This window comes from Elgaria multicarinata, chromosome 4 (assembly GCF_023053635.1).
Source record: "Elgaria multicarinata webbii isolate HBS135686 ecotype San Diego chromosome 4, rElgMul1.1.pri, whole genome shotgun sequence".
Lineage (NCBI taxonomy): Eukaryota > Metazoa > Chordata > Lepidosauria > Squamata > Anguidae > Elgaria > Elgaria multicarinata.
Window position 1 is genome coordinate 82284716 of NC_086174.1, and position 267662 is coordinate 82552377.

Consider the following 267662-nt stretch of genomic DNA (forward strand, 5'->3'; position numbering starts at 1 on the left):
AGTTGTTTGATGTTTCTTTTTTTATTATTATTACTATTGTAATGTTGTATGTTTATATAGTGTAGAAAACAAATAAAAATTATAAAAAACAAAAACAAAAAAACTTGCCCCCTAAGCTCTGCATCCACCAGTGACTTGAAGGGACGTGCTGTCACACAATGTCTCCTGGACATGTCCCATCTTATCCCAGGCCACTGCAAATTTGCCCCTGCCCAGATTCATTTGGGTCAGGCAGAAGGAGTACATGGAACACCACTTTATCACATGGAACACTGCTTTTGAAACAAATTACATGGGTGGTACACCACATGTTTTGCATGCAAAGGTCCCAGGTTCAATCCATGGCATCACCAGTTTGAGCAGGGAAATACATTTCTGAAATTCTGGCCTGCTGCCAGTTAGCTTAGACCAGGGATGGGCAGAAGGTAGATCTCCAGATGTTTTGGACTTCAACTCTCAGAAGCCCCTGTCAGTATAGCCAATGGTCAGGAATGCCAGGAGATGAAACCCAAAATATCTGGAGAACTACTTTCTGTCCACCCCTGTCCACAATACTGAACAAAATGGATGAAGTTTCTGACAGTATAAGGAAACTTTGTAAATAAGCCTACAGACTTTGCTAGCGTACGATTTAGTACTAGCCTGCTAAAAGGCTCAAATCCCATGTTTTCTATGCTGGACACAGAAGGAGCAGCAGGGTACATCTAAGAGAGAAGGTTTCACACCTAAATTTCTGTTCATATCTCTTATTTATACGCTGGCATTTTCTGGATTTTTGGTTTTTTTTAAAAAAATAAAAATGTTAACCAACATGACAGCTTCGTCATAAGGAACTAGGTTAAAAACATTAAAAATATATGTGAAAGAACAAGTTTGGTAATGACAAAAGTAACTATAAAAAGCCAGGTGAGTATAATGCAGGAAACAGTTAAATCAAGATAAAAGATGGAAAGTACAATGCTGCCACGCAAGCCAAGATTTTAAAGGTCAAAGGCAATGTAAACTAGCATTTCATTCTCAAGCAGAAATGATAAACAACCATGATTAACAATGCTTATTTAAGCATAACTATAAATAAGATTAGGCTCATCTATTAGTTTTGTCCATTACTGAAAGCCAGAAAAGTGTTAACTCTGATTCTTCTATTATATAAATCTACATTCGTTTAAAAACCTGAACCTAAACATTTCTTTGAGGCTGAAATCCTATGCACACTTACCTAGGCATAATCCCCATAGAACAGAGTGAGGATTTTTTTTCTGAATAAGCATGGACATAATCCACGGTCAGTCTGTCTGTGGCACTGAAAAAGCGGCACTGAAAAGTGTAGAACTACAGTTCGTGCTGTTGAGCAAGTTGATATACCACCTCATTTCAGTTACATATCCACTTACAGAACAAATGCTAGAACTATTTCAGATACTCTATTTGTCAAATCAATTGTACAAATAACTCCTCGTGAATGATCTAGTCATGTAAGAAATGCAGCAACAGATAAGCATACTCATGGAAATACTAGCAGCAGCCTCCACATTTAATTTCATTAGAGCTGCTGGTGTGACATATCCAGTGTTATATAGCCTCTTTGTACTGGGCTATAAGCCATTGATTTCCATCAAGAAAGTGTTGATTAACCCTTGTATGAGAATAACTTGATAGCCTACCACTCATCTGATGAAGCAAACACTGAGCCAGCCTTTCCCAACCTGGGGCCCTCCAGATCTGTTGGACTACAACTCTCATAGCTGGCTGGATTATGGAAATTGTAAGCAAATTTGTGACCCACAGAACCAACTGCAGTCCATCAACCACATATGGCAGCCACCAACAGCTTGATAAAGCTGTTTTGCATTGTGCCTTAGACTGTGAAAACAGGAGTTGTTGGATATACAACAGGCTGCAATACACAGCTGGTAAACTGCATTTGGACTGTGTGTCACAAGTCACGTGCAGTCCTACAGTACTAGAGTATCTCATAAGGTTATCTGGAATAATTATGGCTAAATTGTTTTAACTGGGAATTGGACAGATTTATGGTGGAGAAGGCTGTCAATGGCAACTAGACCTGATGGCTAGATGCTACCTCCGGTATCAGAGACGGTATGCCTATGTATACCAGTTACATCCGTGGGAGGGTGCTGTTGCACTTACATCCTGCTTATGCATTTCCCATGGCCAGCAGGTTGACCACTGTGTGAACAGAATGCTGGACTAGATGGACCCTTGGTTTGATCCAACATGGCTCTTCTTATGTTGTTAACTGTGAGCACAGATGTTTCCTCTGTGACTTTAAAAACACACATCTTAAATGGAAAAAACACCCATGCAATAATGCAAAAGTATACTTTAATTAGGAAACATATAAACACCACAATATAATACAGTTATACAGCTGACAACTATTTCAAGTTTTAAAATCTTGTTATTTTAGTACTAATAACTTTGCTTTCCAGATGCAACTATGAAAATGGCATGGGTTAGGGAAAACCAGAGGGAAAACACAGGACTCCAGATTTAACAGCATGCTTAGATCTCATGACCAGGAAGCACTCCCTTCCCAAAGGAAAAGCATTTGGCACATTATCAGGGGCACTTTGCCCATAGTTCAATAATTATAAAAAGATTTCTCTCATGTGCGTGCAGCAAAAAAAGAATTTTAAAAAATCTGCACGTATTCTGAGTCAATGCCACTTATCAGCTCTGACTGAAATTAATTCTGATTATCAGTTGTTCATCACAATCTTAACTACATTTTCTCAGAAGCAAGTCCTATTGAAGTCTGTAGAACGTATGCCCTAGTTACATGAGCTGTAAACCAAAACTCACTAGAATGTGTATTGTGGACTACAGCCCATGTTAATTATGGGCAGAGGAAGATTATCCAACTCTTAGTTACTATCACTGAGGAAACCAATGGCCAAAGGATAATAGTGTGATTACTCTGGCCCTGAACTCTTGGGTGCAGCTGCTAAGAGGGTACAAGTAAAAAAATAAAACAGAAACCTTAGGTGGTTTTTTTTGCTGAACTTAGTGCAATCTACTTCTGAGTAGATTGCTCAACCCAACACACATTTAGGTAGGGTGCGAGTTCTATTGAACAAAGTTGGACTTACTTCCAAGTAACCATGGTAATTCTACAAGTTTATAAATAAAAAAGTTATATATCTATATCACCACACTGGAAGTTAGCATGGTGTAGTAGTTAGAATGCTGGGTTGGGACACGGGACTTCTGGGTTCTAGTCCCCACAGATTTTGGATCAGTCACAGACTCTCAGCCTAACCTACCTCAGGGTCGTTGTGAGAATGAAACGGAGAGGAGGGCCATGTAAGCTGCCTTGGGTACCTTGCAAGAGGGGGGAAAGGCTGAATATAAACTTAACAAATAAATCAATAAAAATATATAAATAAAAATAAATCTGGGAGTACTGATTTCCTAGTCAGACTGCCTAATATATCGGGGCATAACAGGTAGTATATAATGTTAATCCTACGTGGAGTAGACCCAAGGATATGAATGAGACTTACGTTAGCCACAACTAACTTAACATCCCATTCATTTCACTGGGTCTAACTCTACAAAGGGTTATCATAGGATACCCCCCCCATTTACTTCCGAGCAAGTTCCACTGAGCTCTGTGGGATTTACTTCCGAGCAAACACGTCTGGCTTCAACCGTGGGCACCTTTACCCGTCCGAGGAATTAAGTTCCACTCAGCAGGCTTCGCTGTCCGGGTAAACGCGTCTAACACGAACTGAACTAAGCGGAGCCCATTTTAAGCCGCGGCTCTCTTACAGGCACTTGGCAATAGCAGCCTGGGACCCGGATGCGAATGCAGCTCCTTCCGGGTCATTTTCTGGGGCCTCTCTTGTGGTCTCCATCTTTCACGCGTTCGGGAGGGAGGCGGGACCCCCGCCGCCCCGCACCATCATGGCTATCCCGATGGAGACTCAGCTGCAGAGCATCTTCGAGGAGGTGGTGGTGAGTCTCTCCGCTGCCCCGCAACCGCCAGGACATGGCCGCCGGCGTCGTGGGAGGGCTGGGATGGACGAGTGAGGGGTGTGTGTGTGCATGAGAGAGAAATGCGTGGAGGGCGGGCGGGCGGAGGAATGACAACGCCGGGGGGGGGGCGTGCTTGAGGGAGGGAGAAACGCAGCAGCGAGTCCTTATTCTGTCAGTAAGGACACGAGTAGCTGTGATGTCAAGAAAACCTCTGGAAAGAAAAAGCTGGCGCTGTGAGGAGGAAAACGGAGTTTTGAGGAGGGTCTCCTTTAAGTGCATCAGAAGAGCCTCGCTGGATCAGACCAAAGGCCTGTCCAGGCCAGCATCCTGTTCCCCACAAGAAGAGCATGAGAGCAAGAGCCCTCTCCCTTTGATCCCAGCAAATGGTATTCCGAGGCATGCAGCCCCTGGTACAGGAAGTGCCATATGACCATCATGACTATAGCCATAGATAGCCTTGTCCTCTGCGAATCTGGCCAGAGTCATCTAAGTGCGCAATCCTGTGCATGTTTCAACAGAAAAAATAAGTCCTGCAACTGCCAGCATTCTCCAGTAAGCATGACTAGCTGGGGTGTGTTGCAAGTTGTAGGACTTTTTTCTGTCTAAATATGTATAGGATTGCACAGTTAGTCATCTTTTTAAGGGAGTGGGGTGGAAAAGGACAGTTCGGTTGCCTGGCTCCGAGGTTGGAAACAGAGCTCTGACCTTGTAGGCAGAAAACTGCACTCCCAACCTATCTCTACGTGCTCAGAAAATGTAAAGTGGGGGAAAGGGGGTGTTCCCAAGGGTGAGGAGTAGACCTGGGCGGCTGTGATATGATGTATTCTGTGGTCACTCCAGCCTTCTTCCTTGCCCCTACAAGGTACTGCTACTACATGGGCAAAATCGCCCTTCTAGCCAAAATGCAGGGTGGCTGGAGTGCAGAGAAGAAGATCACTTCCGCTATTCTCCTGTCCTGCATTGGATACCCGGCGGCCTCCCAATAATCCACATAGGATTGTGCCCTTAATCATCTAAATTGGTGGCCATCACTATGTCCCAAATTCCATAGTTTGACTATGGACTTTGGGAAGAAGTATTTCCTTTTGTCTGTCTTGAATCACCCACCACTGAGATTCATTGGATGACTCCTGGTTCTAATATTAGAGAGAAAAATGTCTCCCTGTCCACTTTCTCCACACCATGCATAATTTTACACACCTCTATCATTTCCCCTTTACTTGCCTTTGTTTCTAAGCTAAAAAACAAATGCCCCAAACTGGCTGGATTATGGAAATTGGAACCTTTCCTCATAGGGATGTTGCTCCAGTCCATTGATCATCTTGGTTGCCCTGTACCTTTTCTAGCTCTACAATATTCTTTTGTCAAAACCTGTGTAGGTGTGGCAAATAATAAGTATTTTAGCTGTCAAAAGGGCACAAATAATCCATTTATGCTGACCACATGTTATTTTTTGTGAAGCAGGTAAATAATTTAAAAGAGCATATATATCACTGAATATTAGACTGTTGCAGTTCAAAATTTATCCAAATAATAACCTCCCCCTAAGAAGAAGCAACTACTGGACATTGCCAAACAATTTGTTTAAAAGAAACATTAGCTGTATTAAACCTCCGGCAATTAGCTGGATTAAAGAATCCCTTATTAAGGAGATGTTCCAATAGACATGAAGCAAAGATTTTGCTGACTAAGACACAGCCTAAGATCCATAGACACAACAGGTAGGCACTAAAAGCAGCATTCCACTGATTTCTCACATTCCCAAATGTGCCCATGGGTCCAAAAAGATTGGGTAGATGTAGTACAAAAACCAAGCTGTTCTTATCAGCAAGAATTGGATCATGTTTGTTTTTTCCGTTTATAGAAAACCGAGGTCATTGAAGAGGCCTTTCCTGGGTAAGTATAGTGCATATGTTTGCTTGTATGATTGTAAGCATTATGTTGTATTTACGGGGATGCTTTTCAAATAGTGGCTTTATTTGTAACAGCATGTTTATGGACACTCCTGAAGATGAGCGAACCAAATTAATCAGTTGTTTGGGAGCTTTCCGACAGTTCTGGAGCAATCTTTCACAGGTGAGTATTTCATCCATTACTGAGGTATCTTTTTACACCATGCAGGTATAGCTCTCCAAAGCTAAAACTTGACATATCAGTTTACCATAGTATATAGACTATTTTCTGTCGCTATCCTTGGTGTGAGTGTTTCTGTCTACCATAGGAATCTCATAAAAGCTCCTGCTTGTATGTAGGGCTTCAATTCTGTGTAAGCAAGAGCACATTTCAGCTTGAGATTTTAACAAAATATGTAATCGGGAGACAAATCCAGAACACAGAAGGGAGAATGATACAACTCCATTTTATGAAATGGTGCATCCATCACAAATTCCAATCACAACTAATACCTTTGAATAGTTACTGATTCTCCATTTCTGCTCTTCCAGTCACCTGTGTTGCTTAGCTAGATTCATAGTATAGACTGTACTGAATGTTGTTCTTTCCTGATAGTTGCCTTAAAAATCTCTGCCCAGCCTCTTTACTTGGGTAGTTTCTTGTATTCTGAAAGCTAGGAAATAGTCAAGGTAAGTTTGTTTGGCAGTTTTAGCAGTGTAAATGTTTACCTGTTTTCAGTTTATTTTTAACAGGTTGTAAAATTAATTCACACCAATCTTTTTTTTTATAGGAATCCCATGAACAATGTGTTCAGTGGATTGTAAGGTTCATACATAGCCAGCATAGTCCTAAAAGAATTTCTTTTCTGTATGACTGTTTGGCAATGGCAGTGGAGACTGGACTGCTGCCACCCAGGTATGTTCCTTTTAGACAAATTGAGTAGTGGAGTGGAAAATTGATTACGGTAGATCAGTTGCTTCAGGCTTATCTAGTGTTAATACATGGGATCTGTCAAATATTACTTAGCAAATGAATTTTGTTTTCAATTACTCTAGGATGGTTTGTGAATCTCTGCTGAATTCTGACAACCTCGAATGGGAAAGGACACAGCTTTGGTCTCTAACATTTAAACTTGTCCAAAAAATAATTGGTGGTGTAGACTATAAGGTAATCATCTTAAAATCTTAGTGGTCTTAAAAATTGTAATATTTTGTTGTGGTGTTTATACTGCCTGCTAGCATTTTCTCAGGCTACGAACAACTTCTTTATATTTTTATTGGACTGCTTGTTTAAATTTAAATGCCTATCTAAACTTGAGTCTTGGGATAGAAGACATTTCTATATTTTTCACTTATTCGGCAACTGCATGATAAAGGTTATTATTAATCCTATTTGTCTTGCTATATCTGGCCTGGGGCAAATCCATCCAGCAAAGTCGGGAGGCAGGCAGTCTGAAGCACAGCCAAAATTGAGTACAAGCAAGCAGTCCAAATCAAGCACAAACTAAGGGAACATGGTCTTATCAGGAGTCAGCAGCATGAGAGATAATATCACAGAAGAAGCCAGTTCAGGAAACCTACGAGGCACCCTCATTTAGATGGAGAGATAGGCTGAATGGCTGCATATGGTTTTCATGGTTTAAAAAAAGAATGACAAATCAAACAGTACATTCTTTAAGGGGTGAAAAAGGTACCTGTCTATGTGTATATATTTCTTCACTTATATAAAGTTCAAACAAGTACAAGATTTTGTTTTGAAATGTTATCTGTATAATTTTATCTGTATTTTTATAGGGTGTGCGAGATCTTTTGAAGGTTATCCTAGAGAAAATCCTAACTATTCCTAACACAGTGAGCTCTGCTGTTGTGCAGCAACTTTTAGCAGCAAGAGAGGTAAACTGCAATATGTCAATTTAGACTCCAGTCATCAGTATTTTCTCAATCTAGCTTTTAAATCCCCACTCACCCAAAAAGACAAACATTTCACTACCATTGTGCTAGTAACATGTATTGATTTGGTTTACACATAATGTTAACCCATGGTTTATTTAACTCATAGTTAACCCAGGGTTTGTTGTACTACTCAGAGTTGTCTGGCAGATGATTGAACAAACTGTGGTTTGTTCTCTCAATCCGGTGTTCATGTTTTTCTTACTTCACCTGCTCCCTCCCTATTTTCCAAATGCCTCTGCAGTGCTGTAGTCCTGGGATTTAGAACAGCTGGTTGTTGTTGTTATTTTACTGTCTCTAGCCAGGCTGAATAACCTATGATTCTGTGTTCACATGTAACCACAACCCATGGTTTAAATAACCCAGAGTTCACAACCCAGCAACCAACCATGGGTTCTCTTTGGGTTGTTCATAGTTAACAAACCATGATTTGTTAACGAGGCTGGGCTCACACATCAAGACAATCCAGAATTCAACAACCTTTCAGTTAAATAAGCAATGGGTTAGAGTTATGTGCTTAAGCAGGTCATTCTTTGTTTATAACATACAGAGTGAAATAGTCTTGAAGGTTCATAGCACCTCTTTGATAAGGCCCTTAAAACACTCAGACTTGCATCTGCTAAAAATAAAATATGTATTTGCTTTTGTTCCAATTGCTATTTGCATTTGTTCCAATTGCTGCCATGGTGTAGTAGCACATTGTGTCCTGAAATGCACACACAGAACTCTCTTTTATTGTCCTGTCACCCTGAAAGAAGCATAGTGCTATCAAATATAAAATCGGGACACTGAGAATCAATGGGAGGTATCATGCTCAGGAAAACACAACGTTTTCAGAAGTATAAAAAGACTTTAGAAAAAAGAAAAGAACTCTAAAGGAGGTGAAAAAAACAAAACAAAAAAATGAACAGGTGAATGGGTTCTGAGTATCCACTCTGGCCATGGGATACTGAGTGTCTGCTGAGAGAGAAACAATCAAGTTGGAGAGAAGAATGGAGTAGGAGTTTTCTGGAAGAGAGTTTTGCAGGCAGGCTGGGAAATGAACAGAATCTTTCCACGCTCACAACATTTCATCGTGTTTGTTTTATAATTTGTAAACAAGTTCTGGGTTTTTGTTTTGTTTTTGCTTAGGTTGTTGCCTATATTTTGGAAAGGAATGCATGTTTATTACCTGCCTACTTGGCAGTTACTGAGATCCGAAAGTTGTACCCTGAAGGAAAACTTCCACACTGGGTAAGACTTCCAAGTATACCATAATAAAGGGAAAATGTTAACCTCAACGAGCAAAACAGACATCTCAGGAGTAGCAGGCTATTGGAAATTAGGAGCCTTGTTGGCGGCACAGAACAGCTTTCCAGTGTGTATAATGTCATGCTGTAATGTCAACATGTATCTTGTGAACAAGCTTTCACCCACTGAACTATAGGCCATTTTTGTTACTTTATAATGTGATGACAGCTGCAAGAAACTGTTCTGTGCACTTCGTGCTGGTCAAACTAGCTGCCTAATTTAAGTACTTTGGTAGAATCCAACTAAGGTCCTGCTTAAAGTAGACCCATTGGCGGTAATCCCATTCAATTCAGTAGGTCTACTCTAAGTAGGACTTTAGTTGGATTCTACAACTTGTCTTTGCACATTACCCAGCCATGCTGATTACCCAGAAAAAATGTTTTGTGCCTGAACATATTTTTATTAGTTGAAGAATCTTTGTTAACTTGTGAAATGAATGGCTACCACCTTTCTATGAAGGAATCTGACACAGCAAGACCATTGGCCACATGTATTTGTTGTGTGAACTTGTCCATCAAAGTCAGTTTCCATAATTATTTGTACTGCTGATTACGTGTAGCCAGCTGGATTCTGTTGCAGCTGCTAGAATTTTCATTCTAGCTGCCAGAGGAAAAGTCAAAAGGTCTTTGTATATATTACTTTCTCCAGACACTTTCAGAAATGGTCAGCAAGGCTAATTTTGCATCAGGTGCCACACAGAATTGCAAGATCTTACTAATTTCTCCAAAGACGACAACACAATGTTTTCTCACCAAACCACACCTTTGTGGCCAACTAGGACTTAGTTATTAATCCAAGGATCTCTCCAACCCAGCAGTATGTACCACTCAACTACTTTCTCCAGACAAGCCAAGTCTTAGGCCAATGTCTCATTAATCCCTTTCTCCCCAGTTTGGAACAGCAACAGAGCCTCTCTGCAGAACAGCTTTGGACATTGTAAAGCAAATAATGTAAATGCTTTGCACTTCCTATTTCTGTACATTTCCGTCTTGTGAAAAATAGATCTTAGGCATCACTCTCAGTGGGGAATTGTGAAAGATTTATTTATTTATTTATTTATTTATTTACATTACATTTTTATACTTCCCAATAGCCAAAACTCTCTGGGTGGTTCACAAAAATTAAAACCATAAAGAGCATAAAAACAACCAACAATCTAAAAACACAAATACAAAATACAATATAAAAAGCACAACCAGGAAAACTTGTGTGTCTTCTACTTCCTGTGTCATTTCATTGCAATGTCTGAAGCCGCACTCTGGCTTCTCTCAGTTTGTGCATTATCTTTTCATCACTCTTGCTTGTCTGTGTCTTATTTGCACACAGGAGAGAGCAGTTGTGTTTCATATTGTGAAGAGAATTCGTGTATTTTGTTGTTGACATTGTTCTGTGTTTGGGGTCATATGGTAGTGAGTTACTGGGTGGAGCCAAATTTGCTTGTTGAGTTCTTAATTCAAAATGTGAATAATTGCAGAGCCAAGATTTAAAGTACTTGGATTAATCTCATAATACTGATTAACATTTAAGGGTAATTTGTTTGATGAGTGCCTTTTATTTAACTGGGTATTTGATTTCCATTTTTTTAAAGTTGTTAGGCAACCTAGTATCGGATTTTGTGGATTCCTTCAGACCTACAGCAAGAATAAATTCCATCTGTGGTAAGAATTTGTATATAGTAATGTAATGTAAACTTAGGGCATGTCTACACCATGCTTTTTCCTGGGGTTGTCACTGGATCATCCCTGTGCGTCCAAATGACATGCAGGGAATCCTGGGGCCAGGCTGGGACAACCCCTCATATTATTATTATTATTATTATTATTATTATTATTATTATTATTATTATTATATTTATTTGTATCCCGCCTTTTGCCCAATGCTGGGCCTCAAGTCGGCCTTACAAAGTTTAAAATATACATGGAGGGGGGAAACAAAACCACAAACATTTAAAATACACAACAAAATTATAAGACATTAACATAGATGGAGGGCCAGATTATTCTCCAAAGGCCTGCTGGGACAAAAAAGTTTTAGCCATTCTGATTTTCCCCACTGTCCTGGGACCATCCCAAGGATTGTGGGCGATGTGCTGCGCACTCCCAGGTCCTGAAACAGGCTTGGAGCCACAAGGGGCTGTGCCCAGAATGGCGGTGGGCTTGGGGCGCATTTTTTAAAACAACAACAACAAAACCACTTCTTGGCATCTAACAGTCAAACCCATCAGTAATTCATGTGAAATGCAAGCAGCTTATTAGTATTTGTATGGAGATATGTTTAAAGATGACTAGCAATATCTTAGATATGGGTGATGATATATATTATTAATATTTTTTTCTTTCTTGTCCAATGCATTTAGGGCGATGTAGTCTTCTTCCTGTAGTAAATAACTCCGGTGCTATTTGCAATTCATGGAAGCTGGATCCTACAACTCTTCGTTTCCCACTGAAAGGCCTTTTGCCATATGATAAGGTACATGTGCATGGGATAGTTGTGAAAGCCTTGTTTCTAAATTAGAAACATGAAGAACAAAATTGATGGGATATTATCACATAGACTACTTCAAATACTGGTGATTATGCTATTTTGAGAAGGCAATGAAGTTTTTTTCCCTTTATTGCATGATTTCTAAGGAAATATTAGTTGCTGATTGCTCTCAAGGTCTACAAAAAAAAAAAGGGGTGGTGGATATTCCAGACATTGAACTAACTTTGCAAATGATTAGAGAGAGCAATGAGAAGAAACCTCTCTGACTTTTATCCTGAGCCTTGGAGATGCTTGGAAAGTTGCAAGATGTCCTGTTGCTTGCCAATCCTTTCTGAAATCAGCACGTGGTCAGGGAAGTTCTGCATCGCTCCTACAAATTCTGCCATGATAGTCAGAAATTCTGCATCCTCCTGGCAAAGGGTAGAGCATCATGCTGACCTTGTACTGATCTTTGGAAAGACTTGGAAAGCAATAATCCTTGTCATTTACAGCAATGCATTGTGTTGAAATGGTTTTTGCCTTGCATCTAAGTATAATATAGTTGCTCCTGCCCTCTATTTTGTTTGAACTTGTCATGAATCTGTATGGGAAATGCTTTGTGATGTTCAGGAAAAAAGTAACGGAGCAACCATGGTAGCCAGGGCCAGCCCACCCATGAGGCAAGGGAATCCCCTGCTCATGCAGCACATCTAGAGGGGCAGCAAATGCCCCCCTCCACCGCTAGAAGGGTCCTGGTGGGCACTGCCACCATCACTGCTGTACTGGATCTGCTCATCCTCTGCAGCAAATGGCCCAGCGGGAGAGAAGCAAGCAGGGCACTTTGAAGGAGGAGCTGCCTCCCTTCCCCCCAACTCTTGCCGCTGAGCCAGGGAGAGTCAGGTAGGCGGGTTCTCCAGGGTGGAGACCCACCTGATCTCTCAGAGCAAGAGATAAGGTAGGTGCCAGGGTCACAATGAAAAGCTCCGCAGGGAAATTCTCCCACAGTAGCTTCTCATTACATGTGAACCAGGTCACAACGTTACCAAATGTTGCGTACCGTTGTATTTATAAGTAATAATTTGGGGGGCGGAGTTGTGGAGTATAATGAGGATGATAGTCAGAAGTGAAATCCTGCCATCTGAAGTAGTAAACCCTGAAGTAAAAAATCATGCAGTACAGAATGTGATTTCAGTTTTTAAATGCATTTTGTGTCAATAGGTTGGTATTTGTTCCCTTTTTTTTTTGTTTTCAAGGATCTGTTTGAGCCCCAGACTGCTTTGTTGCGGTATGTGCTGGAGCAACCCTATTCCAGAGATATGGTGTGCAATATGCTAGGTCTAAACAAGCAGGTACTGTATTGTGCTGTAATGCTTTTTCCGTTGCATAGAACCTGCACTTTTCTTTTCTCTTTTTCTTTGCTATAGCTAACTAAGCAAAACAGTTGAGGATCAGATCATGATTTCCCCCCTTCAGTATTATTGCTTTAGGTAAATTGGGCACTTTTATTCTTATCATTTACATATTGCTTTAAAGGTTTCTAAATTGAAAGGTAGAGATTCTTTTTAAATGAGATTTTTTTGGCATTGCTTTTTTTCCCTATAAGGCCAGCCTCAAATATACCCTGGACAGATTTTAACCTACAACAGACAAACTTCTTTCTTTCTTTGGGTGGTGGTGATATATATGTACTTCTCAGATCACTGGTCTAAAGAACTTGTCTGTTGAATGCCTCGGCATGTTTTCATTACCTTCAGTGGTAATGAATGATTTTTCTTTTCTTTTTTTAATGTGATTTTTCTTTTTTGCCTTACCATGTGGGAGGGCCTGGTCTGACTTGGGGTAACTTGAGGCTGGCCTCATAGTCACTGTTTTGTCTTTTCTTTTTTTCTTCCTTTATTTTTGTTCTGTCCTGTCTTGTCCTGCCCATCCTCCAATGCTCTAGACCTTGAACATTGCTCAGGTATGTTCACAACCTTACTGTTGTATTGTGACTAACGATACGCTGGCTGCTTTGTAGCCACTGATTCCAGTTCGAGAATACACGTCTGGCCAGGGCTTGAAATTGGTGGGACTGTCACAGGCTAAGATAAGGTCAACTTTCTATTAAAATCTGAGGTTATGAGAATGCTCTGTAGTTTAAAAAGGACATTAACAGCCAGTTCAAACATTGGCTTGAGTTACCCATTACTTGCCAAAACTGCCACAGTTATTTTTGTTCACACTAAAATGTCCTTGCCTAAAATCGTTTTTTAAAGCACATTTATATAAAAAGCCAAAAGAAAATACCTTCTGTTTAATCTCAGTAAGTTAAAGATGTACAAGTCAAAAATCAACTTGACTAGGAAAGGTAATTCTCAGCCTCCATAATAAGTATCTCCAAACGGGCTGAAATAAGCATAGGTACAGAGGTGGGGGGACGGGACTTATTTTGAACCATTATTGACACAAATTTACAACTCACTTATTACCCACATTTGCCTGCTTATATATTTAAATATTGGCTTCTACGGGCTTTTTTTTTTTAATGTAACTATAGGAAGTGATATTTAAGCAAAGTACAATAGCGTTGGTGTTTGCAATACTATAGTGAAGGTTGTGTCAGTGTTTTCATTTTATAAAAACTCTTATTTCAGGGATTGTACTTGACCATGACATTTGCTTGATGCTAAAACTTTGGTTGTTACGTTTACAAAAAACACAAATAAATCCCTATTTCCACAGTGTTTTAGAGCCTTACATTTGTTCCCTTTGCAGAGAGATAATAAAGTAGTCTTCCACTTTATGGTATATAAACTTTAAATTTCTTGGCCAAAATGCAGAGCCTCAAGTGTGCAATGGGGTTCTTGTTGCTGCCTGAAGCAAGCAGAGCTGTTTGAACACAAGGGGCTCTTTTCTAGCAAGCCCTGATCGATGGAGGTTTTGCTGCAGTCCCCTGGGCACATCAAGGTTACTTCCTGATCAGCATTGTCCTGTCCACTCCAATGGAAGAGGGCAGTTACATACATTCTACTCCTTGCACGCTTAGAGCTCAAACTCCATTGTAGCAAAGGCAGACGGCAACTAGGGCTGTAGTTCCGTGTGCCAATTAGAGCGCACAAAACATTTTATGCTGTGGCAAATGTGTACTTTGAGATATAAATGGATTATACGCCAATGGCTGGGGAACACAGGTGGGAGAGTGCTGTTGCGCCATGTCCTACTTATGGGTCCCTTGATGACAGCTGGTTGGCCACTGTATGAACAGAGTGCTGGACTAGATGGACCTTTAGTCTGATCCAACATGGCTCCTCTTATGTTCTTAAATGATAAAATTATTATTATTATTATTATTATTATTATTATTATTTATTTATTTATATAGCACCATCAATGTACATGGTGCTGTACAGAGTAAAACAGTAAATAGCATGACCCTGCCGCATAGGCTTACATTCTAATAAAATCATAATAAAACAATAAGAAGGGGAAGAGAATGCAAACAGACACAGGGTAGGGTAAACAGGCACTGGGTAGGGTAAAACTAACAGTATAAAGTCAGAACAAAATCAAGTTTTAAAAGCTTTAGGAAAAAGAAAAGTTTTTAGCTGAGCTTTAAAAAGCAATTAGAATTGAATGACTAGAGTGTTGGACTACGGGTTGATGCACACACTTCACTGCTATATGTATCTTGGTGTTGGTGTTGCTTAAGTACCATAAATTGTGGTGAACAGCCATCTTGGTACAATTGGGAGTTCTCCATTCTTATGAGACAAGGAGCTCTGGACCAAAATATTCCCTGTGTATGTTTCAGTATTTGCAAATGTAACAGTTTCCCTTTACAGTTTTTAGCACTGCACAAAATGGTGTATGCGGAGTAAACAACCTAGTTGCATGAATTGGAACTTAAGCTTACTTTGGCTTTAGTTAAGCTAGTGTCTTGTAGCTTCGCTACCCTGTCTGTTAAAAAGCTTCCTCCTTTACAAGTTAACTTTTCTGAACTGACAGAAATGTTAAAAATTGCAAAACTCATTAAACATAAAGGTCTTGATCTTACTGAACAAGTGGTGAGTTCTTCATGGGGTTATTACAGGGGTGGGCAACTTGTGGCCCTCCAGATGTTTTGGCCGGCAGCTCCCATCATCCCTCACCTTTGGCTACGCTGGCTTGGGGCGATCGGAGTCACCCCTGGGTTAACAGAACCCTGTTTTTCTCTCCTTCTGAGTACACGCGCACAGGGAGCACACACTAGGCCCTTGCTGGGAATGAGTATTCTGCGTGCACTTCCAGTGCCCCTTTAAAGACTTCTCTGCTGTCCATTTGATTGAGGAAGTTGAACTCTGCATGGAAAAGGATTGACCCCTCAGCACAAGATGTTAGATTTAACTCCTTTCTGCTATTTCCATATAAAAATAATCTGCGGACACCACTTGCTGCCTCCTTCACTTTTATTTTAAACCTCCCAACATATTAAAGTTTAGAAAATAAGAATATTTTTTTTGTGGGTAAAGTTCTTTAAAAAAAAATTGTGACATTCATTTTAGAAATGTTGTTTTTAATACTGTTCTATCCATTTACTTAAAACTTATTTACATACTTTGCAAAAATCAAGATTTCTGAAACATTTTGACTTCCAGCACAGCTTTACCTGTGGTTAATACTTCAACCCAGAGCAAACGTTTATGGCCAAGTAACAAAACTCTGGAATGCCTGGTTTTTAATGGAAATGCTGACAAACTATGAATTGTAGGTGTGCTGCCATAATAACAGTCTGTGAAATTTTTGTTCATTTTGTCAGTGAAAAAGCATGAAAGGATTGTGTGTTACATTGCTTGGTAGGAATTTAAGGCTGATGCTGCATATGATACCAAATGATCAATACTCAAATTGTGCAAGTTGGTTTGATCCTACGTTAATTTGCGAAGAAATATTTGTGTACGGATACTTTCAGGACTTTGGACCTGAGCTTTGTACTGCAACGTCAGCTAGTTACAGCCGTATTTTTTATAAAAAAATCATTGGACACCACACGTGATTCACACATGATTAATTAAACTAAGCTTTTTTTAAAAAAAATTAAAGCTCTGTCTGCCCACCTGATGTGTGTGTTTGACTTGACCCCTATTTGCGTTGGGGCCTGTATGCGTAGAGCCAAATGTGCATAGGCATTACCCAAGTCTACCTTGATTTTATTGAGAAACCATGGATAAGGGTTACTAGAGGTGAGCGTTACTAGAAAAGAAGGATTGCTTTTTCCTTGGAGGGTGCTGAAGTGTGCTGTCAGGAGAAACGCTTTTCCGCTTCATTATCTCCTGTGCCCTCCCACATCTCCCAGTGTATCTCCTGCTGTTCTCTTTGATCTCCTTTAGTATCTCAGGAAAATCCCTTTATAATTCCTCTTTAGGAATTTGCTCTTAGGATAGCATTCCTATACTAGTACTTGTAAGCAGCTCACAGTGATGGCCCTCACTCAGTCCATGTGTGGGGTTTTTTTTTTTTTTGTAATTGAAAATAAATTTGGAAGCACATCTTCCATTTAGACTGTAGGTTGATCTAAAATGCATTCAGAACATAGAGATAAAACAAGTTCATGTAGACACCTTGAAATTTCACAGAAACAAAGAGGGCACATCTTTTCCAAGCATTCAAAATCTACGTTGGCCATTCACAGGAGAAATATTCAAGATAGTTCTTCCTTAACCAAACTGCCTTTCTGTCTCACCAGCGGTACAAACAAAATCAGTTTCATTAACAAAAGCAACACTTCATCCCGTCTTTTCCTCCTTTCCACCTGTTTTTGAAAGCTGGTTTAGCAACTATCAGTTTTTGCCAGATGTTTTATTTAAACAAATAAATTTAAAGTGACAAGGATCTTTTGACTGATGTGTCACATGTTTGGCTTGCACAAAATCTGAAACAACCATTCTTTTTCACACCTCTGTCCCACCCCGCTGCAGCCGAATATCTAAACTTCAGTCAGAGGAAGGATGATTGACTAGGGATTCAGCAAACCAAAGAGAATCATATCCCTGAGCTTCATTTTACATAAGGAGCATGAACTTGACATTATCTCAAGGGTTAAAACAATTGTGAGGAGAGGATTTTGGTCAAAACAACCTGCCGTGGAAAAGGAAGTTGGTGCTTGAAACTAGGGGTTGGTCACTGGAAACTGGACATTGCATGGAAAAGCCCAAATTATCCTTCTGGCCCCAAATAGGAAGGGATTTTTTTCCTCTTGTAGTTAGACAGAAGTGGACTTCATGGCTGGATTGAGGAGTGTTTTGAGGTGCTCTGTTCAGTATCGACACCGGTTTTGGCTCATGCAGTGTTTCTGCAAATCTGTAAATTCAAATTTCAACCAGTTTGTACCCTCACGGTGGTATTGGCACAGAGAGGCTAAGTGTGTGGGTATTACCATACGGATCAACTCAAACTGTCTGCACAGATTAACTGTTCAGCATTTACTGCAGCTGAAATTTGCTGAGTGAAATAATATAAACGGCACCATACTACTCACTATTCCACGAGGTGCGGAGACACATCTATAACTTGTTTAGAGGTTCAAGTAGAAATTCTTACAACATTAACATGTCCCTCCAAATTTAACAATAGATACTAAAATTATTCCTATGCCAAAACTGATCGGGAAGTGTGAGCCAAAGCAAACATTTGGAGACCTTCTCCCTCTTTACACTGGTAGTGCCATAAACTGGGGGATCTGCTCCTAAGCCACCCAGATTCTGTGCCAAGAAGTGCTGGATTACGTACACAAAGAGACATGATTTCATTAATTTTGCATAATTTATCATGCAACCCATTTTTTGGGTTGCAGAATTTTGAGTTTAGTCCTGTGGCAAGTGAGGAGAGAGGGTGGACAGGGACACAAAAACCTCTGGCTATTAGGATTCTAGTAAACATTGTCCACATACTTTAAAGCTCCACAGCCCAAATGTGGCATCCCTCAATTGACGCTGGACCACCCAGTAAGAGGGCTGGGATGGGTGAATGTGCCCCCCCACACACACCAGTGCATTGGTGTGTCTAATGCAGTCCTTTACTCTCCCCCCCCTCCCAAAACTGGAGTGAATTATACTTGCCTGTTCTTTTAAATACAAATAGCTGCTGGGAATGCGAATAATTATTGGGAATTGCACCAAGTTGGGGAGTTGATCTCCAGCTGCAGTCTTGACTAAAATTGCTTATTTGAAAGTGCATTGGGAGCAAATCCCTCATGGTGACTTCCTTTGATTGCAAATAGTAATATCAAAGGAACAGTCTTGCTGTTTAAACTTTATTTTCCTATGCAAAACCTAGCAGGAGCAATTGAGAATTGAAAGCGCCCCTATCTGTATCTCCGAAGAGTTCCATTTCCTGGTCAAGTTAGAGTGCTATGGAAGTCAAGAGCTGGCATTTATACTTCCTTCTAAAATATTAAAAATAATAATGTTTGTGATTTTTTTTTCATTAGAAGTCCTGGCTTTTTGATACTTCCATAAATACGACAGTTGTTATCCTCTTAAATATCTTCATTCAAAACTGATGTAGGCTTGCATTGTTGGGCCCTTGGAGATTTGCCTTCTCCCTATCAAATTATAGTGAATTTCAAGCCCTGTACACAGTAGTATTGCATGCTGAATCATGAAATAGTCTGTAGTATTGTCTGTTGCATTCTGCTCTGCTTCATAATTAGTTGCATTTGGGAAAAAAGTATTCTCAACTGGTGGTGTTAATATTGCTCTTTGTAAACCTGTAATGTGGTTGATCTGTGATAATGGCATTGTATTTTTTGAAAGAGAAGGTGAAAAGCAATTAATGCTTTCCTTTTGATTAGAAGTCTTCGTTTTAAGCATGCTTCAAGAAAGCACAGCTAGATTTGTAGCTTTTGGCAGTTTTGAGCTGGCAAAGAGCATGTGAAAGAGAGAGTGCTATTCTCAGAGTTTGTCAAAGTTTTGCCATTCTTGCATTGTATTGTTAATTTGAAAGCATAATCCCTTTTTCATGGCAAAAAGCTACCTACATTGGTTAAGGTTAGAATAAGTATCTCTTTTCAACAACCTTATTTTTCTTTTTCTGTTTTTAACTCAAAAGGTTTTTTAGGCTGCCTGTTAATCAAAGAAGTTATTTGTTAAGAGGAGCACTAAAATGTATAGAGTAAATCATATTTGGGTATCGTGGCAAATTTCTCTTGAAAAGAAAAACAAATACCAAATCCCCTTTTTTGCCTCTAGAAAGGGACACAGCATTTTCATGATTAGAATCTGAGCAGCTCCGTACCTTTTCTGTATTGTCTTTAAAATAATACCTTTTCTTTTTATTAAGGCTGTGTTATGTTACAGGTACACCGTGTAAAACTCTGAAACTCTTCACATAAAAAGTATGTACAGAAATGACTCAGGAACATCCATCTCAATACCTGGAGTGACTGTTTGCTCCTAAAACTTTAGCTTCATGCTGTACAGCCATATAGAATGTTCCAAACTCCCGATTCAGAAGAATTATGTGCATTATGCAGTCTTTATAGGTGATGATCAAAATTAAGGGGAACCAGCACTTTTCCAAATAGGCATATAAATAGAGGAAAATGTACAACTTTGCATGTCACACTAAACCATTATTTTATGAGCAGGAATGAACTGTGAGGAGGAATCCAGAAGCATTCACTTCTGTTTGATTAACCACAGCTTGCTGTATCAACCAGACCCTGAATTGTGGTTAATCTTAACTATGGTTAGTTTAAACAAGCCAGCTTCAGAAACCACAGTTTCAAGTTGGCTTGTTTGAAACTAGCTATAGTTAATGTTAACCACAGTTTGTTGGTTTGAACGACATGACAAACCATGTAAAAGCAGAATCTTCCAAACACCTTTGCCCAGCCTTGTGGGAAGAGATGGGAAAGGGAGATGTGAGAATCCCAAGCTTGCTGCAGCTCATCCCTACTCATCATTGCTCTTATCTGTGATTTAGCATGACATGCAAACATGGCCAATCTGTTCATGTGTAACTCCAAATCATGGCTTAGCAATACATGATTGATTTTCAGGTTCATGTGCTTTCCCGTTTATTCCGTTCACACACTCTATTTAATTCCTGGTTTGCAGCAAACCATAGTTTATCATTACATGAGAACCAGCAAACTATGGTTTGTGCATGATATCCCAACCAGGAATGTAAATCAATTCCATCCCATGGTTAATTAGCTTTCATTAAGTGGAACTCATGAAAGAGGAAAGGAGAGAAAACACAAGTTCAATCCTGCATGCCAAACCATAGTTTGGTGTTATGTGTGAACTGACTCAGTATCTTACTATATCTAAGCTGTTAAAGCATCAAGAATAGGCAAACTGAAGACCATTATTTGCAGAATTGTGCCAAAGGGTCAAAGTTCATAGATTTGTTAGTTTTAACCCAGTACCATGCAGGGCCACAAATGTATTATAAGAGCATAATATTATAAATAATAGGCTTTTCAGATATCTGTTAGCTCCATGAAGAGCTGTAAATGGGCACATAACAATTAGTTTTTTAAAAAAACGTAACCTGTAACATTAGACAGTTTTAATGCCTTGGCTTACTTTGTAAACTTTTATGTTCAGATCCATTTCATGCTTCCCAAACTTAAATGAAAGTATCTCTACTTAAATAAACAGTTTTAAAATGATAGATGCTAGTCTTTGGAATATTGTATCTGATTTCTGCTTTGCAGCACAAACAGCGATGCCCTGTGCTGGAGGACCAGTTGGTGGATCTTGTGGTGTACGCCATGGAGCGTTCAGAGACGGAGGAGAAACTTGATGATGGAACCAGCCAGTTGTTGTGGCAGCACCTTTCCAGTCAGCTTATCTTCTTTGTACTTTTCCAGTTTGCAAGCTTCCCTCACATGGTCCTGTCTCTCCATCAAAAGGTAGATTACCTGCCATGAACAAAAATCAAGTATCAGAGGTCAGCTTCCCCTCCCCCCCCCCCATTCCTCTACTTTCATGCTCCCCAAACCTAGACTGACCATCTGTTTGGCAGGTGAGTCTGTGGAGATCGTCACCATTCTGCTGATACATATAATTTGTAGATCAAGCCAAAGAAATATGAAAGGTTATTTTAGCAGGAATAATAATGAAGCTTAGCAGTGATCTGATTCACACAATCACTGGGGTTTAATACATAATGGGTTGGTTTGCATTAACACCATGGGGTAAACAAACCAGGCACCATTTGCCTAATCACCCGACTTGGGGCATGTTGTGGCATCTGAACCCAGGTGGCATGGCTTGTTAGAGGGGAAAACAACCCTCAGATAACCCAACAACAGCCCATGGGTTATTTGAGGGTTGTTTGCCCTTAGTAAGCCATGTTGCCTAGGTTCGGATAACATGACAAGCTGAGTCCATACAGATGATTAGGCAATTACTTTGAATTGTTTTAGTTTTTGTGAACCGCCCAGGGAGCTTCGGCTATTGGGCAGTATAAAAATGCAATAAATAATAATAATAATAATAATAATAATAATAATAATAATAATAATAATTGACGCCCAACTTGTTGAACTCGGCCCACTATGTATTTGCAGCTAGGAGAGAAATAACAGGTCTAAAATATGCTGGGGAATGTTTAATGTACTGCCGTACTTACAGAGGTCATCGAGGTTGTTTATGTTGGTTAAACTGACAAGCAAGTATTATGGTTTTACTTTTGTATTGTGACACTACTTATGCTTCTCTCTTTTAGAGAGTTGTCCCACTTTAACTGACAGCCACAATTTGATAATGGCCTCAGTTTTAATTTCTATTTGACATTTTGAAAATATTAGTTTTATTTTTTAAAGGAAACATCTTCTAAATATCTGGTGCATTAGTAACTATTACTAGTTGAATCCAAAACATTAGTCACAAATCTTTCAAACTCTGAGACTTGTATATTAGGACATTAAAAAAATGTTCAATTATTATTTTTCCTCCTTGGAGTGTGGACTTGCTACTTAATGTATCTTTTTTTTATAGTTGGCAGGACGAGGCCTAATCAAAGGCAGAGACCATCTGATGTGGGTATTATTGCAGTTCATTTCTGGAAGCATTCAGAAAAATGCATTAGCTGACTTCCTCCCTGTTATGAAGCTTTTTGACCTCCTCTACCCTGAGAAGGAAGTGAGTTTTCTATATGAAATATGTTTACTATTATTTCCTACTTCTGTTTCACCTAAAGGATACCCAAAGGCTAAAATAAATGGGTTCTTTCTTAAAGCAGCTTACAATCTTCAAGTAACACTAGTTGTACTATTATAAAACACTGCTAAAGATTTTGAAGTGAAGTCATCCTAGTGGACAATTCGATAGGAGTATGTCTCCATTGGTTCAGCAGGACGTCTCAGTGGCTTTAAATAACATCAGCCTTCTGAACTTGGGGCATGATGTTATGGTGGTTCTAGTAATTCTGCAGGGTATAGTTCTAGAAGTTGGTGCTGGTTGGGGGACTTCTGTTTGACTTCTTGGACAGTGGTCCATGGTGTGTCTCAAGGTTGTATCTTGAACCCCCGGCTGTTTAACATCTACATTAAACCTCTGTGTGAGGTCATCTGGGGATTTGGAGTGCAGTGTCACCAATATGCCGAGCTCTGTCTATCCTTTCAATCTCAGCAGTCCAGGGAACCTCTAGAAGTCCTGAATCAGTGCTGGGACATAATAATGGACTGGGTATGAGTAACAAATAGAAGCTTGATCCAGACAAGATCGGATTAGTAGAGTTACTGATCGGGACTGTGTTGATTTGGGGTAACAGTCCTGTTGAAAACACAGCTTCATAGTCTGGGGATGCTTCTGGACCTGAACTTAACCCTGATGCTCAGGTACTCCAGTGTGCCTTTGCCCAGTTTAGGCTGGTGTGCTAGCTACACCCATTCGTGGAAATTAAAAAATCTGCCAGTGATACCATATTCCCTAGTTATATCACATTTGGACTACTGCAACACACTCTTACATAATGACATGCATTTTCTGGAAAATTTTGAATTGAGAAATTTCCCTCTGCAAATGGGGGTAATGAAGGTGTGTTGACCCTCAGGCCAAGGGCCAAATCCAGCACTCCTGGGGGTGACATCTGGCCCTCCAGAGTTCCCCAGATGGCCACACACCCTCCCCATGTCAACAGGTGGTTCCTTCCCCCCTTATAATTTGGTGTCCCCAGCTTTTGCTGTTTTCCCCCCCATTCTGAAAGGTGGATGTGCTTCTCCTGTGGCTCAGTTACTGGAAGTAGTAAGAGCTTTAAGCTCAAATATGGACCACAAGAGCTTCTCCAAAATTGAGTTCAGCCCTCTGGCTGAAAGAGATCTGGCAGAGCAATCCACAAAATGGTACAGAAACAGATATATTAATAAAGAAAAAAACCCAATGTGTGTTGAGCCACAAAGGTCTTTGATCAATGCAGCTGCCTCTATACTGAGGAGACAGTCTTAACGAGAATCCAAAAGGGCTCACTCCATTTTTGGTTTATTCTTGTGTTGCATTCATTTTGAGGGTTTAAGATTTTGAAGTTAAGAAAGGAGGCAAGACATAGTTCCTGGAACAAAATGGTAGAAGATGCTAATCCTACCGAGAACGTACATTCTTCTTCTCCTGACATTGTTAAGGAGTTTGGCTGTAACTGTGTTGAATTATGCCATTCATTAAACAGCATTATACCCTGTACTGGTATGAATCCATGAATCATAGTATTGTGACTTTTCAGAATAACCTGTTGTGAATACAGCTTTTGCTTCAGTATGATTACATTAAAACATTTGCTAGAGCTGTAATATTTCTGTGTTTAAATATGACTACCACACAATTGCAGGCTATAAGAAAGAGTGCTGTTATGTTGTTGTTGCCCGCAACGAAGGGAGCTAAGGAATGGGAAGGTTTCCAGTTCTTCCAAGTGGTAGAGTTAGAACACCGTGCAAACCAAGACTCAGACTTTTATTTCTGTTGTTGCATGTGAATTGTCATAATTGCTTTAACAGCTAGCTTTAATGTGAGACGTGCCAGTCCTAGTATGCTGTTTTATGCAAATCTGCATGTGACATTTAATTTCTTTAACTGCAGTGTATTAGAGAAAATGGTTTCCATTTGGGGGTATGTATCTACTGGATTCCAGGGACAGTTGCCTCTGTAGATGTGCAAGCTCCTAATGGCAAAGTGGCTTCATTGCTAAATTGGGATTTAATACCGTAGTTGCAAGATAACAAAGTAGAACTTAACTTTATGTTTCTTCTTTCCTTAGTGTATTCCAGTGCCTGATATCAACAAACCTCAGTCAACACATGCTTTTGCAATGACCTGTATCTGGATACATCTGAATAGGAAGGCACACAGTGACAATTCTAAGCTACAAATTCCAATTCCTCACTCTCTCAAGCTTCACCATGAGTAACTGCTATTTGTAATACCTCTTTTCAATGGTGGTAATTCTGGAATATGTGACTGAAACTGCAAGAGACCTTGGTCTCTTCTCTACAGTGTATTTTGCAAGCTATCTGTGAAAACAGGGTGGAAAATTATCTCCCACAATTTTTTTTTAAAAAAAGTTAATTTCAGTTTCTAAATTGTGCCTTCTGTCTACCTGGCGCCCAAGGCAATGTACAATAAAAATATAGTCAGACCTTCTCAGAAAATCAAGAAACATAAGGAATGTTGGTGCAAAAATATATATATCTACAGTATACAACAAAATTTGAGGGCAGCATTACAATTAAAATTGAAGAGCAACAAAGTCATTATACAGAGTTAAAAGCCTAGTGAAACAGAACAGTTTTTATTCAGCTTTACTGCCTATCTAAAGCAAAATAATGTAACAGCCAATCTCATCTCCCTTGGGACATAGTTCTACAGTTGGGGTGCTGCTACCAAAAAGGCCCTGTTTCAAGTAGCCACTAACCCAGCCTCTCTAAGTGGTGGGACATATAACAGGGCCTCTGGTGATTATCATAAATTACGGGCAGGTTCGTATGGAAGTCAGTGAATATATTTCAGTTGACAGCAATTATCCGGTCTATATTGCCCTTAACATCTTTTCTCTGGCTGTTACACTGCCCAAGACCCAGGATCTGCCTCTTCCTGTTAACCTTTTTGCAATTCCTCTAGGTGGGTGGATTTAAAATGTAATAAGTAAATAAACCTGCATTCTTCCACACCAAAAGTCATTTTCCTGTTCCTGCTTCATGTTCGCTTGATTGCTTACTTCCTTATATTGTTTCCTTTTAAAGCAAAAACTTTACAGAGTGACATAAGATCCCTGCCCAAAGGAGCTTAACATTTTAAATTTGACAGGACAGGTAAGGAACAGACAAGCGGAACAGAGAGAGGCAAGGGTGATAAATAAAGCAGCTCACACTTTTTAAATTTATATATAAAATATCCACATTACTTTCCCATAAAACTGTGCCTGAAGCACTATGGTAAAATAATTAAAAATCAGCACAGAAGACAGGTTAAGATATGATGTAGAAAAACACTACAATAAAAGGTAGCAACTAAACACAAACATCAATACAAAAATGATAAAATCCGGCAAGTAAAGTAGTGAGACAAAAGGCTATAGGTTCTCCATTCACCCAAGACCAGGTGGATATCACTTGAGTGCACAGCAGAGGCACAAATCTCTGTAAATGCCACAAGTAGTTTTTTTAGTTAACACCCCCGTCCCGTCTTGAGGTTCTCATAATTCTAACATAATTTTACCATCACGTATAAACTTTTCGGTACCCAAAGCCATCCAGCATTTCTATGTAATCACTTCCTCTCTTTCCTTGGCTATGCAGATTCTTGCAACAGAGTCTAAGGAATAAAAGTTTACAGATGAATGACTACAAGATTGCGTTATTGTGCAATGCTTATTCCACCAATTCAGAGTGCTTCACATTGCCCATGGGTGTTCTAGTAGAAACTATTTATGGGAATGGCAACATGAGGATACCTCTCCCAGGAACCAATTGCATGGCTTCAGGATCCATCACACCATTGCCAATGAACCTCTTGGATTCACTTACAGTTCATGCCAAAATGAGGTAAATTATGGTCAATAACAATGCTACAGAACAGCCATACGTGTGTGTTCTCAGAGAACTAACTTCAAGTATATGATTTTGAAAATAACTGTTGTTTTTCCTGTTTTTCTAGCCTCATTCACAGCATAGCTACCAGAGTGATCAAACTCGCCCATGCAAAATCTAGCTTGGCCTTAGCTCCAGCCCTTGTGGAAACATACAGTCGCTTGCTTGTTTATATGGAAATAGAATCTTTGGGCATCAAAGGTTTCATCAGTAAGCAACCGTATTTATTAGATCAACAGATATGCTAACTGTCAATTGGTAGTCATCACTGAAATGATGAATATATACAGACAGCCCTACTTAAGGCACTTCCTGTGCATACTACGAAAAACACTTCTTGTGTTTACATTTTGCGGCAACGCATATATATTTTTATTTCAACAATTCAACCCACTGTTTCAACTTGGTTTGAATATGTATAGTTTATTTACGGATATTCCTTATCTAAACCTGGCATGGTAATTTAAATTATGTTTTAGCATGCGATACCATCGCAGAGAAAACTAGTTCTTAAATATAAAATCAATAATAAACAATACACATATTATTATAATACTTGGTATAGATATAGCACATTCCTAAATGCTCAAAGCACCTCACATACATCTTCTCAGCCATTCCCATAAGACGAGTGCAGGTAGACAAATAGTATTAGCCCTGTATGTTTGATATCACCCAGGCTGATAAGACCATGGCTTGCCTTGCGCCATTCACTTTGTTAGTAAGCTGTGAATTGAACTGAGAACTAACCAGGTCAGTACTATGCACATTGGAAAAAGCATATGTATAATGATGATGATGATAGTGTGGTATAGTGGTTAGAGTGTTGGACTAGGACAGGAGGGCCTGGGCTCTAGTCCCCACACTGCCATGAAGCTCACTGGGTGATTTTGGGTCATTCACAGTCCTAACTTTTGTAAACCGCCCAGAGAGCTTTGCCTATGAGGCAGTATATAAATGCAATAAATAAATAAATAAATAACCTAACTCACATAGAAGTTGTGAGAATAAAATGGGGAGGGGGAGGATCATGTAAACTGCCTCGGGTCCCTTGGAGGAAAAGACTGAATTTAAATGTAATAAATAAATAATGCTACTAGTAATCATCATCATAAATGTTTTTGTCACACCCTTCCTCCAAGGAACTTAACATACGAGATTTAGCCTCAAAATAACTCTGCTTAGGGCCGCGTTTGGACAACACAATAGTCAATCCTGTGTTAATAGTCCACTCCACAGATGACTATTAGCATCACATTAGCATGTTGCAGTGTTGCCTTGCAATTCTGTTGGCTTGTGAAATCATCCACGGAGCCTGACACACGACACAATAATCAATGGTTATGCAGATAGTCAACTCTGCACACTGTTGATTATTTGCATTTGTTATTTCAAGGAAATAACCAACTGTTGTGTGGAAAAGGGTCAACAGATGACGTGATAGTCAGCGGTTGGCTATTTAAGCAACGGAGGAGTTTTTAATCAACGATTGACTATTGTGTCATCCGAACCCAGTCTAGCTGAATGGCCCAGGGTCATTTAGTGAGTTTCATAGCTGACTATGGATTTAAATTCAAGCTTCTCTGGTCAAGGTCCAGTACTCTCATTATTACACCACACTGGATCCTTGTGCGAACTGATCTGTTCTTTAAGCGTGTTCTTTTGATTTAAAATCCTTTGTAAGCTAGCTGTGGTATTAATTAATAATGCAGTATTCTACTTAATTGGATAGTAATGTTTTCGTTGGATGGTGGTGCTACGTTTCTAGCCCTGTGTTGTTTTACCAGATGCTATATATTGTCAATACTGAAATGCTAACAAAGAGAAAAATATGCCTAATCTTGCCTGATTCCATAAAGTGTAGGTACCTGTGTAGATTTGTGTTTGCAAGAAAAAGAACTTTCTCTGAATGTTCCACTGGAAAAGAGTTAACATTACTGCATTTCTTCTCAGGTCAACTGCTCCCCACAGTTTTTAAGTCTCATGCTTGGGGGATCTTACATACTCTGTTGGAAATGTTCAGCTATCGCATGCACCACATCCAGCCTCATTACAGAGTCCAACTGTTAAGTAATCTTCATTCCCTTGCTGCTGTTCCACAGACAAATCAGAACCAGCTTCATCTATGGTAAGTAAATCACAAATCTTGCTTTGGAGGCATTATACACATCAGGGAAACTGGATCAAAATTGCATGTAGGTCAAAAGTTACAGCATTTCTTAGAAAGGCTGATTCATACATTACAACCCCCGGATTGGCGGCGACTGAAAAACACTTCTGTTCAACAGCAATTTACGTAGCAGCCACAAAATCCAAAAGCTGTTTTTTTGCTTGGGCTGGTGCATGTAATAAGTAGTTTTATTTATTGCATGTATCCTTCACTTCCTGCAAGGAGTGCAAAGCTGTATTTTAGTTTTCACAATCCTGGGAGCTAACGTAAGAGATTGGTCTGATTTGAATGCTTAGCAGCCAGGAATGAGCAGCTGAACGGAGTGCTTCCACCTTGTCCTCTCCTTGCCTCCTCCTTTCTTTGGTGTTTACATACTGGTTTAATTAAATCAGGATGTTAGTGCTGAGGAAGGGAGGAGATGAGAGAGTTATTATCAGCATCAGCATCCTTATTTCTTTCAGAGAATTTCTGTATCGCTTTTCATTTAAAAACAAACCCAGAATGGTCTACAGGATAAAATCACAATAAAATTCATTAAAACCAATCAATAAACAGTGATTTTAAAAATCTCATTAAAAATACTAGGGACAGGTGATAATGCAGTTGGTTAGGGAAACACCTGGGCAAGTAGATGTGTTCTGAGTCATAGGCAGGAGGACTCCACGTTAGGGGCCTACCTGATATCAATGGGGAGATCATTCTGCATGGTGGGTGCCACAACTGAGAAGGCTACAACTGAAGGCCACTTATCCCATCGCTTATTCCCAGCTGCTAACCCATGAATTAGCAAGTCAGAAAGTCAGCTTCTGAGCCGCATCATTTCTAGAAGAAAAACCCAGTAAGTTTCATAACTTGGATTTAAATGTGGATTTCCTTTATTTAAACCCTCATACTCTACCCACCAGTTTGGCCATGATGATGAACCATGATTGATCATGATGGGAATGAGTCACAGTAGAGCTGTTCACATGACACAACAGCCCACCTTTGGTTATTTGAAGGGTGCATGCGGCCACCATTTTGAATATGCAACTCTCATTCGGGAGTTGTGTCGTGTGAACTAAACAAACGTGGGTTATGTGAGGGTTAGACTACCCTCACATAACCCATGGTCTGTTTCGGGGTTATATGAAGGTTGTTTAACCCTCACATAACTCATACTCACCTGTTTTGCACAACACAACAATCCCTGAGTGAGGGTTGTATATGCGATTTAGTGCCCATGGATGCCATGGCTCATCATGGGTTAAACGTCTCATCCAAACCCTGTCATTGAGTTCCTCTTCACTCTCCTTCTCCAGTGCAGGTGCAAGCAGGAAATCAAAAGCGTTCAGTTCCATTTTTTATTACCTGCAGCTTGTTGGTTCAACTGAACTTGTCAAACTCTGGTTAAATATTCATTGTGGCTTGTTTGAAACAAGCCAACTTCATAACCTATGATTTGAAGTTGACTTGTTTCAAACATAAAAATGGAAGTGAGAACTTCTGGTATCTTTCTTGAGTCCATAACAAAAGAGGAAGGGAGGACAGGTGCCTGAGGCTCACTAAACCATGGTTTATTGCAACATTAAAACCACTGTTATTGTGTCCGCCAAGTGTTTTTCATCACGTTCCTTGTGAGGAGGAAGAGAGTTATATTTTTCTTAATCTCCATAGAAACAAATTACATTTCTTAGTTTGGTGGACTATCCTTCCTTAACTTCAGATTTATTTACAACCTTTTGGTAATCGCTTGTATTTTCTGAGAGAAATGAACAATTGTGTACAACAGGAAAGTGGAAAAGGACTATACTTTCCAATGGTTCTATTAGTACTTGTCTGTATACAACTCCAAAAATGTAAAAATATTTAAGTGTACACTTTAAAACATGTGAGGGTAACACTAAATACCTATAAAGTGTAATTATAACAAACACATGATTGCAAACTCTGTTTTTTTCTTTCCTGGTTTTAACTATGTGTAATGTGTGAAATGGCTCTACCTTCTTCTCTCAGAATAGCACTGATTATGACTTATATAGTTCAGCTAGTGGGAAACCTATAATATGAATAAGTGGAAATGTGTCTGGTCATTTGAGAGTGAACGCACATGAACCACAAACTGAAATCCTGTGTAAACTTAGAATAAAATTTATGTTTTCTTCTTGCAACATTTTCAGGAATAATGCTTTAAAGCAAGGTGTTTCCTACTTCAATTTCTTGCAATTATTGCAACATACTCTTGATTTCTTTTAAAGCAAGATTAATGTATTCTCTTTATAGTGTTGAAAGCACAGCTCTCCGACTGATTACTGCCTTGGGTAGCTCTGAGGTCCAGCCCCAGTTCACACGTTTCCTTAATGAGCCCAAAACCGTCCTGTCAGCAGAATCAGAGGAACTCAACAGAGCGCTTATTTTGACTTTGGCAAGAGCAACGCACGTCACAGGTAACAGTCACTCACAATTTCACAGATGATAAGTGGAGATGATTTTGAATATAAGATCTGAGCATCAATGCAGTATGGTGTGCTATATTTTTAAAAGTTCTTGAACTCTGGAAAATGGTTGCACCAGCAAACTCTATTGCTGTTGTGCTAGAGGTCGCTTACGCAAGTGCAGCATAATTAATGGTAGCAGTGGTGCCAAATTGGATACTGCTTATTGTATTTGTTTTAACTATTAAGATGAGTACTCAGTTACATTTACATGTCTTTTAGATTTTTTCACAGGATCAGATTCCATTCAGGGGACTTGGTGCAAGGATATCCTGCAGACTATTATGAACGCAACTCCCCATAACTGGGCATCACACACCTTGAGCTGTTTTCCAGCTCCACTACAGGTAAGTTTCAAAAATGTAGTTCAGATGTATCTAGAAATATGAGCACGAAATGTTACGAAATGTGTCTTGCTGAATTAAAACTACTTTACGGTATCATTTCTGGTCCATATCAGTTTCACATGTCATTCAGAAGTCTGTTCCTTTCCATTTCCACATTAATCTGTATTTTTTAATGTACACATTTTAAATGTATTTTCTTGCAAAATACGCAAAAATCTGAAGGATTCTTTCTAATCCACACATTAATCCAGGATGTGCAGATAAAATTTGGAATGTGGAATGAATTAAACTTTCGAGCCTCCGTACTTTGAAGTAACTACATGAGGGATGCTATGTAGTAGTCTATTTTGTGTATCCTGGAGGATAACTATCCAGGTTGTAACAGTTTTAGCAACCAATATATTAAGGTTCTTTGCAGAAATACCCTTTGAACATACAAAATCTTTAGCAGGGCAATTCTATTTTTAATATTTATTTATTTATTACATTTTTATACCGCCCAATAGCTGAAGCTCTCTGGGCGGTTCACAACATTTATTTGTTTGTTTGTTTGTTTGTTACATTTATATACCACCCCATAGCCGAAGCTCTCTGGGCAGTTTGAAAAAGTTAAAAATAGTAAACATTAAAAGTATACAAAATTTAAAAACATAAAAACAACAGTATAAAAACAACAGTATCCATTTAAAAACAACAGTTCTGGGGGTCCGTTAAAAAAACCAACCAACTTAGCGTTGTGAAATGATGTTAAATGCCTGGGAGAAGAGAAAAGTCTAGACCTGGCGCCTAAAAGATAACAGTGTTGGTGCCAGGCTGGCCTCATCCTAGTCTGTTGAACCACCCTATGGTAAAAGTGCATTGTACAAGAACCATCATAATATTCACCTCCTTAAGTGGCATATGAAAAAGCCTATTTTTCTAAGAATGCATTATGAATCAAGGAAAAAATGACCAAGGCCACACCTTCCTTAGGACCAACTAAAATGTCACAAAATAGTGAGCAAACTTCCAGGTTCTCCAAAAGTCTTTTTTCAGAATGGATGTTAAGCAAAAGGGAAAGCTCCCAAAAGCAGCCCATAAGCCTGCAGCCTGTCAGAGCCTTAAGATGGAATGTAGAAACTCTTTGGCAGAATTAATTGGGCAGGCTCCTGCTAGATGCAAAATGATTTTAGGATGTGGGGGTTTCTGTGACAGTGGCTGTTCCCCCATATTTTGAAAATATAAAATATAGCAGTTACTCGAATTGGATTGGAGCAAAGCTGAATTTTAGATGGTGCACTATGTAAAAGGAGTCAATAGAATCCAATTTGGGTACTATTACCTGGTAGTTGGAGAATGGGTAACCTGTGAAAATTCCATTCCATCTTCAGACGGTAGATGATAATCTTCCTCCAGTTTAAAGATCCTACTTCTGAACGGTTGAATTATGAAATCACAGTGGCCTACAACAGTTTACTTAATTTCAGATGAAAACAAGATTGCTTTTCTAAGTGATCGCAAAGTTAATTTATTTCAGGCATTCTTCAAACAAAATAATGTACCTCAAGAGAGTCGCTTTAACCTGAAGAAGAATGTGGAAGAGGAGTACCGAAAGTGGAAGTCCATGACCAATGAGAATGACATCATCACCCACTTTTCTATGCAGGGCTCCCCTCCCCTCTTCCTTTGTCTCCTCTGGAAGATGCTTCTAGAGACTGATCACATTAACCAAATCGGTTATAGGCAAGTCTTTTAAAGATTCAGTTACATTCAGTGGCATATTAATAAGTAAATTCAGTTGGATTATTTCTGGTAGGGCGTTTTGCACATAACATTCCACATTTAGGTGCTATTTGCTTTTGTTAAGATTTGCCAGATATTAGTATTTTACGTGCAGATACAGACCTAGTTCGCATGACACAACAATCCTCAGTGGTTTGTTATCCTTACTAGTTTGAGGATGGATTTTGAACCCAGCACGGTTTCTTCAGTGTGGTTTGTTAACCATACAAAAGCCATTCTGAGAACCCGTAGCTTGTTGTTGGGTTGTTCAAGGTGGCTTGTCTTCAGAGTGGCTTGTCATGACATGTGAATCTGGCAGGATGGCTTGTGCCTATTTGTGAGAAAGGGATACAGAGCTGCCTGGCAAGAAACCTGGTCTCTCTTCACAATTTGGCTATTGCTGCTTCTAACCTCCCTCGCCAACCACTGTTCCTCTGACACATTGCTAAGAAATGACACTTGTCCATTTACTCTCTACTTCGTTGCCTCCCTAGTCAGCGATCCCGTTTCTTTTTTCACCATCAGAAGAGATTTGCACGAATTTAACAGTACCGTTTCACTTTTGGAGAGATTTGCACAACTTTAACTTCACGTTTGGGGAGAGTTGTGCAAAATTAATGTTAGTTTTAAAGAAAAAACATTCGAGGAGATTTGCACCTACTGTTCTTCAGTGAATTTACAGAAATCTCCCCAAAGGTGAAAGAAAATAATGTTAAATATGCAGTAACCTCCCCGGAGGTAAGAAAAACTTCAAAAATATAACCCCTCTTCTCTACCAATGGGCACATTTGCATTCATTAGTGCAGTAGGCGGCTAAGGTTGCGCCACAAAAGACCCGTGGGATATGTGCCAGGAATGGGCAGGAGGGCAAAGGGGGAAACAAGCCACAGCAAGCCGCAGAGAGCCTGATCGTCTGTCAGGAGTGATATGAGTTCGCAATTGAATAACCAATTCACCATGCTTTCTTTTCAGCATGGCTTATGACAGGCGACCTGGCCCACAATATTTAGTGGTTGCCCCCACCCCCACCCCCCCTGCATGTATTAAGTAGGTTACTGGCCTTATGCTGAAAGGTAAACTACCTTAGCATGCTCTCACAGAAAATCAGCACTAAGTACACTGCTGAAGTCCTGTCTAATAATTCAAGAGGAAATCAATTTAAAAATCAATGAGTCTAGAATTGCAGCTGCAGTTTATTGTGGGGTGTTTTTTTTAAAATCAATTCTGTCTTGCTTCCTGCATTGTGAGTGTGAATATTCTATAAATAGTATTTTCAGTACTTTATTGCTTGGTCTAAGGATCATTGCAAGATAAAAACAATATCAATTATTTAAACAGTAAAAGGCTTACATGTTTTAAATAAAGATCACAATTTAAAATCAATGCATAAAAACATCAACACATAAAATATTATTATGTTTAATATTCTATAAATAATGGAACCGTTGAGGTTGCTTGCTTGATAATGGCAGCCTTTATAGTCAAGCAAGCATTGACTATACATATTCCAGCCTTGTGGAATATGTATAGTCAATGCTCCATATTATTAAATTAAGTTGGTACCTGCCTGCATTAGATTTCTTTCTCTGTTTTCTTAGAGTGCTGGAAAGAATTGGAGCCAGAGCTCTGGTTGCTCATGTTAGAACATTTGCAGATTTCTTGGTTTATGAATTTTCCACCTCAGCCGGGGGCCAGCAGCTCAACAAGTGTATTGAGATTCTCAATGACATGGTGTGGAAATACAACATTGTGACACTGGATCGGCTGATACTGTGTTTGGTAAGGAATGCTCCAAAGAGGATGCCTCCTTGTATGAAGAGTCGAAAAGTAGCAATCCTGTTCTGATTGATGTATTCTATATGGAAACTTCTGCAAGATTCCTGAACTGAAAAACCTGCTGAGACATATTTCTTTTTGTTTTAGCATAGCTATAAATAACAGGTTCTTAATACTTTCTAGATTTTTTATTGATCATTGAATGGTAGGTGTACTGATGAGAACCAGGTAGGTCCAAAGGATATAGTGCTATACTATGAACAGGAGGATTCGAGTGGATTCTCAGAGTTGCTTAACTTCAGTCCCCTGCCTATAAACAGAGAATATTAGTGAACTGTGTCATATGTGGTTATGGGGGTGAATTCAGGAAGGAGTGTAAAGAATGTTTATATAGGATTTCTGAGTATTGATAGTAATTATCAGGTTTCTACAGAGCAGGTCATCTGATCTTTTGACTCTGTAACTGCTGCCCATCTGTTAAAGAGAACTGAAATATGTACTGGACAGTGTAAGAAGAAAATGGTTATTAGTGACGCTGCCAAATTTTGTAATTAGGTAGCTTATTGGTCAAAATCTAGCTTTGTAGTAAGCCTGAATCGGCATATTATGAATTCATTATCAATTTCTGAATTGATTGCAAGCTCTTCAACACATGTGTAGTCTACATCTAAACTTTTTGTGAACCGCCCTGGAAGCTTCAGCTATTGGGCGGTATAAAAATGCAATAAATAAATAATCTATGCCATTTCCATGCATGCACTGAGTTGGTTGGTTTAAAGAAAATATTTTTTTCTCATGAACCAAATGTTTAATTATACTAATGTAACTCGTGACGTTGTCCTGTAGTATTTTGCAATAGTTTTTTTTATAGCTTTTTCTTTTCAGGCAATGCGCAGTCATGAAGGAAATGAAGCTCAAGTGTGCTACTTCATCATCCAGTTGCTCTTACTGAAACCGAATGATTTCCGAAACAGAGTGGGTGATTTTGTGAAGGAGAACTCCCCAGAGCATTGGCTACAGAACGACTGGCACACTAAGCATATGACTTATCACAAGGTACTTTGGGTTAATGCTCTTTAATCTAGCCAGTCATATACTTTTATTATTAAATACTTAAAATGAGAATGTGGTGGTAAACCTTATTCCTCTAGTTACTTATTTCTTGGTAGCACAGTTTGTTTAATAACAGCATCAGCATTTGATCAGGAGAGCCTGTGCTATACTGAAGGAATGCAATCAGTCAATGAGAGCCGGTGTGGTGTAGTGTAGCCAGAGTGTTGGACCAGGGACTCGGGAGATCCGGTCATGAAGCTCACTGGAGGCATTGGGCCAGTCACTGACTCTCAGCCTAACCCACTTCACAAGGCTGTTGTGAGGATAAAATGGAAAAGGGAAGGCCCATCCATGTATGCGTCCTTGGCGGAAAAAGTGGGATCTAAATGTAACAAATAAATGTATCTTAATGTAAAGTGATTGAGAAAGGATGGCAGTATTTCAGCATTAAAAATTGAATTGGGGGTGTTGAATTAAGGCTGTTCTTTACACCTAGCCTTATGTGCACAGAGAAGCACACATAATCTCTGTGTTGAGGAATATGAGGAGGCCAGTTTAGGGAAGTTGAGGAAGCCAGGGCAGGCAGCCCTTAGCACCTGGAACAGATGAGGACTGGGAGGCTGTGTACAGGTCCAGAGCCCCATTGAAACTGGCTAAGGTGAACCCCTGAGGTCATGCCAGATGCACATAATCACTCCTGTACATATCTTGCACTGCTTTAAAAAAACACCACATTGCTATGGTCAGTGGCAAAAGTGCACTGACCCATCTGCTAAGGCCTGTGGCATTAGAAAACTTTCCATTTTAAATATCTAATTTTTTGTACAATATGGGGTTCTGACTACGGAGCTGTAGATAAAGCTCAGATTTTCAGGTGATATATGAACATAGATCATGCTCATGTTTAAAGTACACTACGGGGTTTTGGGGTTGGGGGAATCTGCATAGGGAGCATTTGGGTAAAGAATAAAGCATTAGTGCTAAAACCTTAGTAAAATAAAACAGATAAATTTATATGTTTAAAACTTTCTCCTTCCAGAAGTATCCTGAAAAGTTATATTTTGAAGGATTAGCAGAGCAAGTCAATCCTCCTGTTCAAATCCAGCCCCAGTACTTGCCAATATACTTTGGGAATGTATGCCTCCGTTTCCTGCCAGTGTTTGACATTGTGATCCACAGATTTCTGGAGCTCCTTCCAGTATCCAAGTCACTGGAGACTCTGCTGGATCATCTTGGAGGCTTATACAAATTCCATGGTAGGTGCCTAACATAACTTCTCTCATCTACTGTAAAATCACTGGATTCTTTTACAGAGTGAGTTGATGATAGCCAGTCAATCTAAACATTCAGTAAGGATGTGTCTGAGCCTTGCTGATTTTGCTTTCCTGACCAATCTAGTACAGAAGTAGTTGAATAGTAGCCTTTCCCATTGGCTGGGCTTGCCTGGAACAATGGGGGAGTTGCACTCCAACAGATCTGGAGGGCACCAGGTTGGAGAAGGCTGGCATAGAGCTCTGTCAAACTTAATACTGGGAAGACTATTACTTGTGTGACTAGAACCTGCACAGCTCTTTGAAAGGAATTCCTTTGTCTGGATACGTCTCTGAAATGGCAGGTGTAGTAGCATCTAAGTTCAAGACCTGATCCCAAACTCTGCAGGCACGTCAGTGTATATGTGGACCTCCTTCCTGTTCACATTTAATTTCAGAGATCCCTTGCATGTGCAGTGCAGTTGGACGCACACCAAGCTGGCCCCACCATTGAGGTAAATGCATGCATCAAAGCTCATGACGTTGCAGGAAAGAGCTGGTCAGAGTGTTGTCTTTTCGTAACAACTGTGAGGAGAGAAACTGAAGGGAGGCCACAAAGATTGGAGGCTCAGCAATGAAGATGAACCTGAATCGTGACAGTCAGCATGCTGGGCAGAACACTAATAGCCTGCTGTTGCCCCTCCCTCCCTTTTGAAAACAAGGATTAAAAAAGAAATCTTAATCCCCTGTGGTTTTAAAATAAATCCAAACTATGTGATCAGACAGCTTGATTTTGAGCTCCGTGCCGTGTTGGCTGTATGCATAATCTAATTGCAAAATGAATTCTTTGCCGTCTTGATTTTTGAGCTATCTATCAACTAACAAACTAAAGATCTATGGAAACAAACAAAGTTGATTAGGTTCTTCTTTGCAGTCTCTGTGCATCACACATTTGGAAACTTTCGATAACTAAGCAATTTTGGCCAGTACCCCTCCCTCCCTCCCTCCAGTGCGCATGCCCAGAGAGCATGATCCTGCCATTCCCACGCTGTTCTGTTTTGACCGCTGACAGAGAACTTTCTCCATCTCTCCCTGAGATTGTGCTGATCTAGCTTCCCAGTGGCTGGGGGATGAATACCCCTGCCCCTCCTGTAAGTAGCAAACTAAACTAAATGATATAAAATAGCAAAGGTTGTAGCCAAGATTCTTCAAAGTATAGGAAATAGTCAATTTGCATAATGTTTATGGGGCACAAATTGAGGATCTTGTCACAGAATTTGGATTGTGTGAATGAAGATTAATTCTTGTAGCATGGGCTACACGTGAACTTGGCTCTGAATATGTGAACTCCCCTGTTCTCTTCTTGGCAGATCGTCCAGTAACCTATCTGTATAACACTCTCCACTACTATGAGGGACATCTCCGAGACCGCACAAACCTCAAGCGGAAGCTTGTGCATGCCATCATCGGCTCCCTTAAAGATAACCGACCGCTGGGGTGGTGTCTGAGTGACATTTACCTCAAATGCGCTATGAATGCACGAGAAGATAGCCCATGGGTCCCTGATGATATTTACTATTGCAAACTGATTGCAAGACTGGTTGATAATATCCTTTAAAGTGTATGTATGAAAAATATCAGAATGCATCAGGATAGCGATTCTCATTATAATTACTAATTGGCTGTGCTGCTGTATCATTTCTCTAGCGCTCCATCTATTTATAGTTATTTATTCTAAACAGCAGCAAGTTACCCCTGCAAAACAAGTAGAACATTTTTATTTATTTATTACATTTCTATCCTGCCCCAATAGCCAAAGCTCTGCATGATTTCACCTTCTATATGTTAAAGATGTGTGGCTTACAGTCTAATCCTGGGTATGTTTACTTGGAAGGAAATCCTACTGAGCTGAGTGAGACTCCCCCCCCCCCCCAGTAATTGGGTTTAAGATTGCACTGTAAGTAAAAACAAGCTAACTAAAAGAACAGAGGATCAATCCTTTTTGTTCCTTGAGTTGGAGAAGCATACTCAGAATTTGTAATGTATTGTATTATTTGGTGGGAAATACATCATGTATACAATTTTGCTTGGATGCAGGGTCAAGCCTTCCATGAGCTCCATGGCTGATTGGGCCACATTGCTGCCACTTTGCAGAGTCACCTGCCACCACCAGTTCACAGCCCACTTCTCCTCCTTGCTGCCACCAGCCTGTCTGCCATTTTTGCAATTGGTCCCCTGGCTGCCCCTGGGCCCTGTCCCAAAGTACACCAGGTCTGACTGTGGCTGCCAGGCAGGCTGTGGAGCACCAATAGCAGCAGCTGCCAAGGAGTGTCACTACCAATTTTAACAGGCTGCAAAAAGGGTAACTTTTTAAAAACTTTAAATAGTATTTGCTGCTGAATCTGCGGTGCACCATTTCAGGCTCTCTGTAGGGTCCTTCCACAGAGAGAGCCACGGTGGAGCAAGGTGGCCTTGGAGAATACCTGTGCCACTTGCAGTGACAGCAAAAACAGTCACTGCTAATTTTTTTATATTACACAGTATTTGCTGTTGCAGCAAAGCAGCTAAATGGCTTATTCTAAGGAAGGATGGTGCCATTCTTCCTCAGAGTGAGGCAATGAAGCTGGGAGTGAAAGAGCTGCATATCAGGGTTAGGGGAGGAAAGCCAAGGGGAAGGCAGCCAGACTGGTCTGCCTTGGGAAGATGCTGTTGCTGGGATGCTCGTATCTTTTTTCAGAGTTGCTCTCTATGACAGCGTACTTACCTTAATTGTGGTCACCGATGGCTGGTAAATCACCTAGTCCGTTCCCAAACTGTGACTGGAGGTTCAATGAGTTTCCGAACCCAGCCGCCCATGCACTTCATGTTACTTGCGTTGAACTCATGGCATTGGCTGTTCCTGGAAAGGAAGTGGGCAACGCCCTTCTGAATGTGGTGCTGAAGAGGTATGTGGAACTCTGCTATGGAGTTAGAAATGGTTAATATGCTGCAACATTTTTGTCTTTAAACAATGATCAAAATAGGGGGGTGGGGGAAATGCCAGGGATTATTAACCGTATTTGGAGGATTTGTTTCTAAAATGTTTTCATATATTTTAAAGTGCCTATGCCAAAATATTAAGTACAAGAATTGTGTGTCTTTTTCCCCTCACCTCCTTTCCAATAGTCAACCTCTAGTGCCCAGAGACAATATCACAGCATGGATGAATGCAATTGGACTGATTATCACCGCCTTACCTGTAAGTCATCCATCTTATATTCTGAATTCTAAATGAAAAGAGACTAAAAATAGGGGCTGAAATTCTGACTCCTTTACAAGAATTATAATATGGAAATTAGAACAGGGTGGTTGTCTTTTAATTATCTGGTTCAGTTTCTTACTTTTCCCTGAAGTTTTGTTCAACAATATTAATTTGAAAGCATAAGAGATAGAAAATTGCTAGTTTGGAGGGAAACTGAGGACACACTTGAATATTAACATCTCCCTGTGCCAATGTTATCTGTGAGAGACATATGTGCTCTTTTTACATGTACAAGTGTACATGCTTCAAAAATCAGGTATTAGCTTTGATTCTTTGTTGCACGTACATAAAGTGTTTGTGGGGACAAAGAAAGGCACATGCCTCACATGTTACAGCCAGGTGGAGACACACTAATTTTGTTCCTATTTGAACATTGTCGAGGGTGCGTTTCACAGACGTATTATGGAGCACCTGTGGCCATTCAGAATGTTTGACTACTTTAAGCGTGTAGTAATAACTTAGGGGTCTTATTCTAAGAATGTATGTTGTTTGATAACATAGAATGACACTTCACAGGTTGTGTTGTATCCTACATCTGCAGCCGTGTTGCCATGGGATGCTAACATGATTCTTCCCACATGGTCCCACCTCTTCCTCATGGTTTCTATATGTTTGCATTCCTAGAGCAGTGTGGCATGGAACCATAGGAAATGGCAACTATAAGAATTGGGCCTCCATGTCGTGATATCTTGACTCTATTCTTGTGCTTGATGCTTCTCTTTATGTAGTTAAAGTGCTCTGAGCTTTCGGATGGGTATGCCTTTATTTTTCAAGGAGCCCTATTGGATCGTCCTCCACGAACGGATTGTGAGTGTTATCAACAGTCCCAGCTTGACTTCAGAGACTGAATGGGTTGGTTACCCGTTCCAGTTGTTTGACTTCACAGCTTGCCAGCATTCTTACTCCGAAATGTGCTGTAGCTACACGTTGGCATTGGCCCATGCTGTCTGGCACCATTCAAGCATTGGCCAGCTTTCCCTCATTCCAAAGTAGGTGTAGTAAGCCGTACTCCATAATCTGTGAATATTATTATGTTCTATTTGTGTATAAAGTTCAGATACTATTGCCCCAGACCACAACAACACCCTCTGTTAAATACGTTAATATTTAATGACATAGCCCTATTGTTAGTAGAAACACTGGACTCTTGCCAGAATTTGGTACTTTCACAGTGTAAAATAATGCATGTTTTATTAGCTTTAGTTTATATTAGGCTCACTTACTATAGTTTCTGAAATACTACAGGTTTCTCACTGAAGTATTGATACCAATAGTGAAGACTGACTTCCAGCTACTATATGTGTATCACCTTGTTGGTCCATTCCTACAACGGTTCCAACAAGAGAGGACAAGATGCATGCTAGAGGTAAGTCTTTAGAGTTCCTGCGGTGTTCGCATTTAGCAAAAGGGTAGGACAGCAAGCCTTTCAATTGTGCAGCATACTTCTCTCTGAAGGAAAGCTCTGAGCAAACTTCACGCTTGCTCTCCTTCCTTGCCAAGAGAATTGGTCCAATGAAGAGTTATTTGTAGCACTTTCCATTGTGCTTATTCTTCAGTGCTGTTTTTACTTTGGAGGACTTCAAATGTAACATATTTGTAGTGAAGTGAGTTAGCACTGCAAGTTTTTTGTGCATATTCCTACTGTGCACATAGGGCACAGGAGTCCATGTATAGCGAAGTAACCTCATGATATCGTATGCAACTCTTTGGGGTATTTTCTTTGCTATTGTGTATGTTGCTTTTAATGTTTGAAGGTATTATTGCAGGGGGAGAGAACAGCTTAGTTCTCCAAGGCCTCCACTTGGCACAGCCCCATCTAAATGAACACAGTTCATGGCAAAAAGCAGAGGAAAAATAGTTTTATTATTCACCACCTAATCTCTTCAAGCACAACAAAGACATTTAAAAATAAACTCTCCAGGACACTTTGGTTGTCATAAAATTAATTATGCTTATGCCGTAAGTAGCTAAACATAGCTGACTTCAAGCTCTGTTTTTGAAGGCAGGAGGGAACGTCAGTGTGTTTTTAGCTCAGCTTTCTATAGCTACCCGGACAGGTAGAGGCATATGATAAATATTTAATTAGCTTTTTCTCTGAGATTTTACCTATCCTTTTTAAAGGACAAACATTATTTAGTACCTAAAAGTTCTTCTAGACAATAGGGCTTCTGCCACCCAATTCCATTTTTAAAATCTGTAATTCCTTATATTGGCTATGGATTTATGAGTGAATCTTGTACATAACATACTATTTTGGATATAGATGTGTTTAAAAGAAGCTTCACGCGGCAGGGTCTTGCTATTTACTGTGTAACCTGTACAGCACCATGTACATTGATGGTGCTATATAAATAAATAAATAAATAAATATAATAATAATAATAATAATAATAATAATAATAATAATAGCATTAATAAAAACTTGAGCCTAGTGATTATTAGTCTCCCTGGTGGATGAGAAATGTCCTTGTAGATCTTTTGGCAGAGAATAAGCACCAGTACATCTGGTGAATTCTTATACAAAAAAATGGCATTTTGCAATAATGCAGGACACTTTACATAAGACAATCCATACATATATGTATATTCTTCTGTAAAACCAATTTTGTAAGCCATCTTTGGCATGTTATAGATGACATTTTTGCAAAGGAGCAGATATCCAGATGTTTCACAATAAATATATTTGTAGTTCTTGCCTCTTCGTTTTTGTCCTTTGTGGTTTTAACCTTCTTTGAGACAGAAATGTTGGCTATAAAAAGAAATAATTTGTGTGTGTTTGTGTGTGTGCCAATAGATTGGAGTAGCTTTTTATGAAATGCTTCTGGAGGTTGACCAGTGCAACACACATCTCAACTATGTGGATCCCATTTGTGATTTTCTGTATCATGTGAAGTACATGTTTACTGGTGACAGTGTGAAAGATCAAGTAAGTGAATAATAAATCTCACTTAAATTAAGTGGTATGTAGCATAATTTGAGCTATATTTGGTTTTCCCTTTTAAATTCTGAAGCGAGTCAATGAAAATGGCACTAAGAAGTATGAGGCTAACTGAAAAATCTGAAATTCTTATTTTTCTTTTATGTTTTAGACAGAAGAGCTCAAGCTTAGTCTGGTTCTTTGACAAAGCATATTACACCACTTAATTCAATGATTTGGACCATTAGGTTTTCAATTTGATGTGGAGCTTTTAGCTTTGTACTTCTTCTTTTTTAAAAAAGAGTAATTATATGGAATTGCTTTGCAGTTTTATGGCAAGGAAGTCTAGGAATCACGAATTTAAATAAGGATTAGTGCTAACGACAAGACAACCTGGGCCATTGCTGCCAACTTCTGTACTCAGCGGTTTCAGGGTTAAAATAGAGAACTGGGGAAATCAGGTGGGATTTTGCCGAACATTTGAATGCTGACAAAATGTTCAAAGAAACAGGCTAGGAAATAGCTGCAAGCTCCTGTGGCAGTGTTTATGAAGGTGGGTAAGAATTTTGCATTGTATCATTCCTATAAAACACTAGCAGTAGAATTATAGTGTTAGGTTTTTATTTATATGGGTTGTATGCAAATGTTAGCCCTACTTAAAGTAGACGCCTTAAAACAAATGGGACTTAACCTAAGCTAACATTGGGTGCAACCCTATGTATTTTAGCCGTTCCTAAGCCTTCAAGGATGGTCAGAATAAAAATTGAGCTAATAATAATCTTTTTGTTCTGTCTTGATTTTTTATTAAAGGTTGAGAAAATTATCTGCAACTTGAGGCCTGCTTTGAAACTTCGTCTGCGTTTCATATATATCAGCAAAATGGAGTCGGCCTCTGTTTCTCAGCAACCTATAAGCAATGTATCTCCAGCACCTCAGCCTAGTCAGGTCCCAGTGAATGTTGCTTTGCCAGTGTCACAATAGAATGAGGTGCTAAAATGTGTTTCTGCCAGGGACATCTTAAATTGAGCGAGATGAAACTCTACTCAGTGTACATTTGTTTGGGGCGGGGCGGGGGGGAAGCTGTGTACAGGATAATTTCTATTACAATCTTCCTGAGAATATATCTACAAACCTACATATTCTATATATGTATGTATGTGCTGCCTTTTCACTGATCAGAGGAACTCCAAGTACAATGGAGAAGAAGGATGTATAAATAGTCAATTGTTTTAAATGACAACACTGCCCATTCTTGTTCTTTTTTTCCTTATCCATGTCTCATTTTTCTAGTCCACAGTAACTGTTCTGTTTTTTTTTATAGCACCGATGTCTTTATGCTGGAAATATTTAACACTTTGCGCTTTTTCAATCTTTGACTTTGGAAAATGACATCAGAGTCAAACAGACCCTGTGATCCTCAATTTCTTTTAAGTCAGAATACATTATACTTAAGCAGCTTGCAGGTTGAATTAAAGCCAAGTAGCCCCATTAGTTGGATATTCTGTGAAATCTTGTTGAAGATTCCTTAATTATCATGGAGCCAGAAATTGCTGATGCTGGCTAGTATTCGGCTTCATCAGCTGTCTTGCAAAGATACAACGGGGTAATAAAAATACAGTCACTCCAAATCGTGGATAATAAATAAGCCAGCAGAATAGTCCTCTTTCATTTGGCATCCAACTTCTGAAATGTATTTATGTTTAAAAACTGTATATTTATATGAATGGTGTAGGATTTGGTTTGGTTTGGTTTTGGTTTTTGAATGTTTGTAATCACCACTTTATTTTGGCCTTGTATTATATTTCTATTATTTTTGTGTGTTGCTATTATGTTTTTTGTGGGGAGAGGTATGTTTTGTCCGCTAATTAAATTGTAAGATTTGTAAAATATTGCTAATTTGGTAGCATTGAAAAAAGGATGTAATAAACATAGCTTTTATAACTAGATAACTATTTCCATTAAAATAATGTTATGTTGTTGCTACTCATTTTATGCCCTAGCTTTACCAGTGCTGTAAAACTAAATGCTCCCAGGCCATTAACTGTGATAAAAGAATTCAGAAATGCATGTCACACAGTTCTCTCCTTGAACACATTTCTTCTGCCTCCTACCATCTCCAGCCTGAGACAACGGCCTCATCCTGCCTAATGGTAGGGCCAGCTTGAGTGCAAATTATAAGTGAACTTCTTAATTTGTTCTGGGCAAGAAAAGCTTTTGAGCAGCTAGAACTTACAATGATAATAAAATAAGGTGAGATCAGGACACTATTTTTCTTTTCCCAGGGTGGCAGGCAACTTGTCCATTTACTTCTTCTCCAAACTACGTAAGGGATTTTTGTATTTCAAAAAAAGAAAGCTTAGAATCCAGGTCTAGGTATACCTTGATTACAGGTATCAAGGCAAGCTCATTGCTGTCTTTAGTCATCTACCACCAAACAGGACAAAACAGATTCTTGTTTTCATAACTGTTCAAATAACAGGATGTACAAATTTTTACAACTAGCACGGGTATTTTTCCTCCATCAACCTACTTAAAGCTAAGGAGGACGCCAGACTAAGGAGGACGACTGGAGGAGGGCTAACGTCCCTATCTTCAAAAAGGGCAAAAAGGAGGAACCTGGGAACTACAGACCAGTCAGTCTGACATCCATCCCTGGGAAAATTCTGGAGCAGATTATAAAGAAGTCAATCTGTAAACACCTTGAAATCAATGCAGTGATTACTAGAAGCCAACATGGAGTTGTCAGGAACAAATCCTGTCAGACTAATTGGATCTCATTTTTTGATCGGGTAACCTCCCTTGTGGACTGGGGGAATGCTGTGGATGTCATATATCTTGACTTCAGCAAAGCTTTTGACAAAGTGCCCCATGATATTCTGATTAACAAACTAGCTAAAAGTGGGCTAGATGGAACAACTATTAGGTGGATTCACAGTTGGCTACAGAATCGGACTCAAAGAGTACTTATCGATGGAACCGTCTCAAACTGGGGAGAGGCAACGAGTGGGGTACTGCAGGGCTCAGTCCTGGGCCCAGTGTTCTTCAACATTTTTATTAATGATTTGGACGAGGAAGTGCAGGGAACGCTGCTCAAATTTGCAGATGACACAAAATTGGGTGGGATAGCTAATACCCTGGAAGACAGAAACAAACTTCAAAGTGATCTTGATAGGCTGGAGTGCTGGGCTGAAAACAATGAAATTTAATAGGGATAAATGCCAAGTTCTACATTTATGAAATAGAAACCAAAGGCACAGTTACAAGATGGGGGATACTTGGCTCAGCAATATTACAAACAAGAAGGATCTTGGAATTGTTGTAGATCACAAGCTGAATATAAGCCAACAGTGCGATATGGCTGCAAGAAAGGCCAATGCTATTTTGGGCTGCATTAATAGAAGTATAGCTTCCAAATCATGGGAGGTACTGGTTCCTCTCTATTCGGCCCTGGTTAGGCCTCATCTAGAGTATTGCGTCCAGTTCTGGGCTCCACAATTCAAGAAGGATGCAGACAAGCTGGAGCGTGTTCAGAGGAGGGAAATCAGGATGATCAGGGGTCTGGAAACAAAGCCCTATGAAGAGAGATTGAAAGAACTGGACATGTTTAGTAGGGATGTGCAAGGACCCCCCGATCCTCTTCGGCCTAGGGGCCGCTCCACTCCGCTGCGGAGCTCCAGCTCCGAATAGGAGCTCTGCAGTGGCGGGGAGTGGTGCCAGGTAAGGCCCCCCTCCCTCCTACCCCTTACCTGTGTCCGTCCCAGCCCATCCCAGCTTCACTAGAGCCCGTGGCTCAACCAAGAACTGTAGGCTGGGACGGACACAGGTAAGATCCCCCTACCCTTACCTGGCTCTGCCACTGTCGCCGCATGGGCGGCGGCGGCGGCTGCAGGGCCAGGTAAACCCCCTCCTCTCCCTTACCTGCATCCTTCTACGGACCCGTGGCTGCTTCAACGGAACCCGAGGACTCAAACAGGAAAACTAGGCCGCAACTGCGGCCTGGCCTTCCTGGTTGAGTCCTCGGGCTCCGTTGAAGCAGCCATGGGACTGCGGACGGATGCAGGTAAGATCCTCCTCCCCCTTACCCCCTTACCTGGCTCTGCCGCTGTCGCCGCACGGGTGGCAGCAGGGCCAGGTAAAAAAAACCTCCCTCCTCTCCCTTACCTGCATCCGTCTGCTGACCTGCAGCTGCTTCAACGGAGCCTGAGGACTCAAACAGGAAAACTAGGCCGCAACTGCGGCCTGGCCTTCCTGGTTGAGTCCTCGGGCTCCGTTGAAGCAGCCATGGGACTGCGGACGGATGCAGGTAAGATCCTCCTCCCCCTTGCCCCCTTACGTGGCTCTGCCGCCGTCGCCGCATGAGCAGCAGCGACAGCGGCTGGGCCAAGTAAACTCCCCTTACCTTTTTTGCGGAGCTCCGGATCGAGGCGAAGGATCCGCCTTCACCTTCATCAGCTCCACAATGCTCCACGGCTCCCCCGATCCTCTTCGCCTCCACCTTAAGTGGAGGCGAAGCCCCCCGATCCGCTCCTGCTTCTCCGGTCCGAGGAGAAGCGGAGCACATCCTTAATGTTTAGCCTGGAGAAGAGAAGATTGAGGGGAGACATGATAGCACTCTTCAAATACTTAAAAGGTTGTCACACTTTTAAGAGGAGGGCCAGGATATCTTCTCAATCCCCCCAGAGTGCAGGAATACGGAATAACGGGATCAAGTTAAAGGAAGCCAAATTCCAGCTGGACATCAGGAAAAACTTCCTGATTGTTAGAGCAGTACGACAATGGAATCAGTTACCTTGGGAGGTTGTGGGCAGTAGAGTAGAGAGTAGAGGTTGTGGGAGTAGAGGCATTCAAGAGGCAGCTGGACAAGTATCTGTCAGGGATGCTTTAGGGTGGATTCCTGCATTGAGCAGGGGGTTGGACTCAATGGCCTTGTAGGCCCCTTCCAACTCTGCTATTCTATGATTCTATGACTATATTTCTTCGAATCTGATTTAATAAGTTAATTATCAATTTCCAAAACATCCCTAAGTGTCAACTTAGGCATTTATGCATATATCTTTGTGTCCAATATGACCCAATGCAAGGAATTCTATAGAAAGGAAATTATAGATTATCTCCCCCCCCCCTTTTTTTTTTTTTAGGTGAAAAATAACCTTCCAATGAAGTTGATCAAAGAGGGTTTTTTTCTCCCAACCTCCTTGGGTCTTGTTAATAAAGCTCTTCTTCAATCTAGAAATCCCTCCCCGTTAAGGCTTCTAGTGCTTTTTATTTTAATGTTGTGCATATCACATTTTTAAAAGTGGGTTATTCTACCAGTTTTATAAAGTTCTTCTGTGACATAGATGCCCTCTCTAAAAGTCATTCCTCCAGGGACTGGGGTGTGTGGAACTGATGCCAGAGAAGGAGCCAAATCATCAATTTCAAAATGTAAATAAATCAGTCTTTTCTTACTAAGAGAAAAGAATACCTTTTAAAATTTAAGTTCTGCTCTTTTAAACCTGTTGAAACAGCAAAACTTTATTAACAGGTTTACTTTCCTTTTGTCTTACTCTCCCCCACACACACTTCTGTCCCCATTTTTCTATTTTCAATTCCCTTAGACTTCTATGTCTCTTTCCCTTTCTTCCATAATCAAAGAAAGCAAGGAAAAAAAGAACAGAGCCAAAAGAGTGTCTCCTGCAGTGTTATCCTTAGGCCAGGCAGTGATGCTGTTGCCAGGAAGAAGGCAGCGGAGCTTAATCTCCAAAGGGAGCTAAGAAGTCAGGATAAAGGAAAGAAGGTCATCACACCCTGGGAAAAGCTGCAAACTGCTATGAAAAAGATAGTTGCAAAACAAAACCATACCCTATTTAATAAAGCAGCAGGGAAATAGATACACATGTATAACAAAAACCCACAGGAAAAGTATGTGCAAGTATTCATTGTTTACATAACAAGGTATTGTGATGAAATGACCCCTAGTACAAGGACATATTGTATGAATTATAAAATCACATTTGGGTCTTCATACCTAAAAAAAAAAAAAAAAAGGACTCACACAAAGGAAATCACTTCATTCTTCTAGATTTTCTATTACTATGGACAAATTCACACCTTTAAGCTCCCTGTATGTTAAACTGGAATAACTAAGGTCCAGGATTTGTACTCTATTTCCCAACTCAGCACACTGAACTTAAAAACAAAAAAAACATGGCTCTGTCTGCATAATACCAATGCTCAAGTTCAGTGATGAATGGGGATAATGTTTCCCTGGTACTCCATAACTACTAATTCCTGTCCACTGCCATGCCTGGTCAGAAATCTCTGTTCCCCATCGCCCCTCATTAAGGGTGCAATCCTATGCATGCTTAGACAAAAAAAGTGCTAAACTCCCAGCATCCCCTCACAAGCAGGACTGACTAGAGAATGCTGGGAGTTGTAGGACTTTTTTCTGTCTAAACATACATAAAGACTAGGGGTGTGCACAGACCCCCCGCTCCGCTTCACTTGCAGATCCGCCATTTTCCGGATCGGGCCGCTCCGCCCCGCCCCCGCTCCGCCCACTTCCGCTCCGCTCCGCCCGGAGCTCCGGATCCGGATCCGGAGCTCCGTTTCCCCCCCCCATAGGCTTGCATTGAAAGCTAAAAAATTATACAAATTTTTTTCTGTTCAAGTTAGAAACCTCATGTTTGGCACCATGACACCTCATGGGGATATACACACACATGCCAAGTTTCAAAGCAATCCCATCATCCCCTGATTTTTGGCGAATTTTTGAAAATCGGGCACCCCACACACAACATCCCTGCGAGGTGGGCAGGGGAGGAGGGAGGGAAGGCAGGCAGGCATGCAGCTGGCATTTCTGGGGCCATAAGGAAGTGAGCCAAGGATAAGCCAGTAATGCATATAAAATGGAATAAATCAATCAATAAACAAAGGAGGGGTGGAATTAAAAGCAGCAGTGTTGCTCAATAAACAACAAGAAGAACTTTTTTTAAAAGGCTATATCTGTCTTTTACCAGCAATAGGGGGACGTGCCCGGGGGAGGGGGAAGTAGCTGCCAGTTCAAGACACTGATAGCCACAGCTCTGAGAAGAAGTAAAACGCTCACTTCGACTCAGAACAGGCATTGCTCCACCACTGAAAAGTGACCATTCACTTCAACTCATGATAGGCATTGCTCCACCGTTTTACTCTCTTTGGAAGGCTCTAATGGCCTTCCAGTGCAGGAGAGAGTGGGGGCACGTCCACGATGAGATGCCCTAGGGGAGCTCATCCCCTTGCACCACATCGATTCAGTTGTTCACCAAGGTTAGGGTGGGGAGCAGTGCTGTGTTTCTATCTCTTATTCTTGGCTTAGTATATGATTTCAGGTTGTGTTTGTGCATTTGGTGGGGCTACTGTTTTAAAAAACACGGGGAAAAGCCCGTTCAGATGAAGAAAGAGAAGTTTCCCAGAATCCCAAGTTACCTGTTTTGCCTATGCCCTCCTCCAACTTTGGGATCATCATGACCGGGAGCTGACTCTGCCCCTCAGCCCTTTGAAAAAGGTATTTTTCCTGCCGATTTTTTAAAAACGTCTAGCCCGCGACCCGTACGATGCAGAAAGTTGAGAGTGGTCTCAAAATGACCCCCATCCACGACTCTCTGTGCACAAGAATTTTCAGAACGATAGCTTAAACCCCCCCCAGTTATCCCCGATTCTTTCCCTCAATGCAATCCTATGGGCGAAAAGCCGAAAACGCAGTTTGAGCCGCGCGGTTGACCCGATTTTCACAAAAATATAGCCCTCGACCCATACGATGCAGAAAGTTGAGAGTGGTCTCAAAATGACCCCCATCCACGACTCTCTGTGCACAAGAATTTCCAGAACGATAGCTTAAACCCCCCCCCAGTTATCCCCGATTCTTTCCCTCAATGCAATCCTATGGGCGAAAAGCCGAAAACGCAGTTTGAGCCGCGCGGTTGACCTGATTTTCACAAAAATATAGCCCGCGACCCAGACAACGCAGAGAGGTGAGAGTGGTCTCAAAATGACCCCCATCCACGACTCTCTGTGCACAAGAATTTCCAGAACGATAGCTTCAAAAACAACGTAGTTATGCGCGATTATTTGCCGCAATGCAATCCTATGGCGAAATGTTTTCAAGATGGCGACCGGAGCGCTCCGCCTGAACTCGGAGCTCCGAAAAATGGGCGCTTCTCTTCGCCTTGCTTCTAGGGGGTCCGCGGTCCGCTCCTACTCCGCCTCTGGGTAAGGCGGAGCAGGCCAATCCGCTACTGCTTCTACGCTCCTAATCGGAGCGGAGCACATCCCTAATAAAGACTGTGCCCTTAAAAAAAAAAACTAATGCACTTTCTTGGGCAATAAATATGCAAGTGTTTCTTCCATCACTTTTCCAATCCCAAGTTTATCTATTTCAGACACAGAATAGCATTTCGTTCGAAGAGATTTCACAAGGAAGCTAAAAAGAGTAGAGAAATGCTACATCAGTGACTTAGTCATGAAATTGCCTCTCCTTCACAAGGGACCTGTGTTTTCTCCTTCGTGCTGGAGACAGTTCCAAATAACATCTGGGGTTTATATTTTTAACAAAAATTAGGAAACAAGACAGCGTTGTTTGTTCTTCCCAGTCCTTGCTACAACCTGAAATCTGCCCCTAGCATGATCTATTACATAATGCTTCCTGCATCCATCTGAAGACTGTTAGAATAGCAATTCACCCGGTAGGCAACAGGGACAAGGAATTCCATGCTAGGGGATGAATTTCGCCATCCCTCCCCGCCAGTCTGCTTGGTTCCTGTGCTGGCCATGGAGGACAGGGCTCCCACCCCTGAGCTTCATCACTTCTCTGCCAGCCCAAATGGTGAAAGGCAATTTACTGGACTGCTAAGAGGTTACTATGCTGCACTTTTAGGCTGGCCATGCGTAGAACTGCAAGGTACTTCCTCTTATAATTAGCAGGCTAGTTATAAAAAAAATACAGGCTAGTAATTTTTGTGGCCTTATTTACAAGGCTGCAATACGAAGGGCAGCCTTGGGGCATTTCCCATCATGCCCAGCCTTTCCCCTCTTGCTGCCCTTGATCCACTTGTTGACTTTCTTAACATCCAGTTTGGGGAGGACTTCTGGAGAACCCATATGCTTGCTCACTACTTACTAGAACTGGTCCTAATAAATACATGACTATACGGAGGCTTTGGGCATTTTTCAGATGGACCAACACACAGCTTTCTATAGTTTCTGAACATTTTGCAAGTGTCCTATCCTTTATAGCACTGGCTTGCAAACAGTGCAAGCAGACAAGTTTGCCTGCTTGTCACTGGGCCCATTCACATGACACAGTTAACCCTGTTGGTTAAGGGTTTTTGGTAGGGTGACCATATTTTGGAAACCAAAAAGGAGGACAACATGGCCGCCCCATGGGGGTGTGCCCACCAACATGTCCAGCCCCAAGGGGGCATGCTCACCAGCATGCCCAGCCCCCAAGGGGGCATGCCCACCCAAACATGGCCTTGGTCACAGGTCTGATTTCACAGCACACAATTAAGACAAACCTGTTCTACATAACATCTTAATGTTAAAACCACTGGAATAAAGTATAAGTGAGACATTCAACGTATCTGAAATTAACTTCACTCACTTCACTTCACTGTGTGCTCAGCTACACCAAGCAGGGTATTCCACTATGAAAGCGGTATATAAAAGGCAGGAGCCACACTATTACTTTATAGAGGTATTCAACTGCACTGCAGGAGCTACACTACTGCTTTATAGTGGTACTGAAGTGCACTGACAACTGTTGGGGCCCATGACACATCTACACCAAGCAGGATATAACACTATGAAAGTGTTATGAAAGTGGTATATGGTATGTGTCATGGGCCCCAACAGTTGTCAGTACACTTCAATACTGCTATAAAGCAGTAGCGTGGCTCCTGGCTTTTCTATACCGCTTTCAAAGTGGAATATCCTGCTTGGTGTAGATGAGCCCTATGTGTGATACAGTCTTCCCTTCCCTCAAATATCTTTTCTGACTGCAAATCCTTCACTGGATGACCATAGTCTAACCTTTCCTAACATTTAACACTGTTTCCCCATCACCTTACTGCATACTGCTACCACTGAACAAATGAAGCAGTTGACAAGTATACAACAACCAAACAACCAAGCATTCAGAAAGAGTATAAACTACTATTAGCCTACAAACGTTAGCCATGGAACAAAATGGATTAAAGCTTGTCTTAGCTTGTTTCAACTTCAACCAGACATAACAGTCAAAAACAACTGAGAAAAACACACCTACATTGAAATTGCAATACCTAATGACAAAAATGTTGCAGAAAAGAAAAATATACACCACTGGATATGGAAGTTAAAGAACTATGGCAACAGGAAAAACTTACAATTATCTGTTAGTCACATAGTCACCAGCATGACATCGTGGTTGTTTTTACAGAAAACCTTCAAAAATTAGGCCTACCAAAATACATGCACGCCAACATCCAGAAAGCAGTCATACTTAAAACATGTTCAATAGTCAGGACATTTCTGAATCAGTAAAAGACAACATGACTTGGCAAAGCCCATCATGTTCATCTAGAAAAACCACCACAAGCAAGAAAAGAGAGATAGATGATGATGATGATGATGATGATGATAATGATGAAAATAACAACCCTGTTAATTTTTTTAAAGTTTCTTTAAGAAGGATGAACAATTGTCAGCCACTGTTACAAAATATACGTCATGCCAATTATAGTAAACAAATTGGAAAGGAAGGTCTATGGGTCTAAAATGCATTATTTAACAGGAACATCACCTCCAAATCATCCCCCCAACTCACAGAAAACTACAGCCACCCCCACTACAAACATGCACATGCATTCATTCAGTCAAACAACCAGGCATCCCATTCAGATATCAATACACTCATACTGCCAGCACACGTGTGCGTGCGTGCGTACACACACACACACTCAGCATCACTCACTCCAAAAACACGCATGCACACATGCATTCACTCAAAAACCCCATGCACCCACACATTCTCTCTCACGCACAAAACTCAGTCTTACCTCCTACTCTATCTTCTCCTCCTTCTGCTGCTTTCTTTTTTTTGCTTCTTCTTCTTCTGCTTCTTGCTGCTGCCTTTGCTGCTGCTGCTGCTGCTTCTTGCTGCTGCTGCTGCTGCTTCTTCTTCTGCGCTGGAGGGTGGTGTGCTGGAGGCTGCGTTGCTGGAAATTCCTGCATGCAGCCCCCAACCACTCACCTTGCTCTCACTGCCCACCCCTCACGGCGGCCATCTTGAATCTCGCCCGAACTCACAAGAGATCTCGGCTGTTGGCTGGGTCTCACAGAGTTCCCAGCCAGCTGCCGAGATCTCGCGTGAGTTCGGGCGAGATTCAAGATGGCCGCCGCCGCCACTCATCGGAGAAATTTAGGCCCGGTAAGTTGGGGTTGGCGTTGCTGTGGGCCCAGTAACCACAACCCCGGTATTTTGGGCCCTAAGTCCGGTTGCTCCAGACCCCCAGCTCTTCCCAGAGGTATCTGGAATTTTCCGGAGGGTATGGGCAGCCTAGTTTTTGGTTAAGCGGCAGGGCTTACGGTGCCATGTGCAATGCGTTTTCTTTAACCAGGTGGCCTCTGCTAACCACATTATGGTCAGCTTCACTAACCCTGTTATGCAGCAGGGTTAGCAGCACTAATTTGGCTTAAGTGTGGTATGTGTGATGCACCTGTGGTTAATGAGCCAAAATCATAGAGCTAGCAGACTGCAGTATAGAGCAGCCCTAATCGTCTGGATCACTCTAGCCTACAGGCTCACTCACAGCTCCTGATTGCTGCAGTGCTAATACCTCAAAATGGTCGATAGCATATATCACAGTGTCCAACCCTTCCATGTAAATAAATTTGCTGGCCTAACTCCTGGCCATTGAAAGGGTGGGGGAATCAATAATCCTGAATGGCAAATGGTGTTTGAGCCGCAGAACACTGGAATCACTAGCTTCAAGAGAATCCAGGAGCATCAGGCATCTAAAGACAATTTTTGTATTAAAAAAAATATATTAAATTTTTCATATAGCATAATCAAACCTCACCTGTAAACCTGGATTCTAGTTGGGCTTTTATTTAGAAAGAAACCAATAATGTATGAAGTTTTATTCCCAGTTTACAGAGGAAACTGTATTAAAAGACCTCGATTACTCTCACTTCTCTGTTCCTTCAGCCTCATTCATTTTCTCTCCACTTTTCATCTTTCTCTGAATCATTTCCCTCTAAAATTGATTTTATTTCATTTTCTTCTTAACACACTTTCACAGGTTTGTTTCACATAACCTTTTAAAACTCCGCCGGGGGGTGGGGAGCCATTCAGAATCCAGAAATTGGTAAAACTAGTTTTTTGCCTCAGGACTTCCACTACCACCAGTTTTCAGAGTCCATAAAATATTTGTGAGCCAGAGAATAATGTGATCCAAACTTAATCACTCTGTTGAAATGTCTACTAAGCTCCTGACTTTGCCCTGATTCACATCATACCACAGTGATATGAAAAAGCTGCATCTGATTGATCAGGGCTCCACAGTCATAACGTATGCAGCCATGTCAGTTGTTTGGGCAGGATCTACACTACTGCTTAATAACAGTATTGAAGTGCACTCACAACCGTCGGGGACCATGTCACAGTCCATATACCGTTGTCATAGTATTATATCCCGCTTGGCATAGATCTGGCCATGTTAACTGTAACTTGAAGGCAATACATGTGGTTGCCACTTGCAACTGTTATAGCAGCAATGCGAAACTTGGAAGCTTTCTGTTCAGTGGAAACCACATCGACATAGAGCTCTACCAGACGAGTGTTCCATTGCATGCTCCTTACTGGGCACTCACAGATTTTCAAGGGTCCCTCTCATGACATCATCTGCGTCCCACATGCCTCCCACCCCTTCTAGCCTTCTTCGTGCCACAAAAAAAAACCCCAGTAAATTCAACTTCTTTTTAAAGACGGAAGTTGCTGCTATCAGTAGGAGAAGCAGCGCAATCAAAGCGGCCCACTGCATGGGCGGAGAAGTGACGTTAAGGAAACGCGATTTCCCCCCGTGTGATGATGCTCTAAGTAATGTATGAACAGCACCTGATATAGGAACACTTGCACAGCCTTGTAGCTATCTTTTCTTTCTTTCTTTCTTTTCCTTCCTTCTGCTCTCTCCCTCTCTCTTCTGACCTTGTTCCACAGTAGCTACAAGCATTGCAGCACAAAACTGGGCTAGCAGAGCAGTATGCAGTATAATTAATTTCCCTGCAAAAATATGTCTGATGGTCTGAATGAAAATATTTATCAAGACCTTTAATTTGCTTCTCAAAAATCCATATTCCCACTTGGGGCAGAAATATATAGACCAGCTCATTGACAAGAAAATGAGCCTACCCCTTCTCAATTGGCAATCAAATACCTAAGCCCTCAAGGTCAACCAATACTGAGTTGGATTTGCTTTCCACTGATGGAAGGGTTCCTCTCACAGAAAGTGTGTCCCAATGTTCCCTACCACTACTGCACCACAACCCACCCCCATTCTGCAGGGAGCCCTGCCTCCCCCCCCCCCCCGGAAGCATTTTCAGGGGGCTGGAGGGGCTGCCGTGGGGAGGAGTGGGTGGAGAAGTCCGCTTCCACCAGCCAGTTGATTTAGAAGAACAATACCAGTAAAGCAAAACTAAACAAGGGGTTGTCAGGATCAATAAAGCAACAGGCCTGATGAATGGTGGTGCAACTACTGTAAAGGTGGAGACACTTCTATTGCCTGATAAGGATCAGGCAATAGAAGTGTCTCCACATTTACAGTTCCTTTATGAGGAAGGCCAAGGGCTGACAATGCACGTGGTTACTTAGAAATATCATGGGGGTGTTGATGTCTATGTGGGCATCAACCCAAAGTAAACAGAGATCAGGGAGGTGACTATACAACAACACCGCTTTGCAGCTGGTTCTTTCAAAACCCTGTAGTAGCATGGCTGTATGGGGCGGGAACAAGAAATTGAGATGGCAGGAAGGAGCAGGGTTTTTCCAGTCAAATAGCTAGTGTTGGCGGCCATTTGGCTCATCAAGCCTGTCCCTGTCCCTGTCCCCTGTCCTGCCTTCCCGCGCTTACCCTGTCCAGGAATTCAACTAAATTCTGCCCCTATATACAGTGGAGATTCTACTGGCAGGTCACTGGGAGTTATGGGGAACAGAGAAAAAGAGGAGCAGAGCTTCCTGCAAAGAGATTCTGCAAAAACGATCCAAACAGCATTTAGCACATCCTTGCATCCGCCCCCAGCAATGCCCACTTGACTGAACATGATGCACCAAATAAAAAAAATATCACAGTAAAGCCACACTGCAAAAAAGTGCAGCTTCAGGAGTAGAAGCCCAATGTGGCTGCAAATTGGCAACTGTGTCTCAAATAAACCACACAGTGCCACTACTTCTGCAGACACTATGCAAGTATTTTAAACACATTTTCATTTATGCCACAGTGAATGTCACTGCTGCCCACGTCCATATGACTTTCTTCTCCCTTGTTTGCACTGAGCAGATGGGGAGGGGTGTTATTTCCTGAGCTGCCTCAATCTTTATTGGCGCAATCGATTCTTATCACACAGGAGCCAGACGCCTCTCCTAAAAGAAGGAACGCACACACACAACACAAAGGTTAATAGGTAGGGCAGCCTGAAGTATATCAAAGATTCCTCAATGACAAGATTGGGAATGGTGAACCAGTTTCCCTAAAAGCCAACTTGCTCCCCATCTCTCACCTTCTGCTATTTTTAGAGATGCCACCAAATGGCATAATTGCTCAGCTTGTTGGTTGACACTCGTGCGTTTCTAATGCTCACCTTTGTAGCAAGCCTGGATAAGTGTCTTACGAATTCATTATTAATTTTGGAATTGTGCGCTTTGGAGCATTTGCAGCCTGCATCTAAACGATGCCGTTTCCACACATGCACCGAGTTGGTTGGTTTAACCCTTTAGCATTTCTTTTCTTGTTTGGTAAGTACTATTTATTATTTTTCTTTATTTATTTCTTACCCACTTTTCCCTCTGGATTAAGGCAGGGTACAAAACAAATGCAAAACACCATAAAATACATTTAATTGATCAAAACATATAAAACTAATACATTATTAAAAAGTAGCACATTATTTAATAATAAATTACAGTAAACTATTAATAAATTATTAACAACATTATTTAATAACAATAAGGACTTTAGTGGGTGCAGGTGGGTGGCCCCGAAGTCTGCCTATGAGAGGGAGAGTAGAGAGGGAATCCGAGGAGGAGGAGGCCTCTGCGGTGCGGCTGCCTGGTGTGGAGGAGTGCAGGGCTTTGGTAGATGTAGTTTGTCGCTTACTTGGACATTAACTAAACTTTCCAGAACAAAATATGTTCCTGGGAGGGGCTGCAGCAAAGGGGCAATGATAATAAACTCATGGAGGATGCAGCAGCAGTTGAGGCGAGCTGGCAAATCACCTTCCCCATTTCCTTTCCAATCAACAAATGAGTCGGACTTGATTATCAGGCAGGCCGCATGAAAACAACAAATCAGGAAGGCGCCAACTTTATATTCCTTCCGGTGCTTCCTGAAAGCATTCTTGTTCCAGGAAGCCTTCCCTTAATGACCAGCTGCAGTTTTATTTGCACTTTGTTTCTTTTAAAAATGTATTTTAATGTGTTTTTATTCAGTTTTTATTTCTCCGCTCTGAAATTCTTGAATGTGGGGGGGGGGGAGGCAGTATATAAATACAATAAATAAATAAATAATGTGGCAATGCATGACATCATGATGCATTATGTTATTCCAAACTACAGCTCCCAAGATGCAGTTTGATACTGCACATATACACTCATATAGACAGAATGAGATCTCGAATTAAAGGAGAGCTCTCGTCTGTGATCATAGAATCATAGAATAGTAGAGTTGGAAGGGGCCTATAAGGCCATCGAGTCCAACCCCCCACTCAGTGCAGGAATCCACCCTAAAGCATCCCTGACAGATGGTTGTCCAGCTGCCTCTTGAAGGCCTCTAGTGTGGGAGAGCCCACACCCTCCCTAGGTAGCTGGTTCCATTGTCGTACTGCTCTGACACAGGTGAATTCAGTACTTTCCAAGTAAATTACAAATTCACTTGGATTATAGTCACCCATCATTAGCTTTTATGTGTTAACTATTTCCTGAGATACATTCTCAGTTTGTGTGGAGCAACGGTGAGGTCTACCAGGGCTGGCCAGAATCACATGGACTAAGGTTGTGATCTAGAGCATTCCTTGGCAACATGCAGATGTGCTAGAAAGTTCTTGAGAAGACAAGTTCATATGGAAAGGGTTCCATGATTGCAGGACATTTGGAAACTACTAAATTAATTCTACTTCCATATTTTTTTAGGGATTCAAAAATCAAAGATCTATCTGGTCCAATTAATTAGGCTTCCTTGTTCTGTAAACTAACAACTTCAACTTTTAACATGGGAGTTGTTTTATCATCTTTCTGAAACCTGGATAGACTTTCTGGTGCATTTACAGATGTAAACTTGACATAAACATTATCCACTGCGTTTTCCATTACCGAGTGCTCTCAATTCATCAAGCAAGCCAGCTCGTCTCATCACTGCTGGAACCTTCTTCCACCCCATCTTGTGACTTGCAATAAGAAAAAAGATTAAAATCAAGTCATTGCATGATGCCTCTAGAAAATGCATAGTTCCCTCTCTTTCCGATGTTTGGAGCTGAGGGCTCATGTAGCCAAACCAGCCCATGCAAAAGGGGGTTGGAACAGAAAACCAGACTTGGTGGGAAGGGCAATGGAATGGTGTATCAGGAAGGAGCACACAGGTGTTTTGTACCAGGGTAGCCCTGCATCTTCTTTGACATGGGACAGTCAAAGGGCTGACAGAGGAGTGACTTCTATGTGAAGGTGTCCTCTATTTGAAGGTCTATCCAGTCCAAGTCCAGTTTAAAGGTAATAATGTAATACCCATTGCCCATCAACAATTAGCAACTGGACAACAGACTGAACAGGTAGTCATGCCTCCCTCAGATTCTTCTGAGGATGAAGGAGAATGGCAGGTTGCAGACCCAGGTGAAGAGCCTGGCACAGAAGCAGCTTGAGTGTCCTCACTACCTTATAAGGATCAATGCCCTGCTGCAGCCCTTCTGCTGGATTCAGAGGACGAAGTTCCGCTGATCCTTGCAGAGCAAAGGAGGCTTCATGTAAAAGAACAAAGAGTCTGTCTGTCTGTTTAAACCGGAAAGTGTCTGCCTATTTAAGATGGAAAGCCTCCCAGAAGACAGCGGACTAATTGCCAGCAGCTGCTCCGAGATGCTGAACTTAAAAGCAGCCAGAATGCACAGGACAATCACTGAAGATACAACATCGTATCTATATGTTGGATCTCATCAGCCTGGCCCTAGACCCTGAGCCTTGCACTCTTATGCCTTGGATTCCTTGGATTTTGGACTCTGGGTTGGAAAAGGACTCTTCTCTGCCTCACTGAATTAACTTTGTTGAAGCTGTAAACTTCCCAGCCCTGCATCCAGCCTCACCTCACCCTTCTTCCTTCCTCAGCCTTGATGGAGTTATTACCCAGCTTAACTGCAAGGGATTTATTGCAGCCATCACATTTCAGCTTCGGTCAGCCGGCAGGTGGCTACTAGGAGGAGCACCTTCTCTGCTGTGGCACCACGGCTGTGGAATGAGCTCCCTAAGGAGGTTCGCCTGGCACCTACACTATATTCTTTTAGATGCCAGGTGAAGACCTTTTTATTCTCTCAGTATTTTAACAGTCTATAAATTAATTTCAACTTTGCTGTTTTAAATTTGTATTTTAAATTTGTATTTCTGCACTGCTGCTGATTTTATCCTGGTTGCGCTTTTATATTGTATTTTATATCATGGTTTTATACTGTTGTTTTATACTTTGAATGGTTTTAATTTTTGTGAACCACCCAGAAAGCTTCGGCTATTGGGCAGTATAGAAATGCAATAAATAAATAAATAAAGCCTAACAACAGGTCACCTGGACAGTCTTCTCTACTATAGTGAGATGGGCTGTATTTCTATTTAAATTATAATTTCCCCCATAAATTTGCATCTATACATATGAATTAGCACTTGCAAATGCTTTGCAAATCACTGTCCTCTTTTTTTGATGATGCATTTCCTCCATTTTGGTGATTCATAAGGGGGGGGGTCTGCATTCCCCGCTGCAACATTTCATTGTAGTTCTCACACTTATAGAAAGCAAGTCAACGCAACAGGCATGATGCTGAGCAGCTTGTCTGCCTGGCTGGATCAGGAGCCCAGCTGAGCTTTCTGCATTTGTTTTGGCACAGCAGATGCCAATCCGCTTTGCCTTGCACCAAAACCACAACACGCTGCTGCAGGCCAAGATTCTAAACAGAAAGCCTAACTCTGTGTGCATATAAAAGAGCTTGTCTGGACTGCAGCCATCATTAAGTACTCATGGATTAATTTCCTAACTGATAACAATTTACAGCAATCAAGGAAGGAAACTTGCTCATGGGAAGTGGGGGAGCAAGATGGGGAGTCATTGTGGTGGGCAACATGTTGAAATGAGTAGCTGAAGTTCTGGTGCCGCTCTTTTTCAGGCAAGGATCTCATGCTTGCGATTACAAATTTAAAACAAATAATAATTGTAGCATAAATGCACCTCGAAGTCATTTCATGACTGCACTGGGATATTTTCTAGTTCTAATTCTAAAGTGTCTGGGGCCGTTAGTATTCTTTCCTGATCTAACTGATCAGATTGGATTTCTGTGTATTTAAGTCTTGTTAAACCTTTGGCTCCGGTTATTGCCCAACAGTACACCATTTGCTTTATTTCGTTGTATTTATTGTTCTTGCAAGCCGCTTTATTTTTTAATAGAAAAGGCCATTCCACTAGCCCTGCTGAAAGCTATGAGGGTTTTCCTCTTACCTCCCCATCTCCTTTTCCTTCTGTGTTATGCCTTTTTAGATTATAAGCCAGTGGACAGGGGGTCTCTTGTTTTTACTGATTGTACATAAACCACTGAGGAGCAAGCTATAAATTACCTATTTAATTAATTAAATATAAATTAATTACCTATTTAATTACCTATTTAATTAAGTAAATATAAAAACACGCATACCATTTTCCCACCTGCAATAGCTTCTGGTGGACTGAAATGCATGAGGTAGCCTGAAGCCCTTTTCTGGCATTGGGAGGGAGCAGGATCATGACTTCAGCATAACATACATGATTATGTATGGGGGATTTCCCCTGCAAAAATGAGTCTCCATGAGGGCCTGTCCGTCAGATCCATGTTTGCCCTGTGTCAGCACCAAAAAGCACTGCATCAGTGTTTTTCATGGTTCAGTCCATGTAGGCAGATGTGCTCTGAGACTGTATGGAAGGTTGGAGGATTTACCCTGCAAAAATTATAAGGATCCACAAAGATCTGTGCCTCGGATCCATGTTTTTCAGCTGTGACAGAGCCACAAGTAGCGGATCCATGATTTTCATGGTTCAGTCCATGGAGGCAGATGTGCTTTGTGATTGGATAATGGATTGGAGGGGTTTTTTCCTGTAAAAATCATGAGTATCCACACCTTGGGCTATAGCATCACCCATGATTACCGGATCTGTGATTTTCATGGTTCAGGTCCTGGAGGCAGATATGATCTGTGATTTGCTCATGGAATTGGGGGAGTTCCCTTTAAAAATGATATAAAATCATGAGGATCCATGTCTTTGCACTGTGTCAGTGCCTACAAATAGCAGATCTGTGATTTTTATGGTTTAGTCTGTGGAGCCAAATGTGCCCTATGATTTGATTTTAAAGAATGGATAACCAGGTGAAGGTGTAGGAGATGTGCAGGAGGTTGACAACATCATCTAAAGGACCTGCAAACTTCCATGAGTGGCCAGTCACGAGTGTGCCATATATCGCTGGTGTAGAGCCATTGTCATTTTCTCACAGTATTCTTGCTAGGATTTATCTCCAATCCCCTGATTTCCTTTCATGCTATCCCCCTGCTGATAAAATGTAGCTCATGCCTTCCATGTATACCCTTGGTGGGGTGGAGATCTTCTTCTCTCTCCACCCACCAAGCAGAGTGCTTGCTCAACCGGTTGCTTTATTCCAGTAGCTACTTTCTGACTGTTTCCTCTTTCCCCCATATCTTACCGCTAGTATGTGCTTATTTTAAATTTTGTGTATTTTTAATAATTATGACAGCCTAGTTGATTACCATGCCGACATCCCATTGAAATCAGCAGGACTTCCATTCTTCATTGTTCAGAACTCACACTGATTTCAATTTACATAAGCTTTGCTCATTTTCTCCGGACTGCACCCTATACATTCCACACTTTTAATTATCTCAAAGTGAATAAGCCACACACTTTGTTCTGGCATTCCCTAAGTGTACTTCAAATTGCAAAGCTTTTCATCCTGGGTCAGATACTGGCATGAGGCTTCTCATTTACATAATTAATTCTTAAACTGTAACCTGAAGTTTCTTTTAAAATGTTCATCAAGTGAAAAGTTATAAAAACGGATTGTCCCTGTCTCTTCTCTTTAGAACATGCTACCAGCAAATTCCTGTCTAAGCATTTTATTTCCTCTTTCCTAATTGAAAATGGGATTCACTATTCCAATCACTTCCAAGGTTGCATTTATGTAACCTTTCCCATTCTTGGTAAAATGGAGATCGCATGGATTAGTATATGAATCTCATGCACTTTGAATCACTTAAAAGTTGGGTGATATATAAGAAGCACCATAAACATATATACTATGGCTGCTATAATTTATTCTATATGATTGTCACAGACTAATAATGATCAGGAGGCTTTTGAACCAGATGCATATGTGATGGTGAAAACATGTTACATCAGTGTTCCAGAATTCCCTCTCTCTTTGGAGAATAATTCAAGATCAGGAGTGCGTAGCCTTTTTGGCCCTGAGCACCACATTGGGCAGTGCCAATGCCAGGGGGTTGCACACGCACACACACACTACTGGGGATCCCCTTGCTTTTGCTATCAAGTGAATCCTTAAGAGACTGGAGATAAAGAAGGGATCCTATTGCTACCGCTGGAAACCGCAATATGGATTGCTGGGAGGGGCTGTCTGATGGACTGCAAGAAATTTTGCAACCTGGTTCAAGGTGCTGGTTTTGGCCTACAAGACCTTAAATGACTCACAACGATGAAACTCCTTTAAAAAAAAAAAGACACTCCGAAACATTCAAAAGCAAGAATAGGCAACCAGGTGCTCCCCAGTACAAGTTCACCGCCAGCATGGCCAATGGTCAGGGAGGAGTCCAGTTTGCCTACCTCTGCTCAAAATAGTTAAACACATTTCAATTTGGACCAGATTTGGAAGAGCCAAGGATAAGGGAGGGCATTTAAAGGCCTTAAATATGATTACATCTACAGCAATGTAAAATTGCCCTCCTGGTTTGTGGATTTCAAAACTGAATGACTTGAATCAGTACCTCAAATCCCACTGATTTAACGTTCAGCCTACAAATATTTGTTTTTCTTATGTTTAAGGTGAAGTTTAACCTAAGCACTTCAAATTGTTTTATAATAAGGTCGCTAATGTTTTAAACTTTGGCATTATTTGCATAGCGTGACCCTATGCATGTTTCATCAGAAGTAAATCTCATGAGTTCAATACAACGTACTTCCTCGTTACAGCCTCATTAGTGTGTTAACCCTACTTGCAACTACTGTATGTGAAAGTCTACTGATCTCTGTCAGGTGATGGGAGTATTTAACCTTTGTAGTCTTCAATCAAATGCCTGGGCTCATGACATACCATCTTCTTGCTTAGCAGCATTCTTGTGGGCCACCTTGTTATTAGTGGAAAAGGGGACAAAAGCACCAATGACAATAGAAGAAAAAGGGAGATGTGTACTCTGGTGCTAAGTAAGGTTTAAAATATTTAATAATGATTTCTTCAATAAAAAATATGTAAATTCAAATAAGACAACGAAAACCCTGTCTTTTATTAATTCAAAGAACAAGAAAGTAGTACACATCAGTGATTTCTTAAATTGCCAAACAACAGGGGTTATATATGCCATCTCCTGTCCTTGCAACAAGCTCTACATAGGGGAAACTTCTAGACCTTTAAAAGCATGGATCTCTGAACATTTATACAATCTTAGACAGCTTAAACCTGGGGCCCCTCTGGTTGCACATTTTGTAGAAAAAGATCATGAACCAGGGTCCATTACTTTCTGGGCAATAGAAAAAGTGCCAAGAGGAGAACCCCTTCTCAGTAGAACGGAAATTCACTGGATCTTAACTTTGAAATTGTTAATTCCAGGAGGATTGAACGAACCACTTGACTGGCATGTACCCAGCTGAATTGACAACTGCATGCTGCATCATTAGGACAAGTAACAACAACAGAGCAAGAGATTGATTGTGTCTGTAATTTTCATTGTTCCAAATGCATTAGGACAAAATTTATGGTATAACTGGATGTATATCTGTCGAAAGTTTAATTTAGAACGTAATTAAGGAGTATTGAGATCACAGGGGCTTAACATGAGTGATAACAGGATCACTACCCTATTTGACATTCTGGTCAGTCAGCCCACGCCCTTATCTGAGATAAGTAGTAGCCGTTTATCCTTGAGTTACATAGTTAGTATCTTTTATAGTTTAAAAACAGTCCTTTTGAGGATAATACAGCAAAAGAGATTCTACATTTTTTGGATAAACGAATTTTGACGACGATACAGGTCAGTCTTTTTTATGTTTGTGTCTGTGGGAGAGCAGAGAACTAGGAGAAACTGGCAGCTAAGAACTATTTATTAAGGGAAGCTTTTTCGTTTGGCGAGTAGATAACCTATGGGCTGGGGAGTTATGGTTATACGTAAGCTTACACAGCACATTAAAAATATTGGCGTTATAGTATAGTATCTCAAAGGATTCCTTGGCAGTGGAATCCTTTGAGAAAGATAGGTCGATTAAAAACTGATCGCTGAAAGGCGTTTGCTTGTATGAGTGTTGTTTTTTGTTTGTATTGTATATTGAAGATAATATGTAAAAAGTATGTCTATTTTTAAAGAGATGTTTTCTGATAGATTGTATGATTTGTTTGCAGCTCCTGATGAAGGACCTAAGGGCCCAAAACGTCGAGCTAGTGTACCCATCAATCTGTCTTATTTGAATTTACATATTATTTTTTATTGAAGAAATCATTATTAAATATTTTAAACCTTACTTAGCACCAGAGTACACATCTCCCTTTTTCTTCTACCACCTTAGTTATTACCCAAGTGATTGCAGAGGATTCTGCATCCACGGACTTTGCCACATGATACAGGGCATGGTTACAAACCTTAGTGTCCCAGAGCAGGATTAGATGTCCTGTTTATCCCAGTAGTATACCTAATGATTGCAAAGCTCTTTCCTATTGAGCTATAGAAATTGGTTTTATACCATGAGCACACAGCATGTACATTTATTCTGTGTTGCATGCGGCTACTATTATTACAGAACTGTAGAGCCAATCTGTTAGTTCCTGCAAGTGTGTACTTACTACCTGGCTTGATTTCTCCCCAGTTGATTGCCCAATACCAATTTCTCAGCAATTGATTACCCAGCGAGTTGCAAACCATTGTGTGCAAAGTGGCATGGTGCAAACTCTCTGCCTTTTGTGCTTGTACAGTGATGGATAATTCACACATGCAAGTTTCCACAGTATATTGCAGCCATCCAGTTATGAAATTGCACGATTGAGCCAACCCACAGAAGAGAATCTATTGGTCATTGGTGTTTGGCAGACTAACTTATGCCTACAACCTGCATATGTATTCAGCCTCTTCTTAATGACGAAGATTCAACAATATAGGGTAATACAACCAAACTACACTGTGCCACACTAATTCTCCCCTCCTTATATTTCGGGGGGGTCCCCCCACACACCATATATTTTGCTTTTCTTTTTTCCTACAAAAAAGTAGAACTATTAAGTTAATTTTGGAACTCAAGGAAACAGAATAGAGCTTGTAATCAATATGAACAAGCCATTTACCCTCCAAAATAAACCATGAATGACAAATTGAAATCAACCTTTGTCACAGCAGAACAGCTGCTCTGCTAACAGGTGACATCTGTGTGTTCTACAAACAACACTTCAATCGATATTTAGAGCCTTGCTTTCTCATGTGACAGGCCCAAAGGCTGTGCTTGTGAGAAAAGCAAGTGGAAGAAGAAAGGATAATGGGCTTGATTTCCAACATTAGTTGGAATTAAACTGAGATTTTCTGAAATTAAAAGTAGGAAAGAACTTTATAGCCTGGGCTGTGAAACCTAAGCCACATTTTGGGCAAAGTCTACCTGGGCTTTCTTTACACAATCATTGTACTCATATGATTGAGCTTGTGCAACTATCTTAAAGTGACTAGGCTCTGAAGCATGCTTTCATAAATAAATGAAAACTTACTTCCACCTTCTACATAAACATAGGGCCTTGCTAGACCTACCGCCGAAAACGGCGATGAGGAGGGAACAGGCCGCGCTAGAAGTAGCACAGCCTGTAGGCCCTGTCTACACCTGAGGCGCGACGGGGCTGAGGGAAGCCCCGTTGTGTCCGCCATTTTCTTTTCACTTAAAGTGGCCGCGTGCGCAGGAGCCCACCAATGACCAGGGTAAGGATTGTTGCAGGACATGGCAACAACAGGAACCGCTGGCTGGGGACATTGGCGGCAGCAGGACACAGCAGGTGGGGACAGGGGGGTGGCGGGGCATGGATGTGGGGATGGAGGGATAGGAGGCCAAGGGAGGTGGTGGAGGGTAATCGGGGGAAGGGGAGCGGGAGCGCTGCGGCCCGTCCGCCACTTTTCCCGGCTACTCATGCGTAAGTGCAGTAGCCGGGAAAAGCGGCAGAACGGTCCACACGCCCACGGTCCCGGCCTCAGCCCGACCTGAGGCCGGGACCATGGGAAGAACTGCGCTACAAGCGGTTCCGGTTAGCGCAGTGCCAGGGCGGCTTGAACCCTGGATGAGGCCGGGATCCTCTGTGTGTCATTTGGACGCACAGGGATGAGCATGGGCCTTGCACCACGCTAACCTCTGGTCTAGCAAGGCCCATAGTTAGGGTCAGGGTGTCAACTCTTCTCTTAGGAGATAACCTTGTCTTTAATGCTTCCATTTTCCCCATGCAGACATGTTTTCCATATGATAACCACAATAGTGCTGAGCCAATATGGAATGGGGGACACAGGACCTTCCACAAAATATTTTGCACCTGCAAAATGCACCATGCCTTTGGGGTGGTTGTTTTACCCCTTTTCAAAAGAGTGAGACACTGTTTACACGGGCAATTATGAGCGGGCGAGAAAATGAATCCCTGTTGGCTTGGTAATCAGTAAGGTTACCTGGGCATTAGGAATGTATTCCCTCTTTTCAGCCCCCATGCAGAGTAAGGACAGCTGAAGGTCTTCCTTTGCCCGCAATGGTCATATAAACACATTTGATAGGTTTTGTGGCATCATAATATTATTGTGTTCACTATATGATTGCTGGTTGGCTGGGATCTTGTAGTGAAGAAATGCTTTTATTGGCCCACACATCTGGAACCGTTGGAATGCAGCCTACACAGTTTATCCTCAACAGGCTTGATGTCAAGAGAGCATGGGCAATCAACTACCCAAGGCCCAGAGGCTCAGGAGGGGCCATCCCTTTCCCTGAGCCAGCTGTAGCTGTTGCTCACCATCATCATCATCATCTTCCTCCTCCCACCCACCCAGCCAACCCAACAGGCCAAACGAAATGCCATGTCCAACTTTGCAGGCCCCTGTGGGGCCCTATTTTAAAAGAAATAAGTCCTTATGTTTTAAGTACCAGTGGAGTACTTTGGCAACAGGTAGGGAGCTTCAGCAGCTGTTGGCAGTGGGAGGACAGCAGGGGCTCAATGGAACTACTATGGCAAGGGTCAACCAGAGTCTGGCACCAGGCCTGATCCTCACTACAACTCTATGAGGTAGGTTAGGCTGAGAGTGTGTGTAACTGGCCCAGGGTCACCTTGTGAGCATAATGACCTAGTATGGATTTGAAGCTGCAGCTCCAGGTTTTAGCCTGCCATTCTAACCACTACACCACAGTGCCTCATCTTACACATGTAGGGGCTGTGTAGATGGGCTGTGTAGATGGCCATGGCCAGCAGTGCACTAGCTCCACATGTAGGGCCAGGTCAGATCTTTCAAGTATCATCTAAATAGACCAGTTGCTTTTCAAAAAACTACAGAGGGGTTGGGGTGGGGTGGAATTAACCACAAATCTCAAACTTTAACGAGAATTCCGAATGCACGGGTTCCATGAACATTTTTAAAGAGAAGGTTGTTCTTAGGGAGACTGACCCAGGTTGGAGAACAGGGGTGTTATTAGACCCATGTACAGGTTCAAGGGCACATTTGTTCAAAAGGCAATGATGTCACAACTCCAGGTACATAACAGCTGTCACAGAACAGGGCACACACAGAGAATACAGGTTGTAAGGCTTCAATGGTGCTGCTGCCTCCACACTACGTATCACATAACTGTTGTGGAGCATGAGAGTCTGATATACTGTGGTGTCAGAGTGTTACACCCCCTCCTGCTACTAACTTCCTGAGAGGAGAATTTCTACAACCAACACCTCTGATTACCACTACTTATAATCTTGCTACTATTTATCAGATAGATTTATTTCATTGAGTAATTCCTCTAGAAATGCCCAAAGAAGAAAAGGCATGATTGGGGCTATTCATGATTGCAGCTAGTCTTTTTGCACCACTGTTACTTGGTTGTAAATATGTTTTGTCTTTCCCTGGGGAGTCTCCTGCCTCACTGCTCAGAGAAGAAAACAATGACAAGAAGACCTGTCTTTGAGAAATTGACAGAATGATGGCCTGCAACGCACATCAAGCCAGCATAGCCAAGGATGATATGAGTTGTAGGCCAAAATATTACGAGGGCCACAAGTTGTCCAGCCCTGCTGTAAACTATGAGGTAAGCAGCAATCTGGTCACCGGTAGCAGAGGTTGCCTCAGCATCACTTCCAACAATACCTGTTTGTTTCCTTTCTTTTCTTACCCTGATTAGGGAAAACAATAGATTGATTTATTACAAGGTGAACAAGGCAGAACCTGAGACAGATACATAGATAGGAATACAGATATGAAGCTGAAAATGAGGCAAAAGAACAGAAGCTTATTTCATGGGGGAAGAAAACTTCCAGGAAATGGGAGGGCAGATTTAAGTATAGCATAGTACTAGCTCCGTCTCTTTCCTGAAGCTAGACACAACACTGCCCCCCTCACACCTGCATTGTGGAGGATGCAAAATGGGGGCTGGTAACAAAGAAAGAAGCTGGGTTACAACCCCTGCCAATGGTGAGCCCTACCTGGAGAAATTCAGTGAAATTGTTCCTCCAATTTCTCCGATCACAAATAGGGTAGGGAATTTCAAGAGGCCATTGGCACACAGTTCTGTTGTTGTTGTTATTCCTTCTTCCTGTGTTGTGGCTATTCCCTAGAAGTTTTCTTCCTTTTTTAGTTTGAAATGCAATGTAAACTCTGCTTTCCCTATATAAATTCAGTTTCACTTTTTAATTATTATCCTGCACCTTTGGGCCCGTTAACACTCTGTTCACTCACAGCTGCTCTGGATAATATGCTACTAAAAATGTAGCTGCTCCTAAGTATTACAGTTCTTGGATTTATTAGCTCCCCTTCAACATAAATCCCCCAGCGTAGTATGCACATAAAATGGGCGAAGCAAATTAAAAACAAAAAAATATAGAATGGCAACATCAGTGCAGCAGCCATTGTGTGGCGCAGCGTCTAATTGTGTCTGTGCAGCAGATGAAAGGAACAAACCAGAGACATCAACTTAAATGGCTTATTAAATTGGCTATTAAATTAGCCACAACTTTATTGATTTTGAATAGGATTGGAGGAGGCATGAGGACATGGATCCTGCCATTGGGCAGCCCGACCGCTGTCCGGTTTCCATTCCTGGCCCACCTGCCAGGAGTACTAGTGGTGGGTGGAAGGGGCAGAGGCCCACCATGGCGCAGGCTGCTAACGTGAAGCCCCTTTCCCTCCACCCTGGGTGTGGCACCCTTGCAGCCACTGTGCTGGCCTGGTCTTGGTGCCACACCCACCCTGATCCCGTAAGGAGATCCCACTGTGGGGGAGCAGGAAGCCCAATCCTGCTCTCCCTCCCAAACTGATCCAGCCCAATGCCTATCACGCCACAAGAGGTGGAGGTGACTTACCTTTTCCCCTGCCTCGCCGCCATCCTATTCCTTATTAGCTCCCCATCAACATAAATCCCCCAGCGTAGTATGCACATAAAATGGGCGAAGCAAATTAAAAACAAAAAATATACAATGACAACATCAGTGAGAACAATAGAAGCAGCAGCCATTACCAGACAATAAAATCCAGCAGAAGCCATAAAAACTCAGCTAAAACCAGCTACTACACAATATGATGGAATATCTGAGCAACTTTTTGGTTTTAAGTCAACACGTGGGCTAAAAGGGCATCAAAGTTGGTGCCAGGCAAGCTTCTCTGGGGAGGGCATTCTAAATTCAGGGCACCGTGACCAAGGAGAGATTTTCTAATCACTAGTGGCACCCAGGATCTCTGTGGGTGCCACTAATTTTGGCTTCTTCTTTTAGTTTTCCTAATACTGAACACCTTCTACCAGAAGGGGAATGGTGGGTGTGGAGAGCAAAAGCTAAGAAAGGCAGAACTGGGCCCTGAGCAGGCACTAGAGCTGCAGAGTGACCACTTGGCAGGGGAATCTGGTGGCTCCTATTTCTGTGGGGCAGTATATCTGCTCTGAGTTTCAGTCAGAACCACTCAGATCTCTAAAGGAGCTCTCCAAGGCAATGAATCCGATCCCCCCAAATGGCTCCTTTCGAGTTCTGACTGAATCCCAGAGCAGATTTACTACCCCACTGAAATAGGAGCCACCAGACTCCGCTGCCATTTGGTGAGCAATCTGACATGGATGGGAGTGGATTGCCAAGTGGGCTCCATGGCATGGCCCTGTGGGCACTGCAGCGCCTGTGGGCACCACACTGGGGACCCTAGACCTAGGAACAGAGTCCATAGAAAGCTGAGCTTCCGTTTTTCTTCTCTTTAAACAAGCATACTTGCTTACATTAGCCAGTAGGGTTCCTAGCAAAAGACTGAGGCCAGCTGGTTTTCATGCTCTGAAGGATAAGTATAGATTCAGCCCTTTGGTTCAGTGTGATGCCATTCTTCCCTATGAGGCTGCTGTTCAGTATCTGGAAAACAAAAAGAGGAAGTCAAAATTAGTGGCACCCACAGAGAGGCTGGATGCAAAATTATCCTGGCATCTAAGCATTGCAACCTTGAGCACATGTGATGTAAGTAAAGAAAAATGCACTTCAGTAGTCATCTCAGAGCAACAAGGGCTGCTTTTGGTATTATATTTTTCTAAAGCTGGTGATGAATTTAAGCATCTGAAAATGCCTACAAACATAATGTGTAAATGACAACACACTAAGCTATTTTGGACAGCAGAGCCATGAACTGCAGAGCTGCTTCTGGAATCTCGCTATTCACAGGTCTTCCCTCGAAGCTAGTTGCTATGCCAGTATCACCATTTTCACATTTCAATAGTACACATAGAGGACAGTGAATCTCAAGAGTGCTGGAGAGGCATCTTTAATGAACATCCTGCTTCAAAGTGGATGAATTTAAATTACAAAGAGGATCAAGAGAGGGCTGCCATACAGGCAACAAATCATATTGAATTATTATATGCAGATGACATGGTAAGCACAGGCACTAATGTATACTTCTCTTTCAAAACCCTGTAATGAATTAATGAATGAATTTGGGAGCATTTCTGGGTACAAAATGGAGTGAGAGAACTTACATGTTGAAGACAGATTTCATAGCTGGTTGCTCACCTTTCTCTCACCTCTGCTGCTAAAGTGACCAATGTGCATACCAGCAAATCAAAAGCTGGCTTAACTGTCAGTCTTTCTTGTCTCTCCGGTTTTCAGGCAGAATGTCTGTGTTCTGTTCTACATCTGTCATGGTGAGAGCTGAGCCCTGGTTAGGCCAGGGTTACAGGGCTCCATTATGTATTAGGTTTTTATAGGGTTTGGGTCAAATCAAATTTCCAGGAAGACAAGAACAGGAAAGCTTCATGGAGAGTTCCAATTGATTCCAAGCCTGGAAACCAAAGAGGTTTGTCTGTATGTTGCTCCAACAAGCAGAAGATCATGACTGAGCTTTAAGTAGGGGTTTGGCTGAATTTAGGCTGGTTAACTCAGGAACCTCTTCTTCCAAGGATGAGAAGATGGGATCCTCTGAGGTTGAGGACTAAGGGTCCTCGTCCATGACTATATATCCTTTTATGTGTTTATTCACCACCTTCTCCATTTTGAAATGAAACTTGCATTGAAGGGAAAGTTTCTTGATAACATCACAGTGTGTGCACAGATCAGAACACTGCACAGCTGGCTTCTGTTTCAAATGGGCAATTTAATTGACAACAACAGGCAAAAAAAAAGATATACTTTTCAGATATCAGAAAAAATGTGGATTTGAGGATTATGTATTTCTTCTTTAAGCCAAGGTTTAATTGTTCCATGTACCAGTTAGTAAAAACATAAAAATTATCATGTTGGGTCAGTCAGCAGTACATCTATTCCAGCATTCTGTTTCCTACAGCAGACAGCCAAATGCCTTTGTAAATTTGCTATGAAGATATATTTCAGTGTACCACTGAAGGTATATTATTAGGGCCTAATGCAATTGATCAGTGAGAACCAGTGTGGTGTAGTGATTTGAGTGTTGGATGGGACTTCAGAGATCCAGGTTCTAGTCCCTACTTGGCTGTGAAGCTTACCAGTAGAGTAGCTTAATGTCATTTCCTGGCCAAATCATGCATATTGTGATATAAGTGTGAAATTTGGTACGGTGGTATTTATTACCATGTAGATTAAAATTAGATATAGGGGCATCTCGGGGAAAAATTGTAACAGCTGCCATTTTGGAAAATGGCACCCAAAATTCAATTTTCTCACAATAACTGTTATTTTGTTATTATTTTTAAAAAAAATATTGTTCTTTAGTTCTGGTTATATAAGTCAAATAATAAGTCATACATTTACATTTAATCACAATTGCAATTTCCGCCTGGATTTTATATTGCTGTTCATTAGCTTGCTTAATACACTTTGTTTCCTTACTCCTTATGCTTCAGCCTTGTTTCACCCATTTACTGACCATGTTTTCTTTCATACATGTTAAGAATGAAATCTCTTTTCATTAGTCCTGTGCTCTCCATAACTCTGTATATGCCAACAGAGGCATTCTCCCATGTTCTTCTTACAAATTCAATGAATTCCTTCCATACCCCTTCAAACTTGTCTTCATTTAATTGTCCTTTTGTGTCAATTTCTCTAAGAAAGCTATCTGCTATACTATCTGGTACCAGTTTTCAATATAGAGCCCTTTACCACCTTTCCAATACTTGGCTATCAACCATCTTGCTAACAATAGATGACTCACTAATTCCTTACTTAGGAATGTTGATATCTAATCCTTTGTGAACCGCCCAGAGAGCTTCGGCTATTGGGCGGTATAAAAATGTAATAAATAAATGTAAATGTAATAAATAAAATAAAATAAATATATACATTTAGCAAAGCTAAATGAAGAGATTGGTGAACCCATTGTCTGGTTATCAAACTCATCTCTTGAAACACTGATATCCAGAAATTATTTACTATAGGGTAGGACCACAACATATGTACATACGTTCTTGGGCCTGAGAACCCCCTCCAATGCTCCAGGGATGCCCCTGGGCTCATCACTGATAATTCCCTAGGTGTAAGATACCATCAGTGGGTCAATTTTCACATTAATTCCCTATTTTTAATTGATGTTAAAAGAATGGCTGTCCCACAATGCATTCCATTTCCCCCCTCTATATGAATTCCAAGATCCTTCTCTCATACCACCTGGAGTGGCTCTTTTATGCCTGCTTCTCTCATGCCCATACTTGAGAAGTCCTCCTCAGAGGAGGAGCTAGAAGCCCCAGAAGCTGAAGAGAAAGCCATCAGAACTGCAGGAGCCTGAGCCCTTGGGCGAGGTGGTTGCAGGGCCACCCCTGCCAGGAAGAAGGGACCCTACTCCTGAGGCAGAGGCTGAGTAGCCCCTGACCTCCGGGAGCATTGTCACCTCAAGCAACAGGCTAGTAGGGCTCCTGTGTGACGGAGTGCGCACCTGCAAAAAAGGTCTCCTCAGGAGAAAGGGACTTCTCAGGAGTAGAGCTCTGAAAGGAGAGCTCTGATGACTGCAGGTGAGCTCTGGGTGGGGTCTAGCAGGCTTAAAAGCCTGCACCAGAAATCAGCCAGCGTTGGAACATCTTTGGTCCATCGTGCCTTGTACCTTGTCTCCTGAACCATGCCTCTGCTGGATGCCCTGTTTCCTGACCTTTAGACTGCCTAATGACACTGACTGTTTTCTCATGTTTTGACCTCTTGCCTGTTCTGTGACCACCCCTGTTATTGCCTGATCCTCCTCACTGCCTGTGCTCTGACCTCTGCTTGGATTTAAAGCACCTCTGTTATAACTTGAACTGCATCTAGAGCCTCCTGCAGCCTGATTAGGACAGCTTCCTGAGCCACTATCCACTTATATAAATTAGATGTCAAGCCCTTTGTTGCTCCTCTATCTCTCACCACCTCCCGTTCAAACACAGTCAAATTCCTGGTAGCTGCAGACTTTATTGCTCACTGAGAGAGAAAGGCACGTGCCTTTCTCTGTGTTTTTTTTAATCACTGTACCCTCTCCTGGCCTAATTTTTCTATCAATTTTTCCTGACTGATCATTTGCCCATTTTTAAAGAAATCCATGAGGCGATAAAATCCTTTGGATTTCCACTTAGCTGTTTCCACCTTCACCTTCTACCTTCAAAAGATGGATGGTGAGCAATTGGAATTAACAGCGAGAGCCTGGAGTTAATATTTCCACCCTCAACTTCCACAGTTTCAATGTAGTCAATATAAATGGATTCTGTACCCGTTCTAATAATTAAAAAATGTTTCCAGAATGGCCAGATGTCAATTGAAACTCCTTGACCCACTGTTTAGAGATATCTCCTTCCATCAAGTGAATTACATTTTTATGTTGCTTAGCCTCGCATTACTTCAGACTAATCTAACTTGGATCTTAGTCACCTCATGCAAATTCATCTCTAATCTTCGTTGTACTTGTAATAATGCAATGCAAATCCCACCCTTTGATGGTGTCTCACTTCAGATCTCTAATTCCCAACCATTTATATGGCACTCTTAAGTATGCAAAGTGATTTATAATCCTTATCTCATTCTCCACACAGAAGCAAAGTGTTGTTGAAGTCAGCTTATGAGTCTGTATTTTTTAAAATATGTTAATTTGGCCTTTTTAAAAACATTTAAAGATCAGCTGCTGTATAAATCTAAGTTAAGAAAATGTTTCAAAATCATTGTATCACCTTATCTGACAACATTGCAGACCTCTGATAAGTATAAGCCCAGGCAGCCTGAGGCATACCTGAAACCATGGCTGTTCCTACTGTTAAGAAAATATTAGAAATAACACAGCATGTTGTTCAAGAGCCTTGTTATGCACTTTGATAAGTTTCCCTTGAGAATCAAATATCTACCTATATTGTTAGGATGATGGAAGAGATAGATGCCCAGTAAAAGAGAAGTATCACTGCAGTTGTGGGGAAATGCTGTATCCCAGTGATAGATCCTATGCTTTGCATGCAGAAGGTCCCAGGTTCAATGCCCCAGGTAAGGTTTTGAAAAATCCTACCTGAAACTCATGGAGAGTATACACTGTTGGGCTAGATAGACCTGTGGTCTGACTCAGTGGGCTTCTCTATACAGAGCTGTTACGATGCAATCATGATTGGGCATTCACAGATGTCTGCAGGTCCTTTACATGATGTTATCAACCTCCACCCTGTCCTTCATAACCTTTATTCCATCTTACTTCTTAGCGGGGAAAATGCGGCAAGAAATTAAACTGTGCTTTGAAGCGCTCCAACTGCTGCTGAATTTCCAGAATTATACAGCCACTATTTCTAGTGGCTGTATAATGAAACATATAGAACTTGTAGAGAGGAAATACCTTGAAGAAAGCATATGTAAAGGAGCCAATTTTAATCCCACAAAGAATCTGGATGCCGAAGCTCCAGTGAAGGTGCAGGATAAAAGTCTGATGAAGAGAAGCCCAATATAAAGCAGCTTTCCATGTTCCTGTCTGAAAAGAATAAGGAATGCAATGAGTCATCTGATTGCCCTGAGGCAGAATTCCCTGTATTTAAAATGGGGGAAGGCACTCCTTTGAGGATTGGGGCCCCAAGTGTTTAGGGCTTTAAAGATAAACACCAGCACCTTCTGTAATTTAAATCTCTTGCTTCTTGGGCTATCTTCGGTAGACAAAGTGCACAATGGCTCATTCTTTCCTTTCTAACTGGAAAGAAAACAGTCTTTCCCTTAATTATAATTCACCAGCATTTTACTAGAATAAGGGGCTAGATTTTTACAAAACAACAACACATACAGCTACGAACAGCCAAAGAATTTACAACTAGGTTCCCCTCACCCATTAAAGCAATGACATCTCTCTGCAAGCAGGCCAAACATATACTTGTTTTAATAATTAAAAAAAAAACTGTTGAAAACTCTGGAGGGAGAGTGCAGCTTTATAATCAGTATAAATGAGAGTAATCTCATCAGAGGCTCATTTAAACTTGTGCTAAAGGCCAAATAAAGAGATGCCCAGGTTGCACTTGAATTTTAATGTCATGGACAATCCAACTAGGATGATCAGGTGCAAAGGTAAACATTGCCCCTGCACCTTCAAAAATGGTGTTCAAGAGGGAATTGCAGAAAGTGTACTTGGCCACTCTAGATCCATCCTACCTTCAGTTTCAAGCAAATTACAAAGATACTTGAAGCAAAGGAGTAGATGCCTCCCTCAAGAGCTGAAGGATATGCTGTATGAAAATAAAGCCCTGAACATCAGAATGATATCCATACGTATTGGCATATTAACAGTAGCTACCTCCAGGAGCTTGGCTTATTTATCTGTAGCCATCTTGAATGGGCATCTAATCAAAAACAGAGAGGCATCCTTAAAAGATGCTTCTTTAAGCATTTGGCTAAGCATACAAGAGACATATAGGGCCTGGTGGAACATTAGTGAGTAGGTCAATTGGGAAGGTCTAGCAGTCTTTTCCTGTCTGATAGCCATTTTCTATCTGACTCTGATAGCCTGTCTGATAGGCACTATTACTCTGTATTTATAGGGCCACCTATCAAGGTATGCTATATTGCGCATGTGTATGTGTAAATACCTGTATTGTTTCAAAAGCTATGACTAACTATTTGGTCCAATATCATTTTAACACTTCTGTTGTTTCATGCTAACCACTTCTCAGAATGGGGTGTTCCAGGAGCAGCTGAGTCAGTTTCCTTGTAAGGAAAGAGCATTTGCAGAATTAAGTTAAGCTGAGACGATAGAAAAGAATGAGTAGCACAAGTCTTTAAAGTAATCCCAGTCACCTCCAAGGAACAGCATACACTTCAAGCTCTTTCAAGGCTGCTTCTTGCCAGCTAGCTTCAAAACTCTGAACTGACTAGGCTAAAAACAGCCCTTTATTCTCCATTCCTTGTCTTGGTGATTCATCTCAGCTTCTCCCCTGGCAGGTAGCCGTGATGTGCATACTCTGCTGGCTTGGATAACTCATTAATTACTGCTCATTGTCAGCAGCTGAGCCAATCCATGGGAGAGCATATAGTCACAATGCTACATTTCTCATTTTGTTACACAAGTATGGCCACAAACACTCCAATTGGCTATGCCAGAAGCAAGCATATGTGTTTGGCCACCTTGATTGCCAATCAAGGTTACAGGCAACCCCACTGATGAGGTTTTCCTACCTCAACATGCACACTCATCACTGGACATTCACGGATTTTTGCGGGTGCCTCTCATGATGACGTCTGCCTCCTGCATGCCTCCCGCCTCTTCTAGCCTTCTTTGCGTGACAAAAAAAACCACACCCCAGTAAGTCCAACTTATTTTTAAAGATGGAAGTTGCCACTATCTCCTGCTGTGTGCAGGATCAAAATGGCCCACTGAATGGGCCATGTGCACATTGTTTACTTCCTCTTTCAAAAGAGGAAGTAATGAGGGACAAATGCGTGGGCGGAGAAGCGATAGTAAGCAAACGTGATTTCCCCCTGTGTGATGACGCACAATATTTAATAAATGTACATGGTGAGAAGCAGCCCACCATAAAAAAAAGGAGGCCAGCTGCAGCTAAACTGAAGTCTCAAAGCAAAACAGGCCGTTATACAACAAGGAAGGATTCGGCTGCAGCTGTGTATGCTGTACCTATCAATTATAGGCCTTCTGAGTGTCATTTTCAAATACATCTGTTGGCACTAGTAACTGCCACTTACGAAAAGAGGTGAAACCATGTGGGCATTTGCCTTCTTGTAAAATGCATAATCTGAAGGTGGTAATTTTCTTTGTGTGGTAGGAAAATTGCTCACTTTCTTGAACGGCTCTCAGTAATGAGGAAGAAAATGGTGGTGAAACTGCATGCTTTGTCCACCGGCACCCACCCAAATTTTGTAAATGCCCACTTCATTAATATCTAAGTTGAATAATTGGGGATTCATGCTACGGAAGTCATGCTAAAACTATACAGCTGTCCTAAAGCCATGCTAAGGAACTATGTATGGAAGCCATGCTAAAATCATAGAGTTGGAAGAAGACATTTAAGGAATCCAGTTTAAAGCATCTGTGACAGATAGCTCCCCAGTCTTTGCTTGAATATTTCCAGGGACAGAGAGCCCACCACAGCTGCAGGCAGTTAGTTCCAATGTCTGACTGCTCTGACCTGGGCAGGATCTACACTGCTGCTTTAAAGCACTTTAAAGAGCTTTATAACAGTTTTGACAACTGTTGGGGCCCAGGACACACACCATATACCATTAACAAAACTGTTATAAAGCACTTTAAAGCAGTAGTGTAGAGCCGGACCTGATGTTCAACCAAAAACTGCCTTGCAGCTACTTAAGCCCATTATTTGTGTCCTACGGTCTTGAATGATAGAGAACAGGCTGCAGCCCTCTTCTGTGTGAAAAAGATGCTATCATATCCCACCTCAAAATTCTCTTCTCAAGACTAAACGTAACCAGTTCCTTCAACCTTTCATCTTAGTTCCTAGTCCACCAATCACCTTGGTTGCCCTGATCATTACTTACTTCTTAAAAGACTATGATACTACTTAAGATCTTCGTTCTACTTTTCAGCACTTTCCACACAGTCCTGTAAGTGCCCAGAGCCAACCTCCATCTTCTCACAAGCCAACCTGTTCTCCAGAGACAGTTCTTGGGACCTCTGGGATAGAAGGATATTTTGCCATTCAGAATGATCCCCTCAAGGTCAACTGAGGCCAACTGAGGCTTCCATCATAACATTGGCACCATGTAGCAGTATGAGCTTCATAGTTATGTAACACATGTGCCAAGTATGCGTGCTTACATATTACAAGTATACTACATACAAAATTCAAAAGAGAGATTTGACATTAAGTTGTGGGATATATCTGCTTCTTATAAAATGAAAATATTTTTTCACTTGGAACTATGGGAGATATATATATATATATATATATATATATATATATATATATATATAATGTTTGATATACTAAAATGAGATAGAGCCACCATTGGCTAGATAAAAAATGTTTCAGGGGTTGAGGATGCTTATTCTGCAATCACCCTGCCTCATGCATGGAATTTTACAGTGGGTCCAGATGACATTGAGCCTGTTTGGACGACATGCTAAGCCATGGTGATTAAGCATTTTGAGCTAAACATTATGGCTTAGCCTGTCACATCAACCATGACTTAGCATGTTGTGTGAACCATTCCTAACAATGATGACTACATAACCACAGTTTAAACACACTCACTAACCATTTGCTGCAAAAGGGTTAGTGGCCTAACCACAGCTTACTGTGTTGTCTGAACATGCCCAATGTCCTCCATTTCTAACCCTCCCTTGATTCCCCACAGCTTCTTCCAGATTTTTTCATTCCAGAAAAAATCCATTAAGGAGAGAAAGATGGAACAGCTACACAGTGCTTTCTGATTGCTAGCACTAGGAGCTCTTTATTCCCTATCTCTCAGCCTAACCTACCTCACAGGGATGTTGTGAGGATAAAATTGGGGGGGGGGACCATGTAACTACCCTGTCTTTGGATTGGTAGCTCCAATCTGAAAGCATCCTGGATCCAACCCATGGTTACTAGCTAACAAAACCAACGCTGGGAGAGATTTATACCGCTGATAAGCATATTCTATGAGTCTTCCAAGAGCCCCAGCCTGGATGTGGCATTCTTTCCATCACAGCATCCTTGTGCATTTAAGCACGTATTCTGAAAATATCTACACTAGATTACAAGACTCTTGAAGGCTCTCAGAGAAGATACTACATATTTCATTACCATTAGATTTTTTTTATTGTTTAGATAGGGTGACCATATTTGGGAAACCAAAAAAGAGGACACCTAGTGTGTGTGTGGGGAAGCAGCTTTCTGAGTCCTGCAGAAAGTACGTTATTTCCCCGCCACCTTAAAGAACCCAATTGGAGTGGAGGAGGGGAAAGGATTTCATTCTGCACCACCACCATCCACTCCAATTGGGGCCTTTTCTATAATGTCCACGAATGACCCGCTTTCCCCTTTAAGACCTCAATTGGAGCTTGGGGTGGGGGAATGATGTGCCTCAAGAAAGCATGTCATTCCCTCCTGCCATGCTAATGGCAGCCTTAAAGGGGAAGGTGTGTCATTCCAGGGCATTATTGAAAATTATAGAAAATCCCCCCTGACACCATGGAAAGAACAAAAACCAGGACAAATCTGGGGAAATCCTGACAGTTGGTCACCCTAAGATAACTTATCTAAACAGTTGTGTTAAAAACATTAGGCTTTAATTCAAAGGGTGCATCAAGGCTTCTGAGGATCTGTTTCCTATTACACAAAGACACACTATGTGCATCGTTCCCATTCAGCTCATTCCTGAAAGCCAGGGGATGCAGTTCAAGAAGCTGCAGCTGGGAAAGGAAATAATAGAAGCCTCTGTGCATACAAGGAGACATTTAAGTACATGCACAGGGCTTCTGGATCCTGATTTTCATTTTTAATGTACTGGCTGGTGGTGCAATACAATTGCGGAAAACATGGTGAAAGGCAGAGTCTGGCACTATGCTTTGTGGGAGATTAAAATAAAATTATTTGTATGATTGAGTGAAATCTCATTAAGCATAGAGAAGGATAAATTAAATTAAGTGAAAGTTTAAGAAAATGGAAGGAATCCATAAACCTTCTTGTCAGTGTACAGTGCTTACTCTTTGGGTCTACTGAGCTCTGTAATATCATCCACTTAGATTTTTTGAAAAAGCTGATATACCACTGCTGGCAGCTATTTTTGGCATTGTCATTTAACATTCACTACGGCTTTCGTTATTTTATTTTCTTAACCAATATGAGTGATAGTAACTATTCATACCAATGTTAAATGAATCTGCAGCAATGTTAAGTTAGGCACTCCAAAGCCTGGTCATAAAATAAAAGAGATTACCTACTTCTCTCATTTACAATAATTTTATCACAATCCAGATGCCTTCTTCTAGCAGGCTGCATTTTCAGACACAGCATGAAATCAGAAAACGTCTTTAAAACATGAAAGCCTGCCAACTGGATTTCCTGAGATATCATCCCCATGTCATTTCTTCCAGGAATTAGATTTACCATGCCTAATTAGCAGAAAGGGATGGTTGAAAAATGCTTTGAACAGTGCAAAACAGCATATTAACTGAAAATTAGAAGTCCTCTAATGGCTCCATTGAAATGCCCTCAAAAATAAATGCTGGAATTTCTGCAAAAGTTATATTGCATGACTATTCATGTGTATACATATGAGAGAGACTACTGTTCACGCTGTCTTGTGAATGCCAGAAATGTTCACGAAGTCACAATCCAAAGGCAGAAAGGATTGTCTCCTTGGACTCAAGAATATCACATTTGCCTACATAATGCAAACGACGAGCAATCGCCAAGCACTCATGTTAGATGCAGCTGCTGAGATTTTAATATCTTCTGCATAAAACATCTCCATGTGCTCTCTGGAGTGCATCTGAGACTCTATGATTTTCTTGTCATCTCATTCCAACTCCAGGGTCTTCTTTTCCCTGACAGCAAGAATAATGCACAGAGGGAGTGAATAATACATTTAGAACTGACCCAGAAACTACTTTAATTCTTTCTTCCAGGATTCTGATTTTGCTGAGGTTACACTCGCCAAACCTGAGAAGCCTGAGATTGAACTACTTGGCTTCCAAAAGCCATCAGATCATGGGTGCAGAGCTACTTTTGGGGGGGTGGGGGGGTGGATGACCCCTCCCACCCAGCCCTCCATGGGCGAGATGATGTCAGGTGGGTGTGCCCACAGCCACCTGATATCATTTGCTCTCTGGCTCAAGCGCCAGGTGGATCTTCTACCCAGCACTTGGGCCATGCAGGGACCAGGCTTCATTGCATTTAGGTTTTCCCAGTTTGGGAAGCCCCACATGCAGTGAAGCCAAGCCAGACTAGTGCCTGGTATTCTTCCAATGGGGATGAAGCTCTAGCTCTGCTCTGCACTGTCTTCCCATGACCCGCCTCCTTCCTGCAAAGGTTAGATGATGCTGGCATATTTGTGAAATGGAAAAGTGGGTTGCAAATTTGTGAAGCAAAAGGCTATATTCTTGTTTTTCATCCAGGTGCCATCCACATATTGATAATAAAACCATTTTGCCCCTAATTTTTAGCTATGGATTTTTTTTCTTCCTGCTGAATGTCTGAAGAATGTCTGTTGGGGTACTTCTTTATCTTCTAGTCCAGTGTTCCCCAACCAGGTGCCTTCCAGATATTTTGGACTTCATTCCCATCATCCTCATTCAGTGTTGCCAATAGTCACAAATGCTGGGAATTGTAGTCCAAAACATCTGGCGGGTGTGAAGTTGGCTGTTCTATTTCTTCTTTCTCAAGATAGATGTGTTCATGCCGAGAGAGAGAGAGAGGGAGATGTCAGTAGCCCCATCACTTTCTCTATGTTCCTATATTAGACTGAAATATTGTATGTAGCTTAATAAACCTGATCCAATTCCAGTTGCTTTATGTTACTTTGATCCTAAATACAAAGCATTTATCAAGAAAAAAAGCATAAAAACCAGAGACAGGCCATCACACAGGATAATGGCACACATCCTTCTTTTTTGTTGCAGCAGCCAATAATGGCTTCCCAGCTATGTCTATATGCAATCATAACCACAGGGATGCCATTATAGGGATGTGCAAATCAGCAAAACTAGAGGTTCTCTGAATTTCACTCCAAAGCTTGTCGATATCTGCCTCAGATGAGAGCTTTGTTCTTTCTTTTCACACAAAAAGTTGGATATATATATAGATATATATAGATATATATTCCTAAACGTACACATTAATTATGCACTTTTTTAAAAAAGTATGCATTTTCTCATAATAATTAAAGCATGTTTGTGTGCATTTTTCAAAAGTACATCTTTTCATTTGTGTTTTCCAAATGCTTATGCATTGTTGTTGTTCTGTGAATTCCATTCTACGCTCAGGAACATACGGACCTCAAGCACAGTTTGCATTTGGGCACACATTCAAGTCCAGGAGGTGTGAACTGAGTAAATTCTGGTCAAAAAACAATTGAAAGAAATTGCCATTATCACACATCATGATCAATGGTCATGTTTTTCTGCATATGGAAGGGCTTTCCTTGTAGCACAGCGATGTGAACATTTAGATGTTGTTCAGCTAAAACTCCTTTGGCCATGCTGGCAGGAGCTTGTAGGAGTATGAGCCCAACAATATCTGGAAGTCCACAGATTCCCACCCTTTAAAAAAACTCACAACCCACACACCATAAGGTAGGAGGTGTCCCTAAAATCAAAGCATCATGTACAAGAATTGTATGTGGTGCTTTTATTTTAGGGCCAGTTCCTACCTTATTATACTTGATCTCCAATATTTTTTGTTTCTTTGTGGTTTCCCTGCATACATGAGGGTAGGAAATGAACTTGGTAACTATGAGATTCTCAAGCTCAGAATTACAGTAGAAATTATTTCAAGAGAAACACAGTTCACTGCTAAAGCGTTCCGCCAACCCTAGAAGAATTCATAAAGCAGCTTCTCTTCAGCCTCCTCCTTCTCTGTGTTCCTATCTTTAGCATCCTGGCACCCTCCAGATGAGTCAGACGGCAACTGCCAGCATGGCGTAGTTACAGTCCAACACATCTGGAGGGTACCAGATTAGGAAAAGCAGGCACAGAATCTGAAAGGGATTTATAGTAGGCAGAATCCTAGATTACCTGGGTTCATAGCCAGAACCACTTTAGTTATTATTATTATTATTATTATTATTATTATTATTATTTATTTATTTATTTATATAGCACCATCAGTGTACATGGTGCTGTACAGAGTAAAACAGTAAATAGCAAGACCCTGCCGCATAGGCTTACAATCTAATAAAATCATAGTAAAACAATGAGGGGAAGAGAATGCAAACAGGTACAGGGTAGGGTAAGCAGGCACAGGGTAGGGTAAAACTAACAGTAGAAAGTAACAGTAGAAGTCTGCACAACATCAAGTTTTAAAAGCTTTAGGAAAAAGAAAAGTTTTTAGTTGAGCTTTAAAAGCTGCGGTTGAACTTGTAGTTCTCAAATGTTCTGGAAGAGCGTTCCAGGCATAAGGGGCAGCAGAAGAGAATGGACGAAGCCAAGCAAGGGAAGTAGAGGCCCTTGGGCAGGCGAGAAACATGGCATCAGAGGAGCGAAGAGCACGAGCGGGGCAATAGTGTGAGATGAGAGAGGAGAGATAGGAAGGAGCTAGACCGTGAAAAGCTTTGAAGGTTAACAGGAGAAGTTTATAATGGATTCTGTAGTGAATTGGAAGCCAATGAAGAGATTTCAGAAGCGGAGTAACATGGTCGGAGCGGCGAGCCAAGAAGATGATCTTTGCGGCAGAGTGGTGAACAGAAACCAACGGACTGATGTGAGAAGAAGGAAGGCCAGAGAGAAGAAGGTTGCAGTAGTCCAACCGTGAAATAACCAGCGCATGAACAAGTGTTTTGGCAGAAGAAACAGACAAAAATGATCAAATCCTGGCAATATTATACAGGAAAAATCGACAAGATTTAGCTACTGCCTCAATATGAGGAATAAAGGAGAGCGAGGAGTCAAAGATAAAGCCAAGGCTACGAGCTTCCTTGACCGGAGTAAGCGTAACATCATTGACAGTAAGAGAGAATGAGAGATGAGGAGAAGGTTTAGGAGGAAAAACAAGCAATTCAGTCTTTGCCATGTTAAGTTTCAAGCGACGATGAAGCAGCCAAGCTGAGATATCTGAAAGACATGCTGAGATACGATCGTGAACATCAGGAGAAAGTTCCGGAGATGACAGATATAGTTGTGTATCATCGGCGTACAGATGATATTGGAGGCCATGAGATTGAATAAGCTTGCCCAAGGGCAACATGTATAAGGAAAACAACAACGGGCCAAGCACCGAGCCTTGCGGAACCCCTACTGAAAGGGGAAAGGAGGAAGACGAGCTGCCTTATGGCAAGTCACCAATCCATTTAGCTCAATAATGTCTACATAGAATCATAGAATAGCAGAGTTGGAAGGGGCCTACAAGGCCATCGAGTCCAACCCCCTGCTCAGTGCAGGAATCCACCCTAAAGCATCCCTGACAGATGATTGACCAGCTGCCTCTTGAAGGCCTCTAGTGTGGGAGAGGCCACAACATCACCAGGCAACTGATTCCATTGTCATACTGCTCTAACAGTCAGGAAGTTTTTCCTGATGTCCAGTTGGCAGTGGCTGTCCAGGCTTTCAGACAGGACTCTTTCCCAGTACCACCTGAAGATGCCAAGGATTGCACCTGGGACCTTTTGCAGGCAAAACACGTTCTTCAATCACAATAGAGTGGGGAAAACTGTGACCAATGACCTGTCCTTCCCATCTCTTTTGCTTGCCTGATTAGAACTGTCAGTGCTGGAAACAATCACAGCTTCAATGGAAGGCTCTCATACATGCGGCAGCTAGTCCACTGTCTTCTACTGCACACTCCAGTCTCTGAACTGGGGCATTGATTGTTTAGAATCCAACATATCTAAAATGTGCAAGAGTGGGAGCAGAGACCTATAAGATCAAGGGGCAGAACTTATATATCACTTTTCAACGTTTTAGAAGTTGGCAGGTATGGTGTGGTTGATTGAAAACGATAAGAGAAGGTAACGGCACTTGCAAAATGTTGTGATCGTAAGACATAAGCAGACAAAACTACAATGTTTGGAAAGAACAATTGTGTGATCCAGCTGAAAAACTACTGGACCAAGTCTCATCATAGCCATAGCATTAGCTGTTGACCTTGAGCGAGCCCCCATCTATACGACAAAGGGATTGCTCCTCATTGAATATAAACACAAATTTTCATAGATTCGAATCTATGCAAAGAGCGTCACACTGCAGCAGCAACAGCGATTTATCTCCTGAATTTTTTTTGTAGTGCAGTTATTAATGTGCACATGCGCATATCACACATGCAATGCTATGGAGTAGAGATGAGTGAAGCTATAAATTTTATATGTGGAGCTCCACAGATTCATAGAAGAGGAAAACCAAGGGAGGAAAGGAATGAGGCAGCAGAGGGATGCTAGAGGGGGACTGAACACATCTCCTCTCTCTTGCTGCTCATTCCCCCCTCTTTGTTTTAATTTCTTTCTTTTTTTCTCTTCTTCTCTCTTTGTTTTAATTTCAAAAGCTGTATCTTCCCATTCCCCATATATGATGAAAACTGAGGAAAGGAACGAGGGAGCAGACGAGGATGCGAGCAGGGGACTGAACACATCTCCTCCCTCTTGCTGCCCATTCCCCCGCTCTTTGTTTTAATTTTAAAGCTCCATCAACATAAAAATGGCAGAAAGGAACAAGGCAGCCAGAGGATGCGATAGGAGGGAAGGCGGGAAATCAGCCAATCACTTTGTCCTGCCCTCAAAGTTATGCCCACATGTCAAAATGCAATTTAATTCCCCCAAGGACACATAACTCTAATGCGGTGCAAACTCGGATGTTGATCCAAAACCACAAATATGTGCATTATCACATTAAAAACCTGGTGCTGTGGCAAATGGGCGGCTGTGTCATGTGTCCTGAAACGTGAATCTGCACATTTATGTCTGGGTAAAGAAGTCGCATAGACAAGTCCCAAGTCACTGACCCTTGGTATCCATTCCCAACTAGTAAGAACGGAATAACGGCAGTTGACTTTACAGAGCTGTTATGACGATGAAAAACAAGTTTAATTTGGAGAGCTGTTATAATGATGAAAGTTGTGTAAATAATAATAGAGAAAGAGAAACAAAATTAAAGCTCAGAGCAGAAATGCATAATAGATTAATGGAAATATTTCAACCATATCTTACTAGTTGTTGCTACATTGTATGTTCTTTCATAATTGATTGTGTTTTTAAAAATAACATCTGTTAAGGCCTGGAATCAACTAATGTCCTTGGCATCCATTAAGTGATTCACAAAAGAATTTGTAGGATAATACACTTATGTCATCAGAAAAAAACAAACCTGAGGTTGTTAGTATCTGATTTTCCCCATTGTTGTTAGCGCCTGATTTTTCCATTGATGATCTTTGAATTGTAATGATTGTCACTTCTTTTTATTTAAAAAGAAGTGACAATTTACTGTTTACTGTTTACTCTGTACAGCACCATGTACATTGATGGTGCTATATTAATAAATAATAATAATAATAATAATAATAATAATAATAATAATAATAATAATAATAATAATAATTTTAAAGTCCTCATTTTAGCCTTATTTTAAAGAGGAAAGAAACCAGGAACTTTATTTTGTGCAAGGAGAGTGTGGGCGTTGACTGAATAGCAGGGAAAAGAGATACGCAAAAGGTTATGAATATCTGTCCTCCTTGAATCCTTTCAGGCACAGTAAACATGAAATAAACTTTGAATGCCATTCTATTTCTGTTCAGTGGTGCCCTTTAACATCTGAAACACTGAAGGTGGCAGAGAAAACAAGCAAGGTGACCCAAACAGAAGAGATGGGAGATGTTCCACTTTCCCCTATTTACACTAACTTTAATGCTCAGGAATATATAATCTTCTTGTGTCTTTGTACCCTCCAAACAATGAAAAATTTATGACTCGTGTATCTTCAAAGATTTTGATGTCAGGCATAATGTAACAAAATACTGAGAAAGCATAGATCAAAGCTCAATTTCACTATATGCCACGATCAGACCAGAAGTCTTTATGTTATTTCTTTATGTCATTTGATACTGCTGCATCTAATCAATGTATGAATATTTTCAGCTTCCTGTATGGGTCTTCAAGCTCATGCAGAATAAAAAAGAGGAACGTCTTGTGTTTCTTGAGCTCCACATAAGAGGGTCATATGTAATATCAATACAATGTCAGATCTGGCTCAACCTGAATACTTGGAGTAATATTAGAAACCACAGGAGAAGGTCACTGTTGATGTGTAGTGTGATGTTGTTAAAAGGGGGGCTGGCTAGACTCTAAATCAGAGGTGGGGGGCCTTTATTTTTCTTGGGGTCATATTTTCTTAGGGGTAACCTGCTAGAGGCTGCCAGTGGCCAAGCCAGAACCCAAAGTAGATGGCCTTGTGCCTTTTCTCTTCCTCTCTGCCATCTTCTTCCCTCCCTCCCACCCAGCGGGCTGCCGATCACTCTTGCCAGATGTCTGCATTGATAAGTTGCAGAGGACTTTTGAAATCTGGCTGAGGGCTGCAGGTTGTCCACGCCCATTCAAGATTGACTTCAAGCCACTCTTTGTGCGATTCTATATCTTCTTTATGCTCATGCTGGAGTTTGCTTTCTTTCTTTTCTTTTAAATACAGTATTGCTAAACCCTGGAAGTCGCCCAAAACAGCACATAATGCTAAGCTTGGTTACCTTTCTGAATTCAGCCTCATGCGGTGCTCTTTAAAACTGGGGTGGATGTAATTGTGATTATCGTTGACTTTAACAAGTTGTAGCAGCCTATTTTGTGCTCTTCTATTTTCAGTTCCCTGTGGACACAGATCTGATTTTTAATCATTATTCTTTGTTGGCACACTTCTAGCTCTCTCTCTCTCTCTCTCTCTCTCTCTTAAAGTCAGTTTGTAGACTTGTACATTCTGCATTAGAGTCAATGTTTCTCTATTTTATGCTACTCATTCAATAAATGGCTAGTTGAGAGGCATCAGGGTTTCTGGATTTAGAGTGCTAACTAAATCCAGAAATTAAGACTTGTGATTAAGTTATAGAATTATATTCAGAGAGGATGGATCCACCTGAAACATTATGCAAGTACCAGTCTTATTTATCAGTCCCAATTGTGTAGTAAGCACAGGCAGGCAGTCAGTAAGACTGGCTCACCATCTGGCTACTGGCCACTCACAATAGTATTACTTCAGTGTAAATTCCTGGGGGTGAATTGATGAACACTCTCCTGTTCTTCCTGCCATGAGGCCTCCCCGGGCTTACTGCCGACATGGTAGCCCAGTGGAAGTAGCTAGTATGGTCACCACATGTCCTACTCTACAGACAGTCCTCTATTTGTTATGCTGACTGAGGACAGTTCTCTATTTCAAGGTCTGTCTGGTCCAAGTCTGGTTTAAAGACATTTAAAGATAAAGAGCCACTAGAAGAGAGAAGAGGAGCCTTGAAGTTGCCCATCAACACAGCATCTAGACAGCAGGCTGATCAGGTACACAGATGACCAGAACACTTTCCCACTCTATAAGATGTATTGTATTTCTATTTAAATTGGAGGAAGAATTTCTAAATATGCAAATTTTATGCAAAACTATCTCCTCTTCTGTCCTTTTTTTTAATACATAAGTGGCCACTCTAGTGACAACAATAACAAGAAGAGAGATTGATCCCACTGTTCATACTTCCAGTTGTAACAGGACAATAGGATGCTGTCTGATGCTGGGTTCCATCTAGCTGAATATTGCCTACACTGGCTGGCAGTGACTCTCCAGGGTTTCAGGCAGGAGATGTCAGATAGTGAACCTGGGACCCTTTGCATGCAAAGCATGTGCTCTACCAATGAGCTGCAACCCTTCCCTAAAGCCAATGCACAAGAAGGAATGGATTCTCTAGCGCTGCCTCCACCCCCACCTCGCACAGGCAGTGGCACCAGAGATAGCCAGGAAACTGGCTATCCGGCCATGTACAGGACCTCTATCTTCTTCTAGCCTTAAGGGGCCAATAGCACTCAAGGGAAAGTGGGGGGACGACAGAAAGCCATGTATTTAACCTCCCATATGGCAGCCACCTCTCTTTTTCTCTGAAGCTGCACACGGTTCAGCTCTGCCAGTTTAGCACAAAATATGCCTGGCCGCCATATATCATCATCATCATCATCATCATCATCATCATCATCATCATCATCATCTCATCATCCCAACCTTCCTCCAATGAGGTTGGTGTACATGGATTTCCCCACCCCATTTTATTCTCACAACTCCCTCACATCTTGAGAGATAGGGTGCTTCCAGATGGAGTACTCCTACCACTACCAATCTCAAGGCACTGTGCAGCTATTCCACCATTTTCTCCTTAATGTATTTTCTGCAGGATGAGAAAAGATAGATGAAGCAGTGGGAAAACACAGTAGGGTTACAAGTGGAAGATGCCGTCGGCTGGACCCCCCATGAAATTCCATGAATGAAGCAGAGTGATGGTGCTATAAGTGCCTCCTCTGGAAACACTCAAAGAAAATAGCCCAAAGCCATTCTGTGAGCTTCATGGCTGGTCAGGACTTCAACCTGGGGTCTCCTGGTCCTAGTCCAACTTTTAACCACACCAGCTCTTGTACACTGTCATCTGGAAGACAGAATAGTTTGCCATTTGGTTTTGTGACATATGAGACTATGTGCCATGGATACAAATGCCCACAGAACTACCACAAAGCTACCTTAAATGGTGCTCTGAACAATTATTTTTATGAATGTTCTGAAAATTATGCACAATTTAAGTTATAGAGTATATAAGCTTCATTTCAATTCAGTCATATTATATCTCCTTAGACTTTATTTAAAAGCCCTTGTTTACATCTGATTTATGAATGAACTCCCCGATCTAGATCTTTCTCTTCCCTCCTTGCAAAAATCAATTCTGGTTTCCCAAGGGCTTCTGGCATCTGGAGAGAGCACATGAGGTCCTTTAGGTCCTACACCTCCCAAAAGATTTCTTCACTACCTGCTTTTTGTAACATCTTGCTGATAAAGAGATCTTGATATCTCGAAAGCTGGTCCACAATTTTGTGCAGATTTAGTTGGTCCTAATAAAGGTATTGACTGAGTGTGGATTTTGGAATCTCACTACCGTCATCTTCAACAGGGAAATATCACTGTTGTTGTATTCAGCAGCCTGTCTCCATGTGGCAGAGCTGAAGAGTGGACCTGTGCATGTATAATCCCCTTCAAGATGCTTCCAATCTTGGGTAGGAGCTTCTTCACTGAGAAGCCAGAGAATTATCATCTTCAACAACAACATCAGCACAAATTTTTAATAAATAATAATATGATAAAATAAACATTTTGTTAACTATAATAAATATGGTTTGTATTTCTGGTCTCATACATACTGACACTTGGAAATGCAATACAATCTCACTGGTCTTGTATTTCAGGACTGGACCTTGACACTGAAAACCAGCTCTGGGACTGGAGCCCAGATAAACTACAGTTCACATAAAGAGGTGATTTATTCCCCTAAATTTAACATAAAGCTGGTTCTTTTCTCAAGGCAACAATGCCGCCACTCAGTCCAGCCTAAATTACGTCTACTGCCATGTTTGCTGCATCATCGGGATTATTTATGCCCTGATTAGATGGAATGCCCTCTAGTAATTGCCTGTGATGGACTTTTAGGTGAGCTACAACAATATAATGAATGATCTGCCATCCAAATCACCTGGACAGGCTTTTAAATTGAGGCTGCATTGTTTCTCTAGGATGGGCAATAAATAAAATTATTATTATTATTATTATTTATTTATTTATATAGCACCATCAATGTACATGGTGCTGTGCAGAGTAAAACAATAAATAGCAAGACCCTGCCGCATAGGCTTACAGAAGGAGGCAATGCATGCAGCAAATGCACAGCTTACTATTACTCAAATCTCCCACAGGGTAATTTGTTTTGATTTTTTTACCAGGCTCAGTTATGAGCCCTCAAATTTGTCCATAGATTATGCACTTCCAGATTATGCATTTTTCATGATCGATGGTTGTATGTGTGTCTAACAGAGAGCAGAAAATAATAATTTGTTTTCATTTTATCATCCCTTATTATATAACTACCCTTACAGTCGTAAGGGCAAGATTTCAAGATTCATGTATATATCACTTCCACTGAAAGTAAAATGGAAGCATGAGAGAAGCCAAATAATTAAGGTTGATATATCGTCTACAATATTAGAGCTAGGTGTCCCTAGGCATAAGAGCATAAGATCTCTTTAATGAGATCAGCTTGCTTATCTGTTTAGCTCAGTGTTGTCTGTCACCTACTACCTGATCCATTTTAACAGGAGAGGTCAGGGGCTGAACCTGGGACCTTCTGCATGCAAAATATGTGGTCTACAACTGAGCTATGAGCCTTTCCCTGAATGATTTCTAAGAAATGCCCAAAGATTTTCTGGAACTTTCTCAACCCAAGCCCTATGCAGGTATTCTTGTCCTCACAACAATGGGATCATGTCCTAGCTCTTCCCCTTCTCCCTCAATGCTGGCCTCACCGCCCTCCAAGCTTTGGTAGAGCAAACATCTGCAGCAGAGAGCCTGTCATTTCCCCACTACAGACATTTGTAGTGACTACAGACATTTGCCCTCCAAGGCATGGAGATTGGCAGATAGGGTGCCCATGTGTCCTCTGAGGACAGTCCTCTATTACTTATTTCCAAATTTGCATCTATACATATACATCAGTATATGTAAAAGTTATGCAAGTTGGTGTCTTCTTTCTTTGTGATGCCTGCCCTCTCTTTTGGTACTTCACAAATGGCCACTGTAGTGGCAGGGCTCATTGAAGTTTGTTTGTTTATTTATTTATTTATTGCATTTTTATGCCACCCAATAGCCGAAGCTCCCTGGGTGGTTCACAAAAATGAAAACCATTCAAATTATAAAACAAACAGTATAAAAACATGATATAAAATACAATATAAAAGCAAAATGTTACATAACACAGGGAGCAGTGCTACCAACCATGCTCTGCTCTCCCCTTACTTAGTTATAATAGAAGAGTGCCTGAATGGGTTTCAGGAGAAATCTAAAATCCTATTAAATGCATCTAATGCATTAAATTAAATTAACAATGGCATCTTAGTGGACTTTGGGCCCTTCATTTTTAACTGTTTTTTTCCCTCTGGGATTCCATATTTTTTGAATGTTCACATATTGTGCAAACTTCAAAATTAATCTATTATTATTATTATTGCATATCTATAAGATAAATTTGTTACCTGAGCCCTTTAACTAAAATGATTAAACACACACACACACACACACACACACTTAAGACCCATTGTTAAAAGACAGATTGGTTATATGTTACAAGCTGCAATGCCCGAAGCCAGTGAAAGAGAAGAAGATTCACTCCCCTAGATATCTGAGTTCGGTTATCAACTGGTTCGATTAAGTTTGACAGCAAGACCTCCTAAGGGAATACTGAGATATAAAATTGGATATGATGGATAAAGGTTACTTCTCAGATGGAAGCTATTTTTCTCCCATACAACTGCATATTTATGGGATCTGGATGAGCTGAAAACCACTCAAGGGATCATAGCAGAAAGGTCGCTGGAAGCAATATCATGTTTCCACTGCAGTAAAACATGGCACATTCAATGTTAGGAATTTTATGAAAGGGGCTAAAAATGAAACCGCAAGTAATATAATAAATATATAATGACTTTATGATATGACAGCATTCAGAATACTGCATGAAATTATGGTTTGGGCTACCATAACTCTAGAAGAATAGTGCAGAGGTGGAGAAGGGATAGAAAATGGGACTTAAAATGACCCGGGGAATGCAGCATTGTCTGCATAAGGAAAGGCTGAAGACAAGGCCAAAGGGTGACTTGATAGAGGTTTTAAAAAAATCTAGTCAATTCAGTTTCTATGGTTGCAACATGTAACCAATTAATCAATTAAACAAAGTCCTGGAGGGGAGGGAGAAATCACACAATGCACATTTTCAGGGGATTTGCTCATTTTCACAAGTGCGAATTTGCACAACTTCAGAAAATTGGGAAAAACGTGACTCTGTCAAGGCACGTACAATGGAAGAAAAGACACCTGACAATCCATGAAACGCAGACAGAAGATATTTCACAAAATCCGTACATCCCTAAGTGCGTTCAATCCATCAGCCCCAATCCTACAGCAAGCAATGACCTTCCTGGTGCATGTACACAGGCATTCCTCCAGGCAGGTGTTTGAATCCCTGCAGAAGCACCATTTAGAAGACCCCATTTAGGAATCTTTGCTGCCAATCAGTCTTTAGTCTTATCCATTTCAGACAGATGGCTAGTGTACACTGTAGTGCAGGGATCCGTGCCCAAGGAAATAGAAATTCCCTCCCTAGTAATATTTTAGTCACAACTAGCGCAATCTATATCTGAACCAGTGACCTAGAATTGAAAGGCGACGAGGCCCATTAGCAATCCCTGGGGCCATGCAGCTCCCCGGTCTGGTTCTGTTTAAAAGAGGCAGCAAAGGGTTTTTCAATTAGAACTCGAAAATCACATCATCAAACATTTAGGGAGCGCATGAATTATTTACCTTTGTAAAAAAAATTCTTTATAAAAAGATGGGCTTTTTAATAAAGAAAGGAAATAATTACATTTTTGTTGCTTCCTTTGTAATATAACTGCATATACAGAGGCAAATCCTAGACCTTGTTAATCTGAAGTGATAGACTTTAATTTACTGGGGGTGGGTGGGTGAGGGGGTTAGAGGTGTTAGTCCATTGCAGTAAAAAAACCAGAAAGTCTTGTAGCACCTTAAAGAGGAGCAAATTTATTGTGGCATAAGAGTTTCATACCCATAAAAAGCTTCTGCCATAATACATTTGTTAAGCTTCTCAGGTGCTACAAGACTTTTGATTGCTTAAACTTTAATTTAGTTTAGTTGCATTGACTTCAGTGAGGATACCAGTAAAGATATTATCATGAGAATGTCTCTTAAATCACAGGATTGTACACAGCAAGCAGAAGAGATTTCTCTGAAAAAGTAACAGAAGCATCCAAAGGCCATGAACTAGAAATAACCATTGCTTCTCTACTTCCAAGACTGGGCAGGAAAGATCAAATAGCAAAACATATTGTATCTAAAAAAATTCTTGGTGTGTTATATTTTTCTCTGTAACACCATTGTTGTGCAGTTCATGTTCATGATATTGAATATAACAGGGGCATAAGCCATTGGGATGTTTAATTAAATAGAAGCAACATTTATCTTTTAAGTAGTAACATCAGATTGTCATTGGGTAGCCATGTGCCCTCTTTTATAGGGGACAGCCCTCTATTTGAAGGGCTGCCAGAGGTCAGTCCTCTATTTTGAGGGCATCTTCTATCTGAAGAGATGTCCAATCCAAAGTCCACTATAAAGATCCATCAGAAAGAGAACAGAACCTGGACAGCGGACTGAGCAAGGAACCTGTTTACCATCTTCTACACTATAGTGAGATGGATTGTATTTCTATTTAAAATATAATAATCATTTCTAAATTTGCATCTGTACATATAAATTAGCATATGAAATGTTATGCAAATAACTGTCCTCTTTTATCCTCTTTTTTGGTGATGCGTGTCCTCGGTTTTGCAATTCACAAATAGCCACCTTAGGCTATAAGGAGGGCATAATGATCTTGGACAGAAAGTGCTTTAGATTAAGAGGAGATCCCTAAAATTAAGGCTCTTGCAGGGCTGGCTCCAGAATTAAGTGCAATCTGCCTCTCCTCCCCCCACATCAGTGCACCCCTGATCATGGGCTTACTTTGCCTCACAGCAGTGACAGAAAGCTAGAAAGTCACCATTTTAAATTTCCCACCATGCCCCATACTGCCCAAAGTAGTGTCAATCCAACAGCTTCCTAGACTCAGCTATACAGTGTAGAGGAAGGACAGGCACCAGTAAGCACTGAAGATGTGGTGATGGCTTTAAAAGGGGATCAGACAAATTTATGGAGGATAAGGCTAACAATGGCTGCTAGTCACAATAGCTACCACCTCCAGGAACAGAGGCAGCACTGGGGAGCTACACCAGGAGAAGCACTCATATCTTGCTCGTGGGCTTCCCAGTGGCATCTGGTTAGCCATGTGGGAAACAGGACGCTTACTAGATTTGGCCTGATGCAGGAGGCTTTTCTTATGTTCACCTGTTCTTGGAAAGAACAGTTCTTGGGGATAGCTGCTCCCAAGTTGTACACACTTTCCCCAATTTTCAAGCCCATGTTTACTGAAAATATTTCTTCAGGGAATGAAAATGTTAACAAAAATAACCCTTTTCTGACTCGTTAGTTTTCAATTTATCTCGGATTAATTGCTTGAGCATATGCCTCTTTAAAAACAGCCAAATTCTTGCTGAGTTTTTTGGTGAGTGTTTTTTATTTTTCTTAAATAGATATCTATTTTTGTACCAAGAGCAGCATTATCTGCTTCAACTGAAAGGAACTAATTCATTTTTTCTAGACAATCATAAAACGCTTCAGCAGCTTTTACTATGAATAAGAGAAGGCGTGTAAAAGACACTTTTAAAAGGATGATGGAAGGGACTCAAGATTTAAAGAGACTTGAAATCTGACAGCTTTTTAAAATTGTGCTCCTAGCCATGTAACTATAAGTACAGGAAACTGGAATACCAGAAAAATGTGTGAAGAGAATGCTTCTTTGCAGACACATAGAATCAAAAGAGACATTATTTTAAATGTGTGTCTGGACACTACATCTTGTTTTTGGTTTTGGTTTTACTCTAGAGTAGGCACAGCCCTCTGATTCAGACTGGAACCCTAGTTTGGAGGGTAGCAGCACTTTTAAGATCCAGATTGGAGCCCCTGCACCTACTCTAGAGTAAACATGAAAAGAAAACCGACCATGGTATCTTTCTGGAACGCCTGGGAGGATTGGGAATCGGGGGCACTGTGCTTCAGTGGTTCCAGTCCTATCTCTCAGGGAGGTTCCAGATGGTGATGCTTGGGGATAGCTGCTCCTCAAAGAAGGAGCTCTCATATGGTGTACCACAAAGTGCCGTCCTATCCCCAGTGCTGTTTAACATCAACATGAAACCGCTGGAAAAGATCATCCGGAGGCATGGGGCAGGGTGCTATCTGTATGCCGATGACACCTAAATATACTTCTCTATACCTTTGACAACAGCGTCAGCTAAGGATATTGTGTCTCCTTTGAATGAATACTTGCAGGCGGTAATGGGCTGGATGAGGAAAAGCAAACTGAAGCTGAATCCAGACAAGACGGAAGTGCTTACTGTCAAAGGCCCCAACCTGGGTTTGGAAGTGTGTCAACCAGTTCTGGATGGGGTTACACTCCCCCTGAAAGACTGTGTTTACAGTTTGGGGGTGCTTCTGGATCCGCCACTCCAAATAGCACAGATAGATGCGATGGCTAGGAGTGCCTACTATCAGCTTCAGCTGATATGCCAGCTGCACCCCTTCCTAGAGTCGAAAGACCTAAAGACGGTAGTGCACATGGTGGTAACTTCGAGGCTCGACTTCAGCAATGCGCTCTACATAGGGCTGCCTTTGTGCCTAGTCCGAAAACTTCAACTAGTGCAAAATATAGCAACCAGGTTGGTCACCGGTACATGCTGTTTTGTTTTTATCTGGTTGAGCTTTTATATTGTATTTTATATTATGGTTTTATACTGTTGTTTTATATTCTGAATGGTTTTGATTTTTGTGAACCACCCAGAGAGCTCCGGCTATTGGGCGGTATAGAAATGTAATAAATAAATAAAATAAATAAATAAATCTAGGGGTGACCATATTACACCAGCCTTAAAATCATTACACTGGCTGCCAATTAGTTTCTGGGCAAAGTATAAAGTGTTGGTTATTACCTTTAAAGCCCTACATGGTTTGGGTCCAGGTTACCTGTGGGATCGCCTTCTCCTGTACAATCCTCCCTGCACACTCAGGTCCTCTGGGAAGAATTTACATAGAGGCCTACCGAGTTGAATTTTAAGATGTCTGGCTTTTATTTTAATAATGTATTAGTTTTTATATGTTTTAATCAGTTTTATGTATTTTATAATATTTTGTATTCTATGTTGTTCCCCGCCTCGATCCAGAGAGAGGCGAGTAATAAATAAATATTATTATTATTATTATTAGGTATAATAATTCAATAAAAGATAAATCTTTACTCCAGCCTTCAAGCTATGGGTGGGAGGGGACAGGCAAATAAAAATAATGTTTCTACTGTGCTTTTTGTATAAAATGGAAAATTATACATAAAAGGCAACAAGGAACTTTCTACCTTCAGTAACCGAAATTTGTACAGGACAGAGTCAGAGAAGGAAGGGAGCTGTTTTATGCTACCTTTATCCCTTCTGCTCAGCCTGAGGCAAGATAGGAGATGAAAGCAAAGAGGGCTAGGCTAGGCCAAGTTCTTTCACTTGCCTCCTTCCTTCTCTTTCCAGAGAAGGATGGGAAATGGATCTGAAGGGAATGTTCCAAAAGAACAAAACATTTACAAAAGTAAAAATCATTTACATGGACACTCCAGATGGCTTTGTGATCAGGAAGTGTCACAGGAAGTACTCGCTATACATAAACTTCCTGTTTTAGGGTTTAGAGCAGTTGTTGGCTTTGAATTGATGGTACCTCTGCTTCCTATGCAGGCCGTGGATAGCCAATTTGGAACAGCATTGGGATCATCCAACACAAATATGTGGTTTATGAATGACAGTGCTCTAATTTAGAGCACCAGTCACTCACAAAATCATTCAGTTGGAAGCACTCTTATGTCACCAATTATATTAATACATTCAACATAAACAGTGAATCACATGGATTGACAGCAGGTGCCTCCTAGCCCAATAAAGAGCCACTGTAAAAGCTTGGTTGAGGCAGGAGCAATCTCTGCAGCAATTTCTCCTTAACCACACACTATTTACACCACCTCAAAAAATGTTTACACTTCTTCCCAGACACTTAACAGTACCTTCAGTGTATCACTACATTGTATAATCTTGTCTATACATGATTCTCTATTCCAGATAAATACAAAACTTGTAGTTAAAGGACTCTTCAGAAATCATCTACACCAAGCAGGATAAAAACACTCTGAAAACGTTTTGAAAGCTGTATATGGAGTGTGTCCTGGGCCGCAACAGTTGTCAAAACTGTTATAAACCATTTTAAAGCAGTAGTGTAGATCCTGCCCAGGCGAAAATTAAAGTTTAAAACAAGACACATGAACTTAAAAACTGAAGTGGGCTGGTAGATTGTAGGAACCAGGCTAGAATGTAGCAAGTGAAAGTATGATTCCGGCCTCAAGTACCCTTAACATTTATTGAAACCACTATTTCAAGATGTGCCACTTCAGTATGTGTGATTGTAGGGTTTGTTTTGTGTTGGGCAGCATATGGGGTTGAGATACACAGACAGTTAGTGAACTGAAGTTTGTCGTTTCTGGGCTCACTCCACTAGGGTTTATTTCTGTAGGAGCTGCACTGAAAATTGGAGGCACTAAAAATATTGAGACATTTCCAGTGTAAATGGGTATTCCCATTTTCTCTTAGAGGGTATACAAAGGAATATCTGCACAAAAATGCACAAACGCCCAAAATATTCTGCCTTTGGGCCTAACTATGGTCTCTTATTGTGGTGACTCCAAGGTAGCCCTGAGCGACTCGGCATGAGCGTTGTGCACAGCCTCCTAATGTAACCACACCAATGGACAGACTCCATCTTGTCAAACTGTTTTAAAGAACTGGCTGAAGAGATACATACCTGACATCATCTTGGAAGCATTTCTTCCTCCTTCCATGGCCTCAGGAGATGACTAAACAGAACAAGAAAGGTATTGATGGGAACTAGCAGAGAAGGAGCAGGCCAATTATGGGTTAGGGGGGAGGGGGATTTGAGGAAGATTTAGCCTTTTAACTTCAGATACCCAAGAGGGTAATGCCTAACACAATTACGATGAACATCTAGGACAAGGGTCCCCAAGCTTTTTGGACATGTGGGCAAATTTGGGAATTTGAGAAACTGCTGTGGGCACCACCACAAAATGGCTCCCATAGAGGATGTAGCTAGTCACAAAATGGCTGCCATGGGGGGCTGGTTAGTCAAAAGGGAGCTAAAGAGGTGTGTGGTGGGAGAGAGAAATAGTGAGGCTAGAGACTGGGGGTGGGAACAGCAAGGCAAAAAGGTGGAGAGAGAGCAAGGCTAGAAGCTAGGAGGGGGAGAAACAGTGAGCAAAAGAGGTGGGAGGGTAGGAGTAGTAAGGTTGGAGAGGGAGACAGAAAGAAGACTGCACTAATATTTTCCAAGGTTTTTATTTAAAAAAATATTTTTGAAGTGGACAAGGAACAGAGAGCTTTATTGGGACCCCTGATGTAGGGCCACTTGCTTGGATTAATTTTGGGTCTTGACCAGTAAGATTTATACTGAGTGAGCATCATATTTATGTTATTATTTATCTAAAGCATTTTTACCCACTCTTTGGATGAAAAAAGCTCACTGGGTGGCTTAGAAAGATCAGTAATAAGACAGTCCCTGCCCTCGAGATTAAGATCTAAAATATACAACACAAGAGGAAAGGGAAGAAAGAGGGGAAATGGAAGGAAAAAAGCAAATTTTGTCAAGTACTAGTTCTTAGTTACAAAGTGCATATAGATGTTCCTTCTGGCAGGGAGGGATGAACCATAGTCCCTACTGCTCCTCCTTCTCTAACTGATAAATAGGGTGGGGTTAGCCTACTGCTTGCCATGATGTTCTTCCATAGGGTGACCATATGACCGGATTTGCCCGGGTTTTTGATGGCAAATCCGGGAGGGGAGGGGAAATCCGGATTTTTTTTTTCAAAGAGCAGCTCTAATGGGAGTTAACAAAAATACTTATAACTCCGTCATTTTTTAAGATAAAGACATGAAACTTGGCACAATGGTAGCTCTTAGGAAGGGCTTTAGTCATACCAAATTTGAAACAGATCCGTTCATCCATTGATTTTTTAGGAATTTTTTAAAAATTGAGGTTTTAAAATTATTATTTTTAAAATCGCCATTTTTAAAGTTAAAGAGATGAAACTTTGTACCCTGATAGGATTTAGGTAGAGCTTTAGCCACACCAAATTTGAAACAGATCCATTCATCCATTGATTTTTTAGGGATTTTTTAAAAATTGAGGTTTTAAAATTATAATTTTTAAAATCATCATTTTTAAATATAAAGAGTTGAAACTTTGTACCATGATAGGATTTAGGTAGAGCTTTAGCCACACCAAATTTGAAACAGATCCGTTGATTTTTTAGGAATTTTTTAAACAATGAGGTTTTAAAATTATTATTTTTAAGCTGTCATTTTTAAAGATAAAGAGCTGAAAGCTGGCACCATGAAAGCTTTTAGGTAGAGCTTTAGCCATACCATATTTGAAACAGATCTGGGGCCAGTAGCAAACCCTGTTAACAACAACAGCAGCTTGCAATGAGTGAAGATACAGTCAGAAAAGATATTTGAGGGAAGGGGAGAATGTAACACACAGAGTATAGCAAAAGCTTCAAAGTACAGCAAAACCTACAAAAGTAGGAGTGAGTGAAGTTAATTTCAGATACCTTGAATCTCTCACTTGTTCTTTATTTCAGTGATTTTAACATTAAGATGTTATGTAGAACAGATTTGTCTTAAATGTGTGCTGTAAAATCAGATATGTGACCAAGGCTATGTTCAGGTGGGCATGCCCCCTTGGTACTGGACACGCCCCCTTGGGGGCGACCATGTTGTCCTCCTTTTTGGTTTCCAAAATATGGTCACCCTATCCTGAGAGGCACAGGAAGCTATTTTCCACAGGCCCTGGGACTCTTGTTTGATTCAGCTGGCCAGAGCATGCTGCCCTACAGCTATATGAAGGAGGATGACCTCTGTGGCTGGAGCCTAGAATATGAGAGAATTCAACATCCACGATTCTTGCCTCCAATCAGATATTGGTTGATTGATTATAGTTTGCACTATATCATATATTCACACCTCATCTGACATGGGTGTATGGTGTACCCCAAAGTTGGCTCTGAGTGTACAAAGGCAGAGCCACCTGCCCATTTTAACGAAGAGAAATGTTCCTTAGAGCACTATTAAACCCTGATGAGTAAACAAAGCTATTAGCATTAGAATGCAGCCGGCTCCATCACATTCAATAGTACTGTCTAAGTCCTCCACCATTCCAAGTCACACCAAAGTGAGTCATTAGCAATTTCATCTGAGATTATTTTCCCCCATTTATGTTTGAAAACATTTTTAAAAACCCAATAACAACTGAATACTTTACTGTTAATACCATTTGTCCTCCATACTTCCTGGCACACATTTCAGTAATTGATGGGAAAGAGATTATCTGGGTTTAAAACTCACGCTGTAGGCTGTCTAAATGTACCTTATTGACCTTACTGAAGGTGGATGGAATTAATGGTATTCTCATAATTACACAGTGAATAATTATAAACAATGAAGGAGGGAGGGAGAGAATTAGAATGAGAATGAATGGTGGTTAAGGAGATGTTTTTCTCCCTGTCTTATAAGAATAAAACTCTAGGTGCTCCAGTGACTTGTAGTGGGTTTAGGGCAGATCTTTTTAATTGATTAATTAGTGGCATGCAATATCAGCAAGACGGTGGCCCCTAGCTTAGGTGGCTTTCAAAAGAATGAGATAAAGGCCCTATTCAGGCAAATATTGGCTTCCATATTAGCGCCTGAGGGGCTTGAAAGGACTCACAGCCTGGCAGGGTGGAGATGGTGGTGCTGTTGGTGAGAGGTAGAAGACCCACATGGTTGCCACATCACTCAGTGTGCATCCACAGCAGCCTCTCAACATCCCCAAAAACACATTCTGAGTGTTAGGGACAAACAAGAGGGGTGTGGCCATCCCGTTCACTGGAATGTATGTTGGGGTCTCTGCAATTCTTATGTTCATATATAAATAAGGATACATATCGTGGTAATAAAGACAATGGCTGGCTTATCCATTTCCCAAGTTCAGAGCTACGTGAAGCATTTTCTAACAACTTGTTTGTGTAACCTCTGATAACCTTGAAATATTCAGAACGCCCAAGAGGAAGGAGAGGCCCTGTAGCCTTTCATTTCACTTAAGTCACATGTAACTTGTATGAGTCAATGCAAAGGAAAGGCAACTTGCGTTCATGTCTTTAGAGACTTCATATCATACACATCACAGGCTGCTGCTCTCTTTGCGATCTTTAAATCATGTGCTGTCAGCAAGCATTATGAATGTCAGTGTTACTCTATAGTTAATTCTGTTGCAGCAGGGAGTCCTTTAAAGCCTACATATTAGACAGCAGGTGGCGGTCCTCTATTCAAAGAGCGGTCAGAGGATAGGCCTTTATTTGATGGTGTTCTGTATTTGATGGGCTTTATATTCCAAGTTTGCTTTAAAGTCAAGGACCATAAGGCAGGAAAGCAGAGGCCTTGAAGTTGCCCTTCATCAATAAGCACCTGGATAACACACCGAATAGATACACAAGTAGGGATGTCAGAGGAGTCCGTTTTGCGGGTGGAACTCAGCAAGTTTTTGCCAGCTTGGTCCCCTGGACTCCAGCTCATGGAGCCGGCTCAATTCGCCACATGCTGAGTTGGGCAAGCTCACACTTTCCTGCTTTGTGTGTGTGTAAATCTCACTTTGTGCAAATGCGTGGTAGGGAATATTTACAGAAATGGTGATCTGCAAAAATAATGGTGTAGATAGCACATTTTGTGCTAAAATGCAGGCACAAATGGTCCTTTACACAAATTGTGCTATTTATGACTGAGATTTTGTACAAATCACCATTTCTGTAAAAGTTCCCAACTGCGAATTCGCACAAATTGCAGCTTGTGCTCAAAAAGAAAAGAAAAAAAAGACACAAATTCTTGCCAGGCCCCTGTGGACCCTCTGGTGGCTCGCCCCACATGCGTGCCCGGGTTGGACAACCAGCAAGCAGAACTCAGGGGAGTTCACCCATCCCTAGGTCTTCTCCACTATTGTGATATGTATTGTATTTCTGTTTAAATTATAGTAATTATTTCTTAATTTGCCTTGATATGTATAAATTAGCATATGCAAATGTTATGCAAATATGGATGATACATTTCCTCTTTTTGAGTGAGGCTAAGTGGCCACCCTATGTTAGAGTGATGCCACAAACCTATTCTAGGTTTGTGGTTGTTTTACACATCAATTGATAAGTGAGGTAACCCTGTAGAAATGTCATGATAAATACATGGACAAGGAAGAGTGTCCCTTCTTCCAACCCCCACATATTATGGTGAATGTATGTACAGGTATGTACAACTGTACATGTAGTTGTATCTTTCCTACATATTTTCTTCACCTTAAACAGGGATGGGGAATCTATGGCCCTCCAGTGGTTCCTGGACTACAATCCCCATCACCCCTGTCCATTTGGCCATGCTGACTGGGGTAGATGGGAGTTCGAGGACCATATGTTCCTCACCCCAGATCTGAGAGGACATTCCAATTAGAAAATAAGTGGCAATAGGACAACAGAAATTAGGGCTGTGCACTACTTTGGTTCTTGATCCATATCTCAAGCCAAAGCAGGCAATTTGGACCACATTGGTCTAAATCCATATCAGGCCTGGAGTGGGCTGATGCAGTTCACAGTGAGTTTGGCCTGATTCAGGGTGATGGTGAGCTCCTGTCCCCCACCTACTGAGCCACCAGGACATACCTGACCTGTCTGCTCACACCTGGCAGCCACACATCCTGCATAAGAGCCACCATTTATAAGGAAGATGGGAGTTCTATACTGTTGTAGATCTATTGTTGCAAACAATGGCAACCGTAGAGGGCCATTTCTTTAAAAATAGCAGCTCTCATGCAGGACAGGTGGCTACCGGACACAAGCAGATGGGTCACGTAGGTCTTGGTGGCTCAGCAGGAGGGAGGCAGCAACTTGCTGGGCTTGGGGTGTGCGGGAGAAGTCCAATGGACTCACGTCCAGCTTTCCCAGGCGCCTACTGAGCAGTGGCTCAGCAGGCACCTAGGAAACAGCAACATCCACCCAACTTCAGATATCTGAATCTTGCTTCGGATCAAGATCTGAAGCAGGCTGAGATGGATCAGGGCCAATTCAGAAGCTCTGAATCGGCCTCCAAAGTAGGTTGGGGGGGGGGTGTCCCTGCACAGCCCTAACAGAAATAGATGGGAGAGCACAGGGCAAGAGAAGAACTTTCCCCCCAACTTCTTAAACATGCCACTCCCTTTTATAAATCAGAAGCTTTGTTCCCTTTGAAGAGTGTCCCTTTCTCAGGTCTGCCACCAAAACAGGGCGCTCTCTGCAAGCTCTATGCTTTGGCCAAAGGGCCATGAAAACCAAAAGTGCTTCCAGATTAGGCTTTTATCACACCGTGGCCCTGCCTCATTCATGGAGGTCTTCAGGGGTCCAGATAAGATCGTCCCCCATGTTTGCCCCCTATTTTTCTGCATTAAGGAGAGGAAGGTGGAAGAGCTGCCCAATGTCATCTGGGCGGTAGTGCTAGAAGCCCTCTGTCTGGAAGCACCATAACTCTTCCCGCAACATGAAAAATATTACTTCTGCTAAAGTCTTTTGAGGATACACAGATACAGATTTCTTTTTAAAGTCTTCAGAGGAACATTTGTTTCCATGTTGATGTTATTGTTCCTCTTTTGCCTCAGGTATTGTTCCTCTTTTGCCTCAGGTATTGTTCCTCTTTTGCCCCAATCCTTTACCTGTCTTAAACTTGCCTATTTCTTTTTCTGAAAGAAGTCTTGTTGCTCCTTAGAGAAGCCCAACACCCTGGCATAAGAAACACTAGGAGAACAGGATATCATCTGGCTAATGTTTACTGTGCACTGAAGCTTCCCACATTATGGTATTAATAAAACATAACAAGGACTGTCATTCAACAAAGGAACCTTTCAGCAAGGCCTCAGTTCAAACATAGAGGAAACAAAAGCTTCACATAGCTGAATGGTAGGAGAGATTTAAATGAGTCACCAGCCATGGAAAAACATTTACCTATGTAGGTGCTTGACATAGCTTGCATTGTATTTAAAATGTTCACCTGTAAGCCAGCTCGTACCTGTGCAGCATCTGCATGCCAGCAGGGTGTTGCCTGGGACAGAGATGGCTGAAATGAAAACATGACATAATATATATGGGCAGGGGCCTGACCCCACAGGAACATTGAATGTGGCCACCATCCCATTTAAATGGGCCAACAGTCAATACAGTAATCCCACCAATCTCTTTTCTTTCGCTCTTTAAAGTAACCACCTGTTATGAACTCAGCTAAATGGGCAGTATAGAAATATAATAAAATAACTAACTAAATAAATAAGAACTCACTTCTTTTTAAGCTCAGCGAAGAGATACCCCAAAATGTAGTGGAGCCCAAGCCAAAAGATGAAATCTCGGCTGTGTAATTGATGCCTCATGTGTCAGATGCTCCAAAGGCCCTTGGAAGCTTCCTTTCCATGGATCCCTTACATATGTCCCATTGGTCACATTTTCTGTGCTGATGTACTTCATCCTTTGGGGATGATGGGTTGCTTTTAAAATAAATAAATACATAATGCTGAATATATGTAATTGCTCCTGCGTACCCAGCCACTGAATCATTTTGACACAAAACACACACAAGAAGAGGAAGTTGTGAAGTAGGATTGTAAAATAATAGGGTTGTTCAAGGTCAGAAGCAAATAACCCCTTCTGTCCTAAAACAACTAATGGGGGTGGGGGGATAGGAAGGTGTCATTAAATACATAGCAGGCAGGTGGTCCTACCTTCCTTTTTTTGACCTTCAAGCAAGCATGAGGAAGGGGGGGTTCTCTGAGACAGGTCAGCCCAGCACAGACATGTAGAGGAGTTTAAATTTTCCCATCCAGCTGTTCTCTCCCCTAAATTCCCCCTAAATATAGCAGCAGCTATGAAGGGGAACCTCAACTGGTCCCAATGTGTATTGATGGTGCTATATAAATAAATAATAATAATAATAATAATAATAATAATAATAATAATAACGTGCCTACTTTTAAAAATGGGGCACCATCCTGCCCCACATAGGTGCCGTGCTTCTGGTGGAACTATCATCCTGGGCAAAACAGAGCCTAGTTAAATAACAGGAAAGCTTTGATAATGATGAAAAGGGCAGTACACACGCAAATTATGCTTGAAAACCTTCTTTTGAAAAAGGGGAAATGGCTACCATTGTGATGCAAATGCATTTTTCTCACCTATAGAGGACAAGTTGCATCTGGTGAAATACATCAGATAAAGGTACCACCTCCTTCCCTATCCTTCAATGTGATCCACCTAGGCAAATATTTTATCCAAACATGAACAAATGACAATATGGGAGAGAAGAATTAGTGCCTGCCCCACGAGCTACTATGGAGAAACAGAGTGTTAATCAGGCACAAGACAAAACCTAGGATACTGGATAAAACAGTCCCTTAATAGCACTTTCAGTGGGCCCATTCAGAAGACACCTTAAACCATGGTTTTAGCCACGATGCTTAAGCCAGAAAGCCAGGCCATGTTCAGAAGACACCTTAAACCATAGCTTAAAGGCTTTTTGCTTTATTCACGATGGTTAAAGCCATGGTTTAAGGTGTCTTCTGAATGGGGCCAATGTCTGATTGTCTGTAAAAAAGAAAAGAAAAAAGAATCAGCTGTAGACAAACCCTTTTCTTTACAAGAACTCCAGCTGACTTTTAAATGCGCACGCACACCCACACCCACACACAGGGAGAACTTAGGAGTCTGTAAGAGTTCAGAAATTTATTGCCTGACATAGCTTTTCAGTTATATAGTAACAGTGCTCCAGGGCATTACCAAGCTCTGCTCTCCCATGTCACCTGTGTGCAATGCAACAGGACAAAACCAGGTTAGTAAAGAGTGTTATGTTTGTCTTCCCTAACAACCTGTTTGAAACTGACAATAGACATTTTTAAAGAATTAACTTCTTGCACATATTGTTCCTTATCATATTTATGGATCAACATAAGGCAACTAATTGTGCGATCCTATGTGTTTTGTAAATGATTTAAGAAGCTCACTTCCAGATATGTGTGCAAAAGATTACAGAGCAACCCTGTACGTGTTTACTCAAAAGTAAGTCCCATTTAGTTCAGAATGGCTTACTTGCCAAGTAAGTGGGCATATGACTGCAGTCTTAGGTCCATTCAGCAAACAAGCTATTCTAACCTTCCCCAACCTGGTGCCCACCAGATGTTTTGACCAACAACTCTCATAACCCAACTTTTGGTCATGGTAGCTGAGGCTGATGGGAATTATAGGCCAAGACATGTGGAGAATATCAGATTGGGGAAAAAATTTTTTTTTTTAAAAAAAGAACAAAATTCCTTCAATTCAATTGCAAGGCACAAATTGCCTCAGGTTTGCAAGTAAAAACTGCACAACCAGAGGATGATTCCAGATGAGGTTTTATTTATTATATATTGCATTTATTTATTTCAATTTTTTATATGCCACCCTTCATTATCAAATCACACGGTGCTGTACAACATTCAATAAACAATTAAAATACAAAGAGAAAACAGAACAAAAAAATCAACCAAGGTAGGCATTAAAATCAGTAAATGCCTGGGTAAACCGATGTGTTTTCAACAAGCACTGAAACACCATCAAGAATGGTGCCTTTCCCACTACAGGGGGCATCACAACACAGAAGGTCTTCTCCATGGTTGCCATCAGATGTACTTGTACCTGTACAGGTGATGGGACAACCAGGAGCCAGAGATCTTAGTGAATGGGCAGCTTGATATGGGAAAAGACGCTACCTCGGATAGCCAGCTCTCAAGTTGTTTAGGGCCACCTTGAACATACTGTAGCCTGCCAAGAAACCAATGCAGTTCACTGAGAAAAGATGTAACATACTCCCTAATCAGCAACTCTGCTGTCAAATCCCATGCCAGCTACAGTAACACTCTCTCACACTCTTACAGGGGGTCCAGGTGATATTGTCTTCCATTTGCTTTGCTCCTGTGTTTTTGCACTGCTTCTTGAGTGTGTGTATGTGTGTGTTTACCACAGTATATCTGTTAAGGAGGGAATGGTGGAATAGCTGTATGATGCGTTCTGAAAGGTAAAAATGCTAGGAGTTCTCTGTCTAGAAGCACCATACCTCTCAACCTAACCTACGTCACAGGGCTTTTGTAAAGATAAAATGGGGGTTAGGGAGGACCGTGTATACCACCCTGCAATTTTATGGGTAGCTCTAGGAGCCAAAGTCTGTTAGGTATACTCTATGATGTGACATGTGATCTCAACATAGAGGCCTGGACCACACTAGTCACTGTTTTTAACTGGTTCAGTTCCAACTTTTATTTTCATTCTGAGAAAGTCTGAGAGGTAGCGCTCATCCAACTACCATGCCCACTCCATTAGAACTGGCCTCTGTGACTTTGACTAGTGATGACCATCACCAGGAAATATTCTAGCTTGATCAGACATTGGGGAAAACACTAGCTTTTAATAAAAACAAATGAAGGGAACTTTTCCCCTCACATGACTCCACTTCAGCACCACCAACCAGATAGAAGGGGCAGAATGGCTTGAAATTCTATGCAGCCTTAAAACATTTAAGAAGGGCTGGAGTCTTGTCTGAGATTGCCATTTTTTCACCTGACAAGAGTACTGAGGCTTTAACAGGTGAGAGATCTGACAAGTAAATATTCAACAGATAAGTTTTTCTCAGTATGGAGATGCCAAGATGAGGAAAACTTCGTTTGTTTTAATTTTAAAAGAAGGTAACTACCATAAAAACTAGCAAACCTCATCCTGCCCAAGTGCTTAACCTTACAATTAAGGAGGAAAAACAGGAGATAAGGAAATCTAGTCATTACATTCAAACCATTGAAACTTTTAACCGCAACAAATGTACTTCAAAAATAATATTTCCTGTACCACAGATGCAACTTTTTGATTTCACCTTTTTAGAAAAGAACTAAGACAAGCAAGTAATTAAAAATGTGAAATTGTTTTGTGGGGAATGGGGAAATTACCTCAATGGCCAGGCTGATCAGTTAGCATGTCCAAATGTAAAGAAGGAAAAGAGTCAACTAATTTTAACAGCTGTGTAGATGGGGGGATTTCAGCAGGCTCAGCTTGTCACATTAGGGTGAAAATGGCTGCACCTGCTGTATCTGCTTTGGCAGCTTGCTGCAATACATGCTTACTTGGAGGTAAGAGCCACCAAGTCTAATAGGACTTTCTTCTAAACATGTGCTCAGCACTGAAACCTTATAATTACATAAAACTGGGATAAGTGCGTTGCTCATTTTTTAATCTCCTTAACCTATCCGTGGATGTGATCTAATCAGAAAAGGAACAGGGAAAAACACATTGGAGATCCTGTATTTACAGCAGCCAATCACAGGGATGGAACCAAGGCTAAACAGAATGCTGTCCCACTAGCTCCAATTTCAGTCAACAGTGATCAAGGGATCAGAACCCAAGGTTTTGTTCTTTTGCTATGCCTTCCCCACATCCTTGTTCACTAGGGTGACCATATGGAAAGGAGGACAGGGTTCCTGTATCTTTAACAGTTGTATAGAAAAAGGAATTTCAGCAGGTGTCATCTGTATGCATGCAGCACCTGGTGAAATTCCCTCTTTAAAGCTGCAGGAGCCCTGCCCTCTTTTGCATCTGGTCTCTCTAGTATAGCCCCTGTCCTCCTTTCCATATGGTCACCCCATTGTTCATGCCTCTTTGAAATGGTTTCTCAAGTAGATAACTACCATTTGCTTGTCTCTTTAAGAGCCACCCTGTTTAACGAATCCCAGCCTCCTGACTTTGAACAGACACAATTTTCTAATTTTATGACAATGAAGACCTTGGCAGCCAAAGAAGCTCATCAGTTTTAATAAAGGTCTGCCAAGCCTTTCTGAAGGCAGATGTGAACATGCCCTTGCATTCAGAATGTCTCTTCCCCCATCTCTGCTGCTCAAATCAAGAGTTCCCAGCTACTACAGATTTGGCATAGCTGACCATTCATTAACATTTCAATGAGGACTGTTGATATTTAAAGTTGCAAAGTATCACAGTCCCTTAAGTACTGTGCTAAGATAATTTCCAGAGTGGAAGCCACGCTAGTCTGTTGCACCAAAACCATGGCACGTAAGAGATGGATAGATTTAATACAGCATAAGCTTTTGTGGACTGCCGTTGACTTCATCAGATACGTAAAGGATTGGGTTGCGATATATATATATATACACACACACACACACACGGTGGTGGGAATTGTAAACCATGAGCTCAGAGGGAAATGAAATGCAGACAGGCTGGTCTTTATGCAAAAGAATAAATAGATATAAATCTGACGTTAGAAAAGGCAATAGAAAAAACAGTGGGGGTACATGTCCGTTGCCAACTTTAAGGTAGCCATCCTGGAACAAAGGACCTTCAAAGACAGCCTGCATTGTAAAACTGCCTGAACAACAATTCTTCAAGTGGTTCAGCTCTATCTCCAGTGGCTTGAACAGGGACAAAAGTGTCATTGTCCCCCCTCACTATATGTGTTCATGAGCTCCTGAATGCAAAGATCTCTGTGTTGTCATCCAACAGGTCTTTGGTTTGGGGAATGGCCCCAGTGTATAAGGTAATTATTACTGCATGTGCTTTCTGCATTTCATTTCCTTCTTGGCATCACTGTTTATAATTCCCACCACCACATGTGTATATATACTTGTAACCCAAACCCTTCATCTGATGAAGTGGACAGCATTCCATGAAAACATATGCCATTCTATACATTTGATAGTCTTTTGTGTACCACAAGATTCTGCTAGAAAAGGCACCATTTAAGTGTGGACTATGGTTTACCTCCCCGTTGGTAAACCATAGTCCACACTCTGCCTTTCAAACAAACCTAAATTGTATTTAAACAAAGCATTTTTCACACAGCTCTCTTAGATTGTGGCCTCATTTTCCTCAGGCCAGAAGCAGTGGGTGTTGCCTGCAACTACTTTCTGGCTTCTCCCAGGAGCACTACCCATCCAGGCCAAATCCAGCATTTCTTTCATATTGTCAAAGCCTCCAGTGGTGCTGGTGCTAAGAGAGCACTCACAGGATTGGCTGGGGTAGATTGCATGACAGAGCACATTAGAGAGTGTAAAGCTTTGCTAAAGGGGTCAACTGTATTTGTGTGAGGAGTCAATGGCCCAAAAGGGCTGAGAATTAGCCACTGTGTGAGAGAAAAGTAACCGTGAGAAAATGTTCAAGATGGGACTCAAACTAGTTGGAAGACAACAATGAATTGCCTAGAAAGCATCTGGGGAGACAAGACAGATCATTAGTCATTTGTCCATCTTCGATCACCCCACTTAATATATTGTTGATTGCTAATCTTTGATTCTGAGGCATGGCTGTGGTTCATAGAATCATAGAATAGCAGAGTTGGAAGGGGCCTACAAGGCCATCGAGTCCAACCCCCTGCTCAATGCAGGAATCCACCCTAAAGCATCCCTGACAGATGCTTGTCCAGCTGCCTCTTGAATGCCTCTAGTGTGGGAGAGTCCACAACCTCCCTAGGTAACTGATTCCACTGTCGTACTGCTCTAACAGTCAGGAAGTTTTTCCTGATGTCCAGCTGGAATCTGGCTTCCTTTAACTTGAGCCCGTTATTCTGTGTCCTGCACTCTGGGAGGATCGAGAAGAGATCCTGGCCCTCCTCTGTGTGACAACCTTTTAAGTATTTGAAGAGTGCTATCATGTCTCCCCTCAATCGTCTCTTCTCCAGGCTAAACATGCCCAGTTCATCATTTGTAGGCATTTTGCTGTAGCTTCACCCAGCTCTTCAAAAGCATGGATAACGAATCCTGTTCTTTTTTTTCAAGAGCTTAAGAAGGGAACGTTGTATCCATGCTAATAAGCCATTTGGTTGTGATTAGGGATTAACTGTCAGTTTGAAATGAAGGCTGCTTAATGGATCTTGCAGAAATGAGATTGATGCCAATACGGGAGATTAAAATTACATCCAGTCTAAGCAATATATGGTGAAGAACAAAATTGGGGTGTATTTCTTATCACAGCTATTAAAAACATCAGACAAGACATTTGGTGTGCACAGGGGAGTGCAATGCTCCTATATTATTTGCTGGGGCTACGTAGAATGGAAATCTCCCTGTGATCTAATTGGCATAGAGTTTGTGTTCTGTCAATTATCTTTTCTGGCTGTGGCTCATGAATTCTGCCATTGAACAGATGTATTTAACTTTTCTGCCAGCCCCATTCCCCAAAAGGCAACTCCCTAGCATTCTTCAAAGTAAGCTTATTAACATGCCACGTTGCATGGAAGCTGTCAACGTGGAATTCTGGGATGCACATCATAAAGAATGCAAATGCCAGAAGGAGTCTCCAATGCTTTGACTTGGCAGAACTACGATTTTGATCAAACTGAAGGTCCATATTCTGCCAGTTCCACTCTGTTGTTAATGCGGCTTTTACAGTCCCATTTTGGGACTGTCTCTCTAGTTCGCACTGCAAATATGATACAGCCTCTGGCAGCTCCTCTTTGTATCTGCATGCTGGGATAACATCATCCTATGCAAGGACTCTGAGCTCTTTCATTGCCATACATGTGGGCCTTGTTAATGAGGAAGCACGTAAGATATGATTCAGCAGCCAGGTGCAACATCAGTGGCCAGCATGGTCCAGTATCTTGCGATGGTCACACATTACCACTGACTGTAGTCTCTGAAACTAACTGCTGTGCTGCACAGGAAGTGAAAAAGCAAAAACAAGAAAGAGGAAGGAGGAGCCACAGCAAGGATGGAACCCAAAGAAAGATGATGGGAAGTGATACCTGCAGGATGCACACACCTTGGTATCCAAAATGGTGATCACTCCCATCTACCAATTCATCTCTCTTCAATTCTTCTATGAAATGGTGGTCCAGTCTACTGATCTGCACAGCATCATTTATACAATGACGTGCCCAGTCTAAGACCTTCATTTCTTACGTGAAATTGCAGCTCTGTCTACCGATCTGTGCAGCATCATGTATACAATCAAGTGCCCGGTCTACCCCCTTAAGTGCTCTCTCTTTAAATGGGCTTTACGTGATGTGAGGTCCCGTCTACCCATGCAATACAAAGGCAGACTGCTCTGCCAACCTAAGCCCTTTTATTTCCATTGAAATTGGTGCCCATAACTACAATCTCGCTTGCAGAAATGGGCAGGTATGAGAGAGGCATGGGAAGTGAGAGGTGTGGTGGGAATTGGGCAAGACGTGACAGCACTTTGTCCTGCCCTCAAAGCTACGCCCACAGAAGCCAAATTTACAGACACATCCCAGCGACACATAAGGGATAAAGCAGGGTAAACACGAAGGTTTTGAAAAAGACATTATATAATTGAAGGTACAAATATGCACATTTTCAGTGCTATACATCAGCACTGCTGGGACTTTGCGGCTGCGTCATGTGACGAACAACGGGAAAATGAGGAGATAAGCCAATTTAAAGAGCCCGTTTAGATGTGCCCCTAGATATGTTTGTAGCCAACATCCATTCTTCAGAGTTCTGCTTAAGTGGACAGTCAAGTGCCACATCTGCATAAGAGAGGTTAGAGGACAGTGAGTTGAAGCTTTCTGGACTTTACACTACAAGCCTATTAGAAGTAAGCTCCATTGGTTTCACTAGGACATGCTTGCAGGTATATGCTTAAGGCTGCAGCCTAAATGTCATTGCATTGTTGGATGGTAGACAACTATAGTGCAGGTTGGTTGTTTTTTTAGTCTTTTATCTTTTTAGTGCATACCTTCCAAATCAAGCCTCCTGAATCTCTGATCACTGGCCCATGTCATTTTCAAGAAAAAGCTGTATTCTACTATTTGCTGGCTTTATTCTACTATTTGCTGGCTTTATTATTATTCTATCTCCAGGCAACAAGCTATTTTCCTAGAAATGGAACACGGAGCAATTATCTACACATTTCCATCTCATTCTAGTTTATTATAGTAAGTGAGAACAGAGGTGGTTTTGTGAACATTTCAAGAGCCCTGCTGAATTCAGAAGGAAGTCCAATCCAGTCCTGTGTTTTCTTCCCACAATGGCCAACCATGTGCTCTGGCAAGTGCGGAAGCAGGGTAAGCGGGCCACTGCCCTCCCCCAGCACCTGGTATTCAGAGGCCAGGTGCCTCTGGTCCTGGCAGTAGCATATAACCATCAGGACTAGCAGCCGCTGAGAGCCTTATCTTCCCTGAATCTGTGTAAACCCCATTTAAAGCCATCTATGTCAGTGGCCATCATCACATCTTATGCTAGGAAATTCTATAGTTGAATCATGGGCTGTGTGAACAAGAGCACTGTTTATCTTTCCCGAATCTCATTCCACTTCATGGGATCAGCTCGGGTTCTAGTTTGATGAGCGAAGAATGTATGCTTTGATAAAGCATTATTATTTGCCTTCTTCTTCTTCTTCTTCTTCTTCTTATTATTATTATTATTATTATTATTATTTCTGTAGCACCATCAATGTACATGGTGCTGTACAGAGTAAAACAATAAAATAGCAAAACCCTGCCACATAGGCTTACAATACATTCTAATAAAATCATAATAAAACAATAAGGGGAAGAGAATGCACCAAACAGGCACAGGGTAGAGTAAAACTAACAGTATAAAAGTCAGAACAAAATCAAGTTTTAAAAGCTTTAGAAAAAATAAAAGTTTTTAGCTGAGCTTTAAAAGCTGCGATTGAACTAAAAAGCCCCAACCATTGTAACTTTTCCTCGTAGGGGAGTTGCTCGAGACCCTTAAACATTTTGCTTGCCCTTTTTTGCACTTTCCCCCATTCTACAATATCCTATTTGAAATGCAGCAATCGAACGGTACATAGTATTCCAAATAAGCTGTCCATGTCTCCCCTTTCACAGAGCCCTCTGTTTGAAGGGCTGCCAGATGATTGTCCTCTATTTTGAAAGCCTGCTCTCTTTGAAGGTTTGTCCAGTCCAAGTCTGGTTTAAAGGTAAAGAACCATCAGAAAGAAGAGCAAGGCCTTGAAGTTGCCCATCAACTACACCTGGACAGCAGGCCAAGCAGGGCACACAGCTCACCTGGTCACAGTCTTCCCCACCATGGTGAGATGTAGTCTATTTCCAGTTAAATTATAACTATTTCTAAATTTGCACCTATGCGTTAGCATATGCAACCTTTATGGAAATCAGTATCCCTTTTGTTTTCTTTTTTAGTGATGTGTGTCCTCTTTTTCAGCAATTCTGAAGTAGCTATCCTATTTCCAAATAAGGTTATACTATAGTCAAACAAAGGCATTAATAGTTTTATTGCTGATGCCTTTCCTCATGATCCTTAACATGGCTGCTAAGTTTATTCATGATGAGTGTTTGCTGAGGGACTTTGTCAAAAGTTTTTGTGAAGTTCAAGTACACAGTGTCTACTACTGGATCATTCCTGCTTGTTCACACTCTCAAGGAACTTTGATGGTTAGTGAGACTTTCTTTTGCAGATTCTTCTATAGCAAGACTTGTTATCTGCTTGATAACGTGTAGGAGCTGTTTCTAAAATACTGTTATATACCACAACTTTGGCTGCTTCAACTTAGGTCAATAGAGAAAGCTCCAAGGGCTGATTTCTTCACTCTCTTAATTTAGTGAAGAACTATGTCTCCATTGTGCCTAAAAGGTAGGAGAGAGCAGGTAGGGATCCCGCTAGATAAAAAATAGTGGATGGTCAGAACAACCCCTCAGTTCTACCCAGACCAAACCTGGCAATGCACAATTCCAGCTTGCTGGCCAAAAGCATTCCCATCAACATTTCCACTGTTCATACAATTGCCACAGCCCACCATGGCTTATTTAATTAATGGGTTGTGGTGCATGCTGGTGGACATTTTGAATATTTTAGCCACAGCAGGTGGTCACCGAGGTTTATCATATCATCCAAACCTAGCAAGGGTGGGTTTGGCATGGTTCAAAACCATGCACAACTCTAAAGCAGCCATGAATTATGGGTGGCTAGTTAACCATGCCAACAACCCACCCTTGCCACATTTGGATGACATGATAAACCATGGCGAGTGCCACCATGGCTTGACTATTCAAAATGGCTGCTGTTATGCACCGCAGTCCATTGCGGCTTAAATAAGCAACCCTCTCATAACCCATGGCCTGGTCTAATTTTATGCAAGCATTGTTTAACCCGATCACAACCTCCTCCACCCATATTCAAATGATACAACAAGCCACTGGCATGGCTTGAATATTTAAAAAACACCTTGCATTAACAGCTACCATCCTTCCCTAATGGGAGAGTGTGTAATTCAGACACCCAAATGTTTTCAATCTGGCTTATATGTGATGGAATGTTTCTCAAGAAAAAGCCCATTTCCTCCTGTCATCTGCCAGGGGTTATTTTCTCCATGGTTTCTTTTACGATATTTACAGTACTCCAGGCATAGGTAGATGTGGGTAAATATCTAGAACATCAAAAGACAACATGAGAGGCCATTTGTACCTTGCCAGTTGTTGCATAACATCTCAACTTCCTTGCCTAAGGTTTTCACAAAAGGAGATGAGACACTTTGGTAATTTTTCATAGGATAGTTCTAGTCATTCTCTTCCACAACTGAGAGTCGCTCATCTTACAGATCTAGCATGTTTCTCAGTACATAAAATAAGCAACTTATGATGGGTTGACATTATGCATTGCTCATAAAGCAGTTAAATTATATTTACAACTGAAAATAAATATTAAAATATCTCAAGGCTATTTGGGTAACAACTGACAAGTCATGAACTGCCTGTGGTTACTACCAAAAAACCTTTATCTGTGCTTGTAAGTCACATCTGGGGGAAGCAATGTTTGAAGCTTTCCTCCCATGCGCTGATCCAGTTGCATGCAGCATTAGCATGTCAGTACTGCATTTCCTTGTGACAGGTGATGCTGTGGCTGATAATGCTGCATCATGTGATGAGACAAGCACCCAGGAGAGATTTGCTCAGACATGAGTGCCTGTGCCTGGATTACCAGCACGGACAAAGGGTTTTTCTGCAGTAAGCATGCGTAGACGAGAGTTTGCTCAAACCAGCCCAGAGATAGTTCTGTAAATAGAGCATATGATCTCATCCACATTTCGAGGGAAATTAAAGATGGTTTTATAGGTACCAGAGGCTGTCTCACGACTGGCCTAATGCTGTGTAGTTAAGTCTCAATACAGGAAAGATACAAAAGGAACTCATGTTAATAGGAGAGTCTGTAAGATTAAAAATTATTCCTTACTTACAAGGAAGAATTGCACCAACAGTGAGGCTCCTTCAGGCTAGATCTACACCTTGTACCAAATCATTACGAACCCATCATGGTGTATGGGGTGATCTTCACCAAGCAGGATATAACACTTTTAAAACGGTATATGTAATGTGTCCTGGGCCTGAAAAGTATCCTTAAATGGATACTGTCATTTTTATACTGTTGTTTTTAAATTTTGTATAACTTCTTTAATGTTTACTGTTTTAAACTTTTGTAAATCGCCCAGAGAGCTTCGGCTATGGGACGGTATATATATGTAACAAATAAATAAATAAACATTTGTCATAACCATTATAAACCGTTATAAGCAGTAGTGTAGATCCTGCCACTATATCCCTCTTGCGCATTTATATTTCATAGGACACACAATGACATTTGTTGCGGTATTTTGGATAATGTGGAATACATAGCAGGAAATAACGCTTTGAGAGCAGCATATGGAATGTGTCCCAACAGCTATCAGTGCACTTCAATACTGCCCTGGTCTGTGTTTCTCGTTCTGTAGGCAGTGGTGCAGCTAGGGCTCGGCCTTGAGACACCACTATTGGTAGGACCAACTTTCCTATTAAGACACTCAGTATTTTCTTTATCTTTCAACTTGCACTGTTAGCTCATTTTTTCCTCTCTCCACATACAAAGGAAAAACAAAGAAAAAAATATTAGATCATCTGACCCATAAAGCATGATTTCGTTAAGTTCTGGCAACAGTAATAAGTTCAGAACAGTAAGTTCTTACGTTACACAAATTGTTTGAAGTACTAAAGCGGGGACTTTGACCACCATGAGGCCAAACCAGTCAGTGTAAAGTTAGCCCAAGTCATACATATGTGAAACACTTAGGGACAGTGTGAGCAAGTTGGAAAATATTCCATCATATGGTCACATATTTGTAATACTTGCTTTTTTCCTGAAACGGGATTCCATAGGGTAGATACTACAAAATCTCCCACCTGTTGGTTGTATCCCATATTAGTCCTACTTAGACTCATTGAAATGAATGGGACTTAGGTTTGACTAATATTGAACACACCCTACTGGATATAACGCGATGAGCCCTTCCTTGAGGCTGTCTATACACGGGGATTTGCAGCCACCATGGGATTTCCCGCAATGCTGTGGTTTGTAAAAGTCGGGGATTTATCCTGACTTTTTCAATCAGAACGACATCAGCACAGTGTTTCTGCTGTCTGACAGCACTCTGGGGCCAATCCAGGGTCAATCCGGGGGTGGTGCCTTGTGGAAGGTACACAAATAGAAGGCAGTAGTTTTTAAATGACTAATATATATAAGGTGCCTGAACACACACAACTACCCAAACGACTAGTGGAGAGAGATGATTAACAAGAAACCCATTCATCATTATACAAAAATTACAAAAAAAGCTGATGTATCCCATAGTTGTTAAACAATAGTGGTGTTGGGTACTATAATGCAATAAACCAATAATTGGAATGATATTCCTACTATAAGACTATGCACCCAACAAAAACAGACAGGATTTTGCAATAAATTTCCCGTTTTCGCTGCTCAAGCTTCCTCGGAACAAACGCTACAGAGATAAGATAATACTATTTATATAATCATCACATTTAGTCTAGATATCTCTATAATTATAAAATCCAAGAACTCATTTCAAATTCAGCCTAAAAATCACTCACCCATATCAGGTTAAACCGTCAATTATAGAATATTCATCCTCAAAAACTTTCTCACGGGGGGAGAAAACCCCTCCAATTGAAGGCTGTGGAAAACCATAAATTTGGCCTTTTAGAAAATAAACATCATCTTTCTGTTTCGAAGAGTTACCAAGAGCTCCAAAAAGTTATCTTACCGGCCTGTCTGTTTATGGTCTGAAGAAAAACGCAGAAAGCAGCTGTGTCTGATTATAACCACAGTAGTCCTTTTTATCAAGGAAAACAGCTACTTAATTGGAAGAGGCTTTTATCCTGCCAAGAAGACCTGTCATTGCAAAATCCTGTCTGTTTTTGTTGGGCTATATTATAGACTTGCATAGTCTTATAGTAGGAATATCATTCCAATTATTGGTTTATTGCATTATAGTACCCAACACCACTATTGTTTAACAACTATGGGATACATCAGCTTTTTTGCAATTTTTGTATAATAATAAATGGGTTTCTTGTTAATCATCTCTCTCCACTAGTGGTTTGGGTAGTTGTGCATTCAGGCACCTTATATATATTAGCCTTGTGGAAGGTGACTGGTGATTGATTGCCTTCCACCAGGAAGAGGGGGGCAGCTCCGGTACCTGGATAGCTGCCCAGAAACTGTGTGTACCCTCCTTGGCGTCGAGAAAGTGCAGGGTTTGAAAGGGAGGTGGCACCAACCCAGTGCCATGAAGACAGCCCCCTTGCTTTATCAGTTATTTTATCCCAAGGTAATTCTATCCCAAAGGGACAGAAACAAACCAGGCCATTTTTTTTATTTTGGTTCTGCCTAGTTGGTAACCCCCACTGTGGGAGTGGGGAACCTCAGGCCTGTGGCTCAAATCCAGCCCTCATGGGGTCCTAATTCAGCCCTCTGGGGTTGTCCAGCTGGCCATGCACCCTTCTCCTGGCCGCATCCGCTTTCCCCCGATCACCCATCATTGAGTAGTTCCCCCCTTTTGCACTGTTTCCCCTCCTCTCATTTCAAAAGGTTTAAATGCCTCTCTTAAGAGCTTCATTAGTGGCCTTCTAAAATATGCTGGTCTTTTGGCCCCACCCCTTTTGCTCCACCCACCACTGAAATGCCACCCACAACAGCTTCTCTGAAACTGAATTCATCCCTCAGGCTGAAGAAGGGTCCCCCACTTCTACCCTATGGTATCAGCAGGAGTTGCTCCAGGGCCCTTTGGCCCTTTTCGCACTTAAGGGTGTAGAGGGAGGGAGGGAGAGAGGGAGCGGGGAGGATCTCAGACTTACCTGCTTCTGGGATCCTCCCTGGGCATCCAAACAGAAGTATGATATCCTGGAAAGGAAGAGGGATGTCGCACCTGTCACGCTCGCCATTTTTTTAAAAAGGCAGGAGCTGGGAGTGCAATTGTGCTCCAGCGAAATGTGAGTAACACCCCCCCCACTCCCGCCTTGATGTCCCTGGACTCCACACCCCACCCCACCCCACCTTCTTCTTCCCTCTGATGACCCCTGCTACTCGCAGGGAGGAGGGAAGAAGCTGGGACACGAGTCCACACCGCCTGCGTTCCTCGGGATCGTTCTGGGACCATGGGAAAAATCGGGATAACTGGGGAACCAGTTATCCTAGGGAAATGGATGGGTCATTCCTGCCTGCTCTTGGGATCCTCTGTGTGTCATTTGGATGCACAGGGATGACCCAGGGAAAAATCCATGGTGTAGAAAGGGCCTTTATTTCACATGTGAGGTGTCCCTAATTGTGTTGATTCCAGTATGCTTAATAGAATTGACTGGCCCAAGTAGCATTCAGCACTTAATGACATAAGTGCTGAATGCACCTGGAAACGATTCCAGCCCTCAGGTCAGCTTATCATGCTGCCTGATTGATTCAACACTACTTAGGGACAACAAATAGTGACAGGAGGTGTTCTGCTGTAAGCCAGCAGGCCATGCAGTGGCATAAAATACTTGAGCGGCAGGAGAACAGGCGTGTGCATCCAGGCTGAAAAGCCCACAGCCCGAAATGACATTGGCAGGAATTTAAGCCCGCAAACCCAGACATATGTTTGTGCTCGTAAAGCGTTACTGGGCCTGCTCATTGCTTTGACTCAGCACGCCATGTGCAAAAAAGAAAAAGAAAAGGGGGGGGAAGGAAAGGAGAGGAAATCACACACAGAAGATTGGCTCTGCAAACATTAAATGTTGAATCATGGTTATGCCAGGTCAGCAGCGAACTTGTTGAATTTTAGAATGGAATAAATGATCCAAAAAGCATGATCTCCCCCTGGAGAAGGATGCTAAGGCACAAGGAAGAGTGGGATCTACTAGTAGATCTCTGTGTGTTTTGCAGTAGATTAGCAAAGGTTTCTGACTCCCGATTGCTACAGTTCCGATTTTCATGCGGAAATCCTCAATAGTCATAATGGGAAAGCTTTCCCCTCCCACCCTCTTCTTAAAGCAATTAAAGATTGCTTTAAGAAAATAGGTTTTGATTCCCCATTGAGATAAAGTGACCCAACACAGTAAGATTTTCCCAACAATATTCTTATTTATTTATTTAACATTATTTGGGGACTGCCTTCATAGTGATCAGAATCCTGTCACAGTGACCTTCTTTGAATGATCTACTTGTAAGAACATTCATAACAGTATGAACATTATAAATAATATGAACTTTTTTTGGCCAATTAGATCAGCTAAAATGATAAGTAGATCTTACTTCCCCGATTGGATCCCACTGCCACACTGCAAGTGTTTAAAGTTTCAGGTTTAGGACTTTGAAATAGAGGGTTCTGGATGTAAGGGGTGGTGGCAGTCTACCTTACTGGATTGGTGTTCAGCCTGAACAACCTTTTGTCCCTGCCTACACTGCCGGGAGTTAGGGCACCCCTCTTTCTCCCTTCACAGCATATATCTAGAGTGAAGCTAACCTTGTTTCAAGTTCCATGTAAGAAACATTCAATATAATAATTATGTTCAAATGAAGTTTTATTTTATTTCTGTGTTCAAAAATCAAACCATTCTACTCAATGGCACTCTTATAGGGCCATCCTGTACCTGAGTACTCAGAGGTAAGTCCCACTGGCTTCAATGGGACTTACTCTGAGGTAAGCAGTATAAATTAAAAGAAGGGGTGTGACAAGAATAACTGGGAGAGACTGTATCTCTGTGGGTACAGCACCCACTTTGCATACGAAATGTTCCAGACCCGATCCATGGCATCTCCAGTTAAAAAAAACCGGGCCCCTGTCTTGACAGTGGTGCTTTGGTGCCGCGAGGCTTTGGGCTCCCGCATTTGCGTTAACTTCCAGGCATCTGCATGGGAAGGAACACAAGTGCGGAGTTGCTGCCGCCACTGCCACTGCACTGAGCACTGGGAGGGATGTGGGAGGAACGAGGCAGCCAGAGGAAAGGGATGCAGGACACCTGAACCACCTCTCCTCCCTCTGACCTCCCTCTAGCTGCCCGTTCCTCCCCCTCCCCATTTTTAATTTTATTTTATCTATATCTGCGAAACTGATATAATTTTTAAAAAACCAGGAGGGGGAGGAATGGGCCCTGTTCCTCTTCACCTCCCCCCCCCCATTTTTTATTTATTTATTTACCAGGAGGCATGGGGCTCTCCTGAGCCCCTGGAGGTCTGCCCCGTTCCCTGTCCAGCCAATGGCAACCAATCAGGGGGCGGCATTCGCTGTGACACGCCTCCGCAGACAAAAAAGTTGGGGGAAGTGGCCGACTTTTTTCCAGCATAGTTTCTGGGTTTTGACCCTGGATGGCTTCGCAATGGTGGCTGCGTCATGTAGACGACTTGCCGCTACTGCAGATCCACCCTGGGGCAAACCCTTCATCAAGACAAGCCCAGGATCAGATAACAGTGATGAGAAGTGAAAGACCTCTGATGGAGACCCCTGTGGAGGCATTGTTCAGTCGGAATAGAGCATAGTGAGTTAGATCAGCCTTCCTCATTCTGCCTTCTAGATGTTTTGGACTACAACTCCCATAATTCTTTACCATTGCCCATGCCAATAAGAACTGTAATCCCAACGCATCCAGAGGACACCAGGTTTCCTACCCCCAGGCTAGACAAATTCAATTTAAAGCAGCTTCATATTCCAGTCACAGTAAATGAGACTGGATTGGATGTCCAAAGACTCTCTAAGCTTCCCATGTTCCTAACCTTGACTATCTAGGATGGTTGGATTATTATTATTATTATTATTATTATTATTATTATTATTATTATTATTATATTTATATAGCACCATCAATGTACATGGTGCTGTACAGATAACACAGTAAATAGCAGGACCCTGGATGTGAAGTGACACCACACAGGGGCCTCACTATGACCTGTATCCTGACAGTGATGCACTGGGCTGGATGATTGGCTCTGCATGATGCACATTCCCTTGTCTATACAATTTATCAAAGCCTGAAAATGTTTCTGGATAGTAATAATTGGGATGTTGAAATAGTGGTACCCATGACAACCATGGCACATTGCCTTTTGTGCCATTATGCATTGGTGCATATGTTGTTAAGATCCATGCTTTAGTAGTACAATAATTCCCAGTCTGTGTACCGCCAGGGCACAAGACGAAACCATGTGAGGGAACGGTTGCCGGAAAGGAGGACAGGCAATAAATAAATAAATGAAATTATTGAAAACAACTGTGATCCTAAAATACTCATCCACTACGAGGATGCCTGAATGCAGCATTTCTACATGATTCTGTGCTCTGACTTTGAGCAACCTATGTTGACTTGAGTCTACTTGCTGTGTGCATCCACATTGGGGATGATTTGATTGATCCAATCATTACAGCTGCAGAGATGCAACAGAACTGCCTGCCTTCAGAGGAGGCTGCCCATTGCACCCCTGCATGAAGCATTGCTTCCTTCCAATCCAGAGGCCAGTCCAGATCAGTGGCCAATTATCCAGTGTGTGTATGTGTGTGTGTTGGGGTGGAGGACAGGCAGTCTGCAGCTCAGTGGTACAACACATACTTTGTGTGTAGACGATCCAAGGTTCCATCAGGGCTGGGAAAGACTCAGGTGTAAAACCCTACAGAGATGCTGCCAGTCACTAAGGAGCCAGGAGTGAGATCTGAGCTGGTGGTGACTGAACAAGGAGATCTTGGGATTGTGGTGGACAGCTCAATGAAAATGTCCACCCAGTGTGCGGCTGCTGTAAAGAAGGCAAACTCCAAGTTAGGCATTATAAGAAAAGGAATTGAGAATAGAATGGCCAGTATCATACTGCCCTTATACAAATCTATGGTGCGACCACACTTAGAATACTGTGTACAGTTCTGGTCACAACACCTAAAAAAGGATAGCATAGAGCAGGGATAAGTGCAGAAAAGGGCCACTAAAATGATTAAGGGGCTGGAGCATCTCCCCTATGAGGGAAGGTTACATCAACTAGGATTGTTTAGCTTTCAAAAAAGGAGGCTAAGGGGAGACATGATAGAGGTGTACAAAATTATGCATGGTGTGGAGAATGTGGATAGGGAGACATTTTTCTCCCTCTCTCAAAATACTAGAACCAGGGGACATCCCATGAAGCTGATTGGTGGGAGATCCAGGACAAATAAGAGGAAGTCCTTCTTCACACATTGCATAGTTAAATTATGGAACTCACTACCACAAAATGTAGTGATGGCCATCAATTTGGATGGCTTTAAAAGGTTGTTGGATAAATTCCTGGAGGCGAAGGCTATCAATGGCTACTAGCCTGATGGTTGTGTGCTATGTCCAGTATTCGAGGCAGTAAGCCTGTGTGCACCAGTTGCTGGGGAACATGGGTGGGAGGGTGCTGTTGCACCATGTCCTGCTTGTTGGTCCCTGGCCGATGGCTCGTTGGCCACTGTGTGAACAGAGTGCTGGACTAGATGGACCCTTGGTCTGATCCAGCATGAGGGCTCTTCTCATGTTCTTATGTTCGTAATGTTCGTAAGTCAGCTTCACACTTACAAGTGCAACTCTATGCATGTTTACTTTGAAGCAAGTCCAACTGTGTTCAATGGGGCTTGCTCCTAGGTAAGTGTGCATAGGATTGCATACAGAAAATGATGGCTGTGATAGTCACAAAAGAAAATCCACCTAATGAAAATTGGTAAAAGGTGAAATGCAACAATGTTCGTAATATTGTATATTGCCAGAGGTGCAATATTCTAAGCACCTCAAAATTAGGCCTGCTAACAGGCACCCAGATATCAGAAAGTAGGTTTCTCTATCTGACTTTTAGGAAATCTCACTGACTCCTAAATTTTGTGAGACATAGCCAAGATGGGTTCAATCATTGCTATATTCAGGGGTGCAAAATGTCTCACAAAATTTAGGAGTCAGTGATGGCTTTGTTGTTTGGCTGTATGCTTCAAAGGTGTGTTGCTCAGAGGTTCCCGAACATTAAACACTTTTCTGTAGCTGAAACTCTTGTCAATTGTTGTGAAGCTTTGCAAACAACAAAGCCATCTGCTTTGTAGCCAGGGCTGGCCTTACGGGTCAAACTGGGCGGTCACCCGGGGCACCTAAGTGAGAGGGTGCCCAGCAGAGCTGAGGGGCACCAAATAAGTGTTTCTTCTTCTTCTGATCATTCACAGATAGCTCCCATCCAACCATAGTGGTACAAGGAAGCAGCTCCATTCTCCAACTTTCCCAAACAGATGGAAAGTAATTCAAGTACCTATATTCCTGCCTAACAAGAATAATGTGTGAGCTAAGGAATGAGATCCTGGTTCTCATTAGTGGGATCAATTGGGAAGAGTGGGCTGGTTCCTGTCCATGAATATTAAAGCATGCAAATACCTTGTTGTTTCAAGGTTAAGAAAGGGACATCACAGGGAATGGTGGGCCCCACAACAATGGTTTCTTAACAATCCTTTGATGCGGGAACTGAGATCTCACTGGCAAGGTAAACCTGTGCCTGGGCTATACTACTTCAGACCGCAGGTGGAGGCTTATGTGAATATTCCATACAAAAAATAAAATAATAAAACCCCTCCACCTAGAAAATGAGACATCAAGGAGGAGGGTTCTAATCTAGCTTTATCCTCAACTTGCCTGGTAGGATTTTTATTTATTTTGCATATGGAGTCATGTGGCATCCCCTACACACCTGCATTAAGAACTGGGACAGCCCAGACACAGCGAGGCATAGGCCAAAGATAGGACTAGATAGCTGGTAAGGAGCTCGTATCATTTCTGTATATAAGATATGTTATAAAATTGAACAATAAAAGTTACAACTAATCACTCTGCCCCCTCCAACTCAGCAGGTGAGAGTGTTGTGTAATGAGGGTTTTACTTCTGCACTGTTCACAAAACACACACTTCATTTTCCATGGCAACCATCCAGTTACCACATTCAGGCACCATCCCACACAATGTGTTTACTAGAAATATGAATGCTTTCATGAACATTATCTTGGGTAGCTGAGAACCAGTCAGAAGCCACCAGTGAGGATTCTTCTTAGAGTTCCATTTGTTCCTCAGCTCACACACAATGTGCCTCTGTCCTTGGACTGCTTTTGCAGGAATACATTGTGGGAAAGATAAATAGAGGGTACAGCTACTGACAAGGACTGCACCTGTGTCCAGGACTCCAGGCTTAAACCAGAAATCTCATTGCCTGAAGTTGGCACTCAGCCTAGCAAGGCACAGGAAAGAACCACAGCTCCATGATAGAACACATGCAGAAGGTCCCAATCCGTAGAATCTCTAGGGAGGGTTTTTTTTGTTTAATTTTTAAGGATCAGGTAGCAATTGACTGAGGCCATGGAGAGCTTCTGCCAGTCAAGAGTGATAATGAGCCAGCTTTGCCATGGTCAGCACTCCAAGTTGATCTTTTGGACAAAAGATGTGGGCCAGCCCTTTACGTTCTGCTTTCTTATCAAGAGACTTCACAGGCAAAGATTATATTATACTGAATAATGGGCTGAGAAAACCTTAATTATCATATGCAAGTTTCCAAGACAGGAAACTGCAGGTAGCAACAGAGGTCCAGGGATCTCTTTTAGCCATATGAGAGCTGATTCGGAATCTAGAAAGAGGACTTCAGACTGCAGGAAAAGGACTAAATGTTTGAAGACACCCAATGGGCTGTATCCAATGAGGTGCTTATGCCCCTGCCGATGCTTTTGCATCTGGCCATTGCACAAGTGGTGGGAGTCACTTGTGGAATGAAATTGGTGGGACTGGCTGTGCGCAGACCAGAATCGGTGGCCCGTTCTGCTAGTGGATGGACAGCATTGGATTCTGCCCAATGTAAGACATTTGCTGCAAGTAGAAAGCTAGAATGTTAGCTTAGAGCTCCATCAGACAAGTGTTTTATTGCACACTTGTTACTGAGCACTCACGGATTTCCATGGGTCCCTCTCATGACGTCTGCCTCCTGAGCAGCTCCCACCCTTTCTAGCCTTCTTCACGCACCCCCAAAACACCCCGGTAAGTCTGACTTATTTTTAAAGATGGAAGTTGCTGCTATTTTTTGCTTTATGCAGGAGAAGCAGCACAATTAAAATGGCCCACATGGGCCATGCACATTTACTTCCTCTTTCAAAAGAGGAAGTAATGAAGAACAAACACAAGTGCGGAGAAGTGATGGTAAGCAAACACAATTTCCCCCTGTGTGATGATGCTCACAGGAAAACTGGTAACCTTGTTCCATAGTTGGGAAATACAGTGGGTTGGATCCAGATTTAAACTGGATCAACTGTGCTGGCAAAAGTGGATTTCCTCCTTCCTACAGCAGCCCCTACAGCTCCCTGAAAATAACAGTCAGGACACCCTTGAGATGAGCTGGGGTATGGCAGGATCCCCAAAATTTTGGTAGAGGGACCTTCATGAGTGGAGCCCAGTAAAAGCTCGTACCTCTGATGTTAGTGCAGCAGTGAATCCACTCCAGGTTTCAGTCAGAACTCTAAAGGAGCTATCCAGGGTGCTGAAACATAATCCCCAATATGTTCAGCAACTTTGATAGCTCCTTCACAGTTCTGACTGAAACCCAGAGCGGATTCACCACCCCACTGACATCAGAGACACCAGTCTTCACTGGGGGAGTCCTTCCTCTTACGGAAGGTTCTTTCTTGTCGCAGAAGGCAGATCCTAGATCCAACCCCCTTCCCAGGCCGTATAAAAACTCCAGAATTTCAATATAATTGTTTCTACCCAAATATGTCTTATTGACAGAAGCAAGGAAAGAATATGGCTTTGGGAAGAAATGATGGAATTCTACAAGAAGAACATTTTAGCTTATTATTCTTATAGTATTCTCATTGTTGTAGATAATTTTTAGGACTTTTCCTCTTTTTTCAACAGGGTTAAAATTATTGTTTGGATGTGAATGTACGTTTCAGCTTCTCCAGGACTAGCTTCTGTTCAGTACAAACGTTCTCATTAAGAAGACGTTTAACATGAGAATATAAATGAAAAGATTTGTGCAAGCTAAGACTTTTTATATGCATATTGATCAAAGGAACCATGGAGCAAAACACACCACGTTTACTCTGTAGCCTTTTCAAAGTTCAAAGCCTTAGCCCTTCCCACCAGAATTAAGTGACCTAATTGCCTTTTGTAACAGGCCCCATCAAAAACAGGGAGCACTATGGTATTTCATTTAATGTCCACGTGTATATGGCACACAATGCCTTTTGGAAATCAAAAGGACAGTTTTGTTGTGAAATGAAAGGCATCAAAGAATCTAGCATCATTCAAATACTGGAATACACTTCTTTCAATATGTATTAAAATGTTTACCTTTATGTTTGTTTCATGGAGCTACAATGCAACTGCTAACCCAACTCTGAACAGTCTCTTTCTTATCCCAGTAACTGCAGGTATGTATGGATCTACTTAGGCATTATAGGGCCTGAAATGGACTAAAATAGGTTGTGATGTAGGTCAAGAAGTCTGCAGAAGTAGACTGGGATCTACTGGTAGATGTCTGCATGATTTGCAGTAGATCACAAGGGATTTCTGTCTCCCAGTTGTTGAACGATATCAATATTTCCATGCAAATTAGGCTGCTGAAACTAAGGGGATGTCTATACGGGCTCTTCACCCCAACCTAAATGTGCAGATTCGTGTTTCAGGGCACATGATGCAGCCGTCCATTCACCGCAGCGCCGGGTTTTTAACGCGATAATGTGCATTTTTGTAGTTGCAATTTACTGTGACTTTTGGATCAACGTCCAAGTTCTCGCTGCATTATAGTGATGTGTTGTTGGGGGAGTTAAATCGCATTTTGACATGTGGCCATAGCTTTGAGGGAAGGACAAAGCGATTGGCCAATTTCCCACCTTCTCACCTATCACGTCATCCTCGGTCTCCCTCGTTCCTTCGCACCGTTTTCATTTTGAATTATATGATTGTGCGGAGCTCCACAGATAGAGTTTATAATATTAAAACAAAGAGGGGGGAACGGGGACCAGAGGGAGGAGACATGTTCAATCCCCCCCTCGCTCATTGGAAAAAAGCTCATTGTATTCAAATGCTACATCCCCCTAAGCTGACTGCCTCTCCATCCCGCCCTGCACTTCTCCTGCCTTCGGGAAACCTTTTCTTTTTGGAGGCTTGTCCTTTCCAACACGCTGCTTCCCCACCCCCCTCGCATCCTCCTCTGCTGCCTTGTTCCTCACAAACACACTCCCAGAGCTCCACAGATAAAATTTATAGCTTAGCTCATCTATGCTCCATATCATCGTATGTGCATATGTGTGCATGTGCACATTAATAACTGCCCTTCAATAAATAAATCAGGAGACAAATCGCTATCACTGCTGCAGTATGACACTCTTTGCCTAGATTCGAATCAACGAAAATTCAGGTTTATTTTCAATGAGGAGCAATCCTAGTGTCATATAGATGGGGGCTAAGAAAGTTTGGCAGGGGGCGGAGCAGGAACTGAGTTTTATGTGGAAGGACAGAGAGGTTAGTTCCAGCACTGAAAACAAATTCAAGGTTTTAGATACGTTCAGAAATACCCTGTACCTTAATCCTAAATTTATGCCCTTTCCTCTGAACCACTATATGGTGGATTCTGAGGGCGTGGAGGGGAGGAATCAAAGTAGATCCCATAAACTTGACATCTGCCTAGCCCAGATTTAGATCCTTTGATCAGTTCTGTCTATATTACTGTCAGATCGAAATGTAAGTAATGGAGGGCACAGCTAAATGGTGATGTCTGTTGTATGGAGTTTTATGTTCCAGAATCAGAGGTTTCAAACAGTTTCTATGGAGAAACAACACAAAAATAATAGATACAGCTGCCAGTCCAATCATGCCATTTCCTGTATTATATGCCAATAAAAGCAGGGTATGCAACAAAGTGCTTTCTTTTTAGTATTGTAAAAATGTTTGGGACTGTGCTGCAACAGTAAGATAATGCCTGTACTCCAGCAGATTAGATCTGCCAATGGGGCTTCTCTGTTGTTTTCTATGGCCAAGGAATGGATAATGGATATTGTCTGTTTTTATGCTTTTTATGGTTTTAAACTTTGTATATTTGTTTTTAATGTTCACTGTTTTAATCTTTGTAAACCACCCAGGGAGCTTCAGCTATGGAACAGTATATAAATGTAATAAGGAAAGAAGAGGCACTGACAGTTGTGCTCTATATCACCTAGTTGGCCAAAGGAATCCCACTCCTGTTCATGAGCTCTAGATCACAGGCAATTCACACCCTTAGAACACTGTCCCAGCCTATGAAAGGTTTTTCTATAAGGAACTAACCCAAGCAAGTAAGAATTTGCATTATTTGTAGAAATGTAGACTACTTAAAAATATAGTCATACGGTTAAATCCAACATCATGCTAGTGAAATTTATTAGCATGACAAGACTTTTCCAGTGAAAGCCAGTGTGGTGTAGTGGCTAGAGCATGGGACTGGGACTCAGGACATCTGGCTTCTAGTCTCCACTGAGCCATGGAAGCTCACTGGGTGACTTTGGGCCAGTCACAGACTCTCAGCCCAACCTACCTCACAAAGTTGTTGTCGTGAGGATAAAATGGAGAGGAGGAGGTAACGCTGCCTTAGATTCCTTGGAGGAAAAAAGGTGGGATAGAAATGCAATAAATACAGCACTTGAAAATCAGCTTTCAAGGGCTTCCCAGCTATCCAGAGTAGTTTTTTAGGGCATGTGAGAGGCTGCAGGTGGGAGGGGCACTTACCGCCTGCCGATTCCGCTGAGAGAACTTTTTCTGACAATGGAATGATACTGCTGGATGCAACCCATAGGCACTACTGTGTTGTAATCCAGTGTAAGGAGACAGAGATGCTCAATGTCTGGGAAAATGTGTTTAGGGCTGTATTTAGCATGGGAAGGCTGGTATTTGTTCTTTCAAGGCTGCATAGCATGACATAAAGGATTCATTATTTGTGAGTTTACACTTGGTTTTGCTTGTCACTTACTCACAGCATTAGTACAATAAAGGCATGTTTTTCCTTGGCAACCAATCTCTTTGTCTTGGCATTTTACCAACTGAAAGTAGCAAAGTTGCCAACTCTTCCATATTTTTATTTTGAGTCAAACAAGTTTCGTTTTTTTTCTTTAAAGCCCTGGCTGTTGAATTTCTATTTTAGCATTTCTATTTTAGTACCATCAAGAAGGAATATACTGTGTGCGTCAGCCCTGATGTAACTTCAAAGTATGCCTAAATTCCTCTAGTTTTGGAATTTCATTGACCATCAGTTATATTATTCTATTATCTGGGCTAATCTGTTAGGAGTATCCCTGTTTGAAGGCGCCTGCACCAGGGCCCAGGCCTAATTCTTAGGTGCCCAAACACTGCCCTCTTCCCACACACCTACCCATCTCATGTTTTGTATTTGCAGCCACACATCACAGTATGCTGTGTGTCTTTGAACACTAGGCATTTACTCACATATATTTTGAACCTGTAAATCACATGAGCTGCATTAGTTTCCATTCTCCCCAGGATTGATGCCCCTGCTTATTACTCTTTGTCTCTTCCACCAGCAGCCCTCTCACTTCCTATGTACAAGGAAGTCTGCAGGAAGTGAAAATCTCTTTTTCAAAGTACAAGTTCTACTTTAATGGCATACACACTCTCTCTATGTGTGTTCTAAAGAAGGCTCTGGACCAGCAACTAACTGTTCGGAAGGTTGCTTTTTCTGTCCTAACACTGCTTCCAGTTGGCTTCAGAAAATCTGGACAATAGGCACACAGATACAGGAAAATACATTTGCATAAACAGCCTCAGGCATGATCTACAATATAGCCTCTATATTTTTTATTGCATGGTAATGGGCTGCCTTGAAGCCTGGGCCAGCACCCTCCTGGATCTCTGGGCCGTGGTAAAGAATACACCCCATCATGTTTTGGACCCCATCTGTATCAGGACAGATTTGGACATGCAATTACTATATCCTCCTTTTTTTGTATTTTATGACTTTGGACATCATGGGAAACATAGTTTTCTCATGACTTGTACACAGCTTGCATGGCAGACAGCAAGCAGGTCTGACTACCCTTACTCTCTCAGAACTCTCTGTGGAACCAGTAAAAAAAGCTAAAGTTCCTAAGAAGGCTGTGGCCTGCTCAGAAGTGTTTAGGTCATAATAGAGAATAGTCCCCCATTATGGAGAGGCCCTTCTTTCAAACTGCCACTTTCAGAGACACATCTGGTGGCAACATGAGGGCCTTCTTGGTGGCTGCTCCCAGGCTGTGGAACTCCCTCCCAAGGGAGACTAGGTTCGCTCCCTCTCAGCTGTCCTTCCGTTGGCAGGCAAAGACCACTTTATGCAAGAATGCCTTTGTTGGATTGGGTGCTGTTTTTATCCTGTAATTGTTACATTTTCATTGTTAATGTATTGTTTTATTTTTTTAACCAGTTTTAATTGTTTCTGTAAGTTGCCTTGAGTGCCATTTTCTGGTAGAAAAGTCAAGGTACAAATTAAATCAATCAATAGGTCTGGATCCCAAAATTTCCAACAAAAACTAAGTAATATAGACTTTGATGGCATCCTTAATTTCAATGAATTTGAGTGTGGGTTGTATCTATGGCTATATTTAGAAGCAGCAAGGATGAGCATCCGGAAACCTCAATTCACAGGCAACATAGGCCACAGCTAGACCTAAGGTTTATCCTGGGATCATCCAGGGTTCACCCCTGCCTGAGCACTGGATCCCCTGTGTGTCACCTAGATGAACAGGTTTGACCCCTGGATGATCCAGGGATAAACCTTAGGTCTAGCTATGGCCTTAGTTTGATAAGATCAAAGGGGGCATTAAATTATCTGAAGAGATTTGCTTCCTCCTTCTACCATTTGGCTGCCCAGGTGGGAGAAGCTAGTGGGGGCATTGGTGGTGGACACACAGTGCTTTTTATTACACATGGCTCATATCCAGTAGTGTCATAATCTGCACCAATCTTCCTATGGGTATTAGGAAAAAATATCAGTCTATTTTTACTAGAAGATCTTAATCCTTACAGTGTGACTTCTATAATTTTGTTAGAACACAAATCTGTGTTCAAAATTCATGAATATAACCTTTGGAGCCATTAACAATGTTCAAAATTGCCTTATAAACAAACAATGGAGCCACATGTAACTTTTTTGCATCCCTCCCCCAGCCCTTCTCAAACTTCAGCAGACTCATATGTACATAAAAGGAAAGAAATAACACATTTAAATGTTTTTTTAAAAAAATCAAACATACTCCTTTAAGAAATGATTAAAGATAATTATGTTCTGTGATTCATAATAAATACTGCAAAAATTTTAAACAATCCAGTTTTGCATGTAAACAACAGCACAAATTGTATTTCAGCATCTGTACATATGATTTCAAATCCTGTTTTGTTAAAAAAGTAAACATTGCCCAAATAAAATGCTGTCATACATAGAGATATGGCAGTATAATATAAAACGATTTCCTTAGCTGTACAGTTTAAAATCATTTAAAAGGATCTGTTGCGTTTGTTTTAAAATGTTACTTTATGGCTAGGCTACTGAAATTATTTCTTATAAAACAAGGAATCATGGGCCTAAGACTAAAGGCATATGCAGAGGGGCTATGATCTAGTTTGCATGGTAAATTTGCTTGGGGGCAGAGAGAATTGTGGGGCCAATGGTGGTGAGGCAATTCTTAAGAAAGGATGAGTAGACACAGTTCCATTTCACATGGGACGTTTCTCTCGTCCCAGTACTGCTCCCTGAATTTCCTGCCAGGGCTGGCATCAAAGAGAGGCCTGACCAGGCACCTGCTAAGGGCCCTCACCCCAGCAGGGGGCCACTGACAAGAGCCCTGTGGATTTTCTCCTCCTCTACACCATTCCGGTCTAGACGATGGTGGTGGTGGTGGTGGAAAGCAGGAGTAGATGCCACTATCTACTTACACCCTGGCTCTCTGCCTGTCAAACAAGCAAGTGGTAGCAATAATGAGAAAGAGGATGGGGAGTGATAGCAGATGGTGACAATAGCAGTGAGAAGGTAGAACAAGGGGACCCATTCAGGGTGTCTTGCCCAACAGGCCTTAAAAAACTGGAGCTGGTACTGCTTCCTGGGTTGCACTAAAGCGCTGTACTGAAAGTACAGGAAGCTCTCATCTGGACTTGTCCTTTGACTTCCTGTGCAAACAAGTGCATAGGAAGGGAACAACCATATCATAAACCATGACGTTTCCCAAACTGTGCTGGGTCATTATACTACAATTCCATACACAAGTAAATATTCCAGCATAAATGGTTAGAACTAGGGTGCCAATTATGTGCAGTGTTACTGAAGGAATACATTGCTTAAAACAGATTTCCCTTCCTCCTAGGATAAAAAAAATGTAGAATCAATTAGGATTTCACCCACCTACCCCCATCACATAGGATGGATTCTAGAAAAGTGTGCTGATGTAGCTTATTTCTTCTACTTTCAAATATTTTAATACAGACCCCACCCCTCCTCCCCAAGAAAACAATACAAATTTGGTAAACAAATAAGATTGGTTTTTTTTTTAAAAAAAACTGAACTTGTAGAGTTTTGCACTCTAATAATTTATAGTTAAGAGACTGAAGATGCAGGATCAGTGACGCTTTCCCTGATGCTGCCACTGATGAGTCCTTTTTCAAGCAGTTCTTTGTACATTTTCATCCGAACCGCTGGACATGATAAAAGCGCCTTTATTTGATTCAGTTGGGATAACAGGGCCAACAGCTCTCTGCGCAAAGCTTCCTTTATTACATCTGCTTCATGGCTCTTCCCTAGAGGGGGAAAATGATACAATACATATTTTTTGCATATAATTAACTGTTGCCTAAAATGTTATGGAACTAAACTATTAAAAGTGCTGCGATGTTTTGAAAAACACATACTTTTGTTCATATATAAAAAAGGTAATATTTAGTCAAAAATATAATTTATGTGCGCAAATGTTACTTAAAAATGAAGCATAGTGATAGGATATTCATGAACAATTCCCATTCTGTTACAGTAATGGTGACTAATATTAGTAGTAACACTTGGCAGCACTGTTTTTCTTCTTCAGTGCAAGAAAACAGCTTCTTTTTAATCCCACTTCAAGTAAACAGTGGTCAGGTTCTGCAAAACAAAATGTGTGGCATTGTTTTCAGTTTGGCTAGACCATCTTCCTTGGCCATTCATTTCACATTCACAGTGCACACAAAGAAAGCAATGGAGAAATGTTTCTGTAGTTGACATCACAATGAAGCTGGCACTTTATTGGTCAGATTTCTCCATCCTTCCTCCCCGCCCCCCTCTCTGTCTTGCTCTCCTTCCCAGCATTCAGTAGTACTTTTATTATCTCAGCAGCATTGACATCTGTATCACGGAGCTCTGTCAATTGGCATCTCCCAGTTCAGAAGAGGTGTCTCATAACAGGCAGTAACAATCTCAACTCAAGTCAGCCAGGCCAGTTTCGCAGAGGTGGCCCAGGGAGCAGAGACGTGGATATTGGTGGTAGAATCATGCCTCCTTGGACTTCCAAGCAATCATTTGCTATTGCCATTCTCGCTCTCTTTGCTATTGCCAATGGCCACTTCCTCAGTTTTCACTGGGCTTCCACAATCAGTTAGCCTGTTTTTGTTTTGAGTTTCTTCTAGATACTGCTGCACCGCCTTGAGGACTGCATTCTCCACCAGCTTTTTGCTGAGGCTCAGCAATTCTGCATCATCTGGCTCTGCCCCTCTTTTTTCACCTACATGCCACAACAGACAAAAAACAGTAAAGCTGTGCAGGTGGGGAAATGGCATGCAATACACCCCCACCCCCGGGAATAGCTCCTCACTCCACCCTGACCTGCACAACACATTCATCTGAGGCTGTTTGACTGTGTTTGCTTACTTTGGCTCTAAACTCCACGCAGTCCCTCCAAAGGGAAGCAGAAAGAGGCTGTCACAAACTGATCATCAGCAACTTGGCTGCCTCTTGAACCAGCTTCCTTTCTTTTGCCTTTCTCAGTCTCAATGGACTCTCCATGAATTCGGACAGTTTTGTTTGCTTGTTTTGCCCTTAAGTTTTCTCCCCGCTACATATCTCCCTACTTACCCCTGGACAGTCATCTCTACAGGATCCCCCAATGCAGCACCTTAAACTATGGCACCCACAAAACTGTCCACTCCCTGTCCCCTTCAAAAAAACAACATTTAAAATAAATAAAAACCTTGGGAAATGTTAGAGTGTGTGTGTGTGTGTTTTTCTCTCTACCTTTTAGCCTTTAGCCTTGCTCTTTTTCTCCCCTCTACCCCATATTTGCCTTGCAATTTCCCCTTCCTCCAAACCTCACTATTTCTCCACCACCACCTCTTTAGCTCTGTTTTCCCCCCTCTTAGCATCTAGCTTGGCTCTGCCTTGCGATTTCCCCCTTCCTACCAGCCTCTAGCTTTGCTATTTCTCCATTGTGTGACTGAGGGGGGCATTTCGTGTTGGTGCCTACATCAGTTTCTCAAATTCCCAAATGTGCCCACAGGCCCAAAAACATTGGGGACTCCTGAAAGTATAAACCTTGGTGCAGTGAATGATCTGGGAACAATTGATACTGTAGCATTGCTGAAGCTAAGAAGGTGTGGCCCTGATCAAGGACCCAGTTGGGAAATTACTGGGAACCCCATTTAAGAAGTAAGATATATGTATAATCAATACTTTAAAAAAATGCAAACCCATACAACACCCCATAGAGCTTAAGCACAAGCAAAATTCTCTACTTCCCAGTGTACTTAAATTTGTAAAAATAATGTATCAACTGAAGTGGCATGTTAAAATCTCACAAATAGCTTGTAATTTGAAATTTGTTTCATATTAAATTGAAATATATTTTGTAAATTAACATCATGAAATAATAAAACACTATATTACATGCTTAACCATTTATTTTCCTACCAAACTGTAGCTTATACATTTAAAAAACTGACAAGTCTAGTGAGCAGAGTGAATGTACATTTCACTATGAAACTAACAATACTGCCTGTGTATTATATTGTCATTTTAAAAGAGAAACAGTGGTTTTGCTCTTGGTCTACTCTATTACTAGTATGTCCAAATTCTCAAATATACCTGTATAAATGACCATTGACTGCCTCTCTAAAGACTGAGAGACAATGGACGGGAAGTTGAAGTGGTTACTATAAGTGCTGCAAGCTTTATAAAGTGATACCACAAGAGACTGAAGCATGGAAAACCTTGGGAAAGTTTTCTTGACCCTGTGCAACTCTCACTACAACTAAGCTCAAAATAGACGCTTCTGCAGACTTCAATTCTCTGCTTTGGGGAAGTGTTCCCCAAAACTTCAATGTCTCCACTCACATAACACTTTGGTACCTACTAACATTAGAAGATGTTCCCATGAACAGAAAGGAAGGTGATTTTTGAATTCCCCCCTTTCTCCCATGCAGCTCTAGAGAGCATTATGGAGCAGATTGTGGGGGTTGTGCGAAAGGCTGTCACAGTAAGGGAGAATGACCAAAACAGCTTGCCTCCCTTCCATTCACAAAAGTATCCCCTGGATCAAAGGACACTGTTGGATACAACCCAAGGAGTGTGTTGTATAGCCACTAGAGAACTATGCTATGGTTTTTCAGATTAGACATTGATCTGGAAAAAGTCATGTCACTGCAAGAGGAACAGGTGTCAGTGCAGTGAAGGGAGAGCAATACAGCCAGAATTTGGCAATTTTGTCACCTGACCAAAATTTGTGTCACTACACAAATTTGTGCTACTTGCCCTTAAACAAAATTTGTGCTACTTGCCCTTAAACAAATAGCCAAATGGCACACTGCATGACTAAATATTTTGATTAGAAACTGTATACAGAGGTTTTAATGTGTGAATAAGCCTTTGAAGGTAGTGCTTTCCTGATAATTGATTTGCTGCAAAAGAAAAATCTAACCTGTAAAAATAAAAGCAGAGGCAGGAATGGCAAAGATGGGACTTTATATTGGCTTCCATTCATTTACTTTGGGATGTTTTAGCAATCATTTTTTGTGTAGAAATTATAAGCTAAAGAAACAGCAAGCCACCCCAAATTTCTTGGACTTGGCTTTATTATGCATTCACTAAAAGACTCCTTGGACAGATTTGGAGAGATGCATACTACTATATTTTCAGCACAGTTGTTTTGGATTTTTCAAAAGCCTGAATTATTTGCTGACTTGTTTTGTTTAGGTATTTATTTAACAGATTCCTAATGCATTATATATAAGATGCACACAGACAATTAGCAGTAAATAAAAACAAGCAAAAGCTATGCTGCTGCTTCATACATCTTCACAAAACGTTCATATCAAAAGTTAAATGTAAATACTCTCCTTATTACTAGTATGCAACCATCAAAAGCACTTTCTTTAAAGTAAAGAAGATCTTACACAAAGCCAGAATGGTTGTCTGTTCACCCTGCTTTCCAGCAAGTTATGTGTAAGCTGCAGGAACACTATTAAGAACTGACCATCCATCTACCTCACAGAAACAGGAAGTTCTAAAACTTTGTTCAATATATAAAGGAGAATGGCTTGCCGAGAGGGTTTTGCAATACCATCAGCTCTTGGTCATTGTGTGCTCTCACAGGGCCACCCCTACCATTAGGCAGAGTGAGGTAGTCACCTCAGGCTGCTGATTTTGGTTTCAGGAAAGGGCAGCAAATTGTTACTTATCGACTACTATTGTATTTTTACCGCCAAGGAGAGGTAAAGACACTTCTGAGACTTTCTGCCTCAGGTACCCAAAAAACCTCTTAGAAAAAATAACTTCTTACAAAAAATAAATCTTTAAATACATCAGAAGCAGGAAAATGGCTAGATAGTCTGAATAGTAGGAGATTTAGGGCAGACAAAATGAAGTTCTGGGCTCCACAATTCAAGAAAGATGCAGACAAGCTGGAGCGTGTTCAGAAGAGGGCAACCAGGATGATCAGGGGTCTAGAAACAAAGCCCTATGAAGAGAGACTGAAAGAACTGGGCATGTTTAGCCTGGAGAAGAGACGATTGAGGGGAGACATGATAGCACTCTTCAAATACTTAAAAGGTTGTCACACGGAGGAGGGCCAGGATCTCTTCTCGATCCTCCCAGAGTGCAGGACACGGAATAACGGGCTCAAGTTAAAGGAAGCCAGATTCCGGCTGGACATCAGGAAAAACGTCCTGACTGTTAGAGCAGTGCAACGGTGGAATCAGTTACCTAGGGAGGTTGTGGGCTCTCCCACACTAGAGGCATTCAAGAGGCAGCTGGACAACCATTTGTCAGGGATGCTTTAGGGTGGATTCCTGCATTGAGCAGGGGGTTGGACTAGATGGCCTTGTAGGCCCCTTCCAACTCTGCTATTCTATGATTCTATGATAAGTACTTCACATAGCACATAGTTCAACTGTGGAATTTGCTGCCACAAGATGTAGTAACGGTATCCAATTTGGACAGCTTCAAGAGGGGGCTAGACAAATTCATGGGGGATAAGGCTATCAGTGGCTACTAGTCATGATGGCTTATACTATATTACCTCCAGTATCAGAGGTAGTGTGCCTCTGAATACCAGTTGCTGGAGAACATGAAGGGGAGGATGCTATTGGGTTCGTCTCCTGCTTGTAGGGTTACCACAGACATCTGGTTGGCCACTTTGGATCAGAATGGTGGACTTTGGTCTGATCCAGCAGGGCTCTTCTTGTGTTCTTAACTTAACTATCCTTGGTTACTATGCAGCATGACCTGGAAGGGGCACCATCTGCTGCCCCACCATGAGCAGCAAACTGTCTTAGGCAAGACCTGCCTCTTTGTGTCCTTGGTGAAAAGCCACATGAGAACATGGGTAATTGTTGGATTCACTCTGGGTTGTTTAACCACAACAATATAGACTTGAAAACAGTAGTTAATTTAAATTGGAAATAGCGCACCCCACTCCTCCTCCAATTCGTGAGTTAAACAAACGGGTCAATATGTCCCCAAATGTCATAAGACTACCAGCTCAAGATTTTTCAGCAGTTTCTTTTCCCGGTACCAGGGGGAGAAAACTATCTCAAAATCAAGGAACCAATTCTATCAGTTTCTATCAGTCTTTTGGAAAGCTAAATGGGCCTTAATTTCCCATTCAAGACCAAACAGCCCAAAATACTTTGCAATACAACAGGGACAGCTCACAACAATATACTGTTGCTGGGAACATCCCCCCCCCTTAATATTGCAGAGGGAAGAAAAAAGTCTCAGAAAGTGGCAAATGACATCATTGTCCTTGCTAAACAGAAAGTCCCACCACTTTGTGCTTTGGAGCCATTATACCACTGGATAGAATGATATATACACTCCAAGGTACATGACTCAATGGATTTGTAGAATTACAAATTTATTTTGTATTTTCTCAATATTTTGATAAAAAGCAACACTATTGAAACACCACTACAACTCGTCTTGGAACAGTAAGCTCTGCTATGCTGTTTTGAGAAGCATACATTTTTTAAAAGTCAGCTTATTTTCTGTCACTATCCCCTCCCTGTTTGTTCATTATGAGTATGTCACTGCCATCCAATTTTCATGTTATTTGTACCAGCACATACTGGAAGTCGCTTGTGCATTTTAATACTGTATCCTGTCACTTCCAGGTTTTGCTGCAGTGAAGTTAGTACATCAGAAACAGGTACTAAATTTACTACACTGTCCCCTGAAGCTACAATTGTCATTTGTATAACTTTTTCGCAATCCCATTTATCCAAACCATTGCCATCCCCCTCCACTTTATTATAGCCTTCATTTCTAATGTGTTTGTGTACATATCTGCTTTTTCACTGATCTCAAAATACAGTATTTTTGCTTTTCTCTCTTAATACTGAACAGCCACCTGTTATTTTGCAATTTAGTGAAAACAGTAAAGCTTTCCCTTTAGCTGTTTTTTTTAAAATAAAAATAAAAATCACACTTCTCACAAAAGCAATGCCTTTATGGGAAAAGGCGGCCCATGACCACAACAGGTATTGTTTTTTTAAAAATGAGCCAACTTTCTAGAATTCATGGCTCATCCCATACAGGAGAAGGAAGCATACGTGTACAGTAATCATGTGAGGTGTTGCATGGGAACAAAACAGGTACAAAAGAAGAGGAATATCTGCAAGTGTTACAGAAGAATGCTGTGCCATCCATGGCATCAGTGGTCCTGAAGCCCACTAGAGACCCATTGGCTAGGTTCACACAACACTAACCCACACTCAGTGGTTGAGTTTGGTTTGTTTTGAACCATGGGTAGTTTGTTAACCACCTGGAACAACCCAACAACAAACCATGGGAACAAAATGTCCTGGGTTCACATGCTAACCCGTAGCTCAATAAACAACCCACGGTTCAAAACAACCCACACTCAACCACTGAGTATGGGTTAGCATGTTGTGTGAACCCAGCCACTGTCTTGTCATGAATGAAGATAATAGATCTGCAGGTGAATATACTCTGCCAATGGCATCTATCCCCCCCATTTTTTAGGGCAGGTGGGTCATGTGGGCAGAGCATCATACAAAAGCTTCACTGTACAATAAGAGAAGCATTGAAGCATCATGCTTACTGCTGCACCCAAGTTCACGTAGAGCCTAAAACATCATGGTTAGCATACCATTTTGTTCACAAAGTTCTAGTCAAAAGTACAAAAAATAAATCCTGATTTTCCTACAAGGTAACCACATATTTTGTGCAATTTTATTTTATTTTTTATAATAGACTATCCAACAAAACAGCATCCCATATTCTGCTGAGGACAGTTCTCATATGAAAGTGAAATATCTGCAATTAGGATAGCTGGACCTGGAAGGGAGCAAGTATACCACAACAAAAACTCAATCTTACTATTATTAATGTTGCCTGAGCTTTTCATCAGTATGTTTTGAATCTGCATCCTTTGGGGAGTTCAGCACAATATGAGGAAGCAGATGTAATAAAACTCTTTAGAGTGAGGAATGATAAAATATGATGAACTGGAGAAGTGAGGTTGATGATTGATCTTTGGCTTGCAACTCTGTACTTAAGCGGAGCAAATAGCTCCAATGGCAGAAGACTCTGCCTATTTACAATTGCAAATGTATCATGAAAAACTTGGCAATGTAGTACCAAGCCTGGGTTATGGAGGGTTCTCTGCATCATCAGATGAAAAGAGTGTTCTGAATCTCAACTGAATATGGTGAGCCTCTTCTGTTACTGATTGGGCCAGAATAAGATATTTTCTTCCAGCAGTAAAAATATAAGCACTGTCCTTGAGGAACTCCCCCATTTATAGAAGGCCTGTAGTAAAATGCAGAGTAGCTACTACACAATGATAAAATAAATAAAGCAGTAATATCAACACTAGCATGAACTAGGTCATATTTCATTTCTGTAGCTTGCTCTGTTTCTATAAATTCCTAATTTTGAGGTCACCTGTTCTGTGAAGAAAGCCCAAATGTGGCCTCCAAAAGGAAAGCAATTCATCATATGGGAATGTGGTTAGGTCAGCAATCCCCAACCTGGTGTCCTCCAGATCTGTTACACCACAACTCCAAGCATCCCCAGCCACCATGACTGTGGATGTTGGGAGTTGCAATCCAACACTTCTGGAGAACACCAGTTGGAGAAGGTTCAATTAGGAAAAGGGTTGAAACAAACTGTCTTCTTTACTGATTTATTGTAAGCTCCTCCAGGAGCCTTTTTGGCTGAGGAGCAGGATAAAAATACTCTAAATAAATAAATAGTAAATAAACTTTGATGACAAGGAAAAAATAAGGTTGCTAGAGTATAGTTCTGAATATCTGTAAGACACTCCCCTCTTCTAAAAAGGCTGCATTACAGTAGCCCTGCTAAAAAAAAAGCTAGACCTAAGCATAATCTCCAAAGCTATTCTAATGCACTGGCTCTTTTTAAATTATTATGCTGATCATTCAATTTACAGAGCATAATGTAAAGACAAATGCCTCTTTGCAAACACTACAAAAATGATAGCTAATATATGAGCATGTTAAAAAACCTAGCTACAGTAACTAGCAACATACAGTGACAGACCAATTTTACTGTAGGCCCATCAGTTCTGGAAGAATGGCATTTCTTGGGCTAACATGAACGCAATTAAGCAAAAGATTTTCCCTTACAGTTTTGAACCAGCTGTATGGGCCCAGTGCTTATGCAACAGAAGCTTGTGTCGGTCTGCTGATGGGAATGCATCTAACAGTGCAGCAAATTCCCCCTCCTTCCTCTGTTCAAATCTGCTCTGGAGGGATGGGGGGACCTTCCAGGTCAGAGTTAGAGGTAAGTACAAGGGGGGAGAGAGGACAGGAAAGTCTGTTGCGTGATGTTGGATGTATGCCATGTGCAATCTTAGAAAGACCAATAGTTAAACATTTCCAGATGATTAAAAAATATATCACTTGGGACTAGCACAGCCCTAACCAGCATTGCCATTGGTTAGGAATCCTGGGAGTTGTAGTGCCAAATATCTGCAGGCCACCAGTTTGGGGAAGGCTGCAATTGAACCTTTATTTTGTTTTGTTTACTTTTATCCATCGGAGAAATGGTTCCTACAGCACTAGAACTGGGAAACACACATCTGAACAAATGATTAAAAACAAAGTTTATGAAGAGGGATGTTTGCCTTGTTATTTTTGCCACCCTTAATTTTTATGGTAGTACCATATTTATGCTAGTTGGTGTCAAGTGCTGGTAGCATATCATGTAGCCCCTACTTAATGGTAGGGTTTTTGGATATTTTCATTGACATTTTCTTAAGGGACAGTGTGTAGTCCAATGCTTTAGATTAGAAGCATACAGCATACACAAAGAGAAGGAAAATGTTCACATCCCACACACACCTGCTGCAGCAAGGAAGTGTTCAGCATCTAAAGCATGGCTGTTGAACCTTTTTTGTGCCCAGAGCCTGGAACCACCCCCTGGATCAAACAGCTGGACCAGATGACATCAGCGATCAATGATAACAGCTGGGATTTCTTCAGTGGCTGGGGCTTAGAGGAAGTGTCCCCTGTGGACTGAATGGGGAACCTTGCAAGTCAGACTAGGCCTGCAGGCTGAAGGTTACCCATCCCTGATCTATTATTTATTATTATTATTATTTATTTATATAGCACCATCAATGTACATGGTGCTGTACAGAGTAAAACAGTAAATAGCAAGACCCTGCCGCATAGGCTTACATCTAAAGAGTAAAGTGAGATCTCTAAAAATGTCATAAAATAACAAAGTGCCATTCAGCAACAGTGATGTCATAGGTTGTGCTGAAGAGGTGCCCGTGACATTCATGCAGTCACATTTCACATAATTCCCACATTTTTTACACTTGGAACATGTCCAGAGGAGCAGCCATTTTAGTTTCTAGTGGCAAAAAGAACAAAGAATCCTATGCCATTACATTATTATGGCAGAAGCTTTCATGATGCAAATTTGCAGCTGAAGGAAGATTATATTTTTGCAGCATCAAGGCAGAGTGATTAGATTACTGGGGAATTATAACAACTTTCAAGAAAGAAACAGATTTTCTGCACAACAATTGAGTAACAACAGTGCAAATACCATTAAATACGATAATCTGGAAAAGACACAGGGCTGCACTGGGTAGTATCCAATGTTAGTTTTGCTTGGAGAAGACCCACTGAAATGAATAACAGTTTAGTCATAGCTAACTTAAGTTCCAATCATTTCAATGGGTCTACTCTAAGCAGGACTAACACTGGATACTATCCCCTGAAACCAGGTAATGTCACCAGGAACAAGGGCAGTTTGCATATTACTGAAAGGTAAGAGAAGCAGTTCCGTATTCTTCAAACTTCCCCTCATATTAATGGAGGCTGGGGGATATCTCTATTTTTTTCAGAGTGGTACCAATAGTGAGAAAACAGTGAGATAAGCATAATTTATTAAACATAAAATAAAAGAGCTATGTCAATATCATAGTAATTAGCTTTTCATAGCTAGAATACAAATTGCAATGTCCTAATAAAATTGTGACCATCACTACAGGCAGTCATTCAAGGCTATAGCTTTCTCATTAATAATGAACAAAGACTTTCTGCATCACAGTTTCATGTTTAGCACAGCCTTTTGCACCCCAATCCTATGCAATGTCACTCAAAGGTAAGTCCCACTGAGGTAAATGAAACTTATTCTCAGGTTAGTGTGCATAAGATTGCAGACCTAACCTTTTAAAAAAATGTATTTGCCCTGATTTGTATACCAACAGTCTCTCCTCTTTTTTACTTTCTTTTTGTTATTAACATTTAATTGAAAGAGCCTCTTGTTCTCCTTAGCAGCTGATAAATTCTGCCTTTATGCTAGAGGCATTTGCAGCCTCTTATATAAATGTAGATCAAACTACTTAGGGTCCACTGAGACTTGCTGGCTATATTTCTTACACTTATCAAGCTCCTTTCTGACCTATTTTTTCCCATTGCCATGTGGGTATACTGTAGGTCTTTTGGGCCCTCTCTACATACATCTACAACAAGCTGACTGTCTGCATCTGGAGTATTTCCTTGTTTCAGGTAGCAGGCAAAAAAGCAGACCTGTATTTCCCTCTGTCCAGTTCAGCCAGGTTCTCCACCTATCTCTGCCAAGTGGTTGTTCTTTTCTTGTAGCCTGTTCAGCTTCCATTCCATCTTGAGAGTCAGTCCAAGACAACGGCAGACCAAATGCTTAAGTTCTGCATTTATTTGACTGGTTACCTGTCCAGTCTGCAGTCAGCAAGCTATCTTTAGAACTGTAATTTAACCATTTTGAACCCAGGCATGGCTCACAAAGGCAACAGTTTCAAAACAGATTCGTTCTTGTAAAATTATTCTTTCATTTTAATTTATGAAAGAAATTTTAAAAGTGTACACCTTGACCCTATAAGCATTAGTAAACAATTTGCTAGCTGCAAGCATATTAGTGTTACACTTCTGTTTCTGTGAAGGAGACTATCATGAATGATGCTGCAGTGGATGAAACAAGGGTGAAGAAATGTCTCACTGCTGATCTACGGCTCTGCATCAGAAGGGAAGCAACATCACTTCTGAAGAGCTCCTTTGATTTTGCAAACTTGATTTCGATCTAGAATTCTTCAAGATTTCAACATCATTTTTTAATTCCATAGTTATCTTCTCATTCCTTGTTACTCACAGCAAGGACAACTAGAAGCAAAGAAGGAGAGGGCACTTTCCTGTATTGCAGTGTAGAAGAAAATTTCAATAGGTCAAGCTTGTCTTGCAGGGATACAGAAACATGTAAGAACATAAGAAGAGCCATGCTGGATCAGACCAAGGGTCCATCTAGTCCAGTACTCTGTTCACACAGTGGCCAACCAGACCCACAAGCAGGATATGGTGCAACACTGCAACAGCACCCTCCCACCCATGTTCCCCAGCAACTGGTACCTGTTGACACTGCTACTTACACCTATTAAAGGTATAGGAGCTTTGTATTCTTTTGTATCCAGTGATGGGAGGTGCAATCCTATGGATATTTAGTTAGAAATAAGTACAATGGGATTTGCTCCCAAGTAAGTGTGTATTAGACTGTAGTCTTAGTTATAACTTTAGATTTCCTCTCTAGCCTCATAGGATAGGGTTCTAGCTTTATCCTGGTTCTTGCTCTGGTCTTGATCACCTAGTGAAGAAGTAGATATGATATTCAACTGATATTTATACAGGTAATAATGTTTCAAACAGCCTTGGGAATAATAGGTTCTCACAAAGGAAATGTGAGAACACATTATTACTTGACTTCAATTAACACAAGGGCAAACCAACTTAAGAAGCACAGAGCATATGTTACAAAGAGCTTGCTTTTCTCTTCTATCTGCATTGTACTGAAATGGCCTTTTGAGTCCAATGTTAAGGGGAAATAATGAATGGAAAACCTTGAGAGAGATAACAGATGGAAAAACGTTCCATATAGCACAGTTTAAAAAACAAAACAAAACACATCATTTGCATACAATGGCCTTGTGCTGCTGTATAAACTATAAGCAGACCAAATATTTTAAGCGAGTAAAAAGCAGCACAGTAAGATAAAAAGAATGCTAAGTACTGCAAAAGTTGGAGCAAGACCCTTTTCTCTTTGAAGTTTTCTTTTTCTTCTATTTTATCAAGTTTGTATTAACACATGCAATGACCCTGCCACATTCCACCTATTGCCCTCCTTGGACAGGTCATCAACTTTGGCCATAAAGAACACTTTCTAACATCAATGAAACACTTACGCATAACACATACCAGCTGTTTCCCTAAATTCTTAAGGAAGCCATTGCCTACAAAGCTCTCACATGAATATAAGGAGAGTTTCCTGGCTGGATCACATTAGTAGTGTTCTCTGTCTTCTAAAGTGGCTGGGCAGGTGCCCCTGGAAAGCTCACAATCGTAGCATGATGAAGAAAGCCTTTGTCTTGTTTCCCTCCTCTTCCCCACCCTCACCCCACCCCCACACCTGACACTAACATGGAGGATCTATTTTAACTCTCATGTCTCACAAACACTGATAAGTCTACTCTTCCTGATTAGTCTTATCCTTTTAAAAATAATTTATAGCAGGGACCATCACAAGAAATTGTATCCAATTAACTCCTCTCACCAATGGGATTGCTTCTGTACATGTAATGGGGGGGGAGTAATTGCCCCTCCCATATGAAAGCCCCTGTGTGCCCTCTAAATCTGCTCTAGTGGGTTGGAGGACCCTCCAGAGCAGATTTGGGGAGAGGGGCAACTAGTGGCAGAGGAAGAGAGGTAGGGGGAAATCCCATTGTGCGAAGGGAAGACCACTTTTGCAATATTGGATTTTGCCCAACATCTCTTGACAATGAATTCTAATATAACTGCATAACATAGAGTCTTTCCTTTTGTCAATGCTGAATTTACCACCAATCGGTTTTCCAAGTTCTTATGTTACCAGGGGGGGATCTACACTACTGCTTTTAAAGCGCTTTGAAAACGTTTTGAAAATTGTATATGCAGTGTGTCCTGGGCCCCAACAGTTGTCAAAACTGTTATAAAGGGCTTTAAAGAGCTTTAAAGCAGTAGTGTAGATCCTGCCCTGGTGAGAGAGAATGAGTATGACTGATTCATTCTTTCTACACCTTACATGATTTTATACAGTTATCATGTCTCCACATGATTATTTTTCCAACTAAAAAGCCCTACTTAATCATTGCTTTTTCTAACTAAAAAGCCCCAACATCGTAAGTTTTTCTTTGGACTCCTTCAGACAGGGGGGAATTGCGTTTCCCTACCATCTAATACTGTTGCTCTGCTCCTCACTTCACTTCTGTATTGGGGACGAGCTCCAATTACATGGGGAAGTATGCAGAGACAACATGGCCCCAATAGAACAATGGGAACAGCACCCTTGATAGTAGAACTTTCCTGCACAGGGCAGCAAATCCCGACAAATCCTGACTTATTTTTTAAAAACCAGGTTTTATGAGGCTTATTTTAAAACGGGAAAACTGGCAAATGGAGCGGGAGACGCACAGCAAGATCATTGCATCGTCAAATAAAATACTCCGTGAAGAACCATGAGTGGCCAGTCGCAAGCCCACAATAAAACTTTCATCTGATGATCCCCTTTGTATGGAAGATATTCCACCTCCTAATATTATATGTCATTTCCTGTCTGTTCTCCTTCTTCAGTTCTGTGAAATCACTTTTATGTAGGGTAAAAAGCACTGCACAGGCAACTCACTTGCAGTAGATTTTTGTAATGGCACTGTATTTGTTATTTTCTGTTTCTTACCCATTAACTTCTAACACTGAATTTGCTTTTTCATTGTCGCAGTATACAAAGAGGCTGTCTTCACGGTGCCAAGTTGGTGCTACCTCTCTCAGAAACCCCACGGTTTTCCTCTCCCGTGATGTTATTGGGTAATCCTGATGTCAAGGAGGGAGTGCGGAGTTTCTGTCAGCCATCCGGATACTGGAGCTGCCCCCTCCCTCTTCGTACCAATCACCAGTTGCTTTCCACCAGGGACCACCCCCAGATTGGCCCTGGAGCGACCTCAGATGTCAGAAGAGCTGTACTGACTTCACTCCCATTGAAACAGTCAGGGTAATGCAACACAATTAAGAAGTAAAGCTTAGTCATACTTAGAGTAGATCCACTGAAGTCAATGGGACTTAAAGTCCTTACTGCCAGTCTTTCCTTTCTTTTCTAGTATTAAGGGAGAAAGAGAGAAATGGGAAAGGCAAATTCTATGCAGCACTTCATTTTGGGAATTAGAGAAAGGTAGGCGGGCATCCAATGGCCATAATAATTGTTATCATGGCTGCTCCCTGCCCCCGCCCGCTCTACTTGTGATTGGGAAGGAGGGAGAGGGAAATTGAGAGGCCTGTGACTAGCAGATCTCATAGCCATCAGGAAGACAAATCAAAACTAGAAACTTTCTATTTTCCCAAACTGGGACAGAAGCTAAACCATTACTTAAAAGTCTTCACAAGTAACAATATATGTGTTAGAAGCTGAACTTGAGAAAAACCTTTAAAAAATCAGTTTCAGAATAATAAAACTTTTATTAAGCAAACTATATCACCACTTTATTCCCTAGCTTCAACTAGAATGAATCATGCAAATATCAAACAATTCTATGGAAACACTTTTTTATAATACATTTGGGTTTCTCTAGCTTTGTCTGTTCCTTTCTTCTATGTATGGGCCCTAGAAGCAGCTGGTAGGAAAGAAGCTTGCTGCTTGGAGGCTGCAATCCACTGTAGCATACTGTGAAGAAAGATAAACAGCCTGGTGGAAGTTGGGAGAGGATAACATGTTTGTGCACTGCACAGTGCTTCTTGCAAACATTATGCAGTTATGTAGCTGTTAATGTTGTTGTTGTTGAAAACTGCCCCAGCTCTAATCTTTGACCTAAAGGCCCAGAATATGCACCATTATTTATTTAAAAGGTAGGATCCCTCATGACAGGCTACATATCTGGCAGTTACATTTGCAAGATCCCAGGGAGAACAAAGTAGATCCAAAATTCCAGAAAGAGGGAAACTAGGTAACACTGGAAGGGCAATGTGTTTATGTGGTTGATCCGGTTTGCACAATCACCAATATTCAAGATGTGGCAGGCAATTGTTGTGACTTATTGTGTCATCTGAACTTGGCAAGGGTGGTTTGTTGGCCGCCCACAACCCTAAAACAGGCCATGGGTTGTGGGTAGTTTGTTAACCACACCAACAATCCACCCTTGTTGGGTTTGGATGACACAATAAGCCACGGTGACCGCCTGCTGCAGCTTGAATACTCAAAATGGTTGCCAGCATGCACTGCAACCCATGGTAGGCTGCAGCAACAATTCAAACTCTCTCTGTGTATGTGTGTGTGAGAGAGAGAGAGAGACAAAGAGAGAGGTTTCACATAACAAGAACACAATCCCAACAACCCACCTTTGCTGGGTATGGATAGAATGAGAAGTTATGGCGGGCCCTTGCTACATTACGTGAAAATACGGCCACAGAGGGGGTGGGGAGAGAAGAATGGTTGCATTTTTAATTTAAACTTCATGAATGTCCACAATATATCTTTAAATATCATGTAATATTGCAGGACCCAGCTGACATTTTAACTGTTTCTTTCTTTCCCTCGTCCCCATTTGATTACAAAATCCAGTGCAAATTCTAGGCTTTTTGTAGTATGTGTAACCAAACTTAGAATGATATATCAGTGATACAAACCTCTTTGTCACACATGCAAATCAGCATAATAATGTAGCCAGTTAAATTGCCCTCTCCCTGTGAGCCAACTGTTTGGTTGAGGTGTATCAAATGATTGCCAAATCGTACTATGCTATTTCTGCCACTGTAAAACTCAGCTATGTCCTTCAGAAGCATTGCAAATTGCATGGTTGCTACATTGTGATCTTCAAATAAGTCACGGCTATAAATCTTCAGATGTTTTTCTGCTCTCTTCACCCCTGCCCCAATGTGCAGTGAAGTAAGGAAATGGTTGATTCTTGTACCTTCCCCCACCCCGCTAATATAAAATACTTTCTCTGACTACTCCTTCCCATATGTTTGACTGGAATCTTCACCTCCAAACTAATGGTTTATATAAAGATCATACACACATTATGGAGCTGCAGTAGTATGAAAGTACAGAACCACCACACACTCTATTTCTAGTGGCCATATGTTACAGGCCTACACTGAGTGCCTGCTAAAACTGTTATATCTGAAGCAGCTATCTGAAGCAGCTTTCTTCTTTATAATCTGCTCCAAATTTTTCCCAGGGATGGATGTCAGACTGACTGGTCTACAATTCCCAGGTTCCTCCTTTTTGCCCTTTTTGAAGTTAGGGACAACATTAGCCCTGCTTCAGTCATCCGGCACCTCAACCATCTTCAATGATTTCGCAAAGATAATAGACAGTGGTTCTGAGAGTTCCTCTGCTAGCTCCTTTATTACTCTAGGATGTAATTCATCAGGCCTTGGAGATTTGAACTTGTTCAAAGAAATTAGGTGTTCCTTGACCATTTGTTTATCAATCTCAAACTGCAATCCTGCCCCTTCAGCTTGTACTTCACTTTTTCCAGGGGGGTCATAGGCCTGCTTTTGGGAGAAGACTGAGCCAAAGTAGGAACTGAGCACTTTTCTTTGTCATCTGTTATCAATTCACCATCCTCATTAAGCAATTGAACCACTATTTCTTTTCTCTGTCTTTTACTATTCATGTATCTGAAGAAAGTCTTTTTATTGCTTTTAGCATCCCTCACTGGTCTCAGCTCATTCTCGGCTTTAGCCTTCCTGACACCATTTCAACACTTCTATGCTACCTGTCTGTACTCTTCCTTCGCAGCCTGGCCTTCCTTCCACTTCCAGTTTGGGTTAAATCATTTGAAGAAGATGAATCTGAATATGTTTTTGATTGTCCCAATGTAGAAGGGGAGCAAATAGGAAATGAGTATAGGTTAGAACAAGATAGCCAATCAAAGAAGCTAAAGTGCAACAGAAAAAAAGGGACACGGCAGAGACATCTGGAGAGGGACACCGTGCACAGGTGTCCATTTAAATTTTCTGACTCGGATGGAAAAAGTCTTGGGACATTTCTGTCAAGTCACAGGTGCAAATTGTGGATAAACATGGTGGAGAGGCTTCATTGGCCATGATAGGCTCCTGCAGTGTACATGTGTTTGAATACACACCCATAGACACCCACACACCCACACACTTAATTTTAGGTGGATCCCAAAAGAATTCCATAATGTGCACCCACTAAAACGGCCACATGCAATGGCATGTTGACATTTTCTTTAAGAAAATAAAGGACATTTCCTTAAAATAAAGCTTGTGCCTGCAAAATAAGTGTACCTGCAAAATAAGTGTACCTGCAAAAGTCTATAAAGTTCCGCAATTGCATAAGTTGCAGCTTGCTGCTTTTCATATTTGTAGACAATGGCCTGCCTTAGACAGTCCAATCCTGGCTTAAAAAGCCAGAACATGCATAATATCCGTTCATCTGCAGACAGGCCTTACAGTCCTCCCTTCATGTGAGCTGGGAAGCAGCAGTTAACAGTAAGATCATACCTAGCTATAGAATCGCTTCATGAGGGACAATTACTTTATCTTATTATAAACTTGCCCTGATAAATGTATTTAAGTGTCCAGATTGATTGATTTCATTTACTGTATTTATACACTACTTTTTAAAATACTTTAGAATCAAACTCATTCATTTCTATTGCCTCGTGCCATAATTCCTCCTGCTCTAGTCTTCTTTCATAAAATTTGCTAACAGTTAATTTTTCCTTCAGTGATGTTTTCTCCTCAGTCTTTCATCATCTTGTTTTGTTGTTTATTCGTTCACTCGCTTCCGACTCTTCGTGATTTCATGGACCAGCCCACGCCAGAGCTTTCTGTTGGCTGTCGCCACCCCTAGCACCCCCAAGGTCAAGTCTGTCACCTCCAGAATATCATCCATCCATCTTGCCCTTGGTCGGCCCCTCTTCCTTTTGCCTTCCACTTTCCCTAGCATCAGCCTCTTCTCCAGGGTATCCTGTCTTCTCATTATGTGGCCAAAGTACTTCAGTTTAGCCTTTAATACCATTCCCTCAAGTGAGCAGTCTGGCTTTATTTCCTGGAGTATGGACTGGTTTGATCTTCTTGCAGTCCACGGCACTCTCAGAATTTTCCTCCAACACCACAGTTCAAAAGCATCTATCTTCCTTCGCTCAGCCTTCCTTATGGTCCAGCTCTCGCAGCCATCTTATTTGCCTGTTAATACCAAATTTTACTTCTCAGCTTTGCTATGCTGACCTGGATTAAGGAGCAGCTAAAGCTCCTTTGGCTGCCTGACCTCTTGGCTTCTGCTTCCAAGTCATGCCTGCAGGTTGGAATTTTGACTCAAATCAGCTTGACTGCCTCACCAAGAGTTCTGTCTACCGCATTTTCTTATCCTGCCTCTTCTGTGAGACTTTTCTGGAACCTGATACCAACTGCAATTCCCAGCCTTGTGTTTCTCACTGATCTATGTCTGCTCTCAGGTCTCAATGTTGGCCTATTTCACCGAGGTGTTAAACCTGAGCCTGTGCTGTACCACTTCATATCACAGGTGGAAGCTTATGCAACTGGATATTCTTTAATTAAAAAAAACCCTCAATCCGTATACACAGAAAACTAGATGTAAGTGAGAAAATGTCTAGCCTAGCCTTTGTTGGAATAGCAATGGCAAGGGATCACAACACAAATATGTTCAAGCTAAGGGATATTTTGTTAATGGAGTTTTAAAAAGTAATTAGGTAAAATAGCAAGGGTTAATTAAAAGCTTTGGATGCATCAGGGGCCACAAGAGGGGGGATGTTGCCTAGCAGCCAGAAATAGTGTATTAAGTTTCCTTTTTAGCCTGGGTTTTTGTGTATAAAAAAGAATAGCATGTTCACTATGTTTTGCAGTAGTAGTGGTTTCATTCTGCTAGAAGCCTGGCCTGATTTTCTCTGTTGTTTTATACTTATGGCTGCTCAACCGGGGACCATATGTTTATAACTCAGTAAAGTTTGTTGAGCACTTCACTTTTTATATTCAGTCACTGCTGCTAACAGGTTATGGGCTTTAGGCAGTGGCTGGATCTAAGAAGAAGAAAGATGGCTCAGAGAAGACCTGTGGGAAAATAGCAAGCAACTGAGACTTTAAACTGGGAATAGCAAAGCTGAACTACTGAAATTACCATTTATGGAAATATAAGATGGAGATGCTGCTCTCCAAGGATGATCTCTGAAAAGTACTCAGCACAGATAGAGCAGCAGCAATTGGGACAAAAGTAACAGGCCAGCAAGAGTATGATCAGCTTGCTTGTAGAAGATAATCATCTCTCCCACATCAGAAAGGAAGAGACAGCTAGACGTATATGGAATGCATTGCAGAGACTTCATGAGCACACAAACTTAAACAGAAAGCTGTACCTGTTGCACAAACTGTATGGGCCCATGCACAGCGGTCAGGAGATATAGGAGGATGTAAATTCCAGGCTGGAAATTGTAGAGTATCCACAGGGAATAGAGGAAGAAATGAAAGACAACCATACTGTAGCATTGTTACTATGCAATTGCCCTGAATCGTATAGGGCCCTGATGAACACCCTTGAGACAAGACCAGAAACAGAACTGATGCAAGAATATGTCAAAGGCAAGCTGATAGTTGAATACAGATGCAGTAAGGAGAACAGGGCAGAAGAGGAGATTGATAGACTGGAGACAACTCTCAAGGCAAGCAAAGACACGAGCCAGAGGACAGAAACTGGGTTGTGCTTTCACTGTAAAAAACACACACATCCCAAAATGGCTTGACCTGGAAAGATGAGCAATGCAAGCAAGCAACAGGAACAGCCAAAGGAAGGTCCACAGCAGCCATACACACAGTCAAAAAAAAATGCAGTGGGAGTGGACTGGCTTTTTCAAAGTTACTGAGGGAAGCAGGTCATCTGATTAGTACATTGACTCAGGGGCAACAAAGCCACATGACCAGTGACAAAACTTTCTTCATAAAAACGGACAACAAAGTCTACACCAACAGGAAGGGCATCAATGTAGAGGGCACCAGGCAAGGAGTTCTAAGCTGGGTCAGAGACAGGAACAGGATCCTTGTGATGGATGACCTCGAGGGAGGTTGCAACGACACCGACCTCACACAGAAGGCCTTGCCTAGCACACCCTTCTCAAGCCAAGCGCCACCTCTTGAAAAGCCTGAGGAAAGGGTAAAAACAACACAACCTTTCCCCTATATGTGAGGGAACAAGGTAAAGGGTTTTGGGAAATAGGTTCTATTGTTGAGGTACTGAACTGAAGGTGTATTGTTAGATGTTTTAACACTAAAATAGCAGGTAATAAATCCAAGCTGACGCGTGCTTTGTGGTAACAGAACACAAAGTAAAGTTTATTGAAATTGAACAGATCTTTGGTATTTCAATTTAGATCAAACCTGCTTATTTTTATATTTAAAACAACAATGCCAAGTCCCTTAAAATCCTATCTCTTCTCACTCCTCACACATCAAACACTCTCACGATGCACAAGCCAGACTAAAACTCCCAGACTAAAACTAAACCCCAAACTAAAACTCACAACCCCCTCAGCCAACCTATTTATACTCCTCCCTTCCCCTCTCTCACTGCATCACTAGCCACACCCACTCAGTCAAACATTCTGCACTCGCTAGACATACAAACTCAGACATACCTAAGGGACAGAAAGGTGGGTCTTGCCACAGAGGTCTAGTCTTAATGAAGCAGATAACCACCAACACCCCCTCTTAGTGCAGAGTGCACCATTCAGAAGGGGGGAAATGTCCAAGCTAAAGGAATTGCAAATGACTACCTATACTGCCTTGTGAGCAGGATGAGGAAGGCAGAACAGCCACCCAAACCTCCCAAAGAAAATGCATCCACCTTTGGCACACAAACCCTGAGGCAATAAAGGAATTTGCAAAAAAGGACCTGATAGAGGACTGGCATGCCCCACCCCAATGAAAAGCATATGCTACATCAAGGCCAGGATGACCAGGCAAAAGAGTGTCACGTGTTCATCAGAGTTAATGATCCATGTGGACCAATGAAGACACCAACCCCCACCGAGAAAAAGTAATTCATACCCTTCAGCCACAACTATTGCAGATACACCAGCACGTATCTTGTAAAGCATAAGAATGAGACAATGGACAATCTCAAGGAATTTGTAGCAGCAACTAGAAACATGTTCCAGTAAAGTCTCAGCACAATTCCAACCAACAATGGGGAAGAGTACACGGGCAAGGAAATACAAGCATACCCTAAGGCATCAAGCACCAGACTATGGTACTGTACACCGCTGAACAGAATGGAGTAACAGAAAGAAATATCAAAATTCTGGTAGAAAAGTATGCTGCTGAGTACCAGTCTTCCAAACAAATTCTGGAGAGAAGCAGTCATGATGGTTATTCACCTACAGAACCAGCTGCCATCAAAGGAAACTGAGAAACACCCCATATGAGATATAGTATGGGATAAAACCCAGTGTAAACACACCAGAGTCTTTGGCTGTGGAGCCCATGTGTACATTCCACATAAAAAACGCTGAAAACTGGGGGACAGTGTAGTACAAGGCATGCAGGTACAGATAATGGTGTTAAAAGGGTAGAGAATCCTCCAGCCCAAGGCATGCAAAGTGATAGTAAGCCGCTCAGAGGACAAAAAAGAAAATACTGCCCTGCAGACTCCCTTACATGGTGAAAACATGTGAGGCACCGAAACACACCTTCTGCGAGGCCATCTCCAAATTACCTACAGATAAGACCAGTAAACAGAGAAAAGCAGCACAGAAAGAAATACACTCTCTCCACAAAACCAAGTCTTGGACACTCAAAAAGCTGCTGCTCAACTGCAAAACAATTGGATGCAAATAGATATTCAAAATCCAATACAACATGGAATGAGAAATCAAGCAGTACAAGGTAAGACTGGTTGCCAAGGGATACTTGCAGATGTATGGCCAAGCCTATGGTGTTATAGCACTCTCATCAACAGAAGCAAAGCACATAGCCATGGCCCATGAATGCCAAGAGTGATTTGGCATGGGACTAAACGTGCATAAACCAGTGCCCCTTTTGTAGGACAGAGGTGCACTAAGTTGGCACAGACTGAGAAGATAAATTCTCATACCAAGGATATTGACATGGACACCACGTAGCAAGAGACTTGCAGGAGCAAGTGATCATTGAGTTCCAGTATTGCCCATCGGAGGAGATGGTTGCAGATGTATTGACCAGACCACTGCTTAGCAAACAACACTGTTTTCTCCTGAAAGGAATGAGTCTTGTAGAGTGATCCACATGCCATCAAGAAGGGGTGTTGGAATAACAGTGGCATGGGATCACACACCCCAAAAGGCATAAACTAAGGCTTGATTTGTTCCTGGGGTTTTTAAAAGCAGCTATTCAGTGCAATAGCAGGGGTCAGTAATTAACAGCCCTGGATGCATAAAAGAGCCTTCAGCACAAACAGGGGTGACAAGGGGGAAGGGATGATACCTAACAGCCAGGTGTGGCCAAATAAGTCTTTTTAGCCTCTATTTTTGTGTATAAAAATACTACCATGTTCAGTACTTTTTGTAGTAGTGGTGGTTTCATTCTGTTAGAAGCCTGGCTTAATTTAATCTGATGTTTTAAACTTCGGGTAAAGTTTATCAAGCACTTCACTTTCTGCATTCAGTCTACTTCATTCAGTCACTTCTGCTAACAACCTTCTCCCTGACATGCTACTTTTCTATATGCAAGTTTTGTTTTGTTTTGTATGGTGGACAACATTCAATCATGTTGGCTGCAGTCTGAGGTGGTGCAGCCCAAACACAAGTTTATCAACTCTTATCTTTGTTATGACATGATTATCCACAAAATCTTATCAAGACTTACTTCCTCGGTTTAATTATCCCCAACAGTTTACAATCTAAGATGTATGACTCAAGTTGAATTTTCTAAATAATGCATTCATTATTATTCATATATTACATAAATAGTTTAATGACTGCCAGGGGAGAAGAGCTTGAAGGGGATTCTGAATGTGTTTCTGGCTCCTTTAGAAATGTAATGAATGTAAAAGCTGGAAATTATATTCCCCCACTCACCCACCGTGCCAACAAATACTATTACCTTCACTGCCTGGCTCTGCTCACTGTGTATAATACAGAAATGACGCACATTAACAAGGATGTTTGGTGAAACCTTTCTGAAGTTGTCATATTATAACTATAACACACAACCTTCATGGCAGCTGCCGCTTTCTAGTAAGCTAATCAGTAACAATGACAAAGCTGATGGCCACTGTGTTATGATCCCCAAGAGCTTGTTCAGCTGTTATCACCCAGGCCAGTATATCCTCATTGGCCAAATATAGTCTGTGACCGGATTGGTTACCCTAATTATTCTGAGTCACCTGCTGGCTGATTTTCTTGAACAACATGCTATTTACTTTAGGTTACTGTGTCACCCAACCTTGCCTTCCTCCCTCACTTTCCTGTTCTTATTCTGCACCCATAGACTGAACTTTTGGGGAACCTACTTGTGTTTTCCACTAACTCTCCATCCCCAATGGCGTCCTACAAAGAACGGTCACATTCTGAATTTTTACAGGTGTGTTGGTACACACAAGTTTAAAAAACTATTTTTAAATATAAATATCTTCTAATCTATTATTATTATCATCATCATCATCATCATCACCACCCCCCATACACAAAAAGTTAAGACTATAAGAAGAGTCAGGCTAGACCAGGTACTGAAATGGCTAAATTAGGAATTAGGAGCCAGTGAGGTTTAGTGGTCAGAGTGTTGGACTGGGAATTGGGAGATCCAGGTTCTAATTCCCACTCAGCCATGGAAGCTCACTGGGTGACTTTGAGCCAGTCACAGACATTCAGCCCAGCCTACCTCACAGGGCTGTTGTTGTGAGGATAAAAATGGAGAGGTGGTTTATGAACACCACCTTGGGTTCCTTGAAGGAAAAAAGGCAGGATATAAATGCAATAAATAAATTAAATAAATGAAACTTGTTTGCTAATATTTTTGGACAGCTAACCAGGCAACCCAGACATGTTTACTCAAAAGTAAGTCCCACTGCGTTCAATGGGGTTTACTCCCACTTAAATGTATAAAGAATTGCAGACTTAATGATTATAACTAGTTGCATCTATTCATGAGCAGCTTCAAAATAGATACATAAGAGCAGAAATACAAACCAGATGAGAAACAAGTATTTCCAGCCCTAAATATAAGAACCTCATTAAAACTGAATTTGAAAACAATGTGACAGGCATCTGGCTTGATTTTCTGATAGGAAGAATGAAACAATTTCAGTCAGTTAACTGAAAGGGTTTTACCCTTAAAGGCTGTCAAAAATAATGTTAAATAAATAAATAAATAAATAAGTTCAAAGTCAATCCTATTTAACTATGGGACCAAGGCTGTTGGTGCAAACATTTCACTGAAACATTAAAAAAACCAAGTCACCATTCCACTGAATTCAGTTAAATTTTGTTAACACATTAAAAAAAAAACACCCTGATGCAATGCATTTTCTGCACTCTGAGCAAAAATGGAAACATGCCAGGCAGTTGTTCGAAAAGGAAGATCCTATTTGTAGAGATGCCATACAGCATAAGAAACAAAAGTACTGGTGAATCATTTTCTCATCTTTAAAGTGCAACATCAACAAATCCTCTGGCTTTTCAGACCTCCATGTCTGTTACATTTTACGAGCAAGCGTTGCATGAAAACAGTGCCCTAACCTATAGTGTGTACCTGGCAAGTTAGACAAATACACACCCGGATGCAATGTTAAGATGCCGGCTGTAATAATTTAGATTAATAGAATAACTTACCAAAATTAAGAGGAGGGGGGAAATAAGTTACAAATACCATTTGACTCAGTTACTAAATCTAACACACATATGTATCTGTTCAGTCATTCAACATCTACCTTCCTGCACTTAGCCTTTTGAAGCAAAGTATTTAATTTAAAGAGTGAGAGGGACCCACCCCCAATACATACATCTATCTTTGCCTAGCTGTAAACTACACTCTAAAAGAGCTGCACCCAATATTCAGGCACTGCACAAAGCAGTCAGACTTACTGATTTTCACCTCCTCTCTCCCGAAAGGATAGCAGCAGAGTTGGCCCATGGCATCTACTGCTTTATTTTCTTCCTTGTCCTCTCAGTGTATACCTCAAACTGCAAACTGGAGATTGATCTCGAGTCTGAAGGAAAACTGTTCATTCTACTCAGAGGGGGAGAGAGAGAGGCTCGCACACACAAGGGAGGGAAAGGGAGAGCAAGCAAGCTATGTGCTGTGATGAGCGAACGAGGCTCCACCTCCTTGTCCTCATGTAAAATGCTTCAGCATGGATAGTTGGAAAAGGGAAAGTCACTTTTGTCATCTGGACTCGGTAACAGTGACATTATTTACAAGCACACACGTGGCCAATACATTTCATAGCTCCCTTGCACAGAGATACAGAAAAATCAAGAAATGGTGCTTTGTCACCATCAAGAAGTGACAGAAGCTAGTTAAAAAACTAATCCTAGACTTTGGAAAGCATTACAGCTAGGGTTGCCTTGACACCCTTTTAGCTGGCTGAGCGTCTGTGCCTTTCAAAGCTGCATGACTGGCAGAAATGATACAGGTCCAGCTTTTTCAGTACAATGGCTGCTTCCAGATGAGGCTTTTATTGTGCAGCTGCCTTGCCTTATTCATGGAATTTTGATAGGGGGTCCAGGTGGCAACATCTTCCACCTGTAAGCCCCACCACATCTTCTGGTGTGTGTGTTTTCTTCCCAGAAAAAAAATCCATTAAGGAAGAGAAGGCAGAAGAATGACACGATGCCTTTGGTTTGATAGTGCTAGGAGCCCTCTCTGCCTGGGAGCACCCCACATCTCAATACTGAGAGAAGCTATTGCTATCATATTCCTGCCTCTGACCTTCCAGATGTTGTTGGACTCTAACACCCATCAGCTGCCATGGTCAGAGATTATGGGAGTTATAGTTCAACAGCATCTGGAAGGCCACAGGTTCTAAGATATAGTTTAGTAGAGGAAGGTTGTATAGGAGCCCTATCAGAAAAGGGTGGCAACTCTATTTGGAGTGTTAAGTTACATAATTGACTTGATTTTTATACATTTCCTTTCTTTTTCTCAAGTTTAAGCTGAGAGAGCATAAAATCCTGTTAGATTGCAACCTATACAAAATGAATAGACGATGCCTCATTGTAATTATGTAAGGAAGAAAGGGAGAAAATAATTTTAAGAAAATACTTAATAGAGCATGCCCTTCAACATGTCCTGCAGAAATGCTCCATAGGTAGAAATACTGAATTGTATTAATAGGGTTCAATTCCCTATCAAACCCATTGAAAATGGTGTCAATGGGCTAGCAAATGCTGTCTCTTGACCTAAGGCAGAATGACTTATACCTAAAGCATTCCCCTTAGAGAGGCCTGAGGAACTTTTCCAGGGGGAAAAACGGCAAGGTGGGGGATTCCACAACTCTCCTGTACTAAACTATACATCAGGAGCGGGGAACCTGTGGCCTGTGGCCCTCTAGATGTTGCTGAACCACAACTCCCATCATTGGCCATGCTGGCTGGGGCTGATGGGAGCTGAAGTCCAATAACATCAGGAAGGCCACAGGACCACACTCCTGCCTTATATCTTTTTAGCTAATGCTTCATTGAAAACTGTAGTCTGATTCAGTGCCTTATCACACCAGCATTATACTGTGCAATCACTGCGAATTGCATGCAAAGGACTCAGAAGTTTTCTACCTTATAATCTGCTTTGATTGTGAAATACTCCCATGCATCCTGCCTTAATTGTGCAATAAAGCAAAAAGATTCACCGTATTTAGCCCCTACATTTTGAGCGTGTCTTCCGAGCTGCCGCTGGGGCGCAGGAGCAGGATTTCAAAGAAATGCTTTAAAGATAAAGACACCAAAATTGGCACAGTAATAGATATTAGGGAGAGCTTTAAGCATACCAAATTTGAATTGAATTGGGTCATCCATTGATTTTTTATGCTTTTTTACATTCCCCCCTTAAACTCACCTCCTGGTATGCAAAGGATCGCTGTCGCCCGGTAGCAAAACCAACAACATAGCTTAGTGCTATGGGGATAATCCGAGGGAAGGAGGTACGTGGGATGAAGCTTTCAGACCGCAAGCAGCATCCACATGACTGCCCAAAGCAATGTGTAAGTCTGCTATCATGATCATGATCCAGCGGTGGTCATTTGGAGGCACAGATTTCTGAACCAGTGGATTCACCTAGGCCTAAACACATGGCTCTCTTGATCTCTAATCCTGAAATCTAATCTCAGTGGTCACAGGATGAGGTCTAAGTAATAAAGCTTTCCTCTTTTTACAATGCCATTAACAGTTATTAGCTAATTGTGATAGGAGTGCCTTTCTTTCAGTTTCATCAACAAACAAAAGCTGAGGGGTATTATTTTTAAAATATTTAATTACAGCAGTTTCTTAAAACAATATGAACAGAACAAAGTGTCCTGACCATGTCGAGGGCTGTTCCATTATCGTTCTGCTGCCAAAGCAGGGACAGGAGAAGTCAGGTGCTGCCTTCGTGGAAATACTGGCATTTTCCTTTTAAAAATAGAAGACAACAGCCTCCTAAATTATTCTGATATGACAGGATAGACTGTAAAACTATAGCAGGCATGTTAACAGCTTCATCTCCAATTTATAATGAACTATGTCTTATCAAAGCAGAAATTGTCAGCCTGTCTAATCACGAGTAACGAAAAAACACATGACCCATATTCTAAAGTACAAATGAATTAAACATGACTGCTTAACAGACATCTACAGGGCATAAGTAAAAACAAAACAAAAAACACCACCCGCCATTAAAGCAAAGGAGAATATTTCTGGCAGTAACTAGTTTCATTCATCCTTTTCAGGAGTATCCAAGAAGCACACGTGCACCTAAGGAAGCTGACTGGAAAGAAATGCTATAAATTTAATTTATATTTGCTCCTGAAACTGTGTACTGAAAACCACTATCAATGAACACAGCTGATCTGTGTGAACATGTAAGAAAGGCAATACAGCTAATTTCAGAGGAAGTGTTAAGTATGCGTTTGCACATTTAATTTAATGAAACTGCAGTATGCTTAATTTCTGCTAGATGTAAGCACTAGTAGATAAGAGTGTGAGCTGAGCTTGAAAATTTCCAGTGTTAATCATATTTCTGCCACAAACTCACTAGATGGACTTACTGTGTCAGACACAGTCCAATGCCCTACAACATCATCAGGATTGTTGAAAAGGTTAATGAGAAAACGTATGTGAAGTGCCATGGACACACCTAAAGTACTAAATAAATCTTAAATGATGGGCTAAATCCAACATCACACCAATGAAAGCCTGCTGATGCAAAAGGACTTTCTCCCTCTGACCTCCCCACTGCAGCCTTGCACGCCACACAAATATCCGCTCCCAAGGGCTACCCAGCCTTTCAGAGCAGATTCTGAGGATGCACAGGGACCAGCGAGGGGAGAGGGGATTGCCCCCTCCTGCTTGGTTTCATTGACGGAAGCAGGACTGTCAGCTGAATGAGACCACTGAATCGAACCCACTGTTTAACTCTAGTTATTGATTCTACCTCTGAGGCTGTTAATAAATATCTAGTTTTCCCCAGATTACAGTAATGTCGTTTTATTTGTGTAGTATGATAAGTGGAAGTTTGAGTAATGAATAAATTACCAAAAGGAGAAAGGAGTAACTATAATACAAGTTTCAACATAGATGCTATAAGTTTGCTTGTTAAATATTGTCCAGAACCTAGACTGCCATATATATTTTTAAATTAAAAATTACGCATAGTTAAAATAACCACTGAAATAATCTAATTAAAATAAAGATGATATATTCAGCTATTAAAAAACAGGCGGTACACTGGAGGTTTGGATTTGTAGCCACTGGAATTGAATTTGTGCTGCTACTGGGAGTTTGTTTACAAAAAGCTTTTATTTTATTTTATTTAGATCCACTACTCATGGTGAACTAGAACAATTTAAAGCCACAATGTCACAAAATATAATACAACAAACACATAGACCACAAATAAAACATAATTTTAACATGATTCAGCAGATATGTAGCAGGCAAAGGCCTGCTGGAATAAATATTTATTTACCAGTCGGTAAAAGAAAACCAGAGAGTGGCCATCTGCATTTCACAGAGTATTACAGTAATCCAGTCTTGATGTAAATGAAGTTTGTTATACCATGGCCAGGTCTGATTTCCTCAGGAATGGGCACAGCCTAAGCTGGGCAAAGGCAGTCCTGGCCACTATGCCACATGGTCATCCATATGTAAAATTGAATCCAGGAGTCCTTCCACACTGCAAACCTTACTTTTCTAAGATAGTACAGTCCCATCCAAAACAGATTGAATCCCTGTTTTGCAACCAGAAGATTATATGTTTTGTCTGAATTGAATTTCAGTTTGTTGGACCTCATCTAACCTCATCTATACATCATGGTGGGATTCAGAGAAAACTTTTTCAATAAATCTCTTACTAAAGTCATCTTAAGGCTGGATGGAACTACCTTTAAGGAAGCATTCACCACCTTTCTCACCTGCTCGACTAAACCTCCTTTGGCTTTGTTAATCAACCAAGAAAGGCCAGGATCAAGCGTACTATTGATTGATCTCACACTACCAAGGAACTTGTCCGTATCCTCAGGCTGTACAAACTAAAACCAATCCATCAAAACTGGACAAGCAGATGCCAAATATCATTAGGAGGTGTTACAACTGTGGTTTAAATGTAAGCAGATGTGAATAGCTTTATCCACAGCATCAAGCACTTGATGTGATTATTTATTTATTTATTACATTGAATGTGGAAAAGTATGATTTCTTTGCAGCCACCACTGCTACAGCATATGCCTTAATATGGGCTTTAGTCTTGCCCCAAGACTTCCTCTTTTGTTGTTCTAGACATCATTCCTTGCTGCTTTATCACTCTGAGATCTCTGGTGTCAGATCTCCTGGTCCCTCAGGTAAGCACACATTCTGGCAAACTGACACAGGATACCCAAATCACTGACACTTCTTTACTGGAGGAAACCCATGGCAAAGCTTAATGGTTACACACTTCAGAAATCATATAGCTGATGGTTGGTAGCTATAGGCTCCAAGAAATTCCAGAACAGTCAAAAGCTAATCACTGCTACCATGACGAGATCCCCATCAATGTGGTTTCCCCATTACCATCTTCATGGTTCTGAATACAAGGGAAGGTTAATCTATACATGGGTTCCAAACCCGGTCAACGGAGGGGGATGATTCCTGACATGATCCCTCAGATAATCAAAGGAGCAAATTCTTGAAAGGCCTATCAAACTACCCAAAGAGAGCTAGTCCAACCTCAGATCCACTTAGGAAGGAACATGTGCAGAGTCTCAAATGATGACGGATCCAAACAGGGAGGTTTTCTAGGAATTCAGAGCAGATGTTCCCAGCAAAGGCTCCTTGCCTTTGCACCAGCTTAAAAAGGGAGGTGTAGGCCTCTTCCAGACCACTTGACAGACAGGGGCTTTGATCTTTCAGCAATGTCCCTGTCCAAACCTAGTGGCACTGCTCAGCCCATCAAGACGACACTTTAATTTGGGCAACCCTTCTGCAAACTCCCACCCTTTCTCTATCAATTTCTCACAGAAAGCTTCTCTACCAAGGCTGAGGCAAGCAGGTGGTTTGCAGGAAGTAATGGCACTCCCACAACTCTGCTCTAAGAATGCTGACAAAGATCAATTCCAGAGGCCGAACAGGCCCCAAACCTTCCACACAACTTCTAATTAAATCTTAGCTAAAAGGTACAAGGCCCCACTGCCATGCCTCAACTATCCCTGACACCTGGGAACTCATTCATTTGGCTCTATCAGCAGGAAGAAGGCACTCAGGAACAATTGTATCAACCACCGGGTCATTTCCCAGTACTACAGATTGAAACTTGGGGTAGTCAGAAAACAATCTGAATCCATGGACATTTTCATTGGTCTCCCAAATCTGTAGATTTGGAGCTCCTGTTAGTCTAAAACCTACCAGGGAGTGATCTGTCCATAATAAAGGGATTGCATACTGTTCCTGTATACCCAGATCACCCTCCTCCTGTCCAGAACAAGAAAACTAAGTCTAGAGTATGTTCTGCTATATGAGTAGGGTCTTATACCACTTGGGGTCACCTCATGGATTCCATGAAGCCCTGAGCCACTCCCAATAAGATGGCCTCTACATGGATCCTGAAGTTGCCCAATATCATCAGTCTGGGAGACTCTAACAGCACAACTGAGACTACCCTGGTTAGCTCAGGTATGGAGACTATTGAGCAGCAGGCTGTGTGGTACACAAACAGAATCCCCATTCTTTCATCAGCTATTGGCCAGAACAAACACTCAAAACTGGTAAACTATTGGAAAGGGCACTTGGTCAGGGGGTTAGAATCATAATAGACCATAGCAACTCTGCCTCCTTGCTCCTGTTAGTCTTGGCTGATGCTGTACATAGAAACTTGGTGGACAAGATCTGAGACAAGTTTCCCTCATCCGCTTCTTCCAATCAGGTCTCTGTAATACACACCAGGTCAACTCCCTCATCCAGTATCAAATCCTAGATGGCCATGATTTTACCACTGAATGACCTATCATTCACAAGTAGCACACACTAAGCTATCTCAGAGATTATGAGCGTCATCAGATGGGGAGAAAATCGTGTTTCCTTACTGTCGCTTCCCCCCCATACACCGTGCTTCTGTCCCAGGATAATTCCTCTTTCTTCACACGGGGAAGAAAGAGGAAGTAAACAATGACCACATGGCCCATTCAGTGGCCATTTTTATCAAGCTGCTTTTCCGGCACGCTGCAGGAATTGGTGGCATGTTTCACTTTTTAAAAAGTGGATTTAGCGGGGTCTTATTTTGTTGTGGAAAGAAGACCAGAAGAAGTGGGAGATACACAGGAGGAGGACGGCATCTTCAAAAGGACCCACAAAAAGCTGTGAGTGGCCAGTAACAAGTGTGCGATAAAACACTCATCTGATGACGCTCTCTTTTGGTATATATTTCTACCTTTTATTTTATTTTTACACAATATATCTAATCATAATAATCTAGAAAACAGAAAGGATAGAAGTGTTTTAAAAGATAATAATAGGGAAACAAAGACTAATAATAGGGAAACAAAGATCAGCATCTGAAGAGAAGTTTCAAACAGTAGGTACAACTATTGTTTTGACAATGGTTAGTGGTTATAAAGTGTCTTCAGGGTGAGGTTCCAGATGCAGAACACAGAAATAGCACTTCCTAAATCATAAAAAACAGCTTTAAAAAAACCCTGAAGATAGTATACATTCATATGAGCATGGGAGGAAGACGGCTGAGGGGCCAAAGTAGAGCAAATCCCGTTCCACTGGCAGAGAGCAGGGTTCAATATTGTGCCAGGAGGATGACATGGGTGTCGCCACCAGAGGGCCCAATATGCTCTCAGTAAGCTCTGCAAAGGGCACTGAGTTGCAAAACAGGCTGTTCCAGAGGTGTACTGGGGATGTCTTGTCACAAAGAGAGAAAAATAAACAACTTGGTCTCCTCCTGGGCCTTGAACAACTGTTTGAACCACAGAAATCAATAGGTCATGCTTTTTACAATATTGAAATAGGTGTTATCACCTGTTAATGCCTGCAGATAAAGCAGCTGTTAAAGGTTCAAACAAAAAAGGTAGACAATCTCTTCTATCCGTGTACTGTGTTTTTCCACCACTTTGCCTTCTTTACCACAAAACAACAACCTTTAAACAGAAAAAATTAAATAGCTCCACAATGTCTTTTGACTGGTTACACTAGGACCTCTCTGTTTGAAATCACATCCACAATCCTAAAGAGCCTCATTTTCTTCTGGCATATAGAGTACACAGCCCTGAATAGTGCATGGAGAGGAACAAATGACAACCAAGGACAGAAAACCTGGATTTTAATCTGAACAAAGCGATAGATCAGAAATGCAGGATTGTAACTATATTAGATTCTGTAAGGTATTCTATGGTTGAAAGTAAATATTTTAAGACTAATGTGCAAAAACAAGGAAAAGGAACAAACAAGCATCACATTTTAAAAATCCTTTTAGAAAATACTCAACCTGTTTCACCAGGTTTCTCTATAATTCTCAAACATTTTATTTGTATATAATGTAATCGTATGTTCTGGAGCTGAGCCCTGTTTTGATGAGCAGAAATAGGCCCAAGAGATTTAGATTCTCAAACCTTCATGTTACTTTGTAGCCCAGTTTTTATTCCCAAACAAACAAAACCTAAAAACCAAAAAAGAAAAAAGGAAGATGCAAACTGGGCCAGAGTGCTTGCAGAAATGACTACCAATATTCTCAGAGCAATTTCTCATAGGCAGAATAATGTACCAATGCTATTAAAAGAAAATCTTTTATAAGCTCATTAGCTAAATCAAACCAGCTTCAAAGACAGCATTACTTTAGTGCTTTGAAAGAAGATAGATCCACAGAAGCACATTATTTTGAATCTATTTCAGGATTTAACCTATATATCTTAGCATATTTTAACAGCTTAGAATAGTTGCTATTTCTTTATTCAGAGAAGAAAGTGTTTCATTTTTCCCATCATTCAATGCTTCCTATTTTCAATTTTGATTAAAACCATAGGGGGAAAGGAACAGCTCAAACGGAAATGGCATCGGAAATTATTCATATGTCTTCTACAGTGAATTATTACTATTTATTGCTTATAACTTTCCCCATTATGTAACAGTATGTCAACAATGAATAAAAAGCTTCTAGTTAGGTTACAAGTGAATTTTTATTTATTCAACATTTATTTTTAAATGTATCAAAAGCTTTATAAATACATTTCTCTGGATATTTTACAATAATGGCAGCTTAATTAAGCTTTTAAAACATTGCAATATTAGCAGGGTGTGACCCCACGTATCAGCCCAATAAAAAGCACAATTCAAAGCTAAAACTGATCAGAACAGTTATGGACTGCAGCCATTGTCAGAAGGACACCGCAGGAAATTATGCCGATTATTTTGGTGAGATACTCTTTGATAATTGTTCCTGCTATGAGCACTAGAAACAGGAGAATGCTTGAAGTTGGATTTATTAGTATAAATTATTTTGTTGTTAATTTATTACTAAAAAATGTGCTTGGTTTTGTGTCATAATGCATGTTTTCAACTCTCCCTACTGCAATATTCTGGTTTACACAATAAACAGAATATGAAACATGAGTATTGAATATTGAATAATGGGGGAAGGGATTTTTTTAAAACAACAACAACAACACCCTTTTGTCCTGGATTCTTGCATGCTGCCTCTCACTGAAATAAAAAACAAAACAAAACCCCATTCCACTGAACCAACAGCAAAATCCCATAAGTCTGAATTGTACCCAGTGGGACTTAAAATCTTTGGAGCAACTGCACAATGTTATATATCATCCCCCCAACGCCACACCCCAGTTCTCCACCTAAGTATTGCCTAAATGAATATATAACCATGGTGTTAAACCAAAAACATTTTGATAGCTACGTTACATTAATTCTGAAGTACTGACCTGTACAACTGTGTATCTTATTTTAGAATACCTTAGAGGGCTTTGATAGCCAGCAGAGCAGAATCTCTGTGTAATCATGCAGCATTCTCTGTAACCTCTAGAGAACTGGGATAGCCATCAGATGTTGAGCAAAGAAAAAGGGCACCTTGGCATTTTAGCAAAGAAGAAAATTGTCTTTCCCATATCCCCATTTATCTTAGAATCCGTGCTGTATTTAAAACCCGGTTTCTTATGTTACATCCACTATATGGTCATAATCCAGACAAGACTGGGGTAGAGGAGCTTTTGGTCAGTTTGAAAGGTGATCCGAGATAACATGTACCACCGGTTTGGTTGGGGTTGCACCCTCCTGAAGAATCAGATTCATAGCTCAATAGTTCTTAGATGCAGCTTTGGTCTTGGGTGACATGTTGCATGATTTTGCACAGTTTAGGCTGGTATTCCAGCTGTGCCCTTTATTGGGGAAGACTGATCTGGTCACTGTCACACTGGCCTTAGAGTACAATCTTATACATGGAGTTGAATGGGGCTTACTCCCAGTATAGGATTGTAGGCATAGTCACATTCAGGATGGACTACTGCAATACACTCTACATGAGGCTGCCTTTGACATATGTATGAAAACTTCAACGGTGCAAAAAGCAGCAGCTAGATTCTTGACCAGGACTATTGTTCTAAAGCATGTGACTCCATTAATGAACCACATCCATTGGCTCCTGATTTATTTCCAAGTTAATTCAAAGTGTTGGTTTACTAGTAAAGCTCTAAATGGTTTGGGGACAGGATATTTAAAAGGTTACTTCCTAACGTTCGGACAATCAGTGCAGGCTCTGCTTCATCCCAACCAAATACTTGTTCCAAAATACTCTCCCTGTCTATCTTTCTCCGAACATAGCAATACCCATCACTAGAATTGGAAGCTAAATTTAAAACAAATCTGTTTTGAGCTGAAAAATAACAACTGAACCTGTACAAATGTTTGTTTGTTTTTACATTTTCTTCCCAAAGCATCAAAATAATTAAGCTAATTGTAGCATGTGAACCAAACATTGTTGTCTTCCCAGATCTGTTTTCCTTTCATATTCACTATACTAGAAATATACAAAAGAGGCACTTTTTGATTTTTTAAAAAATAAGGCAAGCAATCATGAGTAATACCTGTGTTGTTTATTTAATAAAGTAACGGACGACAAAAGAATCCATTTGGAAGGACATTCTGTGCTGTCCTGTGGAAAATGCAGGACAGCTTAGTGAGAATTTAATGAGATCTTAACACAGTACGAATGACCCAGTCCATTTCAAAACCTCAGGCTCTTTCTTTACAGTCCTGGTCCTTCTCACAACTGGTGCATTTGAAAACACATATAAGTGATCTGACCTTCAAACATTTTCCTTGAAACATGTGGAAGTCATAACACTTTCTCCCACTTCTCATACAACTCTAGTTATTTCATTTCTAGTATAGCTTTGATTCCTATAGTTTCCTCATAGTCTTTCTTCCTACCAGTCTCATAAGCATTGTACTGATTCCACTGGCACTTAAGAATAAAAGGTAAAAATGGAATAATGAAGGATTTAAAGGAGTGCCCCTTTCTACTGAAGGAGAAACTTTTTCTCTTCCATTTCAACAATACTTCACACAAACTGGTGGAAGTCAGACTAAGGTGGGCACTTCTGATGATTGCCAAAAGAAAGGAAATGAATCACCAACGAAGAGGACAAAAGAGGATACAGATAAGCATAAAATGTGTACATGCTAAGTTGTATCTATAGATGCAATTTTAGAAAGTATTACTATAATTTAAATAGAAATGCTTCTTATGTGTTAACCCAGTGAAGGTGGGTTGTTGGGGTGCTTGAATATTGAAAATGATGGTCACTGCAGAGATGAAAAGCCCTGTGGAGGATTACCCTCAAGGTGGCTTTTTATTTTGTGCGAACTCGCCCCTTGCCTGTTTCATCTTCCCAGTAATCCTTGATAGGGTGCCAAGTACAAGCTGAAACCACATCTGTACCTGGTACGGTACAAGTTCAATCACAGTTTTTAAAGCTCAGCTAAAAACTTTTCTTTTTTCTAAAGCTTTTAAAACTTGATTTTGATCTTACTTTTATACTGTTAGTTTTACTCTACCCTGTGCCTGTTTGGTGCATTCTCTTCCCCTTCTTATTGTTTTATTATGATTCTATTAGAATGTAAGCCTATGCGGCAGGTTTTACTCTGTATAGCACCATGTGCACTGATGGTGCTATATAAATAATAATAATAATAATAATAATAATAATAATAATAGTAGAGCCTAGTTTGAATGTCTGCAACTTCCGCTCATGCTCAATCTTAAGACTGGAACCAAATTATTATTATTATTATTATTATTATTATTATTATTATTATTGCAGACTCCATCACTTGAACATCAGCCACTTTTTCCTCTCTCCCTTCAGCCCTTTTTGATTTGTTTACCAACTTGTCTGATGAGTTCTGGAGAACTGGAAAATTTGCAATGTATTTTGGAACCTCTGAGTTGGCTTAATAAAGGTATTACATTGATATGGATTGTGGAAACTTTTTTTTTTATCGCCTTGAGGCCCAGTATTGGGCAAAAGGCGGGATACAAATATAATAATAATAATAATAATAATAATAATAATAATAATAATAATTTTACAATAGTCCTGACTGCCAAGGCAATACCCATTTAACTTCAAAAGCTTTGCCCGAGATCCACGTTGTTAAGGTGGGTCAAAAGACCCCCACCAAAAGACCCCCTTTCTGTGGGAAAAGTGTACACCAAGTACTCAAGCCTCTGCAACCAAACCCCTCCCTTCCCCCTTTCCATTTCTTAAGAGTCATCGGAAATGCAGTTGGCAGTTGCTCAAGGCTGCCCTGTACTTTCTAACACACAAACAAGGCCCTAATCTGCCTGGTCATGGGTAACAACTTCCTAAACACAGCTTCTTAGGCTTGGATCCTGGATCCATGTTGTCACTATTCTAGACACTCTGGCACACTTGTGCTTGTTATTAGCTTTGCCTGCCCTTGCATGGGGGGCTTATCTGGTACAGTAACTCACATAAACACGGCATAGTGTCCCAGATATCATGTATTGTTAGCTGTTAGAAATGGTTTCGTTTATGGAAAATGTATAACTCTGCAATCAATAAGGGATGGGAGGAGGGAAGAGCATAAGCTCCTCAGGAGGGACGTGGAATGTTATAAAAGATGTTGGTTGTGGATGATGGGTAGAGAATCTTGCTTTCGATCCGTTGAGGGTGAGGTTCCTCCTACACGTGTAGTTAATAAAGAAATAGTCACTGCATCTGGACTTGTCTGGTTTTCCTATTCCCTCCCTTCTGGTTGGAGATTTTTCCCTAACAACATTCTTAAAAATAATTATAAAGCAACCTTCTTTCCCATAGTGGGCGAACCTGGCTGTGATAGAAAATTAAATGGGCAGTTGCTCTGACATAAAAGACAAAATGAGTAAATAAACTATACACATAACCCAGTAGAGAAAAAGAACGGATGAATTCACTATCAATTAGGTACTGCTGAGACTGGGACAGAACAGGACAGTAGTAATTAAAGAGGCAGCAGTCCAGAGAAGCCTCAATAGCTCTTTGTTAGTCCAATAAAACATGAAAAACTGACACTGCAATTGCATTTTATATTTTAAAAATTGATGCGTCAAGTGTGTTAAAAAATTATGGAACATTTGTGAAAACACTGGATTGCAACTGCTTAGCAATAACCTCATTTTAGACATTTATTCAAAGGTAAGAGAAGTCTAGATGACAAGAATAAAGATTAACAATATTCAGTGTTTTATGTTCCAAAGAGGAAACAAAGCAAAAAACAAATGTCACAGTGCTGAGAAACAACCTGAATAACATGCTGAACTTACTTTGAACCCAGTTATTAGCTAAAAGCATTCTGTTTCCAATATATAAATGAACTGCATGAACACCTTTCCTTGGCCAATTTAACACCTAACATTTTGTGCTAAAATATCTTGAGAAAATGTTATAGGCTATCAACATTAAATTCAATAATGGGTATTTATTTCTCTCAGGCAGAAAGTGTAAACATATTCTATCTAACACCCACATCTTACATCAGTTCAAATTTCTAACCTAGCACTTACTGGTGCAACATATGTATATTTAGACAGAAAAAAGTCCTACAACACCCAGCATTCCCCAGCTAGCATGGCTGGCTGGGGAATGCTGGGCGTCGTAAGCCTTTTTCCTGTCTAAATATGCATAGGATTGCATCCTAAATCTGGAAGTATAGTGTCAAAAATCAACATGATGTAGGAAATACATCACAAGATCTAGAGCTCCATCAGACGAGCATTTTATTGCATGCTCGTTAGTGGGCACTCACAAGTTTTCGTAGGTCCTTCTCATGACATCGGCTGCCTCCTGTATGCCTTCTTCATGCCACAAAAAAAACACCCCAGTAAGTCCAACTTATTTTTAAAGACAGAAGTTGCTGCTATCTCCTCCTGTGTGAAAGAGAAGCAGCGCAATCAAAACAGCCCACTGAATGGGCCACATGCACATTGTTTACTTCCTCTTTCAAAAAAGGAAGTAATGAGGGACAAACATGCTGGATGGAGAAGCAAGGGTAAGCAAACACAATTTTCTACATGCGATGATGCTCCTACTCATTATTATTTTTTCTTAACTGCAAAGCAACTACATGTGCATGTGTAGGCATCTGTGTCTGTGACACTTTGATCAGGAAAATGGCAGTGGGGATGGGGTTCTTACCCTTTCCTTTCTGTTCACGCAAAGCCCTTGACACTGATACAGCCTTGGCTGAATGCAACTAGTTGTATATAACAATTTGCGGCTTTTGATTAGGATGCACATTTTCATCCATATCCAGCCAGTTCAGCTTGGATAAACATCATGATGTGGATCCAGAATAAAATCTATAACAACATCAGTTAATAAACAGAATCCATGCTTCTACTTGTGGATCTCCCTTGCTAGATCAGAGTGTGTCTTCAAGAAGGGTTGGCTCTCTTATATAACTAAAAAGCTAACCAAAACATTGTACTAGGTTAACAAGCACTGAATCTCATACCTTTTAGCATTAGAGATTGAGAGCACTCCTATCCACCCATGAAGTTAATACACTATTTTCTTTATAATAAGCAGTTGTTTATCAGGATTGCAGAAATCCCCCAAACCTCTTTTTAAAAACTCCCATAAAAGCCCCAACAAAACTGATGCAGGCACATAAACATTTTTAATTGTTCTGTTCAAACCAGCTCCCCAAAATTTGCTGCTGACTGTTGGAATTTTATTTTTCCTGCTTAGATCTTAATAGAGATATGTGAAGTTGTTCTGAAATAGGTCAGTTAAAACTAACAGTAGTTATTCTTGCTTGTGGTTAGTTTCAAGCTTGAATGTCAGGTCTGTCAGATATTACACAATTGGTTGATTTAATTTTTCAAATATGTGTTTTTCAAATAAACCTTTCTGTTATTATTGTACTGCTAGAAAAAATAAACCGCCTCTGAATTTTCTTATCATGAAAACCCTACGGACAGACTGACCAAGACATATCAAGAGATAGTGCTGGAAAACGAGACCACCAGGTCAGAAGGCACTCACCCAGTTACTGGGGAAGAACAAAGGACTATTACGAATAGCTCTGTGTGTAATGACTCAACTGGGTTAAAGCCAAAAGGAAGGCTGGTTGATGGCGCGTGCAGATGCAAAAGGAAAGCCTAGAGTTGTACAACGTTCATAAAAGGAACATGGAATGTGAGAAGTATGAAGCAAGGAAAGTTAGAAATTGTGAAGCGGGAAATGGAAAACATAAACATCACTAAACTTAGTGTGAACGAGTTAAGATGGACTGGATTGGGACACTGCCAATCAGGTAAAGTTTTCTATTCAGGAAATGACAAATGAAGAAGAAACGGGGTTGCTCTAATAGTAAGAAATGATATAGCAAAAGCAATAAGGAGTTATAACGCAAGGTCAGATCGAGTGATATCAATGAGATTTAATGGGAAACCTATTAACATAACCATCATACAAGTATATGCTCCAACAGCAGACACAGAAGAGGAGGAAACAGAGAGATTCTATGCAGAAGTGCAGGAAGAAATCGACCAGACACCAAAAAAGGATGTCCTAATAATAATGGGAGATTGGAATGCAAAAGTAGGGAACAGAGTGGAACCAAACATGGTGGGAAAATGGAGGCTAGGAGATAGAAATAAAGCAGGAGATAGACTTATTGAATTCTGCGAAGTCAACAATCTGTTTCTTGCAAATACATTTTTTTAGCAATCGAAGAGCCGACTGTATATGTGGACGACACCGAATGGCCAATACAGGAATCAAACTGATTACATAATTGGAAACAAAAGATGGAGGAGTTCCATCCTTTCGGTGAAAACGATACCAGGAGCAGACTGCAGTACAGATCATGAATTACTAATCTCGAAAATAAAAATCAAATAAAAATAGATTTGAGGCACTAAACTTGATAGATAGAGAAACAGAAGAATTGTGAACTGAAGTTAGAGATATTATTAGGGAAGAATGCAAAAAGTCAACACCTCTAATTAAAAAGAAAGAAAGACCTCAATGGGTGACCGATGAAACTCTTGAAATAGTCATAAACAGAAAACAAGTAAAAGCAAAAGGAGATAGAAACGTGGTCTGAATCCTAAATGCAACAATACAATCACTAGTACATAGGGACAAAGACAAGTACTATAATGAATATTTATTTATTTATTTATTAAATTTATATACCGCCCCATAGCTGAAGCTCTCTGGGAGGTTTACAAAAGTTAAAAAACAGTGGACATTAAAAGTATACAAAATTTTAAACCATCAAAAAATATAAAAACAACAGTATACAGTATCCGTTTTAAACAACAACAGTTCTGGGGTCCATTAAAAAGCATTGTAGAGAAATAGAGGAGGAAAACAAAAAAGGGAGAACAAAATTCATATTCCAAAGTATTCCCATCAGTGGTAGGCCCTGAAACAAGGTGTTCCAGCAAATATGTGCCTTCTCAAAAGCAAGGTGAATGAATGTAATCCAGAGGAAGTTTGTACGCTTAAACCCCACTGACATCAATGGAGATTTTATTCAACCACATGCTTAAGTCCCACTGGTTATGTACTTAATTTTCTCTGGATTGTAGCCAGTTGCTATAAATGACTACATCCAATAGCTGCAATCCTATATTCAAGCTGTTGATTTCTGGGGAAATAAGATGTGCATATCTGAGCCTAGAATTTTATTGCATATGTGAGAAAAACTTATATTACTATTGGAATGAATACTCAAGAAAAATATTATGTATATTGACAATTATAGAACTACATCTTTGCACCACCTTGAAAAATTATTCATATGTTTTGTTTTATATCTCTTAAAGACAGCCATTGCTTGTCCATACATTTCTACAGCAAATTACAATTTGGCTCTGGGTGCTTCCAGACCGAAGGGCCCTAGAGCTACCAATCAAAATACATCTGTGGCTTTCCAACTTTCCCTCTTTAACTGATTTCCTGTAGAAAGAAAAAATATGGAAGAAAACACAAGAGGGTTGCAAAAGGAAGACAACATAGTCTGAACCCCCTTTAAAATTCCATGACAAAAGCAAGGCAATATCACAATAAAATCCTCATCTGGAAGCAGCGTCTGTTTGAGTTCTCTGTATGCTATGGTAATGATTAGGATTGTTAACTGATTAATTATACTTTGGTTTATTTAACCACCTTGCTTTTAACAAACACATTGATGATTGGTGCCTTTCTAGGATATTGCACAGAAAGCATGGCTTCACTTAAGTGTGAAAATCTAATATTTATGTATTTGATTTATATCCTACCCTTCCTCACAAATAGCCCAGAACATCCAACAACCTACATAAACCACAATACAACACATAAAGACTACTAAAACCGTAACTCTAAAATCATAAATACATAATAAAATACAATAAAACCATAGTGCACTTACCTGTACACCCAAAGCTTGCACAAATAAATACATTTTTAACTGCCCCTTAAATGATAGTAAAGTGGGGGACAGCTAATTCTCTACCAGAAGTGACTTCCATAGCCGTATTAATCATTTACAATTAACACTTGTATATAATGAACAAGTGATACTTTTCAATGTTGGAAAGCGAGGCCATCTCTGATATTTTATTTTCATCAGTTTGGAAATATGGGATATTCCTTGTTAGAGTAAAACACCAGAGTCCAAAATGTCCAAGTTCTTATCAACGTTGTGGAACATCCTGGTTTAAGTGAATTATTGTCATTGAGCATTGTCTGGTTCTTATTACTAGGAAGCCAAAATGGTTTCACCTTGAAATGCAAAATATCAGCTAGTTTTCAGTTCAAATAAAGGAAACTACTATCTTTGTGTGCTGGATTTCCATCAAATTTGGCACAGTGGAAAAGAATATAGGCCAATCCTGCATGCAATAGTGTCTTTAGGCTTAGCCTCTCCTACTAATCCACTGGGGGAACCACGACATTTTTAATGCACAATTAAAGCTTTAATTTATTAGTCTATCAAACATGTTTTCAGCCCTGGTAATTATAAATCCAAGCAGTACCCACTGCTTCCCATTTAAACTGAATTTTCTAGGTAGTCCAATAGTTGAGGAAGGCAATATTATGCGAAGAATCTTCCAAGCCGTGCACAGAGACCCTCATTTTTAAGGCTGCATTCTTGACACTGCCTTCATGTGAAGAACTCTCAAAGAAATTGGCAAACATTCCATGAGTATGACCTCCAGGCTTAAGAAAGAGTAGATGAGTGGATGTAACAAAACAAAATGAAACACCTTCCATTTCAAGCAAACTCAGAAAAGCTTAAGAAATATACTTTTCTTACCTACTGTGATAGAAGACTCACAGTGATAGTAGCCATTAGGTTGCTTTTTTTTCAACATCGAGCACAAATCTAGACGCTTCATGGGTTCAGCTCCAAAACAGTGGTTCTTGAAATTTTCAAACAAGGTTGGGTCGATTCTTTTCACTCCCTTGAAATATCAAAGAAAAAGCAAACGGTCAGAGGAAGAGAAGGAGAAATACACTGCCTAATAACTCAATTCATGAATCCCCTTCAGTTGCAGTGATATCAGCACTTCATTCCACTGCCATAGGTTCCCAAGCTCTTGTCGGGCAGTAAAGATGATCCAGGAATAGTAGCATGTTACCAACAGTAATAACTAACTGTTACAACAGGTAGCGTAACTTGCATCAGCTATTAGATCGGGATGCACATCACTTCAGTAGAATCTGGTGCAGAAGTATAATTTATTTTATCTGAAATAACTAGTAAATGTTATCATCAGTAATCAGGGATGGCAGCAGAGGTCATCACTGTTTGGTACCTGTCAAGACTCACAGCTGATCCCTGAAGCCTCCTGGCCCTGCTCCTCCTTCTCTCTGCTGTTTCTGACAATTCACTTGCCCTCTCCAAGTGTGCAACCAGTGACATGAGTGAGGAAATGAAGAATCACCCTCACATTTCCTTGCACTCTCCCTGTGGGCAGTTGTGCAACCTGAGCCCAGAGGAAATGTGCAATGGCACAGTGGTGAGGCAGTAGGTCCACTCAAAAGATGGGGGTTCACTGAGTTCTTGCCCCAGGTCGCCATAATATCAAGAGCGGATACTGGGAGTAATTTTTGTATTTTTCCAGGAACCTTTTCGATTATCTGTCTATCACATTAAAATAGGAAGAACAATTGGATTAGAGGGGCTAGGATGGGGCAGAGGCATCCCTCTACTGGTGGAGAAGAGCTCTGCTGGGGTAGGCTGGTCTGCTCTGGAGGCCTCAGTTAAACCTGCAGATATAAATCTATGATGGTGTTCCCACCAGTAGTAGGCCCTGAAACAAGGTGTTCCAGCAGCAGGTTTGGATTCACTGGATCCAAAGCCCTTCCTATACCCCCATGTGCCACAGAATTACATTTTTTAATTCATCCAGCCACACATTTACTTTTGAGGATGCTTTCTAGAGTAAGGACCATATAAGGGGCTTAGAATATGGACATATAAGATGTCCAATTTTGCTCACTGTGCAAAATGCTATTTTGCTTTTTCTAATTCTTGAAATGTCACTGACACCTAGTGGTAAATCATGTGAAATACATATGAGTTGTCTCAATAACCTTAATCCTTTAGTTTAGCTTTCCCCAACCTGGTCTCTTCCAGATATTTTGGACTACAAATCCCATCACCCCAAGCCAGTATGGCCAATGATCAGCAATTTTGCAAGCTGTAGTCCAAAACATTTAGTAGAGGGCACTAGGTTAGTGAAGGTTGCTCTAGTTCTAAACTGATTCAGCTCAGGTATAATGTGCAGAGAATAGTTACTAATTTGCATTGTTAGTACAACAGAGTAAAGTACAATATACTATATAAGTATAGTATATAGTACTATAAGTACTATATCATATCATATCATACACGCAAAGAGATATTGAGAAAAATATATAGTGCATTTACTCTGTTAACTGACAGCTGACATTTAAGTAAATGAGAAACCTAAGACATGAATCTGAAAGATTGACAGCTTCCTTCATAATTTTGACAGGCGGACCTGGAGAGCTGGGAAAATGCAACTCACTTTATAGTTTTAATTTGTAGAGTGCTTTGGATACCACCAGTAAAGAAGGTGGTATTAATACATTAAAGGTGCGATCCTATGCATGTTTAGGCAAGAAAAAAGTCCTAGCATTCCCCAGTTAGCATTTTCATCAGATTTGTTTCTTTTAATCATCACAAATTATTTAGACATTCTGCATCAAGATACCAACCCTATGCTACTATGTGGATAGAATTAATCTGCCCAGTGATCATACTTACTATAAATGTTCATGTTTAATATTACTAAAATAAGGGTGCAGTCCTATGCATGTCATTATGATGGTTCTGAAGCCAATACCTAGAACCTTCTCCTTGACATCCTAGGTTTTATAGGTAGGAAATACTTTAAGTGGGGGAGTTTTTAACTATTTAATCCTCCCCTGTCCTCTGACAGCAGACAGCAATGGTACAGCCCAGCGACATATATTATGAGGGAATTGTGCTTCCCCTGTTTTTTTTCTAGCTCTTTTTCAGACATTTCTACCTGCTTGGTGGGCAGATAAGTTGTTTCTGTGAATGTTTTCCCCTCTTCACAACAATGAAGTGTATAAGTGCCTTGCTTCATTTAAGTTCCTATAGGCCTATATTAATCTATGTTTTAAAAACAAAAACAAAACAAAAAATCCTAGGTAAAGTAACCTAGCGTTAATTGCTTCAAAAAAGCAGCAAAATTTGTAACTGAACCTCTCCCCAATTACATTCACAAAATGATGGTTATACCATATAAAATGAAGATTCATGTTTTCAAGACATTCTAAATCATGGATGGGCAACTTGTGGCCCTCCAGATATTTTGGCCTACAATTCCCATCAGGCCTAGCCAGCATAACCAAGGGTTGTAGGCCAAAACGTCTGGAGGGCCACAATTGACAGTCTCTTCATCCTTCTCTATGTCCTGCTAGTGAAAGCTCTTTACAGCCTGTTCCTGTCAGCTAATAAATATTTTTCTTCTCTTCAGCTCTTTACACCCTACTCTTCAGTGGCAGGATGTGAATGAACACTGAGGAAAGGGATCCTCCTGCCTCAGCCCAGCATCTGATGGGATGCTGAAACTAAAAGACTGTAGCCTGCTATTCTGACTGCAAGGTAGGGACAAATTTGTTTCAGGGAAGATACTTTGATTATCACAGTGTATATGCTCTGGGTGAGAGGGGGGGAGGAATGAAGGATGTTGTGGAGATTTTAAAAGGTATCGTATTATAGATAATGGGAGGGAAGGCAAAATTACCATTCAAGAATGATCAAAGTTTAGGAAGCTGGATCAGTGAAATGCAGGAGTTCCTGTAGCTTAAAATATCAAAGCTGAATCTCCTTTAAAAAAATATTTTTAAATGTAGGATTTATGTCTTTATGGTTAATTCAGGAAACGGAGTGCAGAATCCCTTGGAGGCTCAGAAAGCAGTAAAATAAAAAGCATTTAATGTGTTTATTTAATGTCAATGGGTTTGAACATCCAGGTTAGCAGCTCTGTGAAAGTCAGGATCAAAGAATAGAATCAAGGCTTTGACACTTTGCGAATATTAGCGACTAAAATCTGAAGAAAAACATTTAACTTCTATGAGAAAGGGATTTGTTGGGCAAATCTGGGAAATAAGTATTCTACAATTTACATTTATATATCATATTTGTTAACAAAAGCTGTTTTTACAACTCAGTAAACAACACACATATATTATGAGAAAAATAGTATGGGTTTGGGAAAAGGTAATACAATTGGGCTACACAACTGGGATAGTCCGAAAAATGTTGAAGGCTTGGCTGGAAAAGAAGCCAGCAAAAGCATTGATAAATAACAGGACTTAACAGCGAAGCAAGGATGAGATGAGGCAAAGTAATATGGCTGATCTGTATGAAAACACACTGGGTTACATCCAGATTTAATCATGCTGCGACTAGACCCATTGCTATCAATGGAAACCAACTAAAACTAATTTCAGTGGGTCTACTTTAAGTATGACTAAATCTAGATAACTTTCTCACATTTCTAATGTCATTCTGCTTGCAAAAGCCATGATGTAATATATTTTCTTTAGACAGAATAATAATAATAAAATTCTTGTTAACTATAATTTCTAGTAGTTGGTCTGGTATTAAAGTTCACCTCACTGTCATGTATATTCAGATACATTCTGAAGTAGTTTATTAGCTGCCTTTCATATTTCTAGAAAGGCCCAAAATCTGATCCTAATTATGTATAATCTATCCATTATCTCTAGATTCTCTACTCTGAAAAATCAATGTCAACCATTCTTCAGAATTATAACTTTACAAAGAACAGTTCAGGTATTGACTCCAGAAAACACTAAATAAAATAATGTATTTGATTTATTTCAACATCATATAGTTCTTCTTGAACCTTTGGTGTATAAGAACCTTACAGAATTTCTGGAAGCCTTCCTTCTTTTCTAAACTAGTTGTAAAACATAGTATTGTTGGTTAGGACAGCTGCTTTCTATAAACTGGCAGAAGAGTAAGAAAGACAGGGAAAGCTGACGTTCCATGGAATGTCACAGCATTTATTACCTTTTTCCCCTCGCTGCACACTCACTCACCCACTTCTCTTGAGATATATGGACCACGTTCACATGTAACAGTATATCTTGGATTAATTAACCCACAATTTGGCAGGCATGAGCAGGAGACAGCAGGCATGGTTCCTCCAGCACACTCCTCATTTTCACTTTCATTTTATTTATTTATTATTTTTTATTACATTTCACTGGGCAGTTCACAAGAATTAAAACCACAAAATACAGCTTAAAATACAATGGTGTAAAACTGCACTATGAATGTACAGCCAGAGTAAAACCTAGCAGCACTGAAGAGATTTAAAACGCAATATTAGATTTGAAATGCAATATCAGATTTAAAACAGGAGAGCTAAAAACTGGAATGCTAAAATGCTTGGGAAAATAAAAAGGTCTCCACCTGGCAGCAAAAAGAACACAACACAGGTGCCAGGCGAAGCTCTCTGGGAAGCTCATTCTATAACCAGGGTGCCACAGCAGAAAAGGCCCTTTTCCTGGTAGCCATCTGCCTCATTTCTTTTGGCAGGGGCTCCTTTAGAAGGACCCTTGAAGATGAATTTACGGTCCAGGCAGGTACATATGGGAGGAGACGATCCTTAGGGTTACCTGGCACCAAGCCATTTAGGGCTTTGAAAGGGACTGGCAGCGAGTGCAACCGGGAACTTCTGGTTTCACTTTATATCCTATGATTATTTCAATCATAGGCTGCTGTCGTGACTTCCAAACCCAGACACTTTGGGATGTTTAGAGTTTAAACCACCCAAAGTTAACCTATGATTAACTACACTAGTTCAATCCTGCTCATGCCCAGCAAATTCTGGGTTGTCATTATATCTCTTTCATTATATCTCTTTGTCCACACTATTCCCTCTCTTTTATATAATACTATGCAAAGTTCCAAATCACACTTATCTACCTTTCTACCTTACCTAGGTGCTGCAACTATGCATCTTTCTACATCATAGCCAGGCAAGTCATTATGCATAAACCACATGAGGATAAAATGGATACAGTGTGATGTAAGAAATGAGAAAAGTGATATCCTATGTTTGGAGATAGGAAATTACTCACCAGGAGGGTGAATTATCTGAAGGAGAAGGGGTCTTAAAGGATGAACTACTAACAAATATGTCCTTCTTTACCCATCCACACAGCTTTCAGAATTCTGTTAAAAAATGAGTACTACTGCTACATTTGCCACCCACTGTCAGCCCCAATCACTGCCTGCCACTGAACAAGAAGATGAACAAGAGCAGTCTGAGGTCTATATGTCTATATTGTGGTACGGAGGAGAGCTAGGGATTGCTTATTATGACACTGGAGACTGCTCAATCTACTTTATGTCTGATACACCAGATAATGAAGACCTTAAGCTGCTCCAGAAAGTGGTCGACGAGGTACTTCCCAAATGCATCTTAAGTAGCGCTAAGCAAGATTCTAGCATAGCCAAATTCCTGACCAACATAGGTGCCACTATGGGAGACAAGCAGGAAGGAGGAAAGCCAGAAGTTGTCCTCTATCCAAATATGGATTTTGGCTTAGAAGTAAGCAAGCAAAGGATCCTGTCTAGGCAATTCCCCTTTGTCCCCTCTCACATGACAGCAACTGAGAACATCCTCTATTTGTCTTCCATTATTCCTTTTGAGAGCCCACTTGTGCTAAGAGCATTAGGAGGATTGCTGAAGTTTCTTGACAGGAGAAGGCCTGGAGTTGAACTGGAAGACAGACATGTGGTTGTTCCCATTCTGGCATTTAAAAAATTTGTACTAACAGATATTGTAAATGTAGATCAAGACACTTACTGCGTGCTGCAGATATTTAAAAATGAAGTGCATCCTTCTGTGTATAAACAAACCAGTGGGAAAAAAGAAGGACTCAGCTTATATGGAATTCTGAACCACTGTAGGTGCAAGTGGGGAGAGAAGCTGATGAGACTATGGCTCATGAGGCCTACCCGCAACTTGACAGAGCTGAACAAACGCTTAGATGTCATACAATTCTTCTTGTTAGCTCGAAATCATGAAACTGTTCTAACTCTACAGGAGTGCCTCAAAAATATTAAAAATGTACCTCTGATTCTTAGGAGGATGTCTCTTTCTAACACAAAAGCAAGTGACTGGCAAGCACTGTATAAAACTGTTTACAGTGCTGTGTGTCTCAGAGATACATGTTGCTCCCTGCCCAGCACCATTGAGCTGTTTCAGACTATTTCACGAGTTTTCACTGATGATTTACACTATATTGCCAGCCTAATCAGCAAAGTGGTAGATTTTGAAGGCAGCATCTCAGAAAACCACTTCATTGTCAGACCAAATGTAGATCCTACCATTGATGAAAAGAAACGCAAGCTAATGGGGCTTTCAGATTTCCTTACAGAGGTAGCCCGAAAAGAACTGGAGGACCTGGATAATAGGATTCCATCTTGTAGTGTTATTTATATTCCTTTAATAGGATTCTTACTTTCTATTCCAAAGCTGCCCACAATGGCGGACAAGAATGACTTTGAGATTGATGGTCTGGATTTTATGTTCTTGTCAGAAGAAAAGCTACACTACCGCAGTGCCAGGACAAAGGAATTGGACAGCTTACTTGGTGACCTTCATTGTGAAATAAGAGATCAGGAAACACTGATCATGTACCAGCTACAGACTAAGATTCTGGAAAAGTCTGCAGTACTTAGTGATGTGATTGAATACACAGCACAGTTGGATGTGCTGTTGTCCCTGGCAGTGATGGCTCGAGAGAATGAATACATCCGACCATGTTTCTCTCACTCCCATGTTATCCGTATTAAGGATGGAAGGCATCCTCTGATGGAATTATGCGCAAAGACTTTTGTGCCCAACTCGGTGGAGAGCAGTGAAACATATGGCCGAATTAAGATCCTCACTGGGCCCAATTCATCTGGGAAAAGTGTATATCTAAAGCAAGTGGGCCTTATTACATTTATGGCCCTAATTGGCAGTTATGTTCCTGCTGCGGAGGCAGAAATAGGGGCAGTTGATGGCATCTATACGAGGATCCATAGCAGAGAGTCAGTATCTCTTGGACTGTCCACTTTCATGATTGATCTTAACCAAGTAGCCAAGGCAGTAAACAATGCCACTGAAAGGTCTTTGGTGTTAATTGATGAGTTTGGCAAAGGCACAAACACAGTGGATGGCCTCTCTCTTCTGGCTGCTGTGCTACGGCATTGGATTAAAGAAGCGACCAAGTGCCCACACATTTTGGTTGCCACTAATTTCCATAGCCTGGTGCAGCTGAAGTTCCTGCCTGATACTCCTCTTGTGCAATACTTGACCATGGACACCCACCAAGATGGAGATGAGCTTGTGTTTTTCTATCAGATCAAAGAAGGTGTGTCCACTGTCAGCCATGCAGCCAACATTGCAGCTTTGGCTGGCATGCCACCTAAAGTGATTGCCCGAGGAGTAGAAGTATCAGAGCTCTTTCGCAGTGGAAAACCCATTCAACGAACTGACCATTCTTTGAAAGAGAAACAGCTACAAAGTTGCAAAATTCTGGTAGATAAGTTCCTTTCCCTAGATCTCAATAACCCACAGATGGATTTGAAGGAGTTTATGAATCAAGAAGTGTTGTCCTCATCAGCCTCCATACTGTAACAGATCAAATCCCACTCCCAAGATTCTAATTTTCCTGCCGCTATTAGTTTTCACCTCTCCCATCTTCCAGAAATCCCCAGTGAGGTCTTCATTTTGGTGCTACTAATAGCATTACATTATAGATAGTCCAGGGAAATCTATAATTAAAAAATAACATAGGGGGGAAATCTAGAAAATAAAAGGGGTGAATGCAGTTTGTTGTCACAGCACACCTTTGGAAGACTGTGCATGCAGTGTGTTTTTTGTGCACATGATGTGAGCTGGCATTCCACTGAGTCACAAGTTCTATTGCTTCATGTTACTATTTTTTATTTGCTTATCTCACAGAATTATGTTAAAGGTTCTTTACATTTAACGCAGTTCATTACATTTTTAATTCAGCAGATATTTTCTTAACCTTAAAACCTCAAAAGTTGGAAATGTTTCAGATGTTTTGTTAATTGAAAAATATTCCTTACCTCTGATGCAGGTGTTTTTTTTAAAAAAAATGCAGGTTTTTTACATACAACAACAAAATTGAAAATGCAAATAAAATCATATGTGAATTTGTTACAATGACAGATATTGCAGTTTTATGCATTGCTAGCAGTCAGATAAGTGTTCCCTAAACTTCTGGTCTCTTGATTCACAGTGGAAGAAGAAAAGGCAGAATCCAGAATTCAGCAAGTGTAGGGATAGAAGTACCGTGGAGTGGGGACAAGGGCAAAGGGAAAAGGATGTGTGATACTGTTCATAGCCTAACAGAGAACACTGCGAATGGTTTTAAGGCACAGTCCTTTGCAAGTTTAGACAGAAAAAACTGCTACAATCCTATGCTGGATGGGGCACAGTGGGAATTGTAGGGCTTTTTTCTGTCTAAACATGCATAGAATTGCACCCTTAATGTCTTCAGCATATCAAGAAAAGAAGATGAAACTGTCTTGACCTCCCAATTTTCTAGGCAATAGGGACATTCTATAATAGTACCTGGAGACACTTATTGAGATACTTTGAAAGAGAAGGATAATGCAGAATATTGATAAATAATAATAATAAAAATACATTGTACTAATAAGTAAAATTAATTAAGATATGGCATTTTCTGACATTTATTATATTTCCATTTCCTATTCATTGTATGTAAACATTTTCTTGACAATTTTCAATTAAGCTATTGTTGTGCAATCTGGGAAAAATAATAAATAGAATTTAATAAGATAAAGTGCTTTCAGTGTACTTTTTATGCTTAGAGAAAACCTATAACAAAGAAGTTACACAAGTGAAATGATAAATTATAAAGGAGAAAGGATTTGCAAAATAATGTGTTGTCTCGATACACATTGAAAGTTCTGGCAAAAATGGTTAATAGCAATTGAGTAATAAATATTATTATTAGACTGAACACTTCAAGAGTTATCACCAACTAAATGAAACAAGTGATTACAACTCAAATAAATGATGGCTTGGATCTAGAAACCCCTGTAGCCTTATATCACCCACAAATATGCCCCAGAGGGGTGGGGGCAATCTAGAACAGTGTGGGAACTGGCACAGGAGAAAGGAGAATCTACTAAAATGATCTTCCCCTCACACTGAGATCAAAACCCTCCTGTTTGTGGAAGGGCAACTAACGATCCAAGCAGCAGATAATAATCTCTTAAACATATTCCTACTGTTGTTGTTACATTGTATTATAACTGTTGGCTAATATCACTATTCCAGATAATACCAAGGTTAGAACTTCTAGAACAATTCTAGAAGTTCTGTTCTAAAACATAAATTGGAGCATCAGTACTTAACCATTGAGCTATTAAACTTCAAGTGAAAAGCTACATGATAAAAATAATATTAGGGCAATTTAAACCTCTTTTACAATATAGTTTCTATAAGATTCAAGCCTCCTCACAATTCTTGTATAGATTCTGTGGTGTATTAAATTACTACACCTGCTTTCGTAGTTTGGGGGATTTTGACAGCTTCATGAAGGTCAAGTGAGGCTTAAAAGTTTTGTCATCTCCTGCGAAGATGCCCTTTTCTTGAAATATCTTCTTCACAATCTCTAGGTAAGAACAAATGGAGAGACTCTAAGATTCAAAATATTGTGTACGCTAAAAGATTTGTCAAAATATGACAAACAATTGTTTCATATGTAGAACAAGAAAAGTCCATTGAAAAAGGAGAGCACATTTTTGTTTGCTTAAAAATTACATACAACTAAAGCATACAGTTTCAAACTAACCACTAACCTGATACATAAAGTGCATAAAATTCATGTGCAGTCTTATTTCTAGAAATTGAGCAGCCCCATCCTGCTATGCTGGTGAGGGCAGCAATCCTACCCTCTCAACAGCTTTCTGGTGGTTGAAAAGCCTCAAGATGATGCATACATGGTGAGAAATTTCACACTTCATTTCTGCCCATAGCTGTGACACCTAAGAGCAAGGTTTGCCAACAAACACTACTACAGGAATAGTATTGTTTTTGGACCTGGTGCCCTCCAGATGTTTTGGATTACAACTCCCATTAGCCCCAGACAGGAAAAGCAAAAGACAGCGAAGATCGGGGTGGTGCTCCAAAGTATCTGGAAGGCACCCAGTTGAGGAAGAATGTCCTAGATTGGCAACGTCTTCCCCTGGCAATTTGTGGTAGTGCCCAGAACACTTTTTCCAAATTACAAAAGTGTCCACAGGTCCAAAAAGATTGAAGACCCTTTCTCTAGCAGGATCAGCTGGCATGCAGATTTTGATACACAATTATATCTTTCATCTCCGGAACTTTCTCCAGATGTTCACGATCGTATCTCGGCATGTCTTTCAGATATCTCAGCCTGGCTGCTTCATCGTCGTTTGAAACTTAACATGGCAAAGACTGAATTGCTTGTTTTTCCTCCTAAACCTTCTCCTCACCTCTCATTCTCTCTTACTGTCAACGATGTCACGCTTACTCCGGTCAAGGAAGCTCGTAGTCTTGGCTTTATATTTGACTCCTCGCTCTCTTTTACTCCTCACATCGAGGCAGTAGCTAAATCCTGTCGTTTCTTCCTATATAATATTGCCAGGATTCGACCATTTTTGTCTGTCTCTTCTGCCAAGACTCTCGTGCACGCACTGGTTATCTCTCGGCTGGACTACTGCAACCTTCTTCTCTCTGGCCTTCCTTCATCTCACATCAGTCCGCTGGTCTCTGTCCACCACTCTGCCGCTAAGATCATCTTCTTGGCCCGCCGCTCTGACCATGTCACTCCACTTCTGAAATCTCTTCATTGGCTTCCAATTCACTCCAGAATCCAATATAAACTTCTCCTGCTGACCTTCAAAGCTCTTCACGGTCTAGCTCCTGCCTATCTCTCCTCTCTCATCTCACACTATCGCCCCGCTCGGGCTCTCCGCTCCTCTGATGCCATGCTTCTCGCCTGCCCAAGGACCTCCACTTCCCTCACTCGGCTTCGTACTTTTTCTTCTGCTGCCCCTTACGCCTGGAACGCTCTTCCAGAACACTTGAGAACTACAAACTCAATCACTGCTTTTAAAACTCAGCTAAAAACTTTTCTTTTCCCTATAGTCTTCAAATATTGAGTTTGTTCTGACTCTATACTGTTAGCTTCACCCTACCCGGTGCCTGTTTACACTTCCCTGTGCCTGTTTGCATTCTCCTTCCCTCTTTATTGTTTACTACAACTTATTAGATTGTAAGCCTATGCGGCAGGGTCTTGCTATTTACTGTGTTATCTGTACAGCACCATGTACATTGATGGTGCTATATAAATAAATAATAATAATAATAATAATAACCTTGTATTTTTATATCCCTTGTTAAAACTATAATAAAGTATGTTTTAAAAAAAGGAAAATTCAACAAATTAAATCAGCATTGCCACTAGTTCAGAATTGATTTTCACCATTGGGTTTTTAAAATAAAGTCGAAGGATATCAGATGCAAGTCCAATATTGGATTCTTCTTTAAATGTCTGTATTTATCTGTATTTTTCAGCATCTCTTTCTGAGTGACACCCACTTTTCCAGTTTAATTTCTTTTCTTGATAATACCGTAACGCTACACAAACCTTCCATTCAAAGAAAACAGTGACATTAACATTAACAGATAAAATCTGGGTTCAGTTCTCATTGCTGTCAGGAGCCTGCACAATGGCTTTCATGTGTATTTTCATGGACAGTTTTTTGTGTTTTTTTTTTAAAGAAATCTATTTGAGGCTTGCAATTTTTGTACAAATATTCTGTGCAGAGATTGAGACAGTGCAAGCCTCTCCACTTCACCGTGGTGAAACTGCCTTATCTCTTACCAGCCATTCATGCAGTAAACTAAATATATGCATAAAGGCCTATTTTATTAGACCTAAAAATATTGTGCTTCCTATTTTAAAAAAGGGCATTTGTAAATCCAGAAAAATAAATCCTAATGCCATGGCCTTGGCGTAAACTCAAACTTTCTTAAAGGATTAAGATATGTGTTGTCAAACAAAATGCCCTCAGAATGACAGCTGTTGATTTTCGTCGCACAACACAAGGTGAAGCTGAAGCACTCAATAAAAGCTTGCTCAAAACATGTTTTGCCACCAGAATTTGAAATACTTCAACAGCTAGCAAAGGTACGAAAAATGAATCTGCTTAGCAACCCTAGAAAAAGCTATACAAAAAGGTTGGTCCATGCTTAATAACAAACAAAACAAATAAACTCACCTGTACGTAGGAGAGAAATCTCTACACATAAGAGTCAAAAGAACAGAGGTCATAAATGACCTGTCAATCAGCAGTGTCAATGTTTATTCAATTTAAAGACTCAATTGTGCAAAATCACACAAAACAGTTTTAAAGGCTCAATTCAGACAACACGTTTCTCAACGGTGGTTTTAGAATTCCACAGCGGAGTTTTTACACCACCGTTGAGAAATGTGTTGTCTAGCAGAAAAACTCCATGCAACAGTGGAGGTTTTTTTAAAACACTCCACGCAGAATATCAACGCTGAGGAGAGTTCCTGCACAACCGGTGTGTTGTGTGTTGGGTTCTGTGGAGTTTTCCCCATGTCTACAGAGTCACCAGGCAAGTAAGGCAGAAACCCTGGCCACTCTTGCTTAGCACACCTCTATCAGCATGGGAAATAAACCCCTCCTGGGAAGCACTTTGGCATCCTGTCCCTTGGTGGGGCAGAGCGATCGGGGGCTCCCCACATTCCCAGGGACATCCACATCCCTTCACCACCACCACCCCACCCGCAATCCATGTGGAGATCGGCTCGAGGGATGGAAAGAGCTTACCTGATGCTCTCAGGGGAGAGCCCGAGCTCCTTCCATCTCCTCGTGCCAATCTCCAAATGCTTCGCAGGGCGGTTGGGGGGAAGACTATCTCCCACAGCTCAACTTGTATCGTCAAATCGTGACAGATATCCTTCCTCCACTTGTGGATCTCGGGGCATGGCGGATGAATACACTCTTCTTCCCCTGTATGTGATGGGGAAGAAGGGCATCTCCTTCTGTGTCCCAAGACCCACAAGGGAAGGCAGGACGTTTCTCCCAAGCTTGACAATAAACGTCCAGCTGCGGGAAATATCCCCCCCCCCCCTCGTGCTGCAATCTATTTGGAGATCGGGCCGAGGGGATGAAAGAAGAACATCCATCCCCTGGACCCGATCTCCAATAGATCGTGGCACAGGAGGGAGTTATTTACCGTGGCTTGACGTTTATAATCAAGCTGGGAGAAACATCCTGCCTTCCTTTCAGCATGGCTACAGCAACCTGCAGCAGGCGTCCTTACTGAGTGCGACCCGCTGTAGATTGCTTTAGCCGCACTGAAAGAAGGAAGTGGTGAACAGATTGCTTTTCCTCCAAGGAGAGATCCAGGCACCCCCTTTCTCCCCACGACAACAGCTGCGTTGGCAACAAATGCATCACGCCCATCGCTCTAGTAACAAGTGGCAGTGACTCGCTGCAAAATGGCTCCATCCGCTGAGGCATCACCTTCTTCCTTTGGCAGATGGAGCCATTTTCCAGGGACGCACACTGCCGCAGCCGCTTGTTGATAGGGCAACAGGCGCAGTGTGTCTTTTGGCTCCCTCCCCTGCTCCGCCACCCACAGAATGGTGGCGCCCCAATATGGTAAGCGGGAACCAGTGCCACCATTCGGTGGGGAGGGCGGAAGGGGGAGCAGAGAAGCAGGTGAACTCCGTCCCACAACAACTTTTACATGACACTTTTATGTTAAGAATGAAGATGTTGTAGTGTGATAAGGCATATGTAATAGTTTTTGATATTTGTACTCAACAATTATTCAATATGTATGCAGCAGATATTTGATGTATTTTTTTTCTTATTGTGTTTGTTTCAGTTATATTTTGGAAATGTTTATCTATGTTTATATAGTGTTGAAAATGAATAAAAAAAAAATTATTTAAAAAAGTGACATGCTACAAGTCAACACCAGTCAGTCCGTGGGGTGGACTTCCCACCACAGTGTTGTCCAAATGCGGCCAGAGACTATATAAGAGGAAGCAGTACTTTTCAAACTGTGTTCTTATCACATTGCTCAATAACAAGAAGAATAAGGAACAACTCAAAGCTTCACTAAAACATCTTATTCATTGCTTTTGGTCTCCTGCAATGCATAGTTCTTGGGAAGGGTACTTCCTAGGGTGCATTCTCAGTTTGTGTGGGCAATGGCTAGGTCCAATAAGTCTGACTGGCACTCTGTGTACAGAATCATTTGCAACATGTGGGATTCTGTGGAATTTGCAGAGGTTCCTCAACAGTAAATCGATATGGGAGAAGTTTCCCAAGAGAAAGAACTTTGAAAACTACTGACTTAGACAACAACCACTCATGCCCACTTCAAAAGAGGTTGTCACTATGAAAAAAAAAAAATTGGAACCCCCTTCAGAGATATAAGCAGAAATAACCTTTGTGACGTTTGTGAACCACCCAAGGAGCTTCAGCTATTGTGCAGTATAAAAATGCAATAAATAAATAAACCATCTTAATTTATTTCAAACCTACAAATAAAGATGCATTTGCTCCCCTTCATTTAAACCCTTTCAGGGGAATAATAATGACAAAGCTCACACCATTATTTTCTGGTGAAGAATTTTTACATTAAAGATAATGGGCTACTTTCATACTCCATTAACTTCTGCAGATGCACTATAGAGATAAAGTTGACTTGTAATGCTAAAAAAAAATTCAAATTAATGTTTATAGTATCTCAAGATTGCAGCTTAGGAAAATTGGGTTTTAAAGAAACCAGCATTTATACTACTGTTGCTACTTGACCAATGTCAATGAAATAAGTCATTTGCTTGTGTTTATGACCAGCTGTATTTACAATAAAAATAGGTCATTTGGGACCTTTCAAGGTGATGAAAAAGAATACAATCCAGTGCCAATATTACACCTCTGTTATAATGCTTGGCCTTGCTGCAGGTTCTAGCTTATTCCTTGCATTTCTTTAAACAAAACCAACTGATAACAGGAGGCATGCTCCTGCATGGAAGATGAAGAATACACAGCCTCTGGGGAAAGTTTTGCTGGAATTATTCACTTAAGAAATCTATATAACTATGTAAAGTATAATCAAGAAAAAAGTAATCAATCTCAAAGTTCTTAAATTATGTATTTATTGCCATAGCAGATACTGAATTTATGTATCCATAACTTCCATACTAAAATCTTTTCTGTCCTCTCCATTTTGAAAAAAGTGATATTTGTTTGTCTGTGGTTGGATATTTATATTTTATTCATTGTCTTTTTAATTTGCAAATCCTGCTGGAACGAATGGGGTCTTAAGTTAGGGTAAAACCAGATTTGACACTAAACATTGCACTTGCTGCTGCATCTTTTTTGTTAACAACTAATAGCAGGTGCAGAAAGCTAGATATTTGTCAGGACTAGAGCCCATGCGGAGGGGTTTTCTAACATTTCGTGGCCTCTCATCATTCCAACAAAAATCACTCCTCCCTTACAGCTGCTATTAGCCTCAGGAAGGAAGCTTCCACTAGTGCCAACCAAAATTTCCTTCCTGTGCTGGTAGCAGCTGTGGGGGAATGAAATCATGCTGGGGAGAAAAGGATAAACCCTCTGCTCTGCGCAAACTGTGTAGCATCACCATGCCTACTATTATTTTATTTTATTATTTTAAAGAAAAGACACAGCAGCAAGTGACATGATTAGTGTTATGTCTAGTTTGGGCCTTAATTATAACTCCAGTAATTGCAAGAACATTTCAGTACACCTGGATCTGAGCCTCCGTGTAAATGCCACTGAAACAACTGAAGTAGGATGCTTGGGTTCCATTCTTATATACAACAAATTGAGTGTAGGTGACTTGCCCATGGCCACATAATGACAAAAACAGCTTGAGTCCAGGTCTCCTAAATTCAAGACCATCTGTCCATTCACTGCGTCACTCTGGCTGACTTCTGCAATAACAATATAAGTAAATATTAATGACATTCCTCACAGTGAGGCATTCATGACTTGTCAAGTCAATTTTGGAATCTCATTCTCAGATACACTATGCTACATGAACTCATGGGTGGGAGGGTACTGTTGCACCATGTCCTGCTTAGTTGGTCCCTGGTCAACAGCTGGTTGGCCACTGTGTGAACAGAGTGGTGGACTAGATGGACCAATAAGCCCTGATCCAGCAGGGCTCTTCTTATGTTCTTTGATCTTGCTAAATAAGGCATCAACTGAATATATATATATATATATATATATATATATATATATATATATATATGCACATTCTCTTGATGTGCTTTATTAGTTCGTGGTCTCTCTTCATTCCTTGGAGTTCGTTGCATCTAAGATTCATTTTGTAAATATTTATCAAGCCTATGTTTTCTAAGAAAGTACTATTAACTTATTAAAGTAAATGAATGCTTCATACACATGTATAATGAATTGCCTCAGCCTAGTATATTTGTTTTACTTTGCTTCCCTGCAAAGTTAATGATATCAAGAAAAATCCTGAACCAATATCAATGTGACATTGTTTAAAACATAGTCAGGAGGCTCCCCCCCACCCCCAGGACATAAACACAGGTAGTTCAGGGAAGAGAGAGGTGAGTTTGAACCAGAAAAACTAAGGGTACACAGACAGCCAAAACGGCAAGATTCAGAACAAATAGCAGGCTTAGCAAAATGGTCAATAGAAAGGACAAGGGGAGGGAGACACACACACACACACGAACGAACATGCATGTGGCTGGTTCAAGAATCTAGGCACAGGATAAAGCAGAAAAGGAACAGTAAATAAGCTTTAACCAGGCCAGTAGCTCTATGGCAGAACTGAGCTACATTTCACTCCTACCATAAATTAGGTGGTTTCAATATCAGTCCTCCCATCCACAATATGATCTCCTACCTTACAGCACTATTGTAAGGTAAGTTCCACAAATCCTATCAGCGTGTCAGTGATATAAATAAATAAATATCTTGTCACACTCTTGTGGCTGTTCCTTCCCTCAATGTAACATTGAGTCATTTTATTAGAGATAAGAGCCCCATCCCTCTTCCAAGCCAGGAACTTGGGGAGAGGTCAGAATCAAGTTCTAACTTCAGATACTCAGCACAAAATCTGAGATGGACCAAATCATCTCCTGAAACAAAAACTTTGCAGGGTTTGTAGCAACTGTAACTAGCTACCAAGTATCAGGTAAAATTTGTGGATTTTTGGTCATAAGGATTACAAGGTAATAACCATGAAGCACTTTCAGCATTCTTAAGCTCCATATAAACACTAATTGCTGTTGCTAGACCACCATGTTTATTAGATTATTTCTTCTAATAGGGGCTGCTAAATCAAGGAGATGAGAGCAGACAAATTAATCCCAGGTGCATGTTACTGAAAGCAAGTATAGCAGGTGTGTTGACAAATGAAACACCTCTGCCTGTTTCTGCTTTTCTGCATTAGAGATTCTAAAATTGGGATGGTATTATTGCTCACCATATTTTGGTTTGCTTGTTTTTGCTGACATGTTTCCTTATGTTATGGAAGCCACATGGGAAGATGCTTGAAAGGCTTCCAAATGAAAACTGAATTCTTTCTGCACTGCATTTCAGCTGTACTGAATGTACTGGGTAAAGGAAGGAGGCATTGCCCTGTGCATTCAGAGCAGCTGCATTGCTATGTACCAAATGAGCACAGGTAGATTTGCAAATGCTCCATGTCATTGAAACATGAGTCAGCCCAGACATTACTAGTGCTTACCCACCACTACCCGGTAGATAGAAATGGTTTCCTTTCCTGAGTGTTCAGCATAGCTCCATCAGAATACAGGAGATGAATTTTAATTTAGTGTTTTTAATGTTTGCTCTTAAAATGCTTCCAGCATTTACTTGAATTGATTCTACCATGGCTTTCTTCCAACCCTTTTTCTTGCCTTCTAACACAGTCAGATTGCCAGAAATGGTTGGAGGAATCACCAACCATGTACTTCTAGTTTTGGGATTTAGCTCTTGAACAGTCAAAATTCCACTGGTAGATGTAGCAGACCAGACCTGCACAACATAAGGCCTAAAGGTTGACTGCACCCTCCCCTCCTTACCATTTATGGTTCCTGCAGGAATTCTAAATATTATCACTTGTACCTCTATATGTTGCCTGGCCTATCTAGGCCCATCAGCAAGCTTGTGATATGTCCTGCATGGCACTTTCTCCCTAAATGCAGTGGAGTTGGTACTAGTTTTTCCTAGCCTCTTTCAGCCAACAACTGATGCATGACCCACCTGCATCAGAGATCCCTTCACTGACTGGGTTCACACAACCCCACATTCAGTGGTTGAGTGTGGGTTGTTGTTGTTTGGTTAGCATGTTATCTGAACCCAGGACATTTTCCACAGGATGGCTTGTTAACCATGCATGCTGGCTTATTTTTCTTGAACAAGCCACCTTGAGAACTCATGGTTTATTATTGGGTTGTTCAGGGTGGTTAGCAAGCTACACTGTGTAGTTAACAAACCATCCTGTGGAAAATGTCCTGGGTTCAGACAACATGCTAACACATGGCTAACAACTGACAGTCAACAACTGAATGTGGGTTAGCATGTTGTGTGATCAGCTCCAATGTGTAAATTGCAGGGAGCGTATGGGAGAAAATGGCACAAAGGAACAGTTTGTGTTAGACCCAGAGAAAGAGGAAAAGCAAAGCCCCTTGAAAGTGGAGCACGTAGTTGCAGAAGACCTTGAGAGTGAAAGTATAGAGAACAAGAGAGAACAGAAAATCAGGGACAAGTTACACAATTCTGTATGGAAACTTCAATCTATATTTCTTTAATTGATACTCTACACCAGTCTTTATCCTGAGAATTGTCCCTGGATAGTCCCTGTGCATCCACATGATGCACAGTGGATCCCAGGAGCAGGTAGGGATGATCCCTCCATTTCCATGGGATATCTTTTTCCCACTTTTCCCTCGGTCCCAGGACGATCCCAAAAACTGTGGGTGGTGTGGGCACCCATCCCGGCTTCTTCCCTCCTCCCTGCGAGTAGTGGGGGTTAGCAGAGGGAAGGAGCCGGGAGGAAGGGTCCAGGGACATTGGGGTGGGTGGGGAGTGGGGTTAAGGCTTTTTGTTGTTATTGTTACTTACTTTTTCACTGGAGCGCAAGCGTGCTCCAGCTCCTGCCTTTTTAAAAAAATATGGTGGGCACAACATCCTGCTTCCTCCCTGGATGTTGCACGCTGCTTGTGAACCCAGGGGGAGCATATCGCGAGATCCTCCCCGCTCCCTCCCTAGGTAGACATGCCCTTAGACAACAAGTGACATCCCAGTTTGTCCATGTTAGTTCTCACAATGATTGATGCTCCAAGATATAACCTCCAAAATTAAGGTTTAACACTACCAGCTCTAACAGCTTTCTGAAAACACAAACTGTTTTAGTAGAAAAAAGCAGTAAGGTTTAGAAAGCCTTACCTAAACTCTTCACACAATCCAAAAGTCAGGGGTGAGCTAATTTGGTACATTTGGGAAACTCTATGTTCTCCAGACAGTAGCAGAGGGTTGGAAAAATATCATGTAGCAGCAGTAAGAGTTTCATAGGTATGGAGCACATGCGCTAAAGCAGTAGGAGTACATCAGTACAGGAAGGGAGGCCAAGGAAAGTATGTGTGTGTTTATGAAAGATCCTCACAATAGCCCAGTTAAAAATGGTCCTTTGCAATTCCAGAATGAGTATGAAATAGTAGTACAATGATATTTATATGAAGATTCTTTTTCTTACAAGTGGAATTCTGAACAAAACTTTTGCCATACTTTAAATAACGTTCATAAGGACACTAGTTAGAGACCAGGATGTTCCAAGAACCTGCACCTATTCCACATACCACCATGTAGTCATCCTTGATTTAAATTACAGTGATCATTCGAATCACTTATTTACAAAATTTCTAGTTCATTTTCTTTCCAATTGGAAACTCAGAGACCATCAGCAATTTTTGTAAAAAAACAAAAAACAAAACACCAATAAAAACATATGTAATGAATATGCAACAAAATATGCAATGAAATCTAGCCAACACAGGCTCCCTCAAAAACCTACCAACAAAAGCAATATACTAGTAGATTAAATTATAAGCTTCTCAGTAAAATGTTTTAACCTGCCTCTAATAAAGATCGTTCTATGAAAGGAATTTCTGACCTGGGGTACCAATACTGAGAAGTCCCTATTCTTTAGTCTATTTATTTCACTTAGTCTATTTATTTCACTGCCCAGAATAGGGCCTATTCAGAATCAAAGACTCATATGTCCACTAAGTAATTCTCCTCTGTTTTCAAACCTAGTTATGGAGAAAAGCAAGTTGAAACAGTTCAGGAGCTGAATAATGGAATAAATGGTTCAATTATTTCAGAGTTTCATTTGGCATTGATTCTGTACTAAGGCCACATGCTCAGAGGCAAACAGTAATTTCAAATGGCTTGAAAAACATATAATCAATGGCTGCTAGAAATCACTAGCCATGTCCATTTCCATGTGGATCTGTTTACTCAGGAAACGTGTCTCTACTTATTCTCCAATAAATTCAAATTGCAGAAGTTGTACATAATCTCTCAAATATGGAACAATTTTAGCATTTCAAAAATCAAAAGAGCTTTGTGTCACCAAGGATCAGAACATAAACTAATCTCAATATTGGAAACTGAACAACTGTTACATTGCATTACTACTTGGCAAAAGAAAGTGAAACAGATTCTAGGGCTGTCTGCAGTGGAGTATAAGATAGGCAATACAGTGTAAGAACACATTGGTCTTAGTACAGCATGCAGCTATAATAACTCTCCTAGTCTAGCAGACTTATTATTAATAATAGTTCATACCCTCCCTATCCTCACCACTTCAACTATGCCCTGATCTGCCTGCTAGGTAGCTTTTCTAGGCTGTCTCGTTTTCTTCTTGTCATAGCTCTGGGGTCTCCAACTTTCAACATCAGTGTGCCTTGATTCCTAGACATGCTGCGCCACAGGTGAGCTGGTCATGTCCATGCCACTGCTAATCCAAGCGTACACATGGCCACCTTAGCCTCTGGCAACCAGACTGAAAATCACAGTTTCCACAGGCCAGACAGCAATGTGAATCAGTTCTTAGACCAGGTGGTGTATCCAGGAAATGACTGCCAGTGAGGCCCAAGAAATTCTGCAGGGGCAGACTGCTTTTGGAGAAAATGTGCATGTGTATACTCCTGCACTTCTATGGTGGGCAAACTTTTGAGTGTAGTCAGGATCAAGACAGAGCCCAACTTCCCCAGGCCATCCACAGCAAAAGTATTCTCAACTTATTTTAAAAAAGCCATGCTCAATATGGTCTGACTTTTATACTGTTAGTTTTACTCTACCCTGTGCCTGTTTGGTGCATTTTCTTCCCCTTCTTATTGTTTTATTATGATTTATTAGAATGTAAGCCTATGCGGCAGGGTTTTGCTATTTTATTGTTTTACTCTGTACAGCACCATGTACACTGATGGTGTTATATAAATAAATAAATAAATAAATAAATAAATAAATAATAATAATAATAAAAGAAAAAATTAAACTGCACAGTGGTAAGTTATTGTAATTCACACACATCTCATGTACTGCTACAACACTCTTGGGCATTTTCCATGTGTGTGTGTGTGTGCATATGATTCCTTGGTCTGAGTTACATTTCACGACCTTTATAATTTTACAAAGAGTGACAGATAATGTTCAGAAATGTGAATTTGACAGTACTAATATAGAAGAGTATCACATTCAAGCTTCACACAAGAGGCTTTATGAACTCGACCAAAATGTTATTTGGGATGAGGGATATAAAATAAAACACCCACAACTCAGAACAAGAAGAAAGAGAGGTATGAATGCAAGACAGCAGTGTTTGTAAAGAATGCTGTATTGGATATTTTCATTACCCTCCTTATAACAAACATGACTTGTCTGGAAATTGTTCTGTATGTTTTAGGATGATTTCTTTCTCCTTCGAAACACAGGTGAACACTCTGTGGAGAGTAGGAAGAGAAATGTGGGGAGGTATTTGACAGGAGGAGGAGAAATAGGCCCGGTTTAGGGGTTCCACAGGAGCCTGGATTGTTCTCTTTACTTTTCACATTGTTCCCAACCGTTTCTTTTCATCAGCTAAGCTATACAACTTTTGCATGACTTGAATTTTGAAGTGCACAAATGTTCTTTTCAAGCAGCACCATTTTTCCCTAGAACTGTATATTTTGTGTCTGCTGGTTACACTTAAAAAAAAAAAGAGCCCTATTACACAGTCTGGATAAAGCCTTTCACAGTGAATTTATCCTGATAGAAACAGTGTTCAGTCCATTACCTCTTTGCACAGCTCCTGGATAGAGCTTTCATTAAATGTAGACTCGTACGGAACAGCATTCAATGCATTCCCCTTGCTACAAATAGCCTGGATAACGGCTGCTAACACAAGGTCAACCAAGGTCCACTCAGTTCCAAATATGGAAACACCAATGCTTTTCACAGTACTAGTTTGCACCATTGGCAAGTGCTTTCTCATAGCCAAGTTGTACCCAAATGTTTTTTCTCTGATGCCCCATTGCCTTCACTGGGAAGTAAGATGAGTGAGAGGCAGGAAAATAATGCCTCATGTGTAATTGTTGATGCACCAAATGTCAAAACACAACCTAGCACTTTGTACACATTTGTGAGTGCATCTCTGCATTTGTGAGTGAATATACAGGATAACAAAGGCATTTTGGATACTGTTTTCCTTTATTGCCAAACAATAGGTTGAGGAAATGGGAATTTTTAAACTGTGGTTTTATACACGTAGCCTACATCAACATTAGTCCATTTCAAGGAAGGCATAACTGCCTTCTCTTCCAAAAATTAATGGGAAGTTGGAAATAGTCCGTACAGACCTGGAAGATACTTTGCATTGCCTTTGGAAAACTGTGCTTCATTCTCCGAAATTGCATAGTCATGTACCTCATTAAAAGCCACTTTGGGTTCAGAGTATGAAGAAGTTGCACTGAACGTTCCTATCACAATGTTGTCTGAGACTGAGCGATTGCATTTGCCATTTTATCTCCCAGAAACCACCTAGCTCTGAAGCTTCTCCCCAACACTCCCTCCATCACATCAAGGTTTCCCCCCTTTGCCTGGTTAGCCCACTGCGTCCAGCTGCTCATTCTGCCTTATATCCAACATAAGCGCAGGGCACCCTGCTCACTCACAGTGGCCAACGCAGGGTCTCCAGCTGCATAGTGTCCACGTTGAACACACTTGCAGGCACCAACTCAAAAACTGCATAGGTAGAGAGCCTAGGCTGGCCTTCAGATTATTCTGAGAGAGCTCGCAGCAGCTCAGAGCAGCTGTGTGCAGCAGGCTGGGCAAGGAAAAGAAAAGTAGAACCCAGAAGCAGCTAATGTGGCTGGAGGCTTACTGGCTGGGGTCAGGCTCCATCTGGCCCCAGTTTATATGTAGCCCTGTCACAGATGTTCCATTTCATCATGACATGTACCTCACTCTCCCCATCTTGTTCTTCCAAGAACAAGAAATCACCCCAGTGACTGCTTCAATGGCATCTCCTCATGGATATCAAACAGTGAAATCAGGCTTTTCTGTTCTCTCAAAACCCTGCTCCTCCTCCTTTTCCTGTCACTAGAGTCTAACAGCTGTCCCTCAACACTGAAACATTTGCTAACCCTTTATTCCATATTTCGTCTCCCATCGAGCTCCATTTCCTGTTATGAAATTGGCCCCCGACTGGCTTAACACAAGGTGATATTATATTTATTTACCAAAGATACCCTGAGGGTAAGTTTGACAGGTAACTGGACACTTCCCCTCTCCAGTGCCAGCTCAGGTAATTAAACCCTGGAAAGCCCCAGGCCCCTCTGTGCCGTGCACCTTCCGCAAAGCCACTGCAGCTAGCTGTGTCATATAGCAGCAACACAGCTCCCAGTCAGGCACTACAAGCCAAGAGCAGCCAAGTCTGGAGAATAAAGGAATTCTGGGCTGATGATACCCAAGTAGAAACTGTTGCAATTGCGGTGAACAGCTACCAACAGCAATCACAGACATTGCATATCCCCTGGAACTTGCTCTGGAAGATGGAGGGGGGAGTGTTGGGACACTGCAGGTGTTTGTGGATTACACTTTAAAGGCATTGTTCAATGGCAATTAATACTCGAGTTGCAGTAATAAAGTCAATAGGATGTGCAGTCATTTATATGCTGTCAGAATTTTCTAGGATTAAGCCAAAAGTTCACAAAGCAGTTTTGGGTTTTACATAACAATTATTATTTTTATCTTAAAGAAATATTAAAATGTATTACCAAGCCCCCTATAATTAGCATAATATGAACCAAAACCAATGAGCCTTTTAATAATATCAAAGCATGGATAAATTCAGATTGGGACCCTTGGTTCTTATTAATTTAATCTCCTCATAAACATGTTTCCTTGTCATATAATTACTATTAGCATAATTTCACTACTAAGCTTCTTTTAATTTAAATTTAATTATTAGCTAGTATATTAGCTATCCACTGCTTTTGGTTGCTATTCTACAGTAAAACATAAAGCTACATAAGCCCTTTTTATTTTCGGCTGTGTACCGTTATAGTCATTAATATATGTAAATATTCCATCTGTTGTGTCAAAACCCACTGAAGTATAAATGAGCATAATGGCATACAATAATTTATATTTAATGGAAGACTCTCAGGTCGCTCCATTTCTGTCCTGTTTTATTAACATGAGATGCCAAACTCAAAAGAAAGTGCATCCAGCTTCCTTACCAAATGAACAAAAACAGTAGCTTCAATGTGGGGTATCATGATTTAGAAAAATGAAATAAATTCTGAGTGCAGATATTACATTCATTCTTTATATAATACTTATTGTAAATACATTGCCACTCCTGATCTGTATTGCCCCATCCTTCCCCCGCCCCCATCCTGCTAGCTGCATTTGCCCTTTTAAAATTACAGATCTTATTGCCATCTCATCTAATCTAGCCCTCATTTGGAGGTTAAAATTTACTAACTTTTTCCACTGCCTTGAGCGCCATTCATGGGAGAAAGGTGCCATACAAATGTATGCGTTCTTTAAATAATAAAACTAACGCAGTTGGGATCTGACCAAACTGTTACTTACAAGTCTGCCTTCAGTTCATATATAAAATGCTGTACATAATTAAATATGTGTGCTCTGCCAACCTCTTTTTATGTCCTCATCCTACAGCACAGGTGCAAAAAATGCAACCAGTGCTCCCAATGTGGCCCACTACACTCCCCTGCATCTGCCGAATTACTGCCTAACACTAGCAAAAGAAACCCCAGATTCCCTTATTAGCACTAGCAAGGAAACCACCAGGAGTGTGTGTATGTATGTGTGGCCTCCTGGCGTCACTTGATGTGACCTTCTAGGCCGAAACGGTTGTGCACCCTGCCCTATAGTCCTTAGTGGCAACTTTCCAGAGTAAACTACCCAAGGTTCAATGGGGAAATATTCCAGGAGTGTATTAATCTACTATGTTTTACTCTGCATAAGATTGGGCTAAGAATGAAATAGGGAAATTCTTTTAGATCTTTAAAATGGAAAGTGCTAACAAGGGCTAAATGTCTCTGGAATGCATCATACAGTGGTCTTGTAGAGAGTGTGCAATAATTAAGAGAGAAACATTTGCTTTTAGCTTCCTAGGGGCATATAGCTGGCCATTGTAAGCAACAGAGATCAAGTTCAGACGTAACAGCATGAGGCTCATGTACCCTTCTTCGAGCATGAAAGAAGGCTATCCAAAGTTTCCACTTTTATGTCCAAGCTTGAGAAACTATAGTTTATTCTAACTGTGGTTAGTTTCTTAAAACAAACCAGATTCAAACTATGGTTTGCTGTGCTTGTTTATGAACTGCATTTCCCCCCTTCCCCAATCAAAAGTGGAAGCTTTCAATCATCTTCACCCTAGGAATGGGGGAGAAATTCATGCAGTTGGAATTTTACCCAAATTTCACATTTTCAAATCAACACATGAACCGAAATTAAGTTATCCTTTGAAATACGCACTACTCTGAATTTTGCAGTTCTCCAATCAAAAAATATGTACTAAAATGTATATATTAGGGTAAAATGCATACAAAAATGTCTATATGACTAAAACAAAATACTGTTAAAATGTATATTATTTATCTGTTACAGAGAACTATAATGCTTCCCAATAAAAATTAACGAAGTTTTAACCTAATACAAATAATACTAATAATTAACATACTAATCATGTAAAAATAAAATACAAAAAAAGTCACTATTGAAAAATAAAACTATAGTTAGAACTGTCTAGGTCAAACCTTAGGGAAGGCTTGCTTAAAGAATCATAGAATCATAGAATAGTAGAGTTGGAAGGGCCATCGAGTCTAAGCAGGCACCCAGAAGTGAAAAGTGAAGATGCTTGCCTGATGTTAACAGGGAGAACATTCCAGGGGGTGGGTGCTGCAACAACACTAAGTATCTGATTCTCCTGAGGTTCACCTCAGAAGTGCTCTTTCTGAGGATGTAAAAGACAAAAATATACGTAAGGTTCCAGGTGATCTTTCATCCAAAATTGTTTGGGGCTTGGGAAAATATTAAGAAAATTGCTTGCAAAAAAAATTATGTATTAGGCAAAACGGTTTTCAATTGTGTACAAAAATGTGTCTGTTGGGAGATGTACGTACAAAAATGCGTATAAATTTTCATGTAGAGATTTTTTTAAAAAAAATTGGAACGAAGCAAAATTAAGATTGGAAAAAATGAGAAATCAGAAGTGACAGAGTTGTTCATCCCTCCTCCTTCCACACGTGAAGCATGAGGAAAGTGTGTGTGTGTGCGCTCATGCTAGCAAATACAAAGAGTGGTTTGTTGTTACATTTGAATTGTGTCACATTACTGGACTAGATGGACCCTTGGTCTGATTCAGTATAGATAGGCCTGATGCCTTTTTTTTGGTAGTGTAATGATTCAAGATCAAGTACTTATGTGGCAAAATAACGCAATATAAATGAATCTCTTCTCCACATGAAATGTTTTCTATGTTCAGGAAGCTGCTTAGTTACATAAAAACCAAATTATTTTTTCTGCATTGAGAAGGATAAGTATAGAGTAAAACCGATCTGATTTGTATTACTATTCTTCACCCACTGAGGTTGTCTTTAAAGTGTGCGGCTCCCTCCTGTGGCCAGAACATGACTTCTTTCTGTAGTGACAGCTGGAATCTCAAGCAAAGTCTGTACACTTTACAAGAGAATCATCCTGGGTGGTGCTGTTGTTTTTCAGTATTATATTAAAAGGCTGCTCACTGTTGTGGTCAAGTTGATGACCCAGTGGACTACCTGCTTTCAGGCAACCAGTACTGTAACATTGAAATAAATAAGAGGGTCATAACTGGATAAAGAAACTGTATCTTTCAGATGAAGTCATTTAGGGATGCAGTACAAACAAAATAAAAAGATTTCCAGATGATCTGACTTAACACTGCTGGTTTTGACAGCTTACAGCTGATCTATGCTGGAAAATGATCCAAAACAATGACTAATAACAGCAGAGAGGACTTACTTTTCTGACCACTTCCCAATCATAATTTTAGTGTAATTACAACTTGCTGCTCCGAGCAGATAATGACATGGTGCTAAAGCTACTCAGCTGATCTATGTTGTGCAACAATTACAAAATCAATCTGCAGCCCTGCTTGGTCTGCATCTGAACTCTTACCTCTGTGTGATTTAGTTTAGGGATTTGCTGCCAAAAATTATGCACAGACTCCTCTGAAAAACCCAGATGCTGTTGGTGCCATGTACAATGCCTGCACGAGATTCAAGTCTAATTAGATTCAGAAGGTTTGCTCGCTGGCTGGCCTTAAGATTTCTAATTTCCTGTCATTGCTTCTGTCATATGTTATGCTGTTCTTTCCCTAGAGAACTGTGGGACATTCATGAAAAACAGGCAAGGCCAAACTCATTTTACGAGGCTGAAGGAATAATCTTAATCTTAAACTTAAAATTATATATATCATAACTTCACAGTGGAACGACACTACGGAGACGGTACGGCTGCCGCCAAAAGAAACAGCCCCACATCTATTCCTCCCCTCTTGCTGATAACATCTAGTAAAAGAAAACATATGGCATGATGTCATTGTGCTGAGAACTTCCCCAATGCTTTCAAACAACAGCCAATGAACTAGAATGGAGATGATATCACCTGTTTTCATTTACTAGACTTACTGTTGGTGTGAGGGAAGAGAGGATGTGAGGATTACACTTTCCTGGGCAGACACACATTCTCTGTGTCATCCAGCTCCACCTGTAGTCCAGGAGTAAATTATGGATAGTCAGTCCTCAGGAGGAACAGAAGAACCTGCCTTATACTGAGATGTTGGGCATCCAGAAACAACAGTATGTTGTGTGCAATTGGTCTTCTTCAAGTGATAGGTTTCAACCTGACTTAAAATAGATCATACCAACAGCACCAGAATAACCTTTCAAAGACTTAAACAGAAAAAGAGAGGGTTGGAGAGAGATGGACTAACAAAGAAAGACAAGAAAGCTGGCAGGAGGGAGACAGAAAGAATAAAGGTAAAAATTATATAAGGAAAAAGCAGAAATGGGGAAGAGGAAATTATACTGGACGAACAAAATGTTCTACAGAATCCACACACACTTGATAGTGAATATTACAATGAATTGCTGATCAGATTATGGAGAAAGGAATTTCAGAAAATGATTTTTATGAAAGGCTGCTTGCATTCTGGAAAAAAAGGTTGCAGGAAGAATGAGTGAAATGTGCCTGAGTTAAGAACAGTGGAGTTGCTTTATGTTAACTTCTAACTTAAACAAAATGGACCGTTTCTTCACTTACTCCAAAAGACAACCTAGGCCTTGAAATTGTGAAGATTAAATTTAAATGCATTATAAAAACCAAACATCCAACATCAGTTTAACTATATATACAGGAGCTTCAGCAAGGTCTGTTCGTCTGAACTGGGCAGGGCTGAATGCGTGCAAGTGCTCAGCCCAAATTAGGGTGACCATATTTGGGAAACCAAAAAAGAGGACACCTAGTGTGTGTGTGGGGAAGCAGCTTTCTGAGTCCTGCAGAAAGTACGTTATTCCCCCGCCACCTTAAAGAACCCGATTGGAGTGGAGGCAGGGTCTTGCTATTTATTGTGTTATCTGTACAGCACCATGTACATTGATGGTGCTATATTAATAATAATAATAATAATAATAATAATAATAATAATAATAATGCATTCTGCACCACCACCATCCACTCCAATTGGGGCCTTTTCTATAATGTCCACGAATGACCCACTTTCCCCTTTAAGACCTCAACTGGAGCTCGGGGTGGGGGAATGACGTGCCTCAAGAAAGCATGTCATTCCCTCCTGCCATGCTAATGGCAGCCTTAAAGGGGAAGGTGTGTCATTCCAGGACATTATTGAAAATTATAGAAAATCCCCCCTGACACCATGGAAAGAACAAAAACCAGGACAAATCCGGGGAAATCCTGACAGTTGGTCACCCTAGCCCAAATGAATGCCTGTGCCCTTTTATAGCTGAACAGATGCAGCAGTATAGGGGGACACTTTCAGACCAGGAAATGAGCAGAAGAGTGATCTCATCTGCTTCAGAGTGGATGAGATGGCACCTTGGCATTCCTTATATCCTGGAGAATAACCAAAGGCTGATCATCATTTTACCTTTTGCACTCCGGAATAACTTCCTGAATATAAACTTTGACCTTTAAAAATACTTGGAAGCGGCTTTGCAGAAAAGATTCCACCTTGTTTCTGATTATTTTAAAGGAATATTATGTACCATTTTGCACTCCCTTCACACTTGACAAGTGGCTCAGGCATTTGGCATCCGTGTTTGAATACAAAATGCAAAGTGAAATTTGGCTCACATAAGTGCTGCTGGTTCTGGCCTTAAAAAGCCGGGAGAAGCAGTATCATACAGCTCAGATAGCATTGTATTGGTCTTTTCAAAGGCTAGAAAGGCAGCTGGGGCAGGCTGGGAAAATATATATCTGAAATAAGATAGTAGGTTCTCACTGTGAGGCAACTTTCATTCAGGCAGTTCTGCCATTTTCCAAGAGGAGAAAACTGGCTACACTGCCTAAATAGGGAAGTTATGGTTCCAGCATGTCACTGAAATGGATAAAGTTGCCATAATAGTGCAAGTTGGAAAGAAATCTGTTATGAAAATTGTTTAGGTCAGGGGTGAACAGCACCCGCCCATGCCACTGTGCACCTGAATTCAGAGTAGCAGTGGCAGCAAAACAATGGGGTGGGTTCTGCCAAAATTCGGCAGTAGTAGGAGTGCAGTGCATGCAGGAGAGGTGGTGGTGGTGGTGGCATGTGGCCCTGGAGCCTCCAAAGTTACAGACCCTTGGTTTTGGGAAGAATCCTTCAATATTCAGATGCACTGATGAAGTTGTGATCACCTTAAAAGCCTTGGAGAACAGAGGTAAAATGGATTTTCCAAGTCCGTTCCAGAGTAATATTTTCACCTACAAATAGATTGTTATTTATAAGTAACTGTAGAACTCATATGTGTATTATTTTTAATTCAACCTTTTGTTTTAAAATAAGAGTTGGCTGGTAAACAAAAGGTTATGTTACATATTGTGCAAAAAGCTGAAATACTGATGCACAGGACTTACTGAAATACTGCTTTTATGGGGGATAATAATGTCATGTGTGAGTAATGAAAAATAACTTTATCAAAATAAAATTCTCTACCATTACTAGAGTTTTATGAATCATCAAAGTGAGCAATGTGAGGGATTATATTAACCATAGCTATTTCTCAAATAAGTTCGCCTTTGTGTGAAAGCAAAGTCATTTTGTACAATTTTAAGGTCAAACATTTTCTTTACTTAGTCACAAATTCCAATGCAGCCTGCAGACTTCTGTCTACATAACAAACCAGCTTAGTGAAACATTAAAAGATGGCAAATTATTATCCCATCTCAGAGTTTGGGTATGCTCTGTATTTATCACTGACACAAAACGTGGAGGTAACCACTAGGATTAGATGGCTTTAAAAGGCAAACAGAAATTCATGGATAAGACTATCAATAGCTACTAGACACTGAAGGCCTATGTAACCTCCAGATTTAGAGGCAGTGTACTTCCAAATATCAGTGGCTGGGATCAATAAAATATTGACTTCATATTTTGCTTGTAGCTTCCCAAAGCATCTGAGTGACCACTCTGAGAAGCAGATTGCTGGACTAGATCAACCACTGGTCTATTCCAACAAGGTCTTCTCATGTCCTTATATACTGATTTAGCGCAGTGCAGGGGGAGAGAGGGAAAAAGATAACAGACACTCAAGAAATCCAATTTTTTATAATGAATAAATATTTCACAAGAATGAAGACGTTACACATTATTCTGTAAAATAGATGCAGGGCAGGTTTTGAGCACTAATATTCTTCTTCATTCTGTTCGAAACACATTGGGAAATACAAACCTGTCTTGCATCCACTAGTTTGTTTGTTTTGTCTTTTCAGTATTCTGCTCTCTTTCTGGTTCTGTTATTAAATGGGCCAATTAAAAAAATATACCTAAGACAAAAAGTTAGTACAAGGGCCACAATGTTTCTGAGTCAGAGAAGTACCGAAAAGAAACAAAGGGAACGTGCAGATTAACACTGACTCCCCTCAATCCATGGATTGCAGTATACAACATAGCCTGGAGCACACACAGTCCCACCCCCTTCTGGAGTGAACTACCTCCTGTCTTCTCTTAACACCATGGTTTGCAAACCTAGTTCAAACCTTGGTTTCAAATTCTGGCTTTAAAAAGTAAATATGGTTATTGTTAACTGTGGTTACTGTTAATACATATTAGTGAGCATGTTTAAACACTGGTTACATAGCCACCATGGTTAGGAATGTTTCACACGACACACGAAGTCATGGTGCACATGACATGCTAAGCCATAATGTTTTACTCAAAATGATTAACCACTGTGGCTTAGTGTGTCATCTGAACAGGTTGTTGTTGCTGTTAATTCAATTTAAGACTTGCCCCATAGCCAAAGCTTTCAAGGAACATACATAATAAAAACAAATATAATAAAACCACTGATCAAACAGATACCAAAAAGAATTTAAAAGTAGCAATAATAATTTTTCAAATAATCTTAAAAGGAGAAATAAACAACAAAGCAGTTAAAAAACTAAAATGTTGTTTTAAAGCAACATGGTCACCTCTTGCTTCCTGCTTGCTTTTTAAGTGGCCCTGTGAGGAGAAAAAGTCCCATAGGTTTTACATTAATCATTGGGAAAGGGGGGAGGGGTAAAGAAAAAGTGTGTGTGTGTTGAGCTGTGCAAAAGATAATCAAGATGGCAGTGGCCTTTGCAACTTGAAAAATGCCCTAATGTGAGTCACGCAATGTTGAGGCCTGGTATGATTTCACATTCCTTAGAGCACAAAAGAACATTCATTGCCTCTAATAATGTCTTAAAGGAAACCTTTCCAAGAAATGGTTGGAATTTGGGGGACAGTCTAAAAGGACAATGACAAACTCCAGGCATTTCTTCAACACTGAGATCTTTTTGTTAATTTTCTTTTAAAGAATTTGCATGCACAGATTGTCTAGTCTCTATTTTCTTATGCCCCATTTCAAGAACATGAGGCTGTTCAGGAGCAGACCAAAGGCCTATCTCGTCTTGCATTCTGATTCTCATAGTTGCCAACCAGATGGATATTGGAAGCTACAAGAATACTAGCCCTCTCCAGCTGTTGTTCCCTGCTGGAAGACATTCAGAAGCATGCTACTTCTGATCCTGGAGGCAGTATACAGCCATCATGACCCTTAGCCATTGACTGCCTTTTCCTCAAATGAATTTGTCTAATCCCCTTTTAAAGCCATTCAAGTTGGTGGCTGCCACTACATCTTCTAGTAGCAAATTCCATTTTCTTAGAGAGACCTTGTAGCATTTGAAATCTAACCATATTTATGAAGAAATACCCATTGCAGAACTGCAGTGGCAGAAGAGAATAGGATCAGAATCAGCACGCAAACACCACTTTTCCTGCAGCTCTCGAAATCCTTTCAGGACTCGAGAGAACCAAACAAAGAACAGGGGTTAAGAGATGAGATGGAGATAGAGCTGAAGTCAGTTTAACCTGTCAGAGCATTCCTGAGCTTTTAAGCTGGTGTATACTTGTTCAGGCCAGGAAGTGTGGCAAAGGGCTTTCCCCCTTTTTATTTTATTAATTCTCATTTTTATTTATAATATTTCTGTCAATGAATTGACTATACTACCATTTTTATCAGATTTTTCCCTTAATCATCACAATTATTTAGACATTCTGCATTAAGGTATCAATCCTATGCTACTATGTGAATACAATTAATCTGTCCAGTGGTCATACTTACTATAAATGTTAAAGTTTGATATCATTGAAATAAGGGTGCAATCCTATGCACGGCTGTGGTGCCAACTGGGGAATGCTGTGAGTTGTAGGTAGGGCCCTTTTCTGACTAAAACTTGCATAGAATTGTGCCCTAAACGTTCAAGTTTATAGTGGGAAAAGAGATTAAGTAAACTTATTGTTTCTCAATATGTTGCATACGTATGATTTTTGTGAACCGCCCAGAGAGCTTCGGCTATTGGGCGGTATAAAAATTTAATAAATAAATAAATAAATAAATAAAATAAGTGATTATATGCCCCGTCAAAATCACCTCAGAGACAGCCAATTATAAACTGTAGGTGATTTGACTTTTCTGGACTCCACAGCAATCCATAATAATTTCTAGCACATCCATTAATTCGTCCAGCACTTTAATTCTAAATGGAATTACAGTATGAAGTTTGATGTTAAAGCCCACTAGAATATGCACTGAACAATTATATATAATTGTAATGAATACATGGCCAGTTACTCTCATGGCACTGCATGTCTTATGCTTAATAAAAATCTGACATTCAGGTCTGCTGTAATAGAATGATGGTGACTGGCTGAGTAACCTCTGTCAAAATGTTTTTCTTTATGACTGATCTGAAGTTTGATCTTAATGATATTTCCACATAGTAATATCAACCTGTAACCTCTCGTCCACTGCTGAAACTAGAATAGCAGGCACAAAGCACCTCACACAGGTCTAACTGGTAGAGAAACATCACCTCAAAGTGAGACTCCCAAACATCCTCAATCTGTAGAGGAAGGGTCATAGCTCAGCGGCAGGGAACATGCTCAGCGTGCAAACGGTCCCAGGTTCAATTCTTGGCATCTCTAGGTAGAGCTAGGAAAAAATCCTCCCAAAAACCCTGGAGAACTGCTGCCAGTCAGTGCTGCCAGTACTGGGCTGGATGGACTAACTGTTGGGTTCAGCAAAAGCAGCTTCTTAGGATCTTACACCCCTTCTCCCTAAGCACTGCTATGGCCACATGGTGTCTTTTTTCCCCAAAAAAGGATGAAAACTGCGCAGAGCCAGGCAACATTCTTAAGGGAAGTTGTAGTTTAACAGTTCTCCACAGTATCCAAAGCTGGGGAATTGTTGCTGCTTAAACTATGGTTACTGAGAACAAGCCAGGATCAAGCCATGGTTTCAGTTTTAAACAAACCACAGTTTCTCACATGTGGACATTACAAGCCAATATAGTTAATTTGATAACTGAAGCTCCTTGTAGTCATAATGACAAAGAGATACGAGGGGGGAAGTCCACAAGCCTAAGCCCTTGTTGCAGCTTGATGGCAGGAACCCAACATGTCATCCGTCTTCTGACTGGTGCATAGTGGTGAAGTTGCCAGGGATGCTGTGGGAGTGGTGATATAGCTACGTCATTTCTCTTGCTTTTGGTGCAACTGATAGAAGTGCACAGAATCACAAATAGATTCAGCCTGTACAAAGGCCGGTATAGCAGATACCAATGTAGTGTGACCATAGGATTGGCCTGCCCAAATGCCATTTTAAGCATACTTGGCAGTGGGATTACCTTTGGAGTAAACATGTCAGTTTCAGGCTATTGGACATTACACTGAGTAATGAAGTAAAAAATTGCGGGAAGTTTTCAAAGTTAATTGCCCCCTAGACAGGAGTAGTGGATTTGGGGCTCAATCTACATCATCAGAGTTGCTTTTGAGCACTTTGTAAGAATACTGAAAAGGTTTACCTGATATCTCCAGAAGTGTAGCTGCATGGTCACCTCTCAACTTCACAAATCCAACTTGATTTCTAAAGTGATCAATTCCTTGAAACAATAAATCCAATGGCTTTCCTTGTAGTAGTTCTTCAATTAAGCCTTTACTCTCCAAGAAAGCACCAACTGCACTATCAGGAGGAAAACATATATATATCAGAACTGATGAAGAATCTCTACTTTAGATGATTTTTATTCATCTCCTTCCATGATACCAAATCTCATTCCTGAAGATCATGTTTCATATCTTCCGCTTATAATACAGAGTGAGAATGAATTAAAATATTATTCGCATATATGGCTGTATACAGTATTAGAAATTAAAGAAAAGCTACACATTATACATAAATGTGACTTTAGAGGTTGTCATTTTGAGTAGACAATCAAGAGGGAAGTTGGTTGCTTTTTCACACAAAATCACACTCACACACACAAACTGCTTTTTTCTAATGTGGTTCCAGGTCTATTTGTATGCAACACGTAATTTGCTTCCTAATCCTAACACACACACACACACACACACACTCAAACAAAATCACAAAATCTATGATAAAATCATATGGCATGATCCATGGCAAAGTTAAACATTTTAAATCCCTATTGATTTCATACTGAAATCAAAGGACTTACAACACAATCCTTTGGTGTGAGTCAGTGGCCCAAATTGCATGATTACAGAGGGGGAAATCAGCCACAGTGAGTTATTTGTCCACACACATGTGTGTGCTACAACAGCCAGTGTGTTCTGAGTGGCTTATTATCCATGGCAACAAGCCACTCCGGCCGGGATCACATGGCATGACAAGCTGCACAGCCAAGGGTAATTGTGGGAGTCTCCCTGACATGTGACCGGTCAGTGATTGTGTGAACTTGGTCAGTTTGATGTAACTCCAGTGCCCTCCATATGTGTTGGACTGCAGCTCACATGATTCCCAGCCAACATTGGCAATGCTGACTCAGAATGATGGGAGCTGCAGTCCAACACATCTACAGGGAACCAGGTTGGGGAAGCCTGGGATGGAAAATAGAGCTGGGGCTTCAAATCCTGGTCAACTATGAAGCTTGCTGGGTAACCTCAAACCAGGATACTATCTTCCCGCTTAACCTTACCCCACAAGATTGTTGTGAGAATAAAAAGGGGGAGGCATGTACGGCATACTGACCTTGAAGGGACAGCAGGATAAAAACTTAATAAATGAATAAAATGAATACATGATATTTATTTTCCAATAACCATGGTTACTGCAGCCTTAAACTTTGGCTGAATCATGCCAGGAATGCAGTTATTTCCTTCTTCCGTATAGTACATTGTTTTACTATTATTGAGACACTGACTTAATAGTCACTAGGTGGCAGTAACTACCTGGTGAGCAGCTATCCTCCACCACCCAGAAATAATCCACTTAATAAATATTTTCTCCTAGAAAGTTTATAATGCTAAATTCATTTTTACTCTTGTTAGTTCACAATTTATCTGCTCTACACTACAGCCCTGTAGTGAAAATTCAGAAAAAAAACTGATTAAAACAAACCTAAGTTGTGCAGAACCAAACCTGCTCAGTTTGACCTTGTGCCTTATGCACAGAAATGGCAGCCAGAGCACTGATTCCCTTTCATGGCTAGCACCGTGCCTTTAACTCTAGGCTGTGACCTGGGGTAGTAAAAGGGACCAGGACTCCAACAAACAAAAGGAAGGCATTTGGATAACCACTTTTCCCATTTTCAGGGAGCTTTGAAGAGTCTTTGCAAAATCTGCTGCAAAATCACTGTATATTGCAGAAGATTATGGGGCATAGGTGCACACTTACATCACATGGGCCCAACTGTCATCCCATGTGAACGGAGCATGTGCCTGTGCCTGTAATACACCCACTAACACACTGCAAGGGAAGATCAATAGTCATAAGCAAGCTGAGTTTCAAGAAAGCTTGCTTGTCACTACTGATCTTCTCAATGGAGAGCCCCAGATACGTTTCTGCAGAAACCCAGGGCTGAGGAAACCTCCTAGAACACAGTTTGAAACCTTCTGCTTTAAATTATGGATTTGTTTCATTGTGGGTCTAGCTGTCACAGGGGAAAGAGGAAAGACAGAGAACTCTCCGGATGGACAACTTGAAGGGCCTTTTCATACAAACAAGCCAGTGACTTTTTTCCATTCCACACGGTCTTTGGGTATGGGATCATGAGGAGAAACAGCAAGATCAACTGGCTTGCATAATGACACAAACAGAGGTTATGGGCTACAGTATCCACTATTGTGGCCATGCTTTTACCAACACCACAGTCACAGAAATTGGCTGTATCTCCGTGTAACTCTATTTGCAGTGAGGAAGGATTCTGCTTGGCGCACATGAGACCTAGCATGCAGTAGAACATACAGTGAGGAAAATAGCAGAAGAAAGCTTGCTCATAGCCCTCCCAACACAGAACAGAGGCAGTTGCCTAAATTATCCCTCCTTTGCACACTGGGTTTATGACTCCCCAAAAATGCAATTAAAAAGTAATAAAAAGTTAGTCCACGTAGACACTGATTTTCCCTGGTTTTGATGTGTCAGATAGAAAGGCAAGTATTTGCAGGTGAGAAATGTATCTTTCTTTTCACCTATCAAGATGGACACCCTCTTCCCTCCCTACACCCCACTTTCTCCCTTGCCGACTTGCATTCTCACCAGAGAAATGCTTTTATAGCTGCCCTGTAAACTAAACGATCCCCAGAGTTTTTCTGTATTAACTGTCTCTAGTCAATAGCAGATCCGTAAGTTGCAGCGCAGCAGGAGAAGCGAAGTATGAGTGACTCGCTCTTCTGCTCTTGCACTTTTGCTCTTATGTGCCAAGTGGGAAGTGCAATCCTTGCCCAGCTGAATCTCACATGACACCAGAAGCCTGTCATGCTGGTGATGCAGGCTGGGCAAGCATCAAACTTTTTCTATCATACCACCTTTTAAGTTGTGGGTTACAGGCTAGGGCAACTTTCTTCAACTTGGTGCCTTCCATCATACATTGTTTTTCTCCTGGAAATGTTACAAATTACTAAGATGTATGGGCTCTCTTTGGATATCTTGAGCTATTTAAATTTTGAAATAGTATCACATTATCTGAAATCTCTGATGTTAAAACTGAATTTTCGAGCTGAACGTGCTTCTGCTTCTGTGTCGAAAAGTACTCCTTGATATGCCAAATTACCCATTCAAACTCCCCAGCCTCACTATATAGCCAATACTATATATAGCCAAGAGGCAGCTGGACAACCATCTGTCAGGAATGCTTTAAGGTGGATTCCTGCATTGAGCAGGGGGTTGGACTCAATGGCCTCATAGGCCCCTTCCAACTCTACTATTCTATGATTCTATTACAAATTTTAAATGGAGAAAAGCCTTTACAGTCTTACAATTTCAGTCCATGAGCTCTGCTATAGCTGAAAGACATTATCGCCAGATTCCTTATGAATAATATTTGTTCATAGGGGGCAATATGCCTGAAGACCTGACTACCTATCTGTTTGCCCAATTTACAAGGACTTAAGAACAGCCTTGTTTAGAGATCTGTTGGGTATTTGATTATTATTTTACTGGGGGACAAGTCCCCTTATGTTTCTGAAAAGGTGCCCTGCTTTGCTTTTAGAGTAGCGATTTTAAGGATAAATGTTTTTGATGGAAAATTTAAGTGTTAGATGGGCAATCCTCCATTTCTTAGTATGCTAGATTTAATTAATTATTTAACTGGCTAGTGTATTTTTACTTTTTTTTATGTGTTCTGTTTTGTAATTGCTTCAGCCCCACTAGATGGGGATTGTTGGAGTTGTAGCACAACATATCTAGTGGGCACCAGGTTGGGGAAAGTTTCCTTAGGGGGTCTCCACAAAGTAAAGTTCTCTGTGAAATATGGGAGAACAAATAATGGGACAAGATGGACAGTTCCCTTCAAATGTTCACATGAAGAAGGAGCAAAACTGCTAGTAGATGATGATGATGATGATGATGATGATGATGATGATGAGTAATAATGTGTTGATTTAAGATTCATTTTCAGTTTGGCATTATGCTACTGAAAACATAATCATTTCTGAGATTCCTATTCTGTGTGAACCAAGAACGTAATTTTAATAATTTGAAACATAACATGTACTCTCAAAATGTTCAATTTCCTTTTAGTCAAGCTTTCTGCCCTGAGAATCATTTTGTTATGGGCAGAGTCAAATCCAGGTCAATGTACTCAAGCAAGTGTTTCTACTGACTTCAATGTTAAGCTTAACAAATAAAGAGGCTGTGACCCAAAATTCCTATTATGATTAAAGCAGCAGTGCGTAAATACAATGATTAGAGGAGCTACTGCTGAGGATTATTCAACAACCCCAGGCCGCAGGGATGCACTGGGATATGTGCTTGCTACAGCTGGAATCCTCTCAAGTAACGACACCCTCGCAGAAGTTGGAGCATCAATTGGCAGGATATGTAAAGTATTTGTTCCATGTGAATCAGTTATGAAACAATGTAGCTAGATAATGAGGAATCAGAGGGCTGCATGGTAATGGTAATGGAAAGAAGGCATTGAGATACAGGGGAAGGTGCTATGGTTGTGTGGGTAACAACTGTTTGAAAATGTAGGAAAGAGATCCCAAGTGTTAAAGGTAAGCTGCTAAGAAGTCCAGGACCTGGGTTTCTCTGAAATGCCGTCAATTTCACACATTGGATTCATTTTGATAGGTATGTCAAGAAAGGCAGCGTGGTGTAGTGGTCAGGAGATCTGGGTTCTGTGAGCTTCATTTCACCATGAAACATACTAGGTGACTTTGGGCCAGTCACTGACTCTCAGCCTAACCTACCTCCCAGGGTTGTTGTGAGGATAAAATAGAGAAGAAGAGAACCACGTAAGCCTCCCTGGGTTCCTTGCAAGAGGGACGAAGGTGGGATACAAATGTAAATCATCATCATGGGAAGCTGCCTAATACTGAGTCAGACCATTGGCCCATCTAGCCCAGCATTGTCAACATTGGCTGGCGGCGGCTCTCCAGAGTTTCAGGCAGGAAATTTTCCAGCCCTACCTGGAGCTGCTGGAGATCCGTGTACCACTGAGCTGCAGTTCTTTCTGTGAGCCCTCAAAGTGAGTCCATGCTGCAGAGAAAGAGGTTCGGATAGATTAGGAACTGGGTAACCTTTCCGTGCGAGGATAGAGAGCAAACCAGAAGGATGTCCATATTGTTGTCCAAGGTGACCTAAAAGAGTGTGGGGAAGCACACAGTTCACACCTGGGCTTGTTTTAGGAATAGTAGAGCAGATGCAAAGAAACCTCTGTGCCAATTGCAGGTGACACACTGTAGTTATCACCACCACTCCCGGACCCAGCAGCTAATATGCTGCAGCACTAATGCATAAATCAGGGACCAACGTTGTATTTTCAGGAAGATTAACTTGATTATGTATTTGAAGACCAATTCTAATATTTTTGGATCCTACAATAGGGTGGAAGTAAAGAGTAAAAGCGAACAAACCAAGAAGTCTTCAGGTGCTTTCTAGCTTCTGAACTGCACAATGGAAGCCAGTTGTATCGTAAGACATTCTACATATCCACCAGGGCTAAAAGTTTACTAGTTTTAATTAATGAAAGCTGAAACTTCATATTTTATCAGCAGAATATTTCTCAAGTGGTATTTGGACATTTCACTTATGTTGTCAGATACCCAGGACTTCAAACCCATAGAAACCACTGGCATTCTGGTGGCATCCAGAAATCATGAATGCAGAAACATAAACTGCATTACAGGTATGGGGAACTAGGCCGTAGTGAGAGGGAGCAAGAAGCCCAGGAATATGGCAAAGCAGGCCTTTCGTGCATGTTTTTCGGGAGGTTATGTAACAAAATACAGCATTTAATTACTAGAGACTGCACTCATCAAAAAGGAGAAAACCCATTCCCTCTTTTCATTCTTAATTCAAAGCTGTGCAGAATGCTAATTCTGCTGCCCTCCTCAAAACCCTTACTCTGGAATGGTCTGACTGAACTCAACAGCCTCTAAGGCAAGGATCATGGCCAGATTTACTGGAAAGTGAAACAAATGGAAGGGTTTTAGCTTTTAGTCTACGTATGTTGAAAGGCCTGGCTATGGCCTCATTATATCCTCCCTTGTCCATTTCTCTTCCATGATTTACTTTTACTAAATTACCAGCCATCAGCAGCTTTATAGCCACAGTGTACTTTGCGGAAAGCAAATTTGTCAAAAACAATTTAACTCTCACCATTTCTTCTCAAATCCTGTGGAGCCCTGAGCCAAGTGCAGAGGTGTATGAAAGGGCCATGAGCCGTTCATTCATTTTTCATGCACGCTCACTTCAAAATAAGTTCCACTCTCCATCAAAGTTAGCGAAAATGTATAGTGGTTGTTTGGGGGATTGTTGGAAATGTGAAGAACAAGAAGAAACCTTTTATCATATGTGGTGGTCTTGTAAAAGAGCAAAAGCATACTGGGTTAAAATACATGTATTAATGCAAAAAAGATTAAAGATAAACATAGAAATGAAACCAGAATTGTTTTTGCTTGGACTCGGGGATGATCAATTTAAAGAAAAAAGATTGTTATTTCCACATATGGTGACAGCGGCAAGACTATTTTTTGCGCAATATTGGAAAAAAACACAAGTACCAACAATGGAAGAACGGCTCCTCAAGGTGATGGAATTGGCGGAGATGGCGAAATTAACGGCGCTAGTACATGAAAGAACAATAGCCTCATATGTATTGGACTGGAAACCTTTTATTGAGTATATACAGGAACAGCAAAAGGATGATTTATTTGTTTGTGGGTTTTATATATAAGCTGTACCTTTGCCTTTGATATATATACATTAGCTTGTTGTTTTGAAATTCGTACCTGGCAATATAGAAACAACAGATGTTTGCCGTCTGACATGAAGAGCGCTTTAAATGAAATATAGCCTTATGTATTGTGTTTATTTTACTAGATGTATGTGTGGTGTAGTAGTATGTATAGTTTGTAGTGTCTGTTTTTCATGGAAAATAAATAAAAGTATTAATTGGAAAAAAAGAAAATAAGTTCCACTGAGCACAATGGGGCTTACTCCCAAATAAGTGTGCTCAGGATTCTTACCCTACACTATTAAAGAGCACCATAAAACATATCTGATTTGCAATTAGCTGATTTAAAGAAAATGCTCTATCATACTGGTTCCAATGCAATAATTATGATAAGGATCATGGTTCAAGAGACCACTGTCAGCCAAAACATGGTCTGAAGGCACATGGTGCAGCCATCTTGTTAAAGCTAAGCAAGCCTAAGTCTGGTCAGTGCCTTGATGAAGACTACCTGAGAATTCCAACTACTATGCCTTGAGCTCCATGTTAGAAGGAAGCCAAGATATAAATATTAGGGTTGTACAAATCTGGGCCTGGGATTCGAATAATCAAATCACGATGGCCATTTTATGACAGATCCGCCATTTTAATGCAGAGCCCTAGGCCTCCATAAAGCCTACAACTCCCAGCATGCAGTTACTGGGAGGGTCGTACTTACCGTAGCCCAGGAACAGAAGGTATATGTGTACACGCCCCCACTGCCATCACCTCCTCCACGCAATTGCTGGCTGCTGGGCACCTGTGGAACTCACAGGGACCCCTCCAGGGTCAATGGAGTATTTCCGATTGTGGCAGCAACAGCAGCCAATTGCGTCAGGAAGCTGGCGATTGTGCAGAGGAGCAGGCGATGGCAGCGGTGAGTATATGTATGCCCTCTGTTCCTGGGCCCCAATAAGTACAGCCCTCCCAGGCACTGCATGCTATGAGTTGTAGGCTGTATGGGAGCCTAGGGCTCTGCATTAAAATGGCAGAACCATCATAAAATGGCCGTTGTGATTCGATTATTCAAATCCAAGGCCCGGATTTGCACAGCCCTAATAAATATACTAAAATAATAAAAACACAGATTGATTTATGGGGTGTTAAGTTAGCATAACGGGAAAGATTATATTTCTATTATACAACAGTGATAGCTGTTGTTGTCAGAAAATGCATATGAAGCACTTCAAATACTTGAAAGTGCTATACAACTATATTATTATTACTATTATTATTATTATTATTATTATTATTATTATTATTATTATTACATTCTGCTACTACTACTACTAGTAGTAAGATTTCATGTTTCTCTTATGCACTATTTCAAATGTTCATCTCCCTCTCCTTTTCTCCGTTCCATGAACCAGCTGGCTCGTGTTCAAGAGATTTGCTTTTCCCTAATTATCTGAATTCATTATGGATCACTTAAGAGTACACATGTCCGTCTTTGGGGCCAAGGGAAGGTTGCTGTGCTTTGGCTTTTAGATTAAAACTGGGTCATCTGAAGGATAGAGAGCCCATCCCTTGGCATCATCCTGCTCCCCATATTGTGAAGAGGATCTCTTCTCTGCCCTTGCTGGGTTCTCCAGTGGCATTTCTACAGATCGCTACTCCATCCATCTTTGGAGCTTTTAGAATCTTTGGAAGGACTTGGGAGTATGGCCAGACTCTGTTCCCAACTGGTTGATTCCACATGGCCTTCCCACATAACGTTTACTTGCTGTCAACCAACTCAGCACATGCGAGAAATGCCATGGTTTAGATGCAGATCGCACGTGCTCTGAAGCTCGCAATCTATTTCACAATTAGTAACAGATTCGTAAGATAGCAATCCAGTCTCTCTACAAAGGTGAGTATGACGAATGCATAAGTTTCAACTGGCTAATTACGCACTTCAGCAGAATCACTAGTGTTATGTCATTGATGTCATAATCACTTTTAAAATATCCGTGTATAGAAAATGTTTCTACGGCCTCTTTCTCATTACCCCTTTTCCATTAACATTCTTCTCCCATGTCTCACCCCAACAAAGTAAATTTTAAAACAGCATATGATTTCAGAGTGAAGCACTTACTTGTCAATTGCTGCTTCACTCGACAAATGCATCACCAAGAGGGTGACATGCAAAGAGCCATAATGCACCATCGCTTTGGAGAGCCTGTTATCCTTTTGTATTATGGCATCCTGGAGAGCCTGAATACCATCTGTAATCTGAGATAGAACAGAAACACAGACAAATACAGAAATTACTCTGTAAAATTACTACAATCAAGAGCAAAAGCAAGCCAAGTGCAGAACATGTTTTGTTCTGCACATGCCATATTGAAGTGAATGCAACCAATGCCCTTGCACGATTTCCATTCTATTTCAATGGGACTTGTGTAGGAGAGTTCCCCAGTGCATGTGCTTCTTTTCAAATTTGTTCCAGTGGGAAAGTGTCACATTTTTAGTCTGCTTCAGTAAATCTGAAATCAGGAGGGATTAATAAGGAACTTGTGGATGAAGGGCCAGTCACATCACAGTGATGCGCACCTTAAAGACTAACCACTTTATGATGGCATAAGTTTTTGTGGACAGCATCAATTTTCCACAGGACTGCATTGGTTTTGCTTCAAGAGACTAACATGACTACTCCTCTAGGAATAATGTCAGTAATCATTTATCCCAGCAACGGCATGTCAAATCCACACCACTCATGCCTGATGAGGTGCTTCCACAAACATTTCTTTCTTTAGCCTACACATCATTCTCATGAAAAGGCTCACATTTTCCGTTAAAACATGCATGATTTATAATACCAATAACTGAGGAAGAAGACACCTTCGTTGGGAAAAGACCAGGCTGTGGGCAGTATTCGTTAGCACAAATGACGTTGCATAAACGAAAACAAGGTCCTTGAACTGTGCGCAAGGGAAGAATTGTACTTGTTCCTAACGCTTGTGCAATGCATTGTGCAACCCGTTATGTGCTCTGCTTCAGTTACACACCTGCTTGCACCTGTGGTGCAACCGGTTGTGCAACTGCTTTGCACCTGTTGTGCAACCCATTGTGTAAACAGTTGCTTGCACATCCAGTTTCACATTTTGTGAACCGCCCAGAGAGCTCCGGCTATTGGGCGGTATAGAAATGTAATAAATAAATAAAATAAATGAGTAATGGGCAACCATTTGCACAATGGAAAGATTCAGCAGAGCTCTACTAGCTCTATCTGAGTTTGTGGAATGTCACCACTGGGTACTGCCCTGTGTTAGCTTTCTTCTGAAAAGACAAGGAAGACTAACGACATAATTAATTGTCAGTCTACGTGGTAGAAGTGTGTAGTTGGACAAATGGAGACTTAGAACTTCTACAGAGACTTTCAAGTGTTAAGTACATGATCACCCACATTTTGATGGCACTTCAGCCCAAGTCTTTGAATGACTTCCTCCAGTGGTTTCACACAGATGCTGAAAACCATAGCGAACAAGTTGGAACCTTACAGCACCCTGCAGGCCAACAGCTGCTACAGGATGGTGCAGAGGTCCCCAAGCACCACTTTCTGAGACCATTCATCCAGGAAAGACTAGAATCACCATAACACTGTACCCCTGTGCCCAACCCGGAGAACGCTATGCACAGGGGTTTTACTGCATTAATTATAATAGAATATGATCTGTCTCAAAAGATTTATCTGCACATTGTTTTTTCTGCATCCCTACTGCAGATTATTTATCTGGCTATAATGCTAAATACAGCTCTTATTTTTCTCAGTAGGAGTTTCATGACCAGCTCACCAATTGCAGATTAGCAGCCTGATCCTATGCATGTCTTCCCAGAAGAAAGTCCCAATGGGACTTACTCCCAGGTAAATGTAAATACTAAGTGACATTAAGAACACATTCCTGCCCCTTCTTAGACAGAAAAAGTCCTACAACTCCCCAGGCAGCATTGTAGGACTTTTTCTGTCCAAGCATACATAGAATTGCACCTTAAGAGGGGTTCCAAACAACTATGCATTGTTCTAGAAAGTGCATCTTTTAAATCACAAACACTAAGAACCATTTCAATTTACTATTGAACTCAGACATGTAATTTATTCGAATAAAAAAGAGGTCTGATATATCTGTAATCCATATATAAATTTATTCATTGCTTTTCAATAAAAGCATATTATAAGGGATGTATAAGATCAAAATAACTTGAAACCATCCACATTAACATTTCTACCTAGATCAAGAATCAACCAAATTGACTTTTAAAACTCATCAGAATCAAGTTTCACCTGCTTCTGAAACAAAGCCAAGGGAAGGTGTCTTGCAAGATTCTTTAGGAAGGGCGTTGCATAACGCAGACAGCCCCACCACTGAGAAAACCCTGCCTTGCATCCTAACCAGTCTTACTTTTGTACATGAGGGAATGCGGAGCCAGACTTCCTTCAAAAAATTTAATAGCTGGGGTTGGGGAATACATGGCAGACATGTAATGATCCCACTATGGAAACCTATTGACTTTAAGAGGGGGATATATTTGGAGGGCATTTTTATCTACTACACACAGATGAGATTACTATGAATTATGCTGAGGAGTTATAAGGAGCAGTATCCAACGGGGCACAATCGGTAACATAAATGTAGTACTGGTAACTTTGAGGCCCGACTTCTGCAATGTGCTGTGCATAGGGCTACCTTTGTGCCTAGTCCGGAAACTTCAACTAGTTCAAAATATGGCACAAGTTGGTCACTGGTACATCTAGGGGTACCCATATTACACCAACTCTAAAATCACTTCACTGGCTGCCAATTAGTTACCGGGCAAAGTATAAAGTGTTGGTTATTACCTTTAAAGCCCTACATGGTTTGGGTCCAGGTTACCTGAGGGATCACCTTCTCCTGTACAATCCGCCCTGCACACTCAGGTCCTCTGGGAAGGATTTACTACAGACAGCCAAAACTAGGCTGACAACTGTTACCCAGAGGACCTTTTCTTCTGCCGCTCCCAGACTATAGAATGGTCTGCTGGGAAAGATTCGTCAACTTAACATTCTTTCTGAATTTAAAAAAGCTATAAAGACTGATCACTTCCCACATGCTTACCCAGTCAAATTTTACGATATTTGACTGTTATTTTAATATTGTATTAGTTTTATGTTTTAACCAGTTTTATGTATTTTATGGTATTTGTATCTAATGTTGTTCCCTGCCTCAATCCAGAAGGAGAGGAGGGTAAGAAATATTATCATCATCATCATCATTATTATTATTATTATTACACTGCTCCATCGTAAGCTATACTAGCACAATGCCAATAGCATTAGCTGGTGTGCCGACTTCCTGGGGAAGTCGATGAAGCAGCTAACGCTATTAGCATTGCGCTAAAGTAGTTTACGCTATCACAATGTAAGTTACAGCCGTTGTGCTCCACTGGATACTTCCCGAGAAGTATTTATTTAATGTATTTACATACTTCTTTTAGTCTAAGGAATTTGAGGTGGCATACATAGTCCTTCCCCATCGCATTTTATCCTAACGGCAATCCAGTGAGGTAGCTTAGGGTCAGAGTGTGTGCCCGGCCCAAGATCACTCAATGAGCTTTATGGCTGAGTGGGAATTTGAACTTGGGTTTCCCTGGTCCTGGAGCTGTAAATTTTGTCAGCCGACATGGAATATACTGATTGTTTTAACATATTATTTCTCCCATATTTTTGTTCTTTGCAATGACCTTCGCTAACAAAGTCTTGCTAAAGAAAACTAATCTAATTGCTTTATTAAAAGAATTTTGATAATGAGGCTTGCTTTGTAAATACATTATTTAATGTCATTTTTCGTCTAATAATAGACATCCAAGGAAATGTTTGCTTTCAAATTATGTCCAGCCATTTCTGCTGTGCAGAGAAGCAAAGCAAGAAAAACTGCTACAGAGTAAATACAATGGTAAAATTACTGGAAATTAAATCAACTATACTTGATTTGTTCTTTTGAATGTTGTTTAGATGAGAAATTTCCTGAATTAAACTAAGTAAATCAAAGATTTATTTTCATCCATCATATAGTAAAATCAAATTAAAAGAAATAATCTAATAGATGTCAACAATAAATTACTACTTGAAAACTATGCAGGAAAGTATAAAAAATAGATAACTATTCTTAGAATACTTTTTTTTAATTGAAAGCAGAAGCCATAATACCTCTGGCTGATGCATCCCTGCACGAACTTTAGCTTTGCCTTCTTCAAATAGGGGTCCATGACCCACTAGGCCAGTTCACACGATCAAGCAGCCCACCATAGTTTACTTAAGACACAATGGGATGAGGCACATGCGAGCAGCCATTTTGACTATTCAAGCCGTCGGTGTGGCTTGTTGTATCATATGTGCTGTGGTTAACAAACCACCCTCAACTCTAAAACAGCCCATGGGTTTTAGATGGTTTATTAACCACAGCAGCAACCCATCCTCGCAGGATTCAGATGACATGACAAGCTGCAGTTACTACTTGAATATTCAAGTCACCCGGCATGCACTGGCACATGTCGCAACCCACGATGGCTTAAATAAGCCATGCTGGGCGATGGTGATCATGCAAACCTGTTCACTGGCCAGGTTCTGATGATCAGCTGAGAAAAGAAGCCACAGGTATGTGGTGGGGTAGCTTCCAAACCATCCCACAACCCATTGGTTATGGGGTGGTTTGGAAGCTACCCCCGCCATGTACCTTACTGGGTTTAGACGACATGTCAAACTGAACTGCAGCAAGGGTAATCAGGGAAATGGTGGGCACATGAATGGCATGCGCAGGGCTAGTAAAAGAAGCCACAGTGGCTTCTTTTCCTCCTCTGATCGTCCGAAACAAGTCAATGAGATTATTGTGACAGTTAGCATGGTTTATTCATGACAGGAACAAGCCCCAGTGAGTCCCATGCATGTGTGCTCTCTCACTGCCTTCTTCCAGCACAGCTGCAAGGAAGAGATCAGAAGTTTTCACTTCCATTTTTAAATAACCACAGCTTGCTGTTTCATCCAAACCAATGAAGTCTGGTTAATGTTATGTTTGTTCTAAACAGGCCAACTTCAACAATGGACAGCCTGAATAAACAAAGCAATGCCACCTTTCTACTGGGAAATGGTGCTCAAGGTGGAGGGATCTAGACAGGGTGGGCAGAAGGTAGATCTCCAGCTTTTTTACAATTCAACTCCCAGAATGCCCTACAAGCATGGCCAATCGTCAGGAATGCTAAGGAGTGGAGTTTAAAACATCTGGAGATTTACTTTCTGCCCACCCCTGATCTGGGCAGGGAGCCATTAAGAGCCTTTGGGTAACAGCAGTAGCCAGATTATACCCCCACCACTACTGCCACCCCAGCCGCCCCAGAACCTTCTAAAATATCAACTAAGGGGGCTAATACCAAAGGTAGGAGGGCTACCCCGCCCACCCCAGGCAACCTTGTAATTCAAGCACTGGAGAAAACCCCAGAGTATGGTTAAGTGCAGCATGGCTCCAAATGCATAACCCTTGTTCTGTCCCTTGCCATCCTGTTTTCTACATGTGAAAGGGAAGCAAACCAACAGAACGTTCCAAATGAACCATAGGGGTGCAGGGAGGGGGGAGAGGAGAAGCGGGGAGAGAGAATGCTGGCTAGATGATTATTTCTCCAAAATTCTTCTGATGGCCAGCTTTCCTCTTACTTTCCTCCCCTTTTCCTCCCTCTCTTCTATTAGACTGATCATTATTTGTAATAGAATAGGCAAAATAGTCATAGACAACACAATTCATAAATCAAGAGCGCCTATGAGAGCAACTCAAAACAAATTACTATGTTTAAGACTAAGCTCCGATTCATCAGTTTGCCCAGCATTGTACAATATTGTAGAATAATAAAAAGCAAGCCCACCTTTGGATTTGTAATTGGAACTGAGATGAAATAATTGGGATGATCTTGATTTTTCTTTTTCTTCTTGATTAGATTGTCATTTTCACTTTCCCTGCCAGTCGTTCTCTTTCTCGTCTTTTTAATATTTGATTTAGATGTACCTGTGGCTGAATGGGGGGGGGACAGTTATTGTGCTGTGCACAAGTAAATAGAGCAATATATAAATTTGGGGAAATGTTATACTAAGGGCCAATTCAGAAATAATGGCCCCGTTTGCATGATCACTAGGGCTTAAACAAGCCAAGGTAGCTTGTTTTAAGCTGAGGCGTGTGCCGGCACATGCCCAGGCGCCATTTGGGTGCAGCTTGTCATGCTGTCCAAACTTGGGCAACGTGGCTTCTTTGAGCAGAAACAACATTTGGAGGGCACCAGCTTGGAGGAAGCTTCCCCTAGGGAGCAATGAGAAACTCAGATTTTGAAAAGGGTTCCAATTCTTGGTGTTATAGTTTTAAAGAGCTTGAAAAAGAAAAGAAAAAACAGTTGACCCTAGATGATTAGAACATTAAGGTTGCTCCCATACTGACTGGTGTTTTTTCACCAGAATAGACATAGTCCATTCAGTGAGTTTTAATGGAAAATCTAGGTGATGTCACTTCTAAACCATTGTGTTCCAATGTTTTCAGTTTTATCCTCGTGTCTTTTTTCAGACCTGAATTGTAGTGATTTTTAAAAAATCTTATGATGAAATTGCAGCATGACCCTGCCTAATATGGACTAGCAAAGTACTTATTGAGGCTTCTTCCTGCTACTGCAAGCTTTAATTAGTCATGTTCTGGTTCCTCCTGGCCACAACCAACCCTTTAATTAGTTGCTTTGAATCTGAAGCCCAAGCAATCCCACATTTTCATTTTTGCAGCTGCACAAACTGTGTGCATTTTTTTAAAAGGTAAGCACTAAGAAACAGAGAACTTACAATTCATAGAATACCTTCCATGATTAACTTGGGATCTGAACACATTTTTGTGATTACAGGATGCAAGCACCGGGGCATTTTGGAAAAGGTGGGGGTCAACCTTCAAGAGCTGCAGTATTTGCATTTGACATTGCAAAAGCAAGAGCACAAAATCTGAAGAAATGTGGCCCAAATGGAACTTGCTTGTTTACTTCACTGTGAGAATGCAAACTGAAGCAACTTCACAGCTCTGCATTAGTATCTATACTTACTGCTAAATTCAGCCTCAATATCTGCTTTGGCAAACGGCATTTCCAGCATCAAACAGTCGATGGAATTGTCAAGACACTGTGATGCCTTTCTTTGTTTTTTTCTTTGCTTTTTCTTCCGCTCCACCACTTGCCCTCCATCTGGAATACATTTCAAACAATGAATTGGGTTTTAGATTTCAAGGCTGATGAAATCATCACCAATAAAACTCTGTTCCAGACTCACAGCTCGCTACAAGGCAGTTTTTCAAGCACAACACCAGAGGCTCCTACAAAGCATTTGCTTGTTCCTCCATATTTGCAATGTTAGGTTTTGTTTTTAGTACTCTGTAAGTCTTATGAACTGTCCCAAAATACATGGGTGTATGTCTTGATTCCCCATTTGAAAAATAGGAATATAGGCTGGCTGAACTGCTTTCCAAGGCTCTCTTTTCTCGAGTTGAGATTAATTACATTTCTACTCTGATTTTCAAGCCTCTTCACCACTGGGCAAGCCTCCCACACTGCTGTATGTATGGCTAGCTAACTTTTAAAGAGCATTTTACTGGCTTGATAGAAGAGTGAGGGTGGAGCTATATCAGCCATATACAGAATCTATTTGTTTATGGTCCATCTTACTGCCATAATTGTAATTAGAACCTATTTTTCTCCCTGCCTATCTTGGAATAAAGTCAAAACTGTAATGTTAGGAAGAGAGCTATGGTGCTATAAAACATTCCACAGGCACAAACCCCACTAAAGCTGGCATACTTATGGGGCATTTCCACACACTGTCAACAAAACCATTTTACGAATAATCCTAGCTTTCCTATTTTGCATCCTTCCCGGGATAAATGTTTTGTCCAATAGTTGTATTTTAGTAGTGTTGTGAGAATTGTTTCTTTTTAAAAAAAGAATATAAAAGCTTCCCCTTCCCTGACAATTATTCAAACCTAATTGGGGCTGACCATCAAGACTACTCAGAAGGTTCAGATGGTTTCAGAAGTGGGATTACTAACTGGCACCGACCAATTGGTACAGGCTGAAGGCCATCCCCATGAAGGCTCCTCCTCCCTTAACTAGCACCACTAGGAGCCATTCTAGCAGGCTGTACTGAGGGTGATGAGAAAGGGAAGCAGGGCAATTCCTGATTCAGTTGTCACAGGGAGATAGAGCTGCATGTCATCAGCATATTGATGGCATTTAGCTCCAAATCCCCTAATGATCGCTCCCAACGGCTTCATATAGATGTTAAATAACATTGGGGACAAGATGGTACCCTGCGGCACCCCATACCTCAATTCCCAAGGGGCCGAGGAATGGTCACCCAATGTTACCCTCTGAAAATGACCCCATACGTAGGACCGGAACCACTGTAGCACTGTGCCTCCAATACCCATCCCACGGAGTCGATCCAGGAGGATACCATAGTCGATGGTATCAAAAGCTGATGACAGATCAAGAAGGATTAACAAGGCTGCACTCCCCGTCCCTCTCTGGAAACAGGTCATTCATCAGGGTGACCAAGGCTGATTCAATCCTGTAACCAGATCAAAATCCAGACTGGAATGGGTCTAGATAATCAGTATCCTCCAAGAGTGCCTGCAGTTGCTCCGCCACAACTCTCCCAAGTACCTTCCCTAAAAAGAGGGTGTTTGCGACTGGACGGAAGTTGTCTATTACCATCAGGTCCAGGGTGGGCTTCTTCAGGAATGGTCACACTACTGTCTTCTTAAGGACTGTAGGGACTACCCCCTCACAAAGAGAAGCATTTATCACCCTCTGGACCCACCCAGTCAAACCCCCTTGGCTTGCTTTTATAAGCCAGGAGGGACAGGGATTGAGAGGGCAAGTGGTTGGTCGCATTGTTGCAAGCACATTGTATGTATCATCAGGCCACAATAACGGATCCCACAAAATCAGGCAGATGGTGGCATCAGACACCTCAACTGGAGCTGCACTAACAACAGCGTCAAGTTTGCTGCGAGACAAGCGATTTTTTCCTCAAAGTGCGATGCAAAAAGGTTACAGCAGGTCCTTGATGGGGCCAGGGCCCCATTTACTGGGGAGGGTGTTAGGCTGCAATCCTAAACACATTTACTAGAGTATTATTATACTATACAATCCCATGCATAATTACTCGGAAATATGTCCCACTGTGACCAACAGGGCTTGCTGCCAGGAAAGCGTGCATACATTGCAGCTAGAATCACATAGAGTGACTAAGGCTGCAATCTTGTGCATGTTTAGACAGAAAAATGCCCACAATTCCCAGCATGCTGGCTGAGGCATGCTGGGGGTTGTAGGACTTTTTTCTGTCTAAACATACATTGTCTTTTGTTTTATTCTGTACAGCGCCATGAACATTGATGGCGCTTTATAAATATTAACAACAATAATAATAATAACAACAACAACATAGGATTGCACCGTTATTTCTGAGTAATAGTAAGCATGCTTAAGATTTTGCTCCTTGTCATTCAATTAGGTTTAGTTATTAGCCATATATTAAACTATGTACCATCTTTCACGTATTTGCTTTCCAGAATTCAGTGTCATTTTCTTCATAAAATGAATTGTGTATCTTTAAAAGGAGCGAAAGTACAACCTTCCTTCTGTATCTTTAAATAAACAAGTAATTGTGAATGTAAACTGACAGTAGGAGTCTCGGAAGAACGCCACAACAAAAGCAGCAGCCTCACATCAGAATTTCACTGGATCAGAAAACACAAAACAGTCGATTTTCAAATCTCCACTGTCAAGGTTCAGGTATTCCAAATCTAGCCCAGGAGGGGGAATTTGGCAACAGACATGCATATTATGTTCTTATGGCATGCAATAGAAACCACAGGCTTGACAGATGAAGTGTAAAACAAAACAAAAAAACCACTTGATCCAGATTATTAGTGCCCTGTATAGCACCTCTTGGATACCTCATCCTGAATGCTAGGAGAGAAGAGACACCTGATTATGTGCTAATTGGCTTCAACGTAAAGCAGTGAGGGAAGGATAACAAGGTAGCTGTTATCTGATCCTGGAGGCTGTGCAGGAACTGTTGTGCCTGTCGGATACTGACTGATTAAAAAGAAATATGGTATTCAGGTGGGTTGTCTGTATGGCTTCAGATGCTAACGCTGGGCTCCCTGGTCCAATGATCCTGTCCTCCATGAGATAGGGACATTGCACTTTCAGAAGTATTCCGCCCATGCAAGCCTCATGGGATTTAGTGTGCAGGAAAAAGGGGGAGATTTACTATTCTTCCTTCTTCATTAAAAAACCCAAAAAACCTGTACAGGATCCGACTCACACAGGGAACAAAAAGAATATCATGCAAGCCTGGTTCATTTGGAACGCACAAGGTCATGCACACCTGGAAGCAAACAATGGCATTTTGTCCTCTCCAAAATACTATTTGCCACTTCTGAACAAAGGCTTCTCAAAGCAGTCTACATGGCAAAAAACTGACTTACAAATATGTCTCAATGAAGTTATTTATGGCCTCAGCAGCAAATGATTCCTGATTCAATTGTCGAAGAAACGAAGGAAAAGACTCATTCATTTTATGCCTGATGGTCTATGGAGGCTCTGGCTGTCCTAGAGAGCACTTTCTCCCTGAAATCACTGAACCCATGCAAATTCAATAATGGGTGAGATAATGACCAGGCCACACCAGGAGGGCTGCCCCTGCCTCACAGTTCTTCCCTCAGACAGCTAACTTATTGTTCAGAATCCTCACAGGAAGGGACTTGGTGGAATACTATGTGGAATCCCTATCTAGATCCAGTCTTATACGGAGAGCTAGCGTAGCGGTTAGAGTGTTAAACTGGGAGTCAGGAGGTCCAGGTTCTAGTCCCCACCCAGCTACAGAAGCTCACTGGGTGACTTTGGGCCAGTCACAAACTCTCAGCCCAACCTATCTCACAAGACTGTTGTTGTGAGGGGAGAGGGTTATATGCACCACCTTGAATTCCTTGGAGGAAAAAGGACAGGATATAAATTCAATAACTAAATAAATATAAAAATATGTGAAGGTTATCTGTCTCTGAATGTATATCTATGGAACAGTATTAGATACAGCTTTTTACAGCCACACATACAGAAAAATAAATATGCTGCCCATTTTTGCACAGGAGCATCTTTGCTGACAACATCACACATTTTAGGTAGACACCTAAGATATTTTTAAGTGCACACATAAAAATGTAAAGTATGAATGCAACAAACAAGTTTGCAAATGCATGAACCACACAGGTACATTAAGTAGCGAGCTGTGACTGGATGCAGCTATTGTGTGTTGTGCACATCCAAGTTTGCCATCATATAACGTATGAAATGGTCCCACAGGAGGAGCAAAAGGAAATTGTGGTGAATGACTGTCCTATGGTTGATTCCACAATCAGTTACGACATTACTGTGAGGGGAAGGGGGGAGCTAAAGTGCCCTGCTTGCAACAAAATCAAAGATGAGTTTTTACCATGACATAAATTTAGCGTGATAACGTCAAACAATCAGCATCCAAAGAACCAGGCAAGTGTTGAATATAATGATTTGTAGTAGAAACAAGTGAAGCAAGGATTTCCTCAAGGGAAATTATAGAGGATGAGATAAACAAGTGAGTCATCGCATTGGGCTGACTGCGGGTTAACAAATTGCATGGGTAGTTCTTTGTAGATCAGAAACCGTTCCTTCAGTACATAATTTATGGTTACCTATTATTATTTGCTGAACTATAATTTGAACTAGACTTAGCGAGCAGGTCCCTAAAGGATCCATTATAGCTCAGGGACATTAAAATTGAGTTTGCAAACCTATGTGCTCCTAACTAGAAAAAGTCACATTGAACATAGTAGATTTATTTCTTAGTAAACATGTCTAGGATTGAGATGTACCCATAACTGCTTTCCAAGCATATACCTTTCCTTCCTTTAATTATTATTATTATTATTATTATTATTATTATTATTATTTACACTTATATACCACCCCATAGCCGAAGCTCTCTGGGCGGTTTGCAAAAGTTAAAAACAATGAACATTAAAAAGAAATATACAAAATTTAAAAGCATAAAAAGCATAAAATACAAACAAAAACAGACAATATCCATCTTTCTCAAATGAAAGATATATTTTCAACTGAAGCTCTATCGGAACCCGGGGCCTAGCTTGAGTCTTACCAGTAAGTTGTTGCAAGTAGAACAGGATTTCTGTGCTGAATTCCCCATTTACAAAATACAGAGACAGTTTGAAGGATAGCAGCCCAAGTGGTGGAGGGAGCAGCAACCTCAGGAGCCATTTTTTACCCCCAGCCATTTCCTTGTAGGCCACAATCCTGCTGCCACACAGCTGCCAGATGTTAGCAGCAAACTTCTTTGGAGCCTTAGAAATGACATATATCCTTTTTAAGGCTCTGTAGATGTTGGCCACCAAAACTGAAGGGCAAGATTCAATGTTTTGCTGCCATGCCAACAAATTTGGTGGTGCAAGAGTGTTGGCACAGGGCTGCACAATAGGACAGGGGAGGGAATATATGGCCCACGTGTTGCCCACCCCGAGATATATAGTTTTATAGAATTCTAGGCATTAAATATTCTCCTTACAGATTTCATATGGAGGCAACATTTGTTCTTAGATATGTTTCCTGCCTATACAGAACAAAATTGGTGTGCCACCCTTACCAGGGAGCTTGGTAGGCCTGAAATGGCTGTGTACATCAAATGGGCTCTGCCAGTACTAGAGAAACTTTATCCTTGTTCTGCATTCAAACTTTCCACTTAAAGAGTAGCAGGATGAAAAATCAATTATATCCGCCCAGTGATGGAATGGCATCTGCCAGCGGAGCGGATTCCCCTGCCCCACCCACCCCGCGCTGGAGGATTAGGGAATCTTTTGGAGTAAATATTTGGGGTGGGGTGGAGGCTGCATGGGGCAGGAAAGGATGGGAAAATTCCAGAGAATGTAGCCCACAGTTTATTTCTGCAATTACTCCAGAAAAAAAAAACACTTATTTTCTAAGTGAAAAGTAATCTACTTCATTTGGTGCATTTGCCTGAAGTACATTATATCTTGACTAAAGAGCAGTCATTTGAGATGGCAGATGCTAATGCACCCCATATTAGGAACTTCCTTTTCTCAATAAAATGATATTAAAAATATGTAAGAACTGAGGCTGTTTTCTGCAATTTCTGAATTGCTGGCAGCTAATAATGTTGTCTTCATGGCTCTAAGCCAACTAAAAAAATTCCACTCCCCCAAATAATTCATGGCCTAGAGTTTTTCTGAGAAAGCAGGTTCCCCAGGGATGAGGGGGAGGGGATTCAAGCAACCTTGATTCAACCTAGAATGAAAAGGCTGTGATTTCAAAGTTTGAACCAATAATGGATAAAGCACTGAGGATTAGGGCAAGACTATGAAACTCATTCGGATAGCAGTGGGCAAGTCACTCTCCACTAAATCTCCCTCATAAAGTTGTAATGGGGGAAGAATATATGTGCTGTTCTATTTTTTTATCTTTTTAGTAATGCTATGCCTACCAAAGAAAGAAGGATCAGATACACTAGCAATAGCATGTGTAAAATTAATTTATCAGTAACAAGGTGAATGTTTAAAAGGCAGCTTAAAACGGAGAACAAAACACAGGGGCTCATTCATCTGTGCTAATTAGGCATATAACAAATTGGTTTTCACCAGATGTCTTGTCAAAGAGCTTTGCACCATATATATTACAAGTACAGTACTTGGCATGCTCACTCTCCCGACCTGACCCCTCACTGCCATTTGTGACTCACCTCTGAATTCCCATTCTCAGACAAAGAAGATCTGAGGCTGCCCAGCCACTGGAAGACCACACCCCTTTGCTAGCTTCCTTCAGTTCCATCATAGAAAAAGGATGGGATAATAATAATCCCTGCTGATGTAGATTTTTAAATCTCCTGGGCAGAGATTGTGCTTTGATTTTGTAGCACAAATCACTGATGCTAAGTATTTATTAGTAGCAGGACCATCCCTACCATTAGACTGACTGAGGCACGTACCTCAGGGAACAGATGCTAAACTGAGGGCAGTGCCAGTAGCCTTTCCCACCCCTCGCCCAAGCCGCTCCTCCTGGAGTACAGTCTGCATAACATGAGCAAAGCAAAGCATGTCTGTGAACAAGATGCTTGCTTGTTGCTGACCTGAGCTGGCTAGTTGTCCTGTCTAGTGGCTTCCACCCACTAGCGAGCAGGCAAAGAACCAGCCAGCCCTGGCTAATAACAAGATGCCAGCACACCAGTTCAACAGGCATGCTGTTAACATATATGCATTGCTTTGCTCATGTTATACAGACTGTACTGCCACTACTACGTTGCAGTTTTTGAGTAGGCAGTGATGAGATTTTGGAAGACAGAACTTGGTGTGACCCACAGCCTGCTCTGCACACCCTAACCAACCTTGCTATTCTTAGATATGGAGAAGGATGCTATCCTGTCACCAGTGCTAAAGTAAGATTTAACTGCCAGCTTCCAGGCAGCCGGAAGAGGATGGGCACTGACAAGTAGTACTGCTCCTTTTCTCTACTACAAAGTACAAACTGCTCAGTTATAGCAAGGTTGCACAATGGGCCCTTCTCCTTGACATACATCACAATGACTTGTTTAGATTCCAGCAGTAATTCAATACAGTTTTGATAGTGCCTCTAAAGACCTGCAGAGATTATCGCTGAGCACACATATATGTGCTGAATGGCTTGCCAGAAACAGAAACTTCAGACAAGCATTTTGTACGTGACTTAGAACACCATACGGCAGAAAACACCCAAAACTCTGTCGTCGAATGCTGCACCCCCTGCCTCCCAGGACAAATATCATCGTGAGGCGGAACCCAAGCTGGCCCCATCTGTCAGCCAGTGACAAGTGCAGCTGTTCCAACATTTGCTTCCCTCTGTCCTCCACATTCCCTTTTAGAACACAAGAAGAGCCATACTGGATCAGACCAAGGATCCATCTAATCCAGCACTCTGTTCATACAGTGGCCAACCAGCTGTCAACCAGGAACCCACAAGCAGGACATGGGTACAACAGCATCCTTCCGTCCATGTTCCCCAGCTATTGGTGTACATAGACATGCTGAGTCTCACACTGGAGGTAGAACATAGCCATCAGGACTAGTACCCATTGACACCCTTTTCCAGGAATTTATCCAACCCCCCTTTAAAGCATTCCAAATTGGTGGCCATCACTACATCTTCTAGCAGTGAATTCCATAGCTCAACTATTTGCTGTGTAAAGAAGCACTTCCTTTTCCCGTTGTTATTGCGTCTATTAGACTGTGAGCCTGCCGGCAGAGGCTGACTTTTCTTTCAGTATAAACCCAGCATTTACCAAATGTCAGATACTTTATAAGTGTTTATTAACAGCAGCAGTAATAGTAGTAGTGGTAATAATGATGCCGCTCTGAGTAACTGGAAGTTTTCAAATCACACAGGAAATGGGTGGGTGGAAGAGTACTACTACCAAAACAGCTGAGCCAAAATAGAATACCTCCCCCAGCCCAGGAGGGGATGGTGGAAATGGACTACTAAGCGCTCCTCCCCGTTCGTCAGGGGCCTGGGGGCCCGTTAGCGTGCCGCTTCTCTCGCCCTCACCGGTCTGTTGCAACAACTGACTGCTTGTAGGGAGAGGTGGTCCTTGTCCTCCGCTTTCCGCCTCCGCTCCCAGCCTCTGGAGTTCCGCCCCGGGAGGCGAGTGCTCCTTCGCTGCCATAGCGGTCCTGGAACCGCCCGATCCCCACCCCACCGCAAGGGGCGCCCTCGGACAACGGGGGATTTGAGGCCTCGGGAAAACAGCAGCCACGGAGCGGGCGGGGCGGAGAGTCTGAAGTAGGAGCTGCAGCGGCAACCGTAGTATCATGGCCTGCCGGGCGCCTCGACTCAAGTCGGGGGCAGCAGGAGGCAGCTACGGGAAGGCGGAGGGGTCAAAGGAGCGTGCCGCCCAACACTGGAATACCGTTGGGGTGGGGGGGAGAGAGAGACTCCGGGCCCTAGTCCACACGGGGGGACGGGACTACGAATCCCATCATGCAATGCGGCCGCATCACTAATCTTAGGAACGTGCTTCCTAATAAGCGCCCGCGGCGCCCGCTATTGGTTCTTGTGCCCGGGCAACGCCGCCCTCCTCCTTTGCGTCCCCACGCACCGAGCTGCTCCAAGGGGGCTACGAGAAGCCGCTGTGGCTGGCTCTGCTCTCTTTCTCTGGGTAGCGAAGCGGCTTGGAACGAGCGCACCGAGGGAGCCGGGGCTGTCGCTGTACCAACCAGAGAGAGAGGGAGGGGCTGAGTTCGGACGACACGCTGGGGTCAACTGGGGGTGTAATAGGAACAGGATGGGAAACAAGCGTTGATTAGCGCGTCGTCCGAACTCAGCCAGGGAGAGCAAGAAGAGGCCGCGGCGGCGGTGGCTGCTCCTGGCAAAGGCCTCCATGGCTGCTTTCATGAATGCAATTGGATGGAGCAGCAGCTGCAACCGGTACGACGGTTGGGCTTGAGCCGAGCTAGTCCAATCCTTCATGCTGCTCAGTAGCCCACAGGGATCAGAGGAAATGTCTGCTCCTTGCAGGCGTGCCCACCCCTCGATCACTCAAGCCTTGATGTAGAGCAACCTGGTGCTCTCATATTTTGGACCAATTCCCATCAGCCACCATAGCCAATACTGTTAGGAATACGGGGAATTATCGTCCAAAATCGCTGGAGGGTATCAAGTTGAGGCACGTCTTTCCATCATTTTGAGTGCCCTAAGCCTTGTGCTTTAGGCAGGATCCTCATACTTGAGTGTCCGGCTATTGGGCAGTATAGAAATGTAATGAATATTGGCCAGTATAGAAATGTAATGAATATTGTTTGGACACAAATCCGTGCGAGCTGGTTAATCATGCTTCACCATCTAGGACTTGTTTAGCTTAGAAAAGAGGCAAGTAAAGGGAGATACGATAGAGGTGTAAAAAAAAATGCAGAATGTGGATAAGGGAGACATTTTCTCCCTCTCATAATACTAGAACCTGGGGGTCATCCCTTGAAGTTGAATGGTAGGAAATTAAGGATAAATAAAAGTAAGTAGTTTTTCCACACAGTGCATATTAAATTGTGGTATCCACTGCCACAATGTGTAATGACAGCCACCAAATTGGATGGCTTTAAAAGGATATTGAACTAATTCCTGGAGAAGGCTATTAATGGCTATTTCTTCTGATAACTGTATGCTGCCTCCAATATCAGGGATGGTATGCCTATGTATATCAGTTCCTGGGGAACATGGGCCAGAGGGTGCTGTTGCACTGATATACTTGCCGATTTCCCATAGGCAGCTGGTTGCCCACTGTGTGAAGAAGATGCTGGACTAGATGGACCCTTGGGCTGAGTTCAGACGACACGCTAATCAACTGGGGGGCAGTAATAAGAACAGAATGGGAAACAACCATTGTATTATTATTATTATTATTTATTTATTTATTTATATAGCACCATCTATGTACATGGTGCTGTACAGCGTAAAACAGTAAATAGCAAGACCCTGCCGCATAGGCTTACATTCTATTAAAATCATAGTAGAGCGATAAGGAGGGGAAGAGAATGCAAACAGGCACTGGGTAGGGTAAACAGGTGCAGGGTAGGGTAAAACTAACAGTATAACAGTATAAAGTCCAAACAGCATCAAGTTGTAAAAGCTTTAGGAAAAAGAAAAGTTTTTAGCTGAGCTTTAAAAGCTGCGATTGAACTTGTGGATCTCAGATGTTCTGGAAGAGCGTTCCAGGCGTAAGGGGCAGCAGAAGAAAATGGGCGAAGCCGAGCAAGGGAAGTAGAGACCCTTGGGCAGGCGAGAAGCATGGCATCAGAGGAGCAAAGAGCACGAGCGGGGCAATAGTGTGAGATGAGAGAGGAGAGATAGGAAGGAGCTAGACCGTGAAAAGCTTTGAAGGTCATTGATTAGCGTGTCGTCCGAACTCAGCCTTGGTCTGATCCAGCACAGCTCTTCTTATGTTCTTATACTTCTGTGGAAGGTTCACAGGCCCCTGGACAACTGTCCCACCCTCATATGCCCCTCCCTTTGTATTTATTTTCCTTGTTGATACTGTCTACCTGTTTCGTGTCCTCATTTTCTTCAGCATTTTAGTCTTCGTTCAAGTACTCTGATGCCTGGAAACAAACATGGAAGGAGGGGGCATGGCTCAGTGGTAGAGCAGCTGTTTTGCATGCAGAAGGTTCCAGGTTCAATCCTGGAATCTCCAGGTAGGGCAGGAAATATTCCTGTCAGTGTCAGGATACAACAGTTTCCTGTGATCCTAAACATTTCAGTCAATGCATCTGGATAATCTTTAACATTTTGGAAGTAGGAGCCTAAATTTATATTCCACACTAGTAAGTTAATAAAGCAATATTCAGTGGTTAAATACTAAGAGAGGTGACATTACTGAAGCTTCTAGTAAGCTGCACCTGACCCCTGAATCCAGCTATATAAGGTCTGGCTAGTGTTAATCAGTGGAAAAGAAATTTAACTTGGCATATGCTCAAAGGCACTCTCATCTTAGTTATTACTTTACTGTTATGGAGTAGGCTGAATATGGGTACTAAAGCAGAGGTAGACCCTCCAGAGTGTGTAGGGCAAACTCTCCCAACCTAGTCCCTCCAGTATGGTAAGGGATGATGGAAGTTCTACCCCAAAACATCTTTAGGACACAAAGCTGGGAAAGTCTGGTGCAACTTAGCCACATCGGACATCAAAGTTACAAAGGAACATATTTGCCTCTTTAGACCTAACCTATAGGAACATTTATTACTTACAGTTGGATGTGATTTTTAAAAATAATCCTAGTTTATCCAGCTTGCAATGGTATGGGGACAAAAATGTTGCCACCATACTATTAACAAAGCTAAATTGCAGCTAGTAGCTATATCAGAAACTAAGAGAGGGAAGGAGTTAATAAGAGATTGGAATGAAGGGGGGAAACATTCATATGGAACCAATTACTGTTTCTATAAAGGATGTTTCCCTCCAGAGGAAGAAACCTAGCTAATGGAAGAGATATCTTTCTGGAAATGTACTAACTCAAATCTCAAGCAGCTAGCAGTGAATTGGAATAGCTTTAAATACTTCTTTTTTTTTACATGCTAAGAGGAAGGAGTCCCTAGTTAGACAAGGTTAGTGAGTTCGTACAGAAAGATCTTTTTGGACAGAGTCATGTTGCATACCTGTTTCTACCAGAGTTTTCCATTTTTGAACTATCTAAAATAAACTTGATATATCTTCTGCTGCAGTTACAGCTCATAAGTGCCCCCTTAGTTGTTCACATTTTTGTAAAAAATAAATAAATGAAAATGTATATCACACTGCTCAATTGTATGATCCCCAAGGTATTCTGCTACATAATGCTGTAGAACAAGTTGGACCTGAACTAGAAATTTGCATCTCTTCATGCTTGCTTAATGGGTTTAAGGCCCAAACTAAACATGGTTTATATTTAAATTGCAGTTGAACATCCCACTTTCTAGTGGGACATTTAAAACAAATCCAGGTTTAATTACCCAGATCTACTGTCATTATAATTCCACCCTAAAAGTGAAGCTCTGCTATTGCTGTTTTTGTTGAGAGAATCTAATTTTTGACATTGTTTGCGGGAGAAACAGAAAAATTAAAATACAAAAACCACGTGGGCACTGAAAAGTAGCAAATTAGGGATCACAATGTATTGTTGGTATATCATAAATAGGAAATACCACTGAAGCTATGTCTGCAGGGGGCTCGTAGTAGTTAAACATTTGATTACAAAAAGGGATTTATGCTGGGTGTATAGACTGCACCGTGATTTGCCTGGTTGTTGTGGAGGTAGCAGTTGTCAAGCTTCATCTAGATAATTGGGCGATACTGTTGGGGAGGAATCAACACACAAAGTGCATATTAGTACCAGTTTTATCGAGGATAAGGCTATCAAAGGCTATCGAAGTCATGATAGCTGTATATTACTCCCAGAATCAGAGGAGGAGGAGGAGGAGGATCATATAACATACAGAACACATTCCTATACATGTTTGGCTGGGGAATGCTGGGAGCTGTAGGACTCTTTTCTGTCTTAACATGTAAAGGATTGCACCTTGAAAAAAGGGGGGGAGCCTAGAAAAATCAGTTTGGCTGAATGGCACATCTGTGATAAGGTTGTTATGGACAAAGAAAATACTTTTGTTGTTGTTTGTTAAAAACAGATAACACATGTAAATACACAGTAACATCTTACAAAATAATTATTTTGCCCTTTTGCTAATTTCTGACAGGGGGGGTGAACCCACAAAAACCACCAACAGCAAAAGGTCACTATCATGAGTGTAAGCATGGAAGAGTGGTCAACAGCACAATCCTATACATGAATTCCCAGAAGCTCCCAGATAAGTGGCTATAGGATTCAGCCTAAGGTTCTGTTCACACTTTCCTGGGAGTAAACTCCCCTGAATATGGTGGGACTTACTTCTGAGTAGGATAACTCAATATTCATTAAATATATATTTACAGTGAAATTCTATTCAGTACATTTTATAGAATTAATTTGTCAAACATTTGCTGAAAATTGGAGGTTCTCAAACTGTTGTCTGTGGATCACTGTAGAATAGTCAGTACTTGATCTTGCAGTTCAATTATATCTGTGTCTCGATATGCAGAAAAACAACAAATGTTTTATAGAGTTCCTTCCCATTATGTCTGAAGTATAGCTATGCTGCGTAACTTGTGCAACTCTTTTCTGGGCCACCCAGGAGTGGTCCAGCTATGCGCACCACAACTTCCTGGGTAGTCATTGAAGCATTTTTTGCCTGTATAAAAGTGCAATAAATAAAATAAATAAATAACACAGTGCTGTTACTTGGCCAACTCAAAGATCATAAAAAAAACCCTGCAAGTTTTCAAAATCACGAGATCTCTATCAGACAAGAGGGTGGTGGTGGTGGGGATTGGGAGGGGCAAGGCTGACTGAATGTTGTAGTCAGGATGTCTGTATAGTCAGAGTCTTAAGATGATATAGAGGAGGAGGGTTTGCAGACATTCAAATTCGGCTTGATCAGGTGATGTGATGGTTCCAGGCCTCATTACACAGATGTACTCTATTCCCTTTTTCTATCATCCAGTCTGTACGTTTACTCAGAACCCTTGCTATTGTGTGTAAATTTCACTTCCTATAAGGCGCAAGGACAAAGGAGCCAATTGTCTTATTTTTTTCACAGCAAGTAATCTTATCTTTGGAAAGGAGGGAGTGGTGATGCCTTTAATTGTACTGCCGAGACACATGACTTTTCAGATATGTAATCACAGTTGAGGCTGGAGCACTTCTGTTTGCTCAACTTGGTTGATCATTTACACGGGGGCTCTTGTATGCTCAAGATCCAAGATTCAAAGTACACCACCAGATCAGGCCTTACTGATTTCTAAGAAGCATTTGTCAACAGAGCATGGTGAGGTTTATTATGCCTCTAAGCACAATGCACATAACTTATACTTTCTAAATACAGGGAGGGACTTGACGCCATTCCAACATGCCACATTGCATTGCTATACGAAGCCAGCACAAAGCAGGAAATGACTTAAATGGGATGTCTGCTGCATTTTTGTCTCTTGGCCTTGCCAAAGAAAATGTATCTCTAAGTCAAAGGATGCGAGTTTGAGAGGAACATTATCGGAAGCTGTTCGCCAAAGCAGGATGTCATGGAATACCTCGCTGAGGCCCAAAGCTCTCGTGCATTTTCAGACTCAGTGACAGGAACAAAAAAGTGCCTCTTTCTCCCTCCCAGCAGCATGTAAAAATCGGTGGTTTTTGAAGCCAGAGTGAAAAGTCATTTCGATGGAAGTGGTCCAACATCTTGAGTTATGTTGAAACGAATCTTCAGGCTGAAATGGTGTATTGAGAAAACATGTTGAACAAGTCGTTAAAAAGCAATATGAACATAAACAGATAACGTTAGCTCGTTGTGAAAGCTGTGTCGCCTTTCCTTTCCAACTAAAAGACCAGCGTTTGCATTTTTGTGCACACACGCACATATCCGCCCCCTCCCAAAAAACAAAACAAAACAAAATCAACATAACTTTTAATGGACTTCACTGGGATTTTTATGCAAGCGTGGAATGCAGACTTGGATCCAGGCTTTGTGCTGTTCCAGATGGAAGAAATGCATATTTACAGACTAGTAAAACAATTGTTTCGATACTCAGCGACTTGATACACAGCCCAATTCCAAAACCAGCTGCCACAAATTTAATTTTTGCAGAACATTGTGCTTTCTGTTGGCCTTTGTCCATTTTTGTTTGCTTTTGCATTATTACCATGTTGCCCCTCTACGCATCTCATGTCTGATCCCCCCCTTCCAACCTTTAGCTTTTCTTTCCACTCACCTATCCAAAAAGGCCAAGCTGTGGAACACAGGTTGTGCATCATTCCTACTATCTTCTCTGTAGAACCCATATTGATTGATTGATTGCATTTATAGCCCACTTTTTTCCCACCAAGGAATCCAAGGCAGTATGCATAACCTCCTCCTCTCCATCTGATTCTCACAACAACCCTGTGAGGTAGGTTATGCTGAGAGTCAGTGACTGCCCCAAAGTCACCCAGTAAGCTTCATGGCCAAGTGGGGACTAGAACCCGGATCTCCTGACTTCCAGTCCAACGTTCTAGCCACTAAACCACACTGGCTTTCACATATTATGTTCTCTGAATGTAGATGCTTATACATGCACAAGGAGGAATCAGCAGGCCTTGGGAGAACCCTAAAGTTTACAGAAGTACAAAAAATATTTAGAGAAAAGCCCCAATATGGCTCAGTGAGGACTGAGCAAGCTCAGTGGTCACAGAATGCTGACTGTTGGCTGTCAACCAGGGACCCACAAGTAGGACATGGATGCAACAGCACCCTCCTGCCTATGTTCACCAACAACTGATGTACATAGGCATACTGCCTCTTATACTGGAACTGGCATATAGCCATCAGAATTAGTAGCCATTGATTGCCATCTCCATGAATTTGTCCAATCCCTTTCAAAGCCATCCAAACTGGTGGCCACTGCTCCACCTTGTGGAAGTGAATTCCATAGTTTGCCTATGCGCTGTATGAGGAAGTACTTCCTTTTATCTTATCTGTCCTGAATCTCCTACCAATCACCTTCATGGGATGACCCTCGGTACTAGTACTATGAGAGAGGGAGAAAAATGTCTCCCTATTCATTGTGTACACCTCTATCAGGCCACCCCTTACTCCCTTCCCCCCCATAAGCGAAACGATCTTAGCTGTTGTAACCTTTCCTCATAGGGGAGTTGCTCTAGCTCCTTGATCATTTTAGATAGCCCTCTCTGACTTTTTACAACTCTACATTATTATTCTTTGTAGCTATATCTAGCCCTTTCATATTTGATCATGTAATCCACCCTAAACATATTGACAGAAGTTGTCAATGTTCCTGGAAGTAACCACAGGATGATGACAGCTGTCCAGCTCCAGGTAATATACAAATGGGGTCACAGTCTCTCCTGAAGTCAAACCAAGAACTTTCTAGTTATACCTGCCCCATCCCAAGGGCTCATGGTGAGTAACAATATGTAAAATCATTAATCTTCTGCTATATCAGCCTGCCCTGTCACCGAGGTAATCTGAGGGCATGCTCTTGGTGGTTTCTCATAGGCCTACCCTCCGATTGGAGTCCACCAGGGGAAGAGCCTTCAGCGTGGTGGCCCCCCTCCTGTGGAATTCCCTCCCTCTGGAGGTCAGGCAGGCGCCAACTTCATATTCCTTTCGGCACCTCCTGAAAATGTCGTCGTTCCAGGAAGCCTTCCCTTGATGACCAGCCAGTTTACTTTGCATTTTGCTTTTTTAAAAAAACAAGAAAAACAATTTTAATGTTTTTATTTTATTTTATCTTGTACACCACTCTGAAATTTTGAATGGGGAGTGGTATATAAATATTGTAAATAAATACTGTAAATAAATAAATAATGGTTAAACCCCCTTACTGTCCCCAACATCCTGTTCCTTTCTTTCCTCTTTGGTCTTGTGGGATGTGGGCCCCACGGCATTACCAATCTATGCATGGCTGCAACTCTTTTGTTTGGTACCGTGCTTTGGGGTGAATCAATTCCCCGAAAGGCTTATCACAAGCATGAACTTAAACTGGTCAGTGTACCTTGGGAAGGTTTGCAGAAGAATAAACTGCTGTTTGTGCTCAAGAAGCATCATTCTGACCATCGCTAGCATGGACAGGGCCTGCCTCAAAAGGGGAACACTCTTTCCCCAGAACCTTGGGACAACAGGTTCTGACTTAGATGCCTGCACCTATTGTCAGATTTGGATTTGTGACAAACTGGCACCTATTTATAAAGAACAAGCAATATTTTGTGCTGTCCACAGCATAATAATCCTCAAATCGGTGCTCTTTGTGTCTAACTCTGCATCAGGATAGGCAATCTGGCATCCTTCAGCATGGTAAGTGATCAGCATGGTAAGCCCCAGGCAGCATGGCCAGTGATCAGGAATTATATTATGGGAGTCATAGTCCGAAACATTTGGAAGGACCATGTTACCTACACTTGCTGCACGTGAATTCCCACTGCTTTAGCATCTGCTTGTTTTTCAGCATGTTAATATCTATATAAAGCTACTTTCACATTTTCCTCCCTGAGGCATGATGAAATAAAAGCCTGTTTCTTGACAGAGAGCAGGCAAAGTCTGCAAAATCATTTTGTAATCTTACACCAAATCATTTCTGCACACCTGGTACAGTGAAGGCTGGTGTCTTGATTCCTCCATGCATGGACTGAGAAGTCTTTATGCAGACTGCCTTGAGGCATCAGCTATGAGGATAAAGCATATATATATATATATATATATATATATATGTGTGTGTGTGTGTGTGTGTGTGTGTGTGTGTTTTTAAAAAATCATTGTATTTGTAAACATGACATTAATTTAGATATGCAAAACACCAGGGCTTGAGTTGCCCCAAAGGACTTGATTTTTCTAGCATTTTTATCAGGCTAGAAATATTCTCATCACAGCTTTGACTGATTTTTTAAAAATGTTTCTCTGAATAAGCCCAGTACTATGCTCAGTTATGCAGAAGTGGTTCAGTGGTTGGAGCCAACCCACTTCCAATCCTGGATCTAGGCTTGCTAACGTTTCATCTAAAAAAAAAAAAAAAAAAAGTGCTATAAATTGATCAGGGCTCCAAGTATGCCATGCAGCAGGCCGAGAAGCGGGGTGGACTACAGGACTGAAGAGGCAGCGGCCAGAAGTTGCAGATGCCTTATCTGCGCTAGGACTGAGCTGGGCAAAGTAGCCATGATGAAATTTGGCAAACAACGAGGCAGGGCCAGGTCAGAATCTGGCTGGGATGGTAAACACATGGACCTGGCAGCTACTGGATTTTCAAACCCAAGAATTCCACTTAGCTGGCAATACTGCTTATAACTTTATCCGTATCCTACTATGGTGGGATTGGAGCTCAGCCCTATGACAAACTAAATGGGGTAAATCCATTTCCCAAAGTCAGCAAGCCAAGGCTCAAAGCAGTTTTATTAGTCCACCAAAAGGGTAGTTCAAAGCAGGAGAAATCAGTAGGCAGACAAAACGGTCAAAAGCGCAATGTTACCAGCTCAGCAAAGGAGCAGTCTAAAAACAGGGTCTTAACAGGGGTCTGCAGCACAAGAGTTCAGTCTAGGGAATAGCAAAATTACAAGGCACCGGAAGAAGCAATAAAGGTCCTGGCAGCTAAGAGGTCTCAGCTGAAAGCATATGATCTGGAGCTTCCAGAGCCCCAACCAGGACTCAGCTATGGTATATCAGAGGCATCAGAAAGAAATCCTCCTTTTGAGGAGGCCCACAAACTCAACATAGGATTTTATTTAATTCAAACTTCTCAATACAATATATTTGTAATTCAATGTGACACCTCTGCACTGTGGGTTTTCACACTGAGGACTTTTAGGCTTTATTTTATGAAAATCCTTACTAACTCCTTCAGTTAGGGTCTCAGCTGTAATGGAATAGAACCACCTGGCTCACCACTGCCGTCTCCAATGGTAGGAGGTGACTTTAGCTGTGGCACCACTCAAGAGTTTTGCACTGCTGCAGCCAAAGTGAGATGTCTAAGGGAAAACCAGAGTTAGCAGTCTAATCTAGACAAAAATTGTGTGTGTGTGTCTTAATATTTCCTTTTTTTACTATCAAGATCTTGCCTTGTTAGTTTCCTACATATTGTGAGAAACTGTAGCAGAAGAAGGAAATTACTCTCAAAGCCTTCCACAAGTTGGCCAAGATCACTTTGGGCAAGACATGTCAACGTGCAGGGTCTTGCTATGTACTGTGTTATCTGTACAGCACCATGTACATTGATGGTGCTATATAAATAAATAATAATAATAATAATAATTCCCATGTGGAGACATTTGAATGTAACTCTAGGTTCCTTCCCCTGACACAGCAGCTACACCAGGCATAAGTGGGGAAAGGGGATAGACTTTCACTCTTGTCTGCCAACACAAGCTTGTATTCTGTGATTTGGAGATTTTTCTGAGGCTCTTTATTCCGGGTAACATTACTAGAGCAGGGAAGCATAGCTTTTGTTCTTGCTTATAAAGGGATATGTTATTCACAAGGATATACAGTATACTGATTTGCAAGAGAACGGCTGGATTGAAATGCAAAGCTGTAATATTTTACATTTGTGACGGTTCTTTCATTTCACTTTCTTCAGAACATTTTTCTTTCTAAAGCCTTCAAAAAAAAGGATGGCTCCATATTTGGAAATCCACTAGAGACCTGAACTAGCTGTGGCAAGGTCAGAAATGGAGCAGATCTTTAAAAAGCCATTTTAACACTTTAGTCTCCTAGCAGACTGAAGACATGGGCTGTCTTTGAATGCTAAGAAGCATTAATGATGTTGTATATGTACGCAGGGGGTGATGAATGCTCAAGTCATTAAACTGGAAATGGGGAGAAAGAACACTTGTTTGCAGTGAAAAGTTACATTTTTAAATGTTTCACATTGTGATGTGGCCCAGGCTTTGCTTTCATTTTGCATCTGCACACCAGGGTGCTCTGCCTACCATGCAGAGACGTCTATAGCTCATTGGATTTCTTTAATGTTGTTTCCATATCAGACAGCCAGATGGTGGAGAGCAATAATACGCTGCACTAATCACTTACAAACTCTATAGTGTAGTGCTTTGAGATTTGAACACACACATCCGCCTATTGCCAATGACATTGTAATAAAATGTGCTTGAATATGCCTACATTTTACAGGGTAGCTAAACTTCTCTCTCCTTCCTTCCAAAATTAGTCACTTATCCTGAAATGAGAGGGGTTTCATCCCCCTTTCTTCTGACTAGGAATCAAGACAAGACTAAACATGGAGGAGCTGATCACTATGCAGCAATTGCCATACAAGTGGGTTCTGCCACAAATTGTTGTAGTAGAGTGCTCCGTATTCAGGTTCCAACTACTCCATCTTATTCCTGCCACTACCCATTTCCCACCCACCCCACCCTCCACAACCATTCCATACCCACTGAGCATGCACATAATGAATTTGACTATTTCAGGGTGGAAGGATCTCCCCACCCCCCGCCCTTGCAACCCTCAATATTTCTGCAACCCTCAGTGTTCCTGAGCCTGCCGATACCTCCATCATGTATGTGGTTGATGCCATTTTAGCTACTTAAGCAATAGCACTCAATGCCTGAACATTGAAAATACAGGGAATTGTGTTGATTTTTAGGTATGACAACAAAGTTGACAGATTCACAAAAAATGTGCCCAGAGAGATTTGCATAGCTAAATAGGAGTATATAGAAGAGGCCCTCTGAAGCAGAATTATTGTTTTGATGTTTTGTCAAGTGGCTGATTTCTCATTCTCTGTTGACATTTTCTTGTCTCCTTTCAGCCCTTTCCCCACTTAATCAGATTAGTCAAATATGCTAATAGGCCTTTGAGCTCCCTTGAAAGCATATACACATGTTTGTTGACCTGAAGGTTGCTGAGCTGAAACAGAGCTTGGTGGGTCACACTTATTCACCCCAATCCAGTGTTTCATCTGCACTCTGGTACATGTACAGGCCTCCTGTGTGTAGTTCCCAGGCATTTCACTGGAAAAGCTGATCCATATGTGCATTTTTCCTGTAAGCGTAAATTGGTTCCCTCGGCTGCGATGAGTTGGGAGGCAAGGCAGCTCCATGTTTACACATAGCATATCCAGGTCCTGTCCAATGACAACCGTCTCCCATAGGAAACACAGTTCTCTTCTTGCCCTAACTGCCTGACTATTTAAGTAATAATCAATTCTAAATTTGCATCTGTGCATATGAATTATAGTATGCAAATCACTACCCCCCTTTGGTCCCGTTTTGGTGATGCATTTCCTCTTTTTAAGTGATTCATAAGTGGCTAGCCTATGTTTTTTTCCTTTAACCAGAGATGGGGATGGTGGAGGTATACAGGCCCACCTGATGTCCCTAGGGTCCAAGGTCCAGAACAGGCTGTAGGTTCAATCCCTGACAGCATTAGATCTTCCATATATAGAATCAATCACTGGATTGGTATTTACATTGTCATTTTGAATTTCTCAACTGTAGTTGTCCATCTGGGTCAACAGATTTAATAAGGTGAATATGACAAAATAGCCCCCACTCACCAGAGCTTATTTTCAGAACCAGTATACCCAATGCAAGGCTCTAGCATGTCAAGCAATACACCTATGCTGAGTATCATTCCTTCATTGCTTAATAGCCAGAGATGGTTCCTGCACATCTGGCAATAGGTACAAAACGTTTAGATTGTAGGGAGCTGATCTAGGCAGATTGATGGAGTTGATCTAAGAGGATTTAACCCATGCTTCGTTAAAAACGCACACCACCCACTGAACTTCATGCAGTCAGGGATATTTTTTGTATCCAACCAAAGTGATTTTCAGTAGGTTATTAGAATATATTTGCCCTTTTTTCATACTGAAGATTTGTAAAGTGTCCCTTTACCCCACAATACCAGCCCTGCCATATAACTGAAGTAACAAATGCAGCACTAATGGGTACTCAGATATGTTAAACAGACTAAACATGCTGATGAATATGGCCTTTGGTTCAGCAATAATGTGTAATTAAACTATTGTGACTGCTTGCATTTGAACAGATGGCCAAAGAATGCATTTGGACACGCTTTCTTAATTACAGAGGGCTCAGTAAATTATTCATCTGTTATGTAAAAATATACACCACCATCAAGGTTGATCATCCAGACATCAAAACTGAACTGTTTCAACTTATTTTATCGCCATGCAAATTATAATAAACAGCTATTACGTACTACTATTATTACATACAAATTGTAATAAACAGTTATTTTCTGCAGTCTTGTAGCTATAGTAACCATTGCTGATAATGGTTAGATTCTTGCTCAGCCAATTACGGTACTTTTTGACTTGCAATTGCAGTGCTCAACCCAGATCTCCACCACAGCCTGACTCTAAATACCTGGACGGGGTTTTGTGATGTAAATGAGCTATTTCATTTCAAGGGGTTTCTCTGTAGGCCCATGGAATGATGGAGAAAGGATATGACATAAGTGTTGGTACTGCTCATGATCTGGAAAAAGGGATAGACTCATGCCCCTTCTTATCACGCCTGCACAAAATCAGCACCACTATTTGGAAAGAATAAAGTAATGTTTAGAGGAATCCACTATTCAAAGCATTTTGAATGGTAGATTCTGCACTACAGGAATGTATCTGATTCTAATAATATTCACAGCAATGGTAAAACAATACTTTCATTAGAACAAAGCAACGTCTGCAACGTAGAAGTGAAGCTTTTGAGGTATCTAGGGGTCATCATCAGGGGTCATCATCAGACTGGCTGTTAAAATAAAATAAGGAGGGGAAAACTATATGGTAGAGTATAGACAGCGTATAGAAGATAACCTTAAAATGGAAGGAAAGCTGTTTTTTTTTTTTTAAAAAAAAAACACCATAAAGCATATGGAAGAAGTCCCTGAAACTCAAAAGTTTACAGTGCTTGTTGGTCCTAATAAAGATATTTCACTGTCTTAATTTTGTTCTAACATAGCCATTATTTTATTTATTTATTTATTTATTTATTTATTACATTTACGTACCGTCCCATAGCCAAAGCTCTCTGAGCAGTTTACAAAATTTTGATCTGATATGATGAATAATACTTTGGGAAAAATGGAATTTGGTATTTTTTACACTTAGAGATGAGCTGCATATCCACTTTTAGAACAAAGAATGGGAAAAAAAACCTGTGACTTTTCATTAGTCAAAGTTCCTCATTCTTAAGAAAATTGTAAGAATTAAGGTTTAACAACTGTCATAATATAGCAACTTTCAGAGTGCTTAGTTTACTCAACTAATAATGTCCACTCAGAACTCAGTCCCATTGAATTCAATGGGGCTTACTCCCAGGTAAGTAGATCTAATATTACTGCCTAAGGCCTTAGCTAGACCTAAGGATTATCCCAGGCAAATGGAGGGGTTGTCCCTGCCTGCTCCCAGGAACCCTTGTGTGTCATTTGGATGCACAGGGATGATCCTGGGATATAGGCCTAGTCTAGCTATGGCCTGAGAAAAAGATCTGAAATCAGACCACTTCGTAGTCATATAAACCCCAGAAATTCCTAAATTAATTTAATGTTATCTTTCCAAGATACCATTTCCTTTTCAGGCTGAAGATGGTGTATCTGCTTCTACTAGAACACAGGAATCCAGAGAACACCTAGTGAAAACATAATGGAACACAAGGGTTAAATAAAAGTAGGCAGAGGATTAAAGTGATTTGGTACAGATCAATGGGAACACTTTTTGTGCACTTCCATGCAGCTCACTTCAAAGCTGGAGATTAGGGCAAAGCTAAATTAATAAGACTGGTGATACTTGCATATTAAATATTTTAAGGGGTTGTTAGGGACAAGCTTTGCCAGTAGTATGAGCATACATAGTTAAGAAACTGGACAAATACAGTTGTGCTTTCCTGAAAGGAATAATAAAAGAATGCATGCATTCAGGTCACATTTCCAACATAACAGTTGTTAAAATACAATTATGAAAATTAATGACTTCATACAATGATGGGTTAGACCTCGAGTATGGCTCAGCCCAGATTTCTGCAAATGAAAATGTTACTGGAATAGAGGCAAACGCTGCTCCAGGACCTTCATTGTGTGGAAGCAGGTATCTGTTCAAAACAAAACACCCATCATCCTTGAGGTTTATGGCCAGAAACATTAACACTTTTTTGCCCATAAAACCCCCATCCAAGACAGCCAAACTCACAACCCATATAGTAGAACTTTGCAGGCTAATCCACAGTAATGCAGGGAAGCCCTTGTGCAGATTAAATGATGTTTTGGGGATTACCAAGCAAAGAGCCAGGCCAGTGCAGGTGAGGTCAGGCATATCACTGTGTTGCCTCATGATGGCTGCAACATCACCATGAGCAGTGTGTAAAAGATTTAGTACAAACAGCAATAAAAAAGGACAACCAAACAAGCAGGGCTTAGGTTGTATTCTGCTACCTAGCCACAGCTATTTGTTTTAAAATCCCATGCATTTCCCCCCAGTCATCTGTAAAGCTACACAGAATAACACCTGCAAGTGTTGTGTATCTCTATAAGTATACGTTAGTGTAATGCTTATTACTAGAGATCAACCAGACCGATTTTGCTCATTTTTTTAAAAAACTGAAGCTTAAGTTGTGTAGATGTGCAGAAATTTGTGAAAGTTCCAAAAAGTTCAAACCTTAAACTTTACTAGCTGAACAGTAGATTTCTGTGCCCTGGCCAGGAGCCTGAGGTCATCGTTCTGCACTGTGCAGGGAGAAAAACATAAAGGTGGGGATGGAGGGAGGACCTTGAGCTTTGCCAATTGAGCTCGCTCTCGGACCGATCATATTGGCAGCAGGGATAAGACGGTGACAAACCACTCTAAGACAGCATCAGAGGAGGAAAGAGAACAGCCCTAGGACAAGCTGGGTTTAAAATGTGGGGGAAGAGGGAAGGAAATGGGCTTGAGGCCTGAAGGAAAGAAGTGAATGTCATTCAGCACTGATGGGTGTGAGGAAGCGAGGGCCAAAAGTCCTCAGTTGCATTGAAGGAAAATAATCTCCATACAGCTTGTGGAAGACTGACATAGTGGGAGTTAAGCCACTGTATGTTCCACCCTCAGACTACTTGTGCTCTTGGTGACATGGGATTTACACTGGACCATAATAATCTTAGAGAGAAAGAATAATTAAGAGATAGAAGTTACAACCCTTTATACACTTACCTGGGAGTTAGTTCTATTGAACTTCTGTGGGGCTTACTTTTGAGTATACATGTACAGGATTGCACTGTAAATGATCTTCCCTTTTTCTTGAGGTTTTTATTTATTTAGCCTTATCATGACCTTCTCTTCCATGAATGGAAGATAAACAATTTGTGCTAAAGCAGGATAAGCAATTTAAGTGCAAAACCAAACACAAGACCACAACATCAAAAGCAGCACAAATCCATCAAAACAAAACACAGCCAGCAAACCTATTGGGGTTGAGCTGGTACCCCTCCACCCCATCCCAGCAGTCCCAGCATATCTCAAATCCAGCAACACGGCTGTGACTGTCCAGATCAGCTTCAAAGGCTACTAACAATGAACCTGTCCTTCTCTATCCTTCTCTATAATGAGTAGAACCCACAGGGCTTAGAACGAGGCAGGCCAGAAGTTGCAGCACCCAGGAGAGTTCCTAATAAGTAACTTCCCCCAACAAGGTCTGAGACCAAACTGAAGTTTTTAATGCTACAGTCCCAGACTTCCCCTTTCCTACAAAATGGAAGCCTTAAAGGGATAGGCCGCTAGCCTGTAGCCTAGTAGTATTCCTCCATCTCGCCCAAGAGCTCATGCGTGACACAGTGCCAGCATTGGTGTATCGGCTTCATGGAACATGGGCTTCTTGTAGAAGGGGGTGCTGGTCCAGTGCCAGAGCTAGGCTCCAGGGCCTCAAGTTTGGGGGTCTCTGGCAGCTCCACAGTACTGCTCAGGCCTGGAGTTTCCTGTTGGAACCACTGGTTCGTCTGCCTTAGAGTCCACGGTCCACAACTCCCAGCATTCTGGGGAAAGCTGAGAGTTATCTGACTTTTTTCTTCTAAACATGCATAGGATCACACCCTTAGTGACGTTATTTAAATATGCAGCAGTATAATAGACATGAAAGCCAAGTGAACGTACACAACATTAAGAAGCTAATAATAGTGTCAATGCAGGCACTGAAAGACAAGCAGCTTTTAACCCTTTGCATTATTTTCCCTCAGACATGCCACTTAAGATTATATATGCACAGTTAATACATCAGGAAACCTGTTTATTTAAGTGTTGCATATGCACATACTCAAAGGCATATACACACTCTGAGGCTGCAATCCGATAACCACTTATCTGGGAGTAAGCCCCAATGAACGTAATGGGACTTATATCAGAGTTGATGTGTATAGGTTTGCACTGTTAATATCGTAGCTTTCCTGATCTGTGTATATCCAAGAGGGGAAAAACCCCCACAAATGTTACAAACCCCTCCCCTCCATTGAAAATCTGCATGTCAGGAATAAATAATTTACAATGTGGTTGTAAGATGCTTAGATGTTTGGTTCTCTCTGAGGAACGGGGGGAAAAAACCAGGTGTGCTTCCATTTCTCTTCCCACTGAATTAGTGTAGTTCAGACCTTCACTTTCGGACAGTGACGGGTCAACAAACATGGTTTCAAAATTAAGATCTCTCTCTGTGTGCTTAATGAAATGAGTTTTTCCAAATAAAAAACTCTTTCCAAACAAACAGGGCTGGCAATAGGGGGTTGGTTTGTAATACTAAGCAGAAACGTTGTTCTTACTATTGATCTACTCCTGATTAGTCTACTTCAGGGCTCCAGTAAATCTACCACTGAGCAGGTGGCCAAATTCCTGAATTTGGCCATCCGCACCAGATCACTTATGGATGTTGATTGCGTTTAAATCCACAGATTAGCAATTTTATTATCTATATATCCCTCCCTTTTTCACTATGCTAGGCCCCAATAACTCAATTCTGTTCCCTTTTCAGAAACCAACAAATAACCATCTAGTATCTTTAGTGATTTTGTAACACTCCTTCTTTTTATCCCTACTCTGTATTGTTTTATATAATGGTGTATCTTCTTGTTTTATATTGGTCTGTTGACTGTAAATAAAGGAATCACTTGTGCTTGCCTTGTTTTTTGGTACTGCTTGTTCATAAATGGCTGAAAGCATGTGACCCTAAGGCTGCATTCCTGTACATGCTTACCTGGAAGAAAGCCTTATTGAACTCAATAGGACCTCTGAGCAGACATGCATAGAAACGGTATGCTTGATATGAGGACTGATGTCTTTCAAAAGACACATACAAGCTTTCACTGTAGCTGGGTTACTTAACGGATATACCACAATAAAAGAAATCGTACAGACCTTCAAAGGCAAATCATAGAAGCAAATGTTTTCCATTAGTATTTAAAGTACCACACCTTTGATTTTGTCTTAGTTGCAATATAGTTAAGAAGTGCTCTGTCAAAAGAATTACATGCAGGAAATTGGGGCATTTCAAACTACAATGTCAAACCATTTGCTGGAGAAAAAAGTTAATAATAATAATAATAATAATAATAATAATAATAATAATAATAATTTCCTGCCATTTCCAAAACCAGACTAACTCATGCTGGCCAGGGTGCAGAGGGGTGGTGGTGGCTTTACTAGGCTTTTTCAACTGATGGGTCATTTTTCTGGGAATTTCCCTCCCCCATTGAAAACAATGGGATGGGGAAATTAGCTCTGCCAGTTTCAGGTTAGTGTAGCTGAGAAACCCTCCCAGGATAATAATAATAATAATAATAATAATAATAATAATAATAATAATAATAATAATTTATTTATTTATTACATTTCTATACCGCCCTTGCCGGAGCTCTCTGGGCGGTTCACAAAAAATAATAATTTATTTCTTACTTGCCTCTCCACTTGGATCAAGGCGGGGAACAACAGCGAATATAAAACACATAAAAACTGATTAAAAACATAGTATACATGATTAAAACATCCTAAAAACATTCTAAAATAGAGAGCCTTTCAATCCAATGAATCAAAAGTTGCTGGCTCCACTCCCATCCTGGAACGCTGCTTATGTCCTCAGACTGGGGCTTCCATGTGAACTCTCCGCTGATGAAGCACCTCCACCCTATCCTAACCTTCTCCAGCCAGCGGATCTGGGAATTAGGATTGCTTGCTTGCTTATTTAGTTATTTATACCTCTGTCCTGCCTTTCAGCATAAAAGCTTCTAAGGAAGCTAACAACAAAATTTCTAAGCCACCATATCAAAATGACAGAATGAAGCTAAAATGACACTACAGTATAGGGCCTAAAGGCAGAACCAACAAAAATAAGAGGAAACAAAACAGAACTATCAGTAAAAACAAACAAAAGAAAAAAAGAACCCCCCATACCCCCCAAAAGAAAGAAAAAATAGCAACAATACCGTAAATAGATTCAATTGCAGTCAGACTTACTTAGAGTAGATCACTGAAATTAGTGGGACTTAAGTAAGTCATGACTGATTTAATTCTCAATGACTTCAATCTATCTATTCTAAGTATGACTAAGTCCGGCTCTAATCAAACATCTATTAAAAGCTCAGGAGAATAGGGCTGTTTTTATCTGTGCCTAACAGTGCAAACATATACATGTCTACTTAGAAGCAAATTCCAATGTGTTCAATGGGACTTATTCCCAAGTAAGTGTCTATAGGAGTGTGATCTAAAAGTTAACAAACTAAGGACATTAGTTTATAAAACATAAAAGTTAACAAACTATGTATGTTTTGGCAGGGGGGGAAATCCTACAACTCCCAGCATTCTCCAGCCAGCCATGCTGACTGGATGATGCTGGGAGTTGTAGGACTTTTTTTTCTGTCCAACATGCATGGGATTGCACCCTAACAGACTCTTGGGAAATTGTTCCGCAACTGGGGTGCTGTCGCCACTGAAAAGGCACCATCTCTGTTCACCACCCACCTAACTTGGAGACATCACGCAGAGAAGTGCATCTGTTGAAGACTTTGAAGAGTGGGCAGGCTCACATGGGAGCAGGAGGTCCATCAAGTATGGCATTATGGAGAGTTGAACATAGTCTGGAAGTAGTAATTATTGATTTTTATTTTGTGTGAATTATTATTTTATGAGGTTTATTTATGGATTCGTTTTTTGTTTTTGTTTTGTTTACGGATTTGTTTTAAATTATGTTTTATTTATATGGGCAGGATCCAACAGGGTCTCTCCACTTACACAGTTGACATAGCACTAGTGTGAGCAACCTCTAATAGCTTAAGCTGACATGATAGGTATATGTATGTATATGTATTATGTGTGCATATGTGCATGGTGATTTAATTTATTAACTACCTTGGGTGCCTGTAAAATAAAATTTGGAAAAAAAAGATTGAAAGGCCAGATAAAAATGGAAACATAAACCAACAAATAAATGTAAATAAAAAATAGCACAATGCCTTTGACGCCCATATCTCCTTCCTCCAATACTATGAGGGAATATTATGAGGATGAAGAACTTGGACATTGATAGATGGATAAGAAGAGGATGGCAGCTGTTCCTCTGCTAATAAAAGTCTCTCTCCACACAAGCGGCTCTTTTAAGCTCTGCTGGAGGAAAGCACTGTATCATATAACCAGTTTTAAAACCCCTTACACGGCCTTTACAAGTCAAAACACCTTGAATTCCTCCTGCAAATATATTAGCATCTCACCTTGCCATGAGCAACACTTAATAACTACAAATGCTGATTTGTTGCTGTCACAATATGATCACAGATTAATAACAATTAGCTATGTCGGTTTATGAAGCAATCCATCAAGACAGTACACTTGGCCCTGGGAACACCTCCTTTTCTCCATCACCATGCTCCATTTTGCGACCACAAAGAGGTAGCCAGTGTGGTTCCCTCCACACCTGCTATGAGGGGGTGGGAAGAGTGGTCTCCTAGCTCTCAGCTTGGAGCCCTGAGGAAACCAAACAATCTTATGCCCCCTCGGATGCTGTCTCAGGGGACAGGATTGTTCCCTAAGTCTTTCGAATCAGTCTAAACCTGATCTGATCCACTTCAGGCCTATGTGGACATACTTTGGATCTGGACCGATTTGGTCGGAATTACCCCTTGGTCTGGAATTCAGATCCGGATATGCAGTGGTACACATCCTACCAGGAAAGTCTGAGTATACCATTGAAATCAATGGAACTGTGGTCAAATAATGATTTTATGGAACTAGAGTTTTAAAATGTTCTTATGGTGTGGGTTGTGAGGAAGAAAAGCCCCCCCCCAAACTCTCTTACAGCCCACAAATTTCTCCTGGCAAAGCATAAATGAGAGCAGTAGAAGAGCAAGGCGACAGCATGGTCGCTTAAGCCAATATGGCTTATTGAACTAGTTTTATTTTTTTTTATGGTGTGGGTTGTGAGGAAGAAACATTTCATGAACTCTTACAGTCCATACATTCCTTCTTGTCAAAACATAAATGAGAACAGTGGAAGAGCAGGGAGACCGCATTGTCACTTAAGCCAATATTGCGGACAGCTAGACAGTTTACTCTTCTGCCGAGGTTTTTATTTCACTTTACATACGCCCATGTCACTGGGTCACGGTCCTAGCAGAAGAGACAAATGGCATTAAAAAAAACATCCAAAAGGAGTCCAAATCTGCTGTCGGATACAGAAGGAACGTTGTTGAGGCCCAAGATTCTTTGACTGTTGAGAAAGACGGTTGGTGGGGAAATGGAGGAGAAGGGAATTGTAAAGATGCTTCCCTTTCTTTTTGGCCTTGGCTAATTCAGGAAAACACCTTGCTAGTGTCAGTATCGTTGGGAGTGCTAATTGAGAAAAGGCTCCCCAGCTCCAGTTGTTTATAACACCCTAGCAATTAAACCTGCGGAGGCCAATGCCATTAAAAACATCAGCAGCTGCAACTGCAGTGAAGCAAAGCTGCTAGAAAAGGAACAGGCCCATCTGCTGTTTGTTTCCAAGGTACAATCAGAGGTTCACAATCTCTAAATGAGAGAAAAGTTATTGCTGCTTTTGGAGAAAAGCAGGGTCGGTGTTGGACAGCATTCTTGCCATTCTTCTTCAGCTTCTTTAAGCCCTGGGGAAAACAGAAATGTGGACACAAAACACACAGGCTGTGTTGACACAACCACAAGTGCAAACTGTTCCAAGTGTTACTGTAGGCGGGCTATTCAGGAGTAATTGCTTTAGCCTTGTACAATTCAAATGTGCAATTACGCTTCAGTTCAACTAGGGCTTAATGTGCGAAGCACAGCAGGCAGTGCCACTCAATTCAGTTTCAAGATTGACTGTGAGAAATGACATTGTTTCAGAGGAGCCGTTGTTATATTCCACCAGCCAACAGGTAAAATGACAATGAATTAGCTCTTGACTGGTGTGAATTAATCTCCATTTATGAATAATTAGGACTTTTGCTTAAAAGCTGTACAAAGCCCAAATGGAAGTGGGGACTTGCCTATCTACAATGTGGGGTATCAACTATTTTAAAAGGCAGGGCTAAATTTACTTTACCTCAATTAACCTCTATAATTGAATTCTCCCCTTTTATTCTTAGAATTATCTGATGACGATGCTTTAACATATATACATTTATTTCATAATTGATTATACATATGATATATGATTTACACACTTTAGTATTTCAGCTAGAAGAAAAACCTGGTGAGATTCTCAGTTCTGAACTTTAAAACGAATAGTCCTTTAAATATGTGTTTTAATAAAATATTTTATTTATTGCATTCTTATCCCACCCAATAGCCGAAGCTCCCTGGGCAGTTCAATTAAATAATAATTGTTGAATCTACTGGATTAAAATGACTTCAAAGATTCTCTCTGATAGGTGGGCAAAGCAATATAGGTGCTCATGTTACTTTTTGTGAAGAAGATGTCTTCAAGCCATATCACTTAGCCATTTTGCCACAAAACACTCCTCTCCGTCTCTTGCCATTGCGAATAATTCTGCTGCAGAAAGTTGCATTCAATAGTTTCTGAGTTGAAAATAGATAACTCACACCTAATGCACTATACACAATCATACATGTAAGAAATATTCATTTGCAAACATCATGATCTGATGTTTTCACATCTTAAACATTACAAATCCCATGCTCCTGTGCCATGTGTAACAACACATCCTTGGGTTTCCATGTAAGCATTATGTGGGACTAGCAATGTTCTTGAAAATTTGCAAGATCAAGTGCCCCCTTTGATATTATTTTGCCCCCATGCCTAGAACTAGGAGCACACAAGTGGGAGCATAGTGCTGAGAACTCTGGTAATGGCACACAGTGTACAGATTGCAGACTCCCAATAGCCAGAGTGAATAAAAAGAAATTAAAGAGCAGGTGAGTAACAGGTCTTCTCAAAACCTTTCCAGTTCAGCTTCTGTGCACAGGCCTCCTCTTATCCTGTGAGGTAGGACACTGTGTGTGACTGGAATGGTAGCCTTTCCTTCACCATCTTTCTCTAACATTTCCCCTAGCAAGCACCAGTTTGGGCTTTCAGGGGACTGAAAACATCATTTGTTACTATCTTCTCAGCCATTGAAGGTCTCACATTGAGGGAACTGTAGGCTCTACCTGGGAATGCACTTGTGTGTTCTATATAGAACAGGTGTGAACAATAGTGATGTCATCAGGCATTCTTGCTTTGGGCATAGTTGATTGGTGTCTTCCCTGTATATTCAGCTATCATTGGTGCACAATATTGTGACTGGTACATGGTGGCTAGAGTGACCGTATGGAAAGGAGGATAGGGCTCCTGTATCTTTAACAGTTGTACTGGAAAGGGAATTTCAGCAGGTGTCATTTGTATCCACGAAGCACCTGGTGAAATTTCCTCTTCATCACAACAGTTAAAGCTGCAGGAGCCCTGCTTTCTTTTGTACCTGGTCATTCTAGAAGAGGGAATTTCACCAGGTACTGTATGCATATATTTATTTTATTATACTTATATACCGCCCCCATAGCCAGAGCTCTCTGGGCGGTTTACAGAAATGACGTCTGGTGAAATTCCATTTTCTCTACTACTGTTGAAGATACAGAAGCACTATCCTCCCTTCAATATGGTCACCCTAATGGTGGCAAAGTTTGTTTGGATATGTCTTGTCAGTGTTGCTAAACTAGATCTGCAGCTTCAAAGGGAAAGAGCCTCACCAAGGCTAGTCCTAAGGACCAAGAATCACCAGAACAGACATCCTTGTCTCCCAGAGAGAACTTTTCTCATGCTTTTCCTAGCTGCTATCTTCTCTTTTGGGTTCAGTGTATCACATCCTGTTTTTAATCTCTCTTCCCCTTCCCTAAGGCCATCTGATTTAGACTCAGAGTTGGCAAGCAGGGGCTGTTTGCATTACAGTCACATTTTTTATTGTACTTAGTGTTTAAAGGCACTTAATTAATATTATCCTCTGCCCTCCTAGATGGGATTGAGGAGGTCACCACTGAAGTTCACCAGATCTAAAAGCTGGCATGCTAATTTGTCTTAAAGCTTTCCTTCTTTTCTTTCAGACTAACATACCACATGAAGAATTTATTTATAATTTCATTTGCACTCTCACTAAATATTTCGAGCTGCTAATGTTATTTAAAAGCAATACTGTAATTAAAATAGAATATTAAATATTAAACATCCCTTTCATCCACAGCTACCAGTGAAAATTTGTCCAAATAAAACAAACTTCCATTACTTTCAGAATAGTCTCAGATCTGGACTTTCAAGGAACTCTGGGGGAAAAGAAAAACAAAGGAAGCTGCACTTATCCATTATAAAAAAAACCAAAATCCACAGTGGGGCAATACATTTATTAGATAGAACAAAAATTCCACAAAAAAATTGAGTTCTTCAGAACCCTTCATCAGTCTAGGTGGTACCAAAAGCAGGGGCTGGGGAAAAGAAACAGCAAAGTCCAAAAATTTGGCCAGATGTTACGGCCATGATGTCTGCAGTTTAGCTAAACCGTCTCAAAATGGAGATTTGCAGATTGAATGAATTTGATCCCAGTAAGTGCACAGGTATCAGAT

At 41.1% G+C, this 267662-nt stretch overlaps 4 protein-coding genes and 1 long non-coding RNA gene across 9 annotated transcripts; 2 read left to right on the plus strand and 3 right to left on the minus strand.

The window, feature by feature from the left end:
• Nucleotides 1-3884: 3884 nt before the first annotated feature.
• MED23 (mediator complex subunit 23) lies at nt 3885-45679 on the plus strand. Of its 2 annotated transcripts, XM_063124677.1 has the most exons (30): nt 3885-3981; nt 5867-5898; nt 5991-6078; nt 6686-6810; nt 6951-7062; nt 7689-7787; nt 8976-9077; nt 10723-10792; nt 11491-11603; nt 12851-12946; nt 13540-13557; nt 21277-21474; nt 22565-22708; nt 24816-24961; nt 26353-26598; nt 26711-26853; nt 28597-28771; nt 31076-31239; nt 31510-31634; nt 33151-33356; nt 34994-35174; nt 36057-36227; nt 37264-37480; nt 38845-39081; nt 40254-40419; nt 40640-40712; nt 41550-41764; nt 42021-42141; nt 43570-43701; nt 44503-45679. In XM_063124677.1, the coding sequence occupies exons 1-30, from the start codon at nt 3931-3933 to the stop codon at nt 44671-44673; spliced, it is 4137 nt and encodes a 1378-aa protein (XP_062980747.1). In that variant the 5' UTR covers nt 3885-3930; the 3' UTR covers nt 44674-45679. The 2 variants fall into 2 exon arrangements, with proteins under 2 accessions (XP_062980747.1, XP_062980748.1); XM_063124678.1 differs by lacking the exon at nt 13540-13557.
• A 2456-nt stretch (nt 45680-48135) lies between these two features.
• On the minus strand, nt 48136-122211 carry LOC134397752 (uncharacterized). Its single transcript, XR_010025381.1, has 4 exons — nt 122128-122211; nt 72870-72996; nt 60272-60345; nt 48136-48267 (listed from the first exon to the last, which is right to left on the minus strand). It is a non-coding gene; the product is annotated as an uncharacterized LOC134397752 (long non-coding RNA).
• ARG1 (arginase 1) lies at nt 48917-57679 on the minus strand. The gene is made up of 3 exons (XM_063124782.1): nt 57510-57679; nt 52024-52132; nt 48917-49135 (listed from the first exon to the last, which is right to left on the minus strand). Exons 1-3 carry the CDS (start codon nt 57677-57679, stop codon nt 48983-48985), a joined length of 432 nt encoding a protein of 143 aa, XP_062980852.1. The 3' UTR covers nt 48917-48982.
• Nucleotides 122212-136747: 14536 nt separating the features above from the next.
• Nucleotides 136748-242241, minus strand: AKAP7 (A-kinase anchoring protein 7). 3 transcript variants are annotated; one of them, XM_063124674.1, is made up of 8 exons: nt 242100-242241; nt 233505-233642; nt 232302-232447; nt 226510-226646; nt 217560-217717; nt 191874-191986; nt 182037-182184; nt 136748-138321 (listed from the first exon to the last, which is right to left on the minus strand). In XM_063124674.1, the coding sequence occupies exons 1-8, from the start codon at nt 242215-242217 to the stop codon at nt 138122-138124; spliced, it is 1158 nt and encodes a 385-aa protein (XP_062980744.1). In that variant the 5' UTR covers nt 242218-242241; the 3' UTR covers nt 136748-138121. The 3 variants fall into 3 exon arrangements, with proteins under 3 accessions (XP_062980744.1, XP_062980743.1, XP_062980746.1); XM_063124673.1 differs by having other exon boundaries at nt 138240-139274; XM_063124676.1 differs by lacking the exon at nt 136748-138321 and adding an exon at nt 174515-174681.
• On the plus strand, nt 187473-189977 carry MSH5 (mutS homolog 5). Of its 2 annotated transcripts, XM_063125716.1 has the most exons (2): nt 187473-189682; nt 189764-189977. In XM_063125716.1, exons 1-2 carry the CDS (start codon nt 187501-187503, stop codon nt 189946-189948), a joined length of 2367 nt encoding a protein of 788 aa, XP_062981786.1. In that variant the 5' UTR covers nt 187473-187500; the 3' UTR covers nt 189949-189977. The 2 variants fall into 2 exon arrangements, with proteins under 2 accessions (XP_062981786.1, XP_062981785.1); XM_063125715.1 differs by having other exon boundaries at nt 187473-189977.
• Nucleotides 242242-267662: the final 25421 nt, after the last annotated feature.

Coding starts and splice junctions, on each gene's coding strand:
- MED23 (XM_063124677.1), top strand. CDS start 3,931: ATGGCTATCCCGATGGAGACTCAGCTGCAGAGCATCTTCGAGGAGGTG. Junction 7,788..8,975: donor AACTTTTAGCAGCAAGAGAG/GTAAACTGCAAT, acceptor GTTTTTGCTTAG/GTTGTTGCCTATATTTTGGA. Junction 36,228..37,263: donor AGCATATGACTTATCACAAG/GTACTTTGGGTT, acceptor TTCTCCTTCCAG/AAGTATCCTGAAAAGTTATA.
- MSH5 (XM_063125715.1), top strand. CDS start 187,501: ATGAGTACTACTGCTACATTTGCCACCCACTGTCAGCCCCAATCACTG.
- ARG1 (XM_063124782.1), bottom strand. CDS start 57,679: ATGCTACTACAGGGTTTTGAAAGAACCAGCTGCAAAGCGGTGTTGTTG. Junction 52,133..57,509: donor GCCTTCCTCATAAAGGAACT/GTAAATGTGGAG, acceptor TACTCTTTTTAG/CTTCCTTGTGAAATCTCTTC. Junction 49,136..52,023: donor CATATTTATTGCCCAAGAAA/GTGCATTAGTTT, acceptor TCTCTTAGTAAG/AAAAGACTGATTTATTTACA.
- AKAP7 (XM_063124673.1), bottom strand. CDS start 242,217: ATGGCAGCGAAGGAGCACTCGCCTCCCGGGGCGGAACTCCAGAGGCTG. Junction 226,647..232,301: donor TTCCAATTACAAATCCAAAG/GTGGGCTTGCTT, acceptor GTTCTATCTCAG/ATTACAGATGGTATTCAGGC. Junction 139,275..182,036: donor TGAGTCTTCTATCACAGTAG/GTAAGAAAAGTA, acceptor TGTGGCATGTAG/GTGAAAAAAGAGGGGCAGAG.